A 288,358-nucleotide genomic window follows, 5' to 3' on the forward strand; every position below is an offset into this window, starting at 1 on the left:
GTTGTCATATAGTGTCTGTATAGTTTTAATAATTGTGTCATGGAAACCAAATCTATGTAAAACTCTGTAAAGAAAATTTCAATTAACCGAATCAAATGCCTTTTCAGCATCCACACTTATCACTATTGCTTTGATTTTATTTTATTTGTATATGATCCATGAAGTGAAGTATCCTTTGTATATTGTCTTGTGTTTGGCATTGTTGTATAAAACCGATCTGATCATTACGTATCAGTATGAGTAGAAACTCCTCTAATCGTTTGGCTATGATGGAGGTAAATAAACCATAATCTACATTAAGAACGGATATTGGTCTAAATGACCTACATTCCATTTTATCTTTGCCTTCTTTCGGTATAGCTGAGATTATCGCTTCCTTCCAACTGGGTGGCATTTGTGCCTTTTTTAGAGCCCAGTTCAGTGTGGGGAGTAAGATAGGAATTAATTAATTTTTAAATTCTTTGTACCACTCTGCCGTGTACCCATCTGATCCTGGTGACTTGCTTAATTTAAGCCTACTAATTGCAGCTTTTAATTCAACTTCAGTTATGTCAGCAGTCATCATTCTATTTTGTTCTTTGCTTAAAGTGGTTAACTCCAGAGAATTCAGGAAGGTGTCAATTTGGGTGATGCTTCCCCCTGGAACTTTGGAACATAGAGTTTTGTACAACACTTCAAAAGCTTCTTGAATTTCACTTAGCTTATTTCTTTTAATCATTTTTATTCTTGGATTCCTAATTCTATGAATTGTATTTTCTACTATCTTTTTTTTTCCATTTTCCATGCCAGTATTTTCATAGACTTAGACCCACTTGCATAATCTCTCTGTTTCAGAAACATTAAATTTTTCCTGATTTCTTGAACAGCTAAACTATTAATTTAATTCCTAATTTTTAAAATTTCATCTAATATATCCTGTGCCAAATTCAATGTGTTTTTTCAGCCTATTTTGTAATTCCTCTAATGTTTTATTCCTTATTTTTTTCGTATATGAATATATCACTATAATTTTCCCTCTTAAAACAGCCTTCAGAGTATCCCATAGAATGGGAGGTGAAACCTCTCCATTATCATTGAATTCTAAATAAAGACCAATTTCTTTTTTAATTTGTTCCTTAAAGTACAGATCATTGAGTAGACTTGAATTTAGTTTCCAAATAGTATTCTTTGGTTGTAGGTCAAAATCAACAGATAAATATATAGGTGCATGGTCACTTATATCTATTGTCCCAATTCCACAGGTGTTTATTTTGTCTTTGTCTTTTCCAAATGTTATTAAATAGTCTATCCTTATATATACAGAATAGGCAGAAGAATGAGTGTAATCCGCTCTGTTGGGGGAAAGGTCGCTCCATATATCAGTTAAACCACCATCCTCAAAAAGTGTATTAACTTCCTTATGTAAGGATTTTGTTTCATAGGTTTTTCTATTGGAAGAGTCTAACTTTGGTTGTAATTGTAAATTAAAGTCTCCTCCACATATCAGGAGACCTTCTGTTTCCGTTAACATAATAGTAATAATTTTATGAAAAAAACTAGTATCACTTCATGTGGGTGTGTATATATTCAATAGAGTAATTGAATTTCCATCTATATTCCCCCTTACCAGAATATATCTGCCCTCCTTATCTCCCATTTCGAATACTTTTTCAAAATTTAGCTTGTTTGAGATAAGAATAGCAACTCCTCTCCTATGTCCTGATTTATAGGAGGAGAAAAACAAATTAGTGAAGCTCATTCTCTTTAGTTTTTTATGGTCATTATCACTTAAATGAGTTTCCTGTAAATATACTATATGGGCTTGTTCATCTTTCATTTTGGATAAAATTCTGTTTGATTGGATTTAATAGCCCATTAACATTAAAAGAAATAAATTTTACCTTGTCCTTAGCCATCTGTACTTATCTGTCAATTTATCAATGAAATTGTATGGCGGTGCTGGCTCAAAGGGCCGAATGGCCTACTCCTGCACCTATTGTCTATTGCATTCCTAAAGAGGGCTGCTCAGTCACCCAGGTAGACGCCAAGTTTCACTACTGCTTCAGTCAGCGAAAACGACCACTAGACCTGAGCCGCCTGTGTGCAGTTGTGTGACTACAGCTCCCAGTGTACCTATACCTGCTGCTTCATCGCTCACCCATCGCCACAGGACTTCAAAGGTTATGAGGGTGGTGATGATGACAGTGTCAAGACTAGCGCATGATTTGGATTTGAGTAAGGGAGAATTGTGCAGCATCAGCCTCTCTCTCTCTTCCCAATTCCCATTTGGATCCAGTGGCAAGAGCCAAGATGGCTGGAGATGGGAATAGGCACAGTGGATGACCAGGACATCTTCTGTGTCTTGTGCTCTACACGTTCCATGCTTGCATTAGATTACAGAGTACCTGGAGGCACATGACAAGATAGGACAAAGCCAGCATGGTTTCCTGAAGGAAAAACCTGTCTGACAAACCTACTGCAATTTCTCAAGGAAATTGCAAGGTAGACAAAGGTGATGCAGTAGATGCAGTTGGATTTTCAGGTCTTTGACAAAGTGCCACACATGAGGTCGCTTTGCAAGGTGTTACGTATTCAGGCAACAATAAATATACGAGTTTGGCAAGGGTTCTTTATAAAAAAAACAACACGTTTATTAAACACAGAAAACAAACCCCCCCCAAAAGTAAACAAACACTAACGTAACCGGAAACAGCTGCTGTGCGGCAGCCCAAACAGTTCTCGAAGCGATGTTGCAAAAACAGTTCTTTAAAGTGGTATTGCCAAAAGTTCGATATGCTCACAGTCCATTTAAAAAAGGAGAGACTTTATAAGACGATTTAAATTCTCTTTCACGTTGCTTTGCTTCGATCCCCGGCGTCGAACTTCCCACGAAGAATTTACGAAACGAAACGGCTTAAAGGCACTGACCTTTCCTTCCTCACTATCCTCAATCCTTTCTGGTAATCCCAGGGATTAACGCGAGAATAGTCAACGAAATCCTTCCGAATAAGGATCAAATAAAGGCCGAACCCGTTTCCCCGTAGAAATCGATTCTCCTTGAGCCTTAACTCCCAAACTCTGATCTTCACTCTCCACTAATTCTCAAACTAGCAGAATTGTAAAGAACCTGCTGGCAATGACCTTTTAAACTTTAGGCATTAGATAAAACTTCATCTTTCAACTAAACTGTGTCATCACATTAAATCACGCAGTGGCATGAAGTCAACTTGGCAAATCCAGCCACGAACTGCCCCTCCTCACAGGGTGGGGTCTTCCTTTTATAACCTGAAAAAAACCTGTCACATCTCTACTGGCGGGAAAAATGACGTCACTCCACCATCACAAGACCATTACCTCAAGTCCAGTATAGCTTCAACCTGTCACGTGACAAGGGTACCACTGTCATGTGTCACGAGTACGTAACAAAGGTAAGAGCCCATGGAATTGCAGGGAAATTACTAGCTTGGGTGGAGCATTGGCTGATCGGCAGAAAACAGAGTGGGAATGAAGGGATCCTATTCTGGCTGACTGCCAGTTACCAGCGGAGTTCCACAGGGATCAGTGTTGGGACTGATACTTTTTATAATGCACGTCAATGATTTGGGCAATGGGATTCATGGATTTGTGGCTAAATTTGCCGATGATACAAAGATAGGTGGAGGTGTGGGTAGTGTTGAGGAAACAGAGAGCCTTAGTTTAAGTCAATGGGCTGAGAAGTGGCAAATGAAGTACAATGTTGGAAAGTGTATGGTCATGCACTTTGGTGGAAGAAATAAACGAGCAGACTATTATTGAGATGGAGAGAGAATTCAAAATGCAAAGCGACTTGGGAGTGTTTGTGCAGTATACCCTAAAAGTTAAACTACAGGTTGAGTTGATGGTGAAGAAGGTGGATACAAAGTTTGCATTCATTTACAGAGATATAGAATACAAGAGCAGGGATGAGATGTTGAGGGTCTGTAGGGCAATTGTGAAACCACACTTCTGAGTATTGTGTCCAGTTCTGTGTTCCTTATTTTAGAAAGAATATACTGACATTGGAGAGGGTTAGGGGAAAATTCACGAGAATGATTCCAGGGATGAAAGGGTTACCATGTGAGGAACACCTGGCAGCTCTTGGGCTGTAATACCTGGAATTTAGGAGAATGAGAGTGGATCTCATTGAAACACTTCAAATGTTGAAAGGTCTGAACAGATCAGATGTGGCAAAGTTATTTCCCATGTTAGGGGGAGTCTAGGACAATAAAGGCATGGTTCCAGGATTTAGAACAGAGATGCAGAGAAGTTACTTTCATCAGAGGGTGGTAAATCTGTGGAATTTGTTACCATGAGGTTGTGGAGGCCAAGTCATTGGGTGTACTTAGGGAAGAGATAGATAGGTTCTTGATTAGCCAGGGCATCAAAGGGTATGGGGAGAAGGCAGATGAGTGGGGATGACTGGAAGAATTGGATCAGCCCATGATTGAATGGCTGAGCACTCGGTTGGCCAAATGGCCTACTTCTGCTCCTATATCTTATGGTCTAACCCTGTCTGCTTCTTGCTTCCTAAACCATAAACTTTCTTCCTCTTGACCAGGTGCTCCACATCTCATCAACAATGATTCCCTCACCCTACCATTTTTTCCCTGCCTCAATGGAAGAAGCAGTCCCCAGCAAGTGCTCCCAAAAGAACCTTTGCATTCCTGTCGTGCATTTCCAAGTACACTTGTTCCCAGTTTATCCCCTAAATTCCTGCCTAATAACATTATAATTCCCCTCCCCCAATTAAATATTTTCCCATCTGGTCAGGGAGTTGAAACGGTCTCTGAAATAGTCTCCCACAGAGAGTGACCACCTGATCTGGTTCATTACCAAGTCCTAATCCAGTCAGTTCAAAGTGATTGAACAGAACAAAGTGGTGCATCAAAACTGAAGCTAGACACCTCCTCTGTAGATGCCTTTCAGTGGTGAGCCAATCTTCACTCCACTACTATTATTCTGGACTAGGAGAGCCTGTCTGCATTTGCCAAGAGTTTTGCAGGACTTCAAACACTTGGTGCCCTGGTGTGCTGAGCTGACCAGGTGTTATTACATGCTGAGATGGTGAGATCTCACAGATCTGTGTCCAATGTTGGAAAGAACTGCTAGTGGGTGAAGTCAACGTCAAAGTATATTTATTGTCAAAGTATGTATGCAGAATACAACGCTGAAATTCGTCCTCCCGCAGGCAGCCATGAAACAAAGAAACACCGTGGAGCCCATAAAGAAAACATCAAACACCAACATGAAAGGAACAAATTGCGCAAACAGCAAGGGAACACAAATATCAAACATCAAACCAGTAGTATTCAGTTCAGCACTGTGCTGTTAATCAATGTAGGGTATTCTATGCCGAAGCACCCCAGTCCACATCCATTGCCCCGATCAAACTGCTCAAAAACAAAAGTAACCAGAATCCAGAAATGTGCAACATAAACCTCAAATTCCCCCACAAGAAGTCCACACTCATTTATCAATCCTGGAAACATAGATCCCAAGACTTCTGCACAGTAACTCATTGTTAACATCAGCACATCCAGTATTTGGTGGGATCATGTAAGTTCCCCCCCCCCCCCCCACCCATATTGTTCGTGTTACTTTCTGTACAACATCCATTTAAAATGTTAGTATATCAATTGCCAGTTAATGAGACTCCAAGATACTGGGGGTTGCATGTGTGCACACAAATACAGAGGGATATAGTGAGTAGGCTGCCAAACCCCAGATCCAAACAGCTTTGGACTTCAAGCTCCAATTCTGACATATTGCTTCAACAAAGTGTCAAGTATCAATTCAAGCATCTCAAGGAAGGCATGTTGAAGGGTCTTGGCCCAAAACGTCGACTGTTGATTCCCTCCGCAGATGCTGCCTTACGTCCCGAGTTTCTGCAGCGTTTTGTGTGTGTTGCCAGGACATTACCTGCATGGATACTTTTTGCATCATCTAATTACGGAAATGGTACAGGTAGCAAAATTAGAGGATTGGTGTCAGGATGTATTAGTAACACACCTTCCAAATCAGGTCCCACCATTCTGCAGGATGACAGGATGACCTTTATGTGCAAGGCCAAAGAAAATGGGAAACTTTCTCCTGAACCTGTTCAGGCAATCAGTTAATTGTAAGGTGCATGGGAGTGGACGGGGAGAGGGAGGGAGGGAGAGAAAGAAAGGAAATGAAAAATGAGGGAGAGAAACAAGGGAGGGAAAGAGAAGAGAGAGAAAGAAAGGAGGAAAGAGAGACAGCAAAAGCAGAGAGACAAGATGGCTGGAGGGGAGGGGGAAGAAATGACAGCAGGTGAGTTTGAGGAGGGAGAACAAGACAGGAGGGATTAGATATCCATTCAGACATAAAACCAGATTATTAGCAAGAAGCTGAACTGGTATTGCAAATCAGCTAGCATCAGCTCTGTCTTTATTTTAAAAAGGTTTATTGGACATCAAAAAGAAACAAACTGAGGTTTATGTTAAACTTGAACATAAAAAGTATTAAATTCCAATCACATCTTGGTTTGTGGTCCTTCTATAAGAGCTGTCATGCACACTGTTGTCAGATGCTCAGAACCTCCCAGATCGTTCACGATCCTTGGAACGCCTACGATCACGGTCTCGATCCCGGCCACCGCGGCCTCCACGCTCACGTGACCTGGAGCGCTTGCGCTCACGAGATCTTGATCTTGATCTGTGTCTATTACAAAGTACAAAGCCATTAAAACAACATCAAAACAAGCAGAAAATGCTGAAAGTACTCTGGTCACTATGCTGACTGGAAACAGTAACAGTGCTTATGCTTGCCCTGGTGGGCAGAGCAATGGCAGATTGAAATTAATTCTGATAATTGACATGACAAAGTCAAGTAAGAATAGTAATGGCAGGACAGACACAATAATGGATTGGGTCCTGGGGAGCACCAAGGAACACAAACCCAACTATTTCTAAAGTTGGCAAGATGCATAGGGTGTTGTTGAAGGCATACGAAATACTTAGCTTCATTATCTGGAGCACAGAATATAATACAATCATATAAAACAAAATGTGGACAATTCTGGTCACCACACCAAAGGAAAGATGTGATTGCACTGAAGAGGGTGCAGAGAAGACTGTTGCTTTAGGTGGAGCATTTCAGTTAGAAGGGAGGACAGGATAGGTTGGGTTTGTTATACTTGGAATGGAGCTGAGGGAGAACCAGACAGGTACAGTACTACACAAACGTCTTAGGCTTACATACAGTTGCGAGAAAAAATTTTGTGAAACCTTTACAATTACCTGGTTTTCTACATTAACTAATCAATCATAAAATGTGGTCTGAGCTTCATCTAAGTCACAATAATAGGGAAATGTAATCTGCCTAAACTAATAACACAAATAATTGTACTACTTGTCAACACTGAGTACACTATTCAAACAACTGCAGTCTAGGTTCAAAAAAGGATGTGAAGCTCTGGGATGAGACCTTCTACAAAAGTTATTTGGAGTCAGGTGTTCCAGTCAATGAGATGAGATTGGAGGTGCGGGTTGTCGAGGCACACTGTCCTATAAAAGAAGACAGATCAAGTCAGGTTACTGACAGAGCCTGCTTTTCAAGAAAGATCTGTTTATGTGCACAATGCTTCGATCAAAACAAATTCCAGAGGACCTTAGAAGAAGAATTGTAGAGATGCATGAAGCTGGAAAAGGCTACGAAACATTTCTAAAGACCTGAGTGTTCATCAGTCCACAGTAAGAGAAATTGTCTACAAGTGACAGAAATTCCGTACTATTGCTACTTTCCCTGGGAGTGGGCATCCTGCAAAGATCACACCAAGAACACAGTGTTCGATGCTGAAGGAGGTGAAAATGAACTTAATGATAACAGCAAAAGACCTGCAGAAATCATTAGAACTTGTTGAAGTCTCTGTTCATGTGTCCACTATAAGGAAAACACTGAACAAGAATGGTGTTCAAGAAAAACCACAGAAAAAACCACTACTCTCCAAAAAAACACAGCTGCATATCTCAAATTTTCCAAACAACCACCTGGATGTTCCAAATCACTTCTGGGACAATGTTCTGTGGACAGATGGGACAAGATTGAACTTCTTGGCAGATATGCACACCAACACTGAAACCTCATCCCAACTGTGAAGCATGGTGAAAGGAGCATCATGGTTTGGGGCTGCTTGCTGCTTCGGGGCTTGGACAGCTTGCAATCCTGTTCTGAGGGAACAGTACATTTTACAGGAGAACTTCAGGGTAGTGGGTCCATCATCTGAAGCTTAATATAATTTGGATGATGCAACAAGACAATGAGCCGAAATACACACAAGTGTAAATCAAAAAGAAAATGGTTTAAAAAGAAGAAAATCGGTGTTTTGGACTGGCTAAGTAAGAATCCAGACCTTAACCCAACTCTAATGTTGTGGCAAAACCTGAAAAGGGCAGTTAATGCAAGGTATCACAGAAATATCAATGAACTGAGATGGCTTTCTGTGGAAGAATGATCTAATATTCCTCATCGGCATTGTGTAAGTCTGATCGCCAGCTACAGGAGGCGTTTGGTGGAGGTTACTGCTGCTAAAGGAGATTCTACCAGTTATTAAATACAAGGGTAACCATACTTTTTCCAGCCTGGACTGTGAATGATTAAACAATGTGTTCACTAAAAGCATGAAATGTACAATTGTTTGTGTGCTATTAGTTTAGGCAGATTGTGTTTGTCTGAACTTAGATGAAGATCAGACCACATTTTATGTGTAATTAATGCAGAAAACCAGGTAACTTTTTCACGCAATATATATAGCTATATATAGCTAAGGTGCCCAAGACATTTTCACAGTACTGTAGTGATTTTATGTACTTTGTACTACTGCCACAAAAAAAAACTTTCACGACATATGCGAGTGATAATAAACCTGATTGAGATAAGGGACTCTATCATGGACTGAAGAGTGAGAAGGGGCAGGGAGAGTGGAATCATATTTGGGAAAGTAGGAAATGGAGAGCAGAGGGAGCAGAAGCGCCAGAGAGACATTCTGTAGTGATCAATAAACCAAATGACATTGCCTGGTGTTTCAGGGCTGAGTGTGTCTGCATCTGTGCCACCCTCCCAATCACTGGCACTCCTTTTCTGCCAGCTGTTGCCCACCTCTCCATGCCATTCCCAACATCCTTCGCTCCCATCAGATTTACAAACTCACTCTCCACTCCTGACAAATACAGTATGGTGCAAAAGTCTTAGGCACCCTGGCACCACAATCTCGTCGAGCAATAACAATAAAGTTCTATTCTATATATATTTATATAGAATAGAATAGGCATATTTATATATGTGCCTAAGATCTTTGCACAGTACTGTATGAAGAATTAGAATGGAAATGAATAATGTAAATATAGGAAGCATTCCTACTTTAAAAGCAGCTAAAACTAGATGGCAAAGGGGAAGAGGATCATTGGGCAGCTAAGGAATAATTTCTCAGTGGGTGATTGGAGTCTGGAACGTATTGCCTGGTTGGGTGGAGACAGGAATTGTCACATCTACGCAAGATCTAAACAAGCACTTGGACTGCCAAGGTAATGCAGAGACAGATGGCCAATATGGATGTGGTATGCTCTACGAGTGACATTTCTCAGAGAAATGGGGTATGGGGTTAGTGATGGAAAGCAGCGTCCAGAAGGGCATGCCCACGGCCCATGTTAGGTTGTAAAATTCCGAGGAGTGAACATCCGCCAAGAGCTTGTCCTGGTTCCTGGTCCAACCACGGGCAAGAAAGCTCATCAGTACCTCTACTTCCAAAGAAGGATAAAGAAATTTGGCTTGTCCCTGTCAACCTGCTCCAATTTTTATTAATGCACCACAGAAAGCATTCTATCCAGATGCATTATGGCTTGGTATGGTATCTGCTTGGTTAGTGACCACAAGAAACTGCAGTCTTCCCTATATGGACACTGTCTATTGTCAGTAAAGCAGCCAGTATGATCAAAGACCTCAATCATCTCAGACAGTCTCTGTTCTCCTCTCTCCCCTCTCCCATTGTGTAGAGCAGATACAAAAGCCTGAAAGCACATACACAAGGACAGCTTATAACACTTTTAAATAATTCCCAAGTACTTGGACTTTTGACCTCACAATTTACCTCACAGAACAGGCCCTTTGTCCCATGATCTACTCTAACACTTCCCTCCAACATAGTTCTCTGTTTTCCTTTCATCCATGTGCCATACCCCATTATGATCTTGCACCTTATCGTTTACCTGCACTTTCTCTGTAGCAGTCACACTTCATTCTGTGTTTTTATTGTTTTACCTTGTACTACCCACTCCCATTGCTCAGTGTAATGAACTAATCTTATGAACAGTATGCAAAACAAGCCTTTCACTGGATCTCAGTACATGTGACAATAAAAAACAAATTCCAATTTCCTGGTTAGATGGGCAGAAATATTCTGCAACTTGAGGTAGGACAGCACTTTGTCCTCCCACTGTGCCCACCAGCTGACAGCCCACAGCACAGGCACAATCTGCCACCCTTATCACCTCAACTACAAGTACAGACAGCAAGGCAGCACATTTACAGCTCCACACCTGAAAGTCCCAGAAAACACCAGCCAATGTTTTCTTTATTCACAGCATTGCATTAAATATCAGGTCTCCCATCAGCATTTGAAGCTCCAGAGAAAACAATTCAGACTTGGCCAATCCCACCTTATAGCTAATAAGACAGCTTATAACGGTCTCTCATCGCAACAGCGTGCTGGTGAACAGTAGTATCCTGCTCTCCAATATTTCCATCTCAGTCTCAGATCCACAGCCCAAACTGATGCCATTGTACTTACCCTGTGGACAAGCACATTTTCCCCTGGTTCAACTATCATCCTCTGCACTGAAAAGCACACTCATTATATCAGCAGCTTCTCCTCCTGCTACACCTCTGAACAAGAATATTTCTAACACTATTTACAAGATATCTACCAAATTCCTTTAATGGAAGTATCCCATCTCCAGTACAACATCAAACAGTCAAGAATTGATTCAATTTCTTCCCATCTGATTTCAAACTTTTCTAATGTTGCATAATTGCTAACACCTCAGTAACACTACTCTGCACCATTCCATATAGTTGAAATATCCTTTTGATAATGGAGGAAAGGGGGAGATGAAAATAGCACTGAGTTGTGCATAGTGCCAGAACACACTCCCAAGTCCTTCCTGAAGTTCATGCATGAACTACAGCTGCCCAGAAGACTAATCTCCAAGCACAAGGTCCCTGAACAGACCACACCACTGCCTCTCCCAACAGAGGCCATCACTGATGAACTTGGGAATCTGCTCAAGACTCTCAATCACATTAGTGAGCAAACACGTTGGCTTCCCTGATGCTCAATGTAAATATGGCTGATTCAGAAACAGGAATCTCAGCCTTACAGGCAGGCAAGGACATTATTGCTGGCCCTGATTCATACTTAAGTCAGGGGAATCAAAGTCACCCATAAGCTTTCACCTACACAGTGCACTGGCATAGCAAAGGACCACTGTCACTGCCAACCCTTCAGCCCCAGACACTCACTGCCTGCCCTTCAGCCCCAGACACTCACCGTCTGCCCTTCAGCCCCAGACACTCACCGTCTGCCCTTCAGCCCCAGACACTCACCGTCTGCCCTTCAGCCCCAGACACTCACCGTCTGCCCTTCAGCCCCAGACACTCACTGTCTGCTCTTCAGCCGCCGCCCTATAGTCTCAGCAGAGTGGAGCAGGGGACCACAGTAAGCGTGTAATTCAGCACAACACAGCATCGGTCCCGAGACAGGCCGGTGCCATGCTCACTGACACATAACACAGCAGAGTTGGGAGTAATCACTGAAATTGGGACAATGAGGGGTTCTACGGGCATCTCCATACTGAGTGTGAGTGGTGTGCTAGCCAGGATCACTGTCTGATTCCCAGTCATCTCCAACCCACTTTAGGGGCACTCATCTCCCTTCCTCCCAAATACTTAACTAGAATGGAATTAGTCTGATGCATGTCATTGCCATTCAGACTGAAGAAGGATCTTACTCACCTGATGGCAGCCATTAAGTGCTTTGGGGTGATGGTTAGCAGCCGTTTGTCCCCAGACGAGGTCACACGGCTACCGTGCTGCTGGCTGAAATACATGGGAAATGGTGATGCATTGTGGTTAGAACATAACATCAGTAATTACACTTGGAATGGAGGTAGCCTCGATGAGTGGGAGAGCAGAGGGGCAAGAGGCAGGCTCACTATCGGTTTTCCAGTCCAAGTATCTGACTTCCACCATCAACTGCCGTCTCATCAGGACAGTCTGAGGGTCTCTGCTTCTTCCTTGATCTGATCCTCACCCATCACCTTCCTCCATCTGCCTCACAGTAAACACTATTCACCCCATCTTTGAAGTCCAGATGAGTGCAAGCAATGCCCCCTGGGACAGTGAAACATTGTATACCTTCTTTTTATCTAAAGGACCAGTGGGCTTTATGATTGCTTTCTTCTATCAGGACTACAAACTTTTCAACTTTACTGGCACCTTCGCCCCCTTGACTGGTCTCTCACTCCTCTCTCCATCTCCAGAAACATTCAGAACATGCCATGATGCCAGTCCATGCTGAATTAGTCTGCTCTCCTTAAGCAATATTATTCTAGAGGTCTTCCTTTCCCCATCACTGACCACATCTGCTTACTTCCAAGTGCACTTTCACCACTGTGCTTCCCTCAATGAAACATAAGTGTTCTCCATCCAATATTCTTCACTGTCAGTGTTATCACCAACCACTACCAATCTGCAGTACTAGCAGACACTCCTTTCCCTCATCACCCCATGTTCTGTAGAGCAGTTCCTTCTACAATACCATGGTGTACACGGTCACCCCAAATCCCACTGCTCCTCTAAAAACAAATACAGGCATCTACAACCCACCTTTCTTCCTCATTCAGTGATATTATTTGACTCTGCTCACAATGTGGTATTTTCTACATTACTGAGACCAAATAGTGATTTGGTACCCAGTCTGTAGAACGTGTTTAGTGCATGAACAGAATCAAGCTTCCAGTTGCTTGTCACTAAAATTCCACCCACTCTGCACCTCATAACCTCTCAATGCAAGCTTGACTGAACCATTTAACAATGGTTGCCAATACAAGACCATGGTAGATCACATCTAATCAATACAGTTATTCAAGAAAGTTACCAAGAAAGTTGATGAAGGCAAGGCAGATGTCTACATGGACTTTAGCAAGGCCACTTGACAAGGTCCGGCATCGGAGATTGGTCAAGAAGGTTCAGTCCATCGGCATTCAAAATAAGGTAGTAAACTGGATTAGGCACTGGCTTTTTGGGAGAAGCCAGAGAGTGGTAGTAAAGCGTGACAAGAGGCCTGTGACTAGTGGAGTGCCACAAGGATTGGTGCTGGATCCATTGTTTTGACATCTATATCGATGATTTGGACAATAATGTGGTTAAGTGAATCAGCAAATTTGCGGATGACACCAAGATTGGGGGTGTAGTGGACAGTGAGGAGGCTATCACAGCTTGCAGTTGGATTTGGATCAGCTGGAAAAAAGGCAGATGGAATTTAATGCATAAAAGTGTGAGGGGTTGCACTTTGATACAAGCAATCAGGGTAGATCTTACACAGTGAACGGTAGGGCACCGAGGAGTGTGGTAGAACAAAAGGATCTGGAAATACAGGTCATTTGTTCAATGAAAGTGGTGCCACAAAAGATAAGAGTCCTAATGAAAACTTCTGGCACATTGGCCTTCATAAATCAATGAATTGAGTGTACGGGATGTTATGTTGAAGTTGTACAAGATGTTGGTGAGGCCTAACTTTGAGTATAGTTTGCAGCTTTGGTCACAGGCAAGACGTAGACAAGGTTGAAAGAGTACAGAAAAAAATTACAAGGATGTTGCTGGGACTGCAGGACTGGAGTTATTCTGTTAGGACTTTATCCCCTGGAATGTGGAAAATTGAGGAAATTTAATAGAGGTATACAGAGTTATAAGGGGTATAGATGGGGAAAATGCAAGCAGGCTTTTTCTACAGAGGTTGGGTAGGATTACAGCTGGAGATCATGGGTAAAGGGTGAAAAGTACATATGTTTAAGGGAAACTATCTTCACTCAGAGGGCTGTGGGTATGGAACAAACTGCCAGTGCAAGTGGTGTATGTGAGCTTGATTTCAACATTCCTCTTGAAATTTGTATAGGTGCATGCATGGATGGCAGGGTATAGAGTGCTATGATCTCTGGGTGCAGGTTGATGGATCTAGGCGTTTAAATGGTTTACCATTTAAAAAGGAAGGCTTGCTTCTGCACTATTCTTTTCTGTGACTGAGTCCCATTTACATTCCAAAATTCATTCCAGTTCCTTTTATCCCATTACACCATCCCTTTGTACATTTAATGTTCCCACACACTGTCTATCCAGTCATCCACCATGTAGTCATTCTGTTCCCTCACTTCAAACATTTAACTCGCCAAGGGTTTTCCTGTTCCAGTGGAAGGTCACATTTGATCAGATACTGTCTGAAGAGAGTGGCCATGGCTATTATCTTCAAGGGGCAGCTCATTCAGCTGATCTTGATATAAGTGTGAATTTAGTGCAAGACAGACTAATACTGAAGATAGCAACATCTTAATTTAAATCCTTAGGCACCAGATACTTCAGTATTGAATTGGAGGTAGAGAAGGTATGGGATGGGCTGCAATGTTGCCTGGAATACAGAAACGCAAGACTGAGGCTTCTGTTATTAGAATGCAGATTATGGGGCAATATGACAAAGAAATGACAATTCTGAAACGGTTAGCAGATAGTTTACAATGGGTTCAGAATGAAGATAGGGGCAAGTTTAAATGTAGGATAGCTGTATTGTCTTTGGAGCTCAGAGGAAAGGAGTCTCTTGCAGAGGTTACAGTTAGCAGGTGGCCAAAGGAATGTGGGAAAGTGACTAATGAATGGATGTGGACTATTTGGTCAGAAAGTTAAACACTGGCTATCAGATTGGGTTGTTCCCACACTGCAATTTATACTGAGTTTATTGGACCAGTTCCACACATTCAGCATATCTGTCTGCAGTTTGTGCATGCACGGAGGAAGGGGAGCTTGTATACCAGTTAAGTAGTTATATCCTCACGTATGCCTGATGCAGACTGCTGGGCCTCTGACTGTGTCTGCACATGATTCAAAGACTTCTATCACACATGCATTACTGCCAAAACTGCACTTGCAGCATTCACATGCACGAGTGGCCACGAGAAAAAAAACATAAAACTGACCTCTTGCGACGGCGTCCATAAAGCTCACGGCGTAACTCCCGTGAAATCGGTTTCAGGTGCATGAAGTTACAGAAGCCCCCCCGGGTGCATTCCCTGTAAAACAAACATTACACGGCTTAGCAAAATCAAGACAGGTATAGTCAAGACCCTTCAGCCCTTCACTCCCATCATGCTCCAATCCCATTCACCTTATCCTGCCACCTCCTGCTTCTCCATCTAATTCATACCAAGCAAAGAGAGGCCATTCAGCTCAACAAATCCACACCAATCAGTTGGTACCCATCTGTATTAATCCCAGCTCCCAATAGAAACTTGTAGCCTGCTATGCCTACACAACCAAAGTGCTCACCTAAACACTTGTTAAACTCTGCCAACAACTCTACCTGCACCACTTGCTAGGTCAGCTGGCTTCCAGGGGCCACCTGGAAGGTAGTACTGTGTGGTTAATAGGAAGAGGAGTGGTAACTCAAGAAGTCATGAAGGGAATGATGGAATATGAAAGTAGGCAAACCAATAATATTAAAGAGGATACCAAAAGTTTCTTCAGATACATAAAGCTTAAAAGAGAAGCGAGAGTGGATATTGGACCACTGAGAAACGATGCTGGAGGTAGTAATGGGGAGTAACAAAATAGCAGATGAGCTGAATAAGTATTTTGCATCAGTCTTCTCCGTGGAAGACACTAGATAAGAGAGATACTTCATTGATCTCAAAGGAAATTGCAGTGTCACAGTAGCATTACAAGTGCACAAATATGAATATTAGAAAAGTAGAAAGAATAAAAATAAGTTACTACAAAGTCTAACAGGGGGTGGGGGGGGGGGTCATAACTTCCCTGGATATACAGGGAGGTTAACTTATTATAGAGCCTAATGGCTGAGGATAAGAATGACTTCATATAGTGCAGTTGTCTTAGTCTATTAGTAAAACTGCTCCCCTGTTTAGCTAAGGTGGCATGCAGAGAGTGAGAAAAATCCTAGGATTATCAGGATTTTCCACAGGGTCCTTTGATTAGAAAGGTTGTCGCTGTTATAGGAGTCAAATCGGACACACTGGAGGCTGGGGTAGAATAGTTTATTGAGCCTGTTGGCATTCACTGAGTTGATGCCATTGCCCCAGCACACCATCGATTAGGAGATTATACTGACCACAATAGCCTGGTAGAACACGTGAAGGAGAGGCTTGCTTACTCCAAAGGACCTCAGTGCCGGTGCTCCACTCAAGTCTGTCATCCAGGTGCACTCCAGGTACTCCTAGGTCCTCAGCACATCCACATCATCAAATGTATCAGGGAGCAGTGCAGGCTTAGTCTTCTTAAAGTCCATCACCATCTCCTTTGTCATACTGATGTTGAGCAACAGATGATTCAGCCTGCACCATTTGACAAAATCCTTCACCGGGGACCTGTATCCATCCTCCTATTTACTTTATTGCGGGAGTCATCACAGAATTTCTGCAGATGACATGACTCAGTGAGGTATACAGGGTAAGCAGGGAGGGAGGCAATACAATCCCTGGTGCTGCTTATAGCCATGTCTGACACACAGCTCTGAAGTCACACATACTGTGGTCTGCTAGTAAGGTAGTCCATTATCTAGGATATAATAGAGGTGACAATCTGTATTCAGTATGGCAGAAATTCCAGATGTAAAGGGACATGAAGGTAGGTAAGTCACTTGGACCAGATGGTGTACACTCCAGAGTTCTGAATGAGGTAGCTGAAGTGGTTGTGGCGGGATCAGTAATGATCTTTCTTGAATCACTAGATCTGGAATGGTTCCATAAGACTGGAAAATTGCAAATGTCACTCCACTCTTCAAGAAGGGAGAGAGGCAGAAGAAAGAGGAAACTATAGGCCAGTTAGTCTGACCTCAGTGGTAGGGAAGATGTTGGAGTTGATTATTTAAGGATGAGGTCTCAGGGTATTTGGAAGCACATGATAAAATAGGCCACAGTCATCATTGTTTCCTCAAGGAAAATCTTGTCTGACAAATCTCTAGGAATTCTTTGAAGAAATTACAAGGATAGAAAAAGGAGAATCGATGGATCTTGTATTTTAATTTTCTTAAGGCCTTTGACAAGGTGCCACACATTAGGCTGTCCATGGTATTTCATGCAAGATACTAGCATGGATAGAGCATGCAGAGGGTGATAAACATTGTCTAGAATTGTCAGGATTTTGCCAGGAGGCAAATAGAGGGAAAAAAGGATGACTTTTCTGATTCATTGACAGTGGCTAATGGTGATCCACAAGGGTCTGTGTAGGACCACTTATGTTATATGTCAATGATTTGGATGATGGTATTAATGGCTTTGTGGACAAGTTTACGGATGATACGAAAATAGGTGGAGAAGCAGGTAATGTTGAGGAAGCAAAGAGGCTGCAGAAGGACTGAGACATTAAGAGAATGGGCAAAGAAGAGGGAGATGGAATACAATATGCATGGCAAAAGAAATAAAGGTGCAGACTGTTTTCTAAATGGAGAGAAAATTCAAATATCTAAGGCACAAAGGGACTTGGGAGTCCTTTTGCAGAATTCCCGAAAGGTTAATTTGCAGATTAAGTTGGTGGTTTGGATGGCAAATGCAATGTTAAGTGTTCACTTGAAGAGGACAAGAATACAAAAGGATGTAATATTGAGACTTCATAAAGCACTGATGAGGCCTCACTTGGGAGTAATGTGAGCAGGTCTGGGCCCCTTACCTTAGAAAGGATGTGGTGAAACTGAAGAGGGTTCAAAGGAGGTTAACAAAAATGATTCCAGCATTGAATGGATGTCCTATGAAGAATGTCTGATGGCTCAGGACCTGTATTCACTAGAATTCAGAAGAATGATGGGTGACCTCATTGAAACCTGTTGAACGGTGAAAGTTTTTGATAGAGTGGATATGGAGAGGATGTTTACTATGGTGGGAGAGTCTAAGACCTGCGGACACAGCCTCAGAACAGAGGAGCGTCTTTTTAGAATGGAGATGAAGAGGAATTCATTGTCGCAGGCAGCTGTGGAGGCTGAGTCATTATGTATATTTAAGGCAGAGGTTGATAGATTCTTAACTGGTCAGGCATGAAGGGGTACTGGCAGGGGGGGAGAGAGAGGAGGCAGGATATTGGAGGTGATTGACAATGATGAAATGGCGAAGCAGACTTAATGGACCAAATGGCCTAATTCTTAACTTTTTATGGATGCCGTGTTCTTAATGGAAAGGCTGTGAGCCATGTTGTCATGTTAATGATGAGACAGTGGGCATGTCCAGCTCAGGCTGTACTAATTGAGATATAGACTCAGTATTGAAAACTACTTCAGGTTTAACAAAGAACACACCAACAACATCCTTTTACTCAACATCAGCAAGACCACGGAGATGACTATTGCCTTCCAGAGGTCCATGAGCAAGACCTCAACAGAGGATGAGAGGTGGAGAGGATCAGCAACTTTAAATACCCTGGTGTTATCATTTCAGAGGACCTGTCCTGGGCCCAGCACACAAATGCGATGACGAATGAAACACATCAGCACCTCTACTTCCTCAGCAGTTGTGAGGATTCGGCATGACATCTAAAACTTCGACAAACGTCTATAGATGTGTTGTGGAGAATATATTGACTGGCTACGTCACAGCCTGGAATGGAAACATCAAAGCCCTTGAACAAAAAATTCTACAAAATGTAGTGTATATGGCCCAGTCCATCACAGGTAAAGCCCTTCCCCATCGTTGAGCACATCTACATGAGGTGTTGTGGATCATCAATAGGGACAGGAGAGGTTCCGGAGGATTGGAGGGTTGCAAATGTTGTTCCCTTATTCAAGAAAGGGAGTAGAGATAGCCCAGGAAATTATAGGCCAGTGAGTCTTACTTCAGTGGTTGGTAAGTTGATGGAGAAGATCCTGAGAAGCAGGATTTATGAACATGCAGAGAGGCATAATATGATTAGGAATAGTTAGCATGGCTTTGTCAAAGACAGATCGTGCCTTACGAGACTGATGGATTTTTTTCTAAACGCATTGATGAAGATAAAGCAGATGTGGTGTATATGAATTTCAGCAAGGCATTTGATAAAATACCCCATGAAAGGCTTAATGAAAAAGTAAGGAGGCATGGGATCCAAGGGGACTTTGCTTTGTAGATCCAGAGTTGGCTTACCCACAGAAGGCAAAGAGTGGTTGTAGATGGGTCATATTCTGCATGGAGGCTGGAGACCAGTGGTGCGCCTCGGGGTCTGATCTGGAACCCCTACTCAGTGATGTTTATAAATGACCTGGATGAGGAAGTGGAGGGATGGGTTAGTAATTTGCTGATGACACAAAAGTTGGGGGTGTTGTGGATAATGTGGAGCGCTGTCAGAGGTTACAGTGGGACAGCGATAGGATTCAAAACTAACTGGCAGATGGAGTTCAACCCAGATAAGTGTGAGGTGGTTCATTTTGGTAGGTCAAATATGATGTCAGAATATCGTATTAATGGTAAGACTCTTGGCAGCGTGGAGGATGAGCGGGATCTTGGGGTCTGAATCCATAGGACACTCAAAGCTGCTAAGCCGAGAGGTAATGTTGCAGCTATATAGGACCCTGGTCAGACCCCACTCGGAGTACTGTGCTCAATTCTGGTTGCCTTGCTATAGGAAGGACGTGGAAACCACAGAAAGGATGCAGAGGAGATTTACAAGGATGTTGCCTGGATTAGGGAGCATGCCTTATAAGAATAGTTTGAGTGAACTCGGCCTTTTCTCCTTGGAGCGATGGAGTTTGAGGGGGGACCTGATAGAGGTGAACAAGATGATGAGAGGCATTGATTGTGTGGATAGTCAAAGGCTTTTTCCCAGGGCTGAAATGGCTAACACAAGACAGCAGTTTTAAGGTGCTTGGAAGCAGATACAGAGGAAATATCAAGGGTAAGTGTTTTTTTTTAAAAACGCAGAGAGTGGTGAGTACGTGGAATGGGCTGCTGGTGAGAGTGGTGGAGGGGGATAAAATAAGCTCTTTTAGGAGACTCCTGGATAGGTACATGGAACTTATATCTGCCTTGCACTTCCCTCATTTTTCGCAGAAACTCCAGCTACTGCTGCTCTGCTGTGCTTCCTGCAAACTTCCCTTTTCAGCCAACTTTGGCCAGTTCCCCTCTCATGCCATTGTAACTTCCTTTATTCCACTGAAATACCACCACACTGGAATTTAGTTTCTCCTTCTCAAATTTCAAAGTGAACTCGATCATATTGTGATCACTGTTCCTTGAGGGTTCCTTAACCTTAAGCTCTCTTATCACCTCCAGATCATTGCACAACATCCAATCCAGCACAGCCGACAACTGATCAACATACAGAAACATGATACTGCTGCTGTACTCGCAGGGTACAGAATCTCTGAAGACGGAGGCAGCAACATTGCATTACTGATTGTGGCAGTACAGAGGGAGAAAATCCTAGAAAACTCATCCAATGAAAGCTTATGGATGGAAAGTAGGGAGAAAGGGGCAGTCACTTTGCTGTGTATACACAGACACACAACCCTCTGAACAGAGGAGATATGTAGACAAAGATCATAGAGACACACAAAAGCAGAGCAGGTGGGGATTTCAACTTTCCCAGGATTCACTGGAACTATTTTGGTGTGAAAGGCTGAGGGTGAAATTTCCAAACGACACCTATGAACAGGTTCGGAGATAAACTGATGAGAGAAGGGGGCACAACTTCATAGACTCCAAATCTGAAGGTAGTTCTTGATAGGGGGCAGAATGGTCCAGGACGAATTTCAACATCACAAGGAGATGGAAATAGCTACTTGCAGGTAGCCTACATGCGTCAAGGGAAGCAGTTAATTATGAAAGGGGGAGCGCCCAACGCCAAGGTGTTCCCACAAGCAAATAGTAAAACTACCACAAACCCATAACCCTAAATGTCAACAAATAGATGTTGCACAAACAGATGTGGAACTGATAATAGGGAACGAGCAGGTGCCTATGGGCGACTCGTGGCAGCAGAGCTCTCAATGGATATGATTAAATACTCTTGTTTCGGCCTGATACAGCTAAAAAATACAACAGCTTCCAAGGATGTGTTTAAATGACACATCCTTGGAATGTGCTTAAAATGGACGGAAACAATACTGATTGTAAATAGATGCGTCCTCGCAGGATTCCACGGAGGAAGCATGGTTGCAGGTCAGGAATACAAGTGCTTTTAAGGAAACGCGTTTTAAACTCCCAATACCGACTATCTTGCTGGCAAACGTGCAGTCTCTGGTGAATAAAATCGATAATCTCACAGCTAGGGTGCTGAATCAGAGGAAATCTAGGACCATGTGTGTCCTTTATTTCACGGAATCCTGGTTAACCACTTCCGTACCAGTTTACTATACACTGTCAGGATAGATCTATAGAGTCTCTCAAAAGCAGAGGTGGAGGAGTATGCCTCATGATCAGCTCCTATTGGTGCAGAAAAATATCAATGCTGTCCCAATTCTGCTCACCAGACCTAGAGTATCTCACAGTTAAGTACCGTCCATTTTAACTACCACGGGAGATTTCTGGGATCATTTTGGTAGTGGTATACATTCCACCTCAGGTAAATGTCAAGCAGGCTTTAGATGATTTGAGCAATGAGATCAACATGCATTAAACAATGCACCCTAACACCTTCACCATTGTTTTGGGAGATTTTAACCAGGCCAGTCAGAAAAAAAAATCACTAAACAAGTACCATAAACAGATCATGTGTAATACCAGAGCAAACAACACACTGGACCATTGTTACACCACCAAGAAGGCCTACCGTGCTATTCCACATCCTCACTTGGGAAGCCTGATCATCTGGCTGTAAGACTGCAGCACCAGAAGTGAGGACCAAGAAGGCTTGAACAAGAGAAGCAAAGCAGCGCCTACAGGACTGCTTTGAATCAGTGGACTGGACTGCATTCAGGGATTCATCTTCGAACCTGGATGAGTATGCTGCAGTTGTTACCAACTTCATTAAAACCCGCTGACCCAGATCCATACCAGAAAACCAGGTATGACTTGTGGGGGGCCATTTCAAGGGTGAAGAGACAATTTTGAATGAGGTTTGAGGTGACATCAGATAAACGACAAATTCTGGCAAGGTTTGCAAGACATTACTTCCTGCAATGTAAAACCCAATAGCATGAATGGCAGCAATGCTTCTCTACCAGATAAACTTCTACGCCTGCTTTGAAAGGGAGAACACAACTACAGCTGTGAAGATCCCTGCTGCACCTGGTGACCCTGTGATTTATCTCAGAGGCTAATGTTAGGCTCTCTTCAAAAAAGCAACAATCATACTTGTGCTAGTGCCTAAGCAGAATAATGTGAGCAAACACGAGGAAATCTACAGATGTTGGAAATTCAAACAACACACACAAAATGCTGGTGGAACACAGCAGGCCAGGCAGCATCTATAAGGAGAAGCACTGTCGACGTTTCGGGCCGAGACCCTTCATCAGGACTAACTGAAAGGAGAGATACTAAGAGATTTGAAAGTAGAGGGGGGAGGGGGAAATGCGAAATGATAGAAGACTGGAGGGTGGTGGGGTGAAGCTAAGAGCTGGAAAGGTGATTGGTGAAAGTGATACAGAGCTGGGGGGGAGGGAGGGGGAGAGGGAGAGAAATAACAACTAAATATGTCAGGGATGGGGTAAGAAGGGGAGGAGGGGCGTTAACAGAAGTTAGAGAAGTCAATATTCATGCCATCAGGTTAGAGGCTACTCAGCTGGTATATAAGGTGTTGTCCTCCAAACTGAGTTTGGATTCATTTTGACAGTAGAGGAGGCCATGGATAGACGTACCAGAATGGGAATGGGACATGGAATTAAAATGTGTGGCCACTGGAAGATCCTGATTTCTCTGGCGGACCGACCGTAGGTGTTCAGCAAAACAGTCTCCCAGTCTGCGTCGGGTCTCACCAATATATAAAAGGCCACACCGGGAGCACCAGATGCAGTATGCCACACCAGCTGACTCACAGGTGAAGTTTCGCCTCACCTGGAAGGACTGTCTGGGGCCCTGAATGGTGGTGAGGGAGGAAGTGTAAGGGCAGGTGTAGCACTTGTTCTGTTTACAAGGATAATGTGAGCTGTCTTAATGACTATCGCCCAGTAGCACTCACATCTACAGTGATGAAATGCTTTGAGAGGATGGTCATGACTAGACTGAACTCCTGCCTCAGCAAGGATTTGGACCCAGTGCAATTTGCCTATTGTAACAATAAGTCAACTGCAGATGCAATCTCAATGGCTCTTCAAGTGGCCTTAGACAACTCAGACAATAAAAACACCCATGTCAGGATGCTGTTCATCGACTATAGCTCAGCATTTAACTCCATCATTCTCACAATCCTGATTGATAAGTTACAGAACCTGGGCCTCTGTACCTTCCTCTGCAATTGGATCCTTGACTTTCTAACTGGAAAACCACTAATTGTGCAGATTGGTGACAATATCTCCTCCTCGCTGATGATCAACACCGGTGCACCTCAGGGGTGTGTGCTTTGCCCACTGCTCTGCTCTCTCTATACCCATGACGGTGTGGCTAGGCATAGCTCAAATGCCATCTATAAATTTGCTGATGATACAACCATTGGTTGGTAGAATCTTAAGTGGAGATAAAAGGGTGTACAGGAGCGAGATATGCCAAAGAGTGGAATGGTGTCGCAGCAACAATTTTGCACTCAACATCAGTAAGACAAAAGAGCTGATTGTGGACTTCACACTCCGGAGCTGATATCTGTTACCTGTTAAGCAGGGTGCTGTGCGCAATCCTAATCCAATGAAAAATGGACGTGGGAGCACTGAGAAACATCTGGAAATCTCCAGGAAGGCCTTCTTCGTTGCTACTGCTGTCGTGAGGTCCGGGTCTCTGCTGAGAACAGACCCCCAGTCCTCGGGGTACATACTATGTTTCTGCAGATTGTTCACACTACAATACAGAGGAGATCGGGATCACCTGCAGGTACATGGAAGGGTTTTGATGCTGCCATTTGATTTTTGACATTATCACTTCTCATGACTGGACTTCAATGGCAATGGCATGACCTACATTTAATGCCCTTGAGAAGGTGGGAGTGAGCTTCTGCCTTCTATTACTACAGTCCACGTGAAGATGCCGCCACGATGTTGTTGGAAAAGCAGTTCTAGGTTTAGACCCAGTGATAGTAAAGGAACAGCATTATTTTTCCCACATAAAGTAACTGAGAGATGGTGGAATTGTTCTTGGCGACGATGATGTAAACAGGAGCGTGTCCACCACCCCTTCCTGCACTTCTTGGTTTGCTGACACTCAAAGAAAGATTGCTGTTGTTAGGCTCTCTATCTTCCTGCTGAGACCAGTGCACCACACTCCTGATCATGCCTTGTAGCTAATCAGCTGTCAGCTGGCAAGTCACTCACAAAGTACACATCATCATTATGAGCCAGCAGAACTTCTGGTCAATGGAGATCCCTACAATGTTGATGGTGGCAACACTAGTGCTAATGTACTGCAATAAATGTGTGGATGACATGCAAAACAAAGATTTTCACAGTACATGAGACAATAATAAACCAATTTAACAATGCATTTGAGTGTCACAGTTAGAACCCCTCTTGCTGGTTTCTGCATCACTGTATTTCAACTTACTTTTGCTGAATGCTTGACAGCTGAGTTATAATTTTTTTTTGGGAGACCAAATTTAGAGCTGTGTAACAGAAGTGAATACTCACCCCATTTCGTACTGTCTGCAACAGGCTTCTCTGAAATCAGTCACGGGTGAGAGCTCTGCATGGATAGGCTGTCCATTAAACCAGCGGTTGTTTAGATCATTCACTGCCTTTTCTGCATCTTCTTCATGGCGAAACTAAAACAGAGTGGGAGAATGGGATTCACAGTGGGAATCTTTGCAGAAATAACAAGCAGGATAGACAAAGGAGAATCGGCTGATATTGCGTATTTGGATTTTCAGAAGGTCTTTGACAAGGCACCACACAGTAGGCTGCTTAGCCAGTTACAGGAAAGATCCTGGCATTGATGAAGCAGTGGCTGATTGGCAGGAGGCAAAGAGTGAGAATAAAGGGAGCTTGTTCTGATCAGCTGCCAGTGACTAGTGGTATTCCACAGGGGTCTGTGCTGGGGCTGCTTTTTATGCTATACAGTCAGCCCTCCTTATCCGCGAATTCAACCAACCGTGAATCACGAAAACGTGGAAGTGCTCTTTCAGCACTTGCTGTTCGAGCAAGTGCAGACTTCTTTTTCTTGTCATTATTCCCTAAACAATGCAGTATAACAACCATTTTACATAACATTTACATTGTATTAGGTATTATAAGTAATCTAGAGATGATTTAAAGTATAGGGGAGGATGTGCGGGGGTTATCATGGATAGGTATCGAAAAAAATCGGAAGTTCTCTTACTAAGTAAGTCGGAACATGTACATCCGGTATTAAATGTTGTTGAATAACAACATTTTTTTCTTTGGAAAAGTATGAAGTGATGCACTTTGGAAGGCAGAATACAGGGTTAATAGCAGAATTTTTAATTACAGGGGAACAGAGAGATTTTGTGTTGCTGGTCCGTAGATCCCTAAGTTGCCATACAAATTGATAGGATGGTTAAAGCAGCAATCAGGATGTTGGCCTTCATTATTTGGGGGACTGAGTTCAAGAGCTGCAAAATAAAGTTAGCTCAATGGTATTACAGATCGTGGCGTTCCGGAGCTTGGAGTTCAGTTCCAGCACTGTTCTGTAGAGTGTCTGTTTGTCCTCCCCGTGGAATGTATGGGTTTTCCCCAGGTGCTCTGGTTTCCTCCCACAGTCCAAAGACATACTGGGTAGGTTAATTAGTCAATGTCAATTGTTCCATGATTAGGTTAGGGTTAATTGGTTTTGTTGGGAGTTGCTGGGTGGCACGGCTTGAAAGTCCAGAAGGCCCTACTCCATGCTGTATCGCTAAATAAATGTCACTGCTTGACAAAACCCTGGTGAAACCACACTTGGAATACTGTATTAAATTCTGGTTGCCTCATTACAGGAAGGACACAGAAGCCTCAGAGAGGGAGCAGAGGAGATTTACCAGAATACCACCTAGATTAGGCAGCATGTTTTATGAGGAAAGGTTGAATGAGCTAAGTCTTTTGGCTTTGGAGTGAAGGACGGCGAGGTGATTTGATAGAAGTGCATAAGGAGGGCAAAGCTTAAGTCAAGATGGCGCTAAACGGCGACTCCTTTGCTTGCATCTTTGTAAACAGATCTACTTCCATCTCTATTTTCCCCTTTCTGGGTTCTTTTGAAGACCCTGACTTGGAGTTACATGTTGACTTTGGTTCTTTGTAGGAATTGGACCCGCTCTCTGGCCGTCACGACCGGCCGTTATCCAACGTGCCAAGGGCGTGGCCTAAGAGTTTGGCTCACCTTTGGAAGCCTAGGATCTCAGGACTCTGGAGACGGGTAGATCGAAGGTTGGTGCTCCAGACCAGTGTGTTGTGGGGGCTGGAAGATCTTTGGCTATGTGCCCAGAGACCCGAGTTCTTTGGGCACAGAGCTCAGAAAAAGCACCGCAATGGACTTTTAACATCGTAAACCAGCGAGTTGCTTGTTATGTCTCCCCTCTCGCTGTGAAATAGAGACATCTCTTTCTCCCTTATTAGTGAGAGAGCCCGAGGTATGTCGAATACTGGGTGAAACGTGAAGTCTTTGGAGTACTGCAAGTCTGTTTCTTTGTTGTTGATTTGCTGCAAGCTTGAGTGCTTGGTGGGGGGGGGGGTGCCTATGCTTTTTTTTTTGCTGGTAGGGTGAGGATCGTTGCTTGCTGCTGCTTACAATTGGGAAGGAGAGTTGGGGGGAGGGACTTTGGGGTTCTAACATGTAACTGTCATTCATTCTTTGGGACACTCCTCTTTTCATGGATAGTTGCGAAGGAAAAGCATTTCAGGATGTATACTGTATACATTTCTCTGACATTAAATGTACTTTTGAAACTCTGAGACATAAGGGGTAGCAATGCCCAATATAAAAGAACATTCTTTTACGGTGAGTAGAAGAACTGGAGCTGCAGCTCAATGAAAGAAACAGTCGGTGAAAAAATAGAGCTACAAGGAGGCAATAACCCCAAGTTTCAGGAGGCAAGTACCTGGATCACTGTCAAGAGAGTAAAAAGGGAATAGGCAGTCAGTGCAGAGTACCCCGTGGCCATCTCCCTAATAGTAGGCATACCACTTCTGATAGATGGAGGGGGGGGGAAAACAGGAAGGATAACCTACCGGAGGAAGCTGTAATGAGCAGGTCCCACCACTAAACACATCCTTCTCTCCTGCTCACTTTGTAAACAGAGCAAATGCCATTCCTGCCCCTACACCTCCTCCCTCACTCCTATTCAGGGCCTCAAACAGTCCTTCCAGGTGACACTACACTTCACCTGTGAGTCTGTTTGAGTCACTTACTATATCCGATGCTTGAAACATAGAAAATAGGTGGAATAGACCATTCGGCCCTTCGAGCCTGCACCGCCATTCAGTATGATCATGACTGATCATCCAACTCAGAACACCGTACCTGCTTTCTCTCCATACCCCCTGATCCCTTTAGCCACAAGGGCCATATCTAACTCCCTCTTGAATATAGTCAATGAACTGGCCTCAACTGTTTCCTGCGGCAGAGAATTCCACAGATTCACCACTCTCTGTGTGAAGTTTTTCCTCATCTCAGTCCTAAAAGGCTTCCCCTTTATCCTTAAACTGTGACTCTTCGTTCTGGACTTCCCCAACATCGGAAACAATCTTCCTGCATCTAGCCTGTCCAATCCCTTTAGAATTTTATACATTTCAATAAGATCCTCCCTCAATCTTCTAAATTCCAGCGAGTATAAGCCTAGTCGGTCCAGTTGGCCTCCTGTATATTCGTGCAACCTGATGTAGGTTGGGAGATTGCTTTGCCAAGCTCCACTTGCCAGAAAAAAGGGATCTCCCAGTGGTCACCCATTTCATTTCTGCTTCTCATTCCCAGATGTCAGTCCATGGCCTCCTCTACTGACACATGAGGCCACATTCAGGTTGGAGAAGGAGCAAGACCTTATATTACATCTCGGTAATCTCCAATCTGATGGCACGAATTGTAGCGATGTACTACACACAGCACTGAAATAATGACACACAGTCGATAAGTCGTTTCGAGACTAGTTTATTCAAACTTTGCGGTGCTGGCATTTAAATCCCTAGCGCCTACCCTCTCCGGGCAGAAATGACATCGGAGGTGCATTACCAAAATCTGCCCCCACGCGCTGGCTATTTGTGAGCCGGTTCGCCTGCGCAGAAAGTGGGTCGCCATATAACACCCCCCCCCCCCAAAACCGGCGATACACCCCCCCAATGTCCACAGTCTGGATCAGCCTGTGTTTGGGAGGTCTGCCTCTGCGCCGCAGTGCCTAAACCTCCACCGGCTGTGCCAAATCCACATGGGCTGGTTTGAGTCGGTCCACCGTGAAAACCTACTCTTTCCCCCCAATGTCCAGAACGTACATGGACCCATTGTTGTTGATCACCATGAATGGCCCCCCGTACAGCCGCTGTAGCGGCGCCCAGTGTCCGCCCCTGCGCACAAGCACAAACTTACAGTTTTGCAGGTCGTTGGGTACATGGGTCAATAGACAATAGACGCAGAAGTAGACCATTCGGCCCCTCCAGTCTGCACCGCCATTCTGAGATCATGGCTTATCATTCACTATCAATACCCAGTCCCTGCCTTGTCCCCATATCCCTTGATTCCCCTATCCATCAGATATCTATCCAGCTCCTTCTTGAAAGCATCCAGAGAATTGGCCTCCACCGTCTTCCGAGGCAGTGCATTCCACACCTCCACAACTCTCTGGGAGAAGAAGCTCTTCCTCAACTCTGTTTTAAATAACTGACCTATTCTCAATCCATGCCCTCTGGTACTGGACTCTCCCAACATCTGGAACATATTTCCTGCCTCAATCCTATCAAATGCTTTAATTATCTTAAACGTTTCAATCAGATCCCCTCTCAATCTCCTCAATTCCAGCGTGTACAAGCCCAATTTCTCCAATCTCTCTGCGTAAGACAGCCCTGCCATCCCACGAATCAACCTAGTGAATCTACGCTGCACTTCCTCAATTGCCAGAATGTCCTTCCTATGGTCGGGGTCCATCCGTGCTGTGAAGTTGGTACGGGGGCCAGGTTGCCGAGCCTTTCGCGTAGCCTGTCCAGGACTGCTGCGGGTTCTTCCTTTTGCCCCCTTGGGGCTGGTATGAACTCTCCCGGGACGGCCAGGGGTGCGACGTACACCAACTCGGCCGACGAGGCGTGCAGATCCTCTTTGGGCGCTGAGCGAAGTCCAAGCAGGGCCCAGGGAAGCTCGTCCACCCAGTTAGGTCCTCTCAGGTGGGCCATGAGGGCCAACTGCAAGTGATGGTGGAAGCATTCCACCAGTCCGTTCGACTGTGGGTGGTAGGCAGTTGTGTGGTGCTTGCTGAAGAACGCCAGGGGTTGCCAGCGCCCCTCGATGAGCTGCTCCAGCACCCCACCAACTGCTGTGTCGGATGTGTCCACCATGTCGGAATGTCCGTTCTGGGGTGCACCAGCATCGCGGCATCTGCCAAGGCTTCCTTGGCTTTAACGGAAGCAGCCGCGGCCTCCTCGTCCCAAGTTATGTCCTTGCCTTTACCCGACATTAGGGTGTACAAAGGGCACATGATACGGGCTGCTGAGGGGAGGAAATGGTGGTAGAAGTTCACCATACCAATGAACTCCTGCAGGCCTTTGACTGTGTTGGGCCAGGCAAAGTGGTGGATCACGTCTACCTTGGTGGGTAGAGGTGTTGCCCTGTCTTTGGTAATTCTGTGGCCCAGGAAGTTGATGGTATCGAGACCGAACTGGCACTTGGCTGGGTTGATCGTGAGGCCGAAATCACTCAAGCAGGAGTAGAGCTGGTGGAGGTGGGATAGATGCTCCTGGTGACAACTGCTAGCTATAAGGATGTCATCCAAATAGATGAACGCAAAGTCCAGGTCACGTCCCACCGCGTCCATTAGCCGCTGGAACGTCTGTGCGGCATTCTTCAGGCCGAACGGTATTCGGAGGAACTCAAACAGGCCGAACAGGGTGATGAGTGCTGTTTTGGGGATGTCTTCAGGGTGCACCGGGATTTGATGGTATCCCCGGACGAGTTCTACTTTGGAAAAGATTCTTGCCCCATGCAGGTTTGCTGCAAAGTCCTGTATGTGTGGCACAGGGTAGCGGTCTGAAGTGGTAGCCTCATTTAGTCTGCGGTAGTCGCTGCATGGTCTCCAACCCCTGGCTGCTTTGGGCACCATGTGCAGGGGGGAAGCCCATGGGCTGTCGGACCTCCGTACGATCCCCAATTCCTCCATCCTCTTGAACTCCTCCTTCACCAGGCGGAGCTTTTCTGGGGGGAGCCTTCGTGTGCGGGCGCAGAGGGGTGGTCCCTGGGTTGGAATGTGGTGCTATACCCCGTGCCTGGGCATGGCTGCCGTGAACTGCAGTGCCAGAAGCCCGCCAGGATTCTGGTGAATTCGTGAATTCGTTGTCCGACAGCATGATGGAGTCCAGGTGTGGAGCCGGCAACTTGGCTTCACCCAGGGAGAATGTCTGGGAAGTCTCGGCATGTACCAGTCTTTTCTCTTGCAATTTGACCAGGAGGCTGAGAGCTCGCAAGAAGTCTGCGCCCAGGAGTGGTTGGGCCACAGCAGCCAGTGTGAAGTCCCACGTGAACCGGCTGGTGCCGAACTGCAGCTGCACTGTGCGGGTGGTGTAGGTCTGTATCGTGCTGCCGTTTGCAGCCCTCAGGGTGGGTCCTGGCTTCCTGTTGTGGGTGTCGTACCCCGTCGGGGGCAAGACGCTGATCTCCGCTTCGGTGTCGACCAAGAAGCAGCATCCCAACTGTTTGTCCCAGACGTACAAGAGGCTGTCCTGGTGGCCTGCCGCCATAGTCATTAGCGGCAGCTGGCCCTGGCAGGGCGGGCGACAACAGTGGGCTTCTGTGCCCCACCGCTGGTGGTAGAAACACCACTGTTCACTGTCCTCCTCACTCCTGCCTCTGTGTTGTATGCACCCCACTGCCGGGCCTGGTTTGGTCAGCTGTTGGGCACGTGGCCTGGTTATCTGACCGACGGACGCCACGCTCTCTCTCTTGGCTTTCCACAGCACGTCTGCCCGGGCCGCCACCTTCCGGGGGTCGCTGAAATCTTCATCGGCCAGCAGCAGAGGTATGTCCTCGGGCAGTTGCTCCAGGAACGCTTGCTCAAACACGAGGCAGGGCTTGTGTCCGTCAGCCAGGGACAGGACCTTGTTCATCAATGCTGATGGCAGTCTGTCTCCCAAACCATCCAGGTGAAGCAGGCGGGTACCCCGCTCACGCCATGAGAGGCCAAAGGTCCCAATGAGCAGCATTTTGAATGCTTCATGTTTGCCTTCTTCTGGGGACGACTGTATGAAATCCGCAACCTGGGCGGCCGTCTGCTGGTCAAGGGCACTCACCACATGGTAGTAACACATGGAATCAGAGGATATCTGCCGAATCTGGAACAGGGCTTCTGCTTGACACGCATGGTCGCAGTGTCCAGAAAGTCGGCAGTTTTAGCGAAACTGCGTGAACAGATGAAGAGTTGGTCATTTTTGGTCCAAATCCTGTTTGGACCGTCGGGGTCACCAATGTAGCGATGTGCTACACCCAGCGCTGAAATAACGATACGCAGTCAGTAAGTTGTTTCGAGACTAATTTATTGCGGTGCTGGCATTTAAATCCGTAGCGCCCGCCCTCTCCGGGTGGAAATGATGTCGGAGGTGCATTACTAAGGTCTCCCCCCGCGTGCTGGCTATTTGACAGCTGGTTCGCCTGCGCAGAAAGTGGGTTGCCACAGAATATTAATTTATCCACCTTCACCATTCCTGTTTTCCTGACATCTTCTTACCTGCCCACACATGGGGTTGAGATTGCAAAGGCCCGTAATAAGGGTAATGACGCAATTGCAATGGGGGACTTCCAACATGGAGGGGGATGGGGATAATCGAGTTGGTGTTGGATCGCAAGAGAGGGAATTTGTTGAATGCCTACAAGATGGCATAGAGTAGCTTGTGCTTGAGTCTACTCGAGGAAAGGCTATCTGAGATTGGGTGTAGTGTAGTGGCCCAGATATTATTAGTCAGCTTAATGTAAAGGAACCCTTAGGAGGCAGTGATCATAATATGATTGAATTCATTCTGCAATTTGAGAGGAAGAAGTATAAGTCATATGTATTAGTATTGCAATGGAATAAAGGGAATTACAGAAGTATGAGAGAGGAGCTTGACTGGGTGGGTTGGAGAGTATGACAACAGAGCAGAGATGGCTGAAATTTCTGGGAATAGTTCACAAGGCACAGGATAGATATGTCTCACAGTTGAAGTTGTTCTCAAAAGGCAGGGGTAGGCAACTGTGGCTGACAAGGGAAGTTAAGGACTGCATAAAAGTCAAATAAGGTAGCAAAACTGAGTGATTGGGAAGCTTTTAAAATCCATCAAAAGGCAACTAAAAAAGCTATAAAGGAAAAAATGAAATACGAGGGCAAACTAGCCCCATTAATATAAAGGTTACCAGAAGTTTTTTTAGTTATATAAACACTAAGAGGGAGGTGAGTTGATATTGCACCACTGGAAAATGATGCTGGTGAGGTAGTAATGGGAGACAAAGAAATGAAAGATAAATTTAATGGGTACTTTGAATCCGTCAGTAGCAGTGCGCCAGAGAGAGCAGGAATGAGTACTATTGTTATTACAAAGGAAAAAGTGCTACATAAACTCAAAGGTCAGGGTGAATAAATCAGCTGGTCCAGATGGACTACATCCCTGCCCCGAGAGAGGTTGCTGAAGATTTATCAGATGCATTGGTCATGATGTTGATCACTTGATTCTGTCATTGTCCAGCAAGACTGGAAGATTGCAAATGTCACTCCATTCTTTAAGAAGTGAGGAAGGCAAAAGAAAGGAAACTATAGGTTAGCCTAATCTCAGTGGTTGGGAAAGTGTTGGAGTCTATTTTTAAGGATGAAGTTTCAAGGTATTAGAAGTCTAATGATAAAACAAGTCAAAGTCAGCATGGCCTCTGTGAAAGGAAATCTTGCCTGACAAATCTGTTAAGAATTCTTCGAGTAAGTAACAAGCAGGATGGTTCTTGTGCTAGACTCCCAGAAGTTAATTTACAGGTTGAGTCTGTGGTAAAGAAGGCAAATGCAATGTTGGCATTTACTTCAAGGTGAATAGAATACAAATGCAAGGAGAGAATGCTGAGCCTCCATAAGACATAGTTAGTCTGCATAGAAACACAGAAAACCTACAGCACAACACAAGCCCTTTGGCTGACAATGCTGTTCTGAACATGTACTTCTTCAGAAATTACCTCCAGTTATCCATAGTCCTGTATTTTTCTAAGCTCCACGTACTGCACTTGAAGTATTATCAACGGTCTTGGGCCCCTTTCCTAGAATGGATATGTTGTCATTACAGAGTCCAGAGGTGGTTCACGAGGATGATTCCAGGATTGAAGTGGTTAACCTATGAGGAGCATTTGGCAGCTTTGGGACTATATTCACTGGAATTTAGAAGAATGCCGGAGATCTCATTGAAACCTACTGAATGTTGGAAGGACTAGATCGGGTGCATGTGGAAAGGATGTTTCCTGTGTTGGAATGGCAGAGCAGACTCAATGGGCTGAGTGGTCTAATTCTGCTCCTATGTTTTATGGTCTAGATAAGAGTGTGCACAGAGACTGCGAGGAAGATCAGGCAGATGATAGGGCAAAATTGCAGTCAGTTGAAGTCTAACATGGGGGCAAAATCGAAAAGGATGATGAATTCAGGACTGAAGAGATTATACTTGAGTGCACACAGTATACAAAGTAAATGACCTCATAGCGCAAGTTCACCTACTTTATTCTGCATTCAGATTCAACACCTTCAGTCTTATATTCACCCTTTTTGATACTGTCACACCATGCTCAACCCTTTAGTTCCTAACTTTGTCTGAGGTCTTGTCAGTATCTGCCTCCACAACCTCTCCACTAATTATTCTGACACTTTGGTTTCCATTTCCCTACAATTCTTGTTTAAAACCCCTCCATGTAACATTAACAAACCTTCCCGCTAGTGCATTTGCCCCCTCCAATTCAGGTGCAAATGTCCCTTCTATATAGGTCCCACCTTCTCTGGAAGACAGTCCAAAAATCTTATGCCCTCCCTCCTACACCAAGTACTTAGCCACATATTGAACTGCATAGTCTAGTTCTAGCATGCAACACGGGTAGCAATCCTGAGATCACAACCCTGGAGATCCTGCTTTTAACCTAACACCTAGCTCTCTGAACACCCTATGCAGAATCTCGTCACTTGTTAATGGTATCTACATGGACCGCGACTTATGGCTGTTCACCCTCCCACTGAGGACTTGATCTCCAATATCCTGGACCCTGTCACCCGGGAGGCAATATACCCTCTGGAAATCTTGTTCTGGCCTTCAGAACCTCTTGTCCATTCCCCCAACTAACAAATCCCCCGACACCTCAGCATGCCTCTTCTTCCTCCTTCCCATCCAAGTCACAGTGGCATACTCAGTGCAAGAGACATGACCATTGTGACTTTCTTGTTAGGTCACCCCCACCCGACAGTATCCAAAGGGCTGTTGAGGGGGATAGCTACAGGGGTACTCTGCACTGGCTCCTTCATCCCTTTCCCCTTCCAGACTGTCACCCAGTCTCCTGCGTCCTGCATCTTAGGTATTACTATCTCTCTTTAGGTACTATCTATCACCCCTTCAGCCGCCTGAATAAGTGGTCAGGGATACCGGAGGTCTCTGCCTTCCCACATCCTGCAAGAGAAGCATGGCATCATCCTGCCTGTCATCTCTACCTAGCTGAGGAGATATAAAGGAGAGAAGGAAAATGCATGATAAATACAGAAAATAATACTGAATTATAATAAGTATATATGTGTCTATTAAACAGTTAAAATAAGTCATGCAAAAAAAAAACAGAAGTAAAAAAAAAGTAGCGAGGTTGTGTTCATAGGTTCAAAGTCCATTCAGAAATTGGATAGCAGAGGGAAAGAAGTTGTTTCTCAATTGCTGAGTACGTAACTTATCAAAGAAAAGATGTGCTGGCATTGAATAGGGTCATGAGAATTATTTTAGTAATGAAGGGGTTAATATATAAGGAGCATTTGATGGCTCTGGGCCTGCACTTGCTGGAGTTCAGAAGAAAGGGGTGGGGGGGGCGGCGAATCTCAATTCAAACCAATTGAATATTGAAAGGCCTAGATAGAGCGTACGTGAGGAGGATATCTCCTATAGTTTAAGAGTTTAGGACCAGAGGGCACAGCATGGTAGGCCTACAGATACTTAGACACAGATGTAACATAAGGATTTTTACTCCTCACATATGTGAAGGATGTAAGAAATAAAATCAATTCCATTCAAGCACTACTGGACTTTAATGATCGGAAATAGGGATTTAAAAATTTCAAAATTCTCACCTTTACATAGACATTTCCAACCAGGTGATCACCCAGATTGTCACACACATTCATCTCTTCAATTTCACCATACTTTTCCTCCATTTCTGTGAAGACCTCCTACAGATACAGCAAAGCACAATAGTTAAACCGTTTAGCATGGAGAGAGAGAGCAGCAACATAATCCCTGACAGATGGTGGTACATCCTCTCGATTCAGGCATCAACTGGAGTCAGGTGGAGACTGATGACCATCAATACTGTTGCATAATTCTCTAACATGTACCAAGAGATACTAGAACTAACCAATGAGAGAAATATCCCAAGATGTGATAATAATCACATTGTTTGTTCATTCAACAACTTTGGGGCAAGACAGGAGATCGCTATAATCCATGGAATTTTAGGCTGGTGAACCCTACATCATAAGTAGGAAACCTACTAGAAAAGACTTGTAAGGATAAGATTTACCTGCATTTGGAAACTTGTGAATTAATCAGGAGCAATCAGTTTGGCTTTATGGGGACAGATCACACCTTAAAAGCCGAATTTTTGTTTTTTTTTAAAAAAGGAGTGACTAAGCTGATTGATAAGGGTAGAGCAACACATGTTTTCTACATGGACTTCAACAAGGTCACTCTAGGCAGGCTGGTTCAGAAGACTAAGGTACATGGGATTTATGTTGAATTTGTAACTAGATTTAGAATAGGCTTGTTAGATGACAGTGGGTTGTGATAAATGTTGGCCTGCCGGTGAGCATTCCTCAGGGATTGGTACTGGATCCTCTATTGTTATTGTGACACACAAAAAATAACTTGGTCAAAAATGTAAATGGATAGGTTAGTAAGTTTGCATAAGAAAACTGAAGTTATAGCTACTGAAGAAAAATATCAAAAGATAGAGTAAAATAATGGACCATGTGTAGCTATGGAGTTTAATCCAGGCAAGTGTGAAGTGCTGCACTTCGGAAGGTCAAATGTCAGGGAACATAGAGTTAAAGGAAGTCACGCTGCACCTGCGTAAAACTATCATTAGGCCCCAGCTGGAATATTGTGTGCAGTTCCAGCCACCCCGTTACAGAAAGAATGGTTATCAGGTTAGAGGTTATTAGCTATGAGGAGAGGTTGGACAAACATGGAGCACTGGAGGCTGAGGAACCTGATGGAAGTTTATAAATTCATGACATGCATTGATAGGATGCATGAACAGAATCTTTTTCCACAGGGCAGAAATGTCAAATACTGAGGTTATGCATTTAAGATAAGAGGGTAAAATTTAAAGATGTACAATTTATTTTTAACCCAGACAATAGTAACTATTTGGAACGCACTGCCAGGATGACAATAGAAGCAGATACAATAATGGTATTTCAGACAAATAGATACGCAGGAAATAGAGGGATATGGGTCATGGAGAGGCAAAAGGGATTAGTTTAACTTGTCATCATGTTCAGAACCAACTCCAAAGGGCTACACTGTTCCTATAGTAAACAGTTCAGATATGAATAATTTGATGGTCCTAGAGAACTTGCAGGAAAGATTTCTGGGGATAGTTCCACAGAAGAAATACATGGTTGGTTTGGAGAAGCTGGGGTTACTCTTAAGAGTAAAGCTTTTAGAAGTGTCATTTGATGATGGTAAACAAGATGAATGATTTGGAAATATATAGCACAGAAACAGCTCCTATGGCAGCCTAGTCTCATCTACCTGCACCTGGACCATACCTCTCATCCATGTACCAAATGAAACTTCCCCTAAATGTTGAAATCAAACCATCTACCACTTGCATCAGCAGCTCTGAGTGAAGAAGCTCCCCTTCAGATTTCCCTTTGAATGTTTCATCTTTCACTCTTAACCTGACCCCTATTTGTAGTCCCACCCAACTTGAGGGAAAACTTACAAGCATTTACCCTATCTATACCCCTCATAATTCTGTATACCTCTATCAAATCTCCCCTCATTCTCCTCCACTCCACGGAATAAAATCTTAACCTATTTAAACCTTTCTGTAGTACTCAGGTCCTCAAATCCTGGTAGCATTCTTGTAATTTTTTGCTGCTCTCTTTCAAGCCTATTGTTATCTTTGCTGTAGGTAGGTGACCAGAAATGCTCATAATACTCAAAATCCAACATCTCATAGAACTTCAACATAGACTTCCACCTGAAGTATGAAGGCCAATGTGCCAAAAGCTATTTTTACAACTCTATCTACCTGTGACATCACTTTTAAGGAAAGATTTAAGGTACAAAGTAATGAACCATTAATCCAATGCTATTGCATAAGTTATACTCTAACCATGGCAGCTGGAAACTTTAAATTTAAATAATTACATAAGAGTATAAGATGTAGGAGCAAAATTAAGCTACATGGCCTATCGAGTCTGCTCCGCCATTTCATCACTGCTGATCCTTTTTTCCTCTCAGCCCCAATCTCCTGCCTTCCCCCATGTCTCTTCATGCCCTGACTAACCAAGAATCTTTTCACGAATCATAAATTTCAGTTTAAACTCTCTCTCAACAAGACACAACTCAAAAGTTCTGTAATGGCTAAATTTACACATTCACTCATCTCTTTCAAAGAGGGAATTTTACTGTCCGGAGAATGACTTCATGATTTTAATGAGTTTTTAGAGAGGACAATGTCCTCTCTAAGGAAAAGGAAGAGGAAAAGGAAATGGGAGTGTGAAATTGTGTACCACAGAACTAGCCAAAACCCAATGGATCAAATGGGCTTGTATACACTGGAATTTAGAAGGATGAGAGGGGATCTGATTGAAACATGTAAGATTATTAAGGGATTGGACACACCAGAGGCAGGAAGCATGTTCCTGCTGATGGGTGAGTCCAGAACTAGAGGCCACAGTTTAAGAATAAGGGGTAGGCCATTTAGAACAAAGATGCAGAAAAACTTTTTCACCCAGAGAGTGGTGGATATGTGGAATGCTCTGCCCCAGAAGGCAGTGGAGGCCAAGTCTCTGGATACATTCAAGAGAGAGTTAGATAGAACTCTTATAGATAGCGGGGTCAAGGGATTTGGGGAGAGGGCAGGAACGGGGTACTGATTGTGCATGATCACAGTGAATGGCGGTGCTGGCTAGAAGGGCCAAATGGCCTACTCCTGCACCTACTGTCTATTGTCTATCTTCTTGCCATAACAATTCTGAGCTACTAGGGGCCAGCAGAAATTCACTGGGTGGTGTTCACATAAGCAAATAAAGTACAAAATTTAGGATAAGGCAGATAGCTGGAAAAAGGGGAAAAGGTGAGGGTGGGTAAATGTGGGGGCAAGAGGAGTGTTAAGACTCATATAGGGTATCTTGACTGAATTAGTACTCTTGTGCCAGAATTTCTATGCACAGACAAAACATTTTAATCTGTTTGTCTGAATTTATGGTACAATGGTCGGCATTAACGTGATGGTTGAAGGGCCTGGTTGTGCTATGTACCACCATGAGATTTTACTGGGTTAATACAACTTAATAGAAAAAGACCCAAGTTGGAGGATAAAATGACAGATCAACCACTGCAGAACAGCTTATGTCTTCCATACCATCCACTATTCAAAGCATAGGTTGCTTACCTCAAAGAACTCATCATAATGTTCCTGCATTTCAACATCACCAACAGCACCTAACAAGACAAATTAACAAGATTTAGAAGGTTGCAATTAATGTCATACCAAAGATTTAAAGCTGCAGTATCTGATTGACCTCAACAATTAAGAATACATATACTTGTTAAATGCATTACTCTACATTAAATATTGAAATACAATAACCCTTTCATCCTAATATGCATATCCCTCTAAGGTTTTAAAGCTCTTCCTGTGCCCATGAAATTTCCAACTGACTTTGCAGTAATTTCAGCACTCCTGACAGACACTGTCTGTATTTAAGTGCTCAGTTTTCACTGGCCCGTAACTCCAAGAGAGATCATCCGTGTTGGAGACACATCATCACTTGAACACTCCCAAATGTTCATTCAATATTGAATTCTCACGAGTGGAAGCACTGCAAGGCATTCAGCGTGGAATTCATATTGGTACATTCCTTCCATCAGCTGTGTCAAGTTACAGCAATAGTTTGTTACAATATCAGCTCCAATTAAAGCCCAACATTAATCAAGTGTAGAGGAAAGATAAGGGGGTCTGAGTACAAAAGCAGTGAGTGATTTAGATATGCAGGGCTGAACAGGATTGTGTCAGGTCCGTGCTATGATACTCAGTAGTGTTTTGGAGGGAGGTTGTGTGGAGAAGGCACTGACAGGTATTTCTCCAGACACAAGCACAATTTTTGTGGAAGTGATCTTAAATCACTTAAGGAATGGCAGGCTCAATTTAATTCAGACAAGTGTGAGATGTTGCATTTGGCAAGTTAAGCCAAGGGAGCACATTCACAGTGAATGGCAGTACTTTGGAGAGACATATCAGGTATAGGTACAGGAATCCTTGAAAGCGGCAACACAGGTAAACAATGTAGAATCCATGCTGTTTGGCACACTTGCCTTCATCAGTTAGTGCAATGAGTATGGGAGTTGGAACAGTTAACGGTCCTGCAACCCTTCATCAGAACCCGGAAAGAGAGAGGTACAAACAGGAGGGATATCTGCATGGATATGTCAAACAAAGGAAATAACTGTTTTGGATGAGTTGAAATGGCTTCATGGGGACAATTACTGGTACATTAACCAGTGGGCAGTGTAATGACTGGAGAAGCAATTCCTTTGTTGAGGCGAGGAGAGGGCTAAAGGATCGGGTTAGAAAACAGTTTCATGATCACTATTATTGAGGCTAGCTGCAGTTACAAACTTAACTGAATCTAAATTGCTAATTATTATGTGATTTAAACATTTTCAGGTTTCTAGGTCTTTGGATTATAGAAAGTAATGGTGTATAGTTAAAACTTAGAAATACAAATAAAATGAAAAACTGTAAACAAGTAAAACAATAAGAATTTTCTTGAATAATTAATGAACAAAAGACTAACAATGAGTGGTGGTCCTTAGGAACCACAGTGGGTAACCTGGGAGGAAGCAATACAGGCACTGGGATTAAAAATGAGAACGAGCGGTACTATTAAGTTTAGTTTATTTGAAAGTTCATCATTTCAAGGCACAGCTGAAAAATATCAATAAGCAAGGAAAGGAAAAATAAGGCAGCTCCAGTCACCATTTGGTGATCCCTCTGGCCACAGGTATGCCACTGAAGGCCTGGATGATTGCTGATGGAGAATCACACACAAGATGCTGGAGCAAGTCAGGCATCTTCAGAATCTCTTGTGGTAATGTAGTATTGCTTTTTTAAAAAATAATCAGAGAGAATGCAACATGCTGAATCATCACAGCAAAACCTGAAGAACAAAAGTCTTCTGGCAAGATGGTGGCATGATTGGTCACAGTGGCTTCAACAAGGTCAACAGAAGGTGCCACCATTCTACTTAAACGTACTTCCAATGATCACAAGATCCTGCTACACATTAAGTACTGCAGGTCTACTCCATCAGCGAGTTGCTTGCTGGTGGAGAATAATGAAGAAGCTGTGCATTGTGCTGCTGCCTAGCCAGTGGAGGCTCACAGTCAAGAGCTGTCATGGTCGCACTTCTTGCAATTGCAAGACCCTTTTGGACACTGTTAATCTGGTATACCACAAGCTGGATTCACTGATTTATCGGATGAGAGCAGGCGTGGATGAAGGGGGAGCTGCCTGGCCTCGGTCGTAGCAAGAACTAGACTTGAAGCCACCGTGTTGGCTGTTTGCAGCCACCCGAAGTGAGAGGACAAAGCTGGTACTGCCCTCCCGGAGTTTCACTTGGTGGAAGAGAAGCTCTGCTGTGGTCAATTCTGCACAATATGCATATATATTTGTGTGGTTAAATTTTTACTAATATCCTATATGTGCTTGTATAATGAAGGATGGGGCCTCAAAGCCATGATGTTACCATGAAAACTGGTCGACAGATGATCTCGGTGAACTGGGGGGGGGGGGGGGGGGGCGTGCACAGGGAGTCCTCGACTACGTACGTTCATATTCTACATCCTTGTATTTTCTGATATTCTATTTGGATTTGTTGACTTGTGTGTACGAGGACTGGGCCTCAAGCTGGGGTGTCACAGGATGTCGGAACTATTTTATCTCATAATTGTGATCTTGCATATGACTATTGGCCCTTGTAACGCGTTTCATTTGGCTGTATTCAAGTATGGTTGAACAACAATTAAACTTGAATTGAATTGAACTGATTTGAATTTATGAAGCACATTAACTAAGAGGAAATTACAGGGACCAAAAGCCAACAATTCCATGCCCTCTTTCCCCCCAGCTGTGTAGGTTTATGAAATGGAGGAAGTTAACATGCACATTGAGCAAATAATTATTAAGGAAAGTAATATAAGTTAAGGAAAAAATATAAAAGTAAGGATGTAATGTTGAGATTTAGAAAGTACTGTTGAGCCTCACTTGGGAGTACTGTGAGCAGTTTTGGCCTCCCATCTTAGAAAGGATGTGCTGAAACTGGAAAAGGTTCAAAGGAGGTTCATGAAAATGATTCCAGTATTGAATGGCTTGCCATATGAAGAGCATTTGATGGCTCTGGGTCTGTATTCACAACAATTCAGAAAAATGATGGTTGACTTCACTGAAACCTATCGAATGGTGAAAGGCCTCAATAGACTGAATGTTGAGAGGATGCTCCCCATGGCAGGAGAATCTAAGACCAGAGGACACACCTCAGAATAAAGGGGCACCCTTTTAGAATGGAGATGAGGAGGAATTTCTTCAGACAGAGAAGTGGTGAATCTGTGGAATTCTTTGCTACAGGCAGCTGTGGAGGCCAAGTCTTTATGTATATTTAAGACAGGGGTTGATAGATTCTTGATTGGTCAGCGGATGAAGGGATATGGGAAGAAGGCAGTGAAAATTCAATCAGCCATAATGAAATGGCAGAGCAGACTCAATGGGCCAAATGGTCTAATTCTGCTACTCTTTCTTATGGTCTTACAGTAATTAGTTATTAAGGTAATGCATTTGTATATTTGTGCAAAAGGACTGGAATATAAATACAAGTAAGGTTTGCTAAAATTCTGGAGAACTTGAAAGGGCAAAGGTCCAGAGAACACATTTTGTCTGTACTCTGTACCCTGCACCCAACATTACTCTTGCTTTGGAAGCAGCAGATTTAACTCAGTGAACTGATTCCAAATAACAAGTAGGATTGAACAAGAGTCTTAGTCTGAAAATCACGGATACCTTTATATTCCAAGAGGACATGATGTGAGAAGTTTAAGGGGACCATAAGGGAAAACAACTTCACTCAAAGGGCCATGAGAGTGTGGAATGAGCAGCCAGCACAAGTGGTGAATGCAAGCTTGATTTCAACATTTAAGCAAAGTTTGAAGGGCTATGGTCTCAGTACAGGTCAATGGGAATTTAAATGGTTTCGGCATGGACTAGATGGGCCAAAGGTACTACTTCCATGCTGTACTTCTCTGTGACTGTGGGAGATGCAAAGATTTCACAGGCTGGAATCTAGAACTAAGGGGCAATATGCCATGTGGAAAGTTTGACAATTACCACTCAGATGGCCAGAAATGATCAGACTGAGTAGAAGACCAAGATCATCTAATGTCTGAGAAAAAACTGGGATAACATATTTTACCAAAGAACTGAAAAGGCTGAAATGGACAGTTTTGTTTAGCTGCATTCATGGTTATGGGTGACCAACAATTCAACTTGAACTTGGGTTTCTCCTGCTACCTTTCTTAAAGACCTATTGAGAGCTGGAAAGAACACCTACTACTGCATAAAATTAGTCTAGTTAAATAGGAGTTAGGGAGAGTACACCTAAGGAATATTTATGTGGCTTGACCCTGCTCCACACAGTAGAGATCATGGGAATTTAGCAAGCTGAAATAACAGTGATACAGTAGCAAGTACCAAAAGGTAATGACTGAATGGCCAGAGTCACACAGACCCTCCCACTCATATGTGCATGCTAACACATTAGGGACACTAACTATACTAATCTCATTTATCAGCACTTGGACTGTAATCTCAGATGCCCTGACATTTCAACGAGCTGGTCAAGTGCACAGCCTGAAGCAGTGTATTCCAGACTACAGCCACACGTGTGAAACAACTGTAGCCAAGATCCCTCTAAATCTTGTACTACCCACGTTAAAACTATGCCTTCTAGTCTTAGGTACCTCTGCCATGGAGAAAACCCTCTACAATCTATGCTCCACGTGAGATGCAGGCCACTCAGCCCATTGAGTCTGTGCCACCATTCCATCATGGCTGATTTATTACCCTCTCAACCCCATTCTCCTGCCTTCTCCCATAACCTTTGACGGCCTTACTAATCAAGAACCTATCAACCTCAGCTTTAAATATACTCAATGACTTGGCCTCCACAGCTGCCCGTGCTGTTGAATTCCAGATTCACCAGCCCTCTTGCTCAGTCTAGCTAAAAAAAAAAATTCCTCCTCATCTCTGTTCTAAATGGACATTCATCTATGTTGAGGTCCCCTCTGGTCCTGGATTCACCCACTACAAAAAACATCCTCTCCATATCCACTCCAGACCTTTCAATATTCGATGGGTTCCAATGAGATCACCCGCTATTCTTCTAAACTCTAGCAAGAACAGGCCCAGAGCCATCAAATGCTCCTCATACATTAACCCTTTCACTTTCAGAATCATTCTTGTGAACCTCCTCTGGACCCTCTCCTATGGTAGCACTTCTTAAATAATGAACCCAAAACTACTCACAATACTCCAAGTGTGGTCACACAAATACCTTATAAAGTCTCAGCATTATATTCTTGCTGTTATATTCTAGTCCTCTCGAAATGAATACTAACATTACATTTGCCTTCCTTACCACCAACTCAACCTGCAAGTAAATCTTTTGGGAATCCTGCACAAGGGCTCCCAAGTCCCTTTGCGCCCTTGATTTTTGAATTTTCTCCCCATTTAGAAAATAGTCTACACCTTTATTCATGCTACCAAAGGGCAAGACTATACACTTCCCTACATTATATTCTGCCACATCTTTGTCCATTGTCCCAATCTGTCTAAGTTCTTCTGCATACTCCCTGCTTCTTCAATACTACCTGCCCCTCACCTATCTTCATATTGTCCACAAACTTTGCAACAAAGCCATCAATTCATTCATCCAAATCACTGACATATAATGTAAAAAGAAATTGTCCCACAAATCCCTGTGGAACATCACTAGTCACCAGCAGCCAACCAGAAAAGGCTCCCATTATGCCCACTCTGCCACCTGCCAGTTAGCCAATATTCTAACCATGCTAGCATCTTTCCTGTAATTCCATGGGCTCTTATTTTGTCAAGTAGCCTCATGTGTGGTACCTTGTTAAAAGTCTTCTGAAAATCCAAGTAAACAACATCAACTGACACTCCTTTGTCTATCCTGCCTGTTACTTTCTCAGAGTTCCAACAGATTTGTAAGGCAAGATTTCTCCTTGAGAAAGCCATGCTGCCTTTGGCCTATTTTATCATATTCTTCCAAGTACCCAGAAACCTCTCCTTAATAAGGGACTCCAGCATCTTCTGAACCAGTTAGGTAAACTGGCCTATAATTTCTGTTCTTCTTCCTCCCTCCCTGCCCAAAAAAATGGTGGTGGTGGTGGCAAAAACCCATATCCCTCAAGAGCAAAAATTGTGAAAACAGAGAAACTCTAAGGAGACGGACAAGGTGAATGGCTGTGGAAATGTCCGCTAGGATATGCAGTTCCACACAAAACAATGGAGATAAAAGAAGAAACAAGATTGTGTGGTCAGTTGTGGTGTATGTCTGAAAGCAACATCAATTGAGGGCATAAAATTATCTCAACCTGAAATGGAATAGGGAGAAGGGCTAGATTGATCTTAGAGTAGGTTAAAGGGTTGGCACAGCATCTTGGGCCAAAAGGGACTCCACTGTGCTATCGTGATCTATGTCTTAATCTGATTATGTAGGGCCCTCATAACATCATCTGGAATGTTATACAAGAAAAGGATTTGTGAAGAGGGAGTATGATAATCATCCATCAGATTGAATTCTCCTTTGTGGAAAGGTTAACACTGAGTATAAACCAGGGGTTCCCAACCTAGGAACCCAGAACCCCTTGGTTAACTGTGGGGTCCAAGGCATAAAAAAGTTTGGTAACCCCTGGTCTAAATTGAGCATGAAATTACCCCCAGGGCATACAAAATTCTTAGAAGGTTCAGCAGGATAGATGTCATAACGTTTTTGGCTTAAGATACACACCTAAGATACAATAAGGAATCAAATGTTCAGTATGGTCATGAGAAGAAATTTCTTCACTCAGGAAGTAAGAATACTCTAATTCAGTGGTGGATGCTCAGTCACTAAGTATATTTTGAATATTAAGGGAGTTGAAGGAGAAGCAGTCAAGAGGAAGCAAATGGTCCACCATCTTTGTGTTTTCCCTTTCTGAGAGCAAGTGCAAGAGGGAGATTATGTAAATTGTGAAACATCAGCCGTCTCACCATAGTGACAGCTGACTTGACATTAATATACAGCACGAAAACTACATTAGAAAAGTTACAGAGATGTATGAGGATGTTAAGAAATTTGGCTGATATACGTGGGGTAGTGTGATCAGTTGTCTCATTTGTCTGAGAAGCAGAATCAAACTATCTCAGCCAAAATGCAACGGTCAGAAAAGCAGGCTAATGGACATTGTTGTTCCTCTCTGCATCAGGCGGCGACCTTGCTGTTTCTTTAGCATTTGTCCATTTTACAAAGCCAAGCTGCTAGCCCGACACCCAACCCAGCATGGATGGAGAGTGTGCAAGGGGCCAGCAGCATTCGAACCCAAGACCACTCGCCTTGAAGTTTGGCCTGGATGCCACTATACCATCAATTGGCTAGGCCAATTGACAAGAGATAGAGAATTTAGAACAATTGGCAGATAAACTAAACCAAAGTTTTGGAACCTTTTTTTAATTGAGAATGACTGGAGTTCAGAAACACCTGAAAAAGTAGCAAAAATAAAAGCCCTCAACTCATTAGAAAAATATTTATATGTTTAAGAATTTAGTGTTTTAATTATGTGCATATAAACCAAATGATGGAAAGTGAGATTAAAGTAAGATTAAGGGATTAAAAGTAACATTAGCAAATTTGCTGATGACACAAAGCTGGGTGGCACTGTGAAATGTCAGGAGGATATTATGAGAATGTAGGGTGACTTGGACAGGTTGGGTGAGTGGGCAAATGTATGGCAGATGCAGTTTAATGTGGATAAATGTGAGGTTATCCACTTTGGTGGCAAGAACAGGAAGGCAGATTACTATCTAAATGGAGTCAAGTTAGGAAAAGGGGAAGTACAACGAGATCTTGGTGTTCTTGTACATCAGTCAATGAAAGCAAGCATGCAGGTATAGCAGGCAGTGAAGAAAGCTAATGGCATGCTGGCCTTTATAACATGAGGAATTGAGTATAGGAATAAAGAGGTCCTTCTGCAGCTGTACAGGGTCCTGACCCCACCTGGAGTATTGTGTGCAGTTTTGATCTCCAAATTTGAGGAAGGACATTCTTGCTATTGAGGGAATGCAGTGTAGGTTCACAAGGTTAATTCCCGGAATGGCTGGACTGTCATATGTTGAAAGATTGGAGCGACTGGGCTTGTATACACTGGAATTTAGAAGGATGAGGGGGGATCTGATTGAAACATATAAGATTATTAAGGGATTGGACACGCTGGAGGCAGGAAGCATGTTCCCGCTGATGGGTGAGTCCAGAACTAGAGGCCACAGTTTAAGAATAAGAGGTAGGCCATTTAGAACAGAGATGCGGAAAAACTTTTTCATCCAGAGAGTGGTGGATATGTGGAATGCTCTGCCCCAGAAGGCAGTGGAGGCCAAGTCTCTGGATGCATTCAAGAGTGAGTTAGATAGAGCTCTTGTAGATAGCGGGGTCAAGGGATAAGGGGAGAGGGCAGGAACGGGGTACTGATTGTGTATGATCAGCCACCATCACAGTGAATGGCGGTGCTGGCTAGAAGGGCCAAATGGCCTTCTCCTGCACCTACTGTCTATTGAGATCAGATGTGTTGCACTTTTTCCAGCTAGTGTGAATTAGACGCTGAATGCTCTCCTGCATTGCCTTATCCCTATGATCCCACATTAACCAATTCTACAGGTCTGTAACAACCTGCTGTTTCATGACAGCCACACACTGTCTTCTGTTCTCAAATGTAGTAATGAGAACAAGTGTCCAAATGAACACATCTCACTTACGGCCATGTACACATGAGCATGTGTTGACGACTGCTCAAGACTCTCCAGCCTCCTATTGCAAACGTCAGAGTGGGGGCAGGTAATGGCATAAATACACCAAAGTTTCTAAATTTTAAAATTTACATCAAAGTAGCAAAAAGACAATGGAAACACACAATAAAAGCCTACCACACAAGACCAGTTTGTGTTATTATATGCATCTTCATGATGCAATGGGACATCACCCACCCAATTAGTACAAGTCACATCAAACTGAAATGGACTCAGTCAATCGAGGACACTGCAGCTTCTGTATTAATTGGTTATCATCACATCCTGCCTGCAATCATGAGTTGACACTCCACGTGGACAGGAGGCAAGATCAGACCAGTTCTGTTTGTGTCTAGTACCAGCTCCGGTTGAATATGTAATCTATTGGGAAATGCCATCCTAGAAAATGGCAACCCTAATCTGAGTTTCCCTTTCACCAACAATCTCTCGCTTCATAAAGAAAATTCATGAAGCAGATTGTTAACCCACTGAAGCACATGCACCATATACCAGCTACTGCTCTGACTAGAAACCCAAGCATCAGAAATTCATTCAATGGAAAACAGCCCATAAATAACTAGCTATTGAGAAGGAGATGGATTCCCGACATCACACCCATCAACAGCTGCTATATGACCAACTGTCCAGACAGAGCAGCTAAACTACTGCACTAATTACACTGCAAATAGGGCCTTAATCCCATGCCAGAATAAATAATTAGATATTTCGGTATGTACCAGGATCTTGAGATGCACTTACAGCTAACACCCTGCCCCCAGCTACAGAAGCACCAAGTCCGAACCCCATTGAACCAGTGCATAATCACATAAACCACCATTTGCATGTATGCACAGGGTCCAATTCATTTAGGTCATCCCTGAGCTTGCCCAGTAGTAACAGACAGTTACCTCATTCTTCCACATATACAAGAGCCAATCCTCTCCAGCTCTGTGAAATTGGTATTGCCACATCAAGACCCTATGAAGTTTATCTGGCAACTGGAAGCCAGCAAGACTAGGTGTAAAATTCACCAATATTCTAAAGAGCAAGTTATTCTGCTATTGTATTACTCATGGAAGCAATGGTCTCCCAATCTTTCTGTGGAACACCAACAAAGTGAACATATAAAACACAACTGACATTCAAACACAGAGGGCCTGATAATTAACCTTTGAGTTTTCTACTCTGTTGAGGATCTCATCTTCAGTATCCCTAAGTCCCAGAATGTTCAGTGCTACATTAATAGCTGAGTTGCACTTAATATGAAAAATCTGAAACACTTCTGTTCAGTTTCCTATTTTCATTATGAAAACAGACCGTGGCTTTGGGAAAACATCAAAATCTGTACTGCTATGCTGATATGTGGTACATCTGTTAAATTGCAGAGTATCATTGAAATGTTTCATAAAACATACTATATACTTTGAAGGGATTCTCATCTCTACTATCTGCCTTTAACTGTACATATTATAAAAATATATTTTATTAGTATTTCAGACTGCAATGAGCAGGAGAGAGAACTTCTCATCTTTATTACTAATTATTTAGAAGTCTATGGTTGTTGAAGCCCCTACCCAATCTCTACGTTGCCCTCCCTCCAAAACCTCTTCAATTCAAATAAAGAATTTCTGACTCATCACTGCAATCAAGCTTCCTGCTCCCTACCAATAGTAAGCCTAAGTACAGAAAGCTTTCAGGCGAGTAACTGGACCACTTCTGCGTTGAATGCTCTGTTGTGACCCCTGGTCCAAGGCTCAGATAGCACCACAACCCGAAGATATCTGGTGCAACATTCTAGCCCCTGGATCAAGTTTAGTCAAAACGAGCCCACAACCTGGAAGGGTTTTCAACTAGTCATAAATTGCTCTTCCATGTCGAGTCTCCTGCTCCAGTCTTTGCCGACAAAATACACCCTCCTCCCCCACATCATCTTTACTCTCACCCAGCGGGTTGAGAAAGTTGTAAGTTCACACATACTAAACTTTTCTCAAACTATATTATTACAAGTACTGAATAGGATGACAAAACACACATCCTCCTGACTGTAAATACAACTCGACAACCTGCAAAGGCGTTTGTTAACTTACAGTGGAAACCGTCTGCTGTCTGGGTACAGTTTTGAGGGTTACGGTATAAGTTCAAGAGCGCAATGGTCTGAAATACAAAACGTAACAAGTTTTGACACCACATCTCTAAAAAAATTCAACTTAAAACCTATTTTACACCCTTTGACGAGGGTAGACAGCATGGGGAGCTGAAAAGAAAATGTTAATCCCTTTAGTGATGAGTCTTCCTTTTCATCAGAACTTGTCTGACAAAGCTGTGAATATATGGAGATATCATGATATAACAGCAGCAGGACCACTAGCTCATATCTCAAAGAATGGTAAATTTGCCCAACACTTTATAGTGTGCAGCATCTACAAAACCATTTGCCTTTCTAATGCATTTCATTTTTAAACAGGTCAGGAAGTGCAGCCACAGGACCACTTTAACATGGCAGACTCTTGCCCTAGGCACAGGGCCTCATGTTCAGTCAATACAGTAACAAATGTCCTACTTGTAATTTTATACCATGAGATCCCCACAAATTTGAGGAGAATTGAGGTTATGCGGAATCAAAATACTGGTCTTGAGTTGTTGGCATATCTCAGCAAAGCATGATACTGAAAAGTCTCTACTTACCTTATGTGTTCATATCATTGAACCATCTCGTGCACCACACTGGTGCCTAGATGCCACTGCCTTTTAGCAATCACTAGCCAGGGGTTGATGTTTTCTGAGACATTTCATTAATGTCAAAATGATCTTGTTCAGCTTTCCCAACTCTGGAGACTTGAACAGGACTTACAGGTGCCATAAAGATGGTAACAACTTACACAGACAGGGAGACTTCAATATTTGTGCTGGTTGGGAATGGAACATCAAGCCCTGGATCATCACCAGCTTAATGGCTACTCTTCACCTTTGTTTTAACTGGTCTCAGTTTAGGCGAGACCAGTAACTACTGCTCTACAAAACGGCCAAACCCCCAGATCTCCGATGGCGGGACTTACAGTGTGAGCCGTCTGCCGTCTGCGCACTATTTTGGGGATTACGGTAGATGTTTTGAATCAAGATGGTCTGCAGAAGAAAAAAAGGAAATCCCATTGGCTTCTGCACATAATGGTGAGGACTGCGGTGTGGAGAGAACTCTGACATGATCATAAACAACGCTACATTCATGAGGCTGCTACCCAGCACACAGCTCAATGCAATAGGGCAGTAGAGAGAAAAAGGTGCAGCAAGAGTCAGGGAGGCGGTCAGAAACCTTTCAATGAATTGAAAATAGCCAGTTTGCATAAGCATTGTGCTCCCTAAATGACTACGTTGTGCTAGCCTTGCAAGCAATGGAACAAAAATCAAAAACATCTGAACTGAAATCAGCTCTAAATGTATAAACAGAAGCAGTAGTGAAAGGAATGACATCAATCTTTCTACAACCCAAAACGGAAAATGTGCTAATTGGACAGGCAGCACAGGCAGTGTCTAAACGTACATTGCAAAAGTTGTCCTGTCAATTAATATCAATTTTCCCAAACTACTCAACCTGCCATCAGAAGAACCACGCTTTCAAAACCTTGCGGGTGTGGTGCGAGTGCGTGTATGTATTGGAGGGTGGTGCGGGAGATGGGCTCTGTTTTCCAATTATTATACAATTTACTGTACAGGGAAGCTGATTGAATACGGGAAACCTCTTTCCTTGCAGCCTGGTGCATTTCAGACTGGAGATCCTACAGGATCCAGTCCATCTGGAAATGGACGTGGAAATCGTGATGTTCAGTTTAAGTAGAAATATCTTATTCTCCAGGGACAGAATGCACAAGGTCAGTACTCTGCAGAGAGTACGGCTGCCATGGCTACCCAATTTCTACTTTCACCCTTGCCCAGATCTCCAAAACAACCTCCTGGCAGCTTATTAAGACAAGTGTTCAGGTAAAGTCAGTATAACCCACCTTTTAGAAAGATTGATGGATAATGAGCACAACCTTAAGCCCTGGCCAAAATTTTCCCCACAAGACTCCATCATCACATTGTCCCATCATCAGGTGCAGACCACCACTACCATTCAACATCTCCATCTTATGTGCATGGCTACAGCATTGTACACCAGAGGTTAAAAATCTAATATGGACTAGTTTCCTAAGATACTTCAGAACTTGTACACCTCCAGTTTAAAACTCCACCAATCCCAAACCTAACTTCCACATTAACAGCAAACTATACCATTCTTCAACCATGGCTTTAACTAGCAGTGTCAAAAATGATGACATTTGGAAATATCCCTGTAGCTACAGTGGATTTCAGTTAATTAGGCCATCGTCTAATTGAGGCAGCCACTTATTTGGGACAACTCTTAAAGAAAAAAATCTAATCAAGAAAACAGCTGGGATTTCCTTCATTTATTTGGGATGCTATGCCACTTATTTGGGACAGGAGTCTGTTGCCAAACAGTTTCTAATTAGCAGTAGTCGCTTGCATTTGTGTGACCGTTATACACAACACTGCGCTCAGAGAAAAAGAGTCTTCAAATAACATCAGTTGCGTGTGTTTGTATTTAAAAAGCAGTGACTTTTTCAAACTTGGAGATGCCAGAAATGATGGGGAGTGAAAATGAAATAACTTTACTACTTCAAAAGTTAGGAACTACAAAGAAAGCCAATGATCTTTACTAGGAGACCTTGATAATTTTGTTCATTTACAGTCAAAAGAACACAGCAGCATACACAGGATAAATTCCTCCATAAGAAGTATTAAGAACTAATAGTTTTATAGTACTGTAATAGTATTGGTTGTGTTCTAATTTGTTCTGTATTTTATTTAAATACCTAATTTGTTACTCAGTTAAATAGTAGTTTGTCCTTTTTTTATGCCTTTTTAACTATTTCCATGAAACTTTGGCTAATTGGGGTAGGTGCTTAATTGGGTCAAAATGTACTGGTCCCAATGTGTTCCGATTAACCCAGAATACACTGTAATTATATTTAGATGATTCCCTTGCAAATAAGAGACAAAAATTAGCACAAATATAAAAATTTATAATTCCCCCAGCAGAAGCTGCATTTTAAATGGATAATTTCTGTGGAATTTACAAGCCATTCAATTAAGTCCCCATTATCAGAATTGAGAAGAAATTTTTAAGTGTGCATCCCATCTGAAACAGTTCAAGTGCATCTTTCTACTTGGCTAAAATATACTTCGACGTATCTTTAAGCAATGACTCCAATAATCAAGTATTTCCACGTATGTCTCCCATACAGAAGGCCTGGGCACAGAAACACACATTTAAAAAAGCAAAATTTTACGAGCAGCATCAAGATGAAAACACAGACAAAATGCATAGAGGCAGAGGTCTGGAAGTGGATTCCAGTAATTCTCATTACCAATGCCAAAATAATATGGCTCCTGATGTTAGACTAACACCATTTGGTGTACAATCAAAGATTCTACAAATCGCTACAGGGCATCAGGCAGTTTTGTCATTACTTGTTTGTGGGCTTTGGAATTAGCAGGAAAATTATTCTCCTTTCAGAACAGAGTGGCTTTCTGGGTCATCAAAGGACAGTTAAAAATGAACAGTGCTGTAGTCACATACAGCCAGTCGAGGTAGACACACAGATTGAGTAAGACGATAGTGACCTTGATAACTACTGAGCACACTCATACCAACTATTGATTCCATAGTTATGGAGGTGGGATTCAAACTCACATCGCACAGACCGCACATGGTAACCCTTTCATTACCAGAATAATTCTCATGAATCTCATATGAATCTTCTCCAATGTCATATCCTTTCCTAGATATGGGCTCCAAAACTACTCACAATACTCCAAGTGAGGCCTCACCAGTGCTTTATAAAGTCTCAACATTACATCTTTTTTTTATATTCTAGCCCCCTTGAACTAAACACCAACACTGCATTTATCTTCCACATCACCAATTCAACCTGCAAATTAACCTTTAATTCCCAAGTCCCTTCGCACCTCAGATTTTTAAAATTTTCTCTCCATTTAGAAAGTAGATTACATTTTTATTTCTTCTAACAAAGTGCATGACCATACACCTCCCAACACTGTATTCTTTGCCCATTGTCCTAAATTGTCCAAGTCTTTCAGCAATCTCTCTGCATCCTCAACATCATAGGACCGTAAGACATAGCAGCAGAATTAGGCCATTCAGCCAATTGAGTCTGCTCCACATTTCATCATAAATGCAATCCCAGATCCCATTCAATCCTATACACCCACCCTCTCACCATATTCCTTGATGTTCCAGTCAATCAGGAATCTTCAACTTCCGCTTTCAATATACCCAAGGTCATGGCCTCCCCTGGAGTCTGTGGCAGAGCATTCAACAAAATTACCTCTCCTTGTCATTAAAAAAAAATTCCTCCATACTTTTGTTCTAAAAGGTTACCCATCAATTTTTATGCTGTGCCCTCTAGTTCTCAATACTACCACCAGTGGAAACATCCTCTCCACATCCTCCTTATCTAGTCTTTTTAATATTCAGTAGGTTTCAATGAGATCCCCCAGTATTCTTCGAAATTCCATTGAGTAGACCCAAAGCTGCCAAACACTCCTCATTTATTGACCCCTTCATTCCCGGAATTATCCTCGTGAACATCCTCTGGACTCTCCAATGACAACATATCCATTCTAAGGGGGCCCAAGACTGTTGATAATACTTCAAGTGTAGACTTACTAGTTTCTTATAAAGCTTCAGCATTATCTCTTTGCTTTTATATTCTTTTCCCCTTGAAATAAATGCCAACATTGCATTTGCCTTCTTTACCACAGACTCAACCAGTAAATTAGCCTTCAGGGAATTTTGCATGAGGACTCCGAAGTCCCTTTACACCTCTGATGCTTGAATTTTCTCCCCATTTAGATAATAGTCTGCCCTTTTACTGAAATGTATTATCATACATTTTATCTCCATTCCATCTGCCACTTTTTTGCTCATACTTCCAATTTCTTTAAGTTCTGCTGCAATCACATTTCCTCAACACTACCTAGCCCTCCACCTATCTTTGTATCATCCACAAACTTTGCCACAAAGCCATCAATTCCATTATCTAAATGAGTGACAAACTGTAAAAAACAGTGGTCCCAGTACTGACCCTTGAGGAACACTAGTCACTGGCAGCCAAACAGAAAAAGCCCCCTTTATTCCCAATCGCCACTTCCTGCCTATCAGCCCTTCCTCTCTCCATGCCAGTATTTTTGCTGTAACACCATAGGATTCTATTTTAAGCAGCCCCATGTGAGGCACTTTAACAAATGCCTTCTGAAACTCCAAGTAAATGACATGCACTGTGTTTCCTTTGTCCACACTGCTTGTTACTTACTCAAAAAACTGTAACAGATTTGTCAGACAAGATTTCCCTTTAGAAAACCACTGACTGATTTTTATCATTAGTCTCCTCAAAATCTCATTCTTAATAATGGACTCCAACACTTTCCTAACCACTGAGGTTAGCAGTCCTCTGGGACCATACCAGAATCAACTAATTCTTGAAAGATCATGACCAATGCATCAGTTATCACTTCAGCAAACTCTCTCAAGACTCTGGGATGTAGTCTAGCTGGTCCAAGTGACTTACCGCCTTAAGATCTTTAAGTTCACACTTTTTCCTTTGTAACTGCAATGGTACTCACTCCCGCTCCGACACTCAAGGACCTCTGGTATACCTCTTGTGTCTTCCACATTAAAGACCAAAGCAAAGTACTTAAGTTCATCTGCCATTTCTTTGTCCTCCTTTACTACCTCACCACTATCATTTTCCAGTGGTCCAATGTCAACTCTCACCTTTTATCCTTTATATAACTGAAAAAATATATTATCCTGCTTTATTATTGTCAGATATTTTCTCTTCTTAATTTTTTAGTTGCCTTTTGTTGGGATTTTAAAAGGTTCCCAATCATCCAACTTCCCACTTATTTTTGCTATTTTATATGCCCTTACCTTGGCTTTTATGTAATCCTTAACTTCCCTTGTCAGCCACGGTTGCCTAGCCCTGCCAGTTGAGAACAACTTTTTCTGTGGGGCAAATCTATCTTGCACCTTGTATACTATTCACAGAAATTTCAACCACCTCTATACTGCCTTCATCCCCGCCAGCATCCTCCTCCAATCCACCTGGGCAAGCTCCTCTCTCATGCCTCTGAAATTCTCTATTTCATTGTGATACTGAGACATGTGACTTATGCTTCTCCCTCTCAAACTGCAGTATGAATTCAACCATATTATGATTACTACCACCTAAAAGCTTCCTTTAAATTAAGCTCCCTATTAAGGTCTGAGTTATTATATAATACCCAATCTAAGATGGCCTTTCCGAGTACACTCGAACATAAGCTGCTCTAAAAAGTGAGCTTGTAAGCATTCAACAAATTCCCTCTCTTGCGATCCAACACCAACTCCATGACCCCAATCCCTTTCCATATTGAAGTCCCCCATTACAATTGTGACATTACCCTTATTACATGCCTTTTCCAGCTCCCTTTGCAATCTCAACCCCACATCTTGGCTACTACAGGGAGGCCTATATGACTCCCATGTTTTTTTAAACACTTGCAGTTTCTTAACGCCACACACAAAGTTTCAACGTTCTCTGACCCTATGTAACTCTTTCTAGTGATGTAATTCCATCTCTTACCAACAGAGCCATACCACCGATTATGCCTACCTGTCCTTTTGATACAAAGCATATGCTGTGACATTAAACGTCCAACTTCTTTCAGCCATGACTCAGTAATGCTCACATCATACAAACCATTCTCTGATTATGCCACAAGTTCACCCACCTTATTCCAAATGCTACATGTATTTAAATACAGCACCTTCAGTCCTGCATATGTACCCAATCATTGGCTTGTCCTTTCTTACATTCGTATTACATCATCTACTTGTAAACCTACTGGCTCATCCTCAGCTCTTTCATACTGGTTCCCATCCCCCTACCAGATTAGTTTAAACACTACCTCCTCTGCCACCTATCTGCAAACTTGTTCACAAAGCCATTAATATCGTTATCCAAATCATTGACATATAATGTAAAAGGTGGCCCTGTGGAACACCACTAGTCACTGGCAGCCAATCATAAAAGTCTCCCTATATTCCCACTCTTTGCCTCCTGACAGTCAGCTAATGCTCTGTTCATGCTAGTAACATCCATGTAATACCATGGACAGCTTAATATGTGGCAACTCGTCAAAGACCTTAAGAAAATCCAAATACACAAAATCCACCAATTCCCCTTTGTGTATCCTGCTTGTTATTTCTTCAAAGAATTCCAACAGATTGGTCATTCCATCATGTGCTTCCAAATACCCCAAAACCACATCCTTAACAACCAATCACTGAGGTCAGACTAACTGGCCTTTTAATCTCCCTTCTTCTGCCTCTCTCCTTTCTTGAAGAATGGAGTGACATTTGCAATTTTCATATCCTCCGGAACCATGGCAGAATCTAATGTCTCCACTATCTCTTCAGCTACCCTTTCAGAACCCTGGTGTGTATACTATCTGGTCCTGGTGAATTATTTACCTTCAGATCTTTCAGTTTCCCAAGAACTTTGTTCCTAGTAATGGTAACTTCACACACTTCTGACCCGACACTCTTGAACTTCCAGCATACTGCTTGTGTCTTCCACTGTGAAGACTGATGCAAAAGACTTATTCAATGTGTCCACCATTTTCTTGCCCTCCAATACTACCTCTCCAGCATCATTTTCCAACAGTCTGATATCCACTCTCACCTCTCTTTTACACTTTATGTATTTGAAGAAACTGTTGACAACCTCTTTATTACAAACCCCATTTCCAGAAAAGTTGGGATATTTTCCAAAATGCAATAAAAACAAAAATCTGTAATATGTTAATTCACGTGAACCTTTATTTAACTGACAAAAGTATAAAGAAAAGATTTTCAATAGTTTTACTGACCAACTTAATTGTACTTTGTAAATATACACAAATTTAGAATTTGATGGCTGTAACACACTCAACAAAAGTTGGAACAGAGGCATGTTTACCATTGTGTTACATCACCTTTCCTTTTAATAACACTTTTTAATTGTTTTGGAACTGAGGATACTAATTGTAGTAGATTTGCAATTGGAAATTTTGTCCATTCTTGCTTGATATAAGACTTCAGCTGCTCAACAGTCCGTGGTCTCCGTTGTCTGATTCTCCTCTTCATGGTGCGCCATACATTTTCAATAGGAGATAGATCTGGACTGGCAGCAGGCCAGTCAAGCACACGTACTCTGTGTCTACAAAGCCACTCTGTTGTAGCCCGTGCAGAATGTGGTCTGGCATTGTCCTGCTGAAAGAAGCATGGACGTCCCGGGAAGAGACATCGCCTTGATGGCAACATATGTCTCTCTAAAATCCTAATATACGCCTCAGAGTCAATGGTACCTTCACATACATGCAACTCACCCATGCGCACTGATGCACCCCCATACTATCGTAGATGCTGGCTTTTGCACCTTTCGCTGATAACAATCAGGATGGTCGTTTTCATCTCTGGCACGAAGAACTCAATGCCTGTTATTTCTGAAAACTAGCTGAAATGTGGACTCATCTGACCACAGCACACGGTTCTACAGTCTTTCTGTCCATCTGAGATGAGCTCGGGCCCAGAGAACTTGCTGGCATTTCTGCATAGAGTTGATGTATGGCTTCCTCCTTGTGTAATATGGTTTCAAGTTGCATTTCTGGATGCAGCGATGGACTGTGTTAAGTGACAATGGTTTTCTGAAGTACTCCCGAGCCCAGGTGGCTATAACTGTCACAGTAGCATGACGGTTTCTTAGGTAGTGCTGCCTGAGGGCTCGAAGATCATGTGCATTCAACAGTGGTTTCCGACCTTGCCATTTACGCACTGAGACGTCTCTGAATTCTCTGACTCTTTTCACAATATTATGTACTATAGATGTTGAAAGACCTAAATTCTCAGCAATCTTGCGTTGGGAAATGTTCCTTTTGAACCGAATAACAATTCTCTCACGAATTTTGGCACAAAGGGGTGAGCCACGACCCATCCTTGCTTGCAAAGACTGAGCCTTTGATGGACGCTACTTTTATACCCAGTCATGATACCTCACCTGCTACCAATCCAAACCGGTGTTACTTGAATATTCAGTACACTTTTCAATTTTATTTTAACTCAGTCCTAACTTTTGTTGAGTATGTTGCAGCCATCAAATTCTAAATTTGTGCATATTTACAAAATACAATTAAGTTGGTTAGTAAAACTATTGAAAATCTTTTCTTTGTACTTTCGTCAGTTAAATAAGGGTTCATGTAAATTAACATATCACAGATTTTTGTTTTTATTGCATTTTGGAAAATATCCCAACTTTTCTGAAAATGGGGTTTGTATTATTGGCTAGTTTATCTTTGTACTCCACCTTTTCATTTGTTATGACTTTTTTTTAAGTTGCCTTCTGTTGGTTTTTAAAAGCTTCCCAATCCTCTAAATTCCCACTAATTTTTGTTCTATTATATGTCCTCTCTCTGGCTTTTATGTTGGCTTTGACTTTTCTTGTCAGCCATGGTTGTGTCAATCCTTTCTTCTTTGGGATGCATCTATCCTGTCTTCTGAATTGCTCCCAGAAAGTCCAGCCAATGCCACTCCTGTCATCATCCCTGCTAGTGTTCCCTTCTAATCAATTATGGCCAACTCCTCTCTCGTGTCTTTGTAGTTCCCTATACTCCACTGTAATACTGATAACATTATAATACTGATAACACTTTAACATTTTCCTCACAAATTGCAGGGTGAATTCTATCATATTACGATCACCGTTTCCTTTACCTTAAGCTCTCTAATCAATTCCAGTTCATTGCACAACTCCCAATTCAGAATAGGTGATCCTTTGGAGGACTCAACCACGAAGCTGCTCTAACTCTAGTCTGTCCCTTCTCATAACTGAAATATTCCGTCTTAGGCAACATCCTGAGAAATGTCTCAGCCCCAGCTGCAGTTCAATCACATTCTTCCTTTAGAGTCAACTAGAATGGCATTGCATTACAACCTCCCTGCTTTTATACCCTATATGCCACATCCACCTCTGGATACAAATCTAGTTATTTGATCACTGTGTCAGTTCATGGCCATTAGTGTTGTTGATGATAAAACTAGCAGATTCTCATAAAACCACTATCTGGTTCACCGATGCTCTTCTGGGCAGAAAGGTTATCACCTCTCACCCAGCCTACTCTACTCGAGTCTAGAACCATATCTGGTCAAGTAGACACAATGGGCCAAAAACGTCTGATCTTATGGTCACATCATGTCATTTACTGCCCTCTGTAATAGCCCAGCAATCCACTCTGTTCAAGGGAATTTAGGGATTTTTGGAAAGAATGGTAATTGATTGGCATTCAGAATCCAAAGGCATAATTTGAGCTTTCTAGTTAAGAGGATACAGCTGTTAATAGGGCACCATCTCTGCCTCTATGCTGAAAAGAACAAGTAATGCAAAAATAAAACCATCATAGCTACAGAATAAATCACAGTTCAGGAGTTGCAAAAGTGAGATACAGTCGATAGTTCAGTGTTATCAGAGGTTGTAAAGGTGAGATACAGTCGATAGTTCAGTGTTATCAGAGGTTGTAAAGGTGAGATACAGTCGATAGTTTGGTGTTATCAGGAGTTGTAAAGGTGAGATACAATTGATAATTCAGTGTTATCAGGAGTTGTAAAGATGAGATATAGTCGATAGTTTGGTGTTATCAGGAGTTGTAAAGGTGAGATACAGTTGATAATTCAGTGTTCTTGTGTTTGCGCTGAAGTGTCACTCCTGTAAAATCCTTTCAAAGCACAAGGGCAAGATTCTAGAAACACACAACCAGGACATAAATTTCTGTCCCAACTTAATAGATCAAAACTAAAATACACTGTGGCCTGAAAAGTCATCATTGATAGATCAGTAACTGCTGCAGTTATTTCAAAGGCAACAATTTTACAAGCTCTATCAGACACACTGTTGGCTTATATGCAAAAAAAGCTGAAAGGCCAAAAAAGGAAAAGACATTATAATTGGCAGAATCTGTGGAGAGATGACATGAGTACAGAAAAGTGGATACAGGGACATGCTACTGATTGGAATGACAAATTTGGAATGTATTCTGCTTGCAGTAAAGAGCAGCTTTGTAAATCACACACATCACCGATCTAACCGTATTCCCTTATGCAGCTGATGCAGCCCTTAACCCAGTCATTGTAAAGCAGCAGCGTCCCAGAATGAGAACATACATTAATTAGTACTCTTCTTAAAACTGCTGTCTGGAAAAAAAAGGCAAGTCAATAGTTAATCAGTAACAGTGAATTCAGATAGCAAAAACAGAACTCCCCCCACTCCAGCTGTTGATCAGTGAATGTAGTGTGATGGGTAAAAACAGACCCTTACAACTCCAGCTGTTAGATCTGTAATGTGGTGGGAGGGGCAATGTCCATGTATTCTGATGGGGTAGTTGCAAAACAGGCATATGCCCACTGTACACCAGACACCACATGGAAACCAGTGATTCAAATCCCAAGCTTTCTGGTGTTTATAAATTTGAGAAAGGGCAAAGCAAAATAAAATGAGAACAGGGACAAAATATGAATTAATATTCTTTATATGAAAGCACCTGCTGCAAAAAGATAAAGGTTTAATGGGGAGTCCAAGTAGGACTTGGGTTTTCCATCGGTTATATCTCCAGATCTTCCCAAAGAAATAACCCTTTCCCTTGCAGTAACTTTATACAGTACGTGTCAATTCATTTTGTACAATTCACCCATGCACAGCTATCACCCTTTGGACCAGTCTCTCATAAAACTTATCAGCATTCAACAAGGGTAATTAATGATAACAGGAAGTGAATGTAAACCACTTCTTGTACGATGGCAGCAGCTGAATGCTTTATCGATCACCAAATGGTGCCATTCAACACCTGCATCAGTTTATGCAGGACCAAAAGGTTGGAAAACAAAGTGTTGACGTGAGATATGGCGTACAGCCTTGCCCGAAAGCCCGAGACACCCAAAAATATCACAATCTTGTGACAATGTGTGACTTCAACTTCACAATGGAATCAACCCCTGAATATAATAATGTTACAGAGAATACAATCATCCACAAGGAAAAGCACATGGAAATTAGGGAGGGCATATTACATTTTTAAGGTGCTTTTGGGTGTCTTGAAAAATATCAAGATGGATAAGTCTCCAGGTCATGACATGATCTGACTCAGGATACTGAGGGTATAACAGATCCGAGGGAGGAGCCTGCTACTACTTAACAGTGATGTTTGATATTGAGGGGCTTTAGACTGGGCAAAGAAGAGGTTCACTATGATGTTGTCTGGATTGTAGTGCATGAGCCTCAAGAAGCTGGATAAACATGAATTTTTTATCCTGGAGCCTTAGAGGCTGAGGGGTAATATAAAATTATGAGGTATATTTACACAGAATGGTAGGTGTGGGGAGCTGCTTAACAGGCATTTAGGCAGGTATATGAACAGGCAGGAAATGGAAGAAAATGTATCATGTGTAGGCAAAAGCAATTAGTTTGGAAATGGTGTACTGTTCTATGCCCAGGAAATCTACATTACATCTATCCTACAGAACCCTAATTCATCAGCACACCAACTCTTTAGTTGCAAGCAGGACAACACTAAATGTGGTTTCTCAGTACATATACAATGAAACTGCTCTTCAAAATCAAAAGTGGCACTTCTAACATTTGAGGATGTCCATCGTCTTTTCACCAGGAATACCTCAAAAAACAAACTGGATGTGCACAAATGCACATAATCAGAACCTGTATTACCAACGAGTTTAAAAACCCAACGAGTTTAACAACACGAGAAGGGGAAATAAGAGGTACTTCCTAGGTGTTAGTAGGGAGAGGTTGAGCACTTAAATAACCATCACAGAAGTTAAATGAAAATGTAGATGGATGGGCTAAGTTTGCAGATTGGTGTGGATAGTGCTGAATGCTGGCAAAGAATACAGCGGGATATAGAACAGTTACAGATATAGGCAGAGAAATGGGAGGTGGAGTTTAACCCAAATAAATGTGATGTGTTGCACCTTGGTAGGGCAAATGTAAAGGAACAATCTTCTGTAAGGGCAAGATCCTTAACAGTGTTGCTGAGCAGTGAGATCTTGGGATCCACGTTCAAAGATCCCTGAAAGTGGCTACACAGGTTGATAGGCTGGTGGGCAGGCCTTCATTAGTCCAGACACAGAGTTCAAAATTCAGTAAGTTACATTGCAGCTTCAAAGAACTCTAGTTTGGCCACATTTTAAGTATTGCATACAGTTTTAGTCACCCCTTTATAGGAAAAATGTTGAAGCTTTGGAGAGGGTGCAGAAGTTGTTTACCAGGGTATTGCCTCGATTAGAGGTTGGATAAACTTGGGCTGTTTTCTCTGGAGTGGTGGAAGCTGAGGGGAGATTTGATAAGAGCTTTATAAGATCATAAGAGGCAGAGATAGAATAGACAGAGAGCATCTTTGTCCCAGGGTTGAAATGTCTAATAACAAAGGGCATGCACTGAAGGTGAGTGGAAGTAATTTCAAAGGAGAACTGAGGGCAAGTTGTTTTTACACAGGAAGTGATGGGTGCCTGGAATGTTCTGTCTCAGGTGGTGGTAGAGACAGACACATTAGAGACTTTCAATAGATGCTTCGATAGGTACATGAATGTGAGGAAAATGTAATATGTAGGCAGAAGAGATTAGTTTAGTTAGGCATTTAATTACTAATGTAATTGTTTCAGCACAACATTTGGGTTGAAGGGCCTGTTCCTATGATGCACTGTTCTATGGTCCAGCAAAAAAGTCAGCAGTCCACTTACAAAACTGAGAGTTGACCTCAAAACTACTTAGTGACATAAGCAGAAGAATCAGATGGATATATTAATTCAAAGGCAGAGCAGTTGAAGCAACGAATGGATCAAGATTTACATCTTTCTATTTAAAGAAACACAGGACTGACTGGGAATGAGGCACTACTGAAATGTGAGAAAGCAGAAGCTATGTGTCCAGTGGGTAAAGTGGGCAAAGCAGGGAAGCTTGGACAACTCTTGGTCCTTGCAGCAATGTTTTATAACACTAATTTTGGCTAGTTGATGGGTTCACCATAGTTGAAACACAATCCTGGAAGTGGAAACCATGTGAAGTATTCAGTTGCTCTTTTGAAGTTATCACTGGATTGACAGAGGCAAATTAGCCACAGATAGTCAAAAGCTTCAAGCCAGATAATTAGAAAGTCAGTTTTTACACAAGTTCAGCACTCTGCAATGACAACTCAAGGTCCCAGAGATAAACCAACCCAGGGTTCTATTAGTATACATCCAAAAGATATGAACATCTTTTTTAAAAGTGAACAGTGCTAACAATATATTTTTTTATGGACAGCTGAGTGAAGAGCTAGCATGCTTAACAGCTCTGGTAGAGTTAAATACTGACAGGTTTACATCATGAACTGACATGGCAGGCTTACCTGACTGAATGTGGGCTTGTTGTGCAAACGAGAACATCTGTCTCCATGACGACAGGCTCCAATTTTAAAATAAAATGAACAGTTGACCCTATTGAAGAGAACACAGCTGATAAGTACACCAATCCAATGCAGCAGGTCTAAATGTCCGGCCATGCCTTCTCACTCATTTGGAATAAGCTCAGAAGCTTATGCCATTCAGCGTGATGTAAAGTACTGGCCCTTCGGCCCATAGAGTCTATGCTGACATCAAGCTCTTTTAACACTATTCCCATGCAGTCATTAGAGATAAAGGCAGCTCAAGAGAATGGTAGTATGAAAAAAGGCTAAGCAGGCTGAGTCTGTACTAACTGGAATACAGATGTGACCTGATTGACACATGTCTGCAGGAAATTGGCCGCAAGGTGAAGGGAGTACCTGGAGAAAGGTCCATTATCTTAGAATTACATATCACTGATTAAAATAAGGATTTTTTTCCCCCGATGCATTCTGGATCTTAGGAAACTTGCGCCCTCATGTCCTGGCAACAACTCTGTATTCTTTCAATCTTATTGATTTTTGCTTGAGGTGGGTGACCAGAACAGTACACAATACCCTAAACATCTTATGCAACTTGAACAGAACATCCCAACTCCTGCACTCAACACTTTAGATCTATGAAGGCCAAAAGCTTTCTTTACAATCCTATCTACCTGTGTTGCCACTTTAAGATCTCACACCTGTCCGCATTAAATTCCATCCATCACAGTCCAGCTTGTTTTTCTAGCTGGTCCAGATCCCATTATATATCAGAAAATATATACAGATATATATCTTACGCAGAGAGATTGGAGAGATTGGGCTTGTACACACTGGAATTGAGGAGATTGAGAGGGGATCTGATTGAAACGTTTAAGATAATTAAAGCATTTGATAGGATTGAGGCAGGAAATATGTTCCAGATGTTGGGAGAGTCCAGTACCAGAGGGCATGGATTGAGAATAGGAGGTCAGTTATTTAAAACAGAGTTGAGGAAAAACTTCTTCTCCCAGAGAGTTGTGGAGGTGTGGAATGCACTGCCTCGGAAGACGGTGGAGGCCAATTCTCTGGATGCTTTCAAGAAGGAGCTAGATAGATATCTGATGGATAGGGGAATCAAGGGATATGGGGACAAGGCAGGGACTGGGTATTGATAGTGAATGATCAGCCATGATCTCAGAATGGCTGTGCAGACTCGAGGAGCCGAATGGTCTACTTCTGCACCTATTGTCTATTGTCTATAGAATAGCCCCCTTCCTTGCTGCTATGCCCACATTTTGGTGTCATCCACTGAACCAGTTAACCATCTACTACCACTCTCTGGCTTCTCCCACAAAGCCAATATAGAATCCAAATTACTACCTCACCCCGAACCTTAGTGACCAGCACCTCCCCCACATGGGGGATTTTGTCAAAGGCTTAGCTCAAGGTTTAAAGCACATCAGAGTTGAGCAGTATTAGGCCAGAGTAGGCATGATAGTGATAAGACCAAGATTGAATTCAAGTGTGACCTCATTGAATGATTAACTAAATAATTTATTTAAGGACATAACTAGCCCATTCATGCTCCTGTTTAACATGTTTTCTAAAGTCGAGGTCTTCTCCAGCTCAAAGTCACAGCCTTTAACTTGCAGGTTTGATGACAATGAAGGCTCAGTCCTTAGTGAGCAATGAGTAGGTCTGACTGACTGGAGGACAGCTGACAATCGGTACCAGGTTGAATACAATTGGAGTGAGGTGAAAAGGAGGGTTCAGAATGGATGGGGAATTCTAAGAGAGAGAAGTATTCCACCTGTGCCATATCATTAATAAATGTCATCCTATCACCACTAGACAACAAGCATAATCGTAGTCACTGTTCCCTTGGGAGCACCACCACCTGCTATCCTCAAGTCTGAGAAGCACTGATATACCAGAGCCCAATGCCACATGACAGAAAGTCAATGTCTTAAACACAATGCCGCTGCCCCTCCGCTTTCATGTGCTTTCTTTTGTGCAAGACTTGATACGATGGGTTAACTAGCATCAGAAATTTTGCTCTCTTTTTGCACTATCTATATTTTTATATTTCTGTTGTAACTTTGAGTAATATTTAATATATTGTACTTTAATGTACTGCTGCTAAAAAAACAACAAATTTCAAAGGGCCGGAAGGGCCTTCTCTGCATTGTATCTCAATAAATAATTACATAATAAACCTGATTCTGCCTCATTGATCATGTAAAACAGAAAACCATTCCTTCAAGCAACATGTAGCCTCAGTATCATGTCTCTGCTAGCAAATGCAGCATCGTGGACAATCCTAGTGCAAGCTAAGTCTTATATTTGCTTCTTTCCATTTGATATAAAATTTATTATTTTTAAATGGTAAAGTTTGTAATAATGTAACCATATCTGGAACAGAAAGACCACATTCTATCTCTTTGGTTGAATATCTAATATTGTTGGTATTAAAGAACCAAATTCAAGTTCTAGCTGCTTCTCCCCTCTTTAAATCTTACAGTTGTGAATTTTTATTCTTTGTGTGGGTGAAGTCCCAGTAACAAGAAGTTCCCCGCAGAAATACACTTCCAGCCTAAATGGTCCATAGTCAGTGAATATATACTCGGTCTTGGCAGAAGTAATCTCAGTCTAACCAGCTTGCAGCCAGTGCCCATACGAGTTAGAATATTGAATATCTGCACCTGGGATTTGCCTTGTTCTGATGAAGGGCCTTTGATCTGAAATGTTAACTGATCTTCTCATGCTGGGAACCTGCTAAACCTCCTACCATTTTCCATTTTACACTAAAACCTTCCATCCATTTAAACTTTGTAGATAGTTCATTACTCTCTCTCACAGTCATAAGAGAAGTATAACACAGAAACAGACCCTTCGGTTTATCGAATCCATGCTGAAACCATTAGAATTGCCAGCTCCCATTGACCTGCACCAGAACCATAGCCTTCTGTATGCCTACTATTCATATACCTACGCAAAGTTCTCTTAAATGTGGAAATGGAGCTCGCATGGACCACTTGTGCTGGCAGCTCATTCCACACTCACACAACCCTCTGAGTGAAGAGATTTCCCCCATGTTCATTTCAACATGCAGGTGAACTGGGAGAATCAGGTTGGTGCTGGACCCCAGGATAGGGAGTTTGTAGGGTGCCTACGGGATGCATTCTTGGAACAGTGTGTACGAGAGCCGACCAGGGACAAGGCTATTTTGGATTTAGTGTTGTGTAATGAACAGGATTTGATAAGCGATCTTGAAGTAAAGGAGCCATTAGGAGGTAGTGACCATAATATTACGTTTTTATCTGCAATTTGAGAAGGATAAGGGCAGATTGGAGGTGTCGGTGTTGCAGTTGAATAAAGGAGACTATGGTGCCATGAGGAAGGAGTTGGCCGAAGTTAAATGGACGGCTATCCTAACAGAAAAGACAGTGGAACAGCAATGGCAGATATTCTTGGGACTAATGCACAAGGTGCAAAATCAGTTCATCCCCCAGAGAAGGAAGGATTTAAAGAGGGGAAAGGGGCCACAGTGGTTGACAAAGGAAGTCAGAGACTACATAGCATTAAAAAAAAAAGTATGACAGAGCTAAGGTGAGTGGGAAGACAGATGATTGGGAAATTTTTAAGGAACAACAGAACTTAACTAAAAAGGCAATACAGGGAGAAAAAATGAGGTACAAACACAAGCTGGCCAAGAATATAAAGGAGGATAGCAAAAGCTTTTTTAGGTATGTGAAGAGAAAGAAGATAGTTAAGAACAATGTTGGGCCATTGAAGAATGAATTGGGTGAAATTGTTATGGGAAACAGAGAAATAGCAGAAGAATTTAGTAAGTACTTTAGATCTGTCTTCACTAGGGAAGACACAAGCAATCTCCCATATGTATGGATGGGCCAAGGACATAGGGTAACAGAGGAAATGAAACAGATTGACATTAGGAAGGAAATGGTGATGAGTAGACTGATGGGACTGAATGCTAACAAATCCCCAGGTCCAGATGGTCTGCATCCTAGGGTACTAAAGGAGGTGGCCCTGGAAATTGCGGATGCACTGGTAATCATTTTCCAATGTTCCTTAGATTCAGGATCAGTTCCTGAGGATTGGAGAATGGCTAATGTTATCCCACTTCTTAAGAAAGGAGGGAGGGAGAAAACAGAGAATTATCATCCTGTCAGCCTAACATCAGTAGTGGGGAAGATGCTAGAGTCCATTATTAAAGATGAAATAGTGGTATATCTAGATAGCAATGATAGGATTGGGCCGAGCCAGCATGGATTTACCAAGGGCAAATCATGCTTGACTAATCTATTGGAGTTTTTCAAGGATGTAACCAGGAAGTTAGACAAGGGAGATAAAGTGGATGTCGTGTACCTCGATTTTCAGAAGGCATTTGATAAGGTCCCACATAGGAGATTGGTGGGTAAAATCAGAGCCCATGGCATTGGGGGAAGATATTGACATGGATAGAAAACTGATTGGCAGATAGAAAGCAAAGGGTAGAGGTGAATGGGTGTTTCTTGGAATGGCAGGTGGTGACTAGTGGGGTGCCACAGGGCTCGGTATTGGGACCACAGCTGTTTACAATTTACATCAACGATTTAGATGAAGGCATTGAGAATAACATCAGCAAGTTTGTTGATGATACTAAGCTGGGTGGCAGTCTGACGTGATGAGGATGTTAGGAGAATTCAGGGTGACTTGGATAGGCTGGGTGAGTGGGCAGATACTTGGCAGATGATGTTTAATGTGAATAAATGTGAGGTTATCCACTTTGGGAGTAAGAACAGGAAGGCAGATTATTATCTGAATGGTGTAGAGTTAGGTAAGGGAGAAATACGAAGAGATCTAGGAGTACTTGTTCATCAGTCACTGACGGTGAATGAGCAAGTGTAGCAGGCAGTGAAGAAGGCTAATGGAATGTTGTTTTTTATTACAAAGGGAATGGAGTACAAGAGCAAGGAAATCCTCTTACATTTGTACAGGGCCCTGGTGAGACCATACCTGGAGTATTATGCACAATTCTGGTCTCCAGGGTTAAGGAAGGACATCCTGGCTGTAGAGGAAGTGCAGCGTAGATTCACAAGGTTAATTCCTGGGATGTCCGGACTGTCTTACGCAGAGAGGTTAGAGAGACTGGGCTTGTACACGCTGGAATTAAGGAGATTGAGAGGGGATCTGATTGCAACATATAAGATTATTAAGGGATTGGACAAGATAGAGGCAGGAAATATGTTCCAGATGCTGGGAGAGTCCAGTACCAGAGGGCATGGTTTAAGAATAAGGGGTAGGTCATTTAGGACAGAGTTAAGGAAAAACTTCTTCTCCCAGAGAGTTGTGGGGGTGTGGAATGCACTGCCTCAAAAGGCAGTGGAGACCAATTCTCTGGATGCTTTCAAGGAGGAGCTAGATAGGTATCTTATGGATAGGGGAATCAAGGGATATGGGGACAAGGCAGGAACCAGGTATTGATAGTAGATGATCAGCCATGATCTCAGAGTGGCGGTGCAGGCTCAAAGGGCCAAATGGGACTACTTGCATTTACCGTATCTGTACTCATCATAATATCATATACCTCAATTAAACCTTCTCTCAATCACCTATATTCTAAGGAATATAGTCCTAACCTAATCAAATTTTCCTTGTAAGCCAGGTCATCCAGACCCAATGATATCCTTGTAAATATTCCCTGTACCTTATATCTTTCCTGTAGATACGTGGCCAAAACCACATATAATGCTCCAAAACTGGCCTCACCAACGTCTTCTTTTAGACCTCCTGATTTCTTTAAGATTTCTCCAACATTTCTTAAACTCCATAAACACCTCATTTGTTCCTACTTGGCAAGGCCTATATGCACCCCCATTTTAATCTGAACCAGTGCCTCAATAACTCTTAAACTCTTGTCACCTGCCTTGTCTCATTCCCTAACAGCAAATACCCCAAAGGCATTGGACGAAGGATCCAGAGTGTAGATGTGCAGATCGTCAGCCCCAGCAATATTCTTGTATCTTGTATTAAATGCATGTCCAATGAGGACAAGTGTCACAAGCTGTGCTACGCTAAGGGATTTATGGACATATTCAATATTCCCATTCTATATCCCTCCCTTAGCCTCACCTGTTACGTTATACATTTGCCCAAATTAAATAGATCACTCACAGATTTGCAGAGGGGTGGGAACCAAAGTGAAGGGGAAGAGAATGGGGCTGTTGATACACGATTAGTGACAGCTTGTAAGGAATTAATGAGGAAGGATAGGCAGATGATAGGACAATGAAGCACTCAGCCAGACGGTTTAAGAATTATCTATTTTAATGCAAGGAATATCAGGAGCATGGCAGATGAACTTATAGAGTGTGGATCAATATGTGGAACTTTGATGTTGTGGCCATTACAGAGACTTAGATGTCTCAGGGCAGGAATGGCTGCTGAGTGTGCCAGGCTTTAGATGTTTCAAAAAGGACAGGGAGGGAGGCAAGAGAGGTGAGAGAGTGGCACTGCTAATCAGGAATAATGTCAGGGCTGCAGAAAAGAAGGAAGTCATGGAGAGATTGTCTACTGAGTAATAATGGGTGGAAGTCAGAAACAGGAAAGGGGCAATAACTCTACTGCAGTGGTTCTCAACGCGGGGCATATGCCCCACGGGGGGGGGGTAATTTGATTTTTAAGGGGGGCAATTCGAGAATGAGTTATTAACAGTTAATTTTTTCTAGTAAGTCTGTGTGAGTATGAGTGTGTGTGCGCGAGTTAATACATGTGTATATACAGTATGCATACATAAAAATACTTGTGTGTACGTACATGTGTAATTGCATATGTACTGTATATATAGTGTATCACCATCATTACAACCATCAAATGGCTTTCATAATTAAATTAATGAATTGACTGATGTAGGAAGGAACGAATGAACAAGTCCAAACGCGTAAGAAACTCGTACGTGATCGCGCCAATGCTGCTTTTTGCAGTAGCTTTCGGTTCTTGGTGGTGTGAAGGTGTGTACATTGCGTCATCTCTTTTAAACGGTGTATCTGTCTTTGTATGCTGTACAGCATTGAATCAGCATTGTTTTATTTATTTATTATTATTATTATTTTAATATCATTTAATGTTCTCTTTTTTTACAATTTCTTAGTAATTTCTTCCTCAGAACTTTAACAATCCTCTGGTTCTTTTATTTTTCTCTTTCATGAATGCCATGTTCTTTGGAAGCTTGTTTAAACCAAATTAATGGTCTTTTAGGCTTCCTCCAGGTGAATAGGAGTTCACTTTTTGAATAATAAGAATTATATATCACCACAGGGGGCATCAGGATTTTAGAGATGATTAGGTGGGGCATGGCCAAAAAAAGGTTATGAACCACTGCTCTACTGGGTATTTTTATAGAGACCCCAATAATAAAAGACATTGAGGAATAGATAGGGAGGCAGATTCTGCAACAGTGCAATAATAACAGTTGCTGTATAGGCAATTTTAATTTTCCTAATACTAACTGGCATCTCCTTAGAGCAAGGGGTTTAGATGGGGTGGAGTTTGTTAGGCATGTTCAAAAAGGTTTCCTAACAGAATATGTCAGTAAGACAACTAGAGAAGAGGCTATACTTGACCTGGTATTGGGAAAGAACATTGTCAGGTGTCAGATCGCTTGGTGGGAGAGCATTGCTGGATCTAGATAAGTGTGAAGTGGTTCATTTTGGCAGGTCAAATTTGTGTAAAGAGGGCTCATAGGATCATTGGGGACCCGAGTCACCTCAACCACAATCTATTCTAGCTGCTTTCACCTGGGAAATGGTACCACAGCATAAAAGCCAGGACCAACAGGCTCCAGGACAGCTTCTTCCACCAGGTCATCAGACTGATTAACTCCCGTTGATTTGAGTACTCTATATTACATTGAAGGTTCTATTTATTATAAATTACTATGATTGCACATTTAGATGTTGACATAACAAAGATTTTTACTCCTCATATATTGAAGGATGTAAGAAATAAAGTCAATTCAATTCAATAATATTAATGGCAAGACTCTTGGCAGTGCAGAGGACCAGCACCAGCAACATCTTGGGGTCCATGTCCATAGGACACTCAAGCTGCTGCACAGGTTCACAGTGTTGTTCAGAAGGCGTATGGTATGCTGGCCTTCAGTATCTGTGAGATTGAGTTCAACAGCTGGGAGGCAATGTTAAGCTATATAGGATCCTAGTTAGATCTCACTTGGGTGTTCTATGTTTGGTTCTGGTCACCTCATTACAGGAATGATGTGGATACTATAGAGAGTGCAGAGGAGATTTACAAGGATGTTGCCTGGATTGGAGAGCGTGCCTTATGAGAATAGGTTGAGTGAACTTGACCTTTTCACCTTGGAACGATAGAGGTGTACAAGGTGATGAGAGGCATAGATTGTGTGGATAGCCAGAGGCTTTTCCCTAGGGCTGAAATGGCTAACACAAGGGAGCATAGTTTTAAGGTGCTTGGAAGCAGATATAGGGGGGCTGTCACAGATAAGTTTTTCCACAGAGAGAGTGGTGGGTGCAAGGAATGCACTGCCAGTGAAGGTTTTAGAGGTGGATACAACAGGGTCTTTTGAGAGACTCTTAGATAAGTACATGGAGCTTAGAAAAATAGAGGGCTATGCAGTAGGGAAATACTAGTAAGTTTCTAGAGTAGATTACATGGTCGGCACAACACTGGCCTGTAATGTGCCATAGATTTTCTATGTTCCTATGTCAGGAATAACTCCCACTTGACATAGCAGCTGATTTATATTCTGCCTTGGAAATGCCTCATTACCAACTACAGCATCAATCTGCATAACATATCCTCGACTTTCACATATATTCCACTTGTGCATGTTACAAAAGAAAGCAGCAATCCAGCAGGTACACCTGGTTTGCCAGGGCAATTTGGAACTGGAATGATGAGGCTAAGGAAAATGAAGTTGGTATACAACCAGATGCAGTGTGTAGTAAGGACTATACAGAAGGACAGGCCGATGACAGGCAAATTTGCAGTCAGAGGGGTGAACTGAAGTGTGACACATGGGGGCAAAATCAAAATGGTGATGAATGAACAGCTGGAAGTGTTATATTTGAATGCTTGTTGTACACAGAATAATGTAGATGATCTTGTAGTGCAATTAGAGATTGGTGGGTTCATCAATGTGGGCATCACTGAGTTGTAGCTGAAAGAAACTCATTGTTGGGAGTTTAATATCCAAGGGTACACTTGTATAGAAAGCACAGGCAGGTAGGCAGAGAGGGTGGTGTGGCACTTTGGTAATAAATGAAATAAATACACTGATGGGAGTTATATACAGGCCTCAGAACAGTAGCCAGAATAAGGGCTATAAATTACAATGGGAGATAGAAAATGCATCGTCAAAAAGGCAATGTTACAACGGACACAGGGGATTTCAATATTTAGGTAGATTGGGAATATCAGGTTCGTGCAGGATCCCCATAGAGGGAATTTGAAGAATGGCTATGAGATTTCCTTTTTTAGAGCAGCATGGTTAAGCCTACTGGGGAATCAGCTGCTCTGGATTGGGTGCTGTGTAATGAACAGCATTTGATTAGGGAGCAGAAGGTACAGAAACCATTAAGAGGCAGTGATCATAATATAATGCAATTTGAAAGGAAGAAGATAAAGTCAGACTACTGTGGAGTAAAGGGAATTACAGAGACATGAGAGAAGAGTTGGCCAAAATTGATTGGAAGGGGACACTAGCTCGGGTGAAAAAAAAACAATGACTAGAGTTTCTGGGGACAATTCAGAAGGCACTGCAAAGAAATAACATTCTAAACAGAGGATGAGGCACCTGTGGCTGACAAGCCAAGTTAAAAATACAGCACAAAAGCAAAAGAGCAGGCACACAATATAGCAAAAATCAGTGCGAAGTTACAGGATTGGGATGATTTGCAAGACATTACTTCCTACAAAGCAAAACCCAATAGCATGAATGGCAGTGATGCTTCAATACCAGAAGAACTCAACCATGCATGCTTTGAAAGGGAGAACACAACTACTGCTGTGAAGATCCCTGCAGCACCTGATGACCCTGTGATCTCTGTCTCAAAGACTGATGCTAGGCAAAGAGAGTGAACCCTCGCAAGGCGAAAGGTCCAGATGGAGTATCTGGTTTGGCTCTGAAAACCTGTGCCAACCAACTAGCAGTGTATTTAAAGACATTTTCAACCTCTGTTACAGGATGGTTCCCACTTGCTTCAAAAAGGAAACAATTATACCAGTGCCTAAGAATAATGTGAGTAGTATTAATGACTATAACCTGGTAGTTATGAAATGCTTTGAGAGGTTGTTCATGACAAGACTGAACTCCTGCCTCAGCAAGGACCTGGACTCATTGCAATTTGCCTATCGCCACAATAGGTCAACGGCAGATGCAATCTCAATGGCTCTCCACACGGCTTTAGACCAAATGGACAACACAAATGCCTAGGTCAGGATGCTGTTCATCGACTACAGCTCAGCATTTAATACCATCTTTTCTACAATCCTGATTGAGAAGTTGCAGAACCTGGGCCTTTGTACCTTGACTTCCAAACTGGAAGACCACAATCTGTGCGAATTGGTAATAACATATCCTCTTCACTGACGATTAACACTGGTGAACCTCAGGGGTATGTGCTTAGCCCTCTGCTCTACTCTCTATATACACATGACTGTGTGGCGAGGCATAGCTCAAATACCATTGATAAATTTGCTGACAATACAACCATTGTTGGTAGACAAGTGGTGACACTTGTCAGGTGGTGACAAGAGGGCGTACAGGAGCAAAATATGCCAACTAGTGGAGTGGGGCAACAGAAACAAACCTGGCACTCAACATTAGTAAGACAAGAGAGTTGATAGTGAACTTCAGGAAGTCTAAGACGAAGGAACACATACCAATCCTCATAGAGGGATCAGAAGTGGAGAGAGTGAGCAGCGTCAAGTTCCTGGGTGTGAAGATCTCCGAGGATCTAATCTGGTCCCAACATATCAATGCAGCTATAAACAAGGCAAGACAGCGGCTATACTTCAATAGGAGTTTTGAAGAGATTTGGCATGACAACAAATACACTGAAAAACTTCTATAGAAGTACCATGGAGAACATTCTGACAAGCTGCATCACTGTCTGGTATGGGGCGGGGGGGGGGGGGGGTCTACTGCACGGGACCAAAAGAAGCTGCAAAGGGTTATAAATCTAGTGAGCTCCATCTTGGGTACTAGCCTACAAAGTACCAAGGTCATCTTTTGGGAGTGATGTCTCAGAAAGGCAGTGTCCATTATTAAGGACCTACAGTAGGAATAGAATTAGGTGGAGGATGAATGCGTGGCTGTGGGATTGGAGCAGGGGGCAGGGATTCAAGTTTCTGGGTCATTGGGACCTCTTCTGGGGCAGGAGTGACCTGTTCAAGAAGGACGGGTTACACTTGAATCGTGGGGGGACCAATATCCTAGCGGGGAGGTTTGCTAGGGCTACAGGGCGGACTTTAAACTAGTAAGATGGGGGGGCGGGAGACTATTTGAGGAGACTATGGGAGAGGAGGTTAGTTCACCAGTGGAGCAAGTAAATAGACAGTGTGTGAGGGAGGAAAGGCAGGTGATGGAGAAGGGATGCGCTCAGCCCGAAGATGTAGGGGAGAAGAAAGAAAAGGATAATAAATTTGAATGCATTGTTAGGGATGGAAAGAGAGGAGGAGATGGAGAGTATCTTAAATGTATCTATTTTAATGCTAGGAGCATTGTAAGAAAGATGGATGAGCTTAAAGCGTGGATTGATACCTGGAATTATGATGTTGTAGCTATTAGTGAAACATGGTTGCAGGAAGGGTGTGATTGGCAACTAAATATTCCTGGATTTAGTTGCTTCAGGTGTGATAGAGTAGGAGGGGCCAGAGGAGGAGGTGTTGCATTGCTTGTCCGAGAAAATCTTATGGCGGTGCTTTGGAAGGATAGATTAGAGAGCTCCTCTAGGGAGACCATTTGGGTGGAATTGAAGAATGGGAAAGGTGCAGTAACACTGATAGGAGTGTATTATAGGCCACCTAATGGGGCGCGTGAGTTGGAAGAGCAAATGTGTAAGGAGATAGCAGATATTTGTAGTAAACACAAGGTGGTGATTGTGGGAGATTTTAATTTTCCACACATAGACTGGGAAGCTCATTCTGTAAAAGGACTGGATGGTTTAGAGTTTGTGAAATGTGTGCAGGATAGTTTTTTGCAACAATACATAGAAGTACTGACTAGAGATGGGGCAGTGTTGGATCTCCTGTTAGGGAATGCGATAGGTCAGCTGACAGATGTATGTGTTGGGGAGCACTTCGGGTCCAGTGATCACAATAGCATTAGCTTCAATATAATTATGGAGAAGGACAGGACTGGACCTAGAGTTGAGATTTTTGATTGGAGAAAGGCTAACTTTGAGGGGATGCGAAGGGATTTAGAGAGAGTGGATTGGGTCAAGTTGTTTTATGGGAAGGATGTAATAGAGAAATGGAGGTCATTTAAGGGTGAAATTATGAGGGTACAGAATCTTTATGTTCCTGTTAGGGTGAAAGGAAAGGTTAAAGGTTTGAAAGCACCATGGTTTTCAAGGGATATTAGAAATTTGGTTCAGAAAAAGAGGGATGTCTACAATAGATATAGGCAGCATGGAGTAAAGGAATTGCTCAAGGAATATAAAGAATGTAAAAGGAATCTTAAGAAAGAGATTAGAAAAGCTAAAAGAAGATACGAGGTTGGTTTGGCAAATAAGGTGAAAGTAAATCCGAAAGGTTTCTACAGTTATATTAAAAGCAAGAGGATAGTGAGGGATAAAATTGGCCCCTTAGAGAATCAGAGTGGTCAGCTATGTGTGGAACCGAAGGAGATGGGAGAGATTTTGAATGATTTCTTCTCTTCGGTATTCACTAAGGAGAAGGATATTGAATTGTCTAAGGTGTGGGAAACAAGTAAGGAAGTTATGGAACCTATGACAATTAAAGAGGTGGAGGTACTGGCGCTTTTAAGAAATTTAAAAGTGGATAAATCTCCGGGTCCTGACAGGATATTCCCCAGGACCTTGAGGGAAGTTTGTGTAGAACTAGCAGGAGCTCTGATGGAGATCTTTAATATGTCATTAGAAATGGGGATTGTGCCGGAGGATTGGCATATTGCTCATGTGGTTCCATTGTTTAAAAAGGGTTCTAGAAGGAAGCCTAGCAATTATAGACCTGTCAGTTTGACATCAGTGGTGGGTAAATTAATGGAAAGTATTCTTAGAGATAGTATTTATAATTATCTGGATAGACGGGATCTGATTAGAAGTAGCCAGCATGGATTTGTGCGTGGAAGGTCATGTTTGACAAACCTTATTGAATTTTTTGAAGAAGTTACGAGGAATGTTGACGAGGGTAAGGCAGTGGATGTAGTCTATATGGACTTCAGCAAAGCCTTTGACAAAGTTCCACATGGAAGGTTGGTTAAGAAGGTTCAGTCGTTAGGTATTAATGCTGGAGTAATAAAATGGATTCAACAGTGGCTAGATGGGAGATGCCAGAGAGTAGTGGTGGATAATTGTTTATCGGGATGGAGGCCGGTGACTAGTGGGGTGCCTCAGGGATCTGTTTTGGGCCCAATGTTGTTTGTAATATACATAAATGATCTGGATGATGGGGTGGTAAATTGGATTAGTAAGTATGCCGATGATACTAAGGTGTTGTGGATAATGAGGTGGGTTTTCAAAGCTTGCAGGGAGATTTATGCCGGTTAGAAGAATGGGCTGAACGTTGGCAGATGGAGTTTAATGCTGAGAAGTGTGAGGTTCTACATTTTGGCAGGAATAATCCAAATAGAACATACAGAGTAAATGGTAGGGCATTGAGGAATGCAGAGGAACAGAGAGATCTAGGAATAACTGTGCATAGTTCCCTGAAAGTGGAGTCTCATGTAGATAGGGTGGTGAAGAGGGCTTTTGGAACGCTGGCCTTTATAAATCAAAGCATTGAGTACAGAAGTTGGGATGTAATGCTGAAGTTGTACAAGGCATTGGTAAGGCCAAATTTGGAATATTGTGTGCAGTTCTGGTCACCGAATTATAGGAAAGATATCAATAAATTAGAGAGAGTGCAGAGACGATTTACTAGGATGTTACCTGGGTTTCAGCAATTAAGTTACAGAGAAAGGTTGAACAAGTTAGGTCTCTATTCATTGGAGCGTAGAAGGTTGAGGGGGGATTTGATCGAGGTATTTAAAATTTTGAGAGGGATAGATAGAGTTGACGTGAACAGGCTGTTTCCATTGAGAGTAGGGGAGATTCAAACTAGAGGACATGATTTGAGAGTTAGGGGGCAGAAGTTTAAGGGAAACACGAGGGGGTATTTCTTTACTCAAAGAGTGATAGCTGTGTGGAATGAGCTTCCTGTAGAAGAAGTAGAGGCCAGTTCAGTTGTGTCATTTAAGGTAAAATTGGATAGGTATATGGACAGGAAAGGAGTGGAGGGTTATGGGCTGAGTGCGGGTAGGTGGGACTAGGTGAGATTAAGGGTTCGGCACGGACTAGGAGGGCCAAGATGGCCTGTTTCCGTGCTGTGATTGTTATATGTTATATGGTTATATGGTTACAGCATCCAGGGCATGCCCTTTTCTCACTGTTACCATCAGGTAGGAAGTACAGAAGCCTGAAGACCCACACTCAGTGATTCAGGAACAGCTTCTTCCCCTCTGCCATCCGATTCCTAAATGGACATTGAACCCTTGAACTCTACCTCACTTTTTTAAATATACAATATTTCTGTTTTTTGCATGATTTTTAATCTATTCAATACACGTATACTGTAATTGACTTACTTATCTATTATTATTTGTTTCTCCCTTCTATATTATGTATTGCATTGAACTGCTGCTAAGTTAACACGGAGCTTAGAAAAATAGAGGGCTATGTGTTAGGGAAATTCTAGGCAGTTTCTAGAGTAGGTTACATGGTCAGCACAACATTGTGGACTGAAGGGCCTGTAATGTGCTATAAACTTCTATGTTCTATTAGTAATGATTTTTCAAGAATCCATTGATTTTGATGTGGTCCGGAGGAATATAAAGTTGACAAATGTCACTCTACTCTGCAAAAAGGGAGAAAGGCAGAAGAAAGGAAATTATAAGCCAGTTAACCTGATTTCATTGGCTAGGAAGATGTTGGAGCCCAATTTTAAAGGCTCCTGTTTATTTGGAAGCACATGAAAAATAGACCAACGTCAACACGGTTTCCTTCAGGTGATATTTTGCCTGACACATCTGTTGGAATTCTTTGAGGAGAAAGACAACGGAGAATCAGAGGATATTGTTTACTTGGATTTTCAGAAAGCCTTTGACAAGGTGTTGCACTTGAGGCTGCTGAACAAGAGCCCAGAGTATAACAGGAAATATACTAGCATGGATAGAAGATTGGTGAACTGTCAGGAGGCAAACATTGGGAATAAAGGGGGCCTTTTCTGAGTGGCTGCTAGTGACTTGTGGTGTTCTGCATGGCTTGGTATTCAGGCAACTTCTTTTCACATTATACGTCAACAATTTGGATAATGGAATTGATGACTTTGTGTCCAAATATGCGGACGATACAAAAACAGGTGGAGGGGCAGGTAGTGTTGAGGAAGCAGTCGGTCTGCAGAAGAACTTAAGACAGATTGAGAGAATAGACAAAGTAGTAGCAGATGGAATACAGAGTAGGGAAGGGTACAGTCATGTACTTTGGTAGAAGGAATAAAGGTGTGGACTGTTTTTTTTTATCAAAAAGCAGAGGTGGGAGTCCTCATGCAGGATTCCATAAGAGTTAACTTGCAGGTGCAGTTGGTGGTAAGGAAAGTAAATGCAATATTGGCATTCATTTCAAGAGGACTAGAATTTAGGATTAGCATATAGTAGAGCAAAGATCAGCAGAAGTTAGAGAATTGGGAAGCATTTAAACACCAACAGAAGGCAACTAAAAATGTTATTAAGGTAAAGGTAGAATAAAAAAGCTAGCCAATAATATTAAAGAGGACACCAAAAATTTTTCAAATACATAAAGTGTAAAAAAGAAGCAAGAGGGATATTGGACCACTGAAAAACGATACTGGAGAGGTAATAATGGGGGAACAACAAAATAGTGGTCAAACTGAATAAGTATTTTGCATTAGTCTTCACTGTGGAAGACACTAGCAGTATAGAGGAAGTTCAAGGTGTCAGAAGTCATGAATTGTGTGAAGTTACCATAACTAGAGAGGTGGTGCTTGGGAAACTGAAAGGTCTGAAGGTAGACGGACCAGATGGTGTGCAGCCAGAGTTCTGAAAGAGGTGGCTGAAGAGACTGTGGAAACATTAATCATCTTTTAAGAATCATGAGACTCTGGAATGGTTCCAGAAGACTGCAAAACTGCAAATGTTGGTCCACTGTTCGAGAAGGGAGAAAGGTAGAGGGAAGGAAACTTTCAGTTAGTCTGACCTCAGTGGTTGGGAAGATGATGGAGTCGATTATTAAAGATGAGGTCTCAGGGTATTTGGAGGCACATGATAAAATAGGCTATGCAGGATTGTGTACTTGGATTTTCAGGCGGCCTTTAACATGGAGCCACATGAGAGGGTGCTAACAAGATACGAGCCCATGGTATTACAGGAAAGATGCAGCTGACTGGCAGAAGGCAAAGAATGGGAATAAAGGGGGCCTTTTCTGACTGGCTGCTAGTGACTAGTGGTGCTCCACAGAGATCCATGTAGGGACCAACTCTTTTTACAGTATACGTAAATGATTCAGATGCTGAAATTGACGGCTTTGTTGCAACGTTTGCAGATGTCACAAAGATAGGTGGTGTGCCAGGTAGTTCTGAGGAAGTAGATAAATTCACCACTCTGTGGCTAAAGTGTCTTTGCACTTGTTTTAAATGGATGCCCCTCTATCCTGAGACTTTGCCCTCTTGTCTAAGACAACTTCACATCTACTGTCTAGGCTAGTGGTCGCCAACCCGTCGATCACGATCGACTAGTCGATCTTCGAGACTTTCCCAGTTGATCCCGACAAAAAATGAAAAATAAATACACAAATACTGTTGAGAGATTGTTTCTGGGTTGCGGGGTTTTAGTTCTGTTCTTTCTGTCCAGTACGCATGCGTATAGCTCCCCCGCACTACACAGTGTAATTCAGTGGTCCCCAACCAACGGGCCATGAGGAAACTATATGAGTCAGCTGCACTTTTCCTCATTCCCTGTCAGCCCACTGTTGAACTTGAACCCACGCAAAATCATCAGGCAACTAAACGCAGTGATACCCTCGCGCCAGGGATCACTGGTTGGCCTCGGGCAGCCGGTGGGAAGTGCTGTCGCTACTGGCCTGGAGCGTTGCCTCTGAACCTGTTTAGCACATCAAATGTTCATGGGGAACCTGGTGCTAAAATATTTGCAGACGACCTAATTCAGACTCAGAGTTTCGTAATTATCAGAGCAGCTACAGCGCTGCGATCTACTGAAACAAACATTTGTTGGTCGATAGATCCTACGGGGGGGGGGGGGGCGAGCGCTCTGTCGCACTCCCCGCTCGGTCGGCTGCGCTCTCCGGACTGTGACTGCCGCAGCCCTGGTATGGGGACGTCTGGCCCTGAACTTGTCTTCTCACCCCACCCACGACCAGCTGCACCTGGTCAAGGTGTTTAGCAGTGGGCGGGCGGGAGGCTGAGTTCGGGCCCAGAGGCTGTCAAATGAGGCAATGTCTCAAAACTGCTTCAGTACCCTGAGTCGAAGCTCCCAGCACTTAAAGACGAACCCGCTGAGTTTTCTCAGCAGAAAAAACGTGAGCAAGCGGGACAGAAGCCGAGAGCCATGAAAACTAGAATAGACTGGACATAAGGAACCTGCTTTGAGTATCACTGTATTCCGGTTGTGTTTAACAACCCCTCCCCCCCACCCCTGTCGGCCGGTCTGCAAGAATATTATCGATATTAAACCAGTCCGCAGTGCAAAAAAAAGGGTGGGTACCCCGGTGTTTATATATTATTTCTACTTCCAGACTGTAGGGTTTTACTTCCAGTCTTTTCTGCCCTGGTGTGCATGCGTGTAACTAATTGATGTGGGGTCGATCCTGCCTTTTACTCAGGCTGAGGAAGGGGATCTTGGGCTTAAAAAGGTTGGTGACCACTAACCTAGGCCTTTCAATATTCTAAAGGTTTCAATGAGATACCCCTCCCCCACATCCTTCCAAATTCCAGCAGGTACAGACCCAGGGCTATCAAAGGTTCCTCATATGATAACCCTTGCATTTCCAGATTTATCCTTGTGAACCTCCCCACACTCTCTCCAATGCCAGCACGTTGTTTTTTTAGATGAGGAGCCCAAAACTGTTCACAATACTCAAGGTGGGGCCTCACCAGTGCCTTATAAAGCCTCAGCATCAGAAAGTAGTCTGCAGATTTATTTCTTCTACCAATGTATATGACAATGCATTTTCCAACATTGTATTTCATTTGCCACTCTCTTGCGCATTGTCCTAATCTGTCTAAGTCGTTCTGCATCCTACCCGTTTCCTCAACACTACCTGCCCCTCCACCAATCTTCGTATCATCTGCAAACTTGGCAACAAAGTCATCTATTCCATCATCTAAATCATTGATATAGAGCAAAAAAAGAAGCTATCCCAACACCGACCCTTGCGGAACACCACTAGTCACTGGCAGCCAACCAGACAAGGATCCTTTTATTACCACTCGCTGCATCTACCAATCAGCCAATGCTCTAACCATACCAGTAAATATCCTGTAATACCATGGGCTCTCGGTAAGCAGCACATGTTAGCACCTAGTCAAAGGTCTTCTGAAAATCCAAATATACATTCACTGCATCCCCTTATCTATCCTAGTGTAACCTCTTCAAAGAATTCCAACAGGTTCGTCAGGCAGGATTTTCCCTTCAGGAAACCATGCTGACTTTGTCGTATCGTGTCCTGTGTCACCAAGTATTCCAACACCTTGTCCTCAACAATTGACTCTAACATCTTCCCAACCACTAAAATCAATTTCTTTTCTGCTGCCTTCCTCCTTTTTTAAACAGGTATATGGAGGAATTTAAGAGGGGTTACATGGGAGGCAGGGTTTGAGGGTCGGTACAACATTGTGGGTCGAAGGGCCTGTAATGTGCTGTACTATTCTAAGTTCTACGTTTAAAGTTTGGAGTGACAGTTGCAACTTTCCAGTACTCTGGCACCATGCCAGAGTCCAATGATATTTGAAAGATGATTTCTAATGCCTCCAACAATCACTATCGCCTCCTCTTTCAGAACTCTCAGGTGCAGTTCATCTGGTCCAGGTAACTTATATAGCCTTAGGTCTTTCAGCTTTTCATGCACCTTCCCCCTTGTTATAGTAACTGCACTCATTTCCCCTTCTTTGCGCCCTTCAACATTAGGCACACCGTCAGTATCTTCCACAGTGAAGGCTAATGCAAAATACTCATTTAATTCAACTGCCATCTCCTTGGCTCCCATTATTTCTCCAGCCTCATTTTCTAGCAGTCCTATATCCACTCTTATCTGTGATATTTTTTTTTACGTACTTGAAAAAGCTTTTATTATCCACTTTGATATTGCTTGCTAACTTGCTTTCATATCTCATCGGTTCCCTCCTAATGATTCTTCTAGCTGCTCTCTGTAGGTTTTTAAAAGCTTCACAATCCTGTCTTCCCACTAATTTTTGCTTTGTTGTGTGCTCTGTCTTGCTTTTACATTAGCTTTTGACTTCCCTTGCCAGCCACAGTTGTACTATTTTGCCATTTGAGTACTTTTTTTTTGGAATACATCTATCCTGAACTTTCCTCGTTTTTCCCCAGAATTCACATCATTGCTGCTCTGCTGTCATCCCTGTCAGCAGTTCCTTCCAACTTACTCTGGCCAACTCCTCTCTAATATCACTGTAATTTCCCTTACTCCAATGAAAAACTGATACATCAGACGTTGCTTTCTCCCTATCAAATTTAAGTGGAACTGAATCATATTGTGATCACAGGTTCCTAAGGATTCTTTTACCTTAAGCTTCCCAATCACCTCCGGTTCATTACATAACACTCAATCCAGTATAGCTGATCCCCAAGTAGATTCAACAACAAACTGCTCTGGAAAGCCATCTCAGAGCCATTCAACAAACTCACTCTTGAGCTCCAATATCAACCTGATTTTCCCAATTGACCTGCATGCTGATATCTCCCATGACAACCTTAACATTGCCCTTTTGATACACCTTTTCTATTTCCCATTGTAATCTGTGGTCCACATCCCAGCTACTTTTCGGAGGCCTGTATATAACTGCCATCGAGGTCCTTTTACCCTTGCAGTTTCTTAACTCAACCCACAAGGATTCAACAACTTCCAATCCTAAGTTACATCTTTCGACTGATTTGATGCCATTCTTTACCACCAGAGCCATGCCCCTCCACCCCCACCCACGCTGCCTCCCTTCCCTCTGATACAACGTGCAACTTTGGACATTAAGCTCCTATCTACAACATTGTACCTGACAATCAGTAATAGTGCAATAAGATCGTCTTTACTTTGTGCATTAGGATATAACATTTCAAGTACGGTATTGCCACCCTTTTTGATTCTACATCCCTAATGCACTGATACTCACCCTGCTGGCTATAATCCTATAATCTGCCTGCCCTTCCTGACAGTCTGACTGTATGTACTCTTTGCTTTTTCACCTTCGGCCCCATCCTGAGTCCCTTCACTCCAGTTTCCACCATGCAGTCATACTAGTTTAAATTCTCCCCAACAGCTTTAACATTCGGTAGACTTCAATGAGATTCCACGCCCCCCACCCCGCAGTCTTTTAAATTCCAGTGAGTACAGGCCCAAAACTGACAACAGTACTCCAGGTGCAGCCTGACTACGGTTTTATAAATCCTCAGCATTATCTCCTGGCTTTCATAGTCTATTCCCCTTGAAAGAAATGGCAACATTGCATTTACCTTCTTTATCACAGACTCAACCTGTAAATTAACCTTCTGAGACTCAACCTGTAAATTAACCTTCTGGGACTCATGCACAAGGACTTCTAAGTCCCTCTCCACCTCTGATGTTTGAACCTTCTCTCCATTTAGTTAACAGTCTGCACTACTGTTCCTTTTACTAAAATGCATCATACATTTCCCAATACTGTATCCCATCTACCATTTCCCATCTGCCACTTTTTTGCAAATTCTTCCAATTTCCAAAAGTACTGCTTCAACTGGATTGCTTCATCAGCACTACCTACCCCTCCACCTATCTTTGTTATCATCCGCAAACTTCGCCACAAAGCCATCAATTTCATTATCCAAATCATTGACAAATAGTGTAAAAAGCAGCGGTCCCAACAGTGAGTAACACCACTGGTCACTGTCAGCCAACCAAAAAAGGCCCCCTTTATTCCCACTTGCTGCCATCCTGCTACCCATGCTAGCATCTTTCTTGTAATACCACAGGATTTTATCTTGTTAAGCAGCCTCATGTGTGGCACCTTATCAAATGCCTTCTGAAAATCAAAGTAAACAACATCCACTCTCTCTCCTAAAGTAGACGTAGTGAAGATATCTCCCATAGTGGGGGAGTTTAGGACCAGAGGGCACAGCCTCATAGTAGAGGAACATGCATTTAGAACAGAGATTTTGTTAAGGCTGTGAATCTGTGGAGTTTATTTCCACAGAGAGCTGTGAAGGCCAAGTCATTGAGTATATTTAAAGCTGAGGTTGACAGGTTTCAATTAGTCGGGGCATCTAAAATTATGGGGAGAGGACAGAAGTGCAATTATGAAGAAAGCACTGAGGACCTCTACTTACTTAAAAGTTTACGAAGAATTAGATGAAGGCATTGAGAATAACATCAGCAAGTTTGCTGATGATACTAAACTGGGTGGTAGTCTGACATGTGATGAGGATGTTAGGAGAATTCAGGGTGACTTGGATAGGCTGAGTGAGTGGGCAGATACTTGGCAGATGACGTTTAATGTGAATAAGTGTGAGGTTACCACTTTGGGAGTAAGAACAGGAAGGCAGATTATTATCTGAACGGTGTAGAGTTAGGTAAGGGAGAAATACGAAGAGATCTAGGAGTACTTGTTCATCAGTCACTGACGGTGAATGAGCAAGTGTAGCAGGCAGTGAAGAAGGCTAATGGAATGTTGGCCTTTATTACAAAGGGAATTGAGTACAAGAGCAAGGAAATTCTTTTGCATTTGTACAGGGCCCTGGTGAGAACACACCTGGAGTATTGTGTACAGTTTTGGTCTCCAAGATTAAGGAAGGACATCCTGGCTGTAGAGGAAGTGCAGCGTAGATCCACGAGGTTAATTCCTGGGACGTCTGGACTGTCTTATGCAGAGAGGTTAGAGAGACTGGGCTTGTACACACTGGAATTGAGGAGATTGAGAAGGGATCTGATTGCAACATATAAGATTATTAAGGGATTGGACAAGATAAAGGCAGGAAATATGTTCCAGATGCTGGGAGAGTCCAGTACCAGAGGGCATGGTTTGAGAATAAAGGGTAGGTCATTTAGGACATAGTTAAGGAAAAACTTCTTCTCCCAGAGAGTTGTGGGGGTCTGGAATGCACTGCCTCGGAAGGCAGTGGAGGCCAATTCTCTGGATGCTTTCAAGAAGGAGCTAGATAGGCATCTTATGGATAGGGGAATCAAGGGATATGAGGACAAGGCAGGAACCGGGAATTGATAGTAGATGATCAGCCATGATCTCAGAATGGCGGTGCAGGCTCGAAGGGCCAAATGGTCTACTTCTGCACCTATTGTCTATTGTCTAATTGGCATGAGATCTGAAACATCGACGAACTTCAATGTAATTGTGGTGATGAATATATTGACAGAGCCTGGTATGGCAACACCAATGCCCTTGAATGGAACATCCTACAAAAAGTAGTGGATACAGCCCAGTCCATCACGGGTAAATCTCTCCCCACAAAGCAGTATCACAGGAAAGCTGCAACCACCACCAAGGACCACCTACCACCCAGGTCAGCCTCTCTTTTCATTGCTGCCATCAGGAAGAAAGTACCGGGGCCTCAGAACTCAAAACCATCAGGATCAGTAAGTTATTACCCCTCAACCATCAGGTTCTTGAACCAGTGGGTCAACTTCACTTGCCCCATCACTGAACTGTTCCCACGACCTCTGCACTCACTATCATGGATTCTTCATCTATGATCTCATATTTATTCCTTTTCTCTTTGTTACTGTTTTTTCTATTGTATTTGCACAATTCATTGTTCTGCACATTCACTGCTTGTCCACACTGCTGGATGTGATCTTTCACTGATTCTATTATGGTTCTTGGATTTACTGAGTATGCCCACAAGAAAATTAATCTCAGAGTTGTATAATATGACATATATTGATAATAAATGTACATTAAAAATCAATGATGTAAGACTTACTGGCCCCTTTCCTGACTCATACACACTGCCCTTCTCGAATATGGAAACATTTATTATTTGAATAGTACAGAGCTCTCATACAACTGTGCTGCTCTTAAATCGCATTATGAGGTCATTCTTAACTTTGGCCACTAACCTCTATTATGAGTCAACCTATAGCCAAGGAAATGATGGGCCTCCTGTTAGGCCACTTGAGGTGACTTATTTTTTATTATTTATCTTCTAATGTTTGTATACCTGTACACTTGTAATGGTACTGTGACACTGTAATTCCCTTTGGGATCAATATCTATCTATACAGGTCACTGGGAAACTCCACTGCACACTTCGCTCCCATCTGAAAATTCTTTTGCTCCTATCACATAATATTTAGTCTATTGCTCTATCGAAGCTGCTTATGGACCCATTTATTCTAACATAGTAACAAATCTATTATGTACACTTCATCAATATCACCTGCATCTCTCATTCAACATCCTCTACTTAAAAACATCTACGTTTTACCTCCAGCAACTCCATGGCGCCTTTATTTAATCAATCCATGCTATCCAAGTAATTACAACTTGAACTTTGTAGATGTTTCTCCACCACAGTTTAAAATGTATTTTAGAACATTTTCAACTTTCTAACTCCTATGACGGTCCCAAACCCGGCTGCAAAAGGAGAGAGGTTGGGCTTGGATCAAACAACCCCACCTCGTAAAAACCCAAAGCTCCAGAAACGTCAACAGAACCTCCAAAACCTCATCTTCGGAGATGGGCTCAACCTGGGATAACTTGAAAGACTTACCCAGGCCAGAGGACTCTGCGAACTGCTGTCGGCCCCTAATGCCCAGTAGGGGTGTTGGGGTGTAAGTAGCTCCCAGACACCACATATTTGGAAAAAAAAAACGAGTAAACGTTTCTAACACTGATTCTGCTGATCAGAACCACGAGAAAAGCCCTCATGGAACTCCATGAACACACAGGTCCATGTTGGCTCTGGACGGAGCAACGGGAGAAGCGCGTGTGGGAATGCGCGGCCCAGCTGCCCACGGCCCCCGGCTATAGCCACTCGCTCTCCTCTCCCCCCCCAACCCCAACCCCCGCCCCCGCCCCGTGGCCATGGGGCCTCGCCGCCGAGGGCGAGGCGCACGGCCTAGTCCGCCACACGGTAGCCAAGCGCTGAGACGCAGCTACGGTACCAGCCCCAGATAAGGATCCCAAGCTCCCTGGCGACGAGGCAACGAGTTACCGAAGACCCGAGCGAATCGTTCCCCTTCACTCACTTGTCCTTCTCGGTACCGAATATCGACGCCAGGTACTCCGCCATCTTCAGCGCCGCTCGCCTACGTCACCCTCCTCAGCTCACGTGACGTACCGGCCCAGAGCGCGCGCCGATGTGCATCACGTGCCTGCGACTGCCCGGCGGGAACAGATCACGTGCCCTTGAACAACCTATAGCAGCCGACCCTGGTTCTTCTCTGGCGTTGATTGGTTGGGCGGCGGATTCCTGCGATGGCGCGATGGGCCTCGGATTTGTTTCGGCTCTAAGCGAGTCCATGGGGTCTGAAAGCAGTGAGCGTGTCACTGGACATCCCTCTATAAAATGGACGTGTCAATTTTGAGTTCTTTTGCATGGCAATATAACCCAATTTTACATTGAATAAATTAAGTGTTGTTGGTAGTTTCAGTAAGAGATTATTCAAGCTAAGTTTCATTTTGTAATCACATTTTAGATCCAACGATCCAGCTTCACCGTTTGGGTAATTTCCCTAGAAATATGTTTGCCGGTAGGTGGCTCACCTGCCAGTAAGAGACCTGTCATGGCTGCTCCCTCTACATCGGCAGGACCGATTGGCAGAGGACTGCAGCCTGTTGGCCATCCGCACCTACCTGTCCATCTCCGTAAGAACTTTGAATTTTCCTGTTTCAGGTAACCCTCTCCTCCAGATCTCCCCCACCTTTGATCTTCACAATGCCAGTTTTAGTGAATTCTCGGGGGCGGGTGCTGTAATAGGGTAACGGAATTGGGAGAAATGTACATAATTTGCAACCATTGACATTGAGTTAGGGTTTCACTTTTAAGAAGCTGGTTTGACGTGATGAAGTTATTACCTAAAGATTTTTAGTGTTTAGGTTTGGAGTTCAATAAACTGTTACTGGTTTCATTAAAGATAAAATGTGCCACTTTGTTTTGTTTGCGGAAAAACCTATATTCGTGACCTCATGCTCTCAGATGATTCCAGAGTTATTGAATGTGTTGGCCAATGCAGTCGTTTTGAAACTGCCAGAACCAAGAGAAGAGCCCTTATGGAACTCCAGGAACACACAGGTCCATGCTGCCATCATTTGGTTTGTACAAACTGAGGCTCAGTTCACTATGCAAGAAATCTTCACTGACGATACCAAATTCTACTTTGTGGTAGCGTCACTTAGCAATTCCACAGGTCCAGAGTGGTGAGCCTGCTTGAACAGCTGTCTGAACACGATAAATACCGATCACTGAAAACTCATCTTTTACAACCAAACAATTGCTCCCCTTACCCGGCCTCAGCGATGCTAAGCTGTTGGAGCTAATAGACCACATTCTCTCCTGCAGCAATGCCAGATGACGTTCGCATAACCCTCACTAATACACCCATGATGGACTATAGGGGGCTTGCTAAAATGGCTGATGGTTTACACTTAGCAAAGCAGTGGTGCATCATTGCTCCTCTTTTCTCTACTTCAATAAGCCTGGTCAGCAAGGCCCCTGCGGCTATGAAATGGACAAAGGCAGATCTGTTTTTACCACGCTCACCTTGGTATAAGTGCTCGGAAGTATTGACTTCCTCGCAACCTCAACAATGCCAGTGCATCAGGACACCAGAGGTCTATGACCACCGTGGTTCCAGGAGTCAGGGTCGTCTACTGTTCATTACAGACACCCTTTTAGGGCGACACTTCCTGTGTGACAAGGGTGCTCAAGTAACTTGCATCGCCTATTGGTGAGAATGCAAAGAGTGATGAAACCTTGCTGGATGCTGCCAACAGCAGCAGGATCCATACTTACGAGACATGACGGATGACATTCTGTTCAGTGGGCAACATTACACATGGGATTTTGTCATGACTAAATTAGATAGATCTCCGCTCAGTGCAGATTTCTTGTGTGCCCAAGGACTGTTAGTCAATCTTAAGAACTGCCAGCTTGTGGATGTCAAGGACTTTGGGTTGTTACCCTCTTCCCCCAGTAATTTCCCCACAATGACTCTGTCAAGCGCATGAACCACATCATGTGAGTTTACTCGACTGTTGGGTGAATCTAGGAGAAACAAAATCTGATTAGGGATAGTCAGCAAGGCTTTGCAAAGGGCAGGTCATGCCTTACGAACTCAATTGAATTCTTTAAAGATTTAACAAAACACATTGATGAAGGTTATGCAGTGGATGTAATGTATATGGACTTCAGAAAGGGATTTCACGCAGGTGCGTGAAGGAGGCCCGGGAAGATATATAAAGAACACCGCCTTAAGAAGCGGGCAGCTTCGTTTGCGGGCAGCGGAGTGAGCCGGGTGCAGAGTGTAGGGCTTGGGCTCAGAGGGCTTAGGCGGAAGAGGGCACAGTAGGCTTATCTTTTAGTTCTTGTATTTTCAGTTATTTGGGAGGTATGAGTGTGAGGGCAGCTTGTTGTTCTCGGTGTCGGATGTGGGAGATCCTGGAGTCTCCGAGCCTCCCGGACATCCACATCTGCGCCAGGTGCGCCGAACTGCAGCTCCTGAGGGACCGAGTTAGGGAACTGGAGCTGCAGCTCGATGACCTTCGCCTGGTCAGGGAGAGTGAGGAGGTGGTAGAGAGGAGTTACAGGCAGGTGGTCACTCCGGGACCACGGGAGGCAGATAGGTGGGTTACAGTCAGGAAGGGGAAGAGGCAGGTACTAGAGAGTACCCCAGTGGCTGTACCCCTTGACAATAAATACTCATGTTTGAGTACTGTTGGGGGGGACAGCCTACCTGGTGGGAGTGACAGTGGCTGAGCCTCCGGCACAGAGGACGGCCCTGTAGCTCAGAAGGGTAGGGTTAGAAGAAAGAGGTCCATAGTAATAGGGGACTCAATAGTCAGGGGCTCAGACAGGCATTTCTGTGGAGGTGACCGGGAGTCCCGGATGGTAATTTGCCTCCCTGGTGCCAGGGTTCGGGACGTTTCTGATCGCGTCCAAGATATCCTGAAGTGGGAGGGTGAAGAGCCAGAGGTTGTGGTACCTGTAGGTACCAATGACATAGGAAGGAAAGGGGAAGAGGTCCTGAAACGAGAGTATAGGGAGTTAGGAAGGCAGTTAAGAAGAAGGACCGCAAAGGTAGTAATCTCGGGATTACTGCCTGTGCCACGCGACAGTGAGAGTAGGAATAGAATTAGGTGGAGGATGAATGTGTGGCTGTGGGATTGGAGCGGGGGCAGGGATTCAAGTTTCTGGATCATTGGGACCTCTTCTGGGGCAGGAGTGACCTGTTCAAGAAGGACGGGTTACACTTGAATCGTGGGGGGACCAATATCCTAGCGGGGAGGTTTGCTAGGGCTTCAGGGCGGACTTTAAACTAGTAAGATGGGGGGGCGGGAGACTATTTGAGGAGTCTATGGGAGAGGAGGTTAGTTCACCAGTGGAGCAAGTAAATAGACAGTGTGAGAGGGAGGAAAGGCAGGTGATGGAGAAGGGATGCGCTCAGCCCGAAGATGTAGGGGAGAAGAAAGAAAAGGATAATAAATTTGAATGCATTGTTAGGGATGGAAAGAGAGGAGGAGATGGAGAGTATCTTAAATGTATCTATTTTAATGCTAGGAGCATTGTAAGAAAGATGGATGAGCTTAAAGCGTGGATTGATACCTGGAATTATGATGTTGTAGCTATTAGTGAAACATGGTTGCAGGAAGGGTGTGATTGGCAACTAAATATTCCTGGATTTAGTTGCTTCAGGTGTGATAGAGTAGGAGGGGCCAGAGGAGGAGGTGTTGCATTGCTTGTCCGAGAAAATCTTATGGCGGTGCTTTGGAAGGATAGATTAGAGAGCTCCTCTAGGGAGGCCATTTGGGTGGAATTGAAGAATGGGAAAGGTGCAGTAACACTGATAGGAGTGTATTATAGGCCACCTAATGGGGCGCATGAGTTGGAAGAGCAAATGTGTAAGGAGATAGCAGATATTTGTAGTAAACACAAGGTGGTGATTGTGGGAGATTTTAATTTTCCACACGTAGACTGGGAAGCTCATTCTGTAAAAGGGCTGGATGGTTTAGAGTTTGTGAAATGTGTGCAGGATAGTTTTTTGCAACAATACATAGAAGTACCGACTAGAGATGGGGCAGTGTTGGATCTCCTGTTAGGGAATGCGATAGGACAGCTGACAGATGTATGTGTTGGGGAGCACTTCGGGTCCAGTGATCACAATAGCATTAGCTTCAATATAATTATGGAGAAGGACAGGACTGGACCTAGAGTTGAGATTTTTGATTGGAGAAAGGCTAACTTTGAGGGGATGCAAAGGGATTTAGAGAGAGCGGATTGGGTCAAGTTGTTTTATGGGAAGGATGTAATAGAGAAATGGAGGTCATTTAAGGGTGAAATTATGAGGGTACAGAATCTTTATGTTCCTGTTAGGGTGAAAGGAAAGGTTAAAGGTTTGAGAGCACCATGGTTTTCAAGGGATATTAGAAATTTGGTTCAGAAAAAGAGGGATGTCTACAATAGATATAGGCAGCATGGAGTAAAGGAATTGCTCAAGGAATATAAAGAATGTAAAAGGAATCTTAAGAAAGAGATTAGAAAAGCTAAAAGAAGATACGAGGTTGGTTTGGCAAATAAGGTGAAAGTAAATCCGAAAGGTTTCTACAGTTATATTAAAAGCAAGAGGATAGTGAGGGATAAAATTGGCCCCTTAGAGAATCAGAGTGGTCAGCTATGTGTGGAACCGAAGGAGATGGGAGAGATTTTGAATGATTTCTTCTCTTCGGTATTCACTAAGGAGAAGGATATTGAATTGTCTAAGGTGTGGGAAACAAGTAAGGAAGTTATGGAACCTATGACAATTAAAGAGGTGGAGGTACTGGCGCTTTTAAGAAATTTAAAAGTGGATAAATCTCCGGGTCCTGACAGGATATTCCCCATGACCTTGAGGGAAGTTTGTGTAGAAATAGCAGGAGCTCTGACGGAGATCTTTAATATATCATTAGAAACGGGGATTGTGCCGGAGGATTGGCGTATTGCTCATGTGGTTCCGTTGTTTAAAAAGGGTTCTAGAAGGAAGCCTAGCAATTATAGACCTGTCAGTTTGACATCAGTGGTGGGTAAATTAATGGAAAGTATTCTTAGAGATAGTATTTATAATTATCTGGATAGACGGGATCTGATTAGAAGTAGCCAGCATGGATTTGTGCGTGGAAGGTCATGTTTGACAAACCTTATTGAATTTTTTGAAGAAGTTACGAGGAATGTTGACGAGGGTAAGGCAGTGGATGTAGTCTATATGGACTTCAGCAAAGCCTTTGACAAAGTTCCACATGGAAGGTTGGTTAAGAAGGTTCAGTCGTTAGGTATTAATGCTGGAGTAATAAAATGGATTCAACAGTGGCTAGATGGGAGATGCCAGAGAGTAGTGGTGGATAATTGTTTATCGGGATGGAGGCCGGTGACTAGTGGGGTGCCTCAGGGATCTGTTTTGGGCCCAATGTTGTTTGTAATATACATAAATGATCTGGATGATGGGGTGGTAAATTGGATTAGTAAGTATGCCGATGATACTAAGGTGTTGTGGATAATGAGGTGGGTTTTCAAAGCTTGCAGGGAGATTTATGCCGGTTAGAAGAATGGGCTGAACGTTGGCAGATGGAGTTTAATGCTGAGAAGTGTGAGGTTCTACATTTTGGCAGGAATAATCCAAATAGAACATACAGAGTAAATGGTAGGGCATTGAGGAATGCAGAGGAACAGAGAGATCTAGGAATAACTGTGCATAGTTCCCTGAAAGTGGAGTCTCATGTAGATAGGGTGGTGAAGAGGGCTTTTGGAACGCTGGCCTTTATAAATCAAAGCATTGAGTACAGAAGTTGGGATGTCATGCTAAAGTTGTACAAGGCATTGGTAAGGCCAAATTTGGAATATTGTGTGCAGTTCTGGTCACCGAATTATAGGAAAGATATCAATAAATTAGAGAGAGTGCAGAGACGATTTACTAGGATGTTACCTGGGTTTCAGCAATTAAGTTACAGAGAAGGGTTGAACAAGTTAGGTCTCTATTCATTGGAGCGTAGAAGGTTGAGGGGGGATTTGATCGAGGTATTTAAAATTTTGAGAGGGATAGATAGAGTTGACGTGAACAGGCTGTTTCCATTGAGAGTAGGGGAGATTCAAACGAGAGGACATGATTTGAGAGTTAGGGGGCAGAAGTTTAAGGGAAACACGAGGGGGTATTTCTTTACTCAGAGAGTGATAGCTGTGTGGAATGAGCTTCCTGTAGAAGTAGTAGAGGCCAGTTCAGTTGTGTCATTTAAGGTAAAATTGGATAGGTATATGGACAGGAAAGGAGTGGATGGTTATGGGCTGAGTGCGGGTAGGTGGGACTAGGTGAGATTAAGGGTTCGGCACGGACTAGGAGGGCCAAGATGGCCTGTTTCTGTGCTGTGATTGTTATATGGTTATATGGATTTGATACGGTGAGGCTCATTCAGAAAATAATGAGACATGAGCTTTGTGGATCCAGAACTGACTTGCCCACCAGAAGGCAAAGGGTGGTTGTAAATGGTTCATATTCTGCATGGACGATAGTGACCAGTGGTGTTCTGCAGGGATATGTTCTAAGACCCTCCTCTTTGTGATTTGTATAAGTGACCTGAATGAAGAAGTGGAGGGATGGGTTAGTAAATTTTTTGATGACACAAAGGTTGGGGGTGTTGTGGATATTCTGGAGGGTTGTCAGAGGTTGCACGGGGCATCGATAGGATGCAGATCTGGGCTGAGAAGTGGCAGATGGACTTCAACATAAATGTGAAGTGGTTCATTTTAGACAGTATATAGATAAAACGTAATATTAATGGTAAGACTCCTGGCGGTGTGAAGGATCAGCAAGATCTTAGGGTCTGTGTCCGTAGGACACTCAAAGCTGTTGTGCAGGTTGATGGTTTTGTTAAGGGGGCGTATGGTCTGTTGGCTTTCATCAACCGTAGGATTGAGTTCAAGAGCCATTAAGTAATGTTACAGCTACAGTGGCATGCAAAAGTTTGGGCACCTCTGGTCAAAATTTCTGTTACTGTGAATAGCTAAGCGAGTAAAAGATGACCTGATTTCCAAAAGGCATAAAGTTAAAGATGACACATTCCTTTAATATTTTAAGCAAAATTACTTTTTTTATTTCCATCTTTTACAGTTTCAAAATATCAGAAAAGGAAAAGGGCCTGAAGCAAAAGTTTGGGCACCCTGCATGGTCAGTACTTAGTAACACCCCCTTTGAAAAGTATCACAGCTTGTAAACACTTTCTGTAGCCAGCTAAGAGTCTTTCAATTCTTGTTTGGGGGATTTTTGCCCATTCTTCCTTGCAAAAAGGCTTCTAGTTCTGTGAGATTCTTGGGCCATCTTGCATGCACTGCTCTTTTGAGGTCTATCCATAGATTTCTGATGATGTTTAGGTCGGGGGACTGTGAGGGACATAGCAAAACCTTCAGCTTGCGCCTCTTAAGATAGTCCATTGTGGATTTTGAGGTGTGTTTAGGATCATTGTCCTGTTGTAAAAGACATCCTCTTTTCATCTTCAGCATTTTTTTCCAGATGGTGTGATCTTTGCTTCCAGAATTTGCTGGTATTTAAGTGAATTCATTTTTCCTTCTACCAGTGAAATGTTCCTCGTGCCACTGGCTGCAACACAAACTCAAAGCATGATCGGTCCAGCCCGTGCTTAACAGTTGGAGAGGTGTTCTTTTCATGAAATTCTGCACCCTTTTTTCTCCAATCATACCTTTACTCATTGTGGCCAAGAAGTTCTATTTTAACTTCATTGGTCCACAGGACATGTTTCCAAAATGCATCAGGCTTGTTTAGATGTTCCTTTGCAAACTTCTGATGCTGAATTTTGTGGTGAGGACGCAGGAAAGGTTTTCTTCTGATGACTCTTCAATGAGGACATATTTGTTCAGGTGTCGCTGCACAGTAGAACAGTGCGCCACCACTCCAGAGTCTGCTAAATTTTCCTGAAGGTCTTTTTCAGTCAAATGGGGGTTTTGATTTGACTACGAGCAGTTCTCTCGAAAAGTTTTCTTGTCTTCCAGACCTCAACTTGGCCTCCACCGTTCCTGTTAACTGCCATTTCTTAATTACATTATGAACTGAGGAAACGGCTACCTGAAAACACTTTGCTATCTTTTTATAGCCTTCTGCTTTGTGGGCATCATTTATTTTAATTTTCAGAGTGTTAGGCAGCTGCTTAGAGGAGCCCAAGGCTGCTGATTGTTGGGGCAAGGGTTGAGGAGTCAGGGTATTTATAAAGCTTTGAAATTTGTATCACTTGGCCTTTCCAATGATGACTGTGAACAAGCCATATCCCTAACAAGCTAATTAAGGTCTGAGACCTTGGTAAAAGTTATCTGAGAGCTCAAATCTCTTGGGGTGCCCAAACTTTTGCATGGTGCTCCTTTCCTTTTTTTCACTCTATAATTGTACAAAACAAAAATAAGACACCAATCTTGCTTAAAATGTTGAAAAGAATGTTTCATCTTTAACTTTATGACTTTTGGAGATCAGTTCATCTTCTACTCACTTAACTATTCACAGTAATAGAAATTTTGACCGGGGTGCCCAAACTTTTGCATGCCACTGTAGATAGGACCCTGGTCAGACCCCACTTGGAATACTGTGTTCAGTTTTGGTCACCTCACTACAGGAAGTATGTGAATACTATAGTGAGAGTGCAAAGGAGATTTACAAGGATACTGCCTTGATTAGAGAGTATGTCTTATGAGAATGGGTTAAGTGAACATGCTTTGTCTCCTTGGAGCGACAAAAGATGAGAGGTGAATAAGATGATGAGAGGCATTTACCATGTAAAAAGCCAGAGGCTTTATCCCAGGGCTGAAATGGCTAACACCAGGGGGCATAGTTTTAAAGTGCTTGGAAGTAGGTCCAAGCAGATGGAGGTGGATATATATAGGCTCTTTAAAGAGACTAGTAGATAAAGGTACAAGGAGGTACAAAATAGAAGGCTAAGTGGTATGGAAATTCTAGGCAATATTGTGGGCCGAAGGGACTGTCATGTGCTGTAGATTTATAATTCCCAGACCTCATGAAGCCCACAGTCTCCACAACAGTTATAAAACATTGGGTCGAGCACCACATTCCCACAACTGACTGCCAGTCCACGTCTGCGTGCATAAGTGAAGGCTGAGTTTTCTAACATGGAAAGACTTGGCACTTTATGCAGGTCGAATAGCCCCTGGGCTTCCCCGCCCTGATTACTGATGCCTTAACAAAGCCACCACCCCACACATCCAAGAGTTTTTGGCACGTTTAGCCAGAATGTTAATTTTTGTCAAAGTCAATCTAGTTAGGCTATGTGCTCGGAGGACATTCCCAAAATGGCTGTGATAACCGCTTTTGGCCTTTTTGGGCATGCCGTTTGGACTGAAATATCCAGCAAAGACCTTCCAATGGATGATGGACTCTCTATTAAAAAACTTTCATCATAGATAAGAGGCGTACACCTGAACATATTTCAGTAGGTCACCTTAACCCAGCCTGCCAAGATTTGGAATATTCTGTTGCCATGCCCCTGGCGTCACAACATGACCATGAGAGTGCCAATGCACTTCTGAACAAGCCAGAGGCTCTTGTTCCTTCACCCATGGAACACAGGACCTGAGGCTGGGCAGCTCGTCCAAGTTCCAGACAGACTCAAAATGACAGTTTTAGTGAATTCTGGGTGGGGGGGGGGGGGGTGCTGTAGGATAATGTAATTGGGAGAAATGTACATATCAGAACTTGTAGACATAATTTGTAACAGTATTGTAACTTAAAACACTGACAATGTAAATATGTTGAAGCTCTAAAATAGTTCAAAAGTTACGATACATTTGATATTTAGAAAATTGATTATAGTATCACAATTACAGGGTATTTCACAATTACATTTAGATAGATTTCAGAATTCTAGTAACATTATATGAAAGGAAATTTCAGCTGCACAGCAACAAAGGCTATGTATGCAAGGACATTTCAGTTACTGCATAGCCATGCACTTGCACAACTTAAAGGGAACAGGACTTTTAACTATCTAGAGCCCTGTCTGCTCCTTGCTGCCGAATCTTTAACTGCTTAGGGATGGGGACACTGCCTTCAGATCAGAGGACAGGACATCTCCAGGGTCAGCAAGAGCTGTGCTCGCCCATGTCATTAGTGAGTATACACAGAAAACTCAGACACCTCTGTGTCAACAGGGACACGCAGCGCATGTGGCAAGGTATTCAAACCGGAACAGATAATGTCCACCCTGTGCGTCAACAACATTGATGTCTCCCTTCCTGGTAGGCTGATTGCGTTCAAAGCATGATATGATGCATTGAACAATGTGACATTGAGAAAAGTCCCTCTCCCCCGGGGAACAGGCACCCTGACTGCCCAAAGCTGAGGTGAGGAAAATCCTAGCCAGAGTAAACCCATGCAAAGCAGTGGGACCAGACAATATAAAGTAGTTGGTCAGGTGCAGAGGGACTGTGTGGATCAATTAACAGAGGTCTTAATGGCCATCTTTAATATCTCTCTGAAGCAGTCCATTGTCCCTACAGGCTTCAAAGTAGCCACCATCATTCCAGTGTCCAAGAGAGCGACTGTAACTGGCCTAAATGATTACCACCTAGTGGCACTAACTTCAAAAATCCCTAAGTGCTTTGAGTGGCTGGTAATAGATTGTATAAGAACCTACCTTCCAGCTACATTGGACTCTTTGCAGATCAACTATTGCTCAAATAGGTGCACTGATGATGCCATAGCCTTGGCCCTTCTTACTCTGTCCTGTCCCTTCTAGAAAACGATGCCTCATACGCCACAACATTGTTCACTAACTTTAGCTTCACCCTCCCTCAGTGGTTGCTGGGTAAACTGCCAGACCCAGCTCAGACCACACCATCAGGCTTGCTGATGATACATTAGTAGCAATGATGAGTTGGCATACAGAGAGGAGGGAGAGATGCTTGTCAGATGGTGTGAGAACAACAACCTGAGTCTCAACGTGGACAAGACAAAAGAGGTAATTGAGGACATCAGTACGGCACAGGTTGATCACTCTCATTGCACGTCAGGAAGCAGAAGTGTGTGAAGTTGCCATTACTAGGGAGAAGGTTCTTGGAAATCTGAAAGGTCTAAAAGTAGATAAGTCAGCTGGACCAGATGGCATACACCTTAACTTTGTGAATGAGGTGGCCGAAGAGATAGTGGAGGCATTAGTAATGATTTTTCAAGAATTAGTTGATCCAGATATTGTTCTGGAGGAATGTAAAATTGCAAAGTCACTCCATTCTTCAAGAAGGGAGAGAGGCAAAAGGAAGAAAATTATAGGCTAGTTAGTCTGACCTCGGTGGTTGGGAAGATGGTGGAGTCGACTATTAAGGACGTGGTTTCTGGGTACTTGGAGGCACATGGTAAAACAGGCCGTAGTCAGCACAGTTTCTTCAAAGGGAAATCTTGCCTGTCAAATCTCTTGGAATTTGAATAAAAAGCAGGGTAGACAATGGAGAGTTGGTTGATGATGTGTACTTGGATTTTCAGAAGGCCTTTAACAAGGTGCCACACACGAGGCTGCTCAACAAGCTATGAACCTGAGGTATTACAGGAAAGATTCTATCATGGACAAAGCAGTGGCTGATTGGCAGGAGGCAGAGTGGGAATAAAAGGAGCCTTTTCTGGCTGTCTGCCAGCAACTAGTGGTGTTCCACGGGGGTCTGTGTTGAGACAGATTCTTTTCACATTATATGTCAATGATTTGGATGTTTAAAATATGGTGGGGGGGTTGCAGCAAGGGGCAGGGGGAACCACACATGCCCTGAGCCCCACATTGCAACTGCTCAAACACTAACCCCTCCACTGGACCACCCAGTGGAACACGAAGGTGAGTGGGTGGAGGATTTGGCAGCAAGAGATATTCTGACAGTAAAGCAGCTAGGGTTTCCCTGGGTAACAGACAGCCACCCAGCCTGAGTGGCTTCCTTGCTCCCCATCCAAGGTCTACTCATCCTTTAACACTGATATTAACCCACAAATATCATCGTCTCCATTCTACAACGTAATATTAACGCTACCCCTCAGTATCTCATTCTTTTCTACTTTTCTTCTTTACACATCCTTCCTCTAGGCATCAGTCCCTTTGACAGTGACAGTGGATCTGTGGAGACATGAGGCAAGAGTTGTTCCCTCACTGTGGCTCAGGGAAGAATGACCCTCCTGTACCAGGGTCAGACTGTAAATGCATTTTGTCCTGGCCAATCTGTATTTCAGATTCACTCTGATAAGTATTGATTTACCATCAGCCTGATTGTCAAACACTTTATCCCCTAGGAGCTCAGTGTGAAACTTGTTTATGACTGTGGAGATTCACGAGCAGCATCCAGAATGACAGGTGGGGCTCTGAAATTAGAGTCTTCCCCCCCGCCCCGTACTGGTCAGGGCCTGCACCCCCACCCCCGTACCGGTCAGGGTCTTCCCCTCACCCCCTGTAGTGGTCAGAGCCTGCACACCCCACCCCCCGTACCAGTCAGTGTCTTCCCCCACCCCGGTACCACTCAGGGCCTGCACCCCCCCCGTATTGGTCAGTGTCTTCCCCCCCATACCGGTCAGCATCTTTCCCCCCTCCCCTGTACTGCTCAGGGCATGCACCCCCCCCCCGTATCAGTCAGGGCCTGCACCCCACCCCCGTACCACTCAGGGCCTGCACATCCCCCCCCCCATACTGGTCAGGGCCTGCACATCCCCCCCCCACATACCGGTCTGTTGCTACATGTCTGTCCATCACCTCTGTTTGTGTGTGCTTGGGGGACCTCAGCTCCTGCTCAGACCCACTTTGGTTCTGTCCATGGATTCACCAGTGAGTCTGGAGATGGGTGGGGTAGCAGGTGGACCAGGGGACCAGACAGTCAGGTGTAGAAGGACCTTGGAGAGTGTGTCAGTAGATTCCTGAAGGTGGCAGAATGGGTGTTGGGGTGGGAAAGAAGCTGACAGCACCTCGTCATCAATTGGTCAAGGAGAGAATACAAGGACAGGATATCTTGTTAAACATTAGTTAAGCGCTGGGTACAGTATGAACACAACACTAGGGAAAGGAGAGAACTGTGGAATCTTTAACACTACTTAGCCTGCTGTTAACCAGCTTAATCTTACCTTCTGCACTGTGCACACGAGACCTGTGTATACATGGGGAGCAGTGAGCTCCCTGCCAATCCTTTTACTTTGATATCTCAACTCCCCCCCCTCGGTTTTTAACCCTTCTGAAAGGACAAGAAGAATACTGTGGTAAACAGGAACTGGGGGGACTCTACTTGCCTACCACTCAACATAATCATGACTAATCTGTACTGAATTCAGCTCCTCTGCTGTACCACTTCTCAATAACCCTCAGTCTCTCCAATTATCATTACACCTTGTCTCCACACACTTTCCATGAAAAACCATAAGATATAGGAGGAGAATTAGACTATTTAGCCCATCCAGTCTGCTCTGCCATTTCATCATGTCTGAACCGATTTTCCTCTCAGACCCAATCTCCTGCCTTCACCTTGTTTCCCCACATAGCTTCATGTGCTGACCAATCAAGAATCTATCAATCTCTGCCTTAAATATACCCAATGACTTGGCCTCCACAGTCGCCTATGGCAACAAATGCCAGATTTACTACTCTCTGGCTAAAGAAATTCCTCTTCATCTACATTCTAGGATGCTCCTCTATTCTGAGGCTGTGTCCACTGGTCTTAGATTCTCCCACCATAGGAAACATCCTCTCCGTATTCATCCTATCAGGGCTTTTCACTGTTTGATATGTTTCATTGTGGGCATCCTTCATTCTTCTGAATTCTAGAGAACACAGGCCAGAGCCATCAAATGCTCTTCATATGACAAACCATTCAATCCAGGAATCATTTTTTAGAACCAGTCTCAGCACATCCTTTCTAAGATAAGGGGCCCAAACCTGCGCACAACACTCCAAGTGAGGTCTCACCAGCACTTATAGTTTCAACATTATATCCTTGCTTTTATATTCTCGTCCTCTTGAAATGAAATTTCCTCATAATAATTCTTTGAGGATGTGCTAGGCTGGGTTGATAAAAGGGAAATTGTAGATGTAGTGCATTTAGATATGTAAAAAGTACTTCACAAGGTGCACAAAGACAGGTGCATAACTTAAAAGCCCATGGAATTGAAGGGAATGTGTTAGGATTGACTGAAACTGGCTGCTTCATTGCAAAACAGAGTTGGAGAAAATGGTTCCTTGGAGGTGACAAGTGAGATACCATCAGGATTCTGTTCTTGGCCCATCATTTACATGCCAGCAGGAAGAGACAGTGTGCAAGGTGCCATATTTGCTGATGATATGATAGATCAGAAATAAGAAAGCTGTCATTCCGCAAGGTGAGATAGACTGAGTGGGCAAATGGCAGATGGAGTTTAATGTAGGGAAGTCCGAGGTGAAATCAAAAGGTGGATTAGTATCAAACAGGAGAGTAAAGTTCTGAAGGATCAAGTGGTTCCAGTGCATGGATCACACAAAGCCTGGATTAGTATCTAACAGGAGATATTTTTGCACGTTGGTTGTTTGTTCATGAATAGTTTTTCATTAATTCTATTAACTCTGAATGCCCACAGGAAAATGAATCTGAAGGTTGTCTATGGTGACATACAGATAATTTGTTAATAAATTTACATTGAACTTTGAGATTTACTTAAGTGATTCCATTCTGTTGGTGGACAAAGTTGTTGTTGTCCTCCTTGGATCAGATGGAAGTTGAGCGTGGATCTGATATACTTGGCAGAGAATTGTCTAGAACCTTTTGTCAAGGACCTTTAGAATGATTGGTGAGAGGTTAACTGAGGAAAATGTTTGAATGGAGTACTCAGGGTTGGACTGTATCATAGGGTAAGGATGGACACACGGAGGAATGTGGGGGGAAGTTTGGTTTTGATCTTCATGTATAGTCTAACTGATGATTCTATCCCATCAGGAAGAGTAGGATGGTTTTCCCTTGATTTTCACTGCAGTTACCGGCTCCCCAGAAATCTGGACCTGGCAGTGTTCACCTGCTCACTGTAGCCAAGGGTTACTGAACCTCTGCTGCCCCAAGCTGCACATTGCAATCAACCCAAAGCAAGAAGAGCCCATTGCCATGACTCAGGAGAACCAGAGCCCAGAGGTCAAGAACAGAGCTGAGCCATGAACCAGGAAGTGGTGATGTCAGAGGCACAAGGGACTCTCAGCCCACTCATAAGGAAAACATCACTCACCCACCTCTTAATATTGATTTTATCAAGAATATACATAAAAAATCTTCAATAAGCATTTCACTCTGTGCTCCCTGGCTGTAGATTCTGCAAAAAACATAGATTAATGCAATGTGAAGGGAATGAAGAAGAAGTGAGGGTTAACCCTTTCATTCCTGGAATCACTCTTGTGAACCTCCTCTGGACTCTCTCCAATGTCAGCTCTCAATACTCCAAGTGCAGTCTCACCAGTGCCTTATAAATACTCAGCATTACATCCTTGCTCTTGTATTCTAGTCCTCTTGAAATAAATGCTAACACTGCATTTGCTGTCCTTGGGTTGTAACAGACACTGTATTATCCAGACCAAATCCACTCCTCTATGTGACGCTGACTGGTTGGAAGCTGGTAGTATATCCTCAACAAGGTGACTACCCTAGTCTTTCCTGTGGTCTACTATGTCCTACCTCATTACCGCTGAAATGGGCTCCATTATCTATAAAGCAAACACGAGGAAATCTGCAGATGCTGGAAATTCAAACAACCCACACAAAAGCTGGTGGAACACAGCAGGCCAGGCAGCATCTATGGGGAGAAGCGCTGTCGACATTTCGGGCCGAGACCCTTCGTCCTGACAGTGCTCCCTACAGATGCTGCCTGGCCTGCTGTGTTCCACCAGCAGTTCGTGTGTGTTGTTCCATTATCTATAATGTCATTCTTTTCAAAAAATACCTGTTTCATGTGATGATTCTATGCCTTAGAATATTCAATTGACATTCCTGTCTGATAGCACACAGGAGTGTGATATTGTTGCTGAGCAATGTCGCCGTTCTTCTGCCTTGCCATTCATACTCCTGTGACCACCCCCCCCCCCCCCTTGTGTTCCTGCCAGGATTGAGTCAGTCTGCTCAGCTTCATACCCCCCCCCCCCCCCCCCCCCCCACTGTTCCCTGCTCTCTTCCCAGTTTAAAGTATGAAGGGTGTTTGATGGCTCTGGGCCTGTACTTGCTTGAGTTTAGATGAGCGGGGGGATTTCATTGAAGCCTGATGAATATTGAAAGGTCTAGAAAGAATAGATGTGGAGAGAATATTTCCTATAGTGGCTGAGTCTACAACCAGAGGGCACAACTTCCGAATGAGGAAGATCCGTTTAGAACAGAGATGAGGAGGAATATCTTTAGCCAAATGATGGTGTATCTGTGGAATTCATTGGCATGGATAGCTGTGGAAGCCAAGTCATTGGATGCATTTAAAGCTGAGGCTAGTATGTTTTTGATTAGTCAATAGACAGTAGGTGCAGGAGTAGGCCATTCGGCCCTTCTAGCCAGCACCGCCATTCACTGTGATCATGGCTGATCATACACAATCAGTACCCCGTTCCTGCCCTCTCCCCATATCCCTTGACCCCACTATCTATAAGAGCTCTATCTAACTCTCTCTTGAATGCATCCAGAGACTTGGCCTCCACTGCTTTCTGGGGCAGAGCATTCCACATATCCACCACTCTCTGGATGAAAAAGTTTTTTCACATCTCTGTTCTAAATGGCCTACCCCTTATTCTTAAACTGTGGCCTCTAGTTCTGGACTCACCCATCAGCGTGAACATGCTTCCTGCCTCCAGCGTGTCCAATCCCTTAATAATCTTATAGGTCTCAATCAGATCCCCTTTCATCCTTCTAAATTCCAGTGTATACAAGCCCAGTCGCTCCAATATTTCAACATATGACAGTCCCGCCATTCCTGGAAACAACCTTGTGAACCTATGCTGCACTCCCTCAATAGCAAGAATGTCCTTCCTCAAATTTGGAGACCAAAACTGCACACAATACTCCAGGTGGGGTCTCACCAGGGCCCTGTACAGCTGCAGAAGGACCTCTTTACTCCTATACTCAATTCCTCTTGTTATAAAAGCCAGCATGCCATTAGCCTGCTGTACCTGCATGCTTGCTTTCATTGACTGATGTACAAGAACACCTAGATCTTGTCATACTTCTCCTTTTCCTAAATTGACTCCATTTAGATAGTAATCTGCCTTCCTGTTCTTGCCATCAAAGTGGATAACCTCACATTTATCCACATTAAACTGCATCTGCTATACGTTTGCCCAGTCACCCTGCATTCTCATACCATCTTCCTGGCATTTCACACTGCCACCCAGCTTTGTGTCATCAGCAAATTTGCTAATGTTACTTTTAATCCCTTCATCTAAATCATTAACGTATATTGTAAACAGCTGCGGTCCCAGCACCGAACCTTGCCGTACCCCACTGGTCACAGCCTGCCATTCCGAAAGGGACTTGTTAATCACTACTCTTTGTTTCCTGTCAGCCAGCCAATTTTCAATCCATGTCAGTACTCTGCCCCCAATACCATGTGCCCTAATTTTGCCCACTAATCTATGTGGGACTTTATCAAAAGCTTTATCAAAAGTCAGGGAGTCAAAGATTATGAGAAATGGAATCCAGCTCCTATGTCTTACGGTCTTACAGTAACTGATCGCTTCACATTCACCGTAGGTAATAACAGCAGGGAAACCTTTCTCTGTACTTTCTCATGTTCTGTCAGAAATCCCAGAATACTGGAGAATACAGGTGTATTTATTAACTCAGTGCACTGTCTGATAGATAGGACTCACCAATAGCTGATGGATGGGAAGGGTTTTCATTAACCATTGGCACTGACCACACCCAGGACCCTTTGTGGAAACTGTACCAGCAACCACTCTCTGAACATCCCATCCTGCCTCCCTCTGCCCAAACCCTTCCCCCCTGCCCCATGTACCAGTTCTGTCCCTCTGCACTGACAGAGTGTTTTGTGCTTTTCCCTGCCAGTCCACCCTCTGAGAACAGCAACAGTATTAAAAATCACAAAGAGCATTTTATACAAATACAGCGCCTTCTCTTATATTTGAGAAAGTCGATCATTTCCATTTAACATTGGATACAAATTGAAAGAGGTTATTGCATGTCTCTCAGTGAGAGGATCACTGATCCAACCCAAACGTTAACAGCAGCAGCAGCGGGGGTCTGTTTCCCGCCAATTCCACTGCCTTTTCGATCCAGCAACAGCAATTACAGGAGTTTCAGACTGAGAACTAAAGGAATCCTGGGTTCCCTGAGTCATATTGCAGAGGGAAGGAGAGGTCAGAGGTGAGGACCTCTCCGCAAACTGTCCCTGGAATTTAGCAGCAACTCTGGCTCCGTAAGCTGGTTCCACAGATCAGACTTCCACTGGAGCAGAGCTGTGGATCGGCACGGACTGTGGGTTAGCGAGTCTGAGCATCAACCCCATCTCATTGCCTGTTGTCCAACAGGTTTCCATACAAGTACATTCAGGAGGCTGCAAGTTCCTTCGGTGAAGCGGAGTTCAATGCCTAAAGCTTAAATCCATAGTTTGCAAAGGGTAGTGAGCTCTTTGGTGAGAGAACTTCCACAAATACTGTGCACCGGCTGGTATTAATGCTTGAGATTACTGGGGGCAGATGTCACTGAGCTGAAAACATTTAGTTCACCAATACGACCTTGCTGAGGCATGGTGCGGCAAGCTCCTCCACTTCACAGTCTGCTTGCAGCCTCTGTTGCCGTTGGAGAAGCTCAGAGAGCAGCGAGGGGACATGGAAAGCGACCAGAGAACAGCTGAGGGGAGATGGGACAGCCTGTGGGAGGCTGACTGCAGCCGACTGCAGAACAGACCCCACTGAGTTCTGCAATACAGGAGCCCCAACTGCACAGGGGGGTGCAAGTGGCGGGGCTTCCTGTTCTCCGAGGAACGCCAATTGCAGCTCCCTGCGAAAAGAAACGGATGTATAAGAACAAACACGAGGAAATCTGCAGATGCTGGAAATTCAGACAACAACACACACAAAATGCTGGTAGAACATAGCAGGCCAGGCAGCATCTCCCTATAGATACTGCTTGGCCTGCTGCGTTCTACCAGCATTTTGTGTGTTGTTGGATATATAAGAAAACCAGCCCCTCGACACCCAAAACTCCACCCTCTCCTTCCAGACACTTAAAATTTAAAACTCCACTCTCTGCTTCCTTTCAGCCCCTCGACACCCAAAACTCTACCTCCTCCCTCCTTCCAGCCCCTCGACACCCAAAACTCCACCCTCTCCTTCCTTCCAGACCCTCGACACCCAAAACTCCACCCTCTCCTTCCTTCCAGACCCTCGACACCCAAAACTCCACCCTCTCCTTCCAGACACTTGAAATTTATAACTCCACCCTCTGCTTCCTTTCAGCCCCTCGACACCCAAAACTCCATCCCCTCCCTCCTTCCAGCCCCTCGACACCCAAAACTCCACCCTCTCCTTCCTTCCAGACCCTCGACACCCAAAACTCCACCCTCTCCTTCCTTCCAGACCCTCGACACCCAAAACTCCACCCTCTGCTTCCTTTCAGCCCCTCGACACCCAAAACTCCATCCCCTCCCTCCTTCCAGCCCCTCGACACCCAAAACTCCACCCTCTCCTTCCTTCCAGACCCTCGACACCCAAAACTCCACCCTCTCCTTCCAGACACTTGAAATTTATAACTCCACCCTCTGCTTCCTTTCAGAACCCCGACACCCAAAACTCCACCCTCTCCTTCCTTCAGCACCCTCAACATCTGAACCTCTGTGCTCTCCCACCCTCTGTCCCCTCTACATCCAAACTTCTGCCCTCTCCCTCGCTCCAACGACATCCAAACTTCTGACCTCTCCTTCCGTGTCCTCCACATCCAAACTTCCCTCTGTCCCCTTGACATCTGAACCTCTACCCCTCCCCACGTGACAACTGAACCTCTACCCTCTCCCTCCATCCCCTAGACATCTGAACCTCTACACTCTCCCTCCATCCGCTCCACACCCAAACCTCTACCGTCTCCCAGCATCCCCTCGACATTTGAACCTCTACACTCTCCCTCCGTTTGTGCCCTCCACACCCAAACCTCTACCGTCTCTCAGCATCCCCTCGACATCTGAACCTCTACACTCTCCCTCCCTTTGTGCCCTCCACACCCAAACCTCTACCCCCTCCCTCCATCCCCTCGACATCTGAACCTCTACACTCTCCCTCCCTTTGTGCCCTCCACACCCAAACCTCTACCCCCTCCCTCCATCCCCTCGACATCTGAACCTCTACACTCTCCCTCCCTTTGTGCCCTCCACACCCAAACCTCTACCCCCTCCCTCCATTCCCTCGACATCTGAACCTCTACCCTCTCCCTCCATCCGCTCCACACCCAAACCTCTACCGTCTCCCACCATCCCCTCGACATCTGAACCTCTACACTCTCCCTCCCTTTGTGCCCTCCACACCCAAACCTCTACCCTCTCCCACCATCCCCTCGACATCTGAACCTCTACACTCTCCCTCCCTTTGTGCCCTCCACACCCAAACCTCTACCGTCTCCCACCATCCCCTCGACATCTGAACCTCTACACTCTCCCTCCCTTTGTGCCCTCCACACCCAAACCTCTACCCTCTCCCTCCATCCGCTCCACACCCAAACCTCTACCGTCTCCCACCATCCCCTCGACATCTGAACCTCTACACTCTCCCACCCTTTGTGCCCTCCACACCCAAACCTCTACCCCCTCCCTCCATTCCCTCGACATCTGAACCTCTACCCTCTCCCTCCCTTTGTGCCCTCCACACCCAAACCTCTACCCTCTCCCTCCATCCCCTCGACATCTGAACCTCTACCCTCTCCCTCCATCCCCTCCACACCCAAACCTCTACCCTCTCCCTCCATCCCCTCGACATCTGAACCTCTACCCTCTCCTCCATCCCCTCGACATCTGAACCTCTACCCTCTCCCTCCATCCCCTCAACATCTGAACCTCTACCCTCTCCCTCCATCCCCTCAACATCTGAACCTCTACCCTCTCCCTCCATCCCCTCGACATCTGAACCTCTACACTCTCCCTCCCTTTGTGCCCTCCACACCCAAACCTCTACCCTCTCCCTCCATCCCCTCGACATCTGAACCTCTACACTCTCCCTCCCTTTGTGCCCTCCACACCCAAACCTCTACCCTCTCCCTCCATCCCCTCGACATCTGAACCTCTACACTCTCCCTCCCTTTGTGCCCTCCACACCCAAACCTCTACCCTCTCCCTCCATCCCCTCGACATCTGAACCTCTACACTCTCCCTCCATCCCCTCGACATCTGAACCTCTACCCTCTCCCTCCATCCCCTCGACATCTGAACCTCTACACTCTCCCTCCCTTTGTGCCCTCCACACCCAAACCTCTACCGTCTCCCACCATCCCCTCGACATCTGAACCTCTACACTCTCCCTCCCTTTGTGCCCTCCACACCCAAACCTCTACCGTCTCCCACCATCCCCTCGACATCTGAACCTCTACACTCTCCCTCCCTTTGTGCCCTCCACACCCAAACCTCTACCCTCTCCCTCCATCCCCTCGACATCTGAACCTCTACACTCTCCCTCCATCCCCTCGACATCTGAACCTCTACCCTCTCCCTCCATCCCCTCGACATCTGAACCTCTACACTCTCCCTCCCTTTGTGCCCTCCACACCCAAACCTCTACCCTCTCCCACCATCCCCTCGACATCTGAACCTCTACACTCTCCCTCCCTTTGTGCCCTCCACACCCAAACCTCTACCCTCTCCCTCCATCCCCTCGACATCTGAACCTCTACACTCTCCCTCCCTTTGTGCCCTCCACACCCAAACCTCTACCGTATCCCACCATCCCCTCGACATCTGAACCTCTACACTCTCCCTCCCTTTGTGCCCTCCACACCCAAACCTCTACCCTCTCCCAGCATCCCCTCGACATTTGAACCTCTACACTCTCCCTCCCTTTGTGCCCTCCACACCCAAACCTCTACCCTCTCCCTCCATCCCCTCGACATCTGAACCTCTACCCTCTCCCTCCATCCCCTCGACATCTGAACCTCTACCCTCTCCCTCCATCCCCTCGACATCTGAACCTCTACACTCTCCCTCCCTTTGTGCCCTCCACACCCAAACCTCTACCCTCTCCCTCCATCCGCTCCACACCCAAACCTCTACCGTCTCCCACCATCCCCTCGACATCTGAACCTCTACACTCTCCCACCCTTTGTGCCCTCCACACCCAAACCTCTACCCCCTCCCTCCATTCCCTCGACATCTGAACCTCTACCCTCTCTCCATTTGTGCCCTCCACACCCAAACCTCTACCCTCTCCCTCCATCCCCTCGACATCTGAACCTCTACCCTCTCCCTCCATCCCCTCCACACCCAAACCTCTACCCTCTCCCTCCATCCCCTCGACATCTGAACCTCTACCCTCTCCCTCCATCCCCTCGACATCTGAACCTCTACCCTCTCCCTCCATCCCCTCAACATCTGAACCTCTACCCTCTCCCTCCATCCCCTCGACATCTGAACCTCTACCCTCTCCCTCCATCCCCTCGACATCTGAACCTCTACTCTCCCTCCCTTTGTGCCCTCCACACCCAAACCTCTACCCTCTCCCTCCATCCCCTCGACATCTGAACCTCTACACTCTCCCTCCCTTTGTGCCCTCCACACCCAAACCTCTACCCTCTCCCTCCATCCCCTCGACATCTGAACCTCTACACTCTCCCTCCCTTTGTGCCCTCCACACCCAAACCTCTACCCTCTCCCTCCATCCCCTCGACATCTGAACCTCTACACTCTCCCTCCCTTTGTGCCCTCCACACCCAAACCTCTACCCTCTCCCTCCATCCCCTCGACATCTGAACCTCTACACTCTCCCTCCATCCCCTCGACATCTGAACCTCTACCCTCTCCCTCCATCCCCTCGACATCTGAACCTCTGTGCCCTCCACACCCAAACCTCTACCGTCTCCCACCATCCCCTCGACATCTGAACCTCTACACTCTCCCTCCCTTTGTGCCTTCCACACCCAAACCTCTACCCCCTCCCTCCATTCCCTCGACATCTGAACCTCTACCCTCTCCCTCCATCCCCTCCACACCCAAACCTCTACCCTCTCCCTGTCCCCTTGACATTTGAACCTTTCTCTTCATCCTTTCGAAATCCAAACCTCCTCATCCTCTCTCCAGTCCCACTCACTCCCCTCAACAGCCAAACCTCCCAATGCCTCCCTCCCCTTCATCCTCCTTCTACCCATCTCCGTCCCCAACTGTCATGTGAGTGGGAACCATCACTGACACCCCCCACCCCACTCACCCTGGTGCAGACACCTCCACCCTGAGTGATGTGACCTCCCTGCCCTTGGGGTGACTCACCGGTGCTGCCAATGTACGTGGTGTGACTGGAGGGGTCCTTCGTGGGATCCCAGAGTCTGGCTGAGCCTCCACTCCTGAAGCAGAAAGAGTAGAGTGAGCAGGGCAAGAACGGGGGAGGGAGAGTAACGCGGAGGGAAGGAATGAGCGAGACTTACAGGCAGCAGGTGTGCAGGCCGATCCCATGGGGCAAGGCGGTAGGGAGGAGGGCAGAGTTGCCGGGGGAGCTCCCCGCTCTGCCACAGTTTGAGGCCTGCTCTCGCCCGGAAGCGTTGGCACGGAAAACGTGGAAGCTTTGGCCCTGTAGGAGTGGGGGCAGAGAGAGGCCATGAGAAGGGGAGACCCCCCCCCAAAAGAGACACTTCCCTACAGAATACCCCCTCCTGTTCCCTGAGCGCAGACTCGTTGGTGAGACAGACTGCTGGGGAAGTCGACAGGTCAGGCAGCCTGTGTCTAGGGAGCACATACTCTACACTTCAGAGTGAGACCCTTCACCTGTTACCAACATGAAACATCGACTGTCCATCTTTCTCCACAGATACTGCCCGACCTGCTGAGTTCCTCCAGCATCTGGCATCTCTAGTGCCCCCCTGTGATGGTGTTTGGTATGCTTGTCTTTAGTGGTCAGGAGTGGAGACGTATTTGTGCTGTATAAGTCATTGTGTGGGAACGCGCCCAAAGTGTATTTATTGTGTTTTTCCTTATTATTATGTTCCTTATCTTATTGTGTTTTTTTATGTGCTGCATCAGATCCAGAGTAACAATTATTTTGTTCTCTTTTGCACTTGTTTACAGGAAATGACCCTTGAATCTTGAGTTATAGGAAGGGAGTAGTTACTCTATTAGGAGTATTCTATAGGACCACTGGTATCAGCAGAGATACCGAGGAGCAGATTGGGAGGCAGATTTTGGAAAGGTGCAAAAATAACAGGGTTGTTATCATGGGTGACTTTAACTTCCCTAATATTGATTGGCACTTGATTAGTTCCGAGGGTTTAGATGGGGCAGAGTTTGTTAAGTGTGTCCAGGATGGATTCCTGTCACAGTATATTGACAGGCCGACGAGGGGGAATGCCATACTAGATCTAGTATTAGGTAACGAACTGGGTCAGGTCACAGGTCTGTCAGTGGGTGAGCATCTGGGGGACAGTGATCACCGTTCCCTGACCTTTAGCATTATCATGGAAAAGGATAGAATCAAAGAGGACAGGAAAATTTTTAATTGGGGAAGGGCAAATTATGAGGCTATAAGGCTAGAACTTGCAGGTGTGAATTGGGATGATGTTTTTGCAGGGAAATGTACTATGGACATGTGGTCGATGTTTAAGGATCTCTTGCAGTTTGTTAGGGATAAATTTGTCCCGGTGAGGAAGATAAAGAATGGTAGGATGAAGGAACCATGGGTGACAAGTGAGGTGGAAAATCTAGTCAGGTGGAAGAAGGCAGCATACATGAGGTTTAGGAAGCAAGGGTCAGATGGGTCTATTGTGGAATATAGGGTAGCAAGAAAGGAGCTTAAGAAGGCGCTGAGAAGAGCAAGATGGGGGCATGAGAAGGCCTTGGCGAGTAGGGTAAAGGAAAACCCCAAGGTATTCTTCAATTATGTGAAGAACAAAAGGATGACAGGAGTGAAGGTAGGACCGATTAGAGATAAAAGTGTGAAGATGTGCCTGGAGGCTGTGGAAGTGAGCGAGGTCCTCAATGAATACTTCTCTTCGGTATTCACCACTGAGAGGGAACTTGATGACGGTGAGGACAATATGAGTGAGTTTGATGTTCTGGAGCATGTTGATATTAAGGGAGAGGAGGTGTTGGAGTTGTTAAAATACATTTGGATGGATAAGTCCCCGGGGCCTGACAGAATATTCCCCAGGCTGCTCCACGAGGCAAGGGAAGAGATTGCTGAACCTCTGGCTAGGATCTTTATGTCCTCGTTGTCCATGGGAATGGTACCGGAGGTTTGGAGGGAGGCGAATGTTGTCCCCTTGTTCAAAAAAGATAGTAGGGATAGTCCAGGTAATTATAGACCAGTGAGCCTTATGTCTGTGGTGGGAAAGCTGTTGGAAAAGATTCTTAGAAATAGGATCTACGGGCATTTAGAAAATCATGGTCTGATCAGGGACAGTCAGCATGACTTTGTGAAGGGCAGATCGTGCCTAACAAGCCCGATAGAGTTCTTTGAGGAGGTGACCAGGCATATAGACGAGGGTAGTGCAGTGGATGTGATCTATATGGATTTTAGTAAGACATTTGACAAGGTTCCACATGGTAGGCTTATTCAGAAAGTCAGAAGGCATGGGATCCAGGGTAGTTTGGCCAGGTGGATTCAGAATTGGCTTGCCTACAGAAGGCAGAGGGTCGTGGTGGAGGAAGTACATTCAGATTGGAGGGTTGTGACTAGTGGTGTCCCACAAGGATCTTTTCTGGGACCTCTGCTTTTCGTGATTTTTATTAATGACCTGGATGTGGGGGTAGAAGGGTGAGTTGGCAAGTTTGCAGATGACACAAAGGTTGGTGGTGTTGTAGATAGTATAAAGGATTGTTGAAGATTGCAGAGAGACATTGATAGGATGCAGAAGTGGGCTGAGAAGTGGCAGATGGAGTTCAACCCGGAGAAGTGTGAGGTGGTACACTTTGGAAGGACAAACTCCAAGGCAGAGTACAAAGTAAATGGCAGGATACTTGGTAGTGTGGAGGAGCAGAGGGATCTGGGGGTACATGTCCACAGATCACTGAAAGTTGCCTCACAGGTAGATAGGGTAGTTAAGAAAGCTTATGGGGTGTTAGCTTTCATAAGTTGAGGGATAGAGTTTAAGAGACGCGATGTAATGATGCAGCTCTATAAAACTCTAGTTAGGCCACATTTCTGTCTAGTTCTGGTCGCCTCAGTATAGGAAGAATGTGGAAGTATTGAAAGGGTACAGAGGAGATTTACCAGGATGCTGCTTAGTTTAGAGAGTATGGATTATGATCAGAGATTAAGGGAGCTAGGGCTTTACTCTTTGGAGAGAAGGAGGATGAGAGGAGACTTGATAGAGGTGTACAAGATATTAAGAGGGATAGACAGAGTGGACAGCCAGTGCCTCTTCCCCAGGGCACCACTGCACAGTACAAGAGGACATGGCTTTAAGGTAAGGGGAGGGAAGTTCAAGGGGGGGTATTAGAGGAAGGTTTTTCACTCAGAGAGTGGTTGGTGCGTAGAATGCACTGCCTGAGTCAGTGGTGGAGGAACATACACTAGTGAAGTTTAAGAGACTACTAGACAGGTATATGGAGGAATTTAAGGTGGGGGGTTATATGGGAGGCAGGGTTTGAGGGTCAGCACAACATTGTGTGCCGAAGGGCCTGTAACGTGCTGTACTATTCTATGTTCTATGTTTTTAAGGTAGAGGGGTTGCTGCCGGGACTACAGAATGTGACTGATATTGAAAACCTCTTTTCCCTGGAGTGAAGGCAGCTGGGTGTGGGGGTGCCTGTTTAGATAAGAGGGTCACTGTTTTGTTCTCCAGGTTGGAGAAGTCTAAAACTAGAGTGCACTGTGCAAGGAAGTGGGGAGTGGTACATGGGTAGAAAACATTTTAGGGGGAAATTGCATCAATTGTTTTTAATTTAGAGACACAGTGTAGAAACAGCCCTTCTGGCCCTTGGAACCATGCTGCCAGCAACCCAACTACTGAACCATAGCCTTGTCACAGGACAATTTACAATGACCAATTCACCTACTCCTCCAAGAGGACCACAATCTTGTCATAAGGTTCGAAGGCTAGTGTGCTTCAATGACCCGGAGACCTATGTTGGCTGGAATCAGGGCTTTATGCTTTTGCTCTTGGTAGGGTCATCCAAGGGTAGAGTCCAGACTCTACCGGTCCTCCAGCTTCGGAGATTCAGCTCAGGGCTGACAACCCTGACTGCTAAAACAAAACTGTCATGGAAACAGCAATGAAGAATCCTTCAACATCTGAGTGCGACGGTACTCCTGAGGCTGCACCCGTACAGCAGTGAGAACCGAGAGGAGGCTACCGACATGACGAAGGAAGCCCTGAACACACCAGGGATGGCTGCTCGAAACGCCAACGGGGTAATGGGCCATAATAAATAAGGGATTAACCTACCAACCAGGATATCTCTGGACTATGTGAGGAAACAGTAACAAACCCACGTGCACAGTGGTGGGGAGCACGAGTCATCACAAACTCCAGACCATCCCAGCCGGATCCCTCTGTCCCGCAGCTGGGACTCACCTGTGTTCAGGCTGGTGTCTAATGATCTCCTGCCCTGCTGGAAGGTGCTGAAGGGAAAGTGGGAGGCCGGCTGAATGGAGGGTGGGGCCAAGCAGTGGAGGGAGAGGTCAGCATGGACCCATCACTGACCCCCCCCAACATCACCACTGACCTCTGACCTCACTGGTGGAGGGTGGGGATGAGGGATATACCCTGAAACTTGAACCTATACTGCCAGAGGTAAATCTCTGCCATCCCCATCCCTGTGGTCACTCTCCCCAACAGTGTGACAGGCCTGTTGCCCCTCCACAGTTAGCCATTCCCCAACATGTTCCACACATGGCAAAAACCCCTACCCATCCTTCACACCCCCTCAACCTCCCGTACCCTCCCCCACACCAAGAGTGGCTGACACTCACCAGGAGTGGACTGCTGTCCAGCCCCAACCTCTCCCCCACACCAAGAGTGGCTGACACTCACCAGGAGTGGACTCTGCTGTCCAGCCCCAACCTCTCCCCCACACCAAGAGTGGCTGACACTCACCAGGAGTGGACTCTGCTGTCCAGGGGTGAACAACCCTTCAGCTGCAGTGTGTCGCCAGCAGCCAGTACTCCGTGCTCTCATCACTGACCCTGTGCTGTTGTCCTTGAGCTGCAGCCCCCTTTCCTGAGTGACAGACACTCCCACTCCACTGGGAGATGCAGATCGATCCCTGAGCTCCGAGCGTTCCATTCCGGGAGATACGGATTGATCCCTAAACTCCGAGCATTCCATTCCAGGAGACACAGATCGATCCCTGAGCTCTGTGCATTCCATTCCGGGAGATACGGATTGATCCCTGAGCTCTGTGCATTCCATTCCGGGAGACACGGATCGATCCCTGAGCTCCGTGAATTCCATTCCGGGAGACACAGATCGATCCCTGAGCTCTGTGCATTCCATTCCGGGAGATACGGATTGATCCCTGAGCTCCGTGAATTCCATTCCGGGAGACACAGATCGATCCCTGAGCTCTGTGCATTCCATTCCGGGAGATACGGATTGATCCCTGAGCTCCGTGAATTCCATTCCGGGAGATACGGATTGATCCCTGAGCTCTGAGCATTCCATTCCGGGAGACACGGATAGATCCCTGAGCTCTGGGCATTCCATTCCGGGAGACATGGATCGATCCCTGCGCATCGCCGAGTGTTCTGCAGCAGCAGACAAGGCCTGATCAAAGAGTAGGAGAGTGTTAGATGCACATCCAGTAAAATCCAGCACCTCACACAGTCATTGCAAACAGGAACAAACCCTTTTCTGTGCTGAGCACAAGGACAAAGTTAAAACAGAAAGCAACAAATACTGGACTGAAAGGGTATTATTTGAATGCACGCAGCATAAAAAAATACAATGGACAACCTTGAAATTCAGCTACAGATTTGCAAATATGACGTTGTAGCCATCTCTGAAACTTGGCTAAAGGATGGCTGCCATTGGGAGCTGAACGTCCAAGGATATACAGTTTATCAGAAAGATAGGTTAGTTAGCAGAGGGGATGGTGTGGCTCTGAATATAAGAAATAATATTAAATCATTAGAAAGAGTTGACATAGGATTGGAAGGTGTGGAGTTTCTATGGGTCGAGTTAAGAAACGGCAAGGGTAAAAGAACCCAAATGGCAGTTGTATACGGGCCTCTAAACAGCAGCCGGGATGTGGATTACAAATTACAGCAGGAGATAGAAAAGGCGTGTCAGAAAGTCAATGTCATGATAATTGTTGGGGATTTTAACACGAAAATGAATTGGGAAAAGCTGGACAGTACTGGACCTCAAGAGAGAGAATTTGTAGAATATCTAAGGGATGGCCTTTTAGAACAGCTTGTTGTTGAGCCCACTAGTGGATCAGCTGTGCTGGATTGGATGTTGTGCAATGATCCAGAGGTGATAAGAGAGCTTAAGTTTAAGGAACCCTTAGGTAAGAGTGATCACAATATGATCGAGTTCACTTTAAAATGTGAGACAGGAAAAGTAAAATCCAGTGTGTCGGTATTTCAGTGGAATAAAGGAAATTACAATGGCATGAGAGGGGAACTGGCCTAAGTTGACTGCAAAAGGGACACTAGCAGGAAGGACAGCAGAGCAGCAATGGCTGGAGTTTCTGCAAAAAATGAGGGAAGAGCAAGACATATATTCCAAATAAGAAGGAATTTTTGAATGGAAGAAGGACACTACCGTGGCTGACAAGTGAAGTCAGAGCCAAAGTAAAAGCAAAAGAAAGGGCATACAAGGATGTCAAAGCTAGATGGAAGATAGACGATTGGAAAGCTTTTAAAAACTTGCAGAAATAAACTAAAAAGGTCATTAGGAAGGAAAAGATGAATTATGAAAAGCTGGCGACTAATATCAAAGAAGATACTAAAGCTTTTTTAAATATATAAAGGAAAAAAGAGAGTTGAAGGTAGATATAGGACCAATAGGAAATGACACTGGAGATATTGTAATGAGAGACACAGAGATGGCAGAGGAACTGAATGGTGTATTTTGCATCAGTCTTCATAGTGGAAGATGTTTGCAGTATACTGGACATTTAAGAGAGTCAGGGAAGTGAAGTTTGTGCAGTGAAAATTATGACCGAGAAGGTGCTCAAGAAGCTTAATGGTCTGAGGGTGGATAAATCTCCTGGACCTGATGGAATGCACCCTCGTGTTCTGAAGGAAGGAAGTAGCTGGAGAGATTGTGGAGGCATTAATAATGATCTTTCAAGAATCAATAGATTCTGGCATTGTACAGGATGACTGGAAAATTGCGAATGTTGCTCTGCTACTTAAGAAGGGTGGGAAGCAGCAGAAAGGAAACTATAGACCTGTTAGCCTGACATCAATGATTGGGAAGTTGTTGGAATCGATTGTTAGGGATGAGATTACGGAGTACCTGGAGGCACATGACAAGACAGGCCAAAGCCAGCATGGTTTTCTGAAAGGAAAATCCTGCCTGACTAACCTACTGCAATTTTTTGAGGAAATTACAAGCAGGGTAGACAAAGGAGATGTTCTAGATCTGGTGTACTTGGATTTTCAGAAGGTCTTTGACAAGGCGCCGCACATGAGGCTGCTCAGCAAGATAAGAGCCCATGGAATTACAGGGAAGTTACTTGCATGGGTGGAGCATTGGCCGATCGCCAGAAAACAGAGAGTGGGAATAAAGGGATCCAAATCTGGCTGGCTGCCGTTTACCAGCGGAGTTTCACTGGGTCGGTGTTGGGACCGCTGCTTTTTACGATGTATGTCAATGTTTTGGACGATGGGATTAATGGATTTGTGGCTAAATATGCCGATGATACAAAGATAGGTGGAGGAGCGAGTAGTGCTGAGGAAACAGAGAGCCTTAGATAGTTCATGGAAATTGGCAAAGAAGTGGCAAATAGAATACAATGTGGGGAAGTGCATGGTCATGCACTCTGGTGGAAGAAATAAATAGGCAGATTATTATTTAGATGGGGAGATAATTCAAAATGCAGAGATGCAAAGGGATTTGGGAGTCCTTGTGCAGGATACCCTAAAGGTTAACCTCCAAGTTGAGTCAGTGGTGAAGAAGGCAAATGCAATGTTGGCATTCATTTATAGAGGTATAGAATATAAGAGCAGGGATGTAATGTCTATAAGACACTCATGAGACCACATTTGGAGCAGTTTTGGGCTCATTTTAGAAAGGGTATACTGATATTGGAGAAGATTCAGAGAAGATTCACAAGAATGAGAGGGTTACCGTATGAGGAACATTTGGCAGCTCTTGGGCTGTATTCCCTGGAGTTCAGGAGAATGAGGGGAATCTCATAGAAACATTCCAAATGTTAAAAGGCCTGAACAGATTAGATATAGCAAAGTTATTTCCTCTGGTAGGGGAGTTTTGTACAAGAGGGCATGACTTCAGGATTGAAGGATGTCCACTTAGAACAGAGATGAGGAGAAATTACTTTAGTCTGAGTGTGGTAAATCTGTGGAATTTATTGCCACAAGCAGCTGTGGAGGCCAAATTTAAGGCAGAGATGGATTGGTTCTTGATTGGCCAGGGCATCAAAGGGTTTGGGGAGAAGTCAGGGGAGTGGGGATGACTGGAAGAATTGGATCAGCCCATGATTGAATGGCGGAGCAGAATTGATGGGCCAAATGGTCTACTTCTGCTCCTATATCTTATGGTTTTAAACAGGGTGGAAAAGGCGGTGTTTGGCACACTGGCCTTTATCTGTTTGGGCTCCGAGTATAGGATTTGGGAAGTTATGTGCTGTAATACAAGGCACTGGTGATGTCTCACTTGGAGAATTGTGGAGAGTTTAGGTCACCCTGCTATAGGAAACATGTTATTAAAATACAGAGTGCAGTAAAGATTTGTTAGGCTGCTGCATGAACATAGGGGCCTGAGTGACAACGAGAGGTTGTGTTGACTAGGACTTTATTCCCTGGAATACAGAAGATTGAGGGGTAATATGATCGAGATATACAAGATCATGAGGAGCATAGATAGGGTGAAAGGACATGGTCTTCTTCCCAAGGAAGGGGTGCTAAAAACAAAGGGGCTTAGGTTTCAGATCAGAGGTGGGAGGCTTAAAAGGGACATTGGGGGCTACTTTTACACACAAAGGGTGGTGCGTTTTTGGAATGAGTTGTTAGAGATTTTGGTTGAGGTGGGCGCATTGGCAACATAAAAAAGCCATGTAGGTATGTGTATAGGAGAAGTTTTCAGGGCTATGGGCTTTACGCCGACAGATGGTTGGTACTGGCGTACTGGGCACAGTTTTCAGGAACAAGTTGGGCCAAAGAGACTGTTTCCATGATGTAAGACTCTACACCCAACATGGCAAAACCAGAGGTTTCTACAGCTGCAAACCAACGTTCTGACTTGATAGTCAACAATGAAGGCAAGTACAAACTACAACTTCCTCAGCACCCTCTCTATTATGTTGTCATTTTGGGTTTGGGTGCCAAGCCAACATCTTTGTGCCTCAATGCTGTTAAGGGCCCTGCCAATAACTGTACATTCCCCCACCCACGCTCCAACCTCATCTGGATCCATAACTTCATGAAAACTTGAATACAAGTGTTACGTACTCGTGACACATGACAGTGGAGCCCTTGTCATGTGACTGGGGTTGAAGCTGTACTGGACCTGAGGTGATGGTCTTGTGATGGTGGTGACGTCATTTTCCCGCCAGTAGAGATCATGTGACGGTTTTTTTTTTACAGGTTATAAAAGGTAGACCCCACCCTGTGAGGAGGGGCAGTTCGTGGCTGGATTTGCCAGGTTGACTTCATGCCACTGCGTGTTTGAAGTGATGACGCAGTTTAGCTGAAGGATGAAGTTTTTATTTAATGCTAAAGTTTAAAAGGTCATTGCCAGCAGGTTCTTTATGATTCTGTTAGTTCGAAATTAGTGGAGAGTGAAGATTGGAAGTTGGAAGTTAAAGATCGAGGAGAATCGCTTTCTACGGTGAAACGGGGGCGACCTTTGTTTGATCCTTATTTGGAAGGATTTCGTTGACTATCTTCGTGTTAATCCCTAGGTTTAACTAGAAAGGATTGAAGGTAGTGGAGAAGGAAAGGTCAGTGCCTTTAAGCTGTTCTGTTTCGTGAATTCTTCGTGGGAAGTTCGACGTCGGGGATCGAAGCAAGCGATGTGAAAGAGAACCTAAATCGTCTTATAAAGTCTCTCCTTTTAAATGGACTGTGAGCATATCGAACTTTTGGCAATACCACTTTTAAGAACTGTTTTTGTAATATCACTTTAAGAACTGTTTGGGCTGCCACACAGCAGCTGTTTCCGGTTACGGTAGTGTTTGTTTACTTTTGGGGGGTTTGTTTTCTGTGTTTAATAAACGTGTTGTTTGTTATAAGAAACCCTTGCCGAACTCGTATATTTATTGTTGCCGGAATACGTAACACAAGAGATTCTGCAAATGTTGTAAATCCAGAGCAACACACTCAAAATGCTGGAGAAATTCAGCAGGTCAGGCAGCATCTGAGAAGGCATACTGTGTTATCTCACTGATCACAAAATGCTCCCCACTGAACATCTGACCAGGCTCGTTAGCAGAACAGGCTTAAATATGGCTCCTTCACAGGCTGGTTGGACCACCTACATAATGTGCTGGGCAGCCTCCGGGAAACACCCAAATTCATTTGTCTGTTGCATAGGAGCACTGCCTGTGGACTGAGCTCACACCTCACCCAAGGCTGTGACACAGAAAGGGAGAAGTGTGCGATGGGCAGGTAAGGAGGCACTGCTCCCTGCCAACCTGAGGAACAGATGTCAGTGGGCAGTGCTAAGGGAAACTACAGTAGCTGGTACACAGTTCCCACCCGTTACAGCCCCCTAGTCAAAGACAGTCTACATCACCTCATGGAAACACAACTCACCGTTGTCTGGGAATGTCCTCCATGTGCTTGGGGATGTGGGCACAGAGCCGAAGGTGGCCAGTTCCCTGCCTGTGTTTGTCTGTGCTCCTTAATCCTTTCCAGCAGGAGGTAGTAGATGGCTGCAAAGTGGTTGTAGCTGTTGTTCTGTAGGGACTGTGGGACAAGTTCCAAACGTCAGCACAGGGTGGCACAGAAATATAACACTTTACAGTGTCAGTGACTAGGAGCAATACCTGCCACTGTCTGTAAGGAGTTTGCATGTTCTCCCCATTACCGCATGGTTTTCCTCTAGGTGCTCAGGTTTCAATAGACAATAGGTGCAGAAGTAGACCATTCGGCCCCTCTAGTCTGCACCGCCATTCTGAGATCATGGCTGATCATTCACTATCAATACCCAGTCCCTGCCTTGTCCCCATATCCCTTGATTCCCCTATCCATCAGATATCTATCTAGCTCCTTCTTGAAAGCATCCAGAGAATTGGCCTCCACCGTCTTCCGAGGCAGTGCATTCCACACCTCCACAACTCTCTGGGAGAAGAAGCTCTTCCTCAACTCTGTTTTAAATAATTGACCTCTTATTCTCAATCCATGCCCTCTGGTACTGGACTCTCCCAACATCTGGAACATATTTCCTGCGTCAATCCTATCAAATCCTTTAATTATCTTAAACGTTTCAATCAGATCCCCTCTCAATCTCCTCAATTCCAGCGTGTACAAGCCCAATCTTTCCAATCTCTCCGTGTAGACAGCCCTGCCATCCCAGGAATCAACCTAGTGAATCTACATTGCACTTCCTCAATTGCCAGAATGTCCTTCCTTAAACCTGGAGACCAAAACTGTACACAATATTCCAGGTGTGGTCTCACCAGGGCCCTGTACAAATGCAAAAGGACATCCTTGCTCTTGTACTCAATTCCCCTTGTAATAAAGGCAAACATTCCATTTGCCCTCTTCACTGCCTGTTGCACTTGCTCATTCACCTTCATTGACTGGTGAACTAGGACTCCTAGGTCTCTTTGCATTTCTCCCTTACCTAACTCTACACCGTTCAGACAATACTCTGCCCTCTTGTTCCTGCTTCCAAAGTGGATAACTTCACATTTATTCACATTGAATGACATCTGCCAAGTATCTGCCCACTCACCCAGCCTATCCAAGTCTCCCTGTATTCTCCTAACGTCCTCTTCGCATGTCACACTGCCACCCAGTTTAGCATCGTCAGCAAACTTGCTGATATAGTTTTCAATGCCCTCATCTAAATCATTGACATAAATCGTAAAGAGCTGTGGTTCCAATACAGAGCCCTGTGGTACCCCACTAGTCACCTCCAGCCAGTCCGAGAAACACCCATTCACTGCTACCCTTTGCTTTCTATCTGCCAACCAGTTTTCTATCCATGTTGAAACCCTGCCCCCAATGCCATGAGCTCTGATTTTACTCACCAATCTCCTATGTGGCACCTTATCGAATGCCTTCTGAAAATCTAGGTACACAACATCCACTGGCTTACCCTCATCTAACATCCTTGTTACACCCTCAAAAAACTCCAACAGATTAGTCAAGCATGATTTGCCCTTGGTAAATCCATGCTGGCTCGGCCTAATCCTATTTCTGCCATCAAGATGTGCCACTATTTCGTCCTTAATAATGGACTCAAGCATCTTCCCCACGACTGACGTTAGGCTAACAGGGCGATAGTTCTCCGTTTTCTCCTTCCCTCCCTTCTTGAAAAGTGGGATAACATTAGCCACTCTCCAATCTTCAGGAACTGATCCTGAATCTAAGGAACATTGGAAAATGATTACCAATGCATCCGCAATTTCCTGAGCCACCTCTTTTAGAACCCTCGGATGCAGACCATCTGGACCCGGGGATTTATTAGCCTTCAGTCCTACCAGTCTACTCATCACAGTTTCTTTCCTAATGTCAATCTGTCTCAATTCCTCTGATATCTTATGACCCTGGCCCATCCATACATCTGGGAGATTGCTTGTGTCCTCCCTGGTGAAGACAGATCTAAAGTACGCATTAAATTCTGTTGCCATTTCCCTGTTTCCCATAACAATTTCTCCCAATTCATTCTTCAAGGGGCCAACATTGTTCTTAACTATCTTCTTTCTCTTCACATAGCTAAAAAAGCTTTTGCTATCCCCTTTTATATTCCTGGCTAGACTGAGCTCATACCTGATTTTTTCTCTTCGTATTGCTTTCAAACTTTCCCAATCATCTGTACTCCCATTCATCTTAGCCCTGTCATACTTCTTTTTCTTTAATGCTATACAATCTCTGACTTCCTTTGTCAACCACTGTGGCCCCTTCCCCCTCTTTGAATCCTTCCTTCCCATTGGAATGAACTGCTTTTGCATCTTTTGTATTATCCCCAAGAATATCTGCCACTGCTGATCCACTGTCTTTCCTGACAGGGCATCCGCCCATTTAACTTTGGCCAGCTCTTCCCTCATGGCTCCGTAGTCTCCTTTATTTAATTGCAACACTGACACCTCTGATCTGCCCTTATCCCTCTCAAATTGTAGATAAAAACTTATCATGTTATGATCACTACTTCCTAATGGCTCCTTTACTTCAAGATCACTTATCAATTCCTGTTCATTACACATCACCAAGTCCAAAATAGCCTCGTTCCTGGTTGGCTCAAACACAAGCTGTTCCAAAAATACATCCCTTAGACACTCCACAAACTCCCTATCCTGGGGTCCAGCACCTACCTGATTCTCCCAGTTCACCTGCATGTTGAAATCTCCCATAACGACTGCATTACCTTTAGCACATGCCAATGTTAACTTTCCTTACACACTCCTAAGATGTACAAGTTAGGTTAGTAAGTTGTGAGCATGCTTTGTTGGCACCGGAAGCGTAAATTGGCTACTGATGCAAATGATGCATTTCAATGTACACGTGACAAATAAAACTCATCCAATCTACACACAAGTGGTTCTACAAATGCTGTTAATCCACAGAAACACACATACACTCAATGCTAGAGGAACTCAGCAGGTCAGACAGCATCTATGAAGAGAAATAAACCATCTACGTTTCAGGCCAACAGCCTTCATCAGGACTCAGTAGCTGCTCGACACTGACCTGCTGAGTTCTTTGAAAATTTGGTGTGCCTTGCACCCAAACCTCTCCAACATCTAATCCCAGATATTGTTCACATTCAGTACCACAACACTGAAGCACTTCAGGAAAACCTTCCACTCTACACTTCGCAAACAATATGAAGATTGGTGGAGTTATGGATAGTATAGAAGATTGGCAAAGAAAGCAGCAGGAATTAGATCAGTTGCAGATATGGGCAGAGAAATAGCAAATGGAGCTTAACTCGGCCAAATGTGAAGTGTTGAACTTTGGTAGGTCAAATGTAAAGAGACGAAATGTCGTTAAGGGCAAGATACTTAACAGTGTTGGTGAGCAGAGGGATCTTGGGGTCCAAGTTCAAGCTCTCTGAAAGTGGCTACACAGGTAGATGGGTGGTTTAAGATGGCATATGGTGGGCTTGCCTTTATTAGTCGAGGCATTGAGTTCAAAAGTCAGGAAGTTACGTTGCAGCTTTACAGAATTCTAGTTAGACCCAACTGGAGTATTGAGTATAGTTCTGGTCGCCCCATTATCGGAAGGATGTCGAGGTTTTGGAGAAAGAGTACAACAGGTATACCAGGATGCCGCCTGGATTAGAGGGCATGTGATATATCAAAAGGCTAGACAAACTTGGGTACATTTCTCTGGAGTGGCAGTGGCTGAGGAGAGATCTAATCGAGATTTATAAGATTATGACAGGCACAGATAGAACAGCAGACAGTATCTTTTTCTCAGGTCTGAAATGTCTGATATCAGAGGGCAGACATTGATGGTGAGAGGGAGTAATTTCAAAGGTTTGAGGGGCACGTTTTTATTACATAGTAAGTGATGGGTGCCTGGAATCTGCTACCTGGAGCAGTGGTAGAGGACTATGCATGAGCCATTGAGATAGGCACATGAATGTGAGGGAAATGGAAATATGTGGGTAGTTCGTAGGCAGAAGAGATTAGCTTAGTTGGCATTTAATTACAGATGTAATTGGTTTGGCAAAAGGCCTGTTCTGTGTTCTATGTTCACTTGCTTGCTGAAGCCCGTGAGCTGCCAATTACCTCAATGGTCTTGTGCCAGTCTATGCCCAGAGTCTGCATCAGACTCAGCACCTGGTAATTATAACTGCACACGTTCACCGTTTCACCATGGATGGGAGGAGCGGGTGGGTGGTGAGGGACAGCCTGCCCCGTCAGCCAGCAGTGGAGTTTGATCTCTGGGATAGTGATTCGTTTCAGAGGGTCCACAGTCAACATCCTCCGGATTAAATCTTCACAGTCTGTTAGAGAAATTAACCCATCAGTGTGGATTCACACAAGCACCTGGTTACATTACCACAGGACAAGGAAATCCACAGCAACATATACATGCACAAAATGCTGGAGGAACTCAGCAGATCAGGCATTATCTATGGAAACGAGCAAACAGCCAACATTTCGGGCCGAGACCCTTCATCGGGTCTGGAAAGGGAAGGAATAGATGCAGATGGAGTTCAACCCGGAGAAGTGTGAGGTGGTACACTTTTGAAGGACAAACTCCAAGGCAGAGTACAAAGTAAATGGCAGGATACTTGATAGTGTGGAGGAGCAGAGGGATCTGGGGGTACATGCCCACAGATCCCTGAAAGTTGCCTTACAGGTAGATAGGGTAGTTAAGAAAGCTTATGGGGTGTCAGCTTTCATAAGTCGAGGGATAGAGTTTAAGAGTTGCGGGGTAATGATGCAGCTCTATAAAACTCTGGTTAGGCCACACTTGGAGTACTGTGTCCAGTTCTGGTCGCCTCACTATAGGAAGGATGTGGAAGCATTGGAAAGGGTGCAGAGGAGATTTACCAGGATGCTGCCGGGTTTAGCGAGTACGGATTATGATCAGAGATTAAGGGAGCTAGGGCTTTACTCTTTGGAGAGAAGGAGGATGAGAGGAGGCATGATAGAGGTATACAAGATATTAAGAGGAATAGATAGAGTGGACAGCCAGTGCCTCTTCACCAGGGCACTACTGCTCAATACAAGAGGACATAGGTTTAAGGTAAGGGGTAGGAAGTTCAAGGGGGATATTAGAGGAAGGTTTTTTTTTACTCAGAGTGGTTGGTGAGTGGAATGCACTGCCTGAGTCAGTGGTGGAGGCAGATACACTAGTGAAATTTAAGAGACTACAAGACAGGTACATGGAGGAATTTAAGGTGGGGGTTACATGGGAGGCAGGGTTTAAGGGTCAGCACAACATTGTGGGCTGAAGGGCCTGTACTGTGCTGTACTATTCTATGTTCTAATAAGAAGGTGGGGGAGGGAAGGAGGACAAGCTAGATGGTGACAGGTGAAGCCAGGTGGGTGGGGAGGGGAGATAAAGTAAGAAGCTGGGAGATGACAGGTGGAAAAGGTAAGGGCTGGAGAAGAAGGAATTTGCTAGGAGATGAGAGAGGACATGGGAGAAAGGGAAAGAGGAAGGACACCAGCAGAAGAGGAGAGGTAAGAAGCCAGAATGAGGAATTGAAGGTCACATTACCGCAAGGGAGGGCAGACGTACCTTCGGAAAGAAAGAAGGGGACACGGAAGTGGCCCTCGATCACCCTCTGCCTCAGGATTGGCAGTGTCGGCCCGTCGAACGGGAGGCTCCCACAGACGAGGACATACAGCACCACTCCTAGACTCTGAGAGGACAAAAGTTTCTTTAGATGCTGCACTGCAGGCACCAGGTGTAAACAGGCTGCTGTTGCTCTACCTACCCAGACATCAAGGTGGGGGCCCTCGTAGTCCCTGCCTTCGAAGACCTCGGGCGCAGCATAGGGAGGCGAACCACACCAGGTGGACAACATTTCACCATGCCTGTAGAAGTTCCCGAAACCAAAGTCTGCCAACAGAAAGGTGACATTTTAACCACAGTAACAAGTCCTATCAAGCCAGTGAGTGGGAGGTGGTCACAGGCTGTAGTGGGGTGCAGGGTTCTCATATGAACCCGGAGCCTCCCAAACCCTCCAGCACAGCAGCAGGAGGGGAGAGGGGGGTGAGAGAGGGAGGGGGAGGGGGAGAGTGAGTGAGGTGGGGAAGAAAGGGGTTTGATTTCTGCTCTCAGAGCTTACAGCGGGATGTCGATAGGATGCAAAACTGGGCTGAGAAGTGGCAGATGGAACTCAAGCCAGATAAGTGTGAAGCAGTTCATTTTGGTAGGTCAAATATGATGGCAGAATATAGTATTAATGATAAGACTCTTGGCAGTGTGGAGGATCAGAGGGATCTTGGGGTCCAAGTCCATAGGACGCTCAAAGCAGCTGCGCAAGTTGACTCTGTGATTAAGAAGGCATATGGTGTATTGGCCTTCATCAATTGTGGAATTGAACTTAGGAGCTGATAGGTAATGTTGCAGCTATATAGGACCCTGGTCAGACCCCACTTGGAGTACTGTGCTCAGTTCTGGTCACCTCACTACAGGAAGGATGTGGAAGCCATAGAAAGGGTGCAGAGGAGATTTACAAGGATGTTGCCTGGATTGGGGATCATGCCTTATGAGAACAGGTTGGGTGAAATTGGCCTTCTTTCCTTGGAGCAACGGAGGATGAGAGGTGACCTGATAGAGGTGTACAAGATGATGAGAGGCATTGATCGTGTGGATAGTCAGAGGCTTTTTCCCAGAGCTGAAATGACTACCAAGAGAGGGCACAGTTTTAAGGTGCGTGGAAGTAGGTACAGTGGAGATGTCAAAGGTAAGTTGTTTTTTTTTTACGCAGAGAATGGTGAATATGTGGAATGAGCTGCCGGCGACAGGGATGGAGGTGGAAATGATGGGGTCTTTTACAAGACTCCTGGATAGGTACATGGAGCTTAGAAAAATAGAGGGCTATGGGTACCCTGGGTAATTTCTAAAATAAGTACATGTTCGGCACAGCATTGTGGGCCGAAGGGCCTGTATTGTGCTGTAGGTTTTCTATGTTTCTAACTTCATGGGCACGTGATGTTGTTGCCAGGATGTGTGGTGACATGTGCGGGCTGCCCCCAGCACACCCTCAGGCTATGTTGGTTATTGACACAAATGACACAAGTCACTGGATACTTCAATGTACTCGACAAATAAATTAATCTGACTCAGTGGGTCAGGAAGCATCTGCCAGTACCCCTAGGGTTACACACCAGGTGGGTCACAACAAATGGTAGTCACCATGACAACAAGACAGGAACAGACAGGCAGCAGAGGGACAGAGCTGGGTACAGACAGACGAAGCTATGTGCAGACAGGTGGGATGTACCTGCAAGTTTAATGTTCATGTCAGCATCAAGCAGCATGTTCTCAGTCTTCAGGTCACGGTGAACGATGTGGTGATGGTGGCAGTATTCCACCGCCGACAACAGTTGACCAAATTTTTCTTGAGCTTCGCGCTCGCTCAGTGGCCCCCGTTCCGACAGGTGTTCTGTGGGAAAATGTGACGGTGAGGGCCCAGAAAAAAATACCACCCTCATTGTCTGACCCCATGTTCCCCATTCTGAATGGTTTCCACATGAGATTCCACCTTCAGGGAACTATGCACCATTGTTCTTAGATCACTCTGTTCTACTGTATTCTTCAATGCCCTACCATTTATGATGTATGTCCTATTTGGATTATTCCTACCAAAATGTAACACCTCACACTTATCAGCATTAAACTCCATATACAATCGTTCAGCCCACTCTTCTAACTGGCCTAAATCTCTCTGCAAGCTTTGAAAACCTACTTCATTATCCACAACGCCACCTACCTTAGTATCATCTGCATACTTACTAAACCAAGTTACCACCCCATCATCCAGATCATTAATGTATATGACAAACAACATTGGACCCAGTACAGATCCCTGAGGCACACCACTAGTCACCGGCCTCCAACCTGACAAACAGTTATCCACCACTACTCTCTGGCATCTCCCATCCAGCCACTGTTGAATCCATTTTACTACTTCAATATTAATACCTAATGATTGAACCTTCCTAACCTTCCATGTGGAACCTTGTCAAAGGCCTTACTGAAGTCCATATAGACAACATCCACTGCTCTACCCTCGTCAACTTTCCTTGTAACCTCTTCAAAAATTTAATAAGATTTGTCAAACATGACCTTCCACGTACAAATCCATGCTGACTATTCCTAATCAGACCCTGTCTATCCAGATAATTATATGTACCATCTCTAAGAATACTTTACATTAATTTACCCACCACTGACGTCAAACTGACAGGCCTATATGCAATAAGGTAGCTGAACTTGTAGCACAGTTACAGATTGGTATGTTTGACAGTGTGCATAGTGGGAAGAAAGAAGATTGGGAAACATTTAAAAACCAACTGAAGGCAACTAATAAAGTCATTAAGGGAAGGAAGGGATACAAAGATAAGCTAGCCAATAATATTGAAGAGGATACCAAAAGTTTCTTCAGATACATAAAGTGTAAAAGAGAGGCGAGAGTGGATATCAGACTGCTGGAAAACAGTGCTGGAGAGGTAGTAATGGGGGACCAGGAAATGGCAGATGAACTGAATAAGTATTTTGCATCAGTCTTCACTGTGGAAGACACGAGCAGAATACCGGAAGTTTGATAGTGTCAGAGTACAGAAGTGTGTGAAGTTACCATCACTAGGAAGAAGGTTTGTGGGAAACTAAAAGGTCTGAAGGTAGATAAGTCATTTGGATCTGATAGATACATCCCAGGATTTTGAAAGAGGTGGCAAAAGAGATTGTGGAGGCATTAATAATGATTTTTCAAGAATCACTAGATTCTGGAATGGTTCCAGAAGACTGGAAAATTGCAAATGTCACTCCTCACTTCAAGAAGGGAGAGAAGCAGAACAAAATAAATTATAGGCCAGTTTTAGCCTGACCTCAGTGGTTAGGAAGATGCTGGAGTAAATTATTAAGGATGAGGTCTTAAAGTACTTGGAGCCACATGATAAAATAGGCCAAAGTCAGCATGGTTTCCTCAAAGGAAAATAGACACTAGACAGTAGGTGCAGGAGTAGGCCATTCGGCCCTTCTAGCCAGCACTGCCATTCACTGTGATCATGGCTGATCATACACAATCAGTACCCTGTTCCTGCCCTCTCCCCTGTTAGAATTCTTCAAAAAAAATAACAAGCAGGATAGACAAAGAAGAATTGGCTGATGTTGTGTATTTGGATTTCAGAAGACCTTTGATTAGATGCCACACAAGAGGCTGCTTAGCAAGTTTAGAGCCCATGATATTACAGGAAAGATACTATAATGGAAAAAGCTGGAGGCAAAGAGTGGGAATAAAGAGAGCCTCATCTTTTTTTCTGCAGTCCTGCTTAAGGGTCCTGGTCCAAAACGGCAACTGTACTCTGTTCCATAAGTCTGCCTGGCCTGCTGAGTTTCTCCAGCATTTTGTGTGTTGCTTGGATTTCCAGCACCTGCAGATTTTCTCTTATTTATAAAAGGAGCCTTTTCTGGCTGGCAGCTGATGATGAGTGGTTCCACAGCGGTCAAGAAGGTGTGAAGGGTACGTTTTTTTTTACTCAGAGTCGTGAGTGCCTGGAATGCACAATCTGATATGCTGGTAGAGGCAAATACTTTGGAAGCTTTTAAGATACATTTTGGACAGGCACATGGATGCAAGGAAGATGGAAGAATATAGACACATGTAGGTAGTGGTATGAATGGCTGGGTGTTTTGATTTGCATTTTAGCTTGTTTGGAACAATATTGTGAGCCAAATGGCCTTTTTCTCTGCTGTACTGTTCTCTGTTCCATTAAGGCTGACAGAGAAAAAGGGTCAGCCATGATGAAATGGCGGAGCAGATTCAATGGGCCAAATGGCCTACTTCTGCTCCTATACTTCATGGTCTTAGGCATCCACTACTACTGGTACCAGGCAGTTGGAAATACCCTCCACCCTCCAACACATCTTGCCATCTCCCCCCGAGCACAGGGCAGTCTCCTGCCCCTGTGTGAATGCTCTCCCCCAACAAGAGCAGAACTACCAATAACTCACTGCCACTCTCCCCCTCACTGCCCACCAGCACTCCCCCCGCCCCCCCACCAGTGAGCAAGAGTGGAGACACTCACCAAACATCTCGCCATTCTGGGCAAACTCGGTAACTATGTATAGCATGTCCCGGGTCTCCATCACCTGTAACACAGACACAGTGCTGGCTGCCATTTACATACTGCCCAGTACACCAGTACGATATTCACAAACTTGCGCGCGCACACACACACAGACAGTCAGTGTTGACACGCACCCTCAGCGCATGCGCACACACTGACCCTCACTGGCCCATCGAGTCTGCTCCGCTATTCAATCTTTCTTTTCTCCTCCTCAACCACATTTCCTGGCCTTCTCCCCATAACCTTTCATGCCACGTCCAGTCAAGGACTGATCAATCTCTGCCTTAAATACACCCAACGACCTGGCCTCCACAGCTGCATGTGGTACCAAATTCCACAAATTCATCACCCTTTCTCTAAAGAAATTTCTCCACATATCTCTTTTGAAAGGGCGCCCCTCTATACTGAGGCTATGCCCTCTTGTCCTAGACTCTCCCACCATGAGAAACATCCTTTCCACATCTAAGAAAAGCTTACAAAAGGTTCAGAGAGCTAGGTAATGTTAGAGATCTAGAAGATTATAAGGCTAACAGGAAGGAGCTTAAGGAAGGAAATTAGGAGAGTCAGAAGGGGCCATGAGAAAGCCTTAGCAGACAGGATTAAGGAAAACCCCAAAGCATTCTACAAGTATTTGAAGAGCAAGAGGATAAGTCGTGAAAGAATAGGACCTATCAAGTGTGACAGTGGGAAAGTGTGTATGCAACCAGAAGAAATAGCAGAAGTACTTAATGAATACTTTGCTTCAGTATTCATTATGGAAAACGATCTTGATTGTAGTGATGACTTACAGCAGATTAAAAAGTTTGAGCACGTAGATATTAAGAAAGAGGATGTGCTGGAGCTTTTGGAAAGCATCAAGTTGGATAAGTCACTGGGACCGGATGGGATGTACCCCAGGCTACTGTGGGAGGCGAGGGAGGAGATTGCTGAGCCTCTGGCAATGATCTTTGCATCATCAATGGGGATGAGAGAGGTTCCAAAGGATTGGAGGGTTGTGGATGTTGTTCCTTTATTCAGGAAAGTGAGTAGAGATAGCCCAGGAAATTATAGAATAGCAAGTCTTACCGCAGTGGTTGGTGTTGATGGAGAAGATCCTGAGAGGCAGGATTTATGAACATTTGGAGAGGTATAATATGATTAGGAATAGTCAGCATGGCTTGTCAAAGACTGGTCGTGCCTTACGAGCCTGATTAAATTTTTTGAGGGTGTGACTAAACACATTGATGAAGGAAGAGCAGTAGATGTAGTGTATATGGATTTCAGCAAGGCTTTTGATAAGGTACCCCATGCAAGGCTTAATGAGAATGTAAGGAGGCATGGAATCCATTGCTTTGCGGATCCAGAACTGGCTTGGCCATGGAAAGCAAAGAGTGGTTGTTGACGAGTCATATTCTGCATGGAGGTCAATCACCAGTGGGGTGCCTCAGGGATCTGTTCTGGGACCCTTACTCTTCGTGATTTTTATTAATGACCTGGATGAGGAAGTGGAGGGATGGGTTAGTCAGTTTGCTGATGACACAAAGGTTGGAGGTGTTGTGGATAGTGTGGAGGGCTGTCAGAGGTTACAGCAGGACATTGATAGGATGCAAAAATGGGCTGAAAAGTGGCAGATGGAGTTCAACCCAGATAAGTGTGAAGTGGTTCATTTCGGTAGGTCAAACATGATGGCAGAATATAGTATTAATGGTAAGACTCTTGGCAGTGTGGAGGATCAGAGGGATCTTGGGGTTCGAGTCCATAGGACGTTCAAAGCAGCTGCACATGTTGACTCTGTGGTTAAGAAGGCGTACAGTGTATTGGCCTTCATCAATTGTGGAATTGAATTTAGGAGTCGAGAGGTAATGTTGCAGCTATATAGGACCCTGGTCAGACCCCACTTGGAGTACTGTGTTCAGTTCTGGTTGCCTCACTATAGGAAGGATGTGGAAGCCATAGAAATGGTGCAGAGGAGATTTACAAGCATGTTGCCTGGATTGGGGAGCATGCCTTGAGTGAACTTGGCCTTTTCTCCTTGGAGTGATGGAGGATGACAGGTGACCTGATAGAGGTATATAAGATGATGAGAGGCTTTGATCATTTGGATAGTCAGAGGCTTTTTCCCAGGGCTGAAATGGTTGCCATAAGAGGACATAGGTTTAAGGTGCTTGGGGAGTAGGTACAGAGGAGATGTCAGGGGTAAGTTTTTTTACTCAGAGAGTGGTGAGTGCATGGAATGGGCTGCCGGCTACGGTGGTGGAGGCGGATACAATAGGGTTTATTAAGGGGCTTTTAGATAGGTACATGGAGCTTACTAAAATGGAGGGCTATGGGTAAACCTAGTAATTTCTAAGGTAGGGACATGTTTGGCACAACTTTGTGGGCCGAAGGGCCTGTATTGTGCTATAGGTTTTCTACGTTTCTACCTACTCTGTCTACAACTTTCAACATTGGAAAAATTTTCCACCTTCACTCCAGTGCCCACCCTCCCGCCAAGTTAGTTTAAACCCTCCCCATCAGCTCTAACCAACCTGCCTGGGAGAACATTGGTCCCCCTCGGGTTCGGGTGCAACCCATCACTTTTGAACAGGTCATACCTCCCCCAGAAGAGAGCCCAATGATCCAAGAACCTGAAGCCCTGCCCCCTGCACCAGCTTCTCAGCCATGCATTAATCTGCTAAATCATCCTGTTTCTACCCTCAGCGGTGCGTGGCACAGGCAGTAATCCAGAAATTACTACCCAAGAGGTACTGCTTCTCAGCTTTCTAAATTCTCTTTTCAGGACCTCTTTGTTTTTCCTCCCTATGTCATTGCTACGAATATTTAACAACACATCTGGCTACTCCCCCTCCCTCTCCAAAATGTTGTGGACAAGATCCAAGAAGTCTATGATCCTGGTACCTGGGAGGCAACATACCGATTTTTCTAAGCTTGGTGTACCTGTCTAAGAGTCCCTTAAAAGACCCTATTGTATCTGCTTCCATCACCGTAATAAATCTCCTCTGCACTCTCTATATAATATCCACATCCTCCCTGTAGTGAGGTGACCAGAACTGAACACAGTTCTCCAAGTGGTGTCTAACTATAGCTGTAACATTACCCCCTCCAACCCCTCACCAAACTCAAACTCAGGTGGGAGCCCATGTATTGAAGACAGGACCAGGTCTATGGATGGTAAACATTTCAAGTCCTAATTGTCATTTGACTGAACACAAATACATTGAAAGGAAACAACAGTTCTTCCAGACTACAGTGCACCCACATAACATACATCACACAGAGTATTTGCTGTGCCCCTCTCCCCACTGCTGCCAACTACGTCTCGAACCCCCCACCCCACCCTCCCGCAGGTTCCCGGGACGTACCTGGTAGAGTTTGATTATGTGTGGGTGGTTAAGAAACTTCATGATGAGCACCTCCCGGTGAACTCTCTGCAACTCTCGCGGCTGCAGCCGCCTCTTATCGATGATCTTGATGGCCACCTGGAGTGTGGAGGCAAGAATCAGATAAGATGCAAGGGAGGATCTCCCCCCAACTCCACTAACCCACTGCCATCAAGCCATTTGCCCCCCCCCCAACCACCGTGCATGTGTCCTTCCCCTCACTGCCCCCTCCGCCACTGGAGTATATCCTCATATTATTCATCTACTCCCTCCTATTCCTCCCACCGACCTCTCCCCCTCAAATAACTCAAAGCCGCCGTTCCCCGCTGCTCACCCGGCTCCTGGTCACCCGATGGCGCGCCAGCTTCACCACTGCGAAATTGCCTTTTCCCAGCGTTCCCTCGATATCGTAGAAGCCGACCCTAAGTGCACGGCGTAGTGGGGCGGGGGTAGAGGTAGAGACCGGGGCCGAGCCCCGCTCCTGATCCGACTCGGGCAGCACCATCCCAGGGCAGTACTATTCGGAGGCTCTGGTCCGACTCCGCCAACACCATCCCCGGGCTCCGCTCTGATTGAGCCGGAATCCCCGCGCGCGCCCGAGCCCCCTACCATTGCCGTCATTCTGACGTCAAAAGGACGAAGACTGCGCGCAAGTAGCTGGAGAATGACAGAGACTGTCACCATAGTAACGCACCTGACGTCCCAGTAGCTCGGGTTGCCATGACGAATTCAGGCCTGACATCAATGCCACATTGTCCAATCGCATGCTAGCAAGGCGGAGCGCCGCCTAACGGGAACCGCAGCTGGAGCAGAAGCCGCCGGCGAACATGCAGCCTGGGCTTGATGAGGGAGCTAAACTGAAAGAGCCCTCCTGATGGGTGACGTTGAAATCAGATGTATCAGTATTACAGTAGAGTAAAGGGAATTACAGAGCCTTGAGAGAGGAGCTGGCCAAAGTTAATAGGTTTGACTGGTGAGTACTTTGGGGAAAGTGACAACTCGCTGACCTTTGCCATTGCCTTGCACAGGGTAAGACAAGACTGCATGAGGGGAGGACGAATTCTAATGATGTTAACCTTGGGAACGGATGCACTTGGGGATCCAGGGAAATTATGCAAGTATGGATACAGAATTGGCTTGTCCTTGAAAGGCAGAGGATGGTGGTTAATGGAATATATTCTGCCTGGAAGTTGGTGTCAGTGGTGTTCGATAGGGATCTGTTCTGAGACCGCCCCCCCCCCCATGTTTTTAAAAAATCACTTGGCTGAGGATGTGGAAGGGTGGGTTAGTAAGTTTGCACTAACTTTGGTGGATTCGTGGCAGTGTAGCAGCCTTTTGTAGGTTACAATGGGACACTGATAGGATGCAGAGCTGGACTGAGAAGTGACAGATGGCGTTCAACCTTAAAAAAGTGTGAAGTGGTGCACTTTAGAAGGCAGAGTACAGCGTTAGTGGCAGGATTGTTAGCAGTGTGGAGTACAAAGAGATCCATAGATCCCTCAAAGTTGCTGTGCAGTTGATCAGATGGTTAAGAAGGTGTGTGATGGCCTTCATTAGTGAGGGATTGAGTTCATGAGTCACAAGGAAATAAATCCATAAGGCATATGAACAGGATTAGACCATTCAGCCCATCAAGTCTGCTCCACAATTCCATCATGGCTGATCCTAGATCCCACTCAACCCCATACACCTGCCTTCTTGCCATATCCTTTAATGCCCTGACCTATCAGGAAACAATCAACTTTCATCTTAAGTATAACCACAGAGCTGGCCTCTGCAGACTGTGGCAGAGCATTCCACAGATTCACTACTCTCTGGCTACAAAATTCCTCCTTACCTCTGTTCTAAAAGGTCACCCCTCAATTTTGAGCCTGTGCCCTCTAGTTCTGGATACCCTGACCATAAGAAACATCCTCTCCATATTCACCCTATCCAGTCCTTTCAACATTTGATGGGTTTCAATGAGATCCCCCACATTCTTCTAAATTCCAGTGAGTACAATACAGGCCTAAAGCTGCCAAATGCTCCTCATATGTTAAAACCTTCATTCCAGAATCATCCTCAGGAACCTCCTCTGGACTCTCTCCAATGACAACACATTCTTTCTGAGATATGTGGCCTAAAACTGTTGACAATACTCCCAAGTGCGGCCTGACTAGTGTCTTATAAAGCCTCAGCATTATCTCCTTGCTTTTATATTCCATTCCCCTTGAAATGAATGCCAACATTGCATTTGCCTTCTTTACCACAGACTCAATCTGTAAATTAACCTTCTGGGAGTCTTGCATGAGGACTCCTAAATCCTTCTGCACCTCTGATGTTTGAACCTTCTCCTCATTTAGATAATAGTCTGCACTATTGTTCCTTTTACCAAAATGCATTATCATACATTTCCCAACACTGTACTCCACCTGCCACTTTTTTGCCCATTCTTCCAATTTGTCTAAGTCCTGCTGCAATCGCATTGCTTCCTCAGCACTACCTACCCTTCCACCCATCTTCGTATCATTCGCAAACTTTGCCACAAGGCCATCAATTCCACTATCTAAATCATTGACGGACAATGTGAAAATTAGTGGTTCCAACATTGATCCCTGAGGAACACTAATAGTCACTGACAGCCAACCAGAAAAGGCCCCTTTTATTCCCACTCACTGTCTCCTGCCTGTCAGCCATTCCTCTATCCTTGCCAATATCTTTCCTGTAACGTCATAGGATTTTATCTTGTTAGGCAGCCTCATGTGAGGCACCTTATCAAATGCCTTCTGAAAATCCAAGTAAATGACATCCGCTGCCTCTCTTTTGTCCTCTCTGCTTGTAAATTCCTTGAAAAACTCAGAACAGATTTGTCAGGCAAGATTCCCCTTTACAGAAACCATGCTAAGATTGACTTAATTTATCATTAGTCTCCAAGCACCCCAAAACCATATCCTTAATAATAGACTCCAACACTTTCCCAACCACTGAGGTTAGGCTAACTGGCCTATAATTTCCTTTCTTTTGTCTTCTTCCCTTCTTATAGAGTGGAGTGGCATTTGTAATCTTCCATTACACCAGGACTATGCCAGAAAATTCTTGAAAGATCAATCTTGCTGATTCTTGAATCAGCAACCTCTCTTAGGACTCTGGGATGTAGTCTACCTGGTCCAGGTGACTTATCCACTGAGCTCTTTTCCCTTTGTAATAGCAATGGCACTCATGGATCTCTGGCACACTACTAGTGTCTTCCACAGAGAAAACATGCAAAGTACCCATTCAGTTCATCAGGCATTTCTTTACCCCATTACTACCTCACCAGCATCATTTTCCAGTGGTCTAATATCAATTCTCACTCCCGTTTACTCTTTATATAACTGAAAAACCTTTTAGTATCCTGCTTTACATTATTGGCCAGTTTGCCTTCATATTTCATTTCATATAGCTTTTTAGTTGCCTTTTGTTGGATTTTAAGATTCCCCATCATTCAACTTCCCACTCACTTTTGCTACTTTATATGCTCTTTCCTTGGCTTTTATGCAGTCCTTAACTTCCTTTGTCAGTCATGGTTTCATACCCCTGCCATTTGAGAACAACTTCCTCTGTGGGACATATCTATCCTGTGCCTTGTGAACTATTCCCAGAAACTTCAGCCAGCTCTGCTCTGCCATCGTCCCCGCCAGTATCCTCCTCCAATCCACCTGGGCAAGCCCCTTTCTTATGCCTCTGTAATTCCTGTTATTCCATTGTGATACTGATAATGTGAGTTGTGCTTCTTCCTCTCAAACTGCAGTATGAATTGAATCATATTATGCTCACTGTCTCCTAAGGGCTCCTTTCCATTAAGCTCCCTAATAAGATCTGGGTTATTACACAACACCCAATCTTCTTCATTGCTGCTGCTGCTGTGAGGTCCGGGTCTCTGCTGAGAAGAACAGGCCCCCAGTCCTTGGGGTCACGTTGGCGAGGGCATCTTAATACGCTTGGCAGAGGATGGTGCTCGGAGAAGCTGTGCCGGAGGGGAAGGTCGGAGGCTTGGAGGTTCGACAGACTAGGAGTCCGCTGCAGTCAGGTCGCTTTCAGTGTGTGCTGTGTCTGTGAGTCTGGGTTTGACGGAGCTTTCATTGTGTGCTGCGTCTGTGAGGCTGAGTTGGGCAGCGCTGTGGAAGTCCATAGCGGGAGTATTCCCTTCGACCACCTGCATGGGATGGCGAGTCTGTCGGGACCCCTGGGGACTTGTGGAAACTGTGTGGTGGTTTCTTTTTAACCTATAGTTTTTTAACATCTTTGGACTATTTTTACTGTGCCCATGGTCTTGTTTTTTATCAATTATGCTATTGTTTGCACTGTTGTAACTGTACGTTGTGAGTATGTAGTTTTGTGCAGGTCTCGTAGCTTTAGTTTTTGGTCTTGTTTCATCTGGTGGATTTGGAGCTCCTTTCCGGGGAACGCGCTAAGATGGTAGCGCGATATTAATATGCAGCAGCCTCTCCGGTGTCTGGATTGGGGATTGCCAAACGTTATGTGGATTTTCTGGTGTAGTCTGTTTTGTCTTGTGCTTTTGTGATATCTTTCTGGAGGAACGTTGTCTCATTTTTTAACTGCATTGCATTTGTGGTTTCTAAATGACAATAAACTGAACCTGAATCTGAAGATCATCTTTCCCTGAGTAGGCTGAAGCACAAGCTGATCCAAAAAGCCATTTCATAGGCATTCAACAAATTCCTTCTCTTGCAATCCGATACTAACCTGATTTTCCCAATCCCTTTACATATTGAAGTCCCCCGTTACAAATGTTGCAGCTCTATAAAACTCAGTTGGACCACACTTGGAATGTTGTATTCAATTCTGAACTCCTCATTATAGGAAGAATGTGGAAGCTTTAGAGAGGCTGCGAAGGAGATTACCAAGATGCTGCCTGGATTAGAGAGCATGTCTTATCAGGATAGGCTGAGCAAATTATAGCTTTTCTCTTTCATGCAAAGGAGAATGAGCATTCAACGTAAATTTATTATCAAAGTACATTTATGCTTACCAAATCTTGTGGGCATACTCAATAAATCCAATAACCATAACAGAATCATTGAAAGACTGCACCAACTGGGCTTACAACCAGTATGAAAAAGGCAAAAAAAAAACAAATATAAAAATAAATAAGAAACAATAATAATAAATAAGCTAAAGCTTTCGAGAACATGAAATGAAGAGTCCTTGAAAGTGAGGCCATAGGTTATGGGAACAGTTTATTGATGGGGCAAGTGAATTTGAACAAAGTTATCTTTACTGGATCAAGAGCCTGATGGCTAAAGGGTAGTAACTGTTCTGTAACTTGGTGGTGTGGGACCTGAAGCGCTTGTACATCTTTCTTGACAGCAGCAGCGAGAAGAGAGTGTATGTAACCTTGGTGGTGGGGGTCCCTGGTGTTGAATGCTGCTTTTTTGTGACAATGTTCTGTGTAGATGTGCTCAATGCTGGGGTTGGGGGGGAGGGTGGGCTTTACCTGTGATGGAGTGGGCCTTATCCACTACTTTTTGTAGGATTTTTCATTGAAGACCATTGGTGTTTCCATAGCAGCCTCTGATACAGCCAGACTCCCCACCACACTTCTCTAGAAGTTTGTCATTTAAAGGTGTACATGATGATAAGAGGCATTGATAGAATGGACAGCCAGTGCATTTGTCCCAGCATGGCAAAGTCTAAAATAAGAAGGGATAATTTTAAAAGCAATTTGAGGGAAGAATAGGGGGGCAGGAGATCTCGGGGGTTAGTGCTTTACAGAGGGTGGTGGTGAATGGAACACCCTGCCAGAGGTGTTCCCCTGGAATGGGGAAGGGGGGAGGGGAGTGGGAGAGGAAGAGGGGAGTGGGGGAGGAGGAGGGGTGGAAGATGGAGGAGGGGAAGGAATGTGGTAAGGTGGGGGGGAGGAGCTGGGTAAGGGGGGAGGTAAAATGATGAGGGGGCAGGTTGGGGGAGCAGGGATGAAGGGGGAAGGAGGGGGGAATCCTAGCATGGACAAGGCAGTGTATGATTGGCAGGAAGCTAAGAGTGGGAAAAAAGGGAGCCTACTCTGGGTGGCTGCCAGTGACTAGTGGTGTTCCACAAGAATTTGTGTTGGGACTGCTTCTTTTTATATTATATGTCAATCATTTGGATGCTGGAATTGATGGCTTTGTTGCAAAGTTTGCAGACTACACAAAGAAAGATGGAGTGGCAGGTAGTTTTGAGGAAGTAGAGAGGCTACAGAAAGACTGATTAGGAGAATGGGCAAAGAAGTGGCAGATGGAATACAGTGTCAGGAAGGGTATGGTCATGCACTTCGAACACAGAGCATAGAATAGTACAGCACAATACAGGCCCTTCAGCCCACAATGTTGTGCTGACCCTCAAACCTTGCCTCCCATATAACCCCCCCCCACCACCTTAAATTCCTCCATATACCTGTCTAGTAGTCTGTTAAATTTCACTAGTGTATCTGCCTCCACCACTGACTCAGGCAGTGCATTCCAAACACCAACCACTCTCTGAGTAAAAAAACCTTCCTTTAATATCCCCCTTGAACTTTCCTCTCCTTACCTTAAAGCCATGTCCTCTTATACTGAGCAGTGGTGCCCTGGAGAAGAGGCACTGGTTGTCCACTCTATCTATTCCTCCTAATATCTTCTATACCTCTATCATGTCTCCTCTCATCCTCCTTCTCTCCAGAGAGAAAAGCCCTAGCTCCCTTAATCTCTGATCATAATCCATACTCTCTAAACCAGGCAGCATCCTGGTAAATCCCTTCTGTACCCTTTCCAGTGCTTCCACATCCTTCCTGTAGTGAGGCGACCAGAACTGGCCACAGTACTCCAAGTGTGGCCTAACCAGAGTTTTATAGAGCTGCATCATTAACCCGCGACTCTTAAACTCTATCCCTTGACTTATGAAAGCTAACACACCATAAGCTAACATGAGAAATCTGCAGATGCTGGAAATTCAAGCAACACAGGCTACTTTCAGGGATCCGTGGACATGTACCCCCAGATCCCTCTGCTCCTCCACACTCCCAAGTATCCTGCTATTTACTTTGTACTCTGCCTTGGCATTTGTCCTTCCAAAGTGTATCACCTCACACTTCTCCAGGTTGAACTCCATCTGCCACTTCTCAGCCCAGTTCTGCATCCTATCAATGTCTCTCTGCAATCTTTGACAATCCTCTACACTATTACAACACCACCAACCTTTGTGTCATCTGTAAACTTGCCAACCCACCCTTCTACCCCCGCATCCAGGTTGTTAATAAAAATCACAAAAAGTAGAGGACCCAGAACTGATCCTTGTGGGACACCACTAGTCACAACTCTCCAATCCAAATGTACTCCCTCCACCATGACCCTCTGCCTTCTGCAGGCAAGCCAATTCTGAATCCACCTGGCCAAACTTCCCTGGATCCCATGCCTTCTGACTTTCTGAATAAGCCTACCGAGTGGTACCTTGTCAGACGCCTTACTAAAATCCATGTAGTGCACATCCACTGCACTACCCTCATCTATGTGCCTGGTCACCTCCTCAAAGAACTCTATCAGGCTAGTTAGACACGAACTGCCCTTCACAAGCCATGCTGACTGTCCCTGATCAGACCATGATTCTCTAAATGCCCATAGATTCTATCTCTAAGATTGTTTTCCACAGATGTAAGGCTAACTGGTCTTTTAGCACAGACGTAAGGCTCACTGGTCTATAATTCATGATTATAGATCCATGATTATAGATTTACAACAGAATTTGTGCACCACAGATCTTGTACCCTACCATCCTTTCCGGGTCTCACTGGAACGTACCTACGCAGAACCCCACGCAAATATCCCCTGAACATTGTCTAAGACCAGAAGGGACAGCCTCAGAATAGAGGGGTGTCCTTTCAGAATGGAGATGAGAGGAATTTCTTTAGCCAGACAGTGGAATTCTGTGGAATTCATTGCCACAAGCAGCTGTGGAGGCCAAGTCTTTAAGAATATTAAGGAAGAGGTTGATAGGTTCTTGATTGATCAAGGCATGAAGGGATATGGGGTGAGAGGTGGGGGAGAAAGGAGATTGGGGCTGAGAGGAAAAATGGATCAGCCATAATTAAATGGCAGAGGAGACTGTATGGGCCAAATGGCCTAATTCTGCTCCTTGACCTTATGGTCTAATAAAATATAATTCAAAATGCATGTTGTAAAGTGCAGCATACATAAACAGTAGAGTACACGGTAAATAGTTCACTGTCCTAGTAACGAGGCCTCAGTGGTGGGGGGGTATTCACTAGTCTCACGTCTGATGGAAGAAGCAGTGGCCCAGTCTGGCAGTTCTCGCCCTGATTCTGTGCTGTAAATAGTATTCAGATGTTGCTAATGGAGGGATGTGGATCATATGCATGCAGAAGAGATCAGTTTAATTTGGCATCATATTTGGTACAGACTTTGTGGGTCAAACAGCCTGGTCCTATGCTGGACAATTCTGTACAATCAGACAGTCGTTGACCACAGAAATGGACCCACTTCCTCAATGCCGACTGTGAAGTCCATTTGCCGGCAATGGGCCCAGATCTCAATGCTTAGTCACCAGAATCAAGGACAGCTTCTATCCTGCAGTTATTAGACTCTTGAGCGAGTGGACCTGTCACACTCTAAAAGATGAACTCTTGATCTATCAATCTCCTTCGTTATGGCCCTTGCATTTTATATTGTCTAGCTGCATTGAACTTTCTCTGGAAACTGTTACATTATGTTTCTGCATTCTGTTCTCCTTTTACAATGTCAATTTACTTATGTACAATAATTTGGCTGGATGACACACAAACAAAAGCTGTTCATTATATTTCTATAAATGTGACAATAACAGGCCAATATTGATATCAGTACCTACCTAAATGTTGCAACTGTACCCACCTCTACCACTTCCTCTGGCAGCTCATTCCACATATCCACCAGCCTTTGTGTGAAAAGCTTAGACCTTTAAATGTCTCCATTCTGATCTGAAACATGCATGTCTAGTTTACACTACCCTGTGCTCACATCTAGGCAACATCCTGGTGAATTCTTGTGCACGCTTTCTGACGCTACCACTTCCTTCCTGTGTCATCACCAGAACGGTGTACAATACAATATTTTGCGGGCTGTACAGCTGCAGAGTGACCTCCCAACACTTGTACTCAATGCCTCGTTTATGTAAGTGAGCATGCTGAATACATTCTTCACCACCCTTTCCACCTGTGTCCCCATTTTCAGTGAATAATGTACTTGCACCCCAAGGTCTCTCTGTACATCAACACTCCTGAAGGACCTGCTGCTTACTCTCTATGTCCCACTTAGTCTTGTTTTCCCAGAGTGCATTACTCACTCTACAACAGAGGAACAGGCCCTTTGGCCCAACTGATCTATGCTGACCAATAGTTACATCCAAAATAGTCCCATTTGCTCACATTTGACCCATATCCCTCTAAACCTTTCCTATCCATGTACTTGTCCAAGTGCCTTTTAAACATACTGTACCTGTTTCAAACTGTTCCATTCTCTGACCACTCTCTGGGTGAAGTTGCTCAAGCTCTCACCATAACTTAGTCCCTTGAGTCCTAGCAACATCCTGGTAAGTCTCCCCTGTACTCTCTGATTCAATGGCATTTTTCCTACAACACAGATACCAAATTTAAACACAATAGTCTAGAAGTGGCCTCACTAATCCCTTGATCAACTGTAACATAACATCCTGGCCTCTATGCTCTTACTGATGTGGCCAGCATGCCAAAAGTGTTCCTCACCACTCTGTTTACCTGTGGTGCACTTTCAGGGAACCATGCAAATCCCTCTGTTCTTCACCATTCCCCAGGGTCCCAAACCATTCATTGTGAAAGTCCTACACTTGTCTATTTTCCCAAAATATACCACCTCGTGTTTTGCATCTCACCCCACAAATGAATTTGAATTAAACTCCATTTGCCATTCCTCAGCCTGCTTACCCTGATTGATCAAGATCCCTCTGTAAATCCTGATAGCCATTGTCACTGTCAACAACATTACCTATTTTAGTGTATTTTGCAAACTTACTAAATATCACCTGTACAGTTTCATCCAAATCGTTGATCTAGATGACAAACAGCAATGGGTCGAGCACTGGGCCTGCAGTCTGAAAAAAGCAATCACTCTCTGCTTCAATTGAGCCAATTCTACATCCAGTTAGCTAGTTCTCCTGGGATTCCATGCAGTCTAACATTCCATTACTGCCTACCACATGAGACCTTATCAATGTCCTAACCAAACTCCATTAAATTCCATTTTCCCCACTTCCCAGCTCTTCTGTGTCCCTATGTAACCTTGGACAACCTTCCTTACTATCTATGACTCCATTAATTCTCATGTCATCGCAAAATTCACCAATCCGACCAGCAACATTCTTATCAAAGTCATTTAAATATGACAAAAGTGCCAGCACTAGTTCCTGTGGAACACCCCTGGTTGCAAGTTTTCAGTTAGAGAAACAACACTCCATCACTCCCCTCTGCCAGTTTTGGATCCAGTTTGTCAAGACACCTTGAATACCACATGCTTTAACCTTTTGGACCGGTCTCCCAACTAGGACCTTGTCAAAAGCCTTGATAAAGTTCATGTAAAGTTTATAATCTGTCTCCATCAACTCTCAGATTTGTAAGACGGGATTTCTCTGGCACAAAGCCACACTGCCTACCCCTAATCAGATCTGCCTTTCCAAGTGAACAGAAATCCTTCTAAATTTTCAAAATAATTACCCCTACCACTGATGTAACATAGTTTTTTGGCTTATTCCCACTGCCTTTACTGAACAAAAGAACAATATTAGCTCACCATAAACCATTTGGTACTTCACCCAAAACTCTAAAGTTGCAAAAATCTACCCCAGAGCCGAAGTAATCTCTTCCCTTATTTCTCAGTGTCCTGGGATAGATCCTGTCTGGCCCTGGGGAGTTATCCACCATAATGTGTGCCGGTGTCTGTCATACTTCTTTGTTTGTAATACAGCTTTGTTCCTGAAGTTCAGTGTACAGCTACAGCTTAAAGATATGACATTGTGGCCATCACCGAATCATGTCTAAATGATGGATGTGGTTGGGAGCTGAATGTCCAAGGATACACAGTGTATAGGAAAGATAGGAAGGAAGGTAAAGGGGGTGTCGTGGCCCTGATGGTAAGCAACGATATCAAATCACTAGAAAGAAGGGACATGGGATCAGAAGAGGTAGAATCCTTATGGGCCGAGTTAAGAAATGGCAAGGGTAAAAAGACACTAATAGCAGTTATATACAGGCCTCCAAACAGCAGCTGGGATGTGGACTACAAGTTACAGCTGGAAATAGAAAAAGCATGTCAGAAGGATAATGTCAAGATAATTATGGGGGATTTTAATATGAAAGTGGATTGGGAAAGTCAGCAAGGTACTGGATCTCAGGAGAGGGAGCTTGTAGAATGCCTACTGGATGGCTTTTTGGAGCAGCTTGTCCATTAGCCCACCAGGAGATCGGCTGTTTTGGATTGGGTGCTGTGTAATGAACCTGAGGTGATTAGGGAGCTAGAGGTAATGGAACCCCTTGGAAATAGTGATCATAATATGATTGAGTTCAGTTTCAAATTTGAAAAGGAGAAGCTGGTATCAGGTGTATCGATATTTCCGTGGAGCAAAGGAAATTACAGTGGTATGAGAGAGAAACTGGCCCAAGTTGATGGAAAAGTAAGCTGGATGGAGGGACGGTAGAGCAAAATTGGATGAAATTCCTACAAAAAATGAAAGTGCAGAAAAAATATATTCCAAGAAAAAAGAAAATCATGAATGGAAAAATGGCACAAATGTGGCTAACGAGAGAGGGTAAAAGCAAAAGGGATGGTGTACAAGGAAGCAAAAATTAGTGAGAAAACTGAGGACTAGACGACTTTTAAAAACTTTCAAAAGAAAAAATTAATTATGAAAGGTAGTTGGCAATTAACATAAAAAAGGATACTAAGAGTTTTTTTTTAAATATAAAGAGTGAAAGAGTGACACAGGTAGATATAGGACCGATTGAAAATGATGCTGGAGAAATTATAATGGGTAACAAAGAGATGGCAGGGGAACTAAATGAGTATTTTGCATCAGTCTTCACAGTGGAAGACATTAGCAACATACCTGATAGCCAAAGGTCTCAGGGAATAGAATTAGGTACAGTCAAGATTACTAGAGAGAAAGTGCTTGGGAAGCTGAATGGACTAAGGATAGATAAGTCTCCCAGACCAGATGAGGTGCACCCACGGGTTCTGAAGGAGGTGGCTTTGGAGATTGTTGAGGCATTGGAAATGATCTTCCAGTAATCAATAGACTCTGGCATGGTTCCGAAGGACTGGAAGGTCACAAATGTAGTTCCGCTGTTTAAGAAAGGAGGGAGGCAGCAAAAAGAAAATTACAGACCTATTAGCCTGACATCAGTAGTTGGAAAGTTATTGGAGTCGATACTCAAGACAGACAGACAGACAGACAGATGGGTTTTGTTACAGTTGCACCAACCAAGAATAGTGTAGAAATATAGCAATATAAACCCATAAATAATTAAATAATAATAAGTAAATTATGCCGTGGAAATAAGTCCAGGACCAGCCTATTGGCTCAGGGTGTCTGACACTCTGAGGGAGGAGTTGTAAAGTTTGATGGCCACAGGCAGGAATGACTTCCTATGACGCTCAGTGTTGCATCTCGGTGGAATGAGTCTCTGGCTGAATGTACTCCTGTGCCTAACCAGCACATTATGGAGTGGATGGGAGACATTGTCCAAGATGGCATGCAACTTGGACAGCATCCTTTTTTCAGACGCCACTGTCAGAGAGTCCAGTTCCACCCCCACAACATCAGTAGCCTTACAAATGAGTTTATTGATTCTGTTAGTGTCTGCTATCCTCAGCTTGCTGCCCCAGCACACAACAGCAAACATGATAGCTCTGGCCACCACAGACTCCTAGAACATCCTCAGCATCGTCCGGCAGATGTTAAAGGACCTCAGTCTCCTCAGGAAGTAGAGATGGCTCTGACCCTTCTTGTAGACAGCCTCAGTGTTCTTTGACCAGTCCAGTTTATTGTCAATTCATATCCCCAGGTATTTGTAATCCTCCACCATGTCCACACTGACCCCTTGGATGGAAACAAGGGTCATCGGTGCCTTAGCCCTCCTCAGGTCCACCACCAGCTCCTTAGTCTTTTTCACATTAAGCAGCAGATGATTCTGCTCACACCATGTGACAGAGTTTCTCACCGTAGCCCTGCACTCCACCTCATCTCCCTTGCTGATGCATCCAACTATCGCAGAGTCATCAGAAAACTTCTAAAGGTGGCAAGACTCTGTGCAGTAGTTGAAGTCTGAGGTGTAGATGGTGAAGAGAAAGGGAGACAGGACAGTCCCCTGTGGAGCCCCAGTGCTGCTGACCACTCTGTCTGACACACAGTGTTGCAAGTGAGTTATGAAATACCTCGAGGTGCATGACAAGATAGGCCCAATCCAGCATGGTTTCATGAAGGGAAGATCCTGCCTCACGAACTTATTGGAATTTTTTGAGGTAATCTCAAATAAGATTGACAAGGGAGAGGCTGTGGATGTTGTGTACTTGGATTTTCAAAAGGCCTTCGATAAGGTGCCACATAAGAGGCTGCTTAATAAGATGAGAGCCCATGGAATTACAGGAAAGATATTGGAATGGGTGGAGCATAGGCTGATAGGCAGAAAGCAAAGAGTGGGAATAAAGAGATCCTATCCTGGTTGGTTGCCGGTTACTAGAGGTGTTCTGCAGGGGTTGGTGTTGGGCTGCTTCTTTTTACATTGTATATTGATGATTTAGATTATGGATTAAATAGTTTTGTGGCTAAGGTTGCAGATGACACCAAGATAGGTGGAGGAGCAGGAAGTGTTGAAGAAACAGAAAGGTTACAGAGAGACTTGGCCATTTTAGGAGAGTGAGCAAAGAAATGGCAATGTTGAGATACAATGTTGAGAAATATACGGTTGTACATTTTGGAAGAAGAAATAATCGGGCAGATTATTATTTAGATGAGGAGAAAATTCAAAAATCAGAAGTGCAAAGGGACTTGGGCATCCTCATGCAGGATACCCTAAAGGTTAACCACCAGGTTGGATCAGCAGTAAGGAAAGCGAATGCTATGTTGGCATTCAATTCAAGAGGAATAGTGTATAAGAGTAAGGAGGTGTTGATGAGGCTCATTGGGGCACTGGTGAGACCTCACTTGGAATACTGTGTGCAGTTTTGGGCCCTCTATCTTAGAAGGGATGTACTGATGTTGGAGAGAGCTCAGAGAAGATTTACGAGGCTGATTCCTGGAATGCAGGGGCTAACATGTGAGGAGCATTCGTCAGCTCTTAGACTGTATTCATTAGAGTATAGAAGAATGAGAGGGGATTTAATAGAAATATTTCGTATGTTGAAAGTGTTGGACAGAGTACATGTGGAAAGGCTGTTTCCATTGATGGGTGAGTCCACGACAAGAGGCCACAGTCTTAGAATTAGAGGGTACCCATTTAAAACAGAGATGAGGAGAAATTTTGTTTTAGCCAGAGGTTCGTGGATTTGTGGAATTCATTGCCACATACAGCTGTGGAGGCCCGACCATTGAGCGTGTTTAAGGAGGAGACTGTGTAATTAGTCAGGGTATCAAGGGATATGGGGAAAAAGCCAGGAATTGGAACTAGATGGGAGAATAGTTTAGCTCACGGTGGAGCAGACTCAATGGGCCAAATGGCCTACTTCTGCTCCTTTGTCTTGTGATCTTGTGATGTACCTCTCCGCTCTCTACTCTCCTAGTGGATACAAGTGAGAAGTACTTATTCACTACCTCACAGTCCTGGCTCCACACGTACTGTACCTCCCCCCCACCTCTACTCTCCTAGTTGATACAAATGAGAAGTACTTATTCACTACCTTATAGTCCTGGTTCCACACATACATCTCCAATGAGAGTCTAATGCTTCTAATATACCTATAAAAGATTTTGAGATTCTCTTTAATCCTTTTTAACAAGGTTCATAACTTTTTTCTTATGTTCTTTCTTATCACCTATAAATTTCAAAGGACCCTTCTGATACTTCATTTCCTATACCCAACATATACTTTATTCTTTCCTCTGATCAAACCTTTTATTTCCTTTGTTAACAATGGTCAATAACATCATCATTTTGACATCTTAAATATTTGCACTCTACACGTAGCAAGTGATGATTTCCATTGAGAAAGAGTCTAACCAGCCAATAGGGTTACCATGCTCAAGTCCATCAGAACTGCTGGAAATCAAAACAGAAGATATTCTCACATGTGGAAGGTCAGGGAGCATGTCAGAGAAAAAACTAAGGTTAACCATCCTTGGTCTTAATGTTGACCATCTTTAATGTTGACATTCTTTGGTCTGTGGTCTTTTTCTTTGATTTGAAATGCTCCACCAAGCATTTATGGATTACATTTCCCTGGAAGCAGCTGTGAGGACAAAGGTCTCAGTTGATCCCCCACCCTCATCGTCCGGGACCCTCTTATTTCAGATTGTCACAGAGGCCCAGGAACCAGCTACTTCCTCCTTCCTAACTTTTCCTGTGGACACTCATCAGCCACCTCCTTCCATCGTTATTCTCTGCAGTGCTGGACTCTATGATTCCAGTTTATTCCACATTCTTACTTTTGATCTTCTCTTCCTAGACATCACAACTGTAACCCTGTTTTTACAAAATGCAGTATGTATTCCAGCTCCAGTCCACAGAATCCAGTTCCATGTCTTCTGTCTCCAGCCCACCTCCCTCAGAATGTTCCACAGTCACTCCAAAATGTCCCTTTTTAAAACCTTTAATGATTATTAATATGTTTAATTCTGCTGCAATTTTAATAGTTTTGAATATTTAGTGTATCAGAGACTTTACTGAACAATGGATCCACAATCTTCCCATTACAATTTACTGACAGATTTCTCACAACGGTACCCAGGAGGGTAAGTGACATTTGGTACATCTGCTGGCTCAGAGCTTCTGCATACACTTGACGTAAATGCACCAGCCTGTGCTAAGCATCTTTTTTTTTGCCTGTGTGGTCTCCGAGTCTGATTTTGCTGATGGCTGATTCCACCTGACTGATTATGATGTGTATTCTCCCTTCTGTTTGACCTTTAGTATAAATTGTGCTGCAAAAACCTGCCTGAATAAATGATAGATATAAGGTCTGTTATGTGGTTTTCAATCTGGATGAACCTGAGCCCGGCGTAATTTAAGTAATTATGCTGATAACATCATTACAAATACAGTGCCAATAAAAAGTATTCACCCTCTTGGAAGTTTTTATTTTTTATTGTTTTACAACATTAAATCAAAGTGGATTTAATTTGGTGTTTTTGACACTGATCAACGGAAAAGACTCTTTCAAGTCAAAGTGAAAACAAATTTCTATAAATTGTTCTAAATTTATTACACTTATTAAACACAAAATAAATGATTGCATAATTACTCATCCCCTTCAAGTCAGTATATAGTTGATGCACCTTTGGCAGCAATTACAGCCATAAATTTGTGTGGATCGGTCTCTATCCACTTTGTACATCTGGACACTGCAATGTTTCCCCATTCTTCTTTACAAAACTGCTCAAGCTCTGTCAGATCACATGGGGATTGTGAGTAAACAGACTTTTTCAAGTTCAGCCACAAATTCTCAATTGGACTGAGGTTTGGACTCTGACTTGGCCACCAGGACATTAACTTTGCTGTTTTTAAACCATTCCTGTGTAGCTTTGGCTTTATGCTTGGGGTCTTTGTCTTGCCATCATCATGCTTCATGGTAGGGATGATGTGCGGTGTTTGGCTTACGCTACCCATAGTGTTTAGTCTGAAGGCCAAAAAGCTCAGTTTTGCTTTCCAGCTGACATCAGAGTCTCCCACATGACTCGGGCAAACTCTAGCCAAGATTCCATGTGAGTTTTTTTTTAACAATGGTTTTCTCTTTGCCACTCTCCCATGAAGTTGCAACTGAGGAAGCACCCAGGCAACAGTTGTTGTATGAGCAATCTCTCCCAACTCAGCCACTGAAGCTTGTAACTCCTACAGAGTTGTCATAGGTCTCTTGGTGGCCTCCCTCACTAGACCCTTTCTTGCACAGTCACTCGGTTTTTGTTGACGGCCTGCTCTAGGCAGACTTACAGATGTGCCATATTCTTTCCACTTCTTGATAGAAACATAGAAAATAGGTGCAGGAGTAGGCCAATCGGCCCTTTGAGCCTGCAATGCCATTCAGTATGATCATGGCTGATCATCCAACTCAGAACCCTGTACCTGCTTTCTCTCCATACCCCCTGATCCCTTTAGCCACAAGGGCCATATCTAACTTCCTCTTAAATATAGCCAATGAACCAGCCTCAACTGTTTCCTGTGGCAGAGAATTCCACAGATTCACCACTCTCTGTGTGAAGAAGTTTTTCCTCATCTCGGTCCTAAAAAGCTTCCCCTTTATCCTTAAACTGTGACCCCTCGTTCTGGACTTCCCCAACATCAGAAACAATCTTCCTGCTTCTAGCCTGTCCAATCCCTTTAGGATTTTATATGTTTCAATAAGATCCTCCCTCAATCTTCTAAATTCCAGTAAGTATAAGCCTAGTCGATCCAGTCTTTCTTCATATGAAAGTCCTGCCATCCCAGGAATCAATCTGATGAACCTTCTCTGTACTCGCTCTATGGCAAGAATGTCTTTCCTCAGATTAGGGGACCAAAACTGCTCACAATATTCTGGGTGCGGTCTCACCAAGGCCTTGTACAACTGCAGTAGAAACTCCCTGCTCCTGTACTCAAATCCTTTTGCTATGAATGCCAACATACCATTTGCCTTTTTCACTGCCTGCTGTACCTGCATGCCCACCTTCAATGACTGGTGTACAATGACACCCAGGTCTCGTTGCACCTCCCCTTTTCCTAATCGGCAACTGTTCAGATAATAATCTGTTTTCCTGTTCTTGCAACCAAAGTGGATAACCTCACATTTATCCACATTAAATTGCATCTGCCATGAATTTGCCCACTCACCTAACCTATCCATGTCACCCTGCATCCTCTTAGCATCCTCCTCACAGCTAACACCGTCACCCAGCTTCGTGTCATCCGCAAACTTGGAGATGCTGCATTTAATTCCCTCGTCTAAATCATTAATATATATTGTAAACAACTGGGGTCCCAGCACTGAGCCTTGCGGTACCCCACTAGTCATTGCCTGCCATTCTGAAAAGGTCCCATTTACTCCCACTCTTTGCTTCCTGTCTGCCAACCAATTCTCTATCCACATCAATACCATACCCCCAATACCATGTGCTTGAAGTTTGCACACTAATCTCCTGTGTGGGACCTTGTCAAAAGCCTTTTGAAAATCTAAATATACCACATCCACTGACTCTCCCCTATCCACTCTACTAGCTACATCTTCAAAAAATTCTATTAGATCCGTCAGACATGATTTTCCTTTCACAAATCCATGCTGACTTTGTCCGATGATTTCACCTCTTTCCAAATGTGCTGTTATCACATCTTTGATAACCGACTCTAGCATTTTCCCCACCACCAATGTCAGACTAACCAGTCTATAATTCCCCAGTTTCTCTCTCCCTCCTTTTTTAAAAAGTGGGGTTACATTAGCCACCCTCCAATCCTCAGGAACTAATCCAGAATCTAAGGAGTTTTGAAAAATTATCACTAATGCATCCACTATTTCTTGGGCTACTTCCTTAAGCACTCTGGGATGCAGACTATCTGGCCCTGGGGGTTTATCTGCCTTTAATCCCTTCAATTTACCTAACAACACTTCCCTACTAACATGTATTTCCCTCAGTTCCTCCATCTTCCTAGACCCTCGGTCCCTTACTATTTCCAGATTATTATTAATGTCCTCCTTAGCGAAGACAGAACCAAAGTAGTCATTCAATTGGTCTGCCATGTCTTTGTTCCCTATGATCAATTCACCTGTTTTTGACTGTAAAGGACCTACATTTGTCTTGACCAATCTTTTTCTTTTCACGTATCTATAAAAGCTTTTACAGTCAGTTTTTATGTTCCCTGCCAGCTTTCTCTCATAATCTTTTTTCCCTTTCCTAATTAAGCCCTTTGTCCTCCTCTGCTGGTCTCTGAATTTCTCCCAGTCCTCAGGTGTGCCGCTTTTTTTTTGCTAATTTATATGTTTCTTCTTTGGACTTGATACTATCCCTAATTTCCCTTGTCAGCCATGGGTGCACTACCTTCCCTGGTTTATTCTTTTGTCAAACTGGGATGAACAATTGTTGTAGTTCATCCATGCGATCTTTAAATGCTTGCCATTACATATCCACCGTCAACCCTTTAAGTATCATTTGCCAGACTATCTTAGCTAATTCACGTCTCATACCTTCAAAGTTACCCTTCTTTAAGTTCAGAACCTTTGTTTCTGAATTAACTATGTCACTCTCCATCTTAATGAAGAATTCCACCATATTATGGTCACTCTTACCCAAGGGGCCTCGCACGACAAGATTGCTAACTAACCCTTCCTCATTGCTCAATACCCAGTCTAGAATGGCCTGCTCTCTAGTTGGTTCCTCGACATGTTGGTTCAGAAAACCATCCCGCATACATTCCAAGAAATCCTCTTCCTCAGCACCCTTACGGATTTGGTTCACCCAATCTATATGTAGATTGAAGTCACCCATTATAACTACTGTTCCTTTATTGCACGCATTTCTAATTTCCTGTTTAATGCCATCCCCAACCTCACTACTGCTGTTAGGTGGCCTGTACACAACTCCCACCAGCATTTTCTGCCCCTTAGTGTTATGCAGCTCTACCCATATCGATTCCACATCCTCCAGGTTAATGTCCTTCCTGTCTATTGCGTTAATCTCCTCTCTAACCAGCAATGCTACCCCACCTCCTTTTCTTTCCTGTCTATCCCTGCTGAATATTGAATATCCCTGGATGTTGAGCTCCCATCCTTGGTCACCCTGGAGCCATGTCTCTGTGATCCCAACTATATCATATTCATTCATAACTATATGCACATTCAATTTATCCACCTTGTTACGAATGCTCCTCGCATTGACACACAAAGCCTTCAGGCTTGTTTTTACAACACTCTTAGCCCTTATACAATTATGTTGAAAAGTGGCTCTTTTTGCTTTTTGCCCTGGATTTGCCTGCCTGCCACTTTTACTTTTCACCTTACTAATTTTTGCTTCTACCCTCATTTTACACCCCTCTGTCTCTCTGTACTTGTTCCCATCCCCCTGCCACATTAGTTTAAAGCCTCATGAACAGCAGTAGCATTTTAGCAGTAGTGCTGATTGATTGTACTCCAGGGATATTCAGTAACTTAGAAATGTTCTTGTATCCATATCCTGACTTGTGCTTTTCAATAACCTTTTCACAAGTTGCTTGAAGTGTTTTTGGAGTTGTTTGTTGCCGCCAAGATGGGGCTGTGTCCAGCAGCCGTTTTGCGAGCTCTGCACCAACTTTACAGTGTATTGCTAATTTTTGCAATTTCCTTCGCATTTCTTGTTCAAGCTGACAGTCACATCAGATATGATTGACTGACTCTTCTGAACATCGGGAAGACAGCATTTACACACAATGTGAAGCCTTTTCTACATTGGAAACCGCTGCTTACATGATCCATGGGAGGCACTTTTACTACACCATCACTACCTCAGAAACGGCATCAGAGGTGAGGGAGAAGGGCTGGCGTCCTGGTGAGGTTGAGACAGCGTACTAATAAGCTGCCGCTCCCTAGCATACTCCTGGCTAACGTTTAGTCCTTGGACAGAAACTGTGCGAGGTGAGAGCCAGAAACAAATGAAACAAATAAGCGGGAAACAAATGAATGTAACATTTAGTACTTCATGGAGACCTGGCTGACGGAGGAGGTACCAGATCATGGCATCGAGCCCTCTGGGTTCTCCCTGTTCCAGGTGGACAGATCTAGAAACCTCACCGGGAAGAGTAAAGGAGGTGGCGTATGCTTCATGGTCAATAATGTTTGGTGCGACCCCCCAGAATGTGCATGCCCTCAAATCCTTTTGTTCCCCGGATCTGGAGTATCTTGTGCTGCAATGTAGACCTTCCTGACTGCTCAGGGAGTTCAGGGCTGTTATCATCACAGCAGTGTATATTCTGCTGCAGCTGATACTGACCTGGCTCTCAAGGAACTGTACAACACCATCAGCACCCTGGAGACTGTACATCCGGAGGCTGCTTTCATTGCAGCTGGAGACTTTAATCAAGCATCACTGACTAAAATCTCTCCGAAGTTTTGTCAACACATCCAGTTGAGCACACGGGGAGATAGCATACTCGATCACTGCTACTCTCCCTTCCACAATGCTTACAAAGCACTCCTCCGTCCACTGCTTGGGAAGTCTAACCACTCCTCCATCCTGTTTCTGCCCATGTACAGGCAGAAGCTGAAACAGGATAGTTAAAACCATCCACTGTTGGTCCGACCATTCAGTCTCCATGCTACAGGACTGCTTTGATGACGTCGACTGGAATGTCTTTCGTGATGAGGATGTCTCCGAAGGGATGTCATGGAAGGGATCCTGAGCTTTATCTGGAAGGGCATCAAGGATGTTGTCCCCAAAAAACATTCAGGGTCTGTCCAAACCAGAAACACCGGATCAATAGTTCTGTGCGCTGCACTTACCACGCGAGACAGAACTTTCCCCATCGGTAACCACCAGGAACTCAAGAAATGCAGCTGAAATCTACACAAAGTCATCAAGGCAATGAAATGACAATACAGGGGCAAGATCCAGACTCAACTCTCCACCAACAACACACACAGCTTCTGGCAAGGTCTGCAAACCATTGCAGACTTCAAAGATAAATGCAGTGGTGCTGCCAACACCACTGCCTCTCTCCCAGACGAGCTAAACATTCTGGTGCTCGGTTCGATGTTGCCAACACTGAACCCCTGAGGAGAGCTTCCGAAGTGACCTGCACCTTGTTCATCTCTGAGGCTGAAGTACGCCAATGGGTGGACAGTCGCAAGGCTGCAGGACCGGACGGCATCCCAGGGCGAGTACTCAGGATGTGTACGGCACAACTGGCAGGTGTGTTTGCAGACATTTTTAATCTCTCCCTCTCCCAGTGTAGTTCCCTCCTGCTTCAAAACATCCATCATTGTCCCTGTCACACTCACCTCAATAATAAGCAAATGCTTTGAAATGATGATCATGTGGGTGGTAGCATGCTGAAATGTAGTCCTTGACCAGCCTCAAAGCATTTGCTTATTGAGGTGATTGCGACAGGATGCCAGTCTTTCAGATAGGTTACCTTGGTCTCTTTAGGTACAGGAACAATGGTGGATGGTGGATAGTCTTTTAAGAGACTCCTGGATGGCTACATGGAGCTTAGAAAAACAGAGGGCTATGGGCAAAGCCCAGGTAGTTCTAAGGTAGGGACATGTTTGGTACAGCTTTGTGGGCCAAAGGGCCTGTATTGTGCTGTAGGCTTTCTGTGTTTCTATGTTTCTAACTGGAGAAGTTCTTGGACTACAGTTCAATTTTCAACATCATAATTCCCTCCAAGCTCGACAAGAAGCTCAGAGACCTCGGCCTTCACCCTGCCATGCATAGCTGGATCCTGGACTTCCTGTCAGATTGCCAGCAGGTGTTAAGAGTGGGCACCCTCACCTCTGTCCCTCTGACCCTCAACACAGGAGCTCCCCCGAGGCTGTGTTCTAAGCTCCTTCCTTTACTCTCTGTACACCCATGACTTTGTCGCCACCCACAGCTCCAATCTGCTGATTAAATTTGCAGATGATACTACATTGATTGGCCTTATCTCAAATAATAAAGAGGTAGCCTACCGAGAAGAAATCATCGCCCTGACATAGTGGTCTCAAGAGAACAACCTCTCCCTCAATGTTGCAAAAACAAAGGAGCTGGTTGTGGATTACAGGAGACCATTGACATCAATGGATCTGGGGTTGAGAGGGTGAACAGCTTTAAGTTCCTCCACATACACATCACTGAGGACCTCACTTGGTCTGTACATACCAGCTGTGTGGTGCAAGTCACAACTGCACCTCTTTCACCTCAAATGATTGAAGAAGTTTGGCATAAGTCCACAAATCCTAAGAACTTTCTACAGGGGCATAATTGAGAGCGTCCTGACTGGCTGCATCACTGCCTGGTATGGGAACTGTACTGTATCGGAACTTAATTCCAGGACTCTGCAGGGAGTGATGTGGACAGCCCAGTGCATCTGTAAATGTGAACTTGCCATTATTCAGGACACTTACAGTGACAGGTGCGTAAAAAGGGCCCGAAGAATCATTAATGACCCGAGTCACCCCAATCACAAACTGTTCCAGCTGCTGCCATCCGGGAAATGGTACCACAGCATAAAAGTCAGGACCAACAGGCTCCAGGACAGCTTCTTCCACCAGGCCATCAGACTGATTAATTCACGCTAACGCAACTGTATTTCTAAGCTACAGTGACTGTTCTGTTGTACATCTTATTGTGCATACTATTGATTACAAATTACTATAATTTGCATATTGCACATTCAGACACAAGACGTAACGTAAATATTTTTACTCCTCACATATGTGAAGGCTGTAAGGAAAAAAAGTCAATTCAATTTCTGGTGGAACGCAGCAGGTCAGGCAGCATATATAGGGAGAAGCGCTGTCAACATTTCGGGCCGAGACCCTTCATCAGGATGAAGGGTCCTGACGAAGGGTCTCGGCCCGAAACGTTGACAGCGCTTCTCCCTATAGATGCTGCCTGACCTGCTGCGTTCCACCAGCATTTTGTGTGTGTTGCTTGAATTTCCAGCATCTGCAGATTTCCTCGTGTTTGTCAATTCAATTTCTGTCTTCTGTGGTGTAGAATTTGCCAGGATACTGACTCACCAGCAGTTGGACCTTCCAGATACAGGTGTATTTTTACTACAATCAATTGAAACACCTTGAATGCACACTGGTCTCCATTTAACTAATTATGTGGCTTCTAAAACCAATTGGTTGCTCCAGTGTTGATTATGTGTGTCATATTAAAAGGGGTGAATACTTATGCAATCAGTTATTTTGTGTTTTATATTTGTAATTGCAGTGAAGAAAGCTAATGGCATGCTGGCCTTTATAACAAGAGGAGTTGAGTATAGGAGTAAAGATGTCCTTCTGCAGCTGTAAAGGGCCCTGGTGAGACCCTGTCTGGCGTATTGTGTGCAGATTTGGTCTCCAAATTTGAGGAAGGACATTCTTGCTATTTAGGGAGTGCAGCATAGGTTCACAAGGTTAATTCCCGGAATGGCGGGACTGTCATATGTTGAAAGATTGGAGCGACTGGGCTTGTATACACTGGAATTTAGAAGGATGAGAGGGGATCTGATTGAAACATATAAGATTATTAAGGGATTGGACACGCTGGAGGCAGGAAGCATGTTCATGCTGATGGGTGAGTCCAGAATTAGAGGCCACAGTTTAAGAATAAGGGGTAGGCCATTTAGAACAGAGATGCGGAAAAACTTTTTCACCCAGAGAGTGGTGGATATGTGGAATGTTCTGCCCCAGAAGGCAGTGGAGGCCAAGTCTCTGGATGTATTCAAGAGAGAGTTAGATAGAGCTCTTATAGATAGCGGGGTCAAGGGATATGGGGAGAGGACAGGAACGGGGTACTGATTGTGTATGATCAGCCATGATCACAGTGAATGGCGGTGCTGGCTAGAAGGGCCGAATGGCCTACTCCTGCACCTACTGTCTATTGTCTATAATTAATCTAGATTGCTTTGTAGAGATCTGTTTTCACTTTGACACAAAAGTCTTTCTTTCTGCTGATCAGTGTCAAAAAAGCCAAATTAAATTCACCATGATTCAATGTTGTACAACAATAAAACATGAAAAGTTCCAAGGGGGATGAATACTTTCTGTCGGCACTCTATTTTTGACTGGGTATATGATGAGCAGAGATCTTCCAATAGGAAAGGAAAAATGAGGAGCAGGACTTCGCCATCTGGTCATTGAGCCTGCTCTGCCATTCAATAAGATTACACCTGATTTGGTCATGAACTCAGCTCCAGCTACTGGACTTCTCCCCATAACCTTTAATTCCCCTGCTATGCAAAAAAACTATCAACTGTCCCTCAGTACCACCCCCTTTCCTCACAAAACTACTAAGTTTATTTACACAAAAATACACAAAGTACAAACGTCAAGTATTTACAAGACAGTGAACAAATTCAAAATAAAATATGATAATTACTGTCAATAAAAGAGTCAATTCTCTGGGGGGGGCCACTGTTTCCAAAAAACTTCCACTGTACACATCATGACCTCATGCTCTCTCTCCAAGGCCTTGGAATAGAGGCTCTCTGCCACCTGGACCCGTGGACAACTGTCTTGGCCAGTCCCCGGAGCAAGCTCACCAGTAGATCCTCAGAGCAACCCACCCCCTTCTGTACTAGGTGCCCCTGTATCAGGAGCGCGAAGCTGAAGTGAACCAAAACCCGAGGAGCAGCTTCTTCTGTTATTCACACAGGGGCTACAACCTCTCACATGTGGTACACTGACTCCTCCTGGCCTCTGATAATGAAGCTGCTGCCCAGTACTCTGCCCTGTGCAACACCTTTCACCCCAGGTCCCCAGAATAAAGAGATTTCTACTGGGACCTCCCCCGCCGCCAGAACAGACTGCCAGGGCGAGAATGGTCCAGGAAGTGAGATATGTGCAGGAGCAGCACTTGGGCATGGTACAGAAGAAGCATGGTGGGCATCCCAACAAGCCAGCTCACTTTTTTGTGGGACCCTCTCCTGCGAGGTATCTTGAGTCTTGGGTCCGATGAGCATGTCCAGCTGACCAGTTGTTAGTGTAACTGGGACACCTCCACACCCACCATGATAGGATATGAACCAGTCCCCCTTACAGCCAGAGTTCCATCCCCCAATGGTGCACCCTGTCTGGACGAGACTGAACCCCATACCCACAGCCACTCTCGATAAAACTGGGACAGCTCCCACAAAGATGCTGTCCGTTGGAAGCCACGTTCCTCCTACGTATAATGTTCCCAGTGGGGAATGTGCATCACCAGTGCATGCCGTTTCAGAAGGTGGTCAGTGTACAGGTATCTCTGCAGGGTCCTGAGGCGGAGAGTCGTAAGCCATCCTCCACAATCAGAAAGCTCAGGACTGCAGCAAAGACCCAATGCCTCCTATTCCCCCAGAAGAAGTCCATCAGTCTCATCTGAGTCCTGAAGATAATAGCAGTGGTACGATAAGAACAAGGACACACAGGGACCCATTTAAAGTTAAAATCAGATGCGGGCCACAAAATGTGGTCGGAGCCTGACTGGCTGCAGAGTCTCACAAAAGGCACTCATGGTCCACCCAGTTAAACACCTTCTCTTGCTCGAGTGAGAGAAAGATGACTTACAAACCAGCCTCTTGGCATAGGTGAATCAGATCATGGAGAAGGTGGATATTGTTCAGGAAGGAAAGCCCTGGGACCATGCAGGACTGATCAGGGTGGAGCACTTAAGCCAGCATGGAACCCAGATGACTGGCAGCTATCTGGGAAAATATCTTATACTCTGCCCTGAAGATTGACACTGGCCACCAATTCTTTAGGCAACAGAGATTCCCCTCTTTGGCTGCAGAGCTACAACTGCTCTGTGTCGAGAGGGGCATCTCACTGATCACTAGGCTTTTATACCCTGCTATAATCAACTTCCAGAAGGCCTGAAGAAATTCCACTGTCAGCCCGTCCAATCCCAGGGACTTGCCTTTCTGCAGATGGGTGAGGGCACTGGTCAGCTCCTCCAAAGATAGCAGGGCATCTAACTGCTCAGCAGCCCTGGAGTTAACCTTTGTTAAGTCCTCCCACAGAGACTTGCATGCATCTTCACTATACAGATTTGGCGAGAACAGAATCATCAAACAAATGGACCTCTGCAATAACTCTCAGCAGATCTGTGACAGTTGAGCCAGAGTATTGATTAGAGTTAAAGGGAGTAGTCACCCCAAAATCCCAGGAGGTGAGTAGCTGGGTGACTGTCAGGAGAAACAGAAATGTGAATAGGCAGTTAGCACAGAGTACCCCTGTGGCCATTCCCCTCGATAATATAATACTGTATACCGTTTTAGATACAGTTATGGAGGAATGAGCTCCAAGGGGAATGCCATGGAGACCAGCTTACTGGCACTGACCATGGGTCCGTGGTGCAGAAGGGAAAGAGAGAGAAGAAGGGAGTGGTAGTGATAGGGGACTCGATAGTGAGGGGAGCAGACAGGAGATTTAGTGGACGTGAATGGGACACCTGGATACTATGTTTCCTCCCAGGTACCAGGGTCAGGGATGTCTTAGATCGCATCCACAGCATTTTGGAGAGGGAGGGAGAGCAGCCAGATGCCTTGGTACATATTGGCACCAGTGATATAGGAAGGAAAAGCAAAGAGGTCCAAAAAAGTGAATTTAGAGAGCGAGATAGAAAGCTGAGAAGCAGGACCTCCCGGGTAGTAATTTCTGGATTGCTGCCGGTGCCACGTGTCTGTGAGGGTAGAAACATGATGATCTGGCAGATAAATGTGTGGCTGAGAAGCTGGTGCAGGGGGCAGGGGTTCAGGTTCTTGGATCATTGAGATCTCTTCTGGGGGAGGTATGACCTGTTCAAAAGTGTCGGGTTGCACCTGAACCTAAGGGGGACCAATATTCTCATGGGCAGGTTTGTTAGAGCTGATGTCGAGGGTTTAAGCTAATTTTGCAGGGGGGTGGGAACCGGAGTGAAAGGACTTAGGATAGGACAGATGGTAAAAAAGCAAAGACAGCATGTAATGAGACTGTCAGGAAGGGCATGCAGATGATAGGACATAATTGCAGCTAGCAGGGTGAGTATCAATGTATTATTGATGCAGAATCAGAAAGGGGAGCAAATGCAGTTCAAATGGAACAAAGTGTTATATCTCAATGCATGGAGTATAAGAAATAAGCTGGAAGATCTTGTTACACTATTCAGATTGCCAGGCATAATGTTGTGGCCATCACTGAACCGTGACTGAAGGATGGTTGTAGTTGGGAGCTGAATGTCAGAGGGACAGGTGGGCTGGTAGGGGGATGGCATAGTTTTGCTGGTGAAGAATCGCATCAAATCAGTAGAAAGATGTGACAGAGGATTGGGAGATGTTGAATCCTTGTGGGTTGAGTTAAGAAACTGCAAGGATAAAAGGACCTTGATAAGTGAAGAAGGGAGCAGTAGGGACAGGGGACTTGATAGTGAGGGGAACAGACAGGAGATTTTGTGGACGTGAACATGATCCCCAGATGGTATATTGACTCACAGGTGCCAGGGTCAGGAAAAGCAAACAGGTCCTGAAAAGAGAATTTAGAGGGCTAGGTAGAAAGTTGAGAAGCAGTACCTCCCAGGTAGTAATTTCTGGATTGCTGCCAGAGCCATGTGCCAGTAAGGGTAGAAACAGGATGATCTGGCAGATTAATGCATGGCTGAGAAGCTGGTGCCGGGGGCAGGGCTTCAGATTCTTGGATCATTGGCATCTCTTCTGGGGGAGGTATGACCTATTCAAAAGTGACGGGTTGCTCCTGAACCCGAGTGGGACCAATATTCTCTCAGGGACTTTTGTTAGAGCAGTTGGCGAGGGTTTAAACTAATTTGGCAGGGGGCTGGGAACTGGAAGGAAGGGACTCAGGATAGGACAGATGGTAAAAAAGTAAAGATAGTGTCCAGGCAGGTGATAGGACTTAGCTGCACCCAACAGGCAGAGTATCAAATCTTTAGGGATACAGAATCAGAAAGGATAACAAATATGGTACTCATGGTATTGTATCTAAATGCACATAGTATAAGAAATAAGGTGGATAATCTTGTTGCAATATTACAGATTGCCTGGTATGACCTTGTGGCTATCATTGAATCAAGGTTGAAAGATGTTTGTAGTTGGGAACTGAATGTCCAAGAATACACATATCAGAGGGATAGGAAGGTGGGCAGAGGGGGTGGTGTGGATCTACTAGTAAAGAATGGCGTCAAATCAGTAGAAAGATGTGACATAGGATCGGAGGATTTTGAATCCTTATGGGTTGAGTTAAGAACCTGCAAGGGTAGAAGGATATTGATGGCAATTATATACTGGCCTCCCAACAGTAGCTGGGAGGTGGACCACAGGTTACAACAGGAAATAGAAAAGGCGAGTCAAAAGGGCAATGTTATGGTAGACATGAGAAATTTTAACATTCAGGTCAATTGGGAAAATCAGGTTGGTAATGGATCTCAAGAGAGTGAGTTTGTTGAATGCCGAAGAGAAAGCTTTATAGAACAGTTTGTCATTCAGCCTACTAGGGGATCAACTATACTGGATTTTGTGTTATGCAATGGACCAGAGGAGATTAGGGAGCTTAAGATAAAAGAACCTATAGGAACCAGTGATCACAATTTGATTGTGTTCAAATTGAAATTTGAGAGGGAGCAAGTAAAGTCTGATACTGTATAGCAGTAGTTCAGTGGAGTAAGGGAAATTACAGTGGTATGAGAGAGGAGTTGGCCAAAGTAAATTGGAAGGGATGTCAGCAGAGCAGCAATGGCATGCCTTTCTGGGAAAATTGAGGAAGTTGCAGGTCATGTGCATTCCAAAAATTAAGAAATACTCAAATGGTAAAATAGTACAACCATGGCTGACAAGGGAAGTCAAAGCTATTGTAAAAGGGCATACAACAAAGCAAGACTTAGTGAGAAGGTAGAGGACCGGGAAGTTTTTAAAAATCTGCAGGAAGCAACAAAAAAAAAGCACCAGACGAAAAAGATAGCTAGCAAATAAAATTAAAGTGGATAGTAAAAGTTTTTTCAAGTATGTTAAAAATAAAAGAGAAATGAGAGTGGACGTAGGACCACTAGAAAATGAAGCAAGAGAGTGGATATAGGACCACTAGAAAATGAGGCAGGAGAAATAATAATGGGGGACAAGGAGATGGCTGATGAACTAAATGAGTATTTTGCATCAGTCTTCACTATGGAAGACACTAGCAGCATGCCTGATGTTGTAGTGTGTGAAGGAAGAGAAGTGGGTGCAGTTACTGTTACAAGAGACAAGGTGCTCAAAAAGCTGAAAGACCTATAACCATATAACCATAAAACAATTACAGCATGGAAACAGGCCATCTCAGCCCTTCTAGTCCATGCCGAATGCTTACTCTCACCTAGTCCCACTGACCCGCACTCAGCCCATAACCCTCCATTCCTTTCCTGTCCATATACCTATCTGTACCTAAAGGTACATAAGTCACCTGAACCAGAGGAACTGCATCCTAGGTTCTGAAAGAGGTAGCGTTAGAAACAGTGGTGGCATTAAGAATGATCTTTCAAAAATCATTGGACTCTGATTTGGTGCCAGAGGACTGGAAATTGCAAGTGTCACTCCACCCTTTAATAAAGGAGAAAGGCAGCAGAAAGAATATTATAGATCAGTTAGTCTGACCTCAGTGGTCGGGAAGGTGTTACAATCAATTGTGAAGGATGAGGTGATGGAGTACTTGGTGATACAGGACAAGGTAGGACAAAGTCAGCATCATTTCCTTCAGGGAAAGTCCTGCCTGATAAACCTGTTGGAAGTCTTTGAGGAGATTACAAGTAGGATAGATAAAGGGGATGCAGTGGGTGTTATATATTTGGACTTTCAGAAGGCCTTTGACAAGGTGCTACAAGTTAAGAGCCCGTGGTATTACAGGAAAGTGAATAAGTTGGTTAGAGCATTGGCTGATTGGAAGAAGGCAGGGAATGGAAATAAAAGGATCCTTTTCTGGTTGGCTGCCATTGACTAGTTGTGTTCTGCAGTGGTTGGTATTGGGACCACTTCTTTTTATGCTGTATATAAATGATTTAGATGATGAAATAGATGGCTTTGTTGCCAAGTTTGCAGATGGTATGAAGATTGGTGGAGGGGCAGGTAGTGTTGAGGAAACAGGTAGGATACAGAAAGACAGATTAAGAGAATGGGCAAGAAAGTGGCATATGAAATATAATGTTGGAAAATGCATGGGCATGCACTTTGGTAATAGAAATAAATGTGTGGGCTATTTTCTAAATGGGGAGAAAATCCAGGAATCTAAGATGCAGAGGGACTTGGGAATCCTTGTGCAGAACACCCTGAAGGTTAATTTGCAGGTTGAGTCGGTGGTGATGAAGACAAAAGCCATATTAGCATTCATTTCAAGAGGTCTAGCATACAAGAGCAAGGATGTGATGCTGAGGCTTTATAAGACACCAGTGAGGCCTCACCTTGAGTATTGTAACAGTTTTTGGCCCCTTATCTTAGAAAAGATGTGTTGGCATTGGAGTGAGTCTAGAGGAGGTTCATAAGGATGATTCCACGAATGAAAAGGTTATCATACAACGAACGTATGATGGCTCTTGGTCTGTATTTGATGGAATTCAGTAGGATGAGAGGGGTATCTCATTGAAACCTTTCCATTGTTGAAAGGTGTAGACAGAGTAGATGTGGAAAGGATGCTTCCCATGGTAGGAGAGTCTAGGACAAGAGGGCATAGCCTCAGGATAGAGGGGCACCCTTTCAAAACAGAGATGCGGAGAAAATTCTTTTGCCAAAGGGTGGTGAATTTGTGTAATTTGTTGCCACATGCAGCTGTGGAGGCCAGGTTGTTGGGTGTATGTAAGGCAGAGATTGATAGGATCTCAATTGGACACGGTATCAAAGGTTACGGGGAGAAGGCCGGGAACTGCAGTTGAGGAGGAGATAGGAAAAGAGATTATTTACGATTGATTGGTGGAGTATACTCAATGGGCCAGATGGCCTAATTCCGCTCCTCTGTCTGATGGACCCTAATGGCAGTTATATACAGTCCTCCCAACAGTGGCTGGGATGTGGACCACAGATTACAACAGGAAACAGAAAAGGTGTGTCTAAAGGGCAATCTAATGATAGTATTGGGAGATTTCAACATGCAGGTCAATTGGGAAAAGCAGGTTGGAAATGGATCCAAAGAAAGTGAGTTTGTTGAATGCCCAAGAGATGGCTTTTTAGAGCAGTTTGTTGTTGAGCCTACTCAGGAATCATCTAAACTGGACTGAGTGTAATGCACTGGAGGTGATTAGAGAGCATAAGGTAAAAGAACCTTTAGGAGGCAGTGATCACAGTATTATTATGTTCAACTTAAAAGTTGTTAGGGAGAAAGTAAAGTCTGATGTAGCAGTATTTCAGTGGAGTGAAGGATATCACAATGGTATGAGAGAGGAGTTGGCCAAAGTATATTGGAAGGAGATGCTGGCATGGATGGCAGCAGAGCAGCAGTGGTATGAGGTTCTGGGAACAATGAGGAAGGTGCAGGATAGATGTATTTGAAAAACAAAGGAATACTCAAATGGCAAAATAGTACAGATGTGGCTGACAGGGGAAGTCAAAGCTAATGTAAAAGCAAAAGAGAGGGCAGATAACAAAGCAGAAATTAGTGGGAAGACAAAGGAGAAGGAGCCCAAAAATCTGAAAGACCTAAGGGCAAAGACCTAAAGGTTTCAGCACGGACTAGGAGGGCCGAGATGGCCTGTTTCCGTGCTGTGATTGTTGTTATATGGTAAGGGTACATAAGTCACCTGGACCAGATGATCTGCACCCTAGGGTTCTGAAAGAGGGAGTAGTAGAGATTGTGATGGCATTAGTAATGATCTTTCAAAAATCATTGGACTCTGGCATGGTGCCAGAGGTCCGGATGATTCCAAAGTCACTCTACTCTTTAAGAAAGGAGGAAGGCAGAAAAAGGAATTTTTGACCAGGTAGCCTGACCTCAGTGGTTGGGAAGACATTGGGGTCCATTGTTAAGGATGAGGTTATGGAGTACTTGGTGAAACGGGACAAGATAGGACAAAGTCAATATGGTTTTCTTAAAGAGAGGCGAGACTGCACAGGCGTGTGACGTCAGCAAGTAGAGTGCGAAAGGTTTAAAAAGAAGGCAGCCATATCCAGCGGGCAGCTAAGTGACAAGGCTTTGGCTCAACGGGCTTAAGCGGTAACGGGATGAGGCGAGGTTGGAAGTATGTGTGTGAGGCCAGTTTTCTCTGCTTGGTGTCTGATGCGGGGTGTCCTGGAGTCTCCCAGCCTCCTGGATGGCCATATCTGTACCAGGTGTGTTGAGCAGCAGCTAAGGGACTGAATTAGGGAACTGGAGATGCAGCTCGATGACCTTCGCCTGGTCAGGGAGAGCGAGGAGGTGATAGAGAGGAGTTATAGATGGGTGGTCACACCGGGGCCATAGGAGACGGACAAGTGTGTCACAGTCAGGAGAGGGAAGGGGAAGAGTCAGGTACTAGAGAGTACCCCTGTGACTGTACCCCCTGACAATAAGTACTCCTATTTGAGTACTGTTGGGGGGGGGGAACAGCCTACCTGGGGGAAATGGCAGTGGCTGTGCCTCTGGCACAGAGTCTGTCCCTGTGGCTCAGAAGGGTAGGAAAAGGAAGAGGAAGGTAGTAGTGATAGGGGACTCTATAGTTAGGGGGTCAGACAGGCAATTCTGTGGACACAGGAAAGAAACTCAGATGGTAGTTTGCCTCCCAGGTGCCAGGATCCGGGATATTTCGGATTGCGTCCAAGATATCCTGCGGTGGGAGGGAGAACAGCTAGAGGTTGTGGTACATATTGGTACCAATGACATAGGTAGGAAAAGGGAAGAGGTCCTGAAAAAAGACCACAGGGAGTTAGGAAGGAAGTTGAGAAGCAGGACCTCAAAGGTAGTAGTCTCGGAATTGCTGCCTGTGCCACGTGACAGTGAGAATAGGAATAGGATGAGGTGGAGGATAAATGTGTGGCTGAGGGATTGGAGCAGGGGGCAGGGATTCAGATTTCTGGTCATTGGGACCTCTTTTGGGGCAGATGAGACCTGTACAAAAAGGATGGGTTGCACTTGAATCTCAGAGGAACCAATATCCTGGTGAGGAGATTTGCTAAGGCTACTGGGGAGAGTTTAAACAAGAATTGTTGGTGGGGGGGAACCAAACTTAAGTGACTGGGGACGAGGAGGATAGCTGACAAATAGAGAAAGCTTGCAGACAGTGCGAGCAGGAGGATAGGCAGGTGATTGAGAAGGGACGCACTCAGACCAAAGGCTTGAGATGTGTCTATTTTAATGCAAGGAGTGTTGTGAACAAAGCAGATGAGCTTAGAGCGTAGATCAGTACTTGGAGATATGATGTGGTGGCCATTACAGAGACTCGGATGGTTCAGGGACAGGAATGGTTACTTCAAGTGCCGGGTTTTAGATGTTTCAGAAAGGACAGGGAGGCAGGCGTCTGTTCCTATCAAGTCAAGAAGTCAAGAAGAAGAAAAGAAAAGCTTACAATAGGATCAGAGAGCTAGGTAACGTTAGAGATCTAGAAGATTATAAGGCTACTAGGAAGGAGCTTAAAAAAGAAATTAGGAGAGTCAGAAGGGACCATGAGAAAGCCTTGGCAGACAGGATTAAGGAAAACTCCAAGGCATTCTACGAGTATGTGAAGAGCAATAGGATAAGACATGAAAGAATAGGATCTATCAAATGTGACAGTGGGAAAGTGTGTATGGAACTGGAGGAAATAGCTGAGGTACTTAATGAATACTTTACTTCAGTATTCACTATGAAAAAGGATCTTGGTGATTGTAGTGATGACTTGCAGCAGACTAAAAAGCTTGAGCCTCTCCTTTTGGAAATATCTAAACCCTGGCACACTCAGCAACCTAGTTCCATGTATTGAACCGTGCTCTAAGTTCATTCCGTTTGTTTATGGTACTCCTTGCATTAAAATAGACACATCTCAAACCATCTGACTGTGTGTATCTTTGCTTTATAATCTGCCTATCCTTCCTTACAAACTCCCTACAAACTGTCTCTACTTGTGCACCAACCGCACCATCCTCTGCCTCTTCACTTTGGATCCCAGCCCTCTGCAAATCTAGTTAAACCCTCCTCAACAGCATTAGCGAACCTCACTCCCAGGTTCCTCTCCAATTCAGGTGCAACCCGTCCCACTTGTACAGGTCACCCCCTTCCCCAGAAAAAATTGCAATGATCCAAGAACTTGAAACCCTGCCCCCTGCACCATCTCCTCAGCCACTCATTCATCTGCGCTATATTCCTGTTGTGACCTTCCTTAGCTTGTGGTACTGGTAGTAATCTGGAGTGATCTGTGAGCCTTACTTCAGTGGTGGGCAAGTTGTTGGGGAAGATCCCGAGAGGCAGAATTTATGAGCATTTGAAGAGACATAATCTGATTAAGGATAGTCAGCATGGCTTTGTCAAGGGCAGGTCGTGCCTTATGAGCCTGATTGAATTCTTTGAGGATATAACAAAACACATTGATAAAGATTGAACAGTGGATGTGGTATATATGGATTTCAGTAAGGCATTTGATAAGGATACCCATGCAAGGCATGGGATCCAAGGAGACCTTGCTTTGTGGATCCAGAATTGGCTTGCCCACAGAAGGCAAAGGGTGGTTGTAGATGGGTCATATTCTGCATGGAGGAAGGTAACCAGTGGTGTTCCACAGTGATCTGTAATGGGACCCCTCTTTTTGTGATTTTTATAAATGACCTGGATGAGGAAGTAGAAGGGTGGGTCAGTAAGTTAGCTGGAGACACAAAAGTTAGGTGTGTTATGGGTAGTCTGGAGGGTTGTCAGAGGCTACAGTGGGACATCGATAGGATGCAGAACTGGTCTGAGAAGTGGCAAATGCAGTTCAACCCAGATAAGTGTGAAGTGGTTCATTTCAGAAGATCAAATTTGAAGACTTCATTAGGAGTTTGAAGAGATTTGATATATCAACAAATACACACAAAAACTTCTATAGAGGTACCGTGGAGAGCATTCTGACAGGCTGCATCACTGTCTGGTATGGAGGGGCTACTGCACAGGACCGAAAGAAGCTGCAGAGTGTTGTAAATTTAGTCAGCTCCATCTTGGATACAAAGTATCCAGGACATCTTCAAGGAGTGGTGTCTGAGGCAGTGTCCATTAAGGACCTCTAGCACCCAGGGCATGCCCTTTTCTCACTGTTACCATCAGGTAGGAGATACAAAACCCTAAAGGCACACACTCAGTGATTTTGGAACAGCTTCTTCCCCTCTACCGTGTAATTCCATAAGACCATGAGATATAGGAGCAGAAGTAGGCCATTTAGCCCATTGAGACTGCTCTGCCATTCAATCATGGGATGATCCAATTCTTCCAGTCATCCCCACTCCTCTGTCTTCTCCCCATACCCTTTGATGCCCTGGCTAATCAAAAACCTATCTATCTCTGCCTTAAATACACCCAATAACTTGGCCTCTACAGCCAATCATGGCAACAAATTCCACAGATTTACCACCTTCTGACCAAAGTAATTTCTCTGCATCTCAGTTCTAAATGGACATCCTTCATTCCTGCTGTCATGCCCTCTTGTCCTAGACTCCCCTATCATGGGAAATAACTTTGCCATACTTAAACTGTTCAGGCCTTTTAACATTCAGAATGTTTCTATGAGATCCCCCCTCATTATCCTGAACTCCAGGGAATACAGCACAAGAGCTGCCAGATGTTCCTCATACAGCAACCCTTTCATTCCTGGAATCATTCTTGCAAATCTTCTCTGAACACTCTCCAATGTCAGTATATTGTTTCTAAAATAAGGAGCCCAATACTCCAAGTGTGGTCTCATATTTGCCTTATAGATCCTCACATCCCTGCGCTCATATTCTATACCTCTAGAAATGAATGCCAACATTTTTAACCATGTTTAACCAATCTATTAGAGTTTTTTGGGGAAGTTACCAGGAAAGTAGATGAAGGGAAGGCAGTGGATGTTGTACACATGGACTTCAGTAAGGCCTTTGACAAGGTCCTGCATGGGAGGATAGTTAGGCAGATTCAGTCGCTAGGTATACATGGTGAGGTAGTAAATTGGATTAGACATTGGCTCAACGGAAGAAGCCAGAGAGTGGTAGTGGAGGATTGCTACTCTGAGTGGAGGCCTGTGACTAGTGGTGTGCCACAGGGATCAGTGCTGGGTCTATTGTTGTTTGTCATCTATATCAGTGATCTGGATGATAATATGACAAATTGGATCAGCAAATTTGCTGATGATACAAAGACTGGAGGTGCAGAGGACAGTGAGGATAGTTTTCAAAGCTTGCAGAGGGATTTGGACCAGTTGGAGGAATGGGCTGAAAAATGGCAGATGGCGTTTAATGCGAACAAGTGTGAGGTATTGCACTTTGGAAGGTCAAACCAAGGTAGAACATACAAGGTAAATGGTAGGACACTGAGGAGAACAGTAGAACAGAGGGATCTGGGAGTACAGGTACATAATTCCCTAAAAGTGGCATCACAAGTAGATAGGGTTGTAAAGAAAGCTTTTGGTACATTGGCCTTTATAAATCAAAGTATTGTGTATAAGAGTTGGAATGTAATGGTGAGGTTGTATAAGACATTGGTGATACTGAATTTGAAGTATTGTGTGCAGTTTTGGTCACCTAATTACAGGAAGGATATTAATAAGGTTGAAAAAGTGCAGAGAAGGTTTACAAGGATGTTGCCGGGACTTGAGAAACTGAGTTACAGAGAAAGGTTGAATAGGTTAGGACTTTATTCCCTGGAGCATAGGAGAATGAGGGGTGATTTGATAGAAGTGTATAAAATTATGATGGGTATAGATAGAGTGAATGCAAGCAGGCTTTTTCCACTGAGGCCAGGGGAGAAAAAAAAAAGAGGTCATGGGTTAAGGGTGAAGCGGGGAAAGTTTAAAGGGAACATTAGGGGGGCTTCTTCACGCAGAGAGTGGTGGGAGAGTGGAATGAGCTGCCAGATGAAGTGGTGAATGCGGGCTCACTTTTGACACTTAAGAAAAACTTGGACAGGTATATGGATGAGAGGGGTTTGGAGGGATATGGCCCAGGTGCAGGTCAGTAGGACTAGGCAGAAAAATGGTTTGGCACAGCCAAGAAGGGCCAAAAGGCCTGTTTCTGTGCTGTAATGTTCTATGGTTCTATTACATTAGACTTCTTCACCACCGACTCAACCTGGAGGTTACCTTTAGGGTATCATGCACAAGGACTGCCAAGTCCCTTTGCATCTCTACATTTTGAATTCTCTCTCCATCTAAATAATAGACTGCCCATTTATTTCTTCCACCAAAGTGTACGACCGTACACTTTCCAACATTATATTTCATTTGCCACTTTTTTGCCCATTCCCCTAAACTATATAAGTCTCTCTGCAGTCAGAATAGGATCCCTTTATTCCCACTCTCTATTTTCTGCTGATCAGCCAATGTTCCACCCATGCTAGTAACTTCCCTGTAATTCCATGGGCTCTTAATAAGCAAGTACATAGAACTTAAAAAATAGAGGGCTATGGGTAACCATGGGTAAATTCTAAGGTAAGGAAACGTTTGGCACAGCTTTGTGGGCTGAAGGGCCTGTATTGTGCTGTAGGTTTTCTACGTTTCTATGTTTCTATGGGTGGCACCCTGTCAAAGGCCTTCTGAAAATCCAAATACATCACATCCACTGTATCTCCTTTGGCTACCTTGCTTGTAATTTCCTCAAAGAATTGTAGTGGGTTAGTAAGGCAGGATTTTCCTTTCAGGAAACCATGCTGGCTTTGGCCTGTCTTGTCATGTGCCTCCAGGGACTCTGTAATCTCATCCCTAACAATTGATTCCAACAACTTCCCAATCACTGATGTCAGGCTAACAGGTCTATAGTTTCCTTTCTGCTGCTTCCCACCCTTCTTAAATAGTGGAGTAACATTTGCAATGTTCCAGTCATCCAGTACAATGCCAGAACATATCAATTTTTGAAAGATCATTGTTAATGCCTCTGCAATCTTTCCAGCTACTTCCTTTAGGACACAAGGCGGCATGCATTCCATCAGCTCCCTCAGACCATTAAGCTTCCTGAGCACCTTCTCAGTTGTAATTTTAACTGCATATACCTCACTTCCCTGACACTGTTGAATGTCCGGTATACTGTAGATACCTTCTACTGTGAAGACTGATGCAAAATATGTATTCTGTTCCTCTGCCATTTCTGTGTCTCTCATTACAATATCTCTAGTGTGATTTTCTATTTGTCTTTTATCTAGCCTTGACTCTCTTTTATCCTTTATATATTTATAGGTAATGAACTGGGTCAGGTCACAGATCTGTCAGTGGGTGAGCATCTGGGTGAGCAGTGATTACTGCTCCCTGACCTTTAGCATTGTCATGGAAAATGACAGGAGGACAGGAGAATTTTTAATTGGGGAAGGGCAAATTATGAGGCTATAAGGCTAGAACTTGCGGGTGTGAATTGGGATGATGTTTTTGCAGGGAAATGTACTATGGACATGTGGTCAATGTTTAAGGATCTGTTGCAGGATGTTAGGGATAAATTTGTCCCGGTGAGGAAGATAAATAGTAGGGTGAAGGAACCATGGGTGACAATTGAAGTGGAAAATCTAGTCAGGTGGAAGAAGGCAGCATACATGAGGTTTAGGAAGCAAGGGTCAGATGGGTCTATTGAGGAATATAGGGTAGCAAGAGCTTAAGAAGGGGCTGGGAAGAGCAAGAAGGGGGCATGAGAAGGCCTTGGCGAGTAGGGTAAAGGAAAACCCCAAGGCATTCTTCAATTATGTGAAGAACAAAAGGATGACAGGAGTGAAGGTAGGACCGATTAGAGATAAAAGTGGGAAGATGTGCCTGGAGGCTGTGGAAGTGAGCGAGGTCCTCAATGAATACTTCTCTTCGGTATTCACCACTGAGAGGGAACTTGATGATGGTGAGGACAATATGAATGAGGTTGATGTTCTGGAGCATGTTGATATTAAGGGAGAGGAGGTGCTGGAGTTGTTAAAATACATTAGGAGGGATAAGTCCCCGGGGCCTGACGGAATATTCCCCAGGCTGCTCCACGAGGCAAGGGAAGAGATTGCTGAACCTCTGGCTAGGATCTTTATGTCCTCGTTGTCCATGGGAATGGTACCAGAGGATTAGAGGGAGCCGAATGTTGTCCCCTTGTTCAAAAAAGGTAGTAGGGATAGTCCAGGTAATTACAGACCAGTGAGCCTTATGTCTGTGGTGGGAAAGCTGTTGGAAAAGATTCTTAGAGATAGTATCTATGGGCATTTAGAGAATCATGGTCTGATCAGGGACAGTCAGCATGGCTTTGTGAAGGGCAGATCGTGCCTAACAAGCCTGATAGAGTTCTTTGAGGAGGTCACCAGGCATATGGATGAGGGTAGTGCAGTGGATGTGATCTACATGGATTTTAGTAAGGCATTTGACAAGGTTCCACATGGTAGGCTTATTCAGAAAGTCAGAAGGCATTGGATCCAGGGAAGTTTGGCCAGGTGGATTCAGAATTGGCTTGCCTGCAGAAAGCAGAGAGTTGTGGTGGAGGGAGTACATTCAGATTGGAGGGTTGTGACTAGTGGTGTCCCACAAGGATCTGTTCTGGGACCTCTACTTTTCAAGATTTTTATTAATGACCTGGATGTAAGGGTAGAAGGGTGGGTTGGCAAGTTTGCAGACGACACAAAGGTTGGTGGAGTTGTAGATAGTGTAGAGGATTGTCGAAGATTGCAGAGAGACATTGATAGGATGCAGTAGTGGGATGAGAAGTGGCAGATGGAGTTCAACCCGGAGAAGTGTGAGATGGTACACTTTGGAAGGACAAACTCCAAGGCAGAGTACAAAGTAAATGGCAGGATACTTGGTAGTGTGGAGGAGCAGAGGGACTTGGGGGTACATGTCCACAGATCCCTGAATGTTGCCTCACAAGTAGATAGGGTAGTTAAGAAAGCTTATGGGGTGTTAGCTTTCATAAGTTGAGGGATAGAGTTTAAGAGACGCGATGTAATGATGCAGCTCTATAAAACTCTAGTTAGGCCACACTTGGAGTACTGTGCCCAGTTCTGGTCGCCTCAGTATAGGAAGGATGTGGAAGCATTGGAAAGGGTATAGAAGAGATTTACCAGGATGCTGCCTGGTTTAGAGAGTATGGATTATGATCAGAGATTAAGGGAGCTAGGGCTTTACTCTTTGGAGAGAAGGAGGATGAGAGGAGACATGATAGAGGTGTACAAGATAGTAAAAGGAATAGACAGAGTGGACAGCCAGTGCCTCTTCCCCAGGGCACCACTGCTCAGTGCAAGAGGACATGGCTTTAAGGTAAGGGGAGGGAAGTTCAAGGGGTGTATTAGAGGAAGGATTTTCACTCAGAGAGTGGTTGGTACGTAGAATGCACTGTCTGAGTCAGTGGTGGAGGCAATAGACAATAGGTGCAGAAGTAGACCATTCGGCCCTTCGAGCCTGCACCGCCATTCTGAGATCATGGCTGATCATCTACTATCAATACCCGGTTCCTGCCTTGTCCCCATATCCCTTGATTCCCCTATCCATAAGATACCTATTTAGCTCCTTCTTGAAAGCATCCAGAGAACTGGTCTCCACTGCCTTCTGAGGCAGTGCATTCCACACCTCCACAACTCTCTGGGAGAAGAAGTTTTTCCTTAACTCTGTCCTAAATGACCTACCCTTTATTCTCAAACCATGCCCTCTGGTACTGGACTCTCCCAGCACCTGGAACATATTTCCTGCCTCTATCTTGTCCAATCCCTTAGTAATCTTATATGTTGCAATCAGATCCCCTCTCAATCTCCTTAATTCCAGCGTGTAGAAGCCCAGTCTCTCTAACCTCTCTGCGTAAGACAGTCCAGACATCCCAGGAATTAACCTCGTGGATCTACGCTGCACTTCCTCTACAGCCAGGATGTCCTTCCTTAACCCTGAAGACCAAAACTGTACACAATACTCCAGGTGTGGTCTCACCAGGGCCCTGTACAAATGCAAAAGGGTTTCCTTGCTCTTGTACTCAATTCCCTTTGTAATAAAGGCCAACATTCCATTAGCCTTCTTCACTGCCTGCTGCACTTGCTCATTCACTTTCAGTGACTGATGAACAAGGACTCCTAGATCTCTTTGTATTTCTCCCTTACCTAACTCTACACCGTTCAGATAATAATCTGCCTTCCTGTTCTTACTCCCAAAGTGGATAACCTCACACTTATTCACATTAAACGTCATCTGCCAAGTATCTGCCCACTCACCCAACCTATCCAAGTCACCCTGAATTCTCCTAACATCCTCATCACATGTCACCCTGCCACCCAGTTTAGTATCATCAGCAAACTTTCTGATGTTATTCTCAATGCCTTCATCTAAATAGTTGATGTAAATCATAAACAGCTGTGGTCCCAATACCCAGCCCTGTGGCACCCCACTAGTCACCACCTGCCATTCCGAGAAACACCCATTCACCGCTACCCTTTGCTTTCTATCTGCCAACCAGTTTTCTATCCATGTCAATATCTTCCCCCCAATGCCATGAGCTCTGATTTTACCCACCAATCTCCTATGTGGGACCTTATCAAATGCCTTCTGAAAATCGAGGTACACTATATCCACTGGATCTCCCCCGTCTAACTTCCTGGTTACATCCTCGAAAAACTCCAATAGATTAGTCAAGCATGATTTGCCCTTGGTAAATCCATGCTGGCTCGGCCCAATCCTATCACTGCTATCTAGATATGCCACTATTTCATCTTTAATAATGGACTCTAGCATCTTCCCCACTACTGATGTTAGGCTGACAGGATGATAGTTCTCTGTTTTCTCCCTCCCTCCCTCTGCTAAGGCAGATATGCTACTGAAGTTTAAGAGACTACTAGACAGGTATATGGAGGAATTTAAGGAGGGAGGCTTATATGGGAGGCAGGGTTTGAGGATCGGCACAATATTTTGGGCCGAAGGGCCTGTAATGTACTGTAGTATTCTATATGTTCTATGTTCTAAAAAAGCTTTTAGTTTCTACTTTGATATTAGTCACCAGCTTCCTTTCATAATTCATCTTTTCCTTCCTAATGACCTGCTTAGTTTCCTTCTGCAAGTTTTGAAAAGCTTCCCAATCTTCTATCTTCCCATAAGCCTTGGCTTCCTTGTATGCCTTCCCTTTTGCTTTTATTTTGGCTCTGACTTCACTTGTCAGCCACGGTAGTGTCATTCTTCCATTCGAAAATTTCTTCTTATTTGGAATATACGTCTTGCACTTCCCTCGTTTTTTGCAGGAACTCCAGCCATTGCTGCTCTGCTGTCCTTCCTGCAAATGGCCCTTTTTTGTCAACTTCTGCCAGTTCCCCTCACATACCATTTTAATTTGCCTTATTCCACTGAAATACCGACACACTGGATCTTATTTTTTCCCTCTCACATTTCAAAGTGAACTCGATCATATTGTGATCATTGATCCCTAAGGATTCCTTGAACTTAAGCTCTCTTATCAACTCTGGATCAATGCACAACATCCAATCCAGCACAGCTGAAGCCATAGTTGGCTCAACAACAAGCTGTTCTAAAAAGCCATCCCTTAGATATTCTACAAATTCTTTCTTTTGAGGTCCAGTACTGTCCAGCTTTTCCCAATCCATTTTCATGTTAAAATCCCCAACGATGATCATGACATTGCCCTTCTGACACACCTTTTCTATCCAGCTGTAATTTGTAATCCACATTCTGGCTGCTGTTTGGAGGCCTGTATACAAGTCTCCACCCGATCCGAGACATCCTGTGCTCTGGCAGCTGGAAGGCAACACACTATGCGGGTATCTCTATCAGGCTGTCTGTTCCCCTCACGATGGAATCCCCTATGACTACTGCGTTCCTCATCCTCCTCTTTCCCTTCTGCACCACAAACCAGGCTAAGTGCCAGAGACCCGATCACCGTGGTCATCCTCTTTCAGGTCATCCCCTCAATCGCATCCAAAACGAGATAACAATTACTGTGGGGGATGGCCATAGGGGTGCTCGCTCCTATCTGAGCTCTTCCCTTCCCTGACAGTCACCCACTAATCTAATTCCTGCAGCCTTGGGCGAATGGTGTGCTGGTTATGGACATGAAACCCTTGAAAACTACCTCACATCTTTAATATATATTTCTGTATTTTGCACAATTTTTAATCTATTCAATATATGTCTACTGTAATTTATTTTTTCTTAATTTGTCTTTCTTCTATATTATGTATTGCATTGAACTGCTGCTGCTAAGTTAACAAATTTCACTGAACATGCCGGTGATAATAAACCTGATTCTGGTTCAGAATATGATATTAATGGTAAGACTTTTGGCAGTGTGGAAGATCAGCGAGATCTTGGAGTCTGTGTCCATAGGACACTCAAAGCTGCTGCGCAGGTTGACAATGTTTTTAAGAGGATGTATGGTGTGACAGCCTTCATCAACTGTGGGTTTGAGTTCAAGAGTCATGAGGTAATGTTACAGCTATTTAAGATCTTAGTCAGACCCCACTTGGAGTACTGTGTTCGGTTCTGGTCACCTCACTGCAGGAAGGATGTGGAAACTACAGAGAGAGTGCAGAGGAGATTTACAAGGATGTTGCCTGCATTGGAGAGCATGCCTTTTGAGAATAGGTTTAGTAAACTTGACCTTTTCTCCCTAGCGCGATGGAGGATGAGAGGTGACCTGATAGAGGTGTATAAGATGAGATGCATAGATTGTGGATAGCCAGAGGCTTTTTCCCAGGGCTGAAATAGCTAACATGAGGGGGCATAGTTTTAAGGTGCTTGGAAGTGGGTACAAGGGGGATGTCAGGGGTAAGTTTTTCCATACAGAATGGTGGGTGCATTGAATACACTGTGGCTACAGTGGTGGAGGCGATACAATAGACTCTTTTAAGAGACTGTTAGATAGGCACATGGACTGTTGAAAAATAGAGGGCTATGCATTAGGGTAATTCTAGACATTTTCTAGAGTAGGTTACATGGTTGGCACAACATTGTGGGCCGAAAGGCTGTAGATTTCTATGATTCTATACCAGCTTGGTGGTCCTACTCTTCAGTCTCCTTCTGAACTCCCAAAACTTACTGCACAGGATCTCTCCCCCTATCCTGCCTAAGTCATTTGTACCAACAAGTACCACAACCTCCAGCTGCTCACCCTCCCCTTCAAGTGTGTACTACAGCCGCTCAGAGACATCCTGGACCCTCGCACTCAGGAGGCAACACACTATTCTGGCGTCTCTTTTGCTGCTACAGAAACTCCTATGTGTCCCCTAACTATTGAGTCCTCTATGACTATTGCTCCACCTGACTTCACCCTACCCTTCTGAGCTCAGAGCCAACCACAGTGCTGTTGGTCCAGCTGCTGCTGCCTTGCCCAGAGAGGTCATCACCCTCATTAGTATCCACAGGGATATACCTGTTGCTGAGGGGAAAGGCCACGGGGACCCTATACTGACTTCCTTCTCCCTTTACCTCTCTCGATATTCACCCATCTACTCCTGAAACTTTGCATTCTGGGTGAAATCACCTGCTCAAAAGTCACACCTATCAATTGCTCTGCCTCCTGGATGATCCTAATTAGGATGACCCTATTCCAAATTAGGCCTCACCAATGTATTATATAACTTCAACATATCATACCATCTCCTGTACTCAGTACTATGATTTATGAAGGCCAACGTGCGAAAAGCTCTCTTTATGACCCGTGACACCACTTTCAAAGAATTATGCAAGAAGAATATACACAGTAAATGGCAGGATGCTTAAGAACATTGATGTACAGAGTGATGTTGGGATGTATCCACAGTTCCCTTAAAGTGGCAACACTGGTAGACAGAGTGATAAAGAATGCGGGCAGCATGCTTGCCTTCCACCAATCATGTACTCAGCACATACAAAACTTTGGTAAGGCCACATCTGGGGTTTTGTATTCATTTCTGGTCAGCCAACTGCAGGAAGGGTGTGGAGGTTTTGGAGAGGGTTTAGATTTACCTCGATTCTGATTCAGATTTTTATATATTACATACACACCATACAGTGAAGTATGTAAACGACACAACCCAAAGATGTGCTGGGAGCAGCCCGCAAGTGTCAACACATGTCATACTATGGCGCCAATATCGCATACCTTACAATGTTCCAATGTTCATCAGAAAAACAGCAGCAAAACAAGCCCTCCCACAACATACACACACATGCCTCCAACTCCATAACAGACTACCCCCTAGTCTTTGTCTCTGGACATGGAGACGTTGGGCCTCCAACTATCCCACAGCTCGCCAGTTACGGGATTTTGACCTTTGGGTCTAAATCCAAAACTCAACTACCACAGGGCTTTGAACTCTGGGCCTTGCCCTCCAGACTCACACAGATCTCTGACCATGGGACTGCAGCTTCCTGTGGTTACTGGCCTTCATGCCTCCTGCTTGCACCGACCACTGAACTGAGACTAACTGTATTAGAGCATATTAGCTAGAAGGAGAAGTTGGACAAACTTGGATTGTTTTCTCTGGGGAGTCGTAGATTGAGGGGTGACCAGATATAAGTACATAAACATCAAGAAACATAGATGGGGGTAGATAGAATCTTTTTCCCAGGGTGGAAATGTCAGATACCAGAGGGCATAAGTTTAAGGTGAGAGGGAGGAAGTTTAAAGATGACATGTGGATTGGGGTCTTTTCACACAATGAGCAATAGGCACCTGGACCATGTTGCAAAGGGATGTGGTAGAAGCAGATACGACGACTTTGTTTAAGAGACATGAACATCAGAATCAGATTTATTATCACCAGCATGTAACATGAAATTTGTTAACTTAGCAGCAGCAGTTCAATGTAATACATAATCTAGCAGAGAAAGAAAAAGAATAATAAAATAAAACATAATAAATAAACAAGTAAATCAATTACGTATATTGAAAGGATTTTTTTTAAATGTGCAAAAACAGAAATACTGTATATTAAAAAAAGTGAGGTAGTGTCCAAAAATTCAATGTCCATTTAGGAATTGGATGGTAGAGGGGAAGAAGCTGTTCCTGAATCACTGAGTCTGTGCCTTTAGGCTTCTGTATCTCCTACCTGATGGTAACAGTGAGAAAAGGGGGCATGTCCTGGGTGCTGGAGGTCCTTAATAATGGACGCTGCCTTTCTGAGACACTGTTCCTTGAAGATGTCCTGGGTACTTTGTAGCCTAGTACCCAAGATAGAGCTGACTAGATTTACAGCCTTCTGCAGCTTCTTTTGATCCTGTGCAGTAGCCCCTCCATACCAGATAATGATGCAGCCTGTCAAAATGCTGTCCATGGTACAACTATATAAGTTTTTGAGTGTATTTGTTGACATGCCAAATCTTTTCAAACTCCTAATAAAGTATAGCTGCTGTCTTGCCTTCTTTATGACTACATCAATATGTTGGGACCAGGTTAGATTCTCAGAGATCTTGATGCCCAGGAACTTGAAACTGCTCACTCTCTCCACTTCTGATCCCTCTATGAGGATTGGTATGTGTTCTTTCATCTTACCCTTCCTGAAGTCCACAATCAGTGCTTTTGTCTTACTGATGTTGACTGCCAGGTTGTTGCTGCGGCACTATTCCACTAGTTGGCATATCTCACTCCTGTATACCCTCTTGTCACCACCTGAGATTCTACCAACGATGTTTGTATCTTCAGCAAATTTGTAGACGATGTTTGAGCTATGCCTAGCCACACAGTCATGTGTAAACAGAGAGAAGAGCAGTGGGCTAAGCACACACTCCTGAGGTGCGCCAGTGTTGATCGTCAGTGAGGAGGCTATGTTATCACCAATCCGCACAGACTGTGGTCTTCTGGTTAGGAAGTCTAGGATCCAATTGCAGAGGGAGGTACATGCTGGGAATGGAGGGATATGAACCACATGCAGGAAGATGGGGTTAGTTTAATTTGGCATTATGTTTGATACAGGGGCTGTTGCTGTGCTGTTCTGTTTATGTTATTAATTTAGAGATACAGCACAGAACTAGACCTTCTAGCACACTGAGCTGCATTGCCCAGCAACCTACACCTTTAACCCTGTTCCAATTAACCCACTAACTGGTACACCATTGGACTGTGAGAGGAAACCCATGTGGTCACGAGGAGAATGTACAAACTCCTTACAGATGGGTCCAGGATTAAACTCTGTATCTCCAACGCCCTGAGGTGTAATAGCACTTTTGTATAAAGTAGTGCACTTACAGCGAGTCCGTGCCAAGCTGCTACATAAAAAATTAAAGTAAGTTCTAACATGTTATTGGGAAATGCACTGGTATACAATCAAGGACAGAAAACAAGAAAAGATTTTTTCATTTCCATTCTTTAGCTGTTTTGTATTTTGTATTTTGCAATTTTGGGGATGACACCAAGATTGGAGGTGTAGTGGACAGCGACGAAGACTATCAAAGCTTGGAGGGTGATCAAAAACATGTTGGAAAATGGGCTGAAAAATGGCAGTTGGAATATAATGCAGACAAGTGTGAAGTGTTGCATTTCAGTAGGGCCAACCAAGGTAGGTCTTACACAATGAGTGGTAGGGCACTATGGAATTTGATCCGGGAATACAGGTCTAAAATTCCTCTAAACTTGAGCCATAGGTAGATAGGGTTGTAAAGAAAGCTTTTGGCACATAGGTTTTTAACACTCAAAGTACTGAGTACAAGAGATGGGATATTATTGCCTGGATTGGGGTGCATGCCTTATGAGAATAGGTTGATTGAACTTGGCCTTTTCTCCTTGGAGCAAAGGAGGATGAGAGGTGACTTGATAGAGGTGTACAAGATGATAAGAGGCATTGATCGTGTGGATAGTCAAGAGGCTTTTTCCCAGGGCTGTAATGGTTGCCACAAGAGGACACAGGTTTAAGGTGCTGGGGAGTAGATAGAGGAGATGTCAGGCATAAGTTTTTTTACTCAGAGAATGATGAGTGCGTGGAATGGGCTGCCGCCAGTGGTGTTGGAGGCGGATACGATAGGGTCTTTTAAGGGGCTTTTAGATAGGTACTTAGAGATTAGTAAAATATAGGGCTGTATGTAAGCCTATTAATTTCTAAGGAAGGGATGTGATCGGCACAACTTTGTGGGCCAAGGGCCTGTATTGTGCTGTAGGTTTTCTATGTTTCTATTATGTTGCAGTTGTGTTGGATGTTGGTGAGCAATGTTCCTCTAATTTTTATTAGTCAGTGTGCACAAAGATCTTATGTTGGTCAAATGTTTTTCCTGTGACAAAAGTATGCGCGCTCTGAAGGCACACATGGCACAGTTTATGTAGGTTTACAAAATACCAGCAAATCCTCCAGCAACTTTCACATCACGACAATACAAACAGATAGCTCCAGTTTCCGAATCATACATAAATATTTTTCATAGCTGAATGTTCATGACCTCATGAGCTTTCGGTGTAGCAGTTTCTTATATTTTGTTAAGCCATTCAACTTTAAACAAATTTACAGTTCTTTTGCACTTCATGCCCTTCGCTTCTTTTGAATTTGACATAGTGAATCAATAACTTTTTCAATAAAAAATTATTAAGCTATCTACAGGATTTGAAACAGATCTTTGTAAACTTTACGATATGAACACTGTCCACCAAAGGTGGTTGCAACCATGATGCAGCTGTACAAACCGGAACAGGAAAGGTGAGGTGACATAAATTAGTGGCGTGCATTATGGTATTTGAAAAACCAACTAACTAGTTAACAGAAACATTTAGCTAAAAGATTATTTTCAATAAGTATAATTATTAATTACTACATTATCTTAAGTAACTAACCTTTTGTACACACATTAATTTCCTTTGTGCACTGGTTGAAAAACGTGTACACGCGCACAGTTTAGAGGGAACATAGTTGGTGAGGCTTAATTTGGAGTAGTTCTGGTCACCTACCTACAGCAAATATATCAATAAGATTGAAAACATGCAGAGAAAATTTAGAAAGAGGTTGCAGGACTTGATGACTTGAGTTATAAGGAATGGTTGAATAGGTTAGGACTTCATTCCCAGGAACATAGAAGATTGAGGGGAGAGTTGACAGAGGTATACAGAATTATGAGGGATATAGATAGGGTAAATGCAAGCAGGCTTTTTCCACTGAAGTTGAGGAGACTAGAATTGGAGGTCATAGGTTAAGGATAAAAAGGGAACTTGAGCGGGAACTTCTTCATTCAAGAGGGTGGTGAGAGTATGAAACAAGCTGCCAATGAAGTGGAGAAATTTGGATGTACATGATGGGAGGGGTATGAACTTCAGTCCAGGTGCAGGTCAATGTGACTAGACATAATAATAGTTCAGCCAAAGGGCTTTTTTCTGTGCTTTAGTGGTCCATGACGTGAAGTTATCACATATCCTCTTTCCTCTTAGTCACTTGAATCTACCTTTTGCCTATTTAGGGTACTTTGTGACTCTATAAGCTGCCATGGAATGGTCTGCCTACAGCTTGAAGGATCTGGTGAAAGTTTAGAGGCAGCGGGTTGTGGTAGTGCGGCTCCTGACTCTCCGCTCTGCATTCAATCAGCACTATAGGTACCACTATTGAAAGCAATGGTTGATTCCGGCTTCCTAAATATGTGAACTAATGTACAAATGCATTCTGACACACAATATAGGCTGCTAGGAAGAGTATTAGACTAAGGGCAGGAGTTGGTAGGTAAGTTATTCCAACAGGCCAGCGAATGAATGGGTAGAATCATCCAGTGCTACATCAAACAATGCAGAACTCTGGAACCACACAGCTTCTAGCTCAGGTTCTCAGTATGTCTCCAATGGCACAGATCCATCTGAAGTTTTGTCAGTTGCAGGGACCAACGTTCCGGCCTGACTTTTATCCAGAGTGAGTACTTGAGCATCAACTGGAGATTGAGATCGAATTGAAAAACAATTTCAAACTTTTATTAAACAAACAGAAACCAAAAATCTATAATTACTTCAGTAGGGACCACACAAGTGTAACCACTATTAGTTCTGAAAGGGGAATCACAAACTGATGTGCTACACATCAGCTAGCTACACCTGTAATGAAATATACATTCAGAAGAATGAGGGGCTTCATACACATCCCTGCTACTGTAACTCAACTCATCACAGACAAGCAGAAAGCCGAAGACCAAATACTGCAGTGGATGGGACAGAGTCCAAATGGACAATTGTACTGTTTGAGTATGCCATTCACTGGGATGGAAATTTCTTTGTTATCAGAGCACAACTTACATGACAACATTCATTTGTTACTCTGCATGTCTCTCATCTTCACAGACAATGCAGTTTATATATTCCTGTGCCACAGAAGTGCCATTACAGAGTAGAAACCGCTGATCTAGTGATTACTGAACATGTGATTCAGGAGAGGAACTGATAGGAATCTAAAGGAACCACTCTTGTAATCCAAGTCTGCATTGCATGACTGGGGGAATTGTTATTTAAGCTAAGTAATCTGACGTCTACTGATGACATCATTACCTAATTTTGCATCCTGTCAAATGAAACTCAGGTGCACTCTTCTCTCACGTACACAAAATAACATGTTCAAACACGAATAAATTCTGCAACAAAATCCACTAGTAGAAGGAAGACAATCCATACTTAAAAGTTAAGCATCTTCATGTCTTCCAGAAGTTCACTTGCTATGCTGCGGAGACTGGGGTTACGGTTATTGGTAAGTTCTCGAATGCGGTGCTGCAGTAGTGATTGGTGAATCTGGGCTTTCACTTTGGAGAAAATTTCTGGCTCAAGGATCAGAGACTGAATGAGGCGCAGAACATGAAGGCAAACCTCTGCATCTGGATCTAATAAACAGTGGGGTGGTTACTACATTACATACTGCACTAAAGTAACATTACAGCAAATACTGAAGAAAGTTAAAGCAAGCCAATAAAATTCATATCAGTAACATTGGGCACAAAACTGATCAACTATTGCTTAAGCCCAAGATTGTCAATATTAGCTGGAGAAATCAGGTATTACCCCATTTAACCTATATGTGACTCCAGACCCTAACAATGTTAGATTAATTGTCATCTGATACAAACAAAACAGCTCAGCACCTAAAACGTCACCAAGCAAAGATGCCAAGTAGGAAACCTGCCAACATACAGAACAGTGGCAATTTTGCCACTGATTGGCTGTGTAAGCTCTCAGTCTTGGCGCAAGGAGTAAATCTGGAACTTATGGATGCAGTTTAGGTGTGTGGAGAAAGTTCTGGTTTCAGGATAAAGTTTGGGACTGCCAGGCCAACAGAATGTATTCTACTATACAGAAGGGAAGGGTGGTGGTGGGGGGAGAAGAGGCACGCTGTGTTAATAGGAGATTTGTTAGTTAGGGGAGCTGACAGAAGGTTCTGTGGGTGAGAACGAGATTCCCGGATGATATGTTGCCTCCTGCGTGCCAGGATCAAGTCCTCAGCAGTCTTAAGTGTGAGTCAGAAGTCATGGTCCATGAAGGTACCAATGACAAGGGTAGGATGAGTGACAAGGTTCTACATAGGGAAATCAGGGGGTTAGATACTAAGTTAAAAGGTAGGACCTCCATGGTTGTGATCTCAGGAATGCCACCTGTGCCACGTGCTGGTGAGAAACTAGGAAGATTATACAGTTTTATACGTGACTAAGGAGTTGGTGTAGGAGGGAGGTCTTAAGATGTTTGGATCACTTGACACTCTTCCAGGGAAGGTGGAATACTTTGCACCTGAACTTGAGGGGGATTATGTTAAGGGGGCTTAAACTAGAGTTGCAGGTGGATGGGAACCAGAGTTCCTGAACAGTTAGTGGAGAGGTTATAGAGGTAGATTTTGATAAGATCTTAGACAAAGTTAGAAATCAAAAGGTTGAGCATGGTGCGACTAGTATAAGCTGCCTATATTTCAGTGCAAGAAGTATCGTAGGAAAGGCGGATGACAGTGCTGAAGATGAGGTACCTGGTTTACAATGTATGGTGAGGAAAGGCTGTTGATAAGGCAAAATTGCAACGTAAAAGATGGACAAAATAGAAAATGGTGAAATCAGGAGTGAAAATGTTATATTTCAATGTATGCAGTATACAGAATAAGGCAGATGAACTTGTAGCGCACTTACAGATTTGCATGTATGATGTTGTAGGCATTCACTGAATCATGGCTGAAAGAAGATTATAACTGGGAACTTAATGTCCAAGGATACACATTGTATCAAAAAGACATGCAGGAAGGTAGCAGGGGTGGTGCTGCTCTGTTAGTACAAAAAATGGTATCAAATAACTAGAAAAAGGTGACATACAGACAGACAGACATACTTTATTGATCTCGAGGGAAACTGGGTTTCATTACAGTCGCACCAAACAAGAATAGTGTAGAAATATAGCAATATAAAACCACAAATAATTAAATAATAATAATAAAATTATTCCAAGTGGAAATAAGTCCAGAACCAGCCTATTGGCTCAGGGTGTCTGACACTCCGAGGGAGGAGTTGTAAAATTTGATGGCTACAGGCAGGAATGACTTCCTATGACAGTTAGTGTTGCATCTCAGTGGAATGAGGGTCAGAAGGTGTTGAAACTTTGTGGATAGAGCTAAGGAACTGCAAGGGTTAAAAGATCCTGATGAGAGTGGTCTACAAATTACAAGGGGAGATAGAAAATGCATGCCAAAATAGCAATGTTACAATAGTCCTGGGAGATTTCAATATGCAGGTAGATTGGGAAAATCACGTTGGTGCTGGATTACAGGAGGGGAATTTTCTAGCATGCCTACGAATGGCTTTTTAGAGCAGCTTGTGGCTGAGCCCACTAGGGGATCAGCTATACTGGATTGGGTGTTGTGCAATGAACTGGAATTGACTAGAGAGGCAAGTGATCATAATATGATCAAATTGGCCCTGAAAATTTGAGAAGGAGAAGATAAAGTCAGATGCATCATATATGGTTAAATGGTATCAATATTACAGTGGAGTGAATGGTAAAGAACAGTGGCAAAGATGACGGCAGAACAGCAGTGGCTGAAATTTCTGAAAGCAATTCAGAAGGCAAAGGATATATGCAGCACATCCCAAAGAGGAAGAAGTATTCTAAAGGCAAGATGACATAATCATAGCTAACAAGAGAAGTCAAAGCCAACATAAAAGCCAGAGAAGGTGTATAATAGAGCTGAAATTAGTGGGAAGTTAGAGGATTGGGAAGCTTTTACGTACCATAAGACATAGGAGCAGAATTAGGCCATTTGGCTCCTTGAATCTGCTCCACCATTCAATCACGGCTGATGCTTTTTAAATGAATGCCCCTCTAAATGGACACATTGCCCTCTTGTCCTAGTCTCCCCCACCATGGGAAACATCCTATCCATAACTACTCTGTCTAGGCCTTACAACATTCAAAAGGTTTCAATGATATCCCCCTCATCCTTCTAAATTTCAGTGAGTACTGGACCAGAGGCATCAAACGTTCCTCATATGATGCACTTTCTTTCCCAGAATCATCCTTGTAAACCTCCTCTGAACCCTCTCTAGTGCAGGCACATCTTTTCTTTGATAAGAAGCCCAAAACTGTTCACAGTACCAAGGTGAGGCCTCAGCAGAGCCTTATAGAGCCTCAGCTTCACATCCATAAGACTGTAAGACATAGAAGCAGAATTAGGCCATTCAGCCCATCGAGTCTACTCTGCCATTCCATCATGGCTGATCCCACATCCCACTCAACCCCATACTCCTGGCTTCTCATCATATCATTTGATGCCCTGACCAATCAGAAAACTATCAATTTCCACCTTAAATATACCCACGGACTTGGCCTCCACTGCAGTCTGTGGTAGAGCATTCCACAGATTCACTACTCTCTGGCTAAAAATGTTCCTCCTTACCTCTGTTCTAAAGGGTCACCCCTCAATTTTGAAAATGGGCCCTCTAGTTCTGGATACCCCCACCACAGGAAACAGCCCAACCACCGCCACCTTATCTAGTGGTTTCAACATTTGGTAGGTTTCAAAGAGATCCTCCCACATTCTTCTAAATTCCAGTGAGTACAGGCCCAAAGCTGCCAAATGTTCCACATCTGTTAACTCCTTCATTCCCAGAATCGTCCTTGTGAACCTTCACTGGACTCTTTCCAATGACAATACAACCTTTCTGAGATATGGGGTCCAAAACTGTTTACAATACTCTTAAGTGCAGCCTGACTAGTGCCTTATAAAAGCTCAGCATTATCTCCTTGCTTTTATAGTCTATTCCCCTTGAAATAAATGCCAACATTTTATTTGCCTTTACTACAGACTCAACCGAAACAGCAACCTTCTAGGAGTCTTGCACAAGGACTCCCAAGTCCCTGATGTTTGAACCTTCTCCCCATTTTGGTAATAGTCTGCACTATTGGTATTTACATCCCAAAGAAGAAGAAGTATTCTGAAGGCAAGATGACACAACTGTGGCTAACAAGAGAAGTCAAAGTCAACATAAAAGCCAAAGAGAGGGCAAATAATAGAGCAAAAATTAGTGGCAAGATAGATGATTGGAATCAATTAAAAACCAACAGAAGGCAACTAAAAAAGTAATTAAGAAGGTAAAGATAGAATATAAAAGAGAAGCTAGCCAATAATATTAAAATGGATACCAAAAGTTTCTTCAGATGCATGAAGTTTAAAGGAGAGGCAAGTGCGGATGTCAAACCACTGGAAAATGATGCTGGAAAGGTAGTAATAGGGGACAAGGAAATGGCAAATGAATTGAATAAGAATTTTGCGTTAGTCTACTCTGTGGAAGACACTAGCAGTTTGGTGGAAGGTCTAGGTATCAGGGTTATGAAGCGTGTGAAGTTAACATTACTGGAGAGAAAAGGTTCTTGGAAAACTAAAAGGTCTGAAGGTAGATACCTGGACCAGATAGTGTACATTCCAGAGTTCTGAAGGAGATAGCTGAAGAGATTGTGAAGGCATTAGTAATGATCTTTCAAGAATCTCTAGATTGCGGAATGGTTCAGGAAGACTAGAAATTGCAAACATCACTTCATTCTTCAAGAAGGGAGAGAGGCAGAAGGAAGGAAACTATAGGCAAGTTAGTCTGGCCTCAGTGGTTGGGAAGATGTTGGAGTCGATTATTAAGGATGAGGTCTCAGGGTACTTGAAGATATTGCCTGGATTGGCGAGCATGCCTTATGAGAACAGGTTGAGTGAACTCGGCCTTTTCTCCTTGGAGCGATGGAGGATGAGAGGTGACCTGATTGAGGTGTATAAGATGATAAGAGGCATTGATTGTGTGGATAGTCAGAAGCTATTTTCCAGGGCTGAATTGGCAGCACGAGAGGGCACAGTTTTAAGGTGCTTGGAAGTTGGTACAGAGGAGATGTCAGGGGTAAGTTTTTTACACAGAGTGGTCAGTAAGTGGAATGGGCTGCTGGTGACGGGGGTGGAGGCAGATACAATAGAGTCTTTTAAGAAACTTCTGGATAGGTACATGGAGCTTAGAAAAATAGAGGGCTATTGGTAACACTAGGTAATTTCTAAGGTAAGGACATGTTCGGCACAGCTTTCTGTGCCAAAGGGCCTGTATTGTGCTGTAGGTTTTCTATGTTTCTATATCACAATCAGAATCAGGTTTATTAACATTGATATGTAATGTGAAATTTGTTAACTTAGCAGCAGTAGTTTCAATGCAATACATAATATGGAAGATAAATCAATCAATTAATTACAGTTTATGTATATTGAATAGATTTAAAATTGTGCAAAAGCAGAAATTTTATATATTAAAAAAGTAAGGCAGTGGTCATGGGTTCATTTAGGAATCAGATGGCAGAAGGGAAGAAGCCGCTCCTGAATTGGTGTGTGTGCGCTTTCAGGCTTCTGTACCTCATATCTGATGGTAACAATGAGAAAAGGGCAGGTCCTGGGTGCTGGGGGTCCTTAATAATGGACGCCGCCTTTCTGTAGGCTAGTAACCAAGATGGAGCCGGCTAAATTTACGACCCTCTGCAGCTCCTTTTGGTCCTGTGCAGTAGCACTACCCTTCCCCCAACCCCTCACCAAACCAGACAGTAATGCAGCCTGTCAGAATGCTCTCCACAGTACATTTATAGAAGTTTTTGAGTGTCTTGTTGACATACCAAATCTCTTCATGTTCCGAATGAAGTATAGACGCTGCCTTGCTTTCTTTATAACTGCATCAATATGTTGGGACCAGGTTAAACCCGCAAAGATCTTGACACCCAAGAACTTGAAACTGCTCACTTTTTACACTTCTGATCCCTCTGTGAGGACTGGTATGTGTTCCTTTGTCTTACCCTTCCTGAAGTCCACAATCAAACCTGGCACTCAATGTCAGTAGACGAAAGCTGATTGTAATTGTAACTGCACTCATTTCTCTTCCCTCACACCCCTCAACATCTGGCACACTGCTAGTGTCTTCCACAGTGAAAACTGATGCAAAAGCAATAGAGTGGTGCACCTCTCTATAAAGTGTAAAAGTGAGGTAAGAGTTGATAGTGGACCACTGGAAGATATTGCTGGTGAGGTAGTAAAGGGGACAAAGAAATGGCAGATGAACTTAATAGTTACTTTGCGTCTGTCTTCATTGTGGAAGATACTAGCAGTGTGTCAGAGGACTTTGAGTGTCAAAGCAGGAGTGAGTGTCAATGCTATTAAAAAGGGAAAAGGGCAATGCAAACTCAAAGGTCTTAAGATGAATTAGTCACCTGGGTCAGATGGACTACATCCGAGAGTACTGAGAGAGGTTACTGAAGAGATAACAAATGTATTGGTCATGATCTTTCAAGAATCATTTGATTCAGGCATGATTCAGAACTGGAAAATTGAAGATGTCACACCACTCTGTAAGAAGGGAGGAAGGCAAATGAAAGGACATTATAGGCCAGTTAACCTAACTTCAGTGGTTGTTGGAGTATATTTTTAAGGATGAGGTTTCGGGGTACTTGGGGACTAATGATGAAATAAGTCAAAGTCGGCATGGTTTCTATCAAGAGAAATCTTGCCTTATAAATCTGTTAGAGTTCTTTGAGGTAGTAACAGGCAGGGTGGGCAATGGAGAGGCAGTGGATGTCATTTACTTGTATTTTCAGAAGGCGTTTGATAAGGTGCCACACAAGGCTGCTTACAAGGGAACATCCTATGGCGTTACAGGAAAGATACTGGCATGGATATAGGTATGGCTGACAGGCAGGAGGCAGCGAGTAAGAATAAAAGGGACCTTTTCTGGTTGGCTGCCAGTGACTAGTGGTGTTCCTCAGGGGGCAGTATCGGGACTGCTGCTTTTCACATTGTTTGTCAATGATTTGGATAATGGAATTGATGGCTTTGAGGCAAAGTTTGCGGATGTTAAAAAATAGGTGGAGGGGTAGATAGTGCTGAGGAAGCAATGTGATTGCAGCAGGACTTAGACAAATTGGAAGAATGGGCAAAAAAAGTGGCAGATGTTATAGTGTCAGGAAGTGGAATGTATAATGCATTTTGGTAAAAGGATCAATACTACGGATTATTATTTAAATAGGGAGAAGGTTCAAACATCAGAGGTACAGCAGGACTTGGGAGGCCTCGTGCAAATCTCCCAGAAGGTTAATTTTCAGGTTGTGTCTGTGGTAAACAAGGCAAATGCAATGTTGGCATTTATTTCAAAGACAATAGAATATAAAAACAAGGAAATAGTGCTGACAACACACACAAAATGCTGGTGGAACACAACAAGCCAAGCAGGATCTATAAGGAGAAGCACTGTCGACGTTTCGGGCCAAGACCCTTCGACAGAAATAGTGCTGAGCCTTTATAAGACACCAGTCAGCCGCACAGAGTATTGTTAACAGTTTTGGGCCCCATATCTTTGAAAGAATGTGTTGTCATTTGAGAGTCCAGATGAGGCTCACAAGGATGATTCTGGGAATGAAGGGGTTAACATATGAGGAGTGTTTGGCAGCTTTGGGCATGTACTCACTGGAATTTAGAAGAATGCGGGGTGGGGGATAGCAGGGATTTCATTGAAACCTACCAAATGTTGAAAGGACTAGATAGGGTGGATGTGGAGAGGATGTTTCCTATGGTGGGGACATCCAGAACTACAGGGCATAGCCTCAAAATTGAGGGGCAACCCTTTAGAACAGAGGTAAGGAGCAATTTTTTTTATCCAGAGAGTAGTAAATCTGTAGATTGCTCTGTGGAAGCCAAGTCCGTGCGTATATTTAATGCGGAACTTGATCATTTCCTGTTTGGTCAGGACATCAAAGGATATGGCAAGAAGGCATGTGTATGGGGTTGTGTGGGATTTGGGATCAGTCACGATGGAATGGCAGAGCAGACTTGATGGGCTGAATGGGCTAATTTTGCTCCTATGTCTTATGGTCTTATCTGTGGAATTCTTTGCCACAGGCAGTTGTGGAGGCCAAGTCTTTATGTATATTTAAGGCAGAGGTTAATAGATTCTTGATTGGTTAGGACACGAAGGGATATGGGGAGGAGGCAGGAGATTAGGGCTGAGAGGAAAATTGGATAGGCCATAATGAAATGGCAAAGCAGACTCAATGGGCCAAATGACCTAATCTTGCTCCTATATCTTATGGTCTCATACTCCTGAATTGTGTGTTAGCGCGCGGCCAAGTGGTTAAGGCATTGGTCTAGTGATCTGAAGGTCGCTAGTTTCAGCCTCAGCTAAGGCAGTGTGTTGTGTCCTTGAGCAAAGCACTTAACCACACATTGCTCTGCGACGGCACTAGTGCCAAGCTGTATCAACCCTTGCCCTTCCCTTGGACAACATCGGTGGCGTGGAGAGGGGAGACTTGCAGCATGGGCAACTGCCGGTCTCCCATACAACCCTGCACAGGCCTGTGCACTGGAAACTTTCCAAGGCGCAAATCCATGGTCTCTCAAGACGAATGGATGCCTTTTTTTTAATATATACTCCTGAATTGTACAGCACAATTGTTGGACATTGACCATATTTTCTTGCATAATGAAAATGGGGAATAACTGGGGCACAAAATAAAGGAAAACTGCCTGATTCTTTTTTATTTATGGCCATGAACTCCTTACTTAAAGAAATATAAAATGAAATGTACTAGACATTTTCCTATGACTTTACTGCCTGAGAAAGTAGAAAGAGCTATAAAAGTATAAAAAAATGTGCTGAGTCATCTGCTGAGCTTGTCTTTCCTGCTTTACCGTGGATTATTTGGCAGAGTGCAGTGTTTGACGTCAACACAAACTTGAGCTGAAGAGAGATTACACAAGCCATAGTCTTCACCACAACTCAGCCTTTCCAATTCTCAAAAAGGCTTTTTAATCATCCTACAATTAGCTCTTAAAGGATTATCTGCAGCTGATTTCCAGGGTGACAGATTGCTATTTACGCATGTACTTTATGTAATATTCACATACCATCTGATAATGCTTTTCCTGCATTTACTACTGTCAAACAATACCCTGCTGAAAATTTTAAGAACTCATATCGTACATTTAAACAAAGTCCCAACAGAGTTGGTAGCACAGCACAGCACATTTGTTTGATCTAACAATGAAGATGAACCCCATCTTCTAAACCATTTTGTTACTGCACTCCATACTTTTAAATGCATCTGGTAAGACAGTAACATACCTTTTACAGCAGCATCTTGGGATCCAATAAATAGAACCATAGAACATTACAGCACAGAAACAGGCCTTTTGGCCCTTCTTGGCTGTGCCGAACCATTTTTCTGCCTAGTTCCACTGACTTGCACCTGGGCCACATCCCTCCAAGCCCCTCTCATCCATGCACCTGTCCAAGTTTTTCTTAAATGTTAAAAGTGAGCCTGCATTCACCACTTCAACTGGCAGCTCATTCCACACTCCCACCACTCTCTGTGTGAAGAAACCCCCCCCTAATGTTCCCTTTAAACCCTTAACACACGTCCTCTGGTTTTTTTTCTCCCTAGCCTCAGTGGAAAAAGCCTATTTGCATTCACTCTGTCTATACCCTTCATAATTTTATACACCTCTATCAAATCTCCCCTCATTCTTCTACGCTCCAGGGAATCAAGTCCTAACCTATTCAACCTTTCTCTGTAACTCAGTTAATCAAGTCCCGGCAACATCTTTGTAAACCTTCTCTGCACTCTTTCAACCTTATTACTATCCTTCCTGTAATTAGGTAACCAAAATTGCACACAATACTCCAAATTCGGTCTCACCCATGTCTTATACAACCTCACCATAACATTCCAACTCTTATACTCAATATTTTGATTTATAAAGGCCAATGTGCCAAAAGCTCTCTTTATGAACCTATCTATCTGTGACACCACTTTTAGGGAATTGTGTATCTGTACTCCCAGATCCCTCTGTTCTACTGCACGCCTCAGTGCCCTACCATTTACCTTGTATGTTCTACCTTGGTTTGTCCTTCCAAGCTGCAGTACCTCACACTTGTCCGCATTAAACTCCATCTGCCATTTTTCAGCCCATTCCTCCAACTGGTCCATATCCCTCTGCAAGCTTTGAAAACCTTCCTTACTGTCCACTATACCTCCAATCTTTATATCATCAGCAAATTTGCTGATCCAATTTGCCACGTTATCATCCAGATCATTGATATTGATGACAAATAACAATGGACCCAGCGCTGATCCCTGTGGCACACCACTAGTCACAGGTCTCCACTCAGAGAAGCAATCCTCCACTACCACTCTCTGGCTTCTCCTACTGAGCCAATGTCTAATCCAATTTACTACCTCACCATGTATACCTAGCGACTGAATCTTCCTAACTAACCTCCCATGCGGGACCTTGTCAAAGGCCTTACTGAAGTCCATGTAGGCAACATCCTCTGCCTTCCCTTCCACTTTCCCGGTAACCTCTTCGAAAAAGTCTAATAGATTGGTTAAACATGACCTACCATGCACAAAGCCATGTTGACTCTCCCTAATAAGTCCCTGTCTATCCAAATACTTGTAGATCCAATCTCTCAGTACTCCTTCCAATAATTTACCTACTACTGACGTCAAACTTACCGGTCTATAATTTCCCAGATTACTTTTAGAGCCTTTTTTAAACCACGGAACTACATGAGCTATACTCCAATCCTCCGGCACCTCACCCGTGGATACCGACATTTAAGTATATCTGCCAGGGCCCCTGCAATTTCAACACTAGTCTCCTTCAAGGTCCAAGGGACTACCCTGTCAGGTCCTGGGGATTTATCTACTCTGATTTGCCTCAAGACAGCAAGCACCTCCTCCTCTTTAATCTGTATAAGTTCCATGACCTCCCTGCTTGTTTGCCTTCTTTCCATAAACTCCATTCCAGTTTCTTTAGTAAATACAGATGCAAAAAACCCATTTAATATCTCTCCCATTTCTTTTGGTTCCATACATAGCCAACCACTCTGATCTTCAAGAGGACCAATTTTATCCCTTACTATCCGTTTGCTCTTAATATACCCGTTGAAGCTCTTAGGATTATCCTTCACCTCGACTGCACAAAGCAACCTCATGTCTTCTTTTAGCCCTTCTGATTTCTTTAAGTATTTTCTTGCACTTTTTATACTCAAGCACCTTATTTGCTCCTTGTTGCCTATACCCGTCATATATCTCTCTCTTCTTCATCAGATTTCCAATATCCCTTGAAAACCAAGGTTCCTTATTGTTATTCACTTTGCCTTTAATCCTGACAGGTACATCCAAACTCTGCACTCCCAAAATTTATCCTTTGAAGGCCTCCCACTAACCAATTACATCCTTGACAGAGAACAACCTGTCCCAATCCACGCTTTTTAGATACTTTCTCATTTCTTCAAATTTGGCCTTTTCCCAGTTTAGTACCTCAACCCGAGGACCAGGTCTATCGTTATCCATGACCGAGTTGAAACTAATGGCATTATGATCACTAGACCCAAAGTGTTCCTCTACACACACTTCCGTCACTTGTCCAAACTCATTTCATAATAGATCTAATATTACATCCTTTCTTTTTGGTACCTCTAAATATTGATTTAGAACACTTTCCTGAACATATTTTACAAACTCTAACCCGTCTAGACCTTTAACAGTATGGGAGTCCCAATCAACATGTGTAAGTGTATTCCATGCACCAGCCACTCTCTGAGTAAAAAAAACTTCCTTTAATATCCCCCTTGAACTTTCCTCTCCTTACCTTAAAGCCATGTCCTCTTATACTGAGCAGTGGTGCCCTGGAGAAGAGGCACTGGTTGTCCACTCTATCTATTCCTCCTAATATCTTCTATACCTCTATCATGTCTCCTCTCATCCTCCTTCTCTCCAGAGAGAAAAACCCTAGCTCCCTTAATCTCTGATCATAATCCATACTCTCTAAACCAGGCAGCATCCTGGTAAATCCCCTCTGTACCCTTTCCAGTGCTTCCACATCCTTCCTATAGTGAGGCGACCAGAACTAGACACAATACTCCAAGTGTGGCCTAACCAGGGATTTATAGAGCTGCATCATTACCTTGCAACTCTTAAACTCTATCCCTCGGCTTATGAAAGCTAACACCCCATAAGCTTTCTTAACTACCCTATCTATCGGTGAGGCAATTTTCAGGGATCTGTGGACATGTTCTCCCAGATCTCTCTGCTCCTCCACACTACCAAGTATCCTGCCATTTACTTTGTACTCTGCCTTGGAGTTTGTCCTTCTAAAGTGTACTGCCTCACACTTCACCAGGTTGAACTCCATCTGCCACTTCTCAGCCCAGTTCTGCATCCCATCAATGTCTCTCTGCAATCTTCGACAATCCTCTACACTATCCACAACACCACCAACCTTTGTGTCATCTGCAAACTTGCCAACCCATCCTTCTATCCACACATCCAGGTCGTTAACAAAAATCACAAAAAGTAGAGACCCCAGAACCGATCCTTGTGGACACCACTAGTCATAACCTCCCAATCCGAATGTACTCCCTCCACCTCAACTCTTTGCTTTCTGCAGGCAAGCCAATTCTGAATCCACCTGGCTAAACTTCCCTGGATCCCATGCCCTCTGACTTTTTGAATAAGCCTACTGTGTGGAAGCTTATCAAATGCCTTACTAAAATCCATGTAGATCACATCCACTACACAGCACTACCCTCATCTATATTCCTGGTCACCTCATCAAAGAACTCTATCAGGCTTGTTAGACACAATCTACCCTTCACAAAACCATGCTGACTGTCCCTGATCAGACCATGGTTCTCTAAATGCCCACAGATCCTATCTCTAAGAATCTTTTCCAATAGCTTTCCCACCACAGACGTAAGGCTCACTGGTCTATAATTACCTGGACTATCCCTACTATCTTTTTTGAACAAGGGGACAACATTTGCCTCCCGCCCATCCTCCGGTACCATTCCCGTGGACAACAAGGACATAAAGATCCTAGCCAGAGGCTCAGCAATCTCTTCCCTCACCTCGTGGAGCAGCCTGGGGGAATATTCCGTCAGATCCGAGGACTTATCCCTCCTAATGTATTTTAACAACTCCAACACCTCCTTTCCCTTAATATCAACATGCTCTAGAACATCAACCTCACTCATATTGTCCTCACCATCATCAAGTTCCCTCTCACTGGTGAATACTGAACAGAAGTATTCATTGAGGACCTCGCTCACTTCCACAGCCTCCAGGCACATCTTCACACCATTATCTCGAATCGGTCCTACCTTCACTCCTGTCATCCTTTTGTTCTTCACATAATTGAAGAATGCCTTGGGGTTTTCCTTTACCCAACTCGCCAAGGTCTTCTCATGCCCCCTTCTTGCTCTTCCCAGCCCCTTAAGCTCCTTTCTTGCTACCCTATATTCCTCAATAGATCCATCTGATCCTTGCTTCCTGAACCTCATGTATGCTGCCTTCTTCTACCTGACTAGATTTTCCACCTCACTTGTCACCCATGGTTCCTTCACCCTACCATTCCTTATCTTCCTCAACAGGACAAGTTTATCCCTAACACCCTGCAAGAGATCCCTAAACATCAACCACATGTTCATAGTACATTTTCCTGCAAAAACTTCATCCCAATTCACACCCGCAAGTTCTAGCCTTATAGCCTCATTATTTGCCCTACCCCAATTAAATGTTTTCTTGTGCTCTCTGATTCTGTCCTTTTCCATGATAATGTTAAAGCTAAATCTAGTCAGCTCCGTCTTGGGTACTAGCCTACAAAGCACCAAGGACATCTTCAGGGAGCAATATCTCAGAAAGGCAGCGTCTATTATTAAGGACCTCCAGCACCTAGGGCATGCCCTTTTCTCAATGTTACCATCAGGAAGGAGGTACAGAAGCCTGAAGGCACACACTCAGCAATTCAGGAACAGTTCTTCCCCTCTGCCATCCGATTCCTAAAAGGACATTGAATCTTTGGACACTAACTCACTTTTTAAAAAATATACAGTATTTCTGTTTTTGCACGCTTTAAAAAATCAATTCAATACATGTAATTGACTTACTTGTTTATTTATTATTATTATTATCCAGATATTATCATGGGATTGAGTTTAAGCACTGAGAGGTAATGTTGCAGCTATGTGGGACCCTGGTGAGAATCCACTTGGATTACTGAGCTCAGTTCTGGTTGCCTCACTACAGGAAGGACGTGGAAGCCATAGAAAGGGTGCAGAGATTTACAAGGATGTTGCCTGGGTTGGAGAACATGCCTCATGAGAATAGGTTGAGTGAATTTGGCTTTTTCTCCTTGGAGCAACGGAGAAGTGACCTGATAGAGGTGTATAAGATAATGAGAGGCATTGATTTTGTGGATAGTCAGAGGCTTTTTCCCAGGGTTGAAATGGCAAGCATGAGAGGGCATGTTTTTAAGGTGCTTGGAAGTAGGTACAGAGGAGAGGTCAGGGGTAAGTTTTTTCACGCAGAGTGGTAAATGTGTGGAATGGGCTGCCAGCGGCAGTGATGAAAGCAGAATCAATAGGGTCTTTTAAGACAGTGGTCACCAACCGCCGGGCTGTGAGAAAAACAATGATTTTGGAGCCGCCACCAAGCAGGATAGAACCAGACTACAGCGCACAGTGAGGACTGCCGAGCGCATCATTGGAGCCTCCCTGCCCTCTATTGTGGACCTGTACTCTTCCAGGTTGAAGAAGAGGGCGGGGAACATCATAAAGGACTCCTTCCATCCTGCGCACGGACTGTTTGAACTGCTTCCATCTGGTAGGTGCTTCAGATCCCTCCAGACTAAGACTAATAGGCACTGGAGAAGTTTTTTCCCTACTGCGGTCACTTTGCTGAACAGTTAACTGCCGGTTAACTGTCGGCTAACTATTACTTGGATTGCACTACCTGTATGTATAATCTATATTTTCATTTATATTTATCATTATTATTGTTATGAGCAGAGAGACAACATCTGCCGAAAGTAAATTCCTTGTATGTGCACAGGTACTTAGCGATTAAAGTCTGATTCTGATTCTGATTTGGCAGTATGAAGCGATGAGTCCGCTGCACTGCAGCTGAATCACATCGCTTCATACCGCAAAATCATATCATTTCCTTGCAGTCTGGCAGCACATGCTTTGCAGCCCAGTGGTTGGGGACCACTGTTTTAAGAGACTCCTGGATGGATACATGGAGCTTAGAAAAATAGACAGCTCTGTGTAAGCCTAGGTAGTTCTAAGCTAAGGACATTTTCGACACGTCTTTGTGGGCTGAAGGGCCTGTATTGTGCTGTAGGTTTTCTATGTTTCTATTATTATTTTTTCTCTCTGCTAGAATTACACATTGCATTGAACTGCTGCTGCTAAGTTAACAAATTTCATGTCACATGCCAGTGATAACAGACAGACAGACAGACATACTTTATTGATCCTGAGGGAAATTGGGTTTCATTATAGCCATACCAAGAATAGTGAAGAAATATAGCAATATACAACCATAAATAATTAAATAATAATAAGTTAATCATGCCAAGTTCAAATAAGTCCAGGACCAGCCTATTGGCTCAGGGTGTCTGACACTCTGAGGGAGCAGTTGTAAAGTTTGATGGCCACAGGTAGGAATGACTTTCGATGCTGCTCAGTGTTACATCTTGGTGGAATGAGTCTCTGGCTGAATGTACTCCTGTGTCTAACCAGTACATTGTGGAGTGGATGAGAGTCACTGTCCAAGATGACATGCAACTTGGACAGCATCCTCTTTTCAGACACCACTATCAGAGTCCAGTTCCACCCCCACAACATCACTGGCCTTACGAATGAGTTTGTTGATTCTGTTGGTGTCTGCTACCCTCAGCCTGTTGCCCCAGCACACAACAGCAAACATGATAGTACTGGCCACCACAGCCTCGTAGAACATCCTCAGCATCATCCGGCAGATGTTAAAGGACCTCAGTCTCCTCAGGAAATAGAGACGGCTCTGACCCTTCTTGTAGACAGCCTCAGTGTTCTTTGACCAATCCAGTTTATCATCAAGTCGTATCCCTGGGTATTTGTAATCCTCTACTATGTCCACACTGATCCCTTGGATGGAAACAGGGGTCACCGCTGCCTTAGCCCTCCTCAGGTCTACCACCAGCTCCTTAGTCTTTTTCACATTAAGCAGCAGATGATTCCGCTCACACCATGTGACAGAGTTTCCCACCGTAGCCCTGTACTCAGCCTCATCTCCCCTGCTGATGCATCCAACTATAGCAGAGTCATCAGAAAACTTCTGAAGATGGCAAGACTCTGTGTTGTAGTTGAAGTCCAAGGTGTAGATGGTGAAGAGAAAGGGAGACAGGACAGTCCCCTGTGGAGTCCTAGTACTGCTGACCACTCTGTCTGACACACAGTGTTGCAAGCGCATGTACTGATGTCTGCCAGTCAGGTAATCAATAATCCATGACACCAGGGAAGCATCCACCTGCATCACTGTCAGCTTCTCACCCAGCAGAGCAGGGCGGATAGTGTTGAACGCACTGGAGAAGTCAAAAAACATGACCCTCACAGTGCTTGCCGGCTTGACCAGGTGGGCGTAGACATGGTTCAGCAGGTAAACGATGGCATCCTCAACTCCTAGTCGGGGCTGATAGGCGAACTGGAGGGGTCTAAGTGTAGCCTAACCATAGGCCAGAACTTCTCTAGAACAAGTCTCTCCAGGGTCTTCATGATGTGGGAGGTCAATGCCACCAGTCTGTAGTCATTGGAGCCACTGGGGCATGGCGTCTTCGGTACAGGAATGAGGCAGGACGTCTTCCACAGCACAGGAACCCTCTGGAGACTCAGGCTCAGGTTGAAGACATGGTGAAGTACTCCACATAGCTGGGGGGCACAGGCTTTGAGCACCCTGGGGCTGCCACCATCTGGGTTTGCAGCCTTGCTTGGGTGGAGATGTTTCAGCTGTCTTTTCACCTGTTCAGCTATGAAGCCCACCATGGTAGTTTCAGGTGTGGGAGGGGTGTAGTCATGAAAGCAGGGTGGGGGCTGTGAAGAGCGGTAGGAGGGGAGAGTGGAGTATGTGTTGGTTGGGGGCCAACAACAGATGAATCACGTGGGGGGTGGGCAGGGGCCACAGTGTCAAATCTGTTGAAGAACAGGTTAAGTTCGTTGGCCCTGTCCACACTGCCTTCGGCTTCTCTGTTGCTAGTTTGCCAGAACCCAGTGATGGTCCTCATCCCACTCCAGACCTCTCTCATGTTGTTCTGCTGGAGTTTCCACTCAAGCTTCCTCCTATACCTGTCTTTAGCCTCCCTGATCTTGGCTTTCAGGTCCCTCTGTATGGTCCTCAGCTCCTCCCTATTTCCATCTCTAAATGCTCTCTTTTTAGCGTTCAGGATGTCCTTAATGTCCTTTGTAACCCATGGCTTGTTATTTGAACAACAAAGGACAGTTCTTGCTGGAACATTGCAGTCCAGACAGAAGTTGATGTAACCAGTGATGCACTCTGTGAGCCCATCAATGTCCTATCCATGTGGTTCAGAGAGGACCTGTCTGAGTCTGGTTAATGGAGTGAGAAGGTTCAAAAGCAGGACCCGGTGGGGGGGGGGGGGGATGCTGTAATCTCTCGGTCACTACCAGTGCCACACACTGCTGAGGGTCAGTGTTGTGTATTTGAATTTTCAATAATATTTGAGTAATTTTGTATATATATTGCTTGACTAAGCATTCTTGTTCGTTTAAATAATTAAGGGTTACATGTAAAAATTGTTAATTGTATCATGTTACCACATGATAGGTGCAAGCCTTGCTTAAAGTAAACTCGATGTTTAGATTCACATTTTGGACTTCCATTTCTACTGTCGAATTAGTTTAATCTTGATTGGATTACTGTGCGGACACAACAGAAGCAGGTCTGGCAAAAAACTTTAAGAAGCATGAAGCTTTTTGACAGAAATCGTTGACTGGTGAACTGTGCAGACACAGTAGAGTGTTCTTGCGCGGGTCTGGCGAAGAGCTTTAAAGCCCAGTCTCTATAAAAGAGAGGTACCGCCTAGCGGTGTGGTCATTGTGGGAGCAGTCATTATTGGAGTAGTCTGAGGCAGAGTAGTAAGGCTTCAGTGAGTACAGGCGAAGGCAAAATAGGTAGGTAAGTTCATTCCTTAATTCTTACTTAAATCTTGAGAGAATAGAGGGTATGTCTACACAGCTAGTATTCTGTTCTGGATGTCAGATGTGGGATTTCCAGGAGACTTCCAGCCTTCCCGATGGCCACAACTGTATCAGGTGCATTGAGCTACAGCTTCTCAGTGACCATGCTAGGGAAATGGAGCTGCAGCTCAATGATCTTTGGCTTGTTGAAGAAAGTGAGGCAGTGATAGGCAGGAGCTACAGGGAGATAGTCACCCCAAGGATACAGGAAACAAATAAATGGGAGAACATCAGACAGAGAAGAGCACCCGTGGCCGTCCCTCTCAACAATAAGTATTCCGAGTACTGTTGGGTGGAACAACCTATCTGGGAGAAGCAACAGTGGTTGTACTGTTGAATACAGGGAGTTATGAAGCTGAGAAGCAGGACCTCAAGTGTAGTAACCTCGGGATTGCTGCTTGTGCCACGCGACAGTGAGGATAGGAATAGAATGAGATGGCAGATAAATGTGTGGCTGAAGAATTGGAGCAAGGGGCAGGGATTCATATTTCTGGATAATTGCGACCTCTTCTGAAGCAGGTGGGACATATACAAACGGGTTAGTTGCACTTGACTACAAGGAATCCGATATTCTTGTGGGCAGGTTTACTACAGTCGTTGGGAGTGGGTTAAACTAATATGGCAGAGGGATGGGAACCAGGACGATAGAGCTGAGGATAAGCCAGCAGGTTTACAAGTAGATGATGGGTGTAATTATGCATATAAGGAAGGACAAGCCAATAATTAGGTACGAATGCAGACATAGCAAAGAGTTAAATTGCACCAGAGAGGCAAAATTCAAAAGGGCAGGACTGAAGGTGCTGTATTTAAAAGTGCGTAGTATTCGGAAAAAGGTGACAAACTCGTGGCACAGTTAGAGATTGGTTGGTATGATGTTGTGGGCATCAGTGAGTTGTGGCTGAAAAAGGCCATAGTTGGGAGGTTAACATCAAAGAATAATCCTTGTAGCAAAAGGACAGGCAGGAAGGCAAAGGCAGTGGTGTGGCTCTGTTGGTAAGAGATAGGATTACATCTTTAGAAAAAGATGACACTGTCAGAGAATGTAGAATCTTTGTGGGTGGAGTTAAGAAACTGCAAGGGTGAAAAAAACATTATGGGAATCATATATAGGCCTCCAAATAATAGCCAAGATATAGGGTTGAGATTGCAAAGGGAGCTGGAAAGGGCATATAATAAGGGTAATGACACAATCATAATGGGGGACTTCAATATGCAAAAGGATTAAGAAAATCAGGTTGGTGTCGGATCACAAGAGAGGAAATTTGTTGAATGCCAATGAGATGGCTTTTTAAAGCAACTTGTGCCTGAGCCTACTTGGGGAAAGGCTATCTTAGATTGGGTGTTTGTAATAAGCCAGATCTTATTAGGGAGCTTAATGTAAAGGAATCATTAGGAGGCAATAATATGATTGAATCCATACGGCAATTTGAGAGGGAGAAGTACAAGACACTTGAATCAGTATCGCAATGGAATAAAGGGAATTACAGAGACACAAGAGAGGAGCTTGCCCAGGTGGATTGGAGGAAGATACTGGTTAGGATGATGGCAGTGCAAAGATGGCTGAAGCTTCTGGGAATAGTTCACAAGGTGCAGGATAGATACAGTATGTCCCACAGAAGTAGTTCTCAAATGGCCCGTGTAGGCAACCATGGCTGACAAGGTAAATTAGGGACTGCATAAAAGCCTGGGAAAGGGTAGCAAACATGAGTAGAAAATTGGATGATTGGGAAGCTTTTAAAATCCAACAAAAGACAACTAAAAAAGCTATAAGAAGGGGAATGATAAAATATGAGGGCAAATTAGCCAGAAGTTTTTTTCAGTTATGTTGGACCACTGGAAAATGATGCTGTGAGGTAGTAGTGGGGTCAAAGAAATGGCAGGTGAACTGAATGGGTACTTTGCATCTGTCTTTATTGTGGAAGACACCAGCTATGAGGGGTCCATGAGTGTCGGGGAGCAGGAGTGAGTGCCGTTGCTATTACAAAGGAAATAGTTGTAGTTGATGGGAAAACTCAAAAGGTGGATATGTCACCTGGACCAGATGGACTACATCCCAGTCCTGAAAGAGGTTGCTGAAAAGATAATAGATGCATTGGTCATGATCTTTCAAGAATCACTTGAGGACTGGAAGATGACAAATCTCATTCCACTCTTTAAGAAGGAAGGAAGGCAAAAAAAAAGGAAATGATTGGCCAGTTAGCCAATCAGTGTTTGGGAAGGTATTGGAGTCTATTATTAAGGATGAGGTTTTAGGGTATTTGGAGACTAATGATAAAATAAGTCAAAGTTAGCATGGTTTCTGTAAAGAGAAATCTAGGCTGACAAATCTATTAGAGTTCTTCGAGGAAGTAACAAGCAGAGTGGATAAAGGAGAGGCAGTGGATATTATTTACTTAGATTTTCAGACAGCATTTTAATTGAATTTTTTGAATTGATTCTGTCACAACAGACAGGCATGTGAATTTATAAGTCTAATGGCTTATAGAAAGAAGTTGCCCCACAGCCTGTTGGCCCTGGCTTTAATGCTGCGGTACTATTTGTCATACAGAAGCAGCTGAAACAGTTTATGGTTGGGTGCCACAGATGAGGCTGCTTAACAAAATAAAATCTTATGGCATTACAGGAAAGATACTGGCATAGATAAGAGGAATTGCTGACAGGCAGGAGGCAGCTAGTAGGAATAAAAAGGGCCTTTTCTGGTTGGCTGCCAGTGACCAGTGGGGTTCCTCAGGGGTCAGTATTGGGACCGCTATTTTTCACATTGTCAGTGATCTGGGTATTGGAATTGGTGGCTTTGTGGCAAAGTTTGCAGATGATATGAAGATAGGTGGAGGGGTAGGTAGTGCTGAGGAAGCAATGCAATTGCAGCAGGACTTAGACAAATTGGAAGAACAGGCAAAAAAGTGGCAGGGAGAATACAGTGTTGGGAAATGTATGATAATGTATTTTGATAAAAGGAACTATTTTGCAGACTATTGTCTAAATGGGGAGAGGCTTCAAACTTCAGAGAGACTTAGTAGTCCTCATGCAAGACTCCCAGAAGGATAACTTACAGGTTGAGTCTGTGGTAAAGAAGGCACATGCAATGTTTACATTTATTTCAAGAGGAATAGAGTATAAAAGCAAGGAGATGATGCAGAGCCTTTATAATACACTAGTCAGGTCACATTTGGCGAGCATTAACAACAGTTTTGGGCCCCATATCTCAGAAAGAATGTGTTGTCATTGGACAGAGTCCAGAGGAGGTTCACGAGGATGATTCTGGGAAAGAAGGGGTTAACATATGAGGAGTATTTGGCAGCTTTAGGCCTGTACTCACTAGAACTGTGAAGAATGTGTGGGGATCTGATTGAAACCTATGGAATGTTGAAAGGACGATACAGGGTGGATGTGGAGAGGATGTTTCCTATGGTGGGGGTATCCAGAACTAGAGGGTACAGCCTCAAAATTAAGGGGTGACCTTTTAGAACAGAGGAAAGAAGTAATTTTTTTAGACAGAGTGGTGAATCTGTGGAATGCTCTCCCACAAACTGTGATGGAGACCAAGTCCATGGATATACTTAAGGTGGAAGATGATCAGTCAGGGTATCGAAGGATATGGCGAGATTACTGCGCTCAATCCTGGTCGCCTCACTATAGGAAGGATGTGGAAACCATAGAGAGGGTTCAGAGGAGACTTACAAGGATGTTGCCTGGACCATGCCTTATGAGAATAGGTTGAGTGCACTCGGCCTTTTCTTCTTGGAGCGACGGAGGATGAGAGGTGACTTGATAGATAATGAGAGGCGTTGATCATGTGGATAGTCAGAGGCTTTTCCTCAGGGCTGAAATGGCTAGCATGAGAGGGCATAGTTTTAAGGTGCTTGCAAGTAGATACAGAGGAGATGTCAGGGGTAAGTTTTTTACGCAGAGAGTGGTGAGTGCATGCAATGGGCTGCCGGTGGCGGTTGTGGAGAGAAGCGGAAACGATAGGGTCTTTTAAGAGACTTCTGGATGGCTACATGGAGCTTAGAAAACTAGGAGCTATGGGTAAAGCCTAGGTAGTTCTAAGGTAGGGACATGTTTGGCACAGCTTTGTGGGCCAAAGGGCCTGTAGTGTGCTGTATGCTTTCTATGTTTCTGTTTCTATGTTAAGGCAGGTATATTTTGTTGAGTGGGATGCAGGATCAGCCATGAAGGAATGGTGGAGCAGACTTGATTGGCTGAATGGCCTAATTCTACTCCTGAGTCTTATCGTCTTATGGAGAATAAGGGAAGCACAGATGAAGGATATGGCTGAGAAGCTGATGCTGGAGGGAGGGATTCTGGTTCTTGAATCTTTGGGATCCCTTCTGGAGCGGAGGTGAACTGTACAAGAGGATGTAGATGGCATCATCAGCAAGTTGTACCTGAACTGGAGGGCACCAATATCCTGGTGAGATGACTGGCTAGAGCAACACAGGAAAGTTTAAAGTAGTCTGGCAGTGAACATAAGTAGAAGGGCTGATGAGGATGTTGAGGCAAATCCAGCAGTTAAAGAAAACACGTTGTATAGACAGGTTAGGGAGTAAGGTCTGATATGATAGGCCATGCCATTTGTTTTAATGCAGGACAGGAAATGTGGAAGGTTTGATAAACCACACGATTTGTTTTAATGCAAAAAGACTAACAGGCAAAGTGGATGAACAAAGATAAGCACATGAGGTTTGAATAGAGTATGATAGAAACATAGTTGACAATTTGCATGAATCAAGTCAAGTCAAATCACTTTTATTGTCATTTTGACCATAACTGCTGGTATGGTATATAGTAAAAATGAGACAACATTTTTCAGGACCATGGTGTTACATGACACAGTACAAAAACTAGACTGAACTGCGTAAAAAACAACACACAGAGAGAAAAAAAAACAACTACACTAGACTACAGACCTACCCAGGACTGCATAAAGTGCACAAAACAGTGCAGGCATTACAATAAATAATAAACAGGACAATAGGGCAGTAAGGTGTCAGTCCAGGCTCTGGGTATTGAAGAGTCTGATAACTTGGGGGAAGAAACTATTACATAGTCTGGTCGTGAGAGCCCGAATGCTTTGGTGCCTTTTCCCAGATGGCAGGAGGGAAAAGAGTTTGTATGAGGGGTGTGTGGGGTCCTTCATCATGCTGTTTGCTTTGCAGATGCAGCGTGCAGTGTAAATGTCCATGATGGCGGGAAGAGAGACCCTGATGATCTTCTCAGCTGACCTCACTATCCGCTGCAGGGTCTTGCAATCCGTGATGGTGCAATTTCCGAACCAAGCAGTGATGCAGTTGTTCAGGATACTCCCAATACAACCCCTGTAGAATGTGATGAGGATGGGTGTGAGAGATGGACTTTCCTCAGCCTTTGCAGAAAGTAGAGACACTGCTGGGCTTTCTTTGCTATGGAGATGATGTTAAGGGACCAGGTGAGATTCTCCACCAGGTGAACACTAAGAAATTTGGTGCTCTTAACGATTCTACCGAAGAGCCATCGACATTCAGCAGGGAGTGGTCGCTCTGTGCCCTCCTGAAGTCAACAACCATCTCTTTTGTTTTGTTTTGAGTGTGTAGCTGGCATGATTAGTAAGTCTGCAGATGGTGTGATGGACAGAAAATAAGGCTGTGATTATTTAAGGCTGCAACAGGGTCTACGTCATTTGGATAAGTCGGCAAGGGAATCACAGGTGGAATTTAACTCAGAAAAATGTAAGGTGATGCAATTTGGGAAGTTAAGGCAATGCAGAGCATTGACAGTGACCCTTGGAAGTGTTGCAGAACAAAGAGACCTGCAGTTCAAGTTAAAGGAGGGAACAGATATGTCAAGTGTTTTTATGTGAGCAAAGGAGACTTACAGGTTTATAAAATGATGGAAGTCAGTGATATGATGCATGGTCAGTCTTTCTCCTGCATAGGGGAGTATAAAACTAGAGGCTGAAGGAGAGAGCAGACAGATTTAAAGGAGAGCCAAGGGACAACTTTTTCACCAGAGGGTGGTGGGTAAATGGAATGAACTGCTACAGGAAGATGGAGAGGTGAGTACAATTATTTTTTAAAAGACAATTTGTGTTGCACAGAAAGGATTAGAAGGATATGGGCCAAACACAAGATAAACACCTTGCTCAGCATGGATGAGTTGGGCCAAAGGGCCTGTTTGTGTACTGTATAACCCTATGATGCTAATTATTCTGCATTTGAAATGGCGTCTGGGCAAAATATTTTTAATCAGAGGTTTCTTTAGTCTCAAATAGGCTCATTGCCAACTTATCAAATATCTCTGAAGTACCTTCCAACTGCAATCACACCAAATGAAGACTATACATTGGCTATTTATGTTAAGCCCAAGCTGCATGGTGAATGGCTACAGTTAAGTCTAAAACATACCTTCCAGAAGACAGGCCAGCAAAGGGATGAAGCCTGGATTCTTGCTGATGTACTGCAGGCCTTTCAGGTTAATACTCACATTGTATAAACACATCAACATTAGTCTAGAAGAGATCAGAATTTCTTCATTAAAACTTCATCCATAAAACTAATCAATATAACCTTTTGTAGTTCCTTTGACTACTCCTTTCATAGGCAGCAAAAAAATTTCAGTTCAGACATCAAACTGATGAAATCACTGAATCCAGGCCAACCAGTTAAAGAGTGAACTGCTACTTGAAGTAGTGTGGCATGGCTGGGAATCCTGCAAGAATGAGGTTGCAGCTGTTCCCATTATTAGCAGAGTCAATGGATTATACTCCCGCCCACACCTTTATGGTCCATGTTCCAATAAACCACAGGGAGTCACCTCACTGATATGGAGCAGGATATAATCTGCTGGAGGAACTCAGTAGCTCAAGCACCATCTACATCAGGACTATGTCTCCATCAGAGGCATGCAGAACTTCTCAGCAGTATTTCTAAGGTAATGTGTGTCTCTGCAATATCCACAGGAAAATGTTTATCTGATACCAGAATTAATGAACAATCTGAACATTGCAAGAGGAATCAAAAGGTAGATTATTATCAAAATGGAGAGAGACTGTAAGTGAATGAAGTTCAGAAAGATCGAGGGGTTCTTTGAATGAATGTGCTAAAAGGGGCAGTTAAAAAGGAAAACAGCATTTTGAACTTTAATGCAAAGTTGTTGTTTAGAAATAAGTTTTGTTACAGTTGTCCAGGGTATTGGTGAGGCCACTTCTAGAACACTGCTCATTGTTTCACTCCTCTTACCTAAAGAGGATATAATAGCACTGCAGCAGTCCAGGAGATTCATCAGCCTCGTTTCTAGATGATAGGGGTCTTCTTTCAACAGGGGCAATATGGTGTGGTCTGTATGGAGTTTGGAAGTTCAAGGTGTGACATTGTTCAAATATAAAAAATTCTAAGGCTTGCTAAAGGAATGTTAATGTGTTTTCATTAGTGAATGAGAGTTGTGAACAAGGAGGCATAGATACAAGGAACCAGCTATTTAAATCTGAAGTACCTGGAAATTAATTCTCTTGGGATCATGACTCTCTGTCCTCAGTGTGTTGGAGGCCAAAAAGTGTAGATAGATAAATATTTGAAATATTGTGGAATTGAATGTTATAAGGAACTGACACAAAAGGGGCATTGAGGCCAGCATAGATCAGGACAGGTTTGATGGGGAAGTGGTCTACTCCTGTTCCTATCTTGTGTAATCATGTCAGTCCTACACCAACATCCCAGGTAAGTCACGACTTGGGATCCCTTTCGCTACAGGAAGATCAAACCAGGATTTACTGTATCTGTTAGACCTTCTACACAATTTCAGCGGGCTTGGTCGCAGTGGCCTCTCTGGGTCAAAACAAAAGTACAATTGTTTGTCCTTTACCAGTTTTTTTTATGATAGCAAGATACTTCTCGATATGAAGAACATCAATCCCACTAGCAAGTTGCTAGAATGGAATGTTAAGAGTTACTGAGAAAGTGAGTTGCTTGATAGCAATGGAAGATACCATGCACCATCAGTCTACAAGACATGACACTCAGGGACTTGGGCTTTTGTGACTGTACGATTATTGCTATCATATGTGTTCTGTGTGACAATTAGTACTGTGTTTTGCACCATGGTCCCAGAGGGACATTGTTTTTTTTTTACTACATTCATGGGTTTTCATGTATGAGTGACTGACAATTAGTTTGAACTTGAACTTGCCTTTGTTACCCAGTATATCTGAATACTGAATATCTGATGATGAAAACCTTTTGGAATCAAGGAACTAAATGTATCTATTTATCATCTTTTAAAGTGATTTTCTGTCATTTACTGTGGTATGTGCTATAAGGAGAGGTCTGGCATACTTGGGTTGATTTCTCTGGGCTGAGGGGAGACATGATAGAGGTTTATAAGATTATGAGAGGCATAGATAAAGCAGAAAGACGGTATCTAATACCAGAGGGCATGCATTTTAGGTAAGGGGATAATTTCAAAGGAAATTGTAGGGAAGTTGTTTCTTTTCCATGGAGAATAGTGGCTGCCTGGAACTACTATGGGAGGTGGTGGAGGCAAATACAATGCAGACAAGAGGCTAGATAGGTGCATGAATGTGCAGAGAATAGAAGGATATGGATATTGTGTAAGCAGGAGGAATTAGTCCAGTTGGACATTTGATTACTAATTTCATTAGTTCAGCACATCATTGTGGACTGAAGGGCCTGCTCCTGTGCTGTACTGTTTTACATTCTTATTGAAAATATCAGCCTAAGGAGTCCTGATGCAGAGTTTGATTAGAAACATTGACAATTCCTTTTAAGGACATCTTCTATCATCCTGTAATCAGACATGATTGGATCCCATATGCTAACTCTAGCACTCTGATCTCCCAGTCTACCTTGTTGTGGTCCTGGTACCTTGTTTGCTTGCACTGCAGTCTCTCAGTAACTCTTAACACTCCACGCTACAATCTGTTGTTCATTTTACTGCCTTGATGTGCTGATGTATGGAAAGATCTGTCTGGATGACATGCAAATAAAAGCTTTTCATTGTACCTGGACATCGTGACAAAAGCTTCACAAATGCTGCTCGACCCATTGAGTTTTTCCAGCAGATTATTAATCTGCTGTCTCAATTGATTCCCTCACTCAGGATACTTAGTAATGGGAAACAAAGAAATGGCAGATGAATTTAATGGGTACTTTGCATCTGTCTTCATTGTGGAAGACAATAGCAGTGTGCCAGAGGACCATGAGTGTCAGAGACTGGCAGTAAGTGCTATTGCTATTACAAAGGAAAAAGTCAAACTCAAAGGTCTTAACCATAGAACACTACGGCACAGTACAGGCCCTTCAGCCCTCCATGTTATGCCGACCCATATAATCCTTAAAAAAAAGTACTAAACCCACACTACCCCATAACCCTCCATTTTTCTTTCATCCATGTGCCTGTCCAAGAGGCTCTTAAATACCCCTAATGTTTTAGCCTCCACCACCATCCCTGGCAAGTCATTCCAGGCATTCACAACCCTCTGTGTAAAAAATTTACCCCTGATGTCTCCCCTAAACTTCCCTCCCTTAATTTTGTACATATGCCCTCTGGTGTTTGCTATTGGTGCTCTGGGAAACAGGTACTGACTATCCACCCTATCTATGCCTCTCATAATCTTGTAGACCTGTATCAAGTCTCCTCTCATTCTTCTACGCTACAAAGAGAAAAGTCCCAGCTCTGCTAACCTTGCTTCATATGACTTGTTCTCCAATCCAGGCAACATCCTGGTAAATCTCCTCTGCATCCTCTGCATAGCTTCCACATCCTTCCTGTAATGAGGTGACCAGAATTGAACACAATACTCGAAGTGCTGTTTCACCAGAGATTTGCAGAGTTGCAACATGACCTCTCTACTCTTGAACTCAATCCCCCTGTTAATGAAGCCTAGCAACCCATAGGCCTTCTTAACTACCCTATCAACCTGTGCAGCGACCTTGAGGGATGTATGGATTTGAATCCCAAGGTCCCTTTGTTCATTCACCCTCTTAGGTAACTGACCATTAATCCTGTACTCAGTCTTCTGGTTTGTCCTTCCAAAATGCATCACCTCACACTTGTCCGCATTGAACTTCATCTGCTATTTTTCTGCCCAGCTCTGCGGCCTCAGGATGCATAAGTCACATGGACTACATCCCAGAGTCCTGAGAGAGGTTGCTGAAGGGATAATGGATGTACTTGTCATGATCTTTCAAGAATCACCTGAATCAGGCATGGTCCTGGAGGACTGGAAGATTGCAAATGTGATTCCACTCCTTAAGAAGGAAGGAAGGCATAAGAAAGGAAATTATAGGCCAGTTATCCTAACCTCAGTGGTTGGGAAAGTGTTGGAGTCCATTATTCAGGATGAGGTTTCAAGGTACTTGGAGATTAAGTTAAACTCAGCATGGTTTCTGTAAAGGGAAAACTTGCCTGACACATCTGTTAGAATTCTTCGAGGAGGTAACAAGTAGCAAGGACAAAAGAGAGGCAGTTGATGTCATTTACTTGGATTTTCAGAAGGCATTTGATAAGGTGCCACACATGAGGCTCCCTAACAAGATAAAATCCTATGGCGTTACAGGAAAGATACTGGCATGAATAGAGGAATGCCTGAGGGAATGGAGGAATGCCAAGTGGGAATAAAAAGGGCCTTTTCTGGTTGGCTGCTGGTGACTAGCCGTGTTCCTCACAAAATAGTATTGGGACCACTGCTTTTCACATTGTTTGTCAGTGATTTAGATAATGGAATTTAGATAATGGCTTTGTGGCAAACTTTGTGGATTATATGAAGATAGGTGGAGGGGTAGGTAGTGCTGAGGAAGCAATGTCAGTACACCAGGACTTAGACAAATTGGAAGAATGGGCAAAAAATGGCAGATGGAATACAGTTTTGGGAAATGTATGCTAATGCATTTTGGTAAAAGGAATAATAGTGCAGACTGTTGTCTAAATGGAGAGAAGATTCAAACATCAGTGAGCAGAGGGACTTAGGAGTCCTTGTGCAAGACTCCCAGTAGGTTAATTTACAGGTTGAGTCTGTGGTAAAGAAGCAAATGCAATATTGGCATTTATTTCAAGAGGAACAGAAAATAAAAACAAGGAGATAACGCTGAGCCTCTATCAGACACTAGTCAGGCCACATTTGAGTATTTTCATCAGTTTTGGCCCCATATTTCAGAAAGGATGTGCTGTGATTGGAAAGAGTCCAGAGGAGGTTCATGAGGATGATTCCAAGAATGGAAGGGTTAACATATGAGGAGCATTTGGCAGCTTTGGGCCTGTGCTCACTGGAATTTAGCCGAATGCGACGGAATCTCATTGAAACCTACCAAATGTTGAAAGGACTAGTTGGGTGGATGTGATGTTTCCTATGGTGGGAGCATCCACAACAGCCTCAAAATTGAGGAGTGACCCTCTATTCTAGGTATGGACGATTTTCTTTTGCCAGAAAGTAGTAAATCTGTGGAATGCTCTGTTGCAGACTGCTGTGTAGGCCAAGTCCAAGCGTATATTTAAGGCGGAAGTTGATAGCTTCCTGATTGTTCAGGGCATTAAAGGATATGGTGAAAAGGCAGGTGTATGGGGTTGAGTGGGATCTGGGATCAGTCATAATGGAATGGCAGACCAAACTAAATAGGCTGAATGGTCTAATTCTGCTCCTATATCTTACAGTCTTACCAGCGGGTATCATTTTATGATGATTAGAGGAAAATATGGGGGGCGGGGGTATATATTTTTTTAAACAGAGAGTGGTGGTGTTCTTTAGGACCTGTACTGTGCTGTAATGTTCTAAGTTAAACTGGGGAAATGGTGCTGATGCGAGCAGTGCAGGGAAGAGTAGGTATCATGAGCTACTCCATGCACCAATGAGAGGAGCACAATGCCAGACTCACTGGCTGTAGTGGTTTGACAGGATAAGCAAGGCTGGGGAAAAGTACAGGGTGCAGACATTCCTGACGAGTAACAGGTTGGTGAATGGTGGCTGGACATTCAGCCCAATAAGACTTGGTGTCATCCAATTACCATCCCCTAAGGAACATTCTGCAGCTGCAGATTGATTTGGATTCAGCTTTTCTACAGTGAAGCTCATCTAAAACCTTTAGGAAGACAAATCATTCCCTCAACATTACATCCTTGCTTTACCTTTACTTTTAGGGAATCCTGCAAGAGGACTCCCAAGTCCCTTTGAACTTCAGATTTTTAAAATTCTCATTTAGAAAATAGTCTTTTATTTCTTCCACTAGAGTACATGACTATACCCTTCTCGACACTTTATTCCATCTGCCACTTCTTTGCCAATTCTCCTAATCTGTCTTAAGTCCTATAGCCTCTGCTTCCTCAAAACTACCTGCCCCTCCACCAACCTTCATATTGTCTGCAAATTTGGCCACAAAACCATCAATTCCGTCATTCAAATCATTGACATATCATGTAAAAAGAAGTTGTCCCAACACAGACCCTTGAAAACCACTTGTCACTGGCAGCCAATCAGAAAAAAACTCTTTTTATTCCTAATCTTTGCCTCCTGCTGATCAGCCAATGCTCTTAACTATAATATCCTGCCTGTAATACCATGGTTCTTAACTTGTTAAGCAGCCTCATGTGTAGCACCTTATCAAAAGCCTTCAAACATCAAGTACACAACATCCCCCGACTGTGCTTTGCTTACCGTTTGTTATTTTTTTAAAGAATTCCAACAGGTTTGTCAGCAAGGATCCCCATTAAGGAAGCAATGCTGACTATGGCCTATCTTACATGGTTTCCCAAAAGTGGACAACCAGCTGATCTATTAATAAGTCTGTAATTTTCATAGAGAATGGCAAGGCTCTGGGGAGTGTTGTGGAACAGAGAGACTAAGGAGTACAAGTACAACTAAGTGGCAGATACACAGAGTGGTGAAGAAGGCTTTTGGCACCCTGGCCGTCATCAGTCTTATTCTTAGGAATTAGAGTATAGAAGTTGGGATGTTAGGTCACAGTTGTACAAAATACTCATAAGGCTGCACTTTGTATTGTGTTCAGTTTCATTTGCCCTGATGTAGGAAAACTGCAACTAAGTTGGAAAGAATGCAGAGGAAATTTACAAGAATTTTTCTGGGACTTAAGTTTTGGAGAGAGATTGAGCAGATTGGGTCTTTTCTCACATTAAGTGTAGGACAGTTATGACTGATCTTATAGAGGTGTATAAATTCAATGTGAACAGTCTTTTTCTCACGTTGGCACAGGTTTAAGGTGAGAGGAGAGAGGTTTAATGGGAAGCAGAGGTACAAATGTTTTACCCAATGAGTGGTCTATATGGATAAAGTGTTTGAGTTAGGTACATTAACAATACGTAATAGGTATTTGGACAGGCTTAGAGAGACATAGGTCAAACATGGGTAAAGGCACTAGCTTAAATGGGAATCTTGGATGGTAAAGGGCCTGTCATGCTGTACAACTCTATAAGAATAAGCCCTTCCATGATACATGGGTTTTCTTTACTGCCTGGGAAGTCAGTTCCTTTGCTTTTCCCCAAGACTCACACTTTGAGCTTTGTGCAGAGACCAGCTTTCATCTCAGCCAGGAGCTGTAGCAGTTTCTCCAATAGGATCTGAGAAGAATTAACCAGGATCTCCCGGCCATAGGCCACAGCAGCTATATCTGCAATTACAAAACAAAATCTCAAATGCAGAATAAGCAGATTAACACAGAACGGAAGAAGCTGTCTATTCAGTCTCAATCAGAGTTACATTGGAAGGGGTAGTACTTGCATGTACAGGTCTGTGATTCTGCCCGAACTCTTGCACCAATCATACTCTGGGACTGGGGTAAGGATGAGAGGTGGTGGCAGAGGAAAACTGACAATGGTACAATTTTTAAATGGCATAAGAGGAAAATGGAAAATCAGGCTGTAAGTCATCCTCATTAACAAGCAGGAATTAGGAGCCAAAATCAGAAAAAGTGTTCCACAGGTTACCAAACTCCACCTGACTGTGATGCTGTACACAACATTTCTGTGACAAACTGGTTGGGAATTTCTAAAATATAACAGATTATCACTTCTGTGGATGAGAACAAAATCTCCAGAAGGCATGTTGCCCAGCAGGTGCCAGGGTCCAGGACATCTTGGAATGTCTGTAACATTCTTAAGTGGGAGGGTAAACAGCCAGGAGTCATGGTCCAGGTAGGTACCGATGACATAGGCAGGAAGAATGACACGGTTTTGTAAAGTGAGTTCATGGAGTTAGGTGCTACGTTAAAGGACAGGACCTCCAGAGATGTGATCTCAGGATCGCGACCCGTGATGTGTGTGAGTGAAGCAAAGAATAGGAAGATCATAGAGTTTAACATGTGGCTAAGGAGTTGGTGCAGGAGGGAGTTGTTCAGATTTTTGGATCATTGAGCTCAATTCCAGGGAAGGTGAGACCTATACAGAAGAGATAGTTTGCACCTGAACTAGAAGGGTACTAATATTCTAGCAAGAAGGTTTGCAAGAGCTGCATGGGGCAGGTTTAAACTACAGTTGTAAGGAATGGGAACCAGATTACCTGAACAGATGGTGATGAGGTTGTGGAGACATGTTGATAAGATCTCAAAGTCTGGAATCAAAAGATTGAGCATGAAGTGACTACTGTCCTGATCTGTGTATATTTCAATGCAAGAAGTATTGTAGGGAAGGTGGATGAGCTCAGGGCATGGATAAGCAGATGAAATTATGAGTTGGACCATCCACATCAGGGGTGCATATTAAAAGCTATCTTTTAATCGGTATGGTGATCAAGATTTTAAAGGCAGAGTTTTACAGCAGTTTCCCTGAGTTGAGGAGTAACCAAACACCAAGAGGCAGGTGTAAAAAGAGCTATCTTTTAGTCAGGTCCGCCTTCAAGATTTAAAAAGCAGAGCTTTGAGCGGCCATTCTTTTGCAGTGTGCCAGTTTTCAGAGTGGCTTTGGCTCATCAGACTAAGGCAAGATCATGCTTGGGTGAGGTAAAGTATCTTGTAAGTTACTCTCTCTCTCCATTCTTATTTGTTCATTTCTCATCTATTATGGCATACTGAGAATGGCTCCAGGGGCAGTGTTTTGTACTCTGCAGGATGTGGGAAGTCTGGGAAATGGCCAGATGAACACACCTGCACTGGGTGCACCGAGTTGCAGCTCTTGAAAGAACGTAGTAAGGAAATGGAGCTGCAGCTTGATGCCCTTTGACTCATACGGAGTTACAGAGAGGAAGTCATCCCTAGGCTGCAGGAGACAAGTAAATGGGTGACTTTCGGGAGAAGGATAGGAGACGCACAGCCAGTCCAGAGTACATCTGTGGCCATTCCCCTTGATAATCATTATACTACTTATGTTACTGTTGAATGAGGAGGACCGACCAGGAGGGAACCAAAGTGATCCAGCTCTCTGGCACTGAGTCTAGTGCTGTGGCTCAGAAGAGCACAGCGGTGAAGAGGACTGCAGTGTTGATAAGAGATTCCTTAGTCAGAGGAAAAGAGATGAGGTTCTGTGGGTATGTTGCCTCCTTGACTGGATGGTGTCCATGGCATTCTCAAGGGCAAGGATGGGCAGCCAGAGGTCTTGATAATTGGCACCAATGATATGGATAGTCAAGCTGAGGTACTGAAGAGCGATTTTAGGGAGCTAGGTAGAAAGATGAGAAAAAGGTCCTCCAGAATAGTAACCTCTAGATTGCTGCCTATGCCATGTGCCAGTGAGGGTAAGAATAGGATGATTTGACCATAAGACATACCAGCAGAATTAGATCATTTGCCCATCGAGTCTGCTCCACTATTCAATCATGGCTGATCCTGCTTCCCTTTCTCAGCCCCTCTCCCCAGCCTTCTCCCCGTAATCTTTGATGCCACGTCCAATCAAGGACCTATCAAGCTCTGCCTTTAATATACCCAATGACCTGGCCTCCACAGCTGCATGTGGCAACAAATTCCTCAGATTCACCACTCTTTGGCTAAAGAAATTTCTCCACATCTCTCATCATGGGAAACATCCTTTCCACATCTACTCTGTCTAGGCCTTTCAACATTCAAACAGTTTCAATGAGAATCTCACCCGCCCCCCACCTCTAAATTCCAGTGAGTACATACCCAGAACCATCAGGCTGCCTTCTTTTGGCAGGTGAATGTGTGGCTGAGGACGATGCAGGGGGCAGGGATTCAGATTAAAGGATCATTTGGATCTCTTCTGGGGAAGGTATGATCTGTACAAAAGGGGTGTGTTACACCTGAACCCAAAGGGGTCCAAAATTCTTATGGCCAGGTTTGCAAGAGTTGTTCGGATGGGTTTCAACTAATTCGTCAGGGGATAGGAACTGGAGTGATAGTGCTGAAGACGTGGTAGTTGGTTTACTGAGGCAATATGTACTGAGACTCCTAGCAAGGAGAGGCTGATCAGAAACAAGAGAAAATCTGCAGATGCTGGAAATCCAAGTAACACACACACAAAATGCTGGAGGAATTCAGCAGACCAGGCAGCATCTATGTAAAAGTAACGATAGCGTGCAGTCAGACTGTCAGGAAGGTCAGGCAGATGATGGGATATGGTCACAGGCAACAGGGTGAGCATCAGTACATTAGGGGTGCAAAATCAAAAAAGGTAGCAAATATGGTACTTGTGTTGTATCTAAATGCATGTAGCATTAGGTGGATGATCTTGTTGCAATACTACAGATTGTTAGGTATGATGTTGTGGCTATCACTGAATCATGGCTGAAGAATGGTTGTAGTTGGGAGCTGAATATCCAAGGTTACACATTGATTCAGAGGGATAAGAAGGTAGGCAGAGGGGGAGGCTTGGATCTAATGGTAAAGAATGACTTCAAATCACTAGAAAGATGTGACATAGGATCAGAAGATGCTGAATCCTTGTGGATTGAGTTCAGAAACTTGAAGGGTAAAGGGACCCTGATAGCAGTAATATACAGGCCTCCCAACAGTGGCTGGGAGGTGGACCACAGATGACAACAGGAATACAAAATGCATATTAAAAGGGCAATGTTATGATAGTCTCGGGAGATTTTAACATGCAGGTCAATTGGGAAAATCAGGTTGGTAATGTATTTCCAGAGAGTGAGTTTGTTGAATGCCTAAGAGATGGCTTTTTAGAACAGTTTGTTGTTGAGCCTTCTAAGGGATCAGCTATACCGGATTGGGTGTAGTGTAGTGAACCGGAGACAATTAGGGAGCTGGAGGTAAAAGAGCCCTTAGGAACTAGTGATTATAATATGATTCAGTTCAGCTTGAAATTTATAGGGAGAAAGTAAAGTCTGATGTAGCAGTATTTCAGTGGAGTAAGGGAAATTACAGTGGTATGAGAGAGGAGTTGGCCAAAGTAAATTGGAAGGAGCTGCTGGCAGGGAAGTCAGCAGAGCAGCAATGGTGTACGTTTCTGGAAAAAATGAGGAAAGTGCAGGACATATATATTCCAAAATTGAAGAAATACTCAAATAGCTAAATAGTACAATCGTGGCTGACAAGGGAAGTCAAAGCTATTGTAAAAGCAAAAGAGAGGGCATGCAACAAAGCAAAATAATTAGTGGGAAGATAGAGGACTGGGAAGTTTTTAAGAACCGACAGAGAGCAACTAAAAGAATCATTAAAAGGGAAAAGATGAAATGTAAAGCAAGCTGGCAAATAATGTCGAAGTGGATAGTAAGAGCTTTTTCAAGTATGTAAAAAATAAAAGAGAGATGAGAGTGGATATCAGTCCGCTGGAAAATGAGGCAGGAGAAATAATAATAGGGGACAAGGAGATGGAAAGTGAACTGAATGAGTATTTTGCAACAGTCTTCACTGTAGAAGACACCAACAGTGTGCCAGATGATGTAGCATGTGAAGGAAGAGAAGTGGGTGCAGTTACTATAACAAAGGAGAAGGTGCTCAAAATGCTGTAAGACGTAATAGTACATAAGTCACCCAGACCAGATGAACTGCACCCTAAGGTTCTGAAAGAGGTAGTGGTAGAGATTGTAGCAATATTAAAAATGATCAAAATTCATTGGACTCTGGCATGGTGCTAGAGGACTGGAACATTGTGAATGTCACTCCACTCTTTAAGAAAGGAGGAGGCAACAGAAAGGAAATTATAGACCAGTTAGCCTGACCTCAGTGGTTGGGAAGATGTTAGAGTCAATTGTTAAGGATGAGGTGATGGAGTACTTGGTGACACAGGACAAGATAGGACAAAGTCAGCATGATTTCCTTAAGGGAAAATCCTGGCTGATGATCCTGTTGGAATTCTTTGAGGAGATCACAAGTAGGTAGATAAAGGGGATGTAGTGGATGTTGTATATTTGGTCTTTGACAAGGTGCCACACATGAAGCTGCTTACCAAGTTAAGAGCCTGTGGTATTACAGGAAAGTGACTAAGTTGGTTAGGGCATTGGCTGATTGGAAGAAGGCAGCAAGTGGGAATAAAAGGATCCTTGTCCAGTTGGCTCCCTGTGACTAGTTGTGTTCCGCAGGGGTCTTTGTTGGGACCACTTCTTTTTATGCTGTATATAAATGATTTAGATGATGGAATAGATGGCTTTGTTGCCAAGTTTGCAGATGATACTAAGATTGGTTGAGGGGCAGGTAGTGTTGAGGAAATGGGTAGAATGCAGAAGGACTTAGACAGATTAGGAGAACAGGCAAGAAAGTGGCAAATTAAATATAATGTAAAATGCATGGTCTTGCACTTTGGTAGTAGAAATAAATGTGCGGACTATTTTCTAAATGGATAGAAAATCCAAAAATCTGAGATGCAAAGGAGCTTGGAAGTCTTTGTGCATAACACCCTAAAGGTTAAATTGCAGGTTGGGACGATGGTGAGGAAGGCAAATACAATGTTGGCATTCATCTCAAGAGGTCTAGAATACAAGAGCAGGGATGTTATGCTGAGGCTTTATAAGAAACAGGTGAGGCCTCACCTTGAGAATTGTGAATAGCTTTGGGCTCATCATCTTAGAAGAGATGTGCTGGCATTGGAGAGGGTCCAGAGGAGGTTCACAAGGATGATTCCAGGAATGAAAGGGTTATCATACGAGGAACGTTTGATGACTCTGGGTCTGTACTTGATGGAATTCAGAAGGATGAGGAGGGCTCTCATTGAAACCTTTCCAATGTTGAAAGGACTAAACAGAATACATGTGGAAAGGATGTTTCCCACTGTGGGAAAGTCTAGGATAAGAAGGCACATTCTCAGGATAGAAGGGCGTCCATTCAAAACAGATGCGGAGAAATTTCTTTAGCCAGAGGGTGTTGAATTTGTGAAATTTTTTGCCAAATGCAGCTGTGAAGGCCAGGTCATTGGGTGTATTTAAGGCAGGATTGATAGGTTGTTGATTTGACATGGCAACAAAGGTAATGAGGAAAAGGCCAGGAAATGGGGTTGAAGAAGAGAAAAAAAGGATCAGCTATGATGGAATGGTGGAGCAGACTCGATGGGCCAGATGGCCTCATCCTTCTCCTACGTCTTATGGTCTAAAAGAGTACAGTCGTCATTTTGGGCCAAGACACCTCAGCAGAACTGTTACTTTTCTCCAGTCCTGCTGAAGGGTCTTGGCCCAAATCATCAACTGTACTCTTTTCCAAGGAGAAGCTGACGATAGGGCAAAATTACAGACAACGGGATGAGTTGCAACATGAAAGGCGGACAAAGTTGAAAAGGGTGAACACAGGACTGAAGGTGCTATATTTGAATGTGCAGATTATTCAGAATAAGGTTGATGAACTTGTAATACAGTTAGAGATTGGCATGTATGATGTTGTGGCTGAAAGAAGATTATAGCTGGGAGCTTAATGTACATGGATCCATATGGATCAAAAGGACAGACAGGAAGGCAGAGGGGGCGGTGTTGCTCTGTTGGTAAAAAAAAATGAAATCAAATAAGTAGAAAGGGGTGACATATGGTCAAGAGGTGTTGAATCTTTGTGGATAGAGCTAAAGAATTGCCAGGGTAAAAAGACCCTGATGGCAGTTATATACAGACCCTTAAACAATAGTAAGGATATGGTCTACAAATTACAAGGGGAGTTAGAAAATGCATGCCAAAAGGGGAATGTTACAATAGTCATGGGGATTTCAATATGCAGGTAGATTGGGAAAATCAGATTGGTGCTGGATTCCAAGAGGGGGGATTTCTAAAATGTCTACAAGATGGCTTTTTAGAGCAGCTCATGATTGAGACTACTAGGGGATCAGCTATTCTGGATTGGGTGTTGTGTAATGAACCGGAATTGATTAGAGAGTTAAAGGTAAAAGAACCCTTAGGGGCAAGTGATCATAATATGATCAAATTCACATTGGAATCTGAGAAGAAGTAGTTAGGGATGACGGCAGGGCAGCAATGGCTGGAAATTCTGGAAGCAATTCAGGACACATGGGATATAAACACCCCAAAGAGGAAAAGTACTTTAAAGGCAAGATGACAAAACTGTGGCTAACAAGATAAGTCAAAGCCAACATAAAAGCCAAAGAGAGGGCATATAATAGACCAAACCTTTGAGAGACATTAAAGGATTGGGAAGCTTTAGAATAGGAGCTTTTCAATCGAAGCAAGAGGCTGAGAGTGGAAGACTGAAGGCATCGCAGAGAGAAGGTCGTTTTTCTTTAACAGCTTGAGGGAAAGAGGCTAGACTGCGCAGGCGCGTGACATAGTGTGCCAAGGTTTAAAAGAAAGCCTGCCATATACAGCGGCCATCATTGGAGTGGACTGAGTCGGAGTGGGACGGCTTTGGCCCAATCAGGATTCGGTGAGAAACAAGCAGAGGCGAGGGTAGGTTCTGGTAAGTTTCTGTTTTCTTCTTCTTTTTGTTCAACTAGAGAATATGCCAGGCAGGATGTTGGAATGCTCCTCTTACAGGATGTGGGAAGTCACGGAGACCTCCGGTGTCCCTGACAACAATACCTGTAAGAAGTGCATCCAGCTGCAGCTCCTAACAGACCGCATTAGGGAACTGGAGCAGGAGCTGGATGACCTCTGGATCATTCGGGAGACTGAGCAGTTTATAGACAGTAGCTTCTGGAAGGTAGTTACACCTAACGAATAGGGCATAGATAAATGGGTTACCATCAGGCGAGGGAAGGGGAAAGGGCAGGTAGTGCAGGGTTCCCCTGTGGCCATTCCCCTTCTAAACGGGTGTACCAATTTGGATATTGTTGGGGGGGGATAGCTTATCTGGGACAAGCTGCAGCAGCCGGATCTCTGGCACTGAGTCTGGTTCTGCAGTGCAGAAGGGAGGGAGGAAGAAGAGGAGAGTGGTAGTGATAGGGGACTCCATAGTCAGGGGTACAGACAGGAGATTCTGTGGTCTTGACAGAGACTCCCGGATGGTTTGTTGCCCCCCGGGTGCCAGAGTCAGGGATGTCTCTGATTGCGTGCACAGTACTCTGAGGTGGGAGGGTGATCAGCCAGATGTCGTGGTACACATCGGTACCAATGACATAGGTAGAAAGAGTCAGGAGGTCCTGAAGAGTGAGTACAGAGAGCTTGGTAGGAAGTTGAAAAACAGGACCTCGAGGGTAGTAATCTCCGGATTGCTGCCTGTGCCACGTGCCAGTGAGGGTAAGAGTAGGATGCTCTGGCAGATGAACATGTGGCTGAGAAACTGGTGTAGGGGGCAGGGTTTCAGATTTCTAGATCATTGGGACCTCTTCTAGGGCAGGTGGGACCTGTACAAGAGAGATGGGTTACACCTGAACTACAAGGGGACAAATATACTTGCAGGGAGGTTTGCTAGTGTTATTGGGGAGGGCTTAAACTAGATTTGCAGGGGGATGGGAACCAGAGTGCCAGAGTAGATAGTGGAACGGGGGTAAAAATAAATAAGTAGTTCATGCAAAGTGACAAATAGTAAGGTTGTGTGTGGTGGTAATAATCTTCTGAGGTGTGTATATTTCAAGGCCTGGATTGACACATGGAATTATGACATCATAGCCATTACTGAAACTTGGCTACAGGAGGGGCAGGACTGGCAGTTCAATGTTCCAGGGTTCCGATATTTCAGACGTGATAGAGGCAGAGGGATGAAGGGTGGCTTTGCTAGTCAGAAAATATTACAGCAGTGCTTCAGCAGGACAGATTAGAGGGCTTGTCTACTGAGGCCATATGGGTGGAATTGAGAAACAGGAAAGGTATGACCACATTAATAGGGTTGTATTATAGACCACCCAATAGTCAGCAAGAATTGGAGGAGCAAATCTGCAGAGAGATAACAGACAACTGCAGGAGTCAGAAAGTTGTGACTGTAGGGGATTTTAACTTTCTACACATTGATTGGGACTCCCATACTGTTAAAGGTCTAGATAGGCTAGAGTTTATAAAATATGTTCAGGAAAGTTTTCTAAATCAACATATAGACGTACCAGCTAGGGAGGATGCAATATTAGATCTCCTATTAGGAAATGAGTTAGGGCCGGTGATGGAAGTGTGTGTAGGGGAACACTTTGGTTCCAGTGATCATAACGCTATTAGTTTCAACTTGATCATGGATGAAGATAGATCTGGTCCTCGGGTTGAAGTTCTAAACTGGAAAAAGGCCAAATTTGAAGAAATGAGAAAGGATCTAAAAAGCGTGGATTGGGACAGGTTGTTCTCTGGCAAGGATGTGATTGGTAAGTGGGAGGCCTTCAAAGGAGAAATTTTGAGAGTGCAGAGTTTGTATGTTCCTGTCAGGGTTAAAGGCAAAATGAGTAAGAATAAGGAACCTTGGTTCTCGAGGGATGAAGAGAGAGATGTATAACATGTATAGGCAACAGGGAGGAAATAAAATGCTTGAGGAGTATAAAAAGAGTAAAAAATTACTTAAGAAAGAAATCAGGAGGGCTAAAAGAAGACATGAGGTTGCTTTGGCAGACAGGGTGAAGGATAATCCTAAGAGCTTCTACAGGTATGTTAAGAGCAAAAGGATAGAAAGAGATAAAATTGGTCCTCTTGAAGATCAGAGTGGTTGGCTATGTATGGAACCAAAAGAAATGGGAGAGATATTAAATGTTTTTTTTGCATCTATATTTACTAAGGAAACTGGAATGGAGTCTATGGAAACAAGGCAAACAAGTAGGGAGGTCATGGAACTTATACAGATTAAAGAGGAGGTGGTGCTTGCTATCTTGAGGCAAATCAGAGTAGATAAATCCCCAGGGCCTGACAGGGTATTCCCTCAGACCTTGAAGGAGACTAGTGTTGAAATTGAAGGGGCCCTGGCAGAAATATTTAAAATGTCGATATTCACAGGTCAGGTGCCGGAGGATTGGAGTATAGCTCATGTAATTCCGTTGTTTAAAAAAGGCTCAAAAAGTAAGCCTGGAAATTATAGGCCAGTAAATTTGACATCGGTAGTAGGTAAATTATTGGAAGGAATACTAAGAGATAGGATCTACAATTATTTGGATAGACATGGACTTATTAGAAAATGTCAGCATGGCTTTGTGCGTGGTAGGTCATGTTTAACCAATCTATTAGAGTTTTTCGAGGAAGTTACCAGGAAAGTGGATGAAGGGAAGGCAGTAGATGTTGTATACATGGACTTCAGTAAGGCCTTTGACAAGGTCCCACACAGGAGGTTAGTTAGGAAGATTCAGTCGCTAGGTATACATGGAGAGGTAGTAAACTGGATTAAACATTGGCTCAATGGAAGAAGCCAGAGAGTGGTACTCTGAGTGGAGGCCTGTGACTAGTGGTGTGCCACAGGGATCAGTGATGGGTCCATTGTTGTTTGTCATCTATATCAGTGATCTGAATGATAATGTGGCAAATTGGATCAGCAAATTTGCTGATGATACAAAGATTGGAGGTGTAGAGGACAGTAAGGAAGGTTTTCAAAGCTTGCAGAGGGATATGGACCAGTTGGAGGAATGGGCTGAAAAATGGCAGATGGAGTTTAATGCGGACAAGTGTGAGGTAGTGCACTTTGGAAGGTCAAACCAAGGTAGAACATGCAAGGTAAATGGTAGGACACTGAGGAATGCAGTACAACAGAGGGATCTGGGAGTACAGATATATAATTAGCTAAAAGTGACATCACAAGTAGGTAGGGTCGTAAAGAGAGCTTTTGGTACATTGCCCTTTATAAATCAAAGTATTGAATATAAGAGTTTGTATAAGAGTATAAGTATAAGAGATTGGTGAGGCTGAATTTGGGGTATTGTGTGCAGTTTTGGTCACCTAATTACAGAATTACACCTAATTAATAAGGTTGAAAGAATGCAGAGAAGGTTTACAAGGATGTTGCCGGGACTTGAGAAACTGAGTTACAGAGAAAGGTTGAATAGGTTAGGACTTTATTCCCTGGAGTGTAGGAGAATGAGGGGTGATTTGATAGAGGTGTATAAAATTATGATGGGTATAGATAGAGTGAATGCAAGCAGGCTTTTTCCACTGAGGCCAGGGGAGAAAAAAACCAGAGGTCATGGGTTAAGGGTGAAAGGGGAAAAGTTTAAAGGGAACATTAGGGGGAGCTTCTTCATGCAGAGAGTAGTGGGAGTGTGGAATGAGCTGCTAGATGAAGTGGTGAATGCGGGCTCACTTTTGACATTTAAGAAAAACTTGGACAGGTATATAGAACCATAGAACATTACAGCACAGAAACAGGCCTTTTGGCCCTTCTTGGATGAGAGGGGTTTGGAGGGATATGGCCCAGGTGCAGGTCAGTGGGACTAGGCAGAAAAATGGTTCGGCATAGCCAAGAAGGGCCAAAAGGCCTGTTTCTGTGCTGTAATGTTCTATGGTTCTAATAGCAACAGAAGGCAACTAAAAAAGTAATTAAGGAGCTAAAGATGGAATACGAAAGTAGGCTGGCCAATAATATTAAAAAGGAAACCAAAGGCTTCTACAGATACATCATGCAAAAGAGAGGCAAGAGTGGATATCGGACCATTTGAAAACGATGCTGGAGAGGTAGTATTAGGGGACAAGGAAGTGGCAGAAGTATTGAATCAGTCTTCACTGTGGAAGACCCTAGCAACATGGTGGAAGCTACAGAGGTTAGCTGTGATGAACTGTATGAAGTTGCCATTACTAGGGAGAAGGTTGAATTGAATTGAATGGACTTTCTTACATTCTTCACATACATTGAGTAAAAATATTTACATTATGTCTCCATCTAAATATGCAATGTGCAGTTTATAGTATAGTAATTTGTAATAAAGAGTATATACAACAGGACAGTCAATATAACAGAAGTACAATTATATTAGTGTGAATTAATCAGTCTGACGGTCTGGTGAAAGAAGCTGTCCCGGAGCCTGTTAGTCCTGGCTTTTATGCTGTGGATGGTAGCAGCTGGAACAGTTTGTGGTTGAGGTGACTCAGGTCCCCAATGATCCTTTTTACACACCTGTCTCTGTAAATGTCCTGAATAGTGGGACGCTCACATCTCCAGATGTGCTGGGCTGTCCGCACCACTCTCTGCAGAGATCTGCGATTGAGGGAAGTACAGTTTCCATACCAGTCAGTGACGCAGCCAGTCAGGATGCTCTCAATTATGCCCCTATAGAAAGTTCTTTGGATTTGAAGTTTCTTAGAAACTTCTTCAACTGTCTGAGGTGAAAGAGGTGCTGTTGTGCCTTTTTCACCACACAGTTGGTACGTACAAACCACGAGATCCTCAGTGATGTGTAAGCCGAGGAACTTAAAGCTGTTCAGCCTCTCAACCCCAGATCCATTGATGTCAATAGGAATGTCTCCATTCCTCCTGTAGTCCACAACCAGCTACTTTGTTTTTGCGACATTGAGGGAGAGGTTGTTTTCTTGACCACCACTGTGTCATGGTGATGATTTCTCTGAATGCTGCCTCAGTATTTGAGATTAGGCCAGTATAAATAGTGTCATCAGCAAATTTAGTTAGCAGATTGGAGCTATGGGTGGCAACAGTCATGGGTATACAGAGAGTAAAGGAGGGGACTTAGGACACAGCCCTGAGGGGCCCCTGTGTTGAGGGCCAGAGGTGTGGAAGCCCACTCTTAACACCTTCCAGTGATCCAGCTTTACATGGCAAGGTGAAGGCTGAAGTCTCTGAACTTCTTGTTGAGCTTGGAGGGAATTATGGTGTTGAATGCTGAACTGTCCAAGAACAGCATTCTCACATAAGTATCCTTCTTTTCCAAATGTGCAATGACAGTGTGTAGAGCTGTGGTTTTTGCATCATCTGTTGATTGGCTGTGTCGATAGGTGAATTATAGGGGGGTCCAGTGCGGATGGTAATATGCTGCAGATGTAGTCCTTGACAAGCCTCTCAAAGCATTTGCTTATTATTGAGGTGAGTGCAACAAGATGCCAGTCGGTGAGACGTGTTACCTCGGTCTTTTTAGGTACAGGAACCATGGTGGACGTTTTGAAGCAGGAGGGCACTCTACACTGGGAGATGGAGAAATTAAAAATGCCTGTAAACACACCTGCCAAATGTGCTGTGCACATCCTGAGTACCCGCTCTGGAGTGGGTTCATGGAAGCACAAAGTTCTGAGGGTAGATAAGTCACCTCAGTGTTCTGAAAAAAGTAGCTGAAGAGATTGTACAGGCATTAGCAATCATCTTTCAAGAATCACTAGATTCTGGAATGGTTCCGGGAGATTGGAAAATTGCAAATGTTACCACTCTTCAAGAAGGGAGAGAGGCAGAAGAAAATTATTGGCCAGTTAGTCTGACCTCAGTGGTTGGGAAGATGTTGGAATTGATTGTTAAGGAGGTGGTTTCTGGATACTTGGAGGCGGGTGATAAAATATAGTCAGCGTGGGAAAATTTTCCTCAAGGGAAAATCTTGCCTGACAAATCTGTTAGAAGTCTTTGAAGAAATAACAAACAGGATAGACAAAGGAGAGTTGGTTGATGTTGTGTACTTTGATTTTCAGAAGGCCTTTGACAAGGTACCACACATGAGGTTGCTTAACAAGCTACAAGCTCATGGTTTTACAGAAAAGATTCTAGGATGAACAAAGCAGTGGCTGAGGCAGGAGGCAAACAGTGGGAATAAAGGCAGCTTTTTCTGGCTGCCAGTGACTAGTGATGTTCCACAAGGGTCTGTGTCGAGACTAATTCTTCTTACATTACACGTTAATGATTTGGATGATGGAATTAATGGTTTGCGGTAAAGTTTGCAGAAAATATTTAAAAAGGTGGAGGAGCAGGTAGTTTTGAGGAAATGGAGATTGGCCACAGAAGGAATTAGACAGATACGAAGAATGGGCAAAGAAGTGGCAGATGGAGTACAGTGTCGGGAAGTTATGCTCATACACTTTGGTAGAAAAAACGAAAGGGCTGATTATTTTTTAAAATGGAGAGAAAATACAAAAACCTGAGGCAAAAGGGGTTTGTGAGTACTCGTGCAGGATTCCCTGAAAGTTAATTAGCAGGTTGAGTCTGTGCTGAGGAAGGCATTCATTTCAAGTGGACTAGAATGTAAAAGCAAGAATGTAATGTTGAGGCTTTATAAAGCAATGGTGAAGCCAAGCCCGTGCAGCTGTGGAGGCCAAGTCTTCATGTATATTTAAGGCATAGGGTGATAGATACTTGATTGTTCAGAGCATGAAAGGATACGGGGGAAGGCAGGAGATTGGGGCTGAGAAGTAATATGGATCAGCCATGATGAAATGGTGGAGCGGACAAAATGGGTTAAACGGCCTAATTCTGCTCCTATATCTTATGGTCCATAAGATATGGGAGCAGAATTAGGCCATTAAGCCCATTGAATATGCTACACCATTCCATCATGGCTGATCCTGGAAACCGTTCAACCTCACACACCTGCCTCTCGCCAATCTTTTGATGCCCTGACTGATCAGGAAATGATCAACTTCCACCTTAAATATACACACAGACTTGCCCTCCGCTTCAGTGACAGAGAATTCCACAGACTTACTGCCCTCTGGCTAAAAAAATTCCTCCTTACCTCTATTCTAAAGTGTCACCCCTCAGTTTTGAAGCTATGCCTTCAGCAAAGGAAACATCCTCTCTATATCCACCCTATCCAGTCCTTTCAACATTCAGTAGGTTTCAATGAAATCCCCCACATTCTTCTAAATTCCAGTGAGTACAGGCCCAAAGCTGCCAAATCCTTCTTATGTTAATCCCTTCATTCCCAAAATCATCCTCTGGACTCTCCTCATGAACCTCCTATGGAGTCTGTTCAATGACAACACATCCTTTCTGAAACATGATGACAATACTCTAAGTGTGGCCTGACTAGTGTCTTATAAAGGGCCAGCATTATCTCCGCACTTTCATATTCTATTCCCCCTGAAATAAAAGCCAACATTGCATTTGCCTTCTTTACCACACACTCAACCTGTAAATTAACCTTCTAAGGGTCTTGCACAAGGACTCCTAATACCCTCCACCTCTGACGTTTGAATGTTCTCCTCATTTAGAGAATACTTGGCATTATAGTTCCTTTTACCAAAATGCATTATCATACATTTCCATTTCCTGACACTATAACATCTGCCACTTTTTTGTCCATTCTTCCAATTCGCCTAAGTCCTGCTGCAATTGTGTCACTTCCTCAGCACTATCTACCCCTCCAGCTATCTTTGTATCATCTGCAAACTTTGCCACAAAGCCATAAATTCTGTTACCTAAGTCACTGACAAATAATGTGAAAAGTAGTGGCCCGAATACTGACCCCTGAGGAACATCACTAGTCACTGGCAGCCAACCAGAAAAGGCCCCTTTTATGATATTGTCATATGATTTGATGATATTGTCGCCATTAGTCTTATGATATTGTTGCCATTCATAAGACTTAGCTGCAGGAGGGATAGGACTGGCAGCTCAATATTCCGGGATTCCATTGTTTTAGATGCGACAGAGTGGGAGATCAAGGAAATTGTCACAGCAGTATTCAGTCAGGACAGACTGGTGAACCTCACTAGAGAGGCATTATGGGTAGAGCTGACTAATAAGAAAGGTATGACCACATTAATGGGACAAAATTACAGAACACCCAACAGTCCACAGGATTTAGAGTAACAAATTTGATGAGAGATCACAGACTGTTGCAAGAAACATAATGTTTTATTTAGGTAGATGATTTTAACTTTCTCCACATTGACTGGGACTCACATACTGTTAAAGGATGAGATGGGATAGATTTTGTCATATATGCTCCAGAAGGTTTTCTTCATTAGTCCATAGAAGTCTCAGACAGCTATTAGGGAATGAGACAGGGCAAGTGATAGAATTTTGTGTAGGAGAACACTTTGCATCTAGCGATCACAATGCCATTAGTTTAAAAGTATATATACAAAAAGATATAGTAGGTATGGTCCTCAGGTTGAGATTCTAAATTGGATACAGGGCAATTTTGATGGTATCAGAAAAAATCTGGCAAGTGTGGATTGGGACAGGCTGTTTTCTGGCAAAGATGTACTTGGTAAATGGAAGGCCTTTAAAAGTGAAACTTCGAGAGTACAAATCTTGTTATGTGCCAGTCAGAATAAAAGGTAAAGATAACAAGTGTGGGTGAACCTTGGTTTTCAAGAGATATTGAGACCCTGGTTAAGAAAAAAAAGAGGTGTATTGCAGGTATAAACAGGGAGGAACAAATGAGGTGCTTATGGAGTATAAGAAATGCAAGCCAACACTTCAGAAATAAATCAGGAGAGCTAAAAGAAGGCATGAGGTTGCTCAGGCAGACAGGTGAAGGAGAATCTGAAGGGGTTCTACAGATATGTTGAGAGCATAAGGATTGAAAGGTCCTCTGGAAGTTCAGAATGGTAATCCATGCATGGAGCCAAAAGAGATGGGTGAGATCTTAAATGCATTTTTTGCATCTGTATTTACTCAGGAAATGGACATAAAGTATATGGAAGTGAGGTAAAATGGCATCAACTTCATGGAGTCTATACAGATTACAGAGGAAGAGGTGTTTGATGTTTTGAGGCAAATTAGGGTGGATAAATCCCCAGGATCTGACAAGGTGCTTTCTCAGATCTTGCAGGAAGGAAGTGCAGAAATTGCTGAGGTCTAGTGGAAATATTTAAATCATCCTTAGTGACAGGTGAGGTACCAAAGGATTGGAGGATAGCCAAAGCTGTCCTGTTGTTGAAGAAAGGTTCTAAAATTTAACCAGGAAATTATAGGCTGGTGAGTCTGACATCAGTAGTGGGAAATTTATTGGAAGGTATTCTAAAGGACCAGATATATGAGTATTTAGATCGACATGGACTGATTATGAATAGTCAGCATGGCTTTGTGCATTGTAGGTCATGTCTAACTAATCTTAAAAGTTTTTTGAAAAGTTACCAGGGAAGTGGATGAAGGCAAGGAAGTGGCTGTTGCCTACATGGACTTCAGCAAGGCATTTTTCAAGGTGTTCCCTTGGATCTTATGGGAGGCAAGTGCAAAAATTGCAGGGGCCCTAGCGGAGATACTTAAATCATTCTTAGCGACAGGAATGGAGGATAGCTAATGTTTTTCCGTTGCTTAAGAAAGGTGCTAAAAATAAACTTGGAAATTATAGGCCAGTGAGCATGCTATCAGTAGTGGAAAAGTTCTTGGAAGGTATTCCAGGAGATCAGATATATGAGTATTTGAACAAGAACAAAGAACAATACAGCACAGTACAGGTCATTCAGCCCACAATGTTGTGCCAACCCTTAAACCCTGTCTCCCATATAACCCTCTACCTTAACCCTCCACTATTTGGTTAGACATGGACTGATTAAAGATAGTTAGCTTGACTTTGTGTATGGTAGGTCATGTCTAACCAATCTTATAGAGTTTTTTGAGGAAGTAACCAGGAAAGGCGATGAAGGCAAGGCAGTAGATGTTGTCTCCTGGACTTCACCAAGGCATTTTTCAAGGTCCTGCATCGGAGGTTGGTCAGGAAGGATCAGTTGCCTGGCATTCAAGATGAGGTCATAAATTGGACAGGGCATTGGCATTGTGGGAGAAGCCAGAGAGTGGTAGCAGCCGGTTGCCTCTCTGATTTGAGGGCTGTAACTAGTGGTGTGCCACAGGGATCGGTGCTGGGCCCATTGTTACTTGTCATTTATATCAATGATCTGGATGATAATGTGGTTAATTGGATCAGTAAATTTGCGGATGACATCAAAACTATGGGGTGTAGTGGACAGCAAGGAAGACTATCACAGCTTGCAGTGGGATCTTCACCAGCTGAAACATGGCAGATGGAATTTAATGCAGACAAGTATTGCACTTTGGTAGGACCAACCATGGTAGGTCTGACACATTGGCCAGAAGGGCACTGAGGGGTGTGGTAGAACAAAGGGATCTGGGAATACAGGTCCATAATTCATTGAAAGTGGTGACACAGGTACAAAGGGTCGCAAGGAAAGTTTCTGGCACATTGGCCTTCATACATCAAAGTACTAAGTATAGGAGATGGGATGTTATGCTGAAGTTCTATAAGACATTAGTCAGGCCAAATTTGGAGTATTGTGTGTAGTTTTGGTCACATACCTACAGGAAAGATGTAAATAAGAACATAAAATATAGGAGCAGAATGAGACCATTTGGCCAACTGAGTCTGCTCTGCCATTTCATCATTGCTGATCCATTTTCCCTTACAGTCCTGATTTCCTGTCTTATCCTCCATGCCTTCGTGCCCTGACCATTTAAGAATCTATCAACCTCCGCATTAAACATACCCAATGACTTGGCCTCCACAGCCACCTGTGGCAATGAATTCCACAGATTCCATACCCTCTGGCTAAAGATATTCCTCCTCATCTCAATTCTAAATGGATGCCCCTCTATTCTGAGGCTGTGTCCTCGGGTGTTAAACTCCCCCACCACAGGAAACATCCACTTCACATCTAGTCTATCAAGGTCTCTCAACACTTGACAGGTTTCAATGAGATTCTACTTCCCCTCATTCTTCTGAATTCCATTGAGAAGAGGCCCAGAGCCATGAAAGGCTCCTCAGATGATAACACTTTCAATCCAAAAGCATTTTGTGAGCCTGCTTAGCACGTCCTTCCTTAGAACAGGGGCCCAAAACTGCTCACAATACTCCAAGTGAGGCCTTACCAGTGCCTTATAGAGTCTTAAAAGTACATCCCTTTTATATTCTAACCCTTTCAAAATGAATGCTAACACTGCATTTGCATTCCTTACCACTGACTCAATTTGCAAATTAACCTTTAGGGGATCCTGCACAAGGATCCAAGTCCCTTTGCATCTCTGACTTTTTGAATTTTCTCTCCATTTGGAAAACTGTCTATGCTTTTATTCCTTTTACCACCAAAATGCATGACCATACACTTCTCGTCACTGTATTCCATCTGCCACTTCTTTGACCATTCACCTAATCTGTCCAAGTCCTTCTGTAGCCTTTCTGCCTCCTCAACGATACTTGCCCCTCCACTTATCTTCATATTGTCTCAAATCTGGCCACAAAGCCATCAATGCCTTCATCCAAATCATTGACATATAATGTGAAAAGAAGTGGTCCCAACACAGACCGCTGTGTAACACCACTAGTCAAAGGCAGCCAAACAAAAGAGGCTCCCTTTATTCCCACTCTTTGCCTCCTGCCAATCAACCACTGCTTCATCCATGCTAGTATCTGAACTGTAATACCACAGGTTCTTAACTTGTTAAGCAGCCTCACATGTGGCACCTTTTCAAAGGTCCTCTGAAAATCCAATTACACAACATCTACTGATTCTCCTTTGTCTATTCTGCTTGTTATTTCTTCAAAGAAATCCAACAGATTTGCTAGGCAAGATTTTCACTTGAGGAAACCATACTGACTAAAGATTGAAGGAATACAGTGAAAATTTCCAAGCACGTTGCTGGGACAGAGGAGTTACAAGGAAAGACTGAACAAGGTAAGACTTTATTCCTTGGAACATAGAATTCTTAAGGGATAGAGGTACACAAAATTATGAGGGGTATAGATAGGGTAATTACAAGCAGGTTTTTTCCCCACTGAATTTGGGTGGGATTACAAATAGTCATAGAAACATAGAAAACATACAGCACAATACAGGCTCTTCGGCCCACAAAGCTGCGCCGAACATGTTCTTACCCTATGGCTTTACCCATAGCCCTCTATTTTTCTAAGCTCCATGTAGCCATCCAGGAGTCCCTTAAAAGACCCTATAGTTTCCACCTCCACCACCACCGCCGGCAGGCCATTCCACGCACTCACCACTCTCTGCATAAAAGACTTACCCCTGATATCTCCTCTGTACCTGCTTCCAAGCACCTTAAGACTGTGCCTTCTCATGTTAGCCATTTCAGCCCTGGGAAAAAGCCTCTGACTATCCACATGATTAAAGTCTCTCATTATCTTGTACACCTCTGTCAAGTCACCTCTCATCCTCCGTCATTCCAAGGAGAAAAGGCTGAGTTCACTCAACCTATTCTCATAAGGCATGCTCCCCAATCCAGGCCACATCCTTGTAAATCTCCTCTGTGCTCTTTCTTTGGTTTCCACATCCTTCCTAGAGTGAGGCGACCAGAATTGAGCACAGCACTCTAAGTGGGGTCTGAGCAGGGTCCTTTATAGCTGCAACATTACTTCTTGGCTCCTAAACTCAATCCCACAATTGGTGAAGGCCAATGCCTTCTTAACCACAGAGTCAACCTGCGCAACAGCTTTGAGTGTCCTATGGACTCGGACTCCAAGATCCCTCTGATCCTCCACACTGCCAAGAGTCTTACCATTAATACTATATTCTGCCCTCATATTTGACCTACCAAAATGAACCACCTCACACTTATCAGGGTTGAACGCTATCTGCCACTTCTCAGCCCAGTTTTGCATCCTATCAATGTCCCATTGTAACCTCTGACTTCCCTCCACACTATCCACAACACCCCCAACCATTGTGTCATCAGCAACTTTACTAACCCATCCCTCCACTTCCTCATCCTTGTCATTTATTAAAATGAGTAGGGGTCCCAAATCAGATCCCTGAGGCACACCACTGGTCACTGGCCTCCATGCAGAATATAACCCGTCTACAAAGACTCTTTGCCTTCTGTGGGCAAGCCAGTTTTGGATCCACAAAGCAATGTCCCATTGGATCCCATGCCTCCTTACTTTCTCAATAAGCCTTGCATGGGGTACCTTATCAAATGCCTTGCTGAAATCCAAAAACACGACATCTACTGCTTGACCTTCGTCAATGTGTTTTGTCACATCCTCAAAAAATTCAATCAGGCTCGTAAGGCACGACCTGCACTTGACAAAGCTGTGCTGACTATTCCTAATTGTATTATACCTCTCCAAATGTTCATAAATCCTGCCTCTCAGGATCTTCTCCATCAACTTACCAACCACTGAGGTAGGACTCGCTGGACCCTATTAGGACCCTATTGATGATGCAAAGATCATTGCCAGAGGCTTAACAATCTCCTCCCTCGCCTCCCACAGTAGCCTGGGGTACATACTGTCTGGTCCCAGTGACTTATCCAAGTTGATGCTTTCCAGAAGCTCCAGTACATCCTCTTTCATATTATCTGCATTCATGGGTTAGGGATGAAATATGTAAAGTTTCACAGAAACACGTGGTGTATCAAAGTTTGAATTCAATGTTTAAGTCTAGATACAGTAGGTATTTAGATGGTAGGGGTATGAAGGGCAATCATCCTGGTCCAGGTCGATGGGAACAGGCAGTTTAAATGGTTTAGCATGGATTAGATGGGCTGAAGGGTCTGCTTTTGTGCAGTACTTTTCTATGACCCTAAATAACCATTAAGTTTGGCAGCCACTTGGAAAAGAAAAACAGAACTCATGATCCAGATTTATGGCCTTACACAAACTTTTCACAGATACTGAGTGACACGTGTACATTATCCACCTTTTTCTGTCTCTAATTCAGACCTCCAGCATCTGTAACATTTTTCTCCAGGAATCTCAACACTAGTGTATATTAACTATTAGCTGAGTGGAAAATTTAAAAATTGGAATATGAACTTAAAATGTGTACAACACATTCATTTGGACCAAGAATTTAAACTTACTTGTTACAATTCCTGCCAATGCCAGAACAAACTGGTTTTCATCTGAATCCAGATCATGCTCTTCCTTGACATTCTCATCTGTAGACTTCACAAAACTCTCTAATGTCTGTGCCACAATAGTGAAAAACTTCTCTGCTTTATTCTGTTCAAGAAAGAGTTTAACATGTAGATCAGACAATAGATTGCACCATTGCCAATGATTTTAAAATATTTCATAAAGTTCTAGTTAGCTTAAAGAAGGTGCCATAAATGCAGAAAATGATTTTTGTGATCTTTACGAGATTCTCAGTTTATACAGTATACATGATGCCAACTAAGCCCATCTGTGTCGAGAGCTTTTCTGAATATCCACCTCTTGGTCGCTTTGCTGTCCATGATAGTGGTTGTTGGTATGATCAAGTCATTTACTAAGAAAGATGTCACAAAAGCCTCCAAGGTTGCCAGTGAAGTATTATGGTCTTATCAGTTACTGAGAAGTAATTAGATAAATGCATCTTACACAATTATATATTGCAGAGACAGGCAGGGCCAGTTGGCTTATCTACATTGATAATACTCATCTGCCCACATCCTTCCCTGACCAAGTATCAGTATTAACACATTTAAAACATTTTAATTGTACTCATCTCTACCAGCTTGTCTGGCAGCTTGTTCCATTAACCCACCACCCTATGTATGGAGCTTCAACAGCAGCCAATCGGAGCTTGGAGGCAAAAAGTAAAAGTGTCTTCACACAGGTCCATGAGAGGGTTTTAAAAATCAGCGCTTCATAGCAATTTTTCAGAGCTTGAACAGGGGCCAAATGGAGTTCAGGATTCACTAGCAAGGTCAAAAAAAAGGAGGCTGGGGCAAGTGAAGTGGCCATTGTTGGAGTGGGCCAGTGTTAAAGTGGGAGACTTTTGACTTCGGGCGATAACACGCGTGGGTGACTTAAGCCTTTTCTTGCTCATTCTTTTTCTGTAAGCGTATAGTTAGAGCAATAAGAATGGCTCCAGTGGCTGTGCTTTGTTCCGGGTGGAAGATGTGAGAATTCTGGGACACCTCTAGACTCTCAGAATCAGGTTCATTATCACCAGCATGTGACATGAAATGTGTTAACTGAGCAGCAGCAGTTCAATGCAATACATAATCTAGGAGAGAGAAAGGGAGAGAAAAAAATAAATAAAATGAAACATAATAAAAAAGTAAATCAGTTACATATGTTGAATAGATTATTAAAAAGGAGGCATGGGATCCAGAACTGGCTTGCCCACAGAAGGCAAAGACTGGTTGTAGATGGGTCATATTCTGCATGGAGGTCGGTCACCAGTGGAGTGGGATCTGTTCTGGGACCCTTACTCTTCGTGACTTTTATAAATGACCTGGATGAGGAAGTGGAGGGATGGGTTAGTAAGTTTGTGGATGACACTAAGGTGGAGGTGTTGTGGATAATGTGGAGGGCTGTCAGAGGTTACAGCGGGACATTGATAGGATGCAAAACTGGGCTGAGAAGTGGCAGATCCGAGTTTAACCCATTTAAGTGTGAAGTGGTTCATTTTGGTAGGTCCAATATGATGGCAGAATATAGTATTAATGGTAAGACTCTTGGCAGTGTAGAGGATCAGAGAGATCTTGGGGTCCAAGTCCGTAGGATGCTCAAAGTAGCTGCGCAGGTTGACTTTGTGGTGTATTGGACTTCATCAATCGTGGAATTGAATTTAGGAGCCAAGAGGTAATGTTGCAGCTATATAGGACCCTGCTCAGACCCCATTTGGAGTACTGTGCTGAGTTTTGGTCGCCCCACTAAAGGAAGGATGTGGAAGCCATAGAAAGGGTGCAGAGGAGATTTACAAGAATATTGCCTGGATTGGGGAGCATGCCTTATGAGAATAGGTTGAGTAAACTCGGACTTTTCTCCTTGGAGTGATGGAGGATGAGAGGTGACCTGATAGAGGTCTATAAGATGATGAGAGGCATTGATCGTGTGGATAGTCAGAAGCTTTCTCCCAGGGCTGGAACGGTTGCCACAAGAGGACACAGGTTTAAGGTGCTGGGGAGTAGGTACAGAGGAGATGTCAGGGGTTAAGTTTTTTTACTCAGAAAGTGGTGAGTGCATGGAATGGGCTGCCAGCAACTGTGTTGGAGGCAGGTACGATAGGGTCTTTTAAGAGAATTCTGGATAGGTACATGGAGCTTACTAAAATAGAGGGCTATAGGTAAGCCTAGTAATTTCTAAGGCAGAGACATATTTGGCACAACTTTGTGAGCCGAAGGGTCTATATTGTGCTGTAGGTTTTCCATGTTTCTATGTTAAAAATGTGCAAAAACAGAAATACTGCATATCAAAAAAAGTGAGGCAGCATCCAAAGCTTCAAAGTCCATTTAGAAATCAGATGGCAGAAGGGAAGAAGCTGTTCCTGAATTGCTGAGTGTGTGCCTTCAGGCTTCTGTATCTCCTACCTGTTGGTAACAGTGAGAAAAGGACATGCCCTGAGTGCTGGAGGTCTTTAATATTGGACACTGCCTTTCTGAGACACTGCTTCCTAAAGATGTCCTGGGTACTTTGTAGACTAGTACCCAAGATGGAGCTGACTAGATTTACAACCTTCTGCAGCTTCTTTTGGTCCTGTGCTATAGCCCCTCCATACCAGACAGTGATCCAGCCTGTCAGAGTATTCTCCATGATGCAACTATAGAAGTTTTTGAGTGTATTTGTTGATATGACAAATCGCTTTAAATAATAAAGTATAGCCGCTGCCTTGCCTTCTCTATGACTACATCAGTATGTTGGGACCAGGTTAGATACTCAGAGATCTTGACACCCAGGAACTTGAAACTGCTCACTCTCTCTACTTCTGATCCCTCTATGAGGACTGGTACATGATCCTTTGTCTTACCTTTCCTGAAGTCCACAATCAGTTCTTTCGTCTTACTGATGTTGAGTGCTAGGTTGTTGCTGCAGCACCATTCCATTAGTTGGCATATCTCAGTCCTGTACGCCCTCTCGTCACCACCTGAGATTCTACCAACAATGGTTGTATCATCAGCAAGACGGTGTTTGAGCAATGCCTAGCCACACAGTCATGTGTATACAGAGAGTAGAGCAATGGGTTAAGTACACACCCCTGAGGTGCACCAGTGTTGATCATCAGCAAAGAGGATATGTTATCACCAATCCGCACAGATTGTGGTCTTCAAGTTAGGAAGTCAAGGATCCAATTACGGAGGGATAACGAGATCTACACCAGGTGCACCAAGCTGTAGCTCCTCAAAGAACATGTTAAAGAACTGGAGCTGCAACTCAATGGTCTGCTGAGTTCTTCCAGCATTTTGTGTGTGTTGTTGTGATAAGGCTGAGGCGAAGGGTGTTGGTGTACAAACAGAGGTAGGATATAATGAGACTGTCAGAAGGACAGGCAGATAAATAGGGTGAAGTTGCTGTGGATCTAACGGTTTGCTGTGTAACGGGGACAAAATTGAAAAGGGAGACAAATACAGGACTGAAGGTGTTACATTTGCACACGGTATACGAAATAAGGTAGATGATCTTGTAGTGCAGTTAGAGATTGGCAGTTATTTTGCAGATCTTATGAAGATTGGTGGAAGGGCACGAGTGTTGAGGAAACTGATAGGATGCAGAAGGACAGTCAGATTAGGAGAATGGGCAAGAAAGTGGCAAATTAAATACAATATTGGAAAATGCATGGTCATGGATTTTGGTAGTAGTAATAAATGTACAGGATATTTTCTAAATGGAGAGAAAATCCAAAAATCCAAGATGCAAAGGGACTTGGGAGAACGCCCTAAAAGTCAATTTGCAGATTGAATCAGTGATGAAGAAGGCAAATGCCATGTAGCTTTCATTTCAAGAGGTCTAGAATACAAAAGCAAGGTTGTGATGCTGAGGCTTTATAAGGCACTGGTGAGGCCTCACCTTGAGTACTGGGCCCCTCATCTTAGAAAAGATGTGCTGGCATTGGAGAGAGTCCAGAGGAGTTCACAATGATGATTTCAGGAATGAAAGGGTTATCATATGAAAAACATTTGATGGCTCTGGGTCTGTACTCACTGGAATTCAGAAGGATGAGGGGTATCTTATTGAAATCTTTCAAATGCTGAAAGGTCTAGACAAAGTAGATGTGGAAAGGATGTTTTCTATGGTGGGAGAATCTAGGACAAGAGGGCACAACTACCTAGATGCTAGGGTCCGTGATGTTTTTGAATGCACCCTGTTACGTCCGTAGCCCCCTCCTTTGTTGGGTTGGGTCAAGGGGCCCAGGAAATGGGAAAAGAGACGTGCAGGCTGGCTCATTTCCCCGGTGATGTAAAGCTACGGGACATGGCCATGGAGACCAATTTGTGGATTGAGCTGCTATACTACGTGAACACCCTCAGGCAAAGTGGGCTGGTTGAGGGAGAGAGTGTCCTGTATCAATAAATACTTTTAAAAATAGTACCATCAGACTTCAATGGACCTCTCTATCTTTGCTGGTAAGTGATCCAGTTATGGGATTTCGTAACAAAATTGGGGATCTCGTCTCAGGATTTGACACCAAATTGGGAAGCCAGTGAATCTACACTTGGATCTGGTTATGCGGGTAGCCAGATGGGAAACCAGCAAAGATGGATGTGGGTGAATTTATAGAAAACCGGACTCTGGAGGCGCTAAAGGCAGCCACCAAATCAGACTTAATAAGTTTGGCGAAGGAGTTAAACCTCGTAGGGGTGAGGTTGTTAATGAAAAAGCGGGAGGTGCGAAGGGCAATAACTCAGTATTACATTGGGAAGGATGTGTTTACAGATGAGGTATTGGAAAATATCCCTGAAGAAGTACCAGCTAGTGGGACGGCTCAGTTGGAGTTGGAGAAATTAAAGTTGGAACATGCACTTCAGTTAAAGCAGCTGGAGGCAGCTGAGAGAGAGAGAGAGAGAGAGAGAGGGAAAGGGCTGAGAGAGAGAGGGAAAGGGCCGAGAGAGAGAAAGAGAGGGAAAGGGCTGAGAGAGAGAAAGAGAGGGAAAGGACCGAGAGAGAGAAAGAGAGGGAGCATGCGCTCCAGCTGAAGGAGTTAGAGGAGAAACAAGAGTATGAAATTCAGTTAAAACAGCTGGAAGCAGCTGAGAAAGAGAAACAGAGAAAACATGACTTGGAGATGGAGAAGTTACGGCAGGAGCCATGAGTTCCGGGGTCAGACCGAGAGGAGCGGTTCAATGTTAGTTGAGAGTTGAGGTTAGTACCTCTCTTCGAGGAGATGGATGTTGATAGTTATTTCTTGCTTTTTGAAAAGGTGGTAGTGAATCAGAAGTGGCCCAGAGGTCAGTGGGTGGCGCTGTTACAGAGTGTGTTAAAGGGGAAGGCACAGCGGGCATATACGGCGTTGGCCATGGAGGAGGAGAGTTATGACAAAGTAAAAGTGGACATTCTCCGGAGTTATGAACTAGTACCTGAGGCGTATAGACAAAAGTTTAGAAATTTAAGGAAAGGGTGGAATCAGATGTATACCGAGTTTGCCTATGAGAAGGGTGTGCTTTTGGACCGGTGGTGTACCGCAGAGAGAGTGGGAGAGGATTATGGGCATCTCAGGGAGTTAATTTTGATTAAGGAATTTAAAGGTTGTGTTTTGGAGGATATCCGGACGTATTTGAATGAGAAGCCGAATAAGTCCATCTCCGAATTCGCTAGGTTCACAGATGAATATGCCCTAACCCACAAGACAAAGTTTTCCTCGACTAAAAGCTACCCAAGAGACCGTGGGAACGGTTGGGAAAGCCCGCCGGCTAAGGGAGAAACTCAGCCGGGAGCTAGCGGTAAAATTGAGGAGGAAAGGCCAGACGGCCAGAGATTTCCGGGCTTGACCTGTTTTAATTGTGGAAGGAGGGGGGGGGCATATTGCATCTCGGTGCTTTGCTCTGAGGAAAGAGACAGGAAAAGGGACAGCAGCAGTCCCTATCAGATGTGCTTTGGTAATCAGTAAATCGACAAGAGAGCCTCAGGTAGACAGAGTACGAGAAGGGTCTGAGACTTGTCTGTCACACAGAACTGTGTCAGTGAAAGAGGGAGGCACACCAGTTCCTGTACAGATCTGGAGAGACACGGGAGCTGAGCTGTCATTGATTAGCAGTAAGGTGCTAGATTTTGGTCCTCGAATGGGAGAGGTAGCCCTGAGAGGCATAGGAAAATGGACCGAAGTGGCGCCCTTGCATAGGGTCATTCTGAATTGTGAGCTGGTGTCTGGACCAGAGGAATTGGGGGTACTGCCGGAGTTGCCGGGGGAAGGCGTGGACGTCCTTCTGGGTAACGACTTAGCGGGTGGAAAGATGGGTGCAGCCATGAAGCTGACAACCAAGCCTGTGAGGGTTGAGGCCCCGCCCCTAGATTCCAAGATCTATCCCGCATGCGCGGTCACTCGCAACCTGCCGAGCGAGGCAGCTGAGAACAACAGCAGTTTAAATCTGGCTAGTTTTGATTTGGCCGAGACGTTTCTACCGACCCTGTACCACGAGGGTTTAGAGGGTGGTAAAATGAAGAGTAGTAAAGTGCAAGAGGGTAAGAGAGCGGAGGTAGATCTGCCCTTAGCGAGGAGAAAGGTCCTAGAGGCAGAAAATAAAGATGAGGAACCGATAGAGTGGTTAAGAGGTCCAGAGTTGGACAGGGATGACCTGTCTGGTTTGGCAGAACTGTTTGAAGAAGTTGAAAATTCTAAAGGTGTTCCCAATAATGAAATGAGGGCAGCCCTAGATGAAAGGGGTGCCCTTGCCTTGAAGAAGTCTGCTGGATTGGCAGATGAGGTTGTTTCAGCCTGCGGGGTTGAGTTTACTCTGGAAGGGAGTTGCCCAGAGAGTACCTGGGAGGATCGGGGGAATGTAGAATTTGAAAAGGGTACGGGTATTGAAAGCCTGGGAGAGGCCAATATCCCATTTGAGTGTGTCCAAGATGGGGATGCACGTGGTACTGAACCTAGTAACGGAGCTCAGAAAGAGTCTGAGGTATTTGATTCAGTGGAACGAGATGGCCGTCCTTGTGGGTCAGATAGACTTGGTTCAGTGAAGAAAGGGTTAACCTTGGTAATAGTGGGAAGTGAGAGTTCCCAGGTGTTTGTGCTCGAAGGTGTGTTGAAAGTTAATGCAGTTCAAAAATGGGGAGATAAATATTATCATTGAAGGAAATGGGAAATCTGTAGTTCCCAAATCGAATGAAGAAATTTTAAACCCTGCAGATCGATTACAGATTGAAGTGGAAGGAAAAGGGGCCCCATACGCTATTGTTATTCCAGAGTGTGGTGTGAAACCGCAGAATTCGAAATGCTGTTTGAACAAAGAGGGATCGCTGGTATCAAGACCCAATAGCCTCAGGGGTCCTGAAGAGAAAACTAGCAACTTGAGTAAAATTAAGGAATTGGGTGGAAATTCGGGAAATGGGCTAAGTTTGGAACACATTGTTGATAAAATAACTCCTATGGAAGGAGCGGACGAAAGCCTATTTCGCCAGGGTGCGCCAACTCCCCACGTGGGAAGTACCCGGAAACGAGGCGAGGGTTAATGGGGACGCCATTTTTAAATAGCAAAGCCGGTTGTACGGGATTTCGACACAGCCTGTGAATAATAAAGACAACCCCCTTGAAGCCTGCCTGTTCAGTTTGAAAACGACAGAAAGATTTGTAGTTCCATAAACTTTTGTGGATGCACGGAAGCTAAGATCACACCTCCTTTGAGTTGTTGCTGAAGGAAAGAAATAAAAAAATAGGTGGTTATTAAATTGAAGTCTGATGCTACAAGACTTTAGTACGGTACACGATGTTAAGATATTGAAGAATGTGACACTGTAATCGTTAACTGTTTAGATACTGAATTGAATGTATCACTAGTACTCTGTAGGAAAAAAAAACTTTGGTGTTGTGTTAGATTCTAACACCTTGTAAGACTCTGTATTATTTCATTTTTTTCCGATGATAAAAAACACACTGAAGAAAGGGGGTGTTACGTCCGTAGCCCCCTCCTTTGTGAGAATCACAAGGTCACTGTTGGGTTGGGTCAAGGGGCCCCAGAAATGGGAAAAGAGACGTGCCGGCTGGCTCGTTTCCCCGGCGATGTAAAGCTACGGGACATGGCCATGGAGACTAATTTGTGGATTGAGCTACTATACTACATGAACGCCCTCAGGCAAAGTGGGCTGGTTGAGGGAGAGAGTGCACACCCCCAACCTGATTGACATCTATGACCCTGCGAGTCAGGATAAAAGAGGGTCTGTAGGAACAGTCCCTCAGACGCACCAGAAGAAACGTTAAGCAACCACGTAACAGCAGGAAGTCATCTGAAGGAGGCCACGTGCGTTCAATTCCGTGGCTGGAATTGGTGGCTGGAACCACGGAAAACAACTTTTAGCTAACAATGGGGGAATCCGCTCCCCTGACTCAATGGATTGGCATCATAAAAGAACTGGGCAAGTTTAAACCGCATCGCTTTTAAACCCAACAACGCTGCAGCTTGAACGAACTGATAGTGACTGTTATCTTTCCATCGGACAATACATTATCCCCTAGACAAAGATAGAGCTATCTCTTATTGGTTATTATTATACCCACGCTTTAGATTTAGTATTGACGACTTATATTATCTGTATGTTTGCATTAATCTTATTTTTGTGCCCTGTATCAATAAATACTTCTAAAAATAGTACCATCAGACTTCAACGGACCTCTCTATCTTTGCTGGTAAGTGATCCAGTTACGGGATTTCGTAACAGCCCATAATACCCTGAAAAGGGAGAGTGAACAGCCAGAAGTTGTGGTACACATTGGAATCAAAGTCAAAGGTAGAAAAGGGAGAAGTTCCTGAAAACAGAATACAGGGAGTTAGGAAGGAAGCTGAGAAGCAGGACCTCAATGGTAGTAACCTCGGGATTGCGGCCCATGCCATGTGACAGTGAGAATAGAAATAATAAAAGGTGGTAGATAAATGTGTGGTTGAAGAATGGGAACAGGGGCAGGGATTCAGATTTTTGGATTATAGAAACATAGAAAACCTATAGCACAATACAGGCCTTTCAGCCCATGAAACCGTGCCAAACACGTACTTACTTTAGAAATTACCTAGTGGTACCTATAGCCCTCTATTTTCCTAAGCTCCATGTACCTATCCAGGAGTCTCTTAAAACACCCTATCATATCCACCTCCATCACCATCACCAGCAGCCCATTCCATGCACTCACCACCTTCTGCGTAAAAACACTTGCTCCTGACATCCCCTCTGTACATACTTCCAAGCACCTTAAAACTGTGCCCTTTCATGCTAGCCACTACATCCCTGGGGAAAAGCCACTGACCATCCACACAATCAATGCCTCTCATCATCTTGTACACCTCCATCAGGTCAACTGTCATCCTCCGTCACTCCAAGGAGAAAAGGCCAAGTACACTCTACCTATTCTCATAGAGCATGCCCCCCAATCCAGGCAACATCCTTGTAAATCTCCTCTGCACCCTTTCTATGGCTTCCACATCCTTCCTATGAGGCGACCAGAACTGAGCACAGTACTCCAAGTGGGCTCTGACTAGTATCCTATATAGCTGCAACATTACCTCTCAGCTCCTAACTCAATCCCATGGTTGATGAAGACCAATGCGCCATATGCCATCTTAACCACACAATCAAACTGCGCAGCAACTTTGAGTGTCCTATGTACTCGGACCCGAAGATCCCTCTGATCCTCCACACTGCCAAGAGTCTTAACATTAATATAATATTCTGCCATCATATTTGACCTAAAATAAAGCACCTCACATTTATCTGGGTTGAACTCCATCTGCCACTTCCCAGTCCAGTTTTGCATCCCACTGCTGTCCCTCTGTAAGAAAGCATATGGTGCTTTGGCCTTCATCAATGGTGGGATTGAGTTTAAGAGCTGAGAGGTAATGTTGCAGCTATATAGGACCCTGGTCAGACCCCACTTGGGAGTACTGTGCTCAATTCTGGTTGCCTCACTACAGGAAGGACATGGAAACCATAGAAAGGGAGCAGAAGAGATTTACAAGGATGTTGCCTAGATTGGGGAGCATGCCTTATAAGAATAGGTTGAGTGAACTTGGCCTTTTTTCCTTGGAGCAACGGAGGATGAGAAGTGACCTGATTGAGGCAGGGAAAGGATGGTAGAGTTAAAGAACCATGATGTACAAAGTACTAGTTAAGAAGAAAAGAAAAGTTTACAAAAGGTTGAAGAAGCTAGTATAGCTAGAGCTCTAGAAAATTACAAAGTTGCTAGGAAAAAGCTTAAGAATTGATTTGGGAGAGTCAGAAGGAATCATGATAAAGCCTTGGTGAGCAGGATTAAGGAAAACCCCAAGGCATTCTACAAATATGTGAAGAGCAAGAGAATGAGCCGTGTGAGAATAAGACCAACCAACTGCGATAGTGCAAACGTGTGCATGGAGTCGGAGGAGGTGGCGGAGGTATTTAATGAATACCTTGCTTCAATATTCACTAGGGAAAAAGACATTGGCAATTGTGGTGCTGACTTACAGCAGACCGAAATGCTTGAGCATATAGACACTAAGAGGATGTGTTGGAGCTTTTGAAAAGCATTACATTAGATAAGTCACTGGGACTGAACCAGATATACACCAGGCTACAGTGAGAAGTGAGGGTGGAGATTGCTGAGCCTCTAACGATGATCTTGGAGTCATCAGTAGGGATGGGAGAAGTATCAGAGGTTGGTTGCAAACATTGTTCCCCTGGAGTAAAGATAACCAAGGAAATTTTAGACCAGTGTGTCTTACTTCAGTGGTCAGCAAGTTGTTGGAGAAGAGGCAGGATTTATGAGCATTTTGGAGAGACATAATCTGATTAGGGATAGTCAGCATGGCTTTGTCAAGGGCAGGTCATGCCTTACGAGCCTGATTGAATTCTTTGAGAATGTAACAAAACACATTGATGAAGGTAGAGCAGTGGATGCAGTGTATATGGATTTCAGTAAGGCACTTGATAAGGTTCCGTATACAAGGCTCATTCAGAAAGTAAGGAGGCATGGGATCCAAGGAGACCTTGCTTTGTGGATCGAGAATTGGCTTGCCACAGAAGGCAAAGGGTGGTTGTAGATGTTTCATATTCTGCATGGAGGATGGTGACCAGTGGTGTTCCGCAGGGATCTGTTCTGGGACCCCTCTTCTTTGTGATTTTTATAAATAACCTGGATGAGTAAGTAGAAGAGTGAGTTAGTAAGTTTGATGATACAAAAGTTGAGGGTATTGTGAATAGTCTGGAGGGTTGTCAGAGGTTACAGTGCAACATCGATAGGAAGCAGAACTGGGCTGAGAAGCGGCAGATGAAGTTCAACCCAGATAAGTGTGAAATGGTTCATTTTGGTAGGTCAAATTTGAAGGCAGGATATAATATAAGGCTCTTGGCAGTGTGGAGGATCAGCAAGGTTTTGGGGTCTGTGTCCACAAGACACTCAAACCTGCTATGCAGGTTGACAGGGTTATTAAGAAGGTATATGGTGTGTTGGCCTTCATCAACTGTGGGATTCTCAAGAGCCAGGAGTTAATGTTACAGCTATATAAGACCACAGTTAGACCGTACTTGGAATACTCTGTTCAGTTCTGGTCACCTCACTACAGGAAGGATGTGGATATTATAGAGAGAGTGCAAAGGAGATTGACAAGGATGTAACCTGGATTGGAGCATATGCCTTATGAGAATAGGTTGAGTGAACTTGGCCAGTGGATACAGCAGGTGGATAGCCAGAGGCTTTTTCCCAGGGCTGAAATGGCTACCACGAAGGGGCACAAGTTTTAAGGTGCCTGGAAGTAGGTACAGGGAGGATGTCAGAGGTAAGTATTTCCACACAGAGTGTAGTGGGTGCATGGAATGCACTGCCAGTGACAGTGATGGAGGTGGATACAAAAGGGCCTTTTAAGACTTTTCGATAGATACATGGAGCTGAGAAAAATAGAGGGGTATGCAGTACGCAAATTCTAGGCAGTTTCTCGAGTAGGCTGCATGGTTGGCACAACTTATGGGCTGAATGGCCTGTAATGTGCTGTAGATTTCTATCTTCTAAAGAAGGGACAAGATGAATTATGAGGGCAAACTAGCCAAATGTGTAAAGCAGTATACTATAAGTTTTTATGAGTAGTATGAACAATGAAAGGGAGGTGAGAGTTGATATTGGTTCACTGCAAAATGATGCTGGTGAGGTAGTAATGTGCTGAAAAAAAATGTAACAAGCAGGATGGACAAAGGAGAGGCAGTGGATGTCATTTACTTCAATTTTCAGAAGGCACTTGATAAGGTGCCACACATGAAGCTGCTGAACAAGATAAAATCATATGGCATTAAGGAAAGATACTGGCATGGATAGAGGAATGGCTGATAGGCAGGAGACAGTGAGTAGGAATAAAAGGGGCCTTTTCTGGTTGGCTGCCAGATACTAGTGCTGTTCCTCAGGGCCCTTGAAGAATGAATTGGGTGAAATTGTTATGGGAAACAGAGAAATGGCAGAAGAATTTAATAAGTACTTTAGATCTGTCTTCACTAGGGAAGACACAAGCAATCTCACAGATGTATGGATGGGCCAAGGACAGAGGGTAACAGAGGAAATGAAACAGATTGACATTAGGAAGAAAACGGTGATGAGTAGACTGATGGGACTGAAGGCTAACAAATCCCCAGGTCCAGATAGTCTGCATCTTAGGGTATTAAAGGAGGTGGCTCTGGAAATTGCGGATGCATTGGTAATCATTTTCCAATATTCCTTAGATTCAGGATCAGTTCCTGAGGATTGGAGAATGGCTAATGTTATCCCACTTTTTAAGAAAGGAGGGAGGGAGAAAACAGGGAACTATTGTCCTGTCAGCCTAACATCAGTAGTGGAGAAGATGATAGAGTCCATTATTAAAGATGAGATAGTGGCATATCTAGATAGCAGTGATAGGATTGGGCTGAGCCAGCATGGATTTACCAAGGGCAAATCATGCTTGACTAATCTATTGGAGTTTTTTGAGGATGTAACCAGGAAGTTAGACAAGGGAGATCCAGTAGATGCAGTGTACCTTAATTTTCAGAAGGCATTTGATAAGGTCCCACATTGGAGATTGGTGGGTAAAATCAGGCATTGGGGGGAAGATATTGACATGGATAGAAAACAGGTTGGCAGATAGAAAGCAAAGGGTAGCGGTGAATGGGTGTTTCTCGGAATGACAGGTGGTGACTAGTGGGGTGCCACAGGGCTGGGTATTGGGACCACAGCTGTTTACGATTTACATCAACAATTTAGATGAAGGCATTGAGAATAACATCAGCAAGTTTGCTGATGATACTAAGCTGGGTGGCAGTGTGACATGTGATGAGGATGTTAGGGGAATTCAGGGTGACTTGGATAGGCTGGGTGAGTGGGCAGATACTTGGCAGATGACGTTTAATGTGAATAAGTGTGAGGTTATCCACTTTGGGAGTAAGAACAGGAAGGCAGATTATTATCTGAATGGTGTAGAGTTAGGTAAGGGAGAAATACAAAGAGATCTAGGAGTCCTTGTTCATCAGTCACTGAAGGTGAATGAGCAAGTGCAGCAGGCAGTGAAGAAGGCTAATGGAATGTTGGCCTTTATTACAAAGGGAATTGAGTACAAGAACAAGGAAATCCTTTTGCATTTGTACAGGGCCCTGGTGAGACCACACCTGGAGTATTGTTGTACAGTTTTGGTCTCCAGGAATAAGGAAGGACATCTTGGATATAGAGTAAGTGCAGCATAGATTCACAAGGTTAATTCCTGGGTTGTCTGGACTGCCTTACGCAGAGAGGTTAGAGAGACTGGGCTTGTACACGCTGGAATTAAGGAGATTGAGAGGGGATCTGATTGCAACATATAAGATTACTAAGGGATTGGACAAGATAGAGGCAGGAAATATGTTCCAGATGCTGGGAGAGTCCTGTACCAGAGGGCATGTTTTAAGAATAAGGGGTAGGTCATTTAGGACAGAGTTAAGGAAAAACTTCTTCTCTCAGAGAGTTGTGGGGGTGTGGAATGCACTGCCCCAGAAGGCAGTGGAGACCAGTTCTCTGGATGCTTTCAAGAAGGAGCTAAATAGGTATCTTATGGAAAGGGGAATCAAGGGATATGGGGACAAGGCAGGAACCGGGTATTGATAGTAGATGATCAGCCATGATCTCAGAATGGCGGTGCAGGCTCGAAGGGCCGAATGGTCTACTTCTGCACCTACTGTCTATTGGTATTGGGACCATTATTTTTCACATTGTTTGTCAATGATTTGGATAATGGAATTGATGGCTTTGAGGCAAAGTTTGCGGATGTTACAGAATAGGTGGAGGTGTAGGTAGTGCTGAGGAAGCAATGTGATTGCAGCAGGACTTAGACAAATTGGAAGAATGGGCAAAAAAGTGGCAAATGGAATAGAGTGTTGAGAAACATATAAAAACGTATTTTGTTAAAAGGAACAATAGTGCAGACCATTGGAGGAAAGGTTCAAACACCAGAGGTGCAGAGACTTAGGTGTCCTCGTGCAAGACTCCCAGAAGGTTAATTTACAGGTTGAGTCTGTGGTGATGAAGGGAAATGCAATGCTGTCATTAATTTCAAGAGGAATAGAATATAAAAGCAAAGAGATAACGCTGAGACTTTATATGACACTAGTCAGGCTGCACTTGGAGTATTGTCAACAGTTTTGGGCCCCATATCTCAGAAAGGATATGTGGTGATTGGAGAGAGTCCAGAGGATGTTCACAAGGATGATTCCGGGAAAGAAGGGGTTAACATACGAGATTTGGCAGATTTGGGCCCGCACTCACTGGAATTTAGAAGGATGCGGAGGGATGTCATGGAAACCTACGGAATGTTGAAAGGATTAGATCGGATGGATGTGGAGATGTTTCCTATGGTGGGGGTATCCAGAACTAGTGAGCACAGCCTCAAAATTGAGGGGCGACCTTTTAGAACAGAGGTAAGGAGGATGTTTTTTTTCCACCAGAGAGTGGTGAATCTGTGGAATGCTCTGCTGCAGACTGCTGTGGCTATATCTCTGTGGGTATGTTATTAAATGTTGAAATCAAACGACATCCACTATTTCTGCCATCAGCTCATTCCACGATCCCAACAACCATCAGGCCAGAAATTACTGCTGTGGAGCTGATGGATTCTCAAGGGAAGGTCATCACTTCGAAATTTGAAAGCTGCTTCTCTCTGCTCAGATGCTGATTAGTCTTGACTTTCTGGGTCTTTTTTTTTCCAGGATAATGGTGTTATTGTTGTCAGGAATGGGGGCAGGATTGGACCCAAATGCAGGACGCAGACACTGAAGTACTAGGGATAAGACAGGATGGGGATGCCATGGCATGTAAGGGATAAGGCAGGTGGGGCTGGATCCCAGAGTTCGGACGAGGCAGGGCAGGAGGATTCCTCATGGCGGGCCGCATGGATCCCGAGCAGGGCCGCCCCCCAGGCAGAAACACAGGGGCCTGGGCCAGTTGCGGACACCTGGGCAGGTGCTGGGCACAACCCTTAGGGAGCAATAGGTGGAAAGGGCAGAACCCCCTGCCGGCCAGCGGCAATCCAGCCGGACCTACCCAACAGAGGTAATGGATAGGAAGGGGCAGAACCCCCACCAGGCAGTGGCAGTCCAGCCAGACCTGCTCAACAGAGGCAATGGGTAGGACGGGGCAGAACCCTCGCCGGGCAGCAGCAGTCCAGCCAGATCTCCCCGACAGGCAACGGGTAGGAAGGGGTAGAACCCCCGTCAGGCAGCAGCAGTCTGGCCAGACCTGCCCGCCAGAGGCAAGGGATCGGAAGGAAGCTGGGTCCAGGGTGAGCAGCAGGACTAACGTGATACACCGGTAAATTGGGAAAGGCAAATGACAGCGTGGCAGCACGAGCAAGGCAAATAAGGCAGAACAGTGGGACCAGCACACAGGAGAGAAACAGGGGAACAAAACCAACTAGACAGAGCATATACAGAACAGGCTGGCGGGCAGGGCAGGGCAGAACAGGATTCAGAGCCAGCAGTCCGGGTACAGAGAAGGACAACCCCCCAACTAGGCTCAGTCCCCGAGTCCCTTATAAACACCTGCCCCCTAATAGGCAACAGGTGTACCTCCTTAAGCCAAGATGATCCAATGGCTCCGTGTGACAGGAGGGCTGGCTGCAAGGCCCGGAGTCCGGAGTCCACGGACCGGAGCAAGACCTAAAAAGCAGGCTCCAGACCGGACCCTAACAATTGTAGGAAATTCAGGCAAACCCCAGATTCATGATTAAAACCCAAAAAATGCTGCCCGATTTGCACAAGCCTGTCCTTAAGTGACTTCCCACAATTGGGTATACTGGGGAATACACTGAGGTTTGAAGATGCAGACTGCACTATAGATGTGTACTAACCTGACCATTTTTGTTAACTCCTTTCAGAATCAGAATCAGGCTTATTATTACTAGCATGTGTCATGAAATTTGTTAACTCAGCAGCAGTTCAATACAATACATAATATAGAAGAAAAAAACCAAAATAAAATAATAATAAATAAATCAATTACAGTATATGTATATTGAATAGACTTAGATTAAAAATCATGCAAAAAACAGAAATACTATATATTCAAAAAGTGAGGTAGTATCCTGGGGTTCAATATCCATTTAGGAATCAGATGGCAGAGAGGAAGAAACTGTTCCTGAATCACTGAGTGTGTGCTTTCAGGCTTCTGTACCTCCTACCTGATGGTAACAGTGAGAAAAGGGCATGTTCTGGGTGCTGGAGGTCCTAAATAATGGATGCTGCCTTTCTGAGACACCACTCTTTGAAGATGTCCTGGGTATTTTGTAGGCTAGTGCTCAAGATGGAGCCGACTAAATTTACAACCCATGCAGCTTCTTTCAGTCCTGTGCAGTAATCCCCCCCATCCCAGACAGTGAAACGGTACATCTATAGAGGTTTTTGAGTGTATTTGTTGACATACCATATCTCTTCTAATACTTAATGAAGTATAGCTGCTGTCTTGCCTTCTTTGTAACTGCATCGATATGTTGGGACCAGGTTAGTTCCTCAGAGATCTTGATGCCCAGGAACTTGAAACTGCTCACTCTCTCCACTTCTGATCCCTCTATGAGGATTGGTATATGTTCCTTCATTTTACCCTTCCTGAAGTCCACAATCAGCTCTTTCATCTTACTGACATTGAGTGTCAGGTTGTTGCTGCAATACCACTCCACTAATTGGCATATCTCACTCCTGTACACCCTTTCATTACCATCTGTGGTCCTACCAACAATGGTTGTATCATCAGCAAGCTATGCCTAGCCACATAATTCACTGCCAGCTTAAACAATTTTGAGTGTTAAACATTGAAATAACTCTTGTGTATTCTAACAACATTGGGGGTGTGTGTCCTGGTCAAGCTCAGCTACCTATCATAAGTGACTCCATATTATGGGTTTACTTACTGTACCATGTCAGAGGTGAATAGAAAAAGAGGCTGGTTTAACTTGAGAGTAAGTCTTTTTGTATTTTAACACAGTGAGAGATCTGGTGAGCTTTTCTATTTTCTCATGTGGGAAAGCCACAATCCCACTGAACAATGGAACAGGCTCGGTGGGCTGAATGGCCTGTTCCTTCTCATGAGTCATAGATTTCAGATGTGGCTGCAGGGAAGAAGATGATAGGAAACCCCTATCAAGGCAGCTGACAAAGTGAATAATCCTATCAACAAACATCCTGCCAAAGGAACTCAGTGTGTCATGCTGTGTCTGTGAAGGAAAAGGGGTTTGGGGGGGGGGGGGGGGAATGTCGAGGGAACTGCTGATGTTTTAGGTAAACGTCAGGTCCAGATGAATTGTCTCAACCCAAAAGTTCAATTGCCCATTTCCCTCTACAAGTGCTGCCCGACCCAATGAATTCCTCCAACTCTATGTACAGCTGCACATTCTGGCACCTGTACTCTCTAGTGTCTACATTTTTCTAAACCCCATGCTTGGTTAAAGGTCTGTAGTCAACTCAGCTCTAGATTTTAAAACCAGATTAAAATTAATCCATTAAAAATAGTAAATGTTGCTCCATTTCAATCAGTCAACCCTCAGCCACAGAAAATGTGTTTTCAGTTCAGTGTAACTTACACCTCCAAGGATAAATTTAACAGACTCCTCATTGCTAGAGACTCTCCAGAGCAGTGTGCAGACTGCAGCCCCCATTTCAGTGCAGTACTCCGCTTGCTGCAGTAGTTGTTGCCTTGCTTCATTCAACTGCAAATTCGATGCCAACTTTTCCTTCAGAAGCAAAAACGTAGAATGATGTTTCAACAGGAAATAACAAAATGGAACAGAGATACAGGCTTTGGCTTCTCGGGCTGATGGTCATCTTCTGACCACCCCCCCCCCCCAGGAGATGACCTTTAACCCTCCATTTATAATCATTAAGCATAACCACAGATGGAGAGCTGATTGTCGGTACAATGATAGTGAGCTGGTTTACTACTGTCACGGGTATTGAGGCACAGTGAAATACTGCCATCCATTCAGATAATTTCATCACATCAGTGCATAGAGGTAGTACAAGGGAAATCAATAGCAGAGTGCAGAATAAAGTGTTAATTACAAAGTGCAGTGCAGGCAGACAATCAGGTGAAAGGTCATAATGATGTAGATAATGACGCAGGATCATTCAATTTTTCTATAACAGCTGGATGGAAGCTATCCTTGAGCCTGGTGGTATGGGCCTTCAGGCTTTTGTATCCACTACCCAATAGGAAAGGGGAAAGGAGATAGTCTGGGGTAGGTGAGGTCTTTATGTTGGCTGTTTTACAAAGGCGGTGAGATGTACAAACAGCATCCATGGAGAGAAGGTGTGTTTCCATGATGTGCTGAGCTGTTTACACTGAGGTTGGGTGAGACTAGAAATAGAAGTCATGGGTGAAAAGTGAAATGTTTAAGAGGAACAGGAGAGGTCAATGAAAGTGTGGAATGAGCTCACAGTGGAAGTGGTAGATGCAGGTTTAATTTAAACATTTAAGAGAAGTTTGGATATGTACATGGATAGGAGAGGTTTGGAGGGCTATGGGTTGGTGCAGATTGATGGGATTAGGCAGAATAATACTTTGGCATGGACTAGATGGGCCAAAGGGCCTGTTTCTGTGCTGTAGTGTCCTATGTCTCCATGTTCACAATTCTCTGTAATTTCTTGAGGTCATGTGCAGTAGATAGTGTTCATGGACTGTTCAGAAATCTGATGGTGCTGGGGAAGAAGCTTTTATGAATTGTTGAGTGTTGGGTTTAGGTAACCCCACTACTTTCAACATTTCTATCCCAAAACAGATGTATGATTTCAGATTTATTTGATAAGCAAATACAGACTCACAAATTATTCTGCTGGAACCTTAACATTATTCAAGCCTCTGGGAATACAATTCCAATCACATTACTACTACTTCCTGTAAATGGGACCTTCGGAGGGATCATAAACAACGGGTGCTACACCATCAGCAGAGCCTCACTCAAACTGGATGTTAAATCGAGGTTCCCCTGGTTCAACAGGAAATCCATATCCCCATTCGAGATGCAGGTTCCAATCCACCTTGCCATCTCAAACAACGAGAGTGCACATACCACCAGCCAAAGACAGGCTCAGCAACCTGCATCCCACCATGAATCAGTGTTGCACCATCAAACTCAGACACTAATACGTACGTCCCAGTGTAGGGGAGGTTGGGGGGTAGGGTCACGTCCCAGAGTAGGGGAAATCCGGAGTCACATCCCAGAGTAGGGGGAGATGGGGGAGTCACATCCCAGATTAGGGGGAGATGGGGAGTCACATCCCAGAGTAAGGGGGGATGGGGGGGGGGTCACATCCCAGAGTAGGGGGAGATGGGGGAGTCACATCCCAGATTAGGGGGAGATGGGGAGTCACATCCCAGAGTAGGGGGATATGGGGAGTCACATCCCAGAGTAGGGGGAGATGGGGAGTCACATCCCAGAGTAGGGGGAGATGGGGAGTCACATCCCAGAATGGGGAGATGGGGAGACACATCCCAGAGTAGGGGGGAGATGGGGGAGTCACATCCCAGAGTAGAGGGATATGGGGAGTCACATCCCAGAGTAGGGGGTTATGGGGGAGTCACATCCCAGAGTAGGGGGATATGGGGAGTCACATCCCAGAGTAGGGGGGAGATGGGGGAGTCACATCCCAGAATGGGGAGATGGGGAGTCACATCCCAGAGTAGAGGGAGATGGGGGAGTCACATCCCAGAGTAGGGGGGGATGGAGAGTCACATCCCAGAGTAGGGGGAGATGGGGAGACACATCCCAGAGTAGGGGGAGATGGGGGAGTCACATCCCAGAATGGGGATATGGGGAGTCACATCCCAGAGTACGGGGAGTTGGGGGAGTCACATCCCAGAGTACGGGGAGATGGGGAGTCACATTCCAGAGTAGGGGGAGATGGGGGAGTCACATCCCAGAGTAGGGGGATATGGGGAGTCACATCCCAGAGTACAGGGAAATGGGGGAGTCACATCCCAGAGTAGGGGGATATGGGGAGTCACATCCCAGAGTAGGGGCAGATGGGGAGTCACAACCCAGATTAGGGGGAGATGGGGGAGTCACATCCCAGAGTAGGGGGAGATGGGGGAATCACATCCCAGAGTAGCTAAATACGTGGCTAAGAAGATGATGCAGGAGGGAGGGCTTCATGTTTCTTGTCAATTGGGCTTTGTTCCAGGGAAGGTGGGACCTGTTCTGACAGGACGGTTTGCACCTGAACTGGAGGGGGACTAACATCCTTGCGGGAAGGTTTGCTAGTGCTGCTCCGGGGGGTTTAAACTAAATTTGCAGTGAGAGGGGACCAGTGTGTTAGAGCAGATGGTGAAGTGGAGGAGGATAAAGGTCATGCAAGCACTGCTTGTGTGGACTGAAATCAAAGTTTTGTATGTGATAGAAATGTTCTCAGATACCAAACTGAAGAGTCTGGGGAAGAGGCATCTGGCTTTCAAATACAGAAAGATAGGAGACAACATGTGTGGAAGGACAGGCAGGTGATAGAGAAGGGACGTGCTCAGACCGAAGGTTTGAGGTGTATCTATTTTAACGTAAAGAGTGTTGTAAGCAAAGCAGATGAGCTTAGAGCGTGGATCAGTACTTGGAGATATGATGTAGTGGCCATTACAGAGACTTGGATGGCTCAGGGACAGGATTAGCTACTTCAAGTGCCGAGTTTTAGATGTTTCAGAAAAGACAGGGAGGGAGGCTAAAGAGGTGAGGGCGTGGCACTGTAGATCAGAGATAGTGTCACAACTGCAGAAAAGGTGGACGCCATGGATGGGTTGTCTACTGATTCTTTGTGGGTGGAGATTAGGAACAAGAAGGGGTCAATAACTTTACTGGGTGTTTTTTATGGGCCGCCTAATAGTAACAGGGATATCAAGGAGCAGATAGGGAAACAGATCCTGGAAAGGTGTAATAATAACAGAGTTGATGTGATGGGAGATTTTAATTTCCCAAATACAGATTGGCATCTCCCTCGAGCAATGGGTTTAGATGGGGTGGGGTTTGTTAGGTGTGTTTAGGAAGGTTTCTTGACACAATATGTAGATAAGGCTACAAGAGGAGAGGCTGTACTTGATTTGGTATTGGGAAATGAACCTGGTCAGGTGTCAGATCTCTCAGTGGGAGAACAATTTGTAGATAGTGATGATAATTCTATCTCCTTTACCATAGCATTGGAGAGAGATAGGAACAGGCAAGTTAGAAAATCGTTTAATTGGAGTAAGGGGAACTATGAGGCTATCAAGCAGGAAACTGAAAGCTTAAATTGGAAACAGATGTTCTCAAGGAAAAGTACGGAAGAAACGTGGCAAATGTTCAGGGAATATTTTTGTGAAGTACTGCATAGGTACGTTCCAATGAGATAGGGAAGTTAAGGCAGGTTACACAAAGGTTACAAAGGCTGTAATAAGTCTGGTCAAGAAGAAAAGAAAAGCTTACAAAAGGTTCAGAGAACTAGGTAATGTTAGAGATCTAGAAGATTATAAGGCTAACAGGAAGGAATTTAAGAAGGAAATTAGGAGAGACAGAAGGGGCCATGAGAAGGCCTTGGCAAGCAGGATTAAGGAAAACCCCAAGGCATTCTACAAGTATGTGAAAAGCAGGAGGATAAGACGTGAAAGAATAGGACCTATCAAATGTGACAGTGGGAAAATGTGCATGGAACCGGAGGAAATAGCAAAGGTACTTAATGAATACTTTACTTCAGTATTCACTATGGAAAAGGCTCTTGGTTATAATAGTGATGACTTAGACAATAGACAATAGGTGCAGAAGTAGACCATTCGGCCCCTCGAGTCTGCACCGCCATTCTGAGATCATGGCTGATCATTCACTATCAATACCCAGTCCCTGCCTTGTCCCCATATCCCTTGATTCCCCTATCCATCAGATATCTATCTAGCTCCTTCTTGAAAGCATCCAGAGAATTGGCCTCCACCGTCTTCCAAGGCAGTGCATTCCACACCTCCACAACTCTCTGGGAGAAGAAGCTCTTCCTCAAATCTGTTTTAAATAACTGACCTCTTATTCTCAATCCATGCCCTCTGGTACTGGACTCTCCCAACATCTGGAACATATTTCCTGCCTCAATCCTATCAAATCCTTTAATTATCTTAAACGTTTCAATCAGATCCCCTCTCAATCTCCTCAATTCCAGTGTGTACAAGCCCAATCTCTCCAATCTCTCTGTGTAAGACAGCTCTGCCATCCCAGGAATCAACCTAGTGAATCTACGCTGCACTTCCTCAATTGCCAGAATGTCCTTCCTCAAACCTGGAGACCAAAACTGTACACAATATTCCAGGTGTGGTCTCACCAGGGCCCTGTACAAATGCAAAAGGACATCCTTGCTCTTGTACTCAATTCCCCTTGTAATAAAGGCAAACATTCCATTTGCCCTCTTCACTGCCTGTTGCACTTGCTCTTTCACCTTCATTGACTGATGAACTAGGACTCCTAGGTCTCTTTGCATTTCTCCCTTACCTAACTCTACACCGTTCAGACAGTACTCTGCCCTCTTGTTCCTGCTTCCAAAGTGGATAACTTCACATTTATTCACATTGAATGACATCTGCCAAGTATCTGCCCACTCACCCAGCCTATCCAAGTCTCCCTGTATTCTCCTAACATCCTCTTCGCATGTCACACTGCCACCCAGTTTAGTATCGTCAGCAAACTTGCTGATATAGTTTTCAATCCCTCATCTAAATCAGGGACCTAAATCGTAAAGAGCTGTGGTCCCAATACAGAGCCCTGTGGTACCCCACTAGTCACCTCCAGCCAGTCCGAGAAACACCCATTCACTGCTACCCTTTGCTTTCTATCTGCCAACCAGTTTTCTATCCATGTTGAAACCCTGCCCCCAATGCCATGAGCTCTGATTTTACTCACCAATCTCCTATGTGGCACCTTATCGAATGCCTTCTGAAAATCTAGGTACGCAACATCCACTGGCTTACCCTCGTCCCTGTTACACCCTCAAAAAACTCCAACAGATTAGTCAAGCATGATTTGCCCTTGGTAAATCCATGCTGGCTCGGCCTAATTCTATTACTGCCATCAAGATGTGCCACTATTTCGTCCTTAATAATGGACTCAAGCATCTTCCCCACGACTGACGTTAGGCTAACAGGGCGATTGTTTTCTCCTTCCCTCCCTTCTTGAAAAGTGGGATAACATTAGCCACTCTCCAATCCTCAGGAACTGATCCTGAATCTAAGGAACATTGGAAAATGATTACCAATGCATCCGCAATTTCCTGAGCCACTTCTTTTAGAACCCTCGGATGCAGACCATCTGGACCCGGGGATTTATTAGCCTTCAGTCCTACCAGTCTACTCATCACAGTTTCTTTCCTAATGTCAATCTGTCTCAATTCCTCTGATATCTTATGACCCTGGCCCATCCATACATCTGGGAGATTGCTTGTGTCCTCCCTGGTGAAGACAGATCTAAAGTATGCATTAAATTCTGTTGCCATTTCCCTGTTTCCCATAACAATTTCTCCCAATTCATTCTTCACGGGGCCAACATTGTTCTTAACTATCTTCTTTCTCTTCACATAGCTAAAAAAGCTTTTGCTATCCCCTTTTATATTCCTGGCTAGACTGAGCTCATACCTGATTTTTTTTCTCTCCGTATTGCTTTTTTAGTCAAGATCTGCTGTTCCTTAAAACTTTCCCAATCATCTGTATTCCCACTCATCTTAGCCCTGTCATACTTCTTTTTCTTTAATGCTATACAATCTCTGACTTCCTTTGTCAACCACTGTGGCCCCTTCCCCCTCTTTGAATCCTTCCTTCTCATTGGAATGAACTGCTTTTGCATCTTTTGTATTATCCCCAAGAATATCTGCCACTGCTGATCCACTGTCTTTCCTGCCAGGGCATCCGCCCATTTAACTTTGGCCAGCTCTTCCCTCATGGGTCCGTAGTCTCCTTTATTTAATTGCAACACTGACACCTCTGATCTGCCCTTATCCCTATCAAATTGTAGATAAAAACTTATCATGTTATGATCACTACTTCCTAATGGCTCCTTTACTTCAAGATCACTTATCAATTCCTGTTGTGATGTGACTTGTTGTGATGTGACTTGCAGCAGATTGAAAAGCTTGAGCATGTGGATATTAAGAAAGAAGATGTGCTGGAGCTTTTGGAAAGCATCAAGTTGGATAAGTCGCAGGCCTGGATGAGATGTACCCCAGGCTACTGTGGGAGGCGAATGAGGAGATTGCTAAGCCTCTGGCAATGATCTTTTCATCATCAACGGGGATGGGAGAGGTTCCAGAGGATTGGAGGGCTGCAAATGTTGTTCCTTTATTCAAGAAAGGGAGTAGAGATAGACCAGGAAATTATAGACTAGCGAGTCCTACCTCAGTGGTTGGTAAGTTGATGGAGAAGATCCTGAGAGGCAGGATTTACGAACATTTGGAGAGGTATAATACAATTAGGAGTAGTCAGCACAGCTTTGTCAAGTGCAGGTCGTGCCTTATGAGCCTGATTGAATTTTTTGAGGATGTGACTAAACACATTGACGAAGGTCAAGCAGTAGATGTCGTGTTTTTGGATTTCAGCAAGGCATTTGATAAGGTACCCCATGCAAGGCTTACTGAGAAAGTAAGGAGGTATGGGATCCAAGGGGACATTGCTTTGTGGATCCAGAACTGGCTTGCCCACAGAAAGCAAAGAGTGGTCATATTCATATATATTCAGAATATTCATATTCTGCATGGAGGTCGGTCACCAGTGGAGTGTCTCAGGAATCTGTTCTGGGACCCTTACTCTTCGTGATTTTTATAAATGACCTGGATGAGGAAGTGGAGGGATGGGTTAGTAAGTTTGCTGATGTCACTAAGGTTGGGGGTGTGGATAGTGTGGTGGGCTCTCAGAGGTTACAGCGGGACATTGATAGGATGCAAAAATGAGTTCAACCCAGATAAGTGCGAAGTGGTTCATTTTGGTAGGTCAAATATGATGGCAGAATTTATTATTAACGGTAAGACTCTTGGCAATGTGGAGGATCAGAGGAATCTAGGGGGCTGAGTCCATAGGACACTCAAAGCAGCTGTGCAGATTGACTCTGTGGTTAAGGCATACGGTGTATTGGCCTTCATTAATCATGGAATTGAATTTAGGAGCCGAGAGGTAACGTTGCAGCTATATAGGACCCTGGTCAGACCCCACTTGGAGAACAGTGCTGAGTTTTGGTCGCCTCACTAAAGGAAGGATGTGGAAGCCATAGAAAGGGTGCAGAGGAGACTTACAAGGATGTTGCCTGGATTGGGGAGCATGTCTTATGAGAATAGGTTGAGTGAACTCGGCCTTTTCTCCTTAGAGCGACGAAGCATGAGAAGTGACCTGATAGGGGTGTATAAGATGTTGAGAGGTGTTGATCGTGTGGATAGTCAGAGGGCTATCCCAGGGCTGAAATGGTTGCTACAAGACGACACAGATTTAAGGTGCTGGGGATTAGGTACAGAAGAGATGTCAGGGGTAAGTTTTTAACTCTGAGAATGCTGATTGCATGGAATGGGCTGCCGGCAAAGGTGGTGAAGGTGGATACGATAGGGTCTTTTAAGGGACTTTTGGATAAGTACATGGAGGTTAGAAAAATAAAGGGCTATATGTAAGCCTAGTAATTTCTAGAGTTGAGACATGTTCAGCAGAACCTTGTGGGCCGAAGGGCCTGTACTGTACTATAGGTTTTCTATGTTGCTCTGAGAAGGAGGAGATGGGGGAGTCACATCCAAGATTACGGGGAAATGGGGGGAGTCACATCCCAGAGTAAGGGGGGGATGGGGAGACCCATCCCAGAGTAGGGGGAGATGAGGGAGTCACATCCCAGAGTAGAGGGAGTCACATCCCAGATTAGAGGGAGATGGGGGAGTCACAAACCAGATTAGAGGGAGATGGGGGAGTCACATCCCAGAGTAGGGGGAGTTGGGGGGTCACATCCCAGAGTAGGGGGATTTGGGGGATGTCACATCCCAGAGTACGGGGAGATGGGGAGTCACATCCCAGAGTAGGGGGATATGGGGAGAAACATCCCAGAGTAGGGGGAGATGGGGAGTCACATCCCAGATTAGGGGGAGATGGGGAGAAACATCCCAGAGTAGGGGGATATGGGGAGAAACATCCCAGAGTAGGGGGATATGGGGAGTCACATCCCAGAGTAGGGGGATGGGGAGTCACATCCCAGAGTAGGGGGATGGGGAGTCACATCCCAGAGTAGGGGGAGATGGGGGAGTCACATCCCAGAGTAGAGGGATATGGGGAGTCACATCCCAGATTAGGGGGAGATGGGGGGAGTCACATCCCAGAGTAGGGGGATATGGGGAGTCACATCCCAGAGTACGGGGAGATGGGGAGTCACATCCCAGAGTACGGGGAGATGGGGATTCACATCCCAGAGTAGGGGGAGTTGGGGGGTCACATCCTAGAGTAGGGGAGATGGGGGAAGTCACATCCCAGAGTACGGGGAGATGGGGGAGTCACATCCCAGAGTAGGGGGAGATGGGGGAGTCACATCCCAGAGTACGGGGAGATGGGGAGTCACATCCCAGAGTAGGGGGATATGGGGAGAAACATCCCAGAGTAGGGGGAGATGGGGAGTCACATCCCAGATTAGGGGGAGATGGGGAGTCACATCCCAGATTAGGGGGAGATGGGGGGAGTCACATCCCAGAGTAGGGGGATATGGGGAGTCACATCCCAGAGTACGGGGAGATGGGGAGTCACATCCCAGAGTACGGGGAGATGGGGATTCACATCCCAGAGTAGGGGGAGTTGGGGGGTCACATCCTAGAGTAGGGGAGATGGGGGAAGTCACATCCCAGAGTACGGGGAGATAGGGGAGTCACATCCCAGAGTAGGGGGAGATGGGGGAGTCACATCCCAGAGTACGGGGAGATGGGGAGTCACATCCCAGAGTAGGGGGATATGGGGAGAAACATCCCAGAGTAGGGGGAGATGGGGAGTCACATCCCAGAGTAGGGGGAGATGGGGAGTCACATCCCAGAGTAGGGGGAGATGGGGGAGTCACATCCCAGAGAGATGGGGGAGTCACATCTCAGAGTAGAGGGATATGGAGGAGTCACATCCCAGAGTAGGGGGATGGGGAGTCACATCCCAGAGTAGTGGGATATGCGGAGTCACATCCCAGAGTACGGGGAGATGGGGAGTCACATCCCAGAGTAGGGGGAGATGGGGAGTCCCATCCCAGAGTAGGGGGAGATGGGGGAGTCACATCCCAGATTAGGGGGAGATGGGGGAGTCACATCCCAGAGTAGGGGGAGATGGGGGAGTCACATCCCAGAGTAGGGGGATATGGGGAGTCACATCCCAGAATAAGGGGAGAAGGAGAATCACATCCCAGAGTAGGGGGAGATGGGGGAGTCACATCCCAGAGTAGGGGGATATGGGGGAGTCACATCCCAGAGTAGGGGGAGATGGGGAGTCACATCCCAGAGTAGGGAGAGATGGGGGAGTCACATCCCAGAGTAGGGAGAGATGGGGGAGACATATCCCAGAGTAGGGAGAGATGGGGGAGTCACATCCTGGAGTAGAGGGATATGGGGGAGTCACATCCCGGAGTAGAGGGAGATGGAGGAGTCACATCCCAGAGTAGGGGGAGATGGGGAGAAGGAGAATCACATCCCAGAGTAGGGGGAGATGGGGGAGTCACATCCCAGAGTAGGGGGAGATGGGGGAGTCACATCCCAGAGTAGGGGGAGATGGGGAGTCACATCCCAGAGTAGGGGGAGATGGGGGAGTCACATCCCAGAGTAGGGAGAGATGGGGGAGTCACATCCCGGAGTAGAGGGATATGGGGGAGTCACATCCCGGAGTAGAGGGAGATGGAGGAGTCACATCCCAGAGTAGGGGGAGATGGGGAGTCACATCCCAGAGTAGGGGGAGATGGGGAGTCACATCCCAGAGTAGGGGGAGATGGGGGAGTCACATCCCAGAGTAGGGGGAGATGGGGAGTCACATCCCAGAGTAGGGGGATGGGGAGTCACATCCCAGAGTAGGGGGATGGGGAGTCACATCCCAGAGTAGGGGGAGATGGGGGAGTCACATCCCAGAGTAGAGGGATATGGGGAGTCACATCCCAGATTAGGGGGAGATGGGGGGAGTCACATCCCAGAGTAGGGGGATATGGGGAGTCACATCCCAGAGTATGGGGAGATGGGGAGTCACATCCCAGAGTACGGGGAGATGGGGATTCACATCCCAGAGTAGGGGGAGTTGGGGGGTCACATCCTAGAGTAGGGGAGATGGGGGAAGTCACATCCCAGAGTACGGGGAGATGGGGGAGTCACATCCCAGAGTAGGGGGAGATGGGGAGTCCCATCCCAGAGTAGGGGGAGATGGGGGAGTCACATCCCAGATTAGGGGGAGATGGGGGAGTCACATCCCAGAGTAGGGGGAGATGGGGGAGTCACATCCCAGACTAGGGGGATATGGGGAGTCACATCCCAGAATAAGGGGAGAAGGAGAATCACATCCCAGAGTAGGGGGAGATGGGGGAGTCACATCCCAGAGTAGGGGGATATGGGGGAGTCACATCCCAGAGTAGAGGGAGATGGGGAGTCACATCCCAGAGTAGGGAGAGATGGGGGAGTCACATCCCAGAGTAGGGAGAGATGGGGGAGACATATCCCAGAGTAGGGAGAGATGGGGGAGTCACATCCCGGAGTAGAGGGATATGGGGGAGTCACATCCCAGAGTAGAGGGAGATGGAGGAGTCACATCCCAGAGTAGGGGGAGATGGGGAGTCACATCCCAGAGTAGGGGGATATGGGGAGTCACATCCCAGAGTAGGGTGATATGGGGAGTCACATCCCAGATTAAGGGGAGAAGGAGAATCACATCCCAGAGTAGGGGGAGATGGGGGAGTCACATCCCAGAGTAGGGGGAGATGGGGGAGTCACATCCCAGAGTAGGGGGAGATGGGGAGTCACATCCCAGAGTAGGGGGAGATGGGGAGTCACATCCCAGAGTAGGGGGAGATGGGGGAGTCACATCCCAGAGTAGGGAGAGATGGGGGAGTCACATCCCGGAGTAGAGGGATATGGGGGAGTCACATCCCGGAGTAGAGGGAGATGGAGGAGTCACATCCCGGAGTAGGGGGAGATGGGGAGTCACATCCCAGAGTAGGGGGAGATGGGGAGTCACATCCCAGAGCAGGGGGAGATGGGGGAGTCACATCCCAGAGTAGGGGGATATGGGGAGTCACATCCCAGAGTAGGGGGATATGGGGAGTCACATCCCAGAGTAGGGGGATGGGGAGTCACATCCCAGAGTAGGGGGATGGGGAGTCACATCCCAGAGTAGGGGGAGATGGGGGAGTCACATCCCAGAGTAGAGGGATATGGGGAGTCACATCACAGAGTAGGGGGAGATGGGGGAGTCACATCCCAGAGTACGGGGAGATGGGGAGTCACATCCCAGAGTAGGGGGATATGGGGAGTCACATCCCAGAGTAGGGGGAGATGGGGAGTCACATCCCAGAGTAGGGGGAGATGGGGGAGTCACATCCCAGAGAGATGGGGGAGTCACATCCCAGAGTAGGGGGATATGGGGAGTCACATCCCAGAGTACGGGGAGATGGGGAGTCACATCCCAGAGCAGGGGGAGATGGGGGAGTCACATCCCAGAATAGGGGGATGGGGAGTCACATCCCAGAGTAGGGGGAGATGGGGGAGTCACATCCCAGAGTAGAGGGATATGGGGAGTCACATCCCAGATTAGGGGGAGATGGGGGGAGTCACATCCCAGAGTAGGGGGATATGGGGAGTCACATCCCAGAGTAGGGGGAGATGGGGATTCACATCCCAGAGTAGGGGGAGTTGGGGGGTCACATCCTAGAGTAGGGGAGATGGGGGAAGTCACATCCCAGAGTACGGGGAGATGGGGGAGTCACATCCCAGAGTAGGGGGAGATGGGGGAGTCACATCCCAGAGTACGGGGAGATGGGGAGTCACATCCCAGAGTAGGGGGATATGGGGAGAAACATCCCAGAGTAGGGGGAGATGGGGAGTCACATCCCAGATTAGGGGGAGATGGGGAGTCACATCCCAGATTAGGGGGAGATGGGGGGAGGCACATCCCAGAGTAGGGGGATATGGGGAGTCACATCCCAGAGTACGGGGAGATGGGGAGTCACATCCCAGAGTACGGGGAGATGGGGATTCACATCCCAGAGTAGGGGGAGTTGGGGGGTCACATCCTAGAGTAGGGGAGATGGGGGAAGTCACATCCCAGAGTACGGGGAGATGGGGGAGTCACATCCCAGAGTAGGGGGAGATGGGGGAGTCACATCCCAGAGTACGGGGAGATGGGGAGTCACATCCCAGAGTAGGGGGATATGGGGAGTCACATCCCAGAGTAGGGGGAGATGGGGAGTCACATCCCAGAGTAGGGGGAGATGGGGGAGTCACATCCCAGAGAGATGGGGGAGTCACATCCCAGAGTAGGGGGATATGGGGAGTCACATCCCAGAGTACGGGGAGATGGGGAGTCACATCCCAGAGCAGGGGGAGATGGGGGAGTCACATCCCAGAGTAGGGGGATGGGGAGTCACATCCCAGAGTAGGGGGAGATGTGGGAGTCACATCCCAGAGTAGAGGGATATGGGGAGTCACATCCCAGATTAGGGGGAGATGGGGGGAGTCACATCCCAGAGTAGGGGGATATGGGGAGTCACATCCCAGAGTACGGGGAGATGGGGAGTCACATCCCAGAGTACGGGGAGATGGGGATTCACATCCCAGAGTAGGGGGAGTTGGGGGGTCACATCCTAGAGTAGGGGAGATGGGGGAAGTCACATCCCAGAGTACGGGGAGATGGGGAGTCACATCCCAGAGTAGGGGGATATGGGGAGAAACATCCCAGAGTAGGGGGAGATGGGGAGTCACATCCCAGATTAGGGGGAGATGGGGAGTCACATCCCAGATTAGGGGGAGATGGGGGGAGTCACATCCCAGAGTAGGGGGATATGGGGAGTCACATCCCAGAGTACGGGGAGATGGGGAGTCACATCCCAGAGTACGGGGAGATGGGGGAAGTCACATCCCAGAGTACGGGGAGATGGGGAGTCACATCCCAGAGTAGGGGGAGATGGGGAGTCACATCCCAGAGTAGGGGGAGATGGGGAGTCACATCCCAGAGTACGGGGAGATGGGGAGTCACATCCCAGAGTAGGGGGATATGGGGAGTCACATCCCAGAGTAGGGGGAGAAGGGGAGTCACATCCCAGAGTAGGGGGAGATGGGGGAGTCACATCCCAGAGAGATGGGGGAGTCACATCCCAGAGTAGGGGGATATGGGGAGTCACATCCCAGAGTACGGGGAGATGGGGAGTCACATCCCAGAGTACGGGGAGATGGGGATTCACATCCCAGAGTAGGGGGAGTTGGGGGGTCACATCCTAGAGTAGGGGAGATGGGGGAAGTCACATCCCAGACTACGGGGAGATGGGGGAGTCACATCCCAGAGTAGGGGGAGATGGGGGAGTCACATCCCAGAGTAGGGGGAGATGGGGAGTCACATCCCAGAGTAGGGGGATATGGGGAGTCACATCCCAGAGTACGGGGAGATGGGGAGTCACATCCCAGAGTACGGGGAGATGGGGATTCACATCCCAGAGTAGGGGGAGTTGGGGGGTCACGTCCTAGAGTAGGGGGATATGGGGAGAAACATCCCAGAGTAGGGGGAGATGGGGAGTCACATCCCAGATTAGGGGGAGATGGGGGAGTCACATCCCAGAGTAGGGGGAGATGGGGAGTCCCATCCCAGAGTAGGGGGAGATGGGGGAGTCATATCCCAGATTAGGGGGAGATGGGGGAGTCACATCCCAGAGTAGGGGGAGATGGGGGAGTCACATCCCAGAGTAGGGGGATATGGGGAGTCACATCCCAGAATAAGGGGAGAAGGAGAATCACATCCCAGAGTAGGGGGAGATGGGGGAGTCACATCCCAGAGTAGGGGGATATGGGGGAGTCACATCCCAGAGTAGGGGGAGATGGGGAGTCACATCCCAGAGTAGGGAGAGATGGGGGAGTCACATCCCAGAGTAGGGAGAGATGGGGGAGACATATCCCAGAGTAGGGAGAGATGGGGGTGTCACATCCTGGAGTAGAGGGATATGGGGGAGTCACATCCCGGAGTAGAGGGAGATGGAGGAGTCACATCCCAGAGTAGGGGGAGATGGGGAGAAGGAGAATCACATCCCAGAGTAGGGGGAGATGGGGGAGTCACATCCCAGAGTAGGGGGAGATGGGGGAGTCACATCCCAGAGTAGGGGGATATGGGGTGTCACATCCCAGAGTAGGGGGAGATGGGGGAGTCACACCCCAGAGTAGGGAGAGATGGGGGAGTCACATCCCGGAGTAGAGGGATATGGGGGAGTCACATCCCAGAGTAGAGGGAGATGGAGGAGTCACATCCCAGAGTAGGGGGAGATGGGGAGTCACATCCCAGAGTAGGGGGAGATGGGGAGTCACATCCCAGAGTAGGGGGAGATGGGGGAGTCACATCCCAGAGTAGGGGGATATGGGGAGTCACATCCCAGAGTAGGGGGATGGGGAGTCACATCCCAGAGTAGGGGGATGGGGAGTCACATCCCAGAGTAGGGGGAGATGGGGGAGTCACATCCCAGAGTAGGGGGATATGGGGAGTCACATCCCAGATTAGGGGGAGATGGGGGGAGTCACATCCCAGAGTAGGGGGATATGGGGAGTCACATCCCAGAGTATGGGGAGATGGGGAGTCACATCCCAGAGTACGGGGAGATGGGGATTCACATCCCAGAGTAGGGGGAGTTGGGGGGTCACATCCTAGAGTAGGGGAGATGGGGGAAGTCACATCCCAGAGTACGGGGAGATGGGGGAGTCACATCCCAGAGTAGGGGGAGATGGGGAGTCCCATCCCAGAGTAGGGGGAGATGGGGGAGTCACATCCCAGATTAGGGGGAGATGGGGGAGTCACATCCCAGAATAGGGGGAGATGGGGGAGTCACATCCCAGACTAGGGGGATATGGGGAGTCACATCCCAGAATAAGGGGAGAAGGAGAATCACATCCCAGAGTAGGGGGAGATGGGGGAGTCACATCCCAGAGTAGGGGGATATGGGGGAGTCACATCCCAGAGTAGGGGGAGATGGGGAGTCACATCCCAGAGTAGGGAGAGATGGGGGATTCACATCCCAGAGTAGGGAGAGATGGGGGAGACATATCCCAGAGTAGGGAGAGATGGGGGAGTCACATCCCGGAGTAGAGGGATATGGGGGAGTCACATCCCAGAGTAGAGGGAGATGGAGGAGTCACATCCCAGAGTAGGGGGAGATGGGGAGTCACATCCCAGAGTAGGGGGATATGGGGAGTCACATCCCAGGGTAGGGTGATATGGGGAGTCACATCCCAGATTAAGGGGAGAAGGAGAATCACATCCCAGAGTAGGGGGAGATGGGGGAGTCACATCCCAGAGTAGGGGGAGATGGGGGAGTCACATCCCAGAGTAGGGGGAGATGGGGAGTCACATCCCAGAGTAGGGGGAGATGGGGAGTCACATCCCAGAGTAGGGGGAGATGGGGGAGTCACATCCCAGAGTAGGGAGAGATGGGGGAGTCACATCCCGGAGTAGAGGGATATGGGGGAGTCACATCCCGGAGTAGAGGGAGATGGAGGAGTCACATCCCAGAGTAGGGGGAGATGGGGAGTCACATCCCAGAGTAGGGGGAGATGGGGAGTCACATCCCAGAGCAGGGGGAGATGGGGGAGTCACATCCCAGAGTAGGGGGATATGGGGAGTCACATCCCAGAGTAGGGGGATGGGGAGTCACATCCCAGAGTAGGGGGATGGGGAGTCACATCCCAGAGTAGGGGGAGATGGGGGAGTCACATCCCAGAGTAGAGGGATATGGGGAGTCACATCCCAGATTAGGGGGAGATGGGGGGAGTCACATCCCAGAGTAGGGGGATATGGGGAGTCACATCCCAGAGTACGGGGAGATGGGGAGTCACATCCCAGAGTACGGGGAGATGGGGATTCACATCCCAGAGTAGGGGGAGTTGGGGGGTCACATCCTAGAGTAGGGGAGATGGGGGAAGTCACATCCCAGAGTAGGGGGAGATGGGGGAGTCACATCCCAGAGTACGGGGAGATGGGGAGTCACATCCCAGAGTAGGGGGATATGGGGAGTCACATCCCAGAGTAGGGGGAGATGGGGAGTCACATCCCAGAGTAGGGGGAGATGGGGGAGTCACATCCCAGAGAGATGGGGGAGTCACATCCCAGAGTAGGGGGATATGGGGAGTCACATCCCAGAGTACGGGGAGATGGGGAGTCACATCCCAGAGCAGGGGGAGATGGGGGAGTCACATCCCAGAGTAGGGGGATGGGGAGTTACATCCCAGAGTAGGGGGAGATGGGGGAGTCACATCCCAGAGTAGAGGGATATGGGGAGTCACATCCCAGATTAGGGGGAGATGGGGGGAGTCACATCCCTGAGTAGGGGGATATGGGGAGTCACATCCCAGAGTACGGGGAGATGGGGAGTCACATCCCAGAGTACGGGGAGATGGGGAGTCACATCCCAGAGTAGGGGGAGTTGGGGGTCACATCCTAGAGTAGGGGAGATGGGGGAAGTCACATCCCAGAGTACGGGGAGATGGGGGAGTCATATCCCAGAGTAGGGGGAGATGGGGGAGTCACATCCCAGAGTACGGGGAGATGGGGAGTCACATCCCAGAGTAGGGGGATATGGGGAGAAACATCCCAGAGTAGGGGGAGATGGGGAGTCACATCCCAGATTAGGGGGAAATGGGGAGTCACATCCCAGATTAGGGGGAGATGGGGGGAGTCACATCCCAGAGTAGGGGGATATGGGGAGTCACATCCCAGAGTACGGGGAGATGGGGAGTCACATCCCAGAGTACGGGGAGATGGGGATTCACATCCCAGAGTAGCGGGAGTTGGGGGGTCACATCCTAGAGTAGGGGAGATGGGGGAAGTCACATCCCAGAGTACGGGGAGATGGGGAGTCACATCCCAGAGTAGGGGGAGATGGGGAGTCACATCCCAGAGTAGGGGGAGATGGGGAGTCACATCCCAGAGTACGGGGAGATGGGGAGTCACATCCCAGAGTAGGGGGATATGGGGAGTCACATCCCAGAGTAGGGGGAGATGGGGAGTCACATCCCAGAGTAGGGGGAGATGGGGGAGTCACATCCCAGAGAGATGGGGGAGTCACATCCCAGAGTAGGGGGATATGGGGAGTCACATCCCAGAGTACGGGGAGATGGGGAGTCACATCCCAGAGTACGGGGAGATGGGGATTCACATCCCAGAGTAGGGGGAGTTGGGGGGTCACATCCTAGAGTAGGGGAGATGGGGGAAGTCACATCCCGGAGTACGGGGAGATGGGGGAGTCACATCCCAGAGTACGGGGAGATGGGGGAGTCACATCCCAGAGTAGGGGGAGATGGGGGAGTCACATCCCAGAGTAGGGGGAGATGGGGAGTCACATCCCAGAGTAGGGGGATATGGGGAGTCACATCCCAGAGTACGGGGAGATGGGGAGTCACATCCCAGAGTACGGGGAGATGGGGATTCACATCCCAGAGTAGGGGGAGTTGGGGGGTCACATCCTAGAGTAGGGGGATATGGGGAGAAACATCCCAGAGTAGGGGGAGATGGGGAGTCACATCCCAGATTAGGGGGAGATGGGGGAGTCACATCCCAGAGTAGGGGGAGATGGGGAGTCACATCCCAGAGTAGGGGGATATGGGGAGTCACATCCCAGAGTAGGGGGAGATGGGGAGTCACATCCCAGAGTAGGGGGAGATGGGGGAGTCACATCCCAGAGAGATGGGGGAGTCACATCCCAGAGTAGAGGGATATGGAGGAGTCACATCCCAGAGTAGGGGGATGGGGAGTCACATCCCAGAGTAGTGGGATATGCGGAGTCACATCCCAGAGTACGGGGAGATGGGGAGTCCCATCCCAGAGTAGGGGGAGATGGGGGAGTCACATCCCAGATTAGGGGGAGATGGGGGAGTCACATCCCAGAGTAGGGGGAGATGGGGGAGTCACATCCCAGAGTAGGGGGAGATGGGTGAGTCACATCCCAGAGTAGGGGGATATGGGGGAGTCACATCCCAGAGTAGGGGGATATGGGGAGTCACATCCCAGAGTAGGGGGAGATGGGGAGTCACATCCCAGAGTAGGGAGAGATGGGGGAGTCACATCCCAGAGTAGGGAGAGATGGGGGAGACATATCCCAGAGTAGGGAGAGATGGGGGAGTCACATCCTGGAGTAGAGGGATATGGGGGAGTCATATCCCAGAGTAGAGGGAGATGGAGGAGTCACATCCCAGAGTAGGGGGAGATGGGGAGTCACATCCCAGAGTAGGGGGAGATGGGGAGTCACATCCCAGAGTAGGGTGATATGGGGAGTCACATCCCAGATTAAGGGGAGAAGGAGAATCACATCCCAGAGTACGGGGAGATGGGGATTCACATCCCAGAGTAGGGGGAGATGGGGGAGTCACATCCCAGATTAGGGGGAGATGGGGGAGTCACATCCCAGAGTAGGGGGAGATGGGGGAGTCACATCCCAGAGTAGGGGGAGATGGGGGAGTCACATCCCAGAGTAGGGGGATATGGGGGAGTCACATCCCAGAGTAGGGGGATATGGGGAGTCACATCCCAGAGTAGGGGGAGATGGGGAGTCACATCCCAGAGTAGGGAGAGATGGGGGAGTCACATCCCAGAGTAGGGAGAGATGGGGGAGACATATCCCAGAGTAGGGAGAGATGGGGGAGTCACATCCTGGAGTAGAGGGATATGGGGGAGTCACATCCCAGAGTAGAGGGAGATGGAGGAGTCACATCCCAGAGTAGGGGGATATGGGGAGTCACATCCCAGAGTAGGGTGATATGGGGAGTCACATCCCAGATTAACGGGAGAAGGAGAATCACATCCCAGAGTACGGGGAGATGGGGATTCACATCCCAGAGTAGGGGGAGTTGGGGGGTCACATCCTAGAGTAGGGGAGATGGGGGAAGTCACATCCCGGAGTAGAGGGATATGGGGGAGTCACATCCCAGAGTAGTGGGAGATGGAGGAGTCACATCCCAGAGTAGGGGGAGATGGGGAGTCACATCCCAGAGTAGGGGGAGATGGGGAGTCACATCCCAGAGTAGGGGGAGATTGGGGAGTCACATCCCAGAGTAGGGGGATATGGGGAGTCACATCCCAGAGTAGGGGGAGATGGGGAGTCACATCCCAGAGTAGGGGGAGATGGGGGAGTCACATCCCAGAGTAGGGAGAGATGGGGAGTCACATCCCAGAGTAGGGGGAGATGGGGGAGTCACATCCCAGAGTAGGGAGAGATGGGGGAGTCACATCCCAGAGTAGGGGGATATGGAGAGTCACATCCCAGAGTAGGGGGAGATGGGGAGTCACATCCCAGAGTAGGGGGAGATGGGGGAGTCACATCCCAGAGTAGGGAGAGATGGGGGAGTCACATCCCGGAGTAGAGGGATATGGGGGAGTCACATCCCAGAGTAGAGGGAGATGGAGGAGTCACATCCCAGAGTAGGGGGAGATGGGGAGTCACATCCCAGAGTAGGGAGAGATGGGGGAGTCACATCCCGGAGTAGAGGGATATGGGGGAGTCACATCCCAGAGTAGAGGGAGATGGGGGAGTCACATCCCAGAGTAGGGGGAGATGGGGAGTCACATCCCAGAGTAGAGGGAGATGGGGGAGTCACATCCCAGAGTAGGGGGAGATGGGGAGTCACATCCCAGAGTAGGGGGAGATGGGGGAGTCACATCCCAGAGTAGGGAGAGATGGGGGAGTCACATCCCAGAGTAGGGGGATATGGGGAGTCACATCCCAGAGTAGGGGGAGATGGGGAGTCACATCCCAGAGTAGGGGGAGATGGGGGAGTCACATCCCAGAGTAGGGAGAGATGGGGGAGTCACATCCCAGAGTAGAGGGATATGGGGGAGTCACATCCCAGAGTAGAGGGAGATGGAGGAGTCACATCCCAGAGTAGGGGGAGATGTGGAGTCACATCCCAGAGTAGGGGGAGATGGGGAGTCACATCCCAGAGTAGGGGGAGATGGGGGAGTCACATCCCAGAGTAGGGGGATATGGGGAGTCACATCTCAGAGTAGGGGGAGATGGGGAGTCACATCCCAGAGTGGGGGGAGATGGGGGTGTCACATCCCAGAGTAGGGAGAGATGGGGGAGTCACATCCCGGAGTAGAGGGATATGGGGGAGTCACATCCCAGAGTAGAGGGAGATGGAGGAGTCACATCCCAGAGTAGGGGGAGATGGGGAGTCACATCCCAGAGCAGGGGGAGATGGGGGAGTCACATCCCAGAGTAAGGGGAGATGGGGAGTCACATCCCAGAGTAGGGGGAGATGGGGGAGTCACATACCAGAATAAGAGGAGATTGTGGAGTTATATTCCAGGGTAAAGGGAGATTGGGAAGTCACATCCCTGAGAAAGAGTAGATGGTGGAAGAGCTCATGTTTTACCTCTCGTTCCTTTTGACAGTCTTCCTGAGCAGTTTTCAGCCTCGCCTTAAAATGATCACGATCTAGTTGGAGCTGTTCATTCTCTTGTTCTCTTTTCTCCAACGCTGTAATACAGAAACAGGGTGAGTATAAAGCGAAATCATAATTCAAACACTGGGCTAGGTTTATCAGACAATGACCAGATATGCTGTAAATAACAGAGGTTGTCTAAAAAACAAAAGAGCTGATTGTGGATTACAGGAGGAATGGAGACAAGCTCGGGTTGATCAACATCAATATGTCTGCAGTTGAGAAGGCAAATAGTTTCACATTCCTTAGTATACACATCACTGAAGATCTCACCTAGACTGTACAGACTGGCTGTATGGCAAAAAAAAAGCACAACATCATCTCTTACACCTCAGACGACTGAAGTTTGGCATGGGCCCCCAAATCCACAAGAACTTCTACAGGGGCACCATTGACAGCATCCTGACTGGCTGTATCACCACCTGGTATGGGAACTACACCAACCCTGATCGCTGGGCATTGCAGAGAGTAGTACGGACAGCCCAAAACATCTGTGGATGTGAATTTCCCTCCACTGAGAACATTTACAACAACAGGTGCAGAAACAAGGCCTGGAAGATCATTAGGGTCACCAGTCACCCCAACCATAAATGGTTTCAGCTGCTTCCATCTTGCAAACGATACCGCAGATTTAAAGCCAGGACTAATGGGCGATGGGACAGTTTCTTTCTGCAATTGAATTGAATTGAGTTGACTATTACTTACATTCTTCATATACATGAGGAGTAAAATCTTTACGTTACATCTCCATCTAAATGTACAATGTGCAATTTATAGTAATTTATGATAAATAGTGTGTACAATAGGACAGTCAATATAACATAGAAATACAATTGTGCCTGCCTGAATTAATCAGTCTGATCGCCTGGTGGAAGCCTGTTGATCCTGGCTTTTATGCTGCAGTACCATTTCCCGGATGGTAGCAGCTGGAACAGTTTGTGGTTGGGGTGGCTCAGGTCCCCAATGATCCTTCAAGTTCTTTTTACACACCTGTCTCTGTAAATGTCCTGAATAATGGGAATGTCTAATAAGCCATTAGAGTTACAAATTCACATGTCTGTACATTGCAATAGAGTCATAACACAAAGATTTTTACTCCCTCATGTCATGGGATGGATGTAAGATTTAAGTAAATTCAATTCAATTCAAACAGTGGTTTTGCTAAAATTAATCATCTGTTGTCATTCGTACCCAAAGGTACACACTTAATGAGCTTTTGGAGACTACGGGCCAGGAGCCGGTAGATGGGATTAATTTAGATGACGCGAGGGCATGGGAGACTACGGGCCAGGAGCTGTTAGACAGGGTTAATTCTGATGACACAAGGGCATGGGAGACTATGGGCCAGATATCGTTAGATGGGATTAATTCCAATGACACAAGATAGGCTGAATGTCCTGCTTCCATTCTGTATGGCTCCATGATTCTGACAGGTATCTTCATGAGCTTATTCAAAAAGTGCAGTGGGGACAAGACTGTTTGCTCTAAGCAAGGTGCAATTGTCTAACAGCCAGACAAATTCATGTGACTGACGCTAGTTAGAAACTTCTTGGCAACTGTCTCCTGTTTCAGTGAAGTGGCATAGTGTCCAAAATAAACAAAGGGAATCCCAGCTATTTTCTTAATTAGTTTTTGTTCTCTAAGAGTTGTCCCAAATTAACTGCTCCAATTAACTGGAATCTGCTCTATCTCTCAGCCCAAAGTCAGTGGTAAGGATGTAATTTCAAAGGAGAGGATTAATCACTGCTTGGAAAGCCATAGATTAATCAAAGGTGCTCAGAATAGCTTTGTTGGGGATGGGAGGGTGGGAGAGATCCTGTCTGACCAACTTGTCTGTATTTTTCAATAGTTAAAAAAATATACTGGAGGGCAGTGTGGTTAATATAGTCTACATAGATTTCAGGAAGTCTTAGTGAGGTGGGAAACTGGGTCCAAAATTGGTTTGGTGAGAGGAGGCAGAGAAGAACTGGTGACTGGAAGCCTGTGACCAGTGCAGTGTACACAAGGATTGGTTCTGGCAACCATGCTGTTTGTCGTAAACACTAATAACTTGGTAATGAATATATGAGATTGGAGATACTAGAAGCTGGAGATGGTGGAATTTGAAGCAACAGACTGGATGCTGGAGGAACTCAGTAGACCAGGCCTTATCCGTTTGCAGGACAGCCTGCTAATGGGTTGTAGCCAGCTGCATCACCATCTCCAGCACAACCCTCCCTACCACCAAGGACATCCTAAACAAGCAATACCTTAACAAGTTGGCATCCATCTTGAAAGACCCTCACTCACACTTGGGACATACTCTCTTCTCATTACCAACAGCAAGAGACTGATGACCCTCTTCTCATTACCAACAGCAAGAGACTGATGACCCTCTTCTCATTAACAACACCAAGAGACTGATGACCCACACTCAAAGTTCAGGAACAGCATTTTCCCCTCTCATCAGATTTCTCAATATTTTATAAATTCATGAACACCATCTTATTATTCCTTCTTTTCACACTGTTTTGTAATTCATAATCATTTTATGTTTTTGTGCTATACTGTTGCCACAAAACAACAGCTTCATGTCCAATAAGTCTGATAATCAATCTGATTCTCCAGAGGAAATGCGAGTCAATTTTTCGGGTCTAGACCTTTCATCTGCACTTAAAGATAGAGGGTAGAGAACTAGTATGAAAAGGTGGAGGGAAGAGATGGAAAAGAGTTGGCAAGTGATAGGTGAATCCAAATGCTGAGAGGTTTGATAGTAGATGGGGAGGGAAGAGTGGGAATGGTGGAAGTGACAAAAGTGTATACGATGATAGGTTCTGATAGGAGAGCAAGGTACAGCATGGGATAATGGAAAGGAGGTGCATGTTAGCTTACAGAAGCACAAATTGTGTACAGGAACATTTAGGTCCCTGATTTAGATGAGGGCATTGAAAACTATATCAGCAAGTTTGCTGACGATACTAAACTGGGTGGCAGTGTGACATGCGAAGAGGATGTTAGGAGAATACAGGGAGACTTGGATAGGCTGGGTGAGTGGGCAGATACTTGGCAGATGTCATTCAATGTGAATAAATGTGAAGTTATCCACTTTGGAAGCAGGAACAAGAGGGCAGAGTATTGTCTGAACGGTGTCGAGTTAGGTAAGGGAGAAATGCAAAGAGACCTAGGAGTCCTAGTTCATCAGTCAACGAAGGTGAATGAGCAAGTGCAACAGGCAGTGAAGAGGGCAAATGGAATGTTGGCCTTTATTACAAAGGGAATTGAGTACAAGAGCAAGGATGTCCTTTTGCATTTGTACAGGGCCCTGGTGAGACCACACCTGGAATATTGTGTACAGTTTTGGTCTCCAGGTTTAAGGAAGGACATTCTGGCAATTGAGGAAGTGCAGCGTAGATTCACTAGGTTGATTCCTGGGATGGCAGGGCTGTCTTACGCAGAGAGATTGGAGAGATTGGGCTTGTACACGCTGGAATTGAGGAGATTGAGAGGGGATCTGATTGAAACGTTTAAGATAATTAAAGGATTTGATAGGATTGAGGCAGGAAATATGTTCCAGATGTTGGGAGAGTCCAGTACCAGAGGGCAAGGATTGAGAATAAGAGGTCAATTATTTAAAACAGAGTTGAGGAAGAGCTTCTTCTCCCAGAGAGTTGTGGAGGTGTGGAATGCACTGCCTCAGAAGACGGTGGAGGCCAATTCTCTGGATGCTTTCAAGAAGGAGCTAGATAGATATCTGATGGATAGGGGAATCAAGGGATATGGGGACAAGGCAGGGACTGGGTATTGATAGTGAATGATCAGCCATGATCTCAGAATGGCGGTGCAGACTCGAGGGGCCGAATGGTCTACTTCTGCACCTATTGTCTATTGTCTATTAATATACCAACGTTATCCAATCTCTGTTGAATCCAAGCTGGCTCCATAATTCTACTATTTTCTGTTCTAGACTATAATATCTGGTAAGTATGAAAAATATAGGGATTTTAACACTCATTTTCTGAGAGCTAGGGTTTCATTGGTAAGGCCACCACTTATTACCCTTGGAAAGGTGATGATGAGCCACCTTTTTCAACCAGTTCTTCAAATGAAACTGCAAGGAGTTCCAGGTTTTAGAGTGACAATGGACTAGATAGGTATTTCCATGTCCTCATGATGACCACTTTGGAGAACTTACAAACAGTAATCTTGTGAGAAAATGGACGGGTTGACTGGAGGGTGGAGCAAAGTCAAAATGGCGCTAAATGCGACTCCTTTTCTTGTATCTTTGGAAACAGCTCTATTTCTATTTCTGATATTTCTTTTTCTCCTTTTCAAGTTTCTTTTGAAGACCCTGACCTGGAGTTACACTCTGGCTTTGGTCCTTTGCAGGAATGGGATCTGCTCTCAGGGCCTCACGACGGGCTGTTTTTTGATATCCCAAGGATGATGCCTGGAAGACTAGCGTGCCATCAGGGTGCTGGATTTTCATGGGTCTGGAGATGGGTAGATTCAAGGCCGTGCCCCAACTGAGGCTTTGCGGGAGAACATGGAACATCGGGTTAGCTGTTGGCTATATGTTCAGAGACCTGAGCTTTTTTGGAGCCGATTCTCTGGATGCAGAGCTCGGAAAAAGTGACGCAATAAACTTTTAACATCATAAATCAGCAAGTTTTTTGTTATGTCTCCCCTCTCACTGTGAAATGGGGACATTTCTTCTTCCCTTATTAGGGAGACAGAGAGCCTGTGATATGTTGAATTACTGGGTGAACGAGTAGTCTTTGGGGGTACTACAAGTCTGTGTCTTCATTGATGCTTTGCTGCACGGTGGAGTGCTTGGTAGAGAGTGTTGCTACTTTTTTGCGGGTGAGGGAGAAGATGCTGCTTGTATGTGGGAGGGAGGAGTGGGGGGGCTTTGGGGTTCTAATGTTTAACTGCCATGCATTCTTTGGGGCACCCCTCTGTTTTTGTGGATGTTTGTAAAGAAAAGGAATTTCAGGATGTATATTGTATACACTTCTCTGACATTAAATGTACCTATTGAGGTTATAGCCTTCACAACAGGAAGACTTGTGACCAGGAAAAATAATAGCTTGCTCAACAGGGTTTTGAGAGGCCACAACTGCAGCTTTGGTGCTCTTATCTAAGAAAGAATTTACCTGCCATTGAGGAAATGCGGCAAAAGTTCATCAGTCTAATTTCTGGGATAGTATTGAAACACCAATGCCCAGGAATGGTAAAGGCTACAGAAAATGGTGATCACAGCCCAGTCTACCATAGGTAAAGCCTTCTCTGTCAATGACCACATTTACAAGGAGCACAAGAAAGCAATATCCATCATCAAAGACACACACCATTTAGGGCATACTCTCTTCTCACTTCTACCATCAGACAGGAGGTACAGGAGCCTTAGGGCCCACAGCAGCAGGTTCAAGAAAAGTTATTACCCTTCAACCATCAGGCTCCTGAACCAGTATGGATAACTTCACTCACCACTACTCTGAACTGATTCAATAATCTATAGACTAATTTTCAAGGACTCTTTACAACTCATATTCTCAGTATTATTTTTTATTTGCACAGCTGGTCTTCTTTTGCACATTAGTTGTTTGTCAGTCTTTGTTTATGTTTAGCTTTTTGTTTAGTTTTTTTGTAAGCTTCTATTGTATTTCCTATTTGTTGTAAATGCCTGCAAGAGAATGAATCTCAGGGTAGTACATAGGGACTTTATGAATGCCTGCAAGAGAATGATTCTAAGAATAGTACATAAGAACTTTATAAATGCCTGCAAGTTGAGTGATGTCGCAGCCACACTTTGCACCAAACATCAGTAAAATCAAAGAGCTGATTAGGGACTTCAGAAAGGGTAAGAAGAGGGAACACAAACCAATCCTCATAGAGGGATCAGAAGTGGAGTGACTGAGCAGTTTCAAGTTCCTAAGTGTCAATATTTCTGAGGATCTAACCTGGTTACAACATACTGATGCAGCTATAAGAGAGGCAAGACAGCGGCTTTTAAGGAGTCAGGAGTTTGAGGATATTTGGTTTGTCATCTAAAATGCTCAAAAACCTTCTATCAATGTACCGTGGACAGCATTCTAACAGGCTGCATCACCGTCTGGTATGGGAGGCTACTGCACAGGATCAAAATCAACTGTAGAGAGCTGTAAAATTAGTGAACTTCATCATGGGCACTAGCCTCCAAAGTACCCAAGACATCTTCAAGGCACGGTGCCTCAGAAAAGTGAATTCAATTATCAAGGAACTGCACCACCCAGAATATGCCCACTTTTCATTGTTATGATGAAGGAGGAGGCAGAGAAGCCTGAAGGCACTCATTTCGTGATTCAGGAACAGCTTCTTCCCCTCTGCCATCCAATTTCTAAATTGACATTGAATCCACAAACACTATCTCACTACTTGTTTTTTAAATTTCTGTTCTTACACTACTTACCTAAATTTAACTATTTAATATATATCTTTATTCTTACTGCTGAAGGGTCTCAGCCTGAAACATCAACTGTACTTTTTTCCATAGATGCTGCCTGGCCTGCTGAGTTCCTCTAGCATTGTGTGTGTTGCTTATTCATACTGTAATTCAGTTTTTACTATATTTATCATGTATTGCATTGTACTGCTGCCGTAAAGTTAACAAATTTCATGACATATGCTGGTGATATTAGACCTGATTCTGAACAGAATGAATCTCAGGGTAGTACATGGGAAGACCAGAAGACAGAGGAACAGAATAAGGCCATTCAGCCCACTGAGTCTACTCCACCATTCCATCATGGCTGATGCTGGATCCCACTCAACCCATACACCCGCCTTTGATGGCCTGACAAATAAGGACTTAAATATACCATGGACTAGCTTTACACTTCAGTTTGTGTCAGAGCAGCATTCCACAGATTCACCACACTCTGGCTAAAAATTTCCTACTTACCTCTGTTCTAAAAGGTCACCCCTCTAGTGCCCTCTAGTTCTGTATACCCCACCATAGGAAACACCCTCTCCACATCTACCTTAGAGTCCTTTCAACATCCTGTAGGTTTCAATGAGATCCCTCGCATTCTTCTAAATTCCAAAGCTGCCAAATGCTCCTCATGTATTAACCCCTTCATTCCCAGAATTATCCCTGTGAAACTTCTCTGGACTCTCTTCAATGACACCATTTTGATAATAAATTTACTCTGAACTTTGCATTAAGATGCCACACAAACACTCACTTTTTTCAGCAATTTCCAGCTGATGGAAGCATTCCAATAATTCTCCATTCAGTATCTTTGGCAGGAAGTCCTTGATTTGCATTGTCTCAGTTATTAGTCTCTCCAGGTCTCTCTTTCGAACTTTAACAAATTCTTCTTTGCCCACGGGTTTCTGAAACACATCCTTAGTGGTAGGGAGCTCAGTGTTATATCCGTGAATGCAGGTGTGAATGAAAATAATTATAAACCACAAAAGGTTAAAGGAACTGGAATAAATGCGAAGACCCTAATTCCTCCCTGTCTTCGCAGTGCTCAAGCTGAGAACACATCTCACACCTTGCCAGAGAGGGATTCTACTAGAGTATGACTCAGCATAAGAAAGTGTCAGGTAGACAGGAAAAAGAATTCAAGGACATTGAAAGCGTCACTGAAAAGCTGAAACTTTTTCACTAACAGAAGCAAAACACACAGAATGCTGGAGGAACAGCAGGTCAGACAGCATCTGTGGAAATGAATAAACAGTTCATGTTACGGGCCGAGACTCTTTTTCAGGACTGCAAAGGAAGGGAGAAGATGCCAGAATAAAAAGGTGGGAAGAGGAGGAGGATAGCTAGAATGAAATGGTTGAAGCCAGGTGGGTGGGAAAGGTAAAGGGATGGAGAGAAAGAAATCTGATGGGAGAGGAGAGTGGACCATAGCAGAAAGGTTGAGGAGGGTACCCGGGGGCGTGATAGGCAGGTCAGAAGAGGGAAGAGGCCAGAGTGGGGAATAGAAGAAGAGGGAAAGGGAGAGGGAATTATTTTTACCAGAAGGAGAAATTGATATTCATATCATCAGGTTAGAGGCTATCCAGACAGAATATAAGATATTGCTCTTCCACCCTGAGGGTAGCTTCATCGTAGCACAAGAGAATGCCATGGACATGTCAGAACGGAAATGGAAATCAGAATTAAAATGTTTGGCCACCAAGAAGTTCTGCTTCT

At 44.6% G+C, this 288,358-nt stretch overlaps 3 protein-coding genes and 1 pseudogene across 8 annotated transcripts in view; 1 reads left to right on the forward strand and 3 right to left on the reverse strand.

Annotated features, from left to right (window-relative positions):
* Positions 1 to 5,110: 5,110 nt before the first annotated feature.
* u2af1 (U2 small nuclear RNA auxiliary factor 1) lies at positions 5,111 to 89,442 on the reverse strand. Of its 4 annotated transcripts, none has more exons than XM_059969041.1 (9): positions 89,288 to 89,441; positions 64,590 to 64,677; positions 50,129 to 50,195; positions 39,324 to 39,373; positions 35,767 to 35,865; positions 24,962 to 25,095; positions 15,258 to 15,350; positions 12,028 to 12,111; positions 5,111 to 6,681 (listed from the first exon to the last, which is right to left on the reverse strand). In XM_059969041.1, the coding sequence occupies exons 1-9, from the start codon at positions 89,329 to 89,331 to the stop codon at positions 6,552 to 6,554; spliced, it is 789 nt and encodes a 262-aa protein (XP_059825024.1). In that variant the 5' UTR covers positions 89,332 to 89,441; the 3' UTR covers positions 5,111 to 6,551. The 4 variants fall into 4 exon arrangements, with proteins under 4 accessions (XP_059825024.1, XP_059825025.1, XP_059825026.1 ...); XM_059969042.1 differs by lacking the exon at positions 50,129 to 50,195 and adding an exon at positions 51,098 to 51,164; XM_059969043.1 differs by lacking the exon at positions 12,028 to 12,111 and having other exon boundaries at positions 89,288 to 89,442.
* Positions 89,399 to 105,405, forward strand: LOC132392202 (uncharacterized; annotated as a pseudogene).
* Positions 105,401 to 137,468, reverse strand: sik1 (salt-inducible kinase 1). Of its 3 annotated transcripts, XM_059969045.1 has the most exons (12): positions 137,189 to 137,468; positions 136,837 to 136,953; positions 133,454 to 133,517; positions 130,648 to 130,809; positions 129,133 to 129,257; positions 128,934 to 129,057; positions 127,469 to 127,686; positions 123,321 to 123,473; positions 117,472 to 118,140; positions 112,867 to 113,009; positions 112,712 to 112,785; positions 105,401 to 108,255 (listed from the first exon to the last, which is right to left on the reverse strand). In XM_059969045.1, exons 1-12 carry the CDS (start codon positions 137,357 to 137,359, stop codon positions 107,978 to 107,980), a joined length of 2,298 nt encoding a protein of 765 aa, XP_059825028.1. In that variant the 5' UTR covers positions 137,360 to 137,468; the 3' UTR covers positions 105,401 to 107,977. The 3 variants fall into 3 exon arrangements, with proteins under 3 accessions (XP_059825028.1, XP_059825029.1, XP_059825030.1); XM_059969046.1 differs by lacking the exon at positions 112,867 to 113,009; XM_059969047.1 differs by lacking the exon at positions 137,189 to 137,468 and having other exon boundaries at positions 133,454 to 133,536; positions 136,837 to 136,949.
* A 50,801-nt stretch (positions 137,469 to 188,269) lies between these two features.
* hsf2bp (heat shock transcription factor 2 binding protein) overlaps positions 188,270 to 288,358 on the reverse strand; it is a 100,966-nt gene continuing 877 nt past the window's right edge. Inside the window, exons 2-8 of the mRNA XM_059966043.1 lie at positions 287,397 to 287,559; positions 280,126 to 280,229; positions 259,152 to 259,301; positions 241,071 to 241,212; positions 219,686 to 219,803; positions 212,577 to 212,680; positions 188,270 to 188,472 (exon numbers count right to left, since the gene is read on the reverse strand). Of these exons, the coding sequence (XP_059822026.1) occupies positions 188,270 to 188,472; positions 212,577 to 212,680; positions 219,686 to 219,803; positions 241,071 to 241,212; positions 259,152 to 259,301; positions 280,126 to 280,229; positions 287,397 to 287,559 (984 nt within the window). The remainder of the gene's footprint in view (positions 188,473 to 212,576; positions 212,681 to 219,685; positions 219,804 to 241,070; positions 241,213 to 259,151; positions 259,302 to 280,125; positions 280,230 to 287,396; positions 287,560 to 288,358) is intronic.

The sequence above is a fragment of the Hypanus sabinus genome, chromosome 4 (genome assembly GCF_030144855.1).
Source record: "Hypanus sabinus isolate sHypSab1 chromosome 4, sHypSab1.hap1, whole genome shotgun sequence".
In the NCBI taxonomy this organism is placed as follows: Eukaryota; Metazoa; Chordata; class Chondrichthyes; order Myliobatiformes; family Dasyatidae; genus Hypanus; species Hypanus sabinus.

Excerpts from the sequence above, each read along its gene's own strand:
- u2af1 (XM_059969041.1), bottom strand. The coding sequence starts at position 89,331 with ATGGCGGAGTACCTGGCGTCGATATTCGGTACCGAGAAGGACAA. Across the intron at positions 35,866-39,323 it reads ATTATGATGAGTTCTTTGAG|GAGGTCTTCACAGAAATGGA; the intron begins GTAAGCAACCTA and ends CTGTATCTGTAG. Across the intron at positions 12,112-15,257 it reads TATGGACGCCGTCGCAAGAG|CCAGCAGCACGGTAGCCGTG; the intron begins GTCAGTTTTATG and ends CATGTATTTCAG.
- sik1 (XM_059969045.1), bottom strand. The coding sequence starts at position 137,359 with ATGGTGCTGCCCGAGTCGGATCAGGAGCGGGGCTCGGCCCCGGTCTCT. Across the intron at positions 129,058-129,132 it reads GCCCCCACCTTGATGTCTGG|AGTCTAGGAGTGGTGCTGTA; the intron begins GTAGGTAGAGCA and ends TTGTCCTCTCAG. Across the intron at positions 108,256-112,711 it reads CACGTACATTGGCAGCACCG|GGAGCTGCAATTGGCGTTCC; the intron begins GTGAGTCACCCC and ends TTCTTTTCGCAG.